The sequence below is a fragment of the Pelmatolapia mariae genome, linkage group LG9 (genome assembly GCF_036321145.2).
Source record: "Pelmatolapia mariae isolate MD_Pm_ZW linkage group LG9, Pm_UMD_F_2, whole genome shotgun sequence".
Lineage (NCBI taxonomy): Eukaryota > Metazoa > Chordata > Actinopteri > Cichliformes > Cichlidae > Pelmatolapia > Pelmatolapia mariae.
This window is the reverse complement of record NC_086235.1, coordinates 20,452,488-20,669,964: the sequence shown is the minus strand read 5'-3', so window position 1 is coordinate 20,669,964 and position 217,477 is coordinate 20,452,488. Positions and strand designations below refer to the sequence as shown.

The 217,477-nt window shown below is 40.6% G+C and overlaps 2 protein-coding genes and 1 non-coding gene across 4 annotated transcripts; 1 reads left to right on the top strand and 2 right to left on the bottom strand.

The window, feature by feature from the left end:
- Positions 1-29,230: 29,230 nt before the first annotated feature.
- lg9h8orf34 (linkage group 9 C8orf34 homolog) lies at positions 29,231-102,903 on the bottom strand. Of its 2 annotated transcripts, none has more exons than XM_063483690.1 (15): positions 102,573-102,903; positions 87,046-87,190; positions 86,613-86,744; positions 84,577-84,696; positions 84,309-84,337; positions 83,280-83,443; positions 79,112-79,278; positions 61,871-62,006; positions 56,567-56,652; positions 56,395-56,468; positions 47,499-47,625; positions 38,164-38,654; positions 35,592-35,688; positions 30,397-30,435; positions 29,231-29,591 (listed from the first exon to the last, which is right to left on the bottom strand). In XM_063483690.1, the coding sequence occupies exons 1-15, from the start codon at positions 102,639-102,641 to the stop codon at positions 29,584-29,586; spliced, it is 1,884 nt and encodes a 627-aa protein (XP_063339760.1). In that variant the 5' UTR covers positions 102,642-102,903; the 3' UTR covers positions 29,231-29,583. The 2 variants fall into 2 exon arrangements, with proteins under 2 accessions (XP_063339760.1, XP_063339762.1); XM_063483692.1 differs by lacking the exon at positions 102,573-102,903 and adding an exon at positions 100,811-100,874.
- A 246-nt stretch (positions 102,904-103,149) lies between these two features.
- On the bottom strand, positions 103,150-197,004 carry prex2 (phosphatidylinositol-3,4,5-trisphosphate-dependent Rac exchange factor 2). Its single transcript, XM_063483722.1, has 41 exons — positions 196,579-197,004; positions 178,999-179,070; positions 177,996-178,118; positions 176,427-176,531; positions 173,969-174,070; positions 172,998-173,159; positions 170,250-170,383; positions 169,580-169,683; positions 167,916-168,065; positions 167,369-167,510; positions 163,011-163,111; positions 161,909-162,012; positions 161,763-161,812; positions 156,802-156,877; positions 155,838-155,910; positions 154,450-154,592; positions 154,016-154,108; positions 153,069-153,217; positions 152,887-152,972; positions 149,811-149,947; positions 148,323-148,440; positions 147,474-147,658; positions 145,451-145,612; positions 142,866-143,088; positions 141,828-142,035; positions 138,762-138,941; positions 138,408-138,502; positions 137,978-138,060; positions 136,093-136,183; positions 133,828-133,956; positions 132,840-132,881; positions 130,934-131,031; positions 130,695-130,841; positions 126,884-126,986; positions 126,631-126,774; positions 126,413-126,527; positions 115,897-115,963; positions 114,425-114,615; positions 111,310-111,412; positions 106,325-106,392; positions 103,150-104,335 (listed from the first exon to the last, which is right to left on the bottom strand). Exons 1-41 carry the CDS (start codon positions 196,714-196,716, stop codon positions 104,290-104,292), a joined length of 4,842 nt encoding a protein of 1,613 aa, XP_063339792.1. The 5' UTR covers positions 196,717-197,004; the 3' UTR covers positions 103,150-104,289.
- A 19,340-nt stretch (positions 197,005-216,344) lies between these two features.
- On the top strand, positions 216,345-216,417 carry trnaa-agc (transfer RNA alanine (anticodon AGC)). Its single transcript has one exon. It is a non-coding gene; the product is annotated as a tRNA-Ala (tRNA).
- The last annotated feature ends 1,060 nt before the right edge of the window (positions 216,418-217,477 follow it).

The window sequence follows — 217,477 nt, the reverse complement described above, 5'->3', positions numbered from 1 at the left end:
ATCAGCATAAAATCATAAAATACGTTTCAAACACCCAAAGCTGCCCACTGTGCCCCGCCCCCTTTAGAAGCAGCTGAAATGAGCTTTGTTTGATCCTATAAAGACGGAAACATCTTTCTTGCCCTTAAGACAACCCCTGAGGAAGTTGAATTAAAGCAAAAGTATACCATTGTCCAAAAGAGGATTTGTTTCTTAGCAATTCATTTCCTATTTGGAGAGGTACTCTACATACACCAAAAGGACCTACACCAAGGTAGATTTTTCAGTGAAGTAATTCATTTTTGATATTTCCCACCAGTATAATAAATCCTCTACCTCATTTATTCAAATTATATTTCAGAGGTCACCGCAAGTAGGAAAATCTTCATCTTTGTAAAGAATCCTGGTTTTGCATTTAAGAGCATTTGCTGCAGTTCATAACAGTATGGCTAGATGTGAAATACAGTAGGCATGATGTTACATTTTCTGGCCCTTTGATCCTTAAAGACAGAGTACATCTGCTGATCATTTTGTTAATATATTATCCTTATACAGTTATGGAAAATGAGAACCAAATGCTGTCTAACTGTATTTATGTAATGCAGGAGGTTTAGGGAGAGGCCAATTCATCTTTAAGGGACCAGGTCACATGTTATTAACTGCTGCCCCTTAACCTTCAATTGACTACACAATCTCAGGATCGGGTTAGGTGATGATGATCATGCTCTTCAGAAGTTCAGAAGCTCCTTTCTAAATGTTCCATGTGATTCTCAAAAGGCTCATTTAGGTCTTTGTGGTGGCAACACTAATCAGTGTGTTACACACAGGAACCTGCCAGAGCTCTAGAGAAAGGCCTGGTTTCCATCTGAGAAAACAATAATGGCTCCTAATGCCATCAGGACTCTTTCGCTGTCAGAAAACACACAGTGATAGGTCCATTTATGGCAATTATGCTCATTTTTAAATGAGCCTTTTAGGTCTCAGTTAAAAGGCCCATTCTCCACAACAAATGCCAAAGCAAGTAATCACTTGATTAAAGATCATATGTACAAAAATGACTTCTTTTTTTTTAGATGCCTTGATTTTCCTGCTTTCAGTCAACAGACTGACTTAAATTTCTTTTAGGTGATTAGGGTAATCATCTAAGCCCCCTGAATAGGCCTAGACTAGTTAAGATTATGAGTGAAAGAACAGATGCTGCACTTTGAACATTATAATTTATGAATAGTAAAATTCATAAATTATAATGTTCAATCCAATCCAACCTTACTTCGCCTTAGTTTTTAAATTGCCTGTCCCACAACTTAAAGACATTTAGATTATAATTTTACAGTTTTAGGCAGAGGTAACAAATGAAATGACCACTGTTAATAATTAAAATGGGGTTTTGGTACTCCTTAATTTTGACTTGAATTAAATTTTTTGGTGCGAGGACTTTAAGCTACTTAAAATATTTTTCTTTTCATTCTAAAGAGGGAATCATGACGCTGGACAATTTGCCATCAACACCACAGGCCACTGCACTCTTAAAATATCATTCACACCATTACCATAGAATGGTGTGAATGATACAATACAATACAATACGATTAAGACTCCTAAAACCAGGTGACATTTTTCAGAGTGTATGCAAATTGTAGCCTCAGTTTCCTGTTCTTGGTGTGGTCTTCTGCTGCTGCATCCCATCTGATTCAAGGCTTGACATGTTGTGCATTCAGAGATGCTCTTCTGCATACCTCGGTTGTAATGAATGGTTATTTGAATTACTATCAACTCAAAGCAGTCTGGTTATTCTCTTCTGACATCAACAAGGCATCTTCAACCAGAAAACTGATGCTTGGCGATTTTTTCTCTTTTCCAGGTGATTCTCTGTAAAACCTAGAGATTTCTGTGTGGGAAAATTCCCAGTAGATCAGCAGTTTCTGAACTTTTTAAAGAACAGGCCATCTACAACAACCACGTCACCTTTGAAGTCACTAAGTCACCCCCCATTCTGATGCTCAGTTTGAACTTTAGCAGGCCATCTTGCCTTAATGCAATAAGATGCTGCCATGTGATGTGCAGTTAGCTATTAGCTAATCAATTATATCCAATGAACTGGATGCTGGGTGTATACTGAAACTATACTATATTTGACCTGTAAGTCTTGCTTAATCTTTTAGAATAATTTAAGAATTAACAGTAGTTCTATGACATTTTGAGGACATTACGTCATGCGCATAACCTCATAACCTAAAGCATAACCACACCAAATACCAGTCAAAAAGTTCTTTTGAAAAATCACCAACATACTTACCAGCTCTACACCACTGTACTCTCTCACAATGAGGCTCACATCAAGAATCTGCCCACCCATTAGCTGTGCCTACAAGGCACACAACCCACCAGAAAAACAACTATGGACTCCATCTTCCCTGTAAAGCCCCAGTTCTGCTGACAGCTGTGATAAGCACAGGCCTCACAGCTGCTGCACTTAACAAGTTCACCCAAAACACGAAATCAGGATACCATCTGCTACTCATGTCTTTTCAACATCATTAATCAAACTCCCTATTGCCTCATTGATGGTGTAGAAGATATTGTTTCCATCACATCACTGGGAGCACAGAAGCACACACTGTTTTATATATGAAGCAGTTGATCTTTAATGTGTCTAATGGGGTGAGGATTTTGCATTCTCATAAATGAAAGCATAAATCAGTAAGTCAAGAACTTTAAAAGTAATGGCATTTACACTCATTTGGCAGTACACACTTAAATTCATAAGGCACTGAATGAAGCGCAAACACTTCTAACATCAATCGTTAAACAAAACCTCAACTGACTATTTCGTCAATATAAAGACAGAGCGAGTTCTTAATATATGATAGTCTTTATTTTTCAGCAAGGCAAAAAAAAAAAAGATTTACTCCCCTACTTCCTGCTCTGTGGAGTTTGATTGTACCCGCTAAAATCTATGGCAGATACACAATCACCACAGGGCCATTACAGAACACCACTAATGGATACCAAAATCGCAAGTAATGACTGTCAGTCGTTGACACACGCTGTGCCATCCCATAAACCTCAGACGCCCAACAGGGGGTTCTTTGCAGAATTTAATAACAAAGGAATGTTTTCTGTTGAAAGATAATTTACCCTCACTTTTGACACGTTGTGACATCATAGCTAGTTTGGAGCATTTCAAACCTTACACCTGTCCAAATACACCATTTGTGACAATTTATGATATGGCCATATCGAAAACATAATAAGCAAAGACAGAAATTTGAAGAAAACTACCACCAGATTGTTCTAGTGAAAGAATTTGCATTATTCCAACTTTTACCGGAGGGTTGAATATGGACCACCAACATATAAGCGTGGGACATATTTTTCTCCCTTCTACAGAAGGCTGGATGTCAAAAACAATAAATCAAACAACAAAACCCAAAAAACAAACACACACATGCAAAATCTTGGCCTCGGCTGACTTCTTTGACAATATCCTCAAAAGCAAATGACGTGTGACCACCCAGCAATTCTTCTACGCTAGGCCAGAAAGTGAATGCAATAGCAAAATCTTCTTCAGAGATTTTGTTTTGATGGGGTTTTTTTGGGCACATCACAGTTCAATGTTTGAATTCACAGAGCTAGAAAAACTCAATACTCTTTACGGTCCATTTCCAGGTCCAGACTTGCTGTCAGGGTCACCGCTAATATAGCAAACAAAAGTATCTAACAGTGAACTTAAATTAAATGTAACAGTTACCAACAGTTACCTTTGTTCTCTAGACATTTCTACATTAATGACAATATATCTGAAACCTATGCACCAAAATTCTCTCACTTTCCAGTTATGTCCATGTTATGGCCTAATGGTGTGTTCATGAGAATTTTCACAGTCAGGAACTACAAATTTCCAAGACAACCTTGTTCTACAAGTTGCTGACCCCGTAAGTTAGGAAGTGTCTATGTAATATTATTCAAGGACATGAAGAAAGGCAGTATTGTTAACAAAAACAGGGTCCTTATTTGCACATAACTGGAAGCTGGCAAAGGTCTACCATCTCCTCTGATTAATATCAGTGTTGTCCAGCCACTGAATTGATGGTCTAGTTTACCAGTTAACTCACAAGCTCACAGTGGATTTAGCTGAGAGGGATACCAGCTGGGATCCACATGACACATGGATTTCTTACTCATGTGTCATGTAATATGATATAGGGCTCTGAAAATGAATTTGCCAACTTCCTGATTTCTTGTTTTTAATCACATATTTGAACAAACAAATTTTAATATTACAAAAAGATAACCAGAGTAAATAACAAAATATAGTCTTTAAATATGATTTTGTCCAGGACCATCACACTACCACCATCATGTTTGACTGTTTGATGTTCTTTTCCTGTGTTAGTTTTATGGCAGATGAAATGAGACTTAAACCTTTGAAAAAGTTCAACTGTTGGGTTTTTTTTGGTCAGAAATGGTTTTCTCCTTGGAACTCCCATGGTTTAGCCATTTTTACTCAGTCTCTTTCTTATTGTTGAATCAAGAACTCCGACCTTAACTGAAGCCAGTGAAGCCTGCAGTTCTTCAGATGTTGTTCTGGATTCTTTTGAGACCTCCTGGATGAGTCGTCGATGAGCTCTTGGAGGATTCTGGTAGGCTACCCACTCCTGCGAAGGTTCACCAGTGTCCCATTTGCGTATAATGGCTTTCACTGTAGTTCACTTGTGTCTCATAGTCTTAGTCTTATGACTTTGTAACCATTTCCAGACTGACAGATGTCACTTACTTTGTTTCTGTTCTTGAGTTTCATAAAATTATGGCATATGGATATGTTGCTTTTTGAGATCTTGTAGCCTATTTCACTTCGTCAGACAGGCTCTATATAAGTGATTTCATTGGTTCAAAGGGTCTGGCAGTAATCAGTCATGGGTGTGGACAGTGAAATTGAAGTCAGCTCTCCAAAGAATGTGGTTACTCACAGTTAATTCATGATTTAACAAGAGGAGTCATTTTTCCCCCCTTTTACACATGGCCAGGTAGGTTTGGATAAGTGTTTTTTCCTATAATAGATTAAATCATAATTTAAAAACTTAATACTAAATTTGGATCCAAAACATTTAAGTGTAACAAATATGCAAAATAAATAAATAAATCAGGAAGGGTTAAATATTTTTTCACAGCATTGTATCTTTCTGCAGGTGATACAACTTTGTTTCTGAACTTCAAAAAATATTTATTTTTATGTGATCTTTTCTGGTAGCCCTTGAATAAAAGTTAAAAATACATCTGACCTGTGAGATTTTTAATTTTGCCTTTCTTGGAACCTTCTCAAAGCTTTTAGCTGCATCTAGCTGACACAGCCACTGAAGCAGACAGTTTACAGTCACAAAAGGACTTTATTAGAAGACAATATAGTTGACTTGCAGCAACTTGAGGCCCTAAATATCGTTTCACAAGAGCTGCTGGACCACATCACAGCTACAGAGGGAGTGAACACAGGACTTAAATTTATCAGGTGGTCAGAAACATAACTCCTGTGGGATGTTTATGGCATTCGATGCTGGTGAAGGCACTTGTGTTATATGTTACCCAACTTTGCACTGTAAATTGAGTTGTCGCTGCTGTCCATATGAATCTGTTTTAGGGCCTTACTGTTCACTTGGGAGACAAAAAGGACTTCGCTGCAGATTTAACTTGAGAATAGAATTGTCAAGTTGAACTTTTTTACCATTTCACATTCAGAATTAATTACAGTACAAACAACAACAAAGCAAAAAAGAGCATGCATGTGTAATATATATGGACTTTGACTTGACCGGGGGCTCAGAGGATGGCATGTACCATTAAATGAAACATCTGTGATGGGAGGTTCCTATTAGATAAACTCAATGACCTACTCTTCTATGTCCTCCCCATCCTCAGAAATAAGCAGCTATATGAACCTGCATTAGCACCTACACAGCATATACATCTGTCATCATCTGTGCATTAGTCCTTATCTATTACCAGAAGACTTTGTTTTGAATTCCCAACTGAGAAACCAATCCAGCTAAACTCACTCAGAAGAACTTTGAGTAGACTTTTGACACTGCCAAAGTAATGCCCTTGAGAGCCTTTGTGGCTGTCCTGCCTCAAGCTGATTTATGAGAGTGCCAACTTTTAACACCAGTTTTGCTGTGCTATTGCAACTGAGCCTTTAAAAATCTGAGCCAGGCTTGACAATAAATGCAGGAATGAAATTTCAACACAGACACAAACATTACTATAAGGTGCAGGGAGTTCATTTCTGTGCATTATTCTATTTACAGTGTGAGATGCATGCAAGCTGATGCATAAATGTTATAATTAGACCAATAATTGCCAAACATTTCAGCACTAGCACATTCTTTTAAAGGTTTCAATATGCAGGCTTTTCCTACAAAAACATTAGTAGACTCATACAAAAGTCATCATTTTTGACCCACTAAAATTTGGGGATGGTCCATTAATCTGCAAAGACCCTACCCTCAGTTATTTATATTATTTTCATCCTTTTTTGCTGTGATGTTTTAAAACTGCAACATTTTGGCTGTGGGCATATACCCAAAAGGATGTTATAATTAGTAATACAGGACCCTGTTGCAGGGTTGTGCTAATGTGGGGGTGGCATGTTTATTTGCTCTTTAATAATTTCAGCATTATCAGAAAAAAAGATGTCTAATGTCACTGCTTTTCTCTTGCTAGGGCGGGTCCTTTCCTTGTCATTCACTCACTGAGCTGAGGCCCAGGTTTGAATCTATACCTTTAAAAACAGACATGAATCTACTGAGTATCCAGATAGGAAAAGAACCAGCTCATTGGGACAAGGTAAGATCAGACAAACACCAATCCCTGGGAAGTAGGAGGATAGTAGCAGACAGATGGCAAACTAAAAGACTGTGTTAAGAACAACATCAATGAAAAACACCTGTCATTGCATGTTTAAAACGAGACCGCAACTGAAGAACAAAGTCCTGTGATGGGAGTACTTCTCAGATCTGTGGTGTAAACTGAAAACTACTCCACTACCATTAGCCATCTGAAAAGATCATTTTCCCTTGTTCCCACTCTGAGAATTTACTGCTTCTATGACAACGTGCTCTCTGTTTACTAACCTTCTCAGAAACATCTGGTTGCACCGCCCATCAACTAAGGGCAGTGGATTTGCTCCATTATGTATTCCTGCAACCTATCCATGATGGCAGATTCTTTTCTGTAATACAGACAGTTATCAAAAGTGAAGTTAAACCCCCATCCCTGGGGGTTTCTAAAACACACTGTCTATAAAACATTATATACTAAATTAGTCCACTAATTGAAGATCATGTAGGCACATGATACAAAGATACAAAAGTTAAATGGGTATAATGCTGGAAAAATAATTTTGCCTCCAACAAAACTACCGAGCTTAATGGATCACCTTCTTTAAAGTTTAATAAGGACTGGACATTAATGCTTGTCCACTTGTCATGGACAATGGAATTTTTGTAGGACATGTAAACGAGAAATGGACTTTATGAAAAACAAATACACACCTTAACATCGGTCAAATCATTCCACAGAACAGGAAATGTTCACAGTTTAAGCATTTTACCTGATCAGATCAGGCAATCGGGCATTTATCAATCGCTCAAATCAGAACATTATATTATCTGGATCATTACAGTCAGTTCCTGTATTCATGTTGACCAAAAATACACCAAGAACCATGACAATCTGACAAACAGAAATGGAAATTAAACACACCTGTTGATATGTATACACATTAATATGGCAATTATCCCATGTATAATTCCTGACTAAGAGAGAACAGACGCTGGGCCTCATGCTTGGAAATGTTTATTTTTGTAGCCTTAGGGTACAAAAAGGTTAAAAGGCTGCCTGTCTTAAGACGTGCAGATTTAAGAGTGCGATGAAGTGAGATAAAAGAAAGCAATGAGAGAGATGGACAGGCTGAAGAAGTAGGTGGGACTGTGGCACAATAGGAAACAGAAGAAGCCTCAATTTTGTTATGTAAAAGTAATTAAACAGCATTTGTATTTAGCTCAAGGATGGCAGTCTATCATTAATATCTGTTACACTGTAATGGATCACTGCTGCTGTGGGCCAATTACCCTTGAATAGAAGAAATAAAGACATCCAACTATGAACACTCAGAAGACGATATAAGATGATATGAATGAAAGGACTTAATAACACCTGCTGACGAAGACTGTTTACAAGCCCTTTTTAAAACACAGGGGCTCTAATAACAAAGCAAGCTGTCATAGTGATACTAAGTTTTGGTCAGGTAGGTGGAAGATAACATATCTAATTGGCAGAAATTTATAAAATTACTAATGATTAATACTGTAAGAAGATTTTGGGCATATAATGACCTTTTATCTAGCTAACAGAGGGGTGTAAAGCACTAAAACTTGTGTTGACAGTCTGTCAGTTGAGTGATCTTGACTTGATCAAGAGAGAACTATCTGTTAACGTTGAGACACTTAGCAAGCACATTATCCAACACTAACATTTAGCTATTGGATGGATTGCCATGAAGGTGTTTCATGTAGCCACCCAGGATGAGTCCTAAAACATTCCCTGTCCCTGTGACTTCCTTTTGTCCTAGCACCACTACTTCTGGATACTCACTCTCAACCATTTTTTAACTGACCAAAGCTTTCCCACTTCCTTCTGTTAGCTTTCCGCTAATCCTTTCTGCCCTTTGCCATCATTCCGGATGTTCACTGCTGTCACTGGTGCTTCGTAAATCCCACGTCTTGTCAAAAATGACTCAGTGTCCTTTGATGCATCTCTTTCGCTAACCCCTCCATCCTCCCAGTCACCAAATCTGACTTCAACTGTCCCACCCATAGGTATCCCTGTATGAGGACTTGCTGAGGCAGCGTGTTTTCCTTAGGAAATGACTCATAAATTATGAGAGCTCCCAGGCTGGCTGTGAAAGAGCCAGACAAGCATACACAAAGGTCCCTGATTAGTAAAGCTGGGAGAAAGGCCAGACAAGTCAAAGCTGGAGGACCCATTTAGGAGCGTCGCTGACTTGAAAGAAGAAAGGAAAACATATTGATCACATTGCACCGGCTGGGTCATATTAATAGCTATTTTAGAGGGATACCTGAGATACAAGAACAAGTCAAGCATCTCATAAGGACTGCTTAATATTTTCCTTTGTTGAAAGGAGATTTTAAAAAGATTTTTAGAAGGTCAGTTTACATACAAAAGTTTATTTACATTATGTCACATAAGAGTCCCAGTAGCCTTAGGCTTCCAAAAGCTAAGAGTTTCAGATTTCCTATGGTTGCACTTCATAAAACGGATAATGTTGCAAGTAGTGGTGAAATGCATACTAGAATAATAAATTATTAGATTAAGAGAAAATAAGTGAAAAACGGTTTCAGATGAAAACAAAAGATTTGATATTAACAGCTTTCTAAATGAGAGCACTCACTTACTCTGCCATTTAAATATATGTGTACTGAAAAATGTCTTTTGGCTGTTAGATGATAAAAATATTAATCTTTAAAACAAAAGTCCTCCAGGAACTTTATATTAATTGGTCAGCATTTTATAGAGCAAATAGCTAATGGAAAGCTAAGATGCAAAACTTTTGGCATGGTGGTACTTTAAACTGAAATGGGAACATATCTGCAAATAAATGGACTCTTACTTGTATAGTGCCTTTTCTAATCAATTTGAGCAATCAAGCCACTTTCTTACTACATATTCAAACAAGCACATTTTTATATAAAGAGGATTTAAACCTAACATTTACACACTAGCATTAGGTGCAATTCAGCCATCAGTATTTTCCCCAAGGATAGTGGAACATGCATGCTAGAGGAGGAACCAGTGATCAAACTACTGACCTTCTGATTAGTAGACAATCTACTTCATCTCTTGAGCCACAGATCAATCTATTCTAGTTAGTTATTGCAGGGTATTACCATCTTGTCTCTGAGGCACAATACAGAGAGATTAAGCCTTCCATTGGAAAAGAGTTTCTACTGTCTAACCTTCATAAAAGCCTTCAAATAAATCATTTCTAAACGGTTATTTTTATTTTTCATTTTACCCACAAGCAAATATCCCAGTTTTCAACTTGGAAAGCACCTTATTCTAAAGTGCTGGATTTTTTTGATTCATTTGACATTAAAGTGAAATTGCACAGCGGTATACTCACCAATATACAGTGTACAACCTGTATATTCAGAAGATGAATACCAGAAACCCTATATATAACGTTGTAAAAACAAAGTCTGCAGATGAATTATAACAGCACTTGGGCTCTGGATTTTTTTCACTGTTATAAAATAGGCTTTCCATTGAGGAAAACCAGGATCATGTGCTGGTGCTTATCTACAGTAAGAGTTCATCCTCAGCCAAGTTTATTAACTTATGAAAGCATAAAATTCTGGGGAACAGCAAATTTATATGAAAGACTAACTGGATATTTTTGTTTGTAGATTCTGTAAACAGGGGCAGATTTCAGAAAAGGAATGCTTTGTTCAGTCCTGAGCTATCCTTTTTACAGAATGACAGGATAAATCAAGTCACATGAATGCACACAAGTATACCTCTTTTGAACTTGGTGTACTTTGAGCACACACCCAATATTTAATGAATTTCAGGTCGAGAACATTCCCCTCCTTCACATCTTTTCTGTCTGTATCTAAACTTTCTGTTTCACAGGACTCTATGCAGAACTTTGCACTCTTACTGGTTCCATATGAATTACGAGGTAAGCAGCAACCAGCTGCTGCTAATCAAATGCACTTGATTAACCGATCATCAACAAGCATGACCACCTCTGTAAAAGCAGTTTTGGTACTTCTCTCTACAAAGAACAGGGCAGCATGGCTAAGGTTTGCAAAGTTGCATCTGTACAAACCACAAGAACAATATCCTCTGGACCAAAGGGAATATGTCTGGCTGTAATGTACGGCACCACATTTGGTGGAAACCAAGAACAGAATATCAACACAAACACTTCATACCAACTGTCAAATACGGTGGTGGGGGGGGTGATGATTTGGGCTTGTTTGGCAGCCATAGGACTTAGTCACCTTGCAGTCACTGAGCTGAACATGAACTCCTCGGTGTAAATGTGAGGCCGCCGCTAAAGCGTGGCTAAAACTGGGTCATGCAACAGAAAAATGATGTCCGGACCTCAACTCAACTGGCATGATGTGAGAGACTGATAAAGTCATGCAAACCTTAACTTATTGCTGCTTAAGGTGGCTCTACAAGCCACTGAATCATGGGGGTGTACTTAGTTTTTCACACGACTTCATAGAGTCTCTCTTTTTCGCATGTCTATAAAGGTGAGATAATCGAGGTGCTGCCTATGTTGCTGTTGTAAAAAAAGGAAACAGACCACAAATAGGTACTCCAATAATACGTCTTATCAGCAGGTCACTATGACTAATCACACAATGAAGGATGTTAGCACTATAGATTTACAGCTGGCTATTCGGTTCCTTATAAGATTGCAGTTTGTTACACACAATGCCTTTTTTAAAAACTTGTCTACATTAGCACAAATAGCAGTTTTGTGAAACTGTGGCTGCTGAGAATACTCAGGTATTTTCCACATTCTCACCTACAGCTTTTTACCACTTGGGCTAATTAAAACATTTTATAGGTCTACAGACAAAGTATGTAGTTGTGAATGGATAAACATGATGAACACATAAAACACAGAAAGAACCTTTGCAATGCCTCAAACATATGAACAACAGCCATCTATAATCTCTAACTTAGCAGACAGTCTAGGTCAATAACATAGTATAAAAGACTCAACACCTAACAAAAACAACCCTTGAATGCTTACCAAATGCCCTGCAATTTTCCACTCACATTTCCACTACAAGAGACAAGGGATTTCAGTTGTGAGAGGAGTTTGGGTTTATGGGCACTCCCTAAGGATGCATAGGAGCATAACAGTTTACTTTAGCACATTCTCTGGGGGTTAACTTCAAAAATACTGTTCAGACAGACATAAATCCAATGAGTGCATTGTAAAGTACCAAAAAACAAATAACGCATTTAACACAAGGTATGCAAGTGCCACACATGAGTGGGTCAATCAACCCAACAGGATGCCATCCATCTTTATGCCCAAACTTTACAGAGAATAAAGGCATGCTCACTTAAACATTCCTGGCTGTTCAACGAGGTATTCAGGACTTCAAGTCAAGCATGTTTCTCACACTATTAAATTTTCCAAGAATGTCCTTCAGAGCAGACGGCAATAAAGAGAGATGCGGAAAAGTGTGGCCCTTAAGACAGAGCTATATTCAGTCTGATTTTCAGAGAAGCCAGGTGACGTCTAGCTCTTTGAGACTAATTCCCTTAAAGCTGGAAACAGCAGAGGATCTGTTAGCACTGTGACAGGGATATGATTCTGTATAAAACATGGAGGAGAACGGGAAATTCCCGGAGAGAGTCTTGAGACGACCATTGTCTCACAGTCATTGAACTGGAGAGCATCTGTGCCTCACCTACCCCTAACCTCTCCAAGCCAGGTCAAACTCAAAGACAACAGGCTGCCAAATTAGCATTTTATAGTTGTGGGTTGTAAAGGAGGTGCAGCAGAGAACAAGGTAGGAGGTGGAGAAGAGGGTGGGAAAGAGGAAGCGAGGGCTTTGAAAAAATACAGTAATGACAGGAACTGTCATTCACACTGTTGTAAAAGTGCACAGCTCACTGTAAATTAAATAAATGGATAATAAGGAAAAACTGTTCACAGAGGAAGTAGAGCCTGATTAGTTAAGGGTCAAGGTCAGTAATTTTTAACAAGATATGAAAGCCTCATCCTTAAGAAATAGGATGGGTTAGTTGTCAATATGTATGGAGGTCAGGAAAGAGTATGACCATGATCCCAAACCCACTGCCAGTGCATCGCTATCAGCCATAGATTGGTCTCCCCAGAGCCCAGACCTCAACATCATTGATGTTGTGTGGGATCATCTTGACAGAAAACAGAACAAAAGGCAGCTAACGCCCAAAGAAGAGCTTTGAATATCCTTCAAGAAGCCTGGCGAACTCTTCCTGAAGACTACTTAAAGAAATTATACAATCTTGCCTAAAATAGTTTAGGCTGGTTTGAAGAATAAAGGTGGTCATGATAAATATTGACTTTCAAGCTTGTTAGAATTGTCTAAATTGTCCAAAATGTATGTTTGGAGATTATTTCAAGAAATAAAACAGTAAAAATAAGTCACTGACAAGAGATGCAATAGACCTGAAAGTTATTTCCAAACAGCTTAGACCAGGAATCATCAAACGCTAACACACTGAAAGTAAAGCACACCAACCTGGTATCTTACTGGAACTGATCAGACAGGACTGCATTACAAGAAGGCATTGCAGGCTCCAGTAACAGACAAATCAAAGCAAACCTCCTCACCCATACTACAGCATATACAGTGCACTCCTGCTGAGATAGTCTGACTGCCAAATATCTCGAGAGCTGTGGGAAAGAAAACTCAGTTGAGTTGAGAGAAAAAAGGTTTTCCACATCAAGATGTCTCTGAAATGTCCAACAAAGATGAGCAGAGCATGGTGATAAATTATGTTGCGAGACAGTGGCTCACACTGAAGACCCCCACCTGCACTCCATCCCCCCCAAAAACCCTTCCTTCTCCTATTAACTGAAGACAATACAAAAGGGAGCATCACGTTTTTCCCTATTGAAACCAGTTGTATGAGCAGTAGTAATATCTCTAATCCTAAAATCTCAAATGAGTCCATATAAACCCGATCACAAATCTGCAAGGGGGCATATAACAACAGCGGCCATTTATAGTTCTATGGCACAAGACGTTTACAAAAAGAAAACACACCCGATCGTGCCATGTGTTAGAGGTCTTTCAATCAGTGACAGCAGGTTTATTTTAACAGTGTAGATGAAACATGTGCATGATCTTTGTCAACACCAGTGAGAAAAGTGTTTTTTCAGCTGTTTGAAACTTGTCATTTTATTTTTTTAAAAAGTGGTCAAATAAAGGAGAATTTATTATAAGACTTAAAATAGAAATAGGCTGGCTCTCAAAAACCCAGTTCCAGGTCTGTTCACAGTGAACAGAAAATACTTGGGTTTTTTTTAGTATACTATATAAAATATCTACAAATGAATTACAGTTTTTGAGAAATACACATGATTAAAAAGATACAATATATCTACTGAAACCAAGACCACCAGAAAAAGCAGTTAAACTGGGAGTTCACTTCATTTCCCTTTGCAACCACCTGTGCATACATCTTAAAAGTTTTGCACTCATTAACACATACAGAGCTTAAAAATATCATTTTCAGTAGCACAACAGGGCGAAGTCAGTTGATCTGAGGTGGCGGTGTTTGTATAAATTTAGAAGGACAAGTCCCTGTTGATCCCACCACACCCACTGGTTTCCTCTGTGAAAGGTAAATAACAGCAGGACAGAGATCATTCTGACTGCAGCGCTCCTTGACCGCTAATGCAAACACACGCACAACCGTCAGCTCGGCAAGTTGTGCAGCTACCCACTCTCCCTCTCATCTGAGGACGTACTCATCACCTTCCCCCGCACAATCTGACTTCCTCCATTTTGCAAGCCCGATAAACAAACACACCAAATGCTAACATTGCATAACCCAAGCAGCGACCCTAGCCAAATGTCACCTCTATACACACACATACACTTGGCACATCCCCCACAATGAGGGGGAAGAGATGTAACTGCTGCACAAGCTCTGATTTGAGCGTTCATAAATTTGCTCATCATTCAATATATGTGTCACTGCTTTTTTTCTCCCCCTCCCCGCCTTGCCCTCATTTCCATCTTTCCCCTTCACTTTTTTGGCCAACAGGTCCTTCCATCTGTTAGCCAGCTGGTGGAAGACGAGGATGGTGGGAGAGTGTGGGGTGGAGGGGGTTGCTCCACCCGTATTTTTGCTACTCTCCACGGTTTTAACTTTCTCACACTAACTAATGACTCTCCTGTTGGTCCCACTAGGGTTTGACCCAGCGCCGGGTATACCTCCCTGCAGGATGTTACATCCGGGGCACAGACAAACCTGCGCTGAATAGAGAGGGAAGTAACAAATCACTAACATAATACTTCCAGTTCAGAGGGTTCGCATAATAAATGCAGAGACCGAATATGTGGAAATTATAATCTTAGAGCACTGGGACTCCGCTTGTAGCACGGCGCATACACCTATATGCCTCAGATTAACACACTTTAAGTGGTTAATGCAAAAATACAGTGTGTAACATACTGTGAAGTTAAATCATCACTATAAAAATATTCCTAACTCACTGAAGAAGCCATTTTCTTTTACTTGTGTTTGCGAAGAGAAAAGGAAATTACAATAACATGATAAATAAAGTGATTAAAAATATCTGAAATGGTTTGGTTTATTGTTCTTTTTCTTAATCTACTAATTTGTTAGCTCTTTTTAATTGTTCAAAAGACCAATAAAAGACACTGGCAGAGTAAAGATAAGAGTACGTATGCTTACTTATTCTCTTAGTCTTGTTTGTGATTTGAAACACTTCCAATACAACCATCAGGTCTGATTAGCCTCTCCTACTGTAAAGCCTAAAGCAGGAAACAGTCTGGCTGAATAGAAGCTATTGAGCAAAGCCTGCGTGTCAAAATGTTTCACTCGTCAATTTTCTTCCTCCTCGTCTTCACTCTCCTCTCACCCTCGGCCTCTCTGACAGACAGGTTCAGGGCAGGTCTGGGGTTGACAACATGTAACCTGACCCCGCATAGTGCTCTCACCCCCTCTCTAATGATCTTGGCCCCTTCCCATTCCTAATGTTGGTTTAACCTGATGTTAATATGCCCGCTCTGTGCTACTGAAACAAAGTTCTGTTCCACTATGCCTAACGAACGTCTAGCCTCGGTCACCTCCGTTGTCAAATAGAGTTTTAACTAGCACCGTCTTAAACAAGAAAGACTACTTTCGTACATCTGTAGCCGCATGTGTTATTGCAACCATGGGGGAGATATTGAGTGACCTACAGTGATTATATCTCTGACAACTGGCTGATTTCTGGCTTATTTTTATAATCAGGAGAGGGAGAATTTTCGCTCAGGATTTGATTAGATCCTTGTTGTCTTTCTAGATCAATTCAAACTTTTATTCTTGAATCTTAATCTAAACACTAAAGAAAGGACGCTCTGAAAAAAGCCTGTCTGGTCTTAGCTTTACTTGTTCAGCTGATCTATTTGTCACTTGATGGGCGTATGTGTAGAAATCCAAAGAATTCAAATACTGAATTTAAATTCGTATTGATGTGTAACCCTAATTTTAGCTCAACGTTGGTTTCTTGTAACACTATCACAACAATGAGAGACACAGCTTGTGATCAGGCAGGCAACTGTGTGGAGTCAGACAAACTTTACTCCCTAGCACCCTCTCGAAATGTGGCAACTGCTGTGAATGCAACAGCCTCTTATTAAATGTCTAATGGACACCTTTCAGTACCTGTGGAGTCCTTCAAAAGCTCTCAATAGATCCACGAGGAGTATAATAACCTCTGTCTAGCAATAAAACTCAAGATTGGCTGTAAGCTGCAATCAGTCTATTCTGAACAGGTTTGATTTGAATAGGAAACGCTGGTGCAATTCAAGAAAAAAAGAAAAGAAAAGACAGAGGCACTATGTTTTTGGTCTTTTTACAGTTCACTGCGAGCCAAATCCTTCAATCATGCCCCTCACCTACAGGGCTGCATATTAACCTACAATTTAGCTAACTGGTTTAATTGATAGGTGTATTCTCAGAAGGTGAAAAAGTAGCAACAGGTTTTTAATGTTATAATTTGTATCTCCAAAAGCCTTTGTTATCCAATGACAATGTATTTCTTTACCACACTCAACAGTGTCAATTATAGTAAAGTCAGGGTTTGCCTAAGGCAGGACCAAAGCACCTGTTAAAGGATTCAGTGGTCTTACATCTTAATCATTTCAATGGGGCAATGTCATGTTGTGTCAAACTGGTTTCTGGGTCACTTGTTTTGCTTTGCTTGCAAAGTTTGAATATTGAACTGAATGCAAGCGCTTTTCAAGCTAACTGTATCATGCAAAAAATGTTAAGAGGGCGGAGGATAAAAATGAAGGAAGAGGTGGTCATTAAGGTTTTAAGTCTCAGGCATTTGTGAACTTTGATGATACTTGGCTTGCTTTGTGAATCTGCACAATGTGTTTTGTGGGTAGTCTAGCTATTATTACCCCCCACCAGTTACCTCAAACTCCAGGCAAACCCATGATTAAGTGTTAACACAATACATAGGTCAGTCCTGTCTAAACATCAGGAAGCAGCTGCTGTTATTTGGACTGAGAATTACTTAATATTGTTTCATTTTTTCATTTTAGCTCCACTGTTTGTGATAAATCAGTGGAAACTAGATTGCCAAACACAAATATTAACTTAAATATCAATCAAATAGTGATCCTTGCATGTATTCAAAGGCATTTAATTACAATTTTAACCATAAATGGAGAAATAAAACATAAACATGACAAAATCAGAACACAAACAACAACACAAAGAGACTCCTGATCATACTACAAGACCAACAACCCGACTTGTGTCAGTTGCTCGTTCTGTCCAAGTAGCGCATTACCAGAAGCAATTCCAGGCTGGGACTGCCTTTAAAACTTCACTGACCTTTCACCCCTGGTTGTGCTACACCTGTTAGCAAGTATCAGTTCCATGTGCGATCCATACCACCCACCCCCACGCCAATTTTACCCTCATTATAGGATAAGATCCTGACTTTTGTGAACTCAATTACTTAGAAGAAAAGTTCATGGTGCACAGGAAATATTTGCAGACTGCTCCTTTAAATGCTAAATTCGTTTTAACCAAGGGCAAATGAGGCAATGACTTGAACTGAAGCTAGTTCCTCTTTCCATGAGGTTGCTTAGGTGTGTTTCTTGAATGCAATTCCTGAGATGCATGTCATTTCCATTAAAAAAAAAAAAGTGCTGCTGTTCTGTGACTATCTCCACAGTATCACAGCTCCAGAAGTGCATGTAGAGCATGTAGAGAAACAATTCCAGATGATTTCTTAAGTCCAGGCTTTGAAGTTTTATGATACTGCCTCAGAGGGCAAATCCCAGACTCGCCCAAGTTGCATCAGACAACTATGGTGCAGACCACCATTTGCTATCACTCTACCACATGTTCTAGACACATAGTTTACCAAAAATGTGTTTTCTGACCCAAAGTCATTAGTGGAAGAACAACATGATGACAGCATGAACCATTCGCTTTATACTGACCTCATCCTAACAACCTCCCCCCGCTTTCACTGCCCGTCTCTTACGTCCTATTCAAACTATCTTTGGTGAAAGCCCTAAGTCTTCCCCTCATTCAATAAAATGCCTGTCCATTTCAGCTGGGGTTTCCATGTCTCTCCAAACACAGAGGGGCTAGGTCAGAAGAAAAGTCCACCAAAGAAAAATCCATTCTGTGTCCTCAGCCATTCGGCAGGTCAGGACATGAGCAAACAGCATGCTTTCACCACCCTGGCAACTCTTTTCACTTCACACTGGCAAACTCTTGCGAGTCCACACACACACACGAATCAAAGTTCTTGACAGCAAACCCAACACCCTCTCATGAACTGAGAGATAAACGCTTTCGTAGTCACAACCAGAAAAAGACTTCCGGGCTCTTTGTGACACTGGTAGCAAAGCCGTCTGGGAAACCTGAAGGCTCTGACAGTTTCTAAACATTGCAGAGATCTATGGACCGCAGCATTTTGAGAAACAGATTGTTGAAAGAGCAAGCTTTAAACTATGGTGCATATTTGACATTTGCATATGGTAATCATTGACCAAACATAAGGATCTAGCTTATTTTTCAAAGGCTTTAAGATACTTTCATGAAGTGCATTCAATTCAATTAAATGTGTAAGCTCTGCAAATAAGTATGATCCACGCAAAGTTGCGTTGTTAAGAAGGAAAAGCACCTTTAGAAACACACAGAAACTTGTGCTGATTAAAAATATTTAAATAAATGTGCCAGAAATTTCACAGAACAGGTGTAAAGTTTGTAAGTGGTCATTACACTTCACAACTGTTTTTTTCCTTTTCTTTTTTTTCCAATTCAAAGGCTGCCTCCTGCTCAGTTCAAAGCATTATTCCTCTTTCAATTACATGTCACACAGACACAGAGCAAAGCGATGGGAAAATTCAGTTCTCAATTGGGGAGTTTGCTTGGACAGATTGGACAAATATTTCTTTTATGTGGTCGTATCCACGCCTCAGTTCTGCCCTGACAGCCACAGAAGAGGGAGTGAACAATTCAAACTGCACTACATTATGGGCTGGGTGGCTGCTCCATCCAAGACACATGGTTGTCTCAGCAGCTGCCTGTCTGTTTACACTTCACTGCTAGCCTTAGGTATCAATTAGGTTTATGGGGACAAGGAGGCTAATAGTACAACATGGACTGAATTCAGATTACTGACAACACTGAACGGAGAAATGAAGGCACGGTGATGACAAAAGAATTTAACAATGTACTCTAATGAAAAACATGATGGGTAAGAATATGGTTTGATGTTATAAATTCAAGCCCAAATTTCATCTAGAAAGATTATTGTATTTGACATCAGTTAGGCCAGTTTTAAATGTCAAGTCAGTTTAGAAAAGAAAAAAAAATCACTTCCCTGGAACAAATAACTCATCCCACTTTTCACTCCAAACCAAACTCCAGCCACAGGAAGACAACTTCGAATGTCTTTCTTCACCATATGGGGCCATCTAAAGAGTCTAAGGCTTTGTAATAGCACACCAACTGCAAGGACAAACAGCAGCCCAGACCACATGCTCCTGTAAATCAAGCCCAGCCTGCGGTCTTCGGTGTCAACATCTGACATCCAGCACTAAAGGATAGGTGATATCATCATAATCACTGCATAGTAATGCATCATAGGCTGTTCAGCAAAGCACAAAGCCTTGTCCTGAGGAAGGGAAAAAAAACAAAAAAACATTGTAGATGTGTCAAACTTTTGAGAGCTCGCCAAGAAATGTCTTTGCAAATTCACACCACTGAATCGCAAGTACCAACGGTCCTTTAAAATTTCCCTTGTTAAAATTCACATTTGTTTGGCACAAGTGATCCTTTTTGATAACCGATTAAATGATCTATTGTGTATAATAATTGTTTTTGATGTATTAGTCCCTTGAAATTTGTTTAAAAGTTTGCAATTTCCTAAAGCTCAATTTAAACGGAAAAAAGAACAACAGCCAACCACCCACAACATCTGTAAATATAAAAACAGATTATGAATTGAGCCAGACTGAAGGTTAAGATGAAGTTTCTGACCCACTAGACTTATCAGCAGAAACACTTTTGGGGGAGGCTATCCAGCAACATCATCTGTGCCCTCTTGTGGATGGATGGCACAGTTCACATACCTTGACTCCAAGCATCTATTAGTTAATCTGAGTCAAAAAGACCACAGCTCCTGGCAAGACACATTCATCAACAGCGATTCCAACCCCTCTTATTTCTCCGCACGTCTTTTTTTTCCTCCCTTAAAACTGTTGGCAAGACCCAGACCCCTCTCAGCATGAAATACATCAGAGTAACTGGTATCAGCCCCAAACCCCTCATTGTTTGGCCTTGACTTGAAAGACTATTAAACTTCAGTGCGCTATATCCATAAACTTAAGTCCAGCTATGAGCTAAACTTGTCACTGACATCATGGAGGAACAGTAAAATTGCTTGGTTATCAATGATTTCCCTTTATTCGTTCACCGGTCTCTCTTTAAAATGAGCCAAAGCCAAATATCAAAAGCAATCTAAAGGGGAATTATACAGGCAGCTTCTGCCCCACTGACATGAAGCAGGAGACAAAGGAGGACTCAGAGTGCTGATCCCGTAATAGGAACCATTAGAAAGGAGAACAGAGAACAGAATAGTCGGTACACAGGAGTCATCAACTGTGATTAAAAATCGTTTATGGCTCATGTTCAGTCTCAGGACTGAATAATTTGATAAATCTCTCTTTTAAGTTGTTAATGCACACTTGACAGGGTCTAAAGAAGTGGATCATCATCAAGCAGTGGTTAAGTGATTTTTAAAGGTTGTAAATGATAAAGTGGGCAGACCTCTTGGTACTTAGGACTGGTGGTTGTGCTTATTATACAGTCCTGTTTTTTTACAGTACAATGGTGCAGAGTTGCTTTGGATAACAAAAAGGCAGATTTGCTCTTTCTCTTACCCAATAAATCCTTTTTATTCTCTTGTTCGTTCTTGTGCCGACACCAATGAGATCATTTACTATTACATCTGCTCTCAAGCCTACAATATAGTACATATTGTATAGATCACACTTGTGGGTTACAGAATTTTACAACATTGTACTTTTTTTTCCACCTACAGTTTTAAATCTTTATGGTCTCTACTTAATAGGAGGCTAAACACTGTGTGGCTGCAAAACGAATCCAAAGTCAGTGTTTGAGGTAGCCTACCTGCTGCGTAATCTTTTAAGGCAAAATTTTCTTTCAAGTCACTTCTATCCCTGGGGTTTCAAATCACTTACTGAGGTTTCAGACCTGTTTAGTTTGAATAAATATTACATTTATAACCTCCGAGATTAAAAAAAGCCCCAAATCAAAACAAGATTTAAGCCTGCCTTTTGATGAAAAAATACATTGGGACAGCTGGTATGAACATCAAATCGTTCTTTGTTCAAAATCATGAAACTGAAACCCAGAAACTGGAAAGCGCTTTGTGCCGCCAGAGCAAAAACACTTATGAGTCAGACAGAATTTCACCCCGTGCTGGGGATTCATCTTCTTTGTATCTTGATACTAACAACATCCTAAGCAAATCATGACAAACTTCATCACAACAAATGTGACTGGTTCCTGTTCCAATATGTCCATCGTGTTCCAATTCAGCAAAAGCTAGCTAACGTATCATGACCCCTGAATAATTTCATTTTGCACTGCATTGCTGGGAAGTTGACATCAGACTCTTGGCCGGATAAGCCTTTGATGAGGGGAAACGGCGTCATCTTGATGATCGGGAATGCAAAGAACCAAACACTTCCAATGTTACTCACTTAGTGACAATTAATCTTTGCCATTTGTCCTGCTGTTACCTACAAGCCAGTGACCCTGAATTGCAGATGAATTAATGTGAATGCACTGCATGCACAAGAAGGAAATAATTAAAAATGAGAAGAAAAAAAAAGTAAATCATTCACTACTCGCTTGAAAGTAGAGGAAAGAAGAAAGGGGAGCGAAGGCAGCAGGTGTAGTGCAGCTTTTTGGCATTATAACAGACATTTTCTGTCCTCCTGTGGTCAGGCTTTCACAAATTTACGAACAGAGCTAATCACGCAGCTAACCCTCATCTGACCGGACGGTTACAGCAGCATCATTTATTCCTGCTCCACCCTTTTCCTGCATGGGAAATCATTCCACGGAGAGCTGATAAAATAACAGGAACACTACAAAAGAGCCCTTATTACCAATTCAAATGATTACCAGCTGTGACAGCACGGCCAATATTGTTTTTTATCTTCTGAGTCAGTCAGCATGTCTATCCATGTCATCACAGCAAAAATCTGATCCCTGAGACCACAAAGGCAGTTTTAAGTATTTTAGAAAGTGTCTGGACAGACAAAGTCTTTGTAGACAGTTGTATCAACATTGCACTGTAACAATGCAACAGAACTTGACAGATGTGCAGCTGAAGATGAAGGTGCAATGAGACTGGGTGTATGAGCACTTAGTAGAGGCTGTCAGTGTTAAGGGACAAGGTCTGCGCCTCCTTCCCATTTTATGATTCTGTCAAGCTGTCTTTTGCATTTGCAGTGTATTTCAATCAATGTGGGAACACAGCAGCAGCAGAGGAAAATAGCAAATGTGTCAGGATGTGTCAGGGCTTCTCCATGCTTGGCCAACATTTACAGTTTGAATGCAGATATCGATGTATGCAAATGAATAGATGTGCGACTCCTCACATGAGGGATCCTAATCTAATGTACAAACATAATACCTGGAATTTTTTCTTGGCTCACAACAGGCTTTTCAGAACAGTATGCAAGTAAAAGCAATTAATCTGTTTTGACAGAATATTACCATGCATATTACTAATATTTATGAATATCCGATAAATAAAAAGTTCAGTATCATTTCAACCGATAACTTACACCCTACAGTACATGGATCTTAAGTGTTAAAAAAATCATCAGAGAAGGAGCCAAGACAAAAAATATTCTGTGAGTAATACTTCCAACGCTGTAATTTTCAGAAATCAAAATAAATACTCCTGCACGGGAAATGGACCGTCAAATATTGTTTAAGAATACAACTTTCATACGGCAGTTTACAGTCGTTTTTTTTGAGTGTAGACATAAATCAGGCCGCAGATGTGTCCAAAGTGATTAAAAAAAGGTCTCGAGTTTACAAAAACAGTCACTTCTTATTATACAAAAGGCCACATTATTTATGGACCTGACAGTGCATTACCAGTTCATCCCCAAATCTCTCCTGCTGACATACTAAATATTTATCTCCTCACATCAGCAAAGGAACACAGAAACATGACAATGGCTTGACTTCAAGACAAATACAATTAGCATCTCGGTCAAGACGGTGGTTTTGATCATATTTGATTGGCAGTGGAGTATCATATGGACATGGAAACATGAGTGCAAAGCATGTGGATTAACCCCCAAACTCCCTTCTGTTTTTATTCCTTCAAGAGTCATTGTATCTGAAAAGAATTATAATTGCACAATATTGTATGCCGTGACATTTTCTGAGATGGTTATTGCTCTGTGGAAATCTTTTATTGTTGCAAGTGGCGATGCACCAATCTGTCAGCCATCTGCCTGTCTGCAAACAGGATGACATTTACCAAAGGCAGTGGTAATATGCTAAAAAATACTGTGACAGAGACCTAAAAGACTTGAATAATGAAGAAAAAGGGAAATGCATACCAAAAAGTAAACAAACAACCAGAAAAATAAAATACTGACACTGGCCAAATAGTTATTTTAAACACCGACCCAAGCAGAAGGCTTGGATTAATGGGAGAAAACGCAAAAAAGCAAAAGTACCCTGCAGACAATTAGAACAAAGCACTATGAGAACGTGTAATAAATCACAGCTTGAGTAAAAAACACCATGTGCAAGCTCAATAAATTCACTGCAACTTTATATGTAAATGAAAACACAAAAGAGAAAGGAGCAGAAGAGATTGTTTGTGAACATGATAGTGAAATGAAACCCAAATATGATTTAACCGAGGCACTGAAGGTGATTTTCCTTAGCCTAAGGGAGCTTTGGTGGCTACCTACTGTCAACTACCACGACAGAAGGTATATATAATGATTAACCCTTTGTTTGTGTCTACGATATTCTATTTCAGTCCACCCCAAACATTTCCAGCACACTGTGCACCATCACACCACGATTTTAACCCTGTATTTGAAAGACTAATAACACTAATGCTAGCACAAAGATTTCCTTGACCCAGAGACAGACGCTGAGTTTGGATGATTCATCCGATCCAGGTCTAAGCCTCACCCACCGCAAGGCCTGGCAGTGTGTAACACACACACACACACACACAGCTTTTGAAAAGATCCCCAAACATCTGGATACTGACCACATCACGGTCAGGGAGAAGAATCATAAATTTGTCTGCGAGAAAGAAAAGGAGAGATATAGACATGACAGCTCAGACTACTGTTCTCACACAGTGAGGTTTCACAATTCAGCCATAGCAGTCTACAGGGGTAATCTCAGGGCTCCAGAGCACTCCTGAGTCTGTGATTCTTATGGAGATTTGACGGAAAAAGCCTCACGCTCAGCCAGAGATCACAACAGGATTTCTGTTTATCCATCCACTTTGTAATCCCTCACTAGTCCATCTGGATTTTCTTTTAAACAGCATTAAATACATGTTGTTCCAGTGGACCGTGCAAGCATTTACAAATCCTGATAGGGATCTTTTTTTTCTCAAACACACCAAAGGAGATGAGTCACTTCCATGTCGTTAATCATTAAAATTAAGATCGCAATACCGGAAGAAAAAGCAAAGGCTCGTTAAACTAATGTCTCTTTTGCTATCATTTGTAGCTGTTGAGCGTGGGTGCCAATAATCTGCCACGGCAGAGCAGCTGTAAACGTTAGGAAAACTGCTGAGCTAGAAACAACATCGCACTTGTTTAATACAGGCTGTATGTCCTTCAACGCACCAGGAGCCCGGCCAAACCTAACAGCCTCAACTATCCACACAACAATGATAGATATCTTCTGGTTTACAGTGTTGGGCTAAGGATGGTCAACGGTTTCATTCTGCTGCCTGGGGTAATAGCTGAAAATTAAATACTGGGGTGATTTAAGATGTTCCGCACACGTGGACATGCTGACAATCAAAGGACATGTGATTCCCCCGCAATAACAGGCTAACCCACCGCCAAGCTGGAGGTATAATTTTTTTTTTTAAATAGCATTTATAAAAGCAAACGAATTAACCGACCAAACCACACAATTCAGCTGGACTTACCTTCAAACTTCCTTCATTTTGAACGTCGCTTTGTCTCATTTCTGATGCTAATCACGTTTCAAACTTTTTTTCCGTTAATAACGTTTGAGGAACTGAGCTAAGGTAACTCAAATACACAATATTTATTCAAATGAAATGATAAAGAATGATATTTTGAAGTAACATTTTTGTTTTGAGCGTATTTCGAGACAGTTTGGAAAAACAAAGACGTGGTTTAGTGTCTGTCAACCATTTAATTAGATGCCATTGACCGTTCCTTTGATTGGAAGCATGCGAAGAAAAATGCAGATGAGTATGAGGTGGTTTTTTGTGTTGCTTATTGCTTGTTGTTCCTTGGAACCTGTACACATTCTAAACAGCTTTTAAATCAAAAATGATATAAACATTTAGATAATGTTACTCATACCTTTTAATTGTTCTATTTTATTCAGAGATAAATGTGCCACATAATATTCAAGACAATGTACATTAAATTAAAAAGATAAATAAAGCTTTGTTTATTGACTAATTTTAACCTAAATCTGTGTTATATTTAACAGTCATTGGGTACACCTGTTCATCCCCATGTTTAAGCAAATATCAAAGCAGCCATCATCTCTAGGGTTCTAGGGTGACCATGTTTTGATTTCCAAAAAGAGGACACTTGGCCCAGTCATGAAGAATTTTAATAATACTGTCTGCTTAAAGAAAACTTTTGCATATTTAAACGATGCCTTCTCTGTGCGGTTAATGAATGGTGAAATAAAAAATGTCATACAGGGTTTTACAAGTCAACAAGTGCAAAAAAAAAAAAGAGGACGTTTGGTCACCCTAGTTTACAAAGAGAATGGTCTGAAAAAGAGAAAATACCCAGAAAGCAGCAGTTCTATGTGGGAAAATGCCTTTGTTGATGCCCAAAATCAGAGGAGAACGGCCCGACTACTTCGAGATGTTATGCAGAAGAGCATCTCTGAATGCACAGCATGTCGAACCTTGATGCAGCAGAAGACCACACCGTGTTTCACTCTTGTCAGCAAAGATCAGCATTGTTTGTATTGTAGTAAAAGTGCACCAATGTGCAAAACACTTCTGGCTGTGCGTGCAGAAACCAGAAGTCCTGTCAACAACATGTGAACTCATGTTCTGCTCTACAAACATTGATGGGTGCAGTCTTTTATTGCTTATTGTTCCTTTTACTGCAGCTAGGAAAGTTTATTGCTTTAGATTTTTTAGAAAACAAAGTGAATTGGGCCTGCTTTAACGGACCAAAACTCCTACCTCGGCTTCAAATGACAGCACTTCCGTGCTGATGACAGACTCAAAGTAGTAAACAGTTAAAGAACAGCGGAGGCTGATTTTTATTAGTTCTGTGAGAACAGGCAGTTTACTTCAATGAACACAGAAAACAAAATCCAGATTGATGATTATGTTTTAAATTACAGTTACCATAAAAAGGACCCACATAAACCTCCCCGGGTGATTCTGCTGAGGAGTCCTCACAAAAAGGGTTTAATATGGAGCTTCTCCATAATTATAGCCTACCACGTGTAGCGGCAGTGTAGAATGAAGTACTAGCTACTTATGCAGATTTCATCCTCTTCATGTGAAAGTTCAAAAAGTATATAATACGTTTATCTGTGGAAAACTCAAAAGCATTTAACGTAATTAGAACATTTGATATTGGGACATTTCAAACAACAAATGACTCTATATGCCTTCAAAGCATACCTCCCACCAACCATAGATTTATTTGTGCTGCATGTCAAGATAATTCCCAGTCTGTTCAGTTGTAAATTAAGACATGGGTCAGCCTGCTGACCATTGATGGTGGTCTGGATCTCACGGTAAGTACAGCGGTGGCTGTTGCTATGCCTGGGTGGCCCTTACAGTTGCTTTGGGCCTGACGTATAAAGCCTGCACAATATGCACACTTTAAGAAGATGCTGAGGGTTTCATATTCTGCAGAGAAGTATTAACGATAAGCAATTTGATCTCTCTCTGATTGTGCGGCATAAAACTGACAATCACAATCATCTTTGTGGTAAGCATAATATCATATAGCTACAATCTGAAATATGATACTACGCAGAGCGAGGGTGTGGGTAATTTTATGTACAGAGACATTGGCAGGCATAAAAAGCAGAGGAGAAAGGATCAGAGTGCTTATTTTGTGCGACATCTGTGGCAGTAATTGAAGTCCTCATCTCTCAGAGTGTCTTGCCTTTTTCCAGAACTCCTCATGCCTTGAAATTTGGCTGACACAACAAATGAAAGCCTGGAGGAGACACATGAACTCAAGAGAAAATATTGATAGTATAAACGGAGCTAACATGCCTGCGATCAGTGGAACAAGAACAGACGGCAGTCACATTCCCCAATGTTTTTCCAACATAGGGAAAATGGAATATGAAATATGAAAATTGAAATACGCAAAGCGATACATTTCCCTTCTCTGTTAGGAAAATATTGTTTATGGTGTTATAAAGATTATATCAAGGCACCACTGTGAGTTAATTATGCCATGCCCTGAAATTTTTCCACAGATCTGCGAGAAACCACATCCTCTTTCCAAAGAGCACACAATGTGCTAGAATGCGCGGGGCATTAATTCACATGCCATGTTTTACAGGATGGGGGTTTTGAAGTGATTAGTCTTCTTACACATCCTTTTTACAGGAATCAGCCGTTGTGAAATGAGGCTGGAGATCTGAGTAGTTTGCAACCACATCCCGAGGGACAGGCTCGAGAGCTGACATTGCTTGGTGTACCTTACCGCAAAACTCAGTGGGGTTCGAGTGAAGGGATCAGACTGTCAGACTGAAGGCTGTGTCCGTGGTGCGCCTGTCTCTGGAGCTGACGTTGTCTGTGTTACACTCAGACAGCCACAGTTTAACTAACAAGTGCCCAGGCAAACACAGAGGCAGCGCGGCAAAAGGTCACGTCTCTGTGCAGAACCTCCATGCATGTAAGAGACGCAAAGTTAAACGCTGGGGAAAAGATGGGGGGGAAAGACTGGATTAAACCAGGACTTCATTACTACACATGAGATTTAGAGTTAAGCTCTATGCACCCCTGGAGGTCCTTGCACAGAGAACAGGCTGCATCTGGCCCAACTTTTCAAAGGTTGCCGTGCATGACACAAAAAGTACGCAAAGTACGGCTATGAATATAATGGATGTTATCCTTCATTTCTGTGGACTCATATTTGGTGGAATTTTTAGGACCGTTTAAGTACCATAAGAGTTTAATGACTCACTACGAGGATGTGTTTACTCTCCTTTTTTCTTTTTTGTTTAAGGATTGATTTGGAAGGAGTAAAACTAAAATTCTTTCCTGGAGTTTATAAGAACTCGTTCAACCTGATGACGGGGACAATGAGGCGTATTGTATTACAAAATTCTCCCAAGCGCCTCATCCATTGAGGCCAAGTTGTTTTTGTTTCTTTTCATTTTGGCTTATTTCTGGGGAAATTTTTGAACAAAACTGCCTCGAGCTTTAGGGGGTAAAAACTCCTCTTTCAGTGCTTTTTTTCCCCCCCCTCCCAGGTTGAAATTCAGAAAGCGCTAAATAAAAATAGCAGAACAAGGTGTGTTACACTGGGGTAGAAAATAGAACAAGTGCACCAAATCAATATAACAGCATTCCATGGATACCCTTCAGAACTTGCGTATATTTAAAAAAAAAAAACCCACACAAAATCTTTCACCAGTGCATTTAATAAACACTTTCCTAACATAGGTGTGCTGCCCTGACAGTGTGAATATGCCACAGGCCTAGAAAAAGTCTACCGACAACAAAATGCATCTGTTTGCTGGACTCCATGTAGAATTTCAGTAGCATGCTATAGAGCAAACAAAAATAAATGGCATATTCCATACTCTCAAGTCATATTCTCACATTTTTATCGTACAGTTACAGTACAATGTGTATGAAATATCTGTGAAAAAGTATACAATCTTTTTCTTTCCTATCTATGAATTATAAAAATAATTGTCTGTGTATTCACATATTCAAAATGTCCAGCGGTTTGCATAATAGTTTGATTGGATCAATGTCTCTGGTCTCCGTCACTATAGGCCTGTGAAAAATGAAAGACAAAAACATCAGTCTCCTAGAAACCAAAATCAGACACATTTAACCGCTAATAAGAATAATAACTGGGGCAATTACTTTGAAACAGCCGTTTAATATTTGAGCATGTCATGGACAAACATGAGGTGGAAAATTAGACTTAGTGTTGCCCAGTGGAGGTTCCAGTGACCATATTTCACAATATGGAAGAGTTGTGGGAGAGCAGTGAGCTTTGAGTTTGGTTGCTGTGGCAATGCTCTGGCCTCTCTGATAGCCAAGCAGCAGCAGCAGCCTGTTCTCAGATCTGCCTCCAGACTGGCACACTGACACTGGGAGCTGTGGGCACCTCCGGAGCCACAAGAAGGAGAACCGCAGACAACCTCAAACCAGACAGACTTTCTCCTTCTCCCAAATGTTGACGCTGTGACTTGACGCTGTCTGCTGCGTGTAAACTCACAACCCAAGTGACTTAATGGAATTGGGCAACAGAGTCCCCGCGTCTCCACACACAGGCAGCCTCCGCCAATCGCGTTTGAGAGCCGCTGTGCCCTCCATTTAGCCTGTGACTGTAACTGAATGGACCGTAAATGAAGGTGGAGGCTACCAATTCGCCCATTGGTAGTTATTTGGGAAACATAATGTGGCTCTAAACATGAGCTCATTGACAGACGCTGAGGCTCTCTCAGTTTGAAGCAGTTACTTACAGCAGCAGAACTCTTGACATAGTTTGCAAGCGGTGGCAAAATTATGCAACACATTATAAAGGGAGACTGTCTCTTAAGGTTAAAACATCTACCTGTTCAGATTCTCACCTGAAAACACGGATCTCTTATTGGCGTCTCGTGAACCACCTGTGAAAGAAACGAATACGAAAATGTGTCACGCAGGACGACGGCTCTTATTTAAGTTACAGTAATACAATACAATAAAAGTTTATAGGCATTTGTGGCTTTGACAAAAAAAAGTATTAGCATGATTCCTTTGAAATATCTTTTTATACAATGACTGGATAAAAAAAGGCAGACCTTCAGCCCATAGTAGGTGTCACATTAAGCACTAGGCTGGCAGTGAGGTTGGCATATTAGTGCTGAGCTCATTTAGCACCACTGTATTACCCATTTACTGCACTACACTACACACACATGTAGACTCTGTTTCACATGGGTTAAGTAAGTCTAGCCTTGGACTAAAAACCTTTTTCAGCAGAGATCCTCTCTGATTTTTATTCTTTTAGTCTAGGACTAAGCTGAATCCAAGCTTGAACCACTCGGATAGAGTTTCTAAAGTAATCTCTTATATATATTCAAAATAATACACATGCAAGAAAATCAGAATTTTACTGGAATTGCACAAATTTACATATTGTCAAAGTGCAAGCTGCAACTAAGTTCATGGCCTGACACTACCCTATAACAAAACGTAAGAAAAATATCCATGCTTTTCTTCCCTGAAAATTTCTAGCTTTATTTCTTTTCCCAATACTTCTCCTGGCTTCTCTGCAAATTTTATGACTTTTCCAGGTTTTTTTATGATCATGCAAACTCTCGTAGTCTAAAATTTTAACTATAGCTTTACACTAAACCTATAAAACTATAGCCTACAGCTAGTTTTGCTTAGTACAAAGAATGAAAATAAGGGGGAAAACACTTGCTTACTAATATTTTTCATGTGTCAGATTTTGCACACAAACAGCCAAAATGACAGGACCCAATTTAGCTTTAGCCGTGTTAGCAGACAGAGACTTTAACCTGAAGCCTTTCTGTGTGGAGTTTGCTTCAGTCTGTTAGCTCTGTTCTAAACTGGTGACTTGTCCAGGGTGCACCCTGCATGTTACGCTATAACAGCTGGGATTAGGTTCTAGCCACCTCGTGATGCTGAACCTGATAGGGAGAAGAAAATGGATGGATTTTAACCCAAAGTAGCCAGCTGCAGTTTCAGATTTAAGAGCAGCAAGATAGAAAACATAATGAGCTATACTAAGGAGATGCATGTTGTTTTGTTACATACAGTGGCTTGCAAAAGTATTCGGTCCCCTTGAACTTTTCCACATTTTGTCACATTACAGCCACAAACATGAATCAATTTTATTGGAATTCCACATGAAAGACCAATACAAAGTGGTGTACACGTGAGGAGTGGAACGAAAATCATACATGATTCCAAACTTTTTTTACAAATAAATAACTGAAAAGTGGGGTGTGCGTAATTATTCAGCTCCCTGAGTCAATACGTTGTAGAACCACCTTTTGCTGCAATTACAGCTGCCAGTCTTTCAGGGTATATCTCTACCAGCTTTGCACATCTAGCGACTGAAATTCTTGCCCATTCTTCTTTGCAAAACAGCTCCAGCTCAGTCAGATTAGATGGACAGCGTTTGTGAACAGCAGTTGTCAGATCTTGCCACAGATTCTCGATTGGATTTAGACACCAGACAGGTCAGGGATAAAGTTATTTAGAAATTTAAAGCAGGCTTAGGCTACAAAAAGATTTCCCAAGCCTTGAAAATCCCACGGAGCACTGTTCAAGCGATCATTCAGAAATGGAAGGAGTATGGCACAACTGTAAACCTACCAAGACAAGGCCGTCCACCTAAACTCACAGGTTGAACAAGGAGAGCGCTGATCAGAAATGCAGCCAAGAGGTCCATGGTGACTCTGGACGAGCTGCAGAGATCTACAGCGCAGGTGGGGGAATCTGTCCATAGGACAACTATTAGTCGTGCACTGCACAAAGTTGGCCTTAATTGAAGAGTGGCAAGAAGAAAGCCATTGTTAACAGAAAACCATAAGAAGTCCCGTTTGCAGTTTGCCACAAGCCATGTGGGGGACACAGCAAACATGTGGAAGAAGGTGCTCTGGTCAGATGAGACCAAAATGGAACTTTTTGGCCAAAATGCAAAACGCTATGTGTGGCGGAAAACTAACACTGCACATCACTCTGAACACACCATCCCCACTGTCAAATATGGTGGTGGCAGCATCATTCTCTGGGGGTGCTTCTCTTCAGCAGGGACAGGGAAGCTGGTCAGAGTTGACGGGAAGATGGATGGAGCCAAATACAGGGCAATCTTGGAAGAAAACCTCTTGGAGTCTGCAAAAGACTTGAGACTGGGGCGGAGGTTCACCTTCCAGCAGGACAACGACCCTAAACATAAAGCCAGGGCAACAATGGAATGGTTTAAAACAAAACATATCCATGTGTTAGAATGGCCCAGTCAAAGTCCAGATCTAAATCCAATCCAGAATCTGTGGCAAGATCTGAAAACTGCTGTTCACAAACGCTGTCCATCTAATCTGACTGAGCTGGAGCTGTTTTGCAAAGAAGAATGGGCAAGGATTTCAGTCTCTAGATGTGCAAAGCTGGTAGAGACATACCCTAAAAGACTGGCAGCTGTAATTGCAGCAAAAGGTGGTTCTACAACGTATTGACTCAGGGGGCTGAATAATTACGCACACCCCACTTCTCAGTTATTTATTTGTAAAAAAAGTTTGGAATCATGTATGATTTTCGTTCCACTTCTCACGTGTACACCACTTTGTATTGATCTTTCATGTGGAATTCCAATAAAATTGATTCATGTTTGTGGCTGTGATGTGACAAAATGTGGAAAAGTTCAAGGGGGCCGAATACTTTTGCAAGCCACTGTATATGTAAATGAAGGTCACTGACTATGTCTCCATGTATGTAAACTATTTAGATCCAGTGACATGTACCCCATATTGAAAAACACATACAATGAGAGCACTTCAATTTGTTTTTATTTGAAAATGATTTGAAGCAATTCCCAAATAAGCAAACATTAGAAGATTGCTTTGCCTCTTGCCTTGTTTATAGGCTGTGATTTAAAAAAAAATCATTTTTTCCCCAATCGCGTATTTAGCTGTCAGTGCAGCTGCTGTTTAACAGTATTATTTCATAGGTCAAAAAATTCCCAGGAAAAAAAAATTGGATAAAGAGAGCAAAAGTGCTCTCTGAAAACAATTTTAATGCCTTACACTGACTAATACAATCGCTCACATGCACATACGCAAAGGCACACAAACCAGATTTCAGTGAACAGTCCCAGTGGGTCCTCTCTCACGCCAGAAAGTGCTTTGTCACGTCTTGTGGCTCTTTTTCTCTGTCAGTCTCTCTCTCCCCTGCCTGAGCCACGTCTAATTCAATATGCGGTTCATATTCTTTCTCAGCATTGCCATTACTACTGCCAAGACTTAGAGCAGACCCCCAGGGGCTATTAGGAAAATCCATCCATTTATTGTGCAAGATACACATTTGGCAAAACAACGGCCCTCTAGAGGAACTTGTCAGAAGAGTTATATTTCCATGTGACAACCATTCGCCTGCTTGATCTTTTGTTTGACTGGAATTCTTGTTTCATAGCATCAATGAAAGCGGTCTTTTTAAGTCCCACATGCACTTAATTTTCACTTTGTGTAGCTGATGATTCTTTGTTTGCTGAGAAAACAGGGCTTAGTTAATTTCAGAGCGTTGTCTTTTATCATTTAACTCATTCATAAACTGGAAGCGTCTTATTTTTGGCTAAGCAGTCACAGGACCTCAGTGTGCCAGTGCTGGTCTGCAGCGCTCTGTACATCCAGCACATTGGTCCACTTCAAGAAGCTTTGACAAATACAACAAAGGATAGCGTGGGATTTGGTTTGAACACTTGATCAGGTTGTAATTGTGGAAACATGCTGATCCATTGGATGTCCCAAAAGGAAAAGATTTCATCGAATTTTGTCTGATTTTTAATGATCCAAGGAGAATTTATCATAATGCTTTAAATATACTGGGCATATTCATGTTTCCCCAGAGGATGAATCTCTCAGTTTGCATGGGATATTTCATCATTTACTCGTTTATTTGTTCGCTTTATGCGCTGTCAGGAAATCTTCAGAGAGCATATTCATGCTCTCAGTGACATAAACCCTACTGGTTTTATCTTGACCCTGTCGCCTTATGTCAGTGCCTGTATTGGAATAAGTATCAGAATGTCTTACTGAGTGGCTCTATAGTATAGCCCAACTTAAAGGTCCCAAATCCATTTGCGGTTACTTCAGGAAGGGCATCAAATCAAAAATGCAGGGCTACCCGCTGTGGTGACCCCTTGGGAATAATTGCGCAGCCAAAAATAAAGTCTTCTACTGATAAGGTTGTTATAACATTTGAAGCGTTTCAGTCCAGTCCATTTATATTTCTGATACAGCAGACCTGCAGGAATATGTAATGTTTACATGACTGATTTGTCGTTTAATGCAGCTACAATAACTTAAAAGTCTCTCAGGACCTAAGACATTTATCCATATGTTAATCAGTCATAAGGCAGTATAAACTTGACAGTTTCTTAGTGGATCACAGTGAATTGAAAAGTACTTAGTTTCACTCTGGCGAGCATGTGATTATCAGACCATACCACCACATGCACTCATTTGATTTATGGACCAGAACTTTCAAGGAGGTCTGATTTAATTCTGCCATGTTCAAAGCCAGAGTAACACACTGCACCGCATCCAAGCCAGGCCATTACTTTGACTCGATTTATGACTTTTTAAGCAAAAAAAACAAAAAACCCCTCCACATCTATGTGTTGGATTTTGATAAAGATATATCTCCTACAGGTGCCAGGAAAGGAAATTGTACATGACAACATCCCACCCTTTCAGAACCTCTCCAGGATTTCACCCAGTGATGAAATATGGAAATTATCATGAGTCAGCCGTTTTGCTCCGTTGCAGAATTTTACAAGGAATATGTTTCTATTGCCAGTTTAATCCAACAGTTAATCATTGTGGTAAAGTGACTGTGCAGTGATGAAATGAATGTCACGTCTCACAAAGAAAAAAGAAATCAGTGGAAAGGTAAAAACATTAGAGGGCCAGATGTGTAAACGGTGCAAATGAGAGCTTCTGAAAAACTCCCAGTAACTGAGATGCACTGTGGATGTTTGGTCTCGCCTGCATGAGGGGAAAAATGAAAGAAGAAAGGTAGAGCAAGAAAAGCAACTCACTTTTATCCTGTTCTGGAGGGTCCAGGATGTCACTGTCTGTGTCACTAGGAATATGCCAAGGCTGTCTGATGGCCTGTAACTGCTGGTAAAACTCATCCTAAAATGGAAAAACAGAACATAATAGAAGAGAAATGATAGAGGATGGTAAAATTTATACTCTGCAGATAGATGGACAGAACAAAACAGAAATGGAAAACAGGATTAGGAAAGACAATCTAGGCCAGCCTGTCCGTTTAGCAAATTTGAACTCTTAAACAAACTGAAAACGGAAACAAATCTTCAACCTGTTAATGGTTGTCAGTGTATTAATGATTATGTATTAATAATTGTATTAATTATTGAACATTTGGAACCCTATACCATCAAAAAGTGCAAACATCAAGAGATAACAATGTACAAAACTAGTTGAATACCAAGAACTGTGTCTAATGAGCACATATATACAGTAAAATATATACTTTATATGCAAGAAGACACTGCTTATGTCTTCATATGTTGCTTCTATGGAGCCAGACTTTCTCTCCAGTTTTAAAGAGCAATAGTTGTCGAGCATTCCTGAAGGTCTTTCAAAGTTTTCTTTGGAAATTGGCTGCTTTTTCACTTTCTTCAGTCCAGTCCTTGTACCAAACCATTTTCAGAGGAATGTTTACTCTTGGTTGTTAAGTCACTGACCTATATTAATAGGTCATTGAAGCCCCCTCAAGGGATGAATCAGTGTTGTACCCTTTAGAAGTAACAGAAACAGGAAAAAAACAGAAAAGACCTGACACAGGACCTAAAAGCTGCTTCTGGCCCATCAGTTGATCCATTTACTGTTCACTGAAGTCTCCTCAGAAATGGTCTCAGTGGAAGAGTGGCTGTTAAGAACCATTCTTAAAGAGGGGAAACAATGGCTGGGGTACTCAAGTTACACAAGATCTGGACTGAAAATCAGTAGCAACAGGTCTTGTGAGTTAATGAATAAAATTTGGCATTTTTGGTTCAAATCATCATCTATATGTACGGAGGACTTTAGGAGAGAGGTACAACAGTGAACGTTTACATCCTATCTGTGAAACACATGGTTGGTGACTGCGAGGGACCTTGGCAAAGTTGATCCAATTATGAAAGCAGATAATTTTAAACACACCAGCAATGCAGTAAAGGCATACCTAGATGAAAAAAAAAACCCACAGTGAAACCCTAGCAGTCCTGGATTGGCCTCCCCAGAGCCCAGAATTTAACATTATTAAAGCATTGTTGCATCATTTTCACAAAAAAATAAAATAGAAAGATAGCTAACATCCAAAAATGAGCTTTGAATGTCCTTCAAGAAGCCTAGAGAACTATTCCTGAATACCAATTAAAGAAAACACAAGAAAGCTGCCTAAGAAAGTTCAGACTCTGTTGAAGAATAAACATGATCATACCAAATATTGGCTTTCAACGTCGTTACAATTATACATACTCTGTTTGCCTCATAGACTTCAATTCCATGTATGTTTATATGTGTTTCAATAAATCCCTCTGCCTATTTCCCATATTCTTTGCAAAATATAAAGTAATGAGGAATGGCTCGAGGGTTTTGCACAATACTGTGAACAAAACTACAAAAATATGTCTTTGTATTCATCTTGGAATTTGCAATAATCTGTATATTGTTGTAGTTTTTGCGTAAAAAAACTTCCTGCTCAGTTTCTGTCAAGCAAATGCTTCAGACAATACCTTTTGATTAGCCATGTCTCATGCTTTCTTGCTTTGTGGTAATCTTTATTCTGTATTCACTGAGATATTTGAATGCTAATCAATAAAAAACAAATCAAAACCAAATCAAAAATGTAATGCTTTGGGTGCTTGTTCCCATGTTTGAGTTTCCAGTTGAAGTGGCTACACAAATAAAGGAACACAAGAAAGCTAGCATTTATATCCGTTGTTTTCTCTTTTAAGAGGTTAAAGATTCTCTCACTCTGGAACCTGGCCTCACTTTAAGGCTTCAGTTCTTCTACCTGGGACCAGGTGGCCTTAATAAAAGCCGACTGGGTGCAGTAGTGTTTTGGATAATGTGACTAGGTGTCAACTGGCATAACTGTCAGATTACACAAAGGCATTGTAAAATTCCTGCCCCACCATTAATAAAACCTTCAAAAAAGGCTCATATTTAACAGTCCTGCTGTTAAGTAGATCATGAAAGGAATATAAGAAAGAAATCCCAATGAAAGTTCCCGTTTTATGCCAGACTCATTTTTCCACAGTGAAGTGACATCCTACTGTACAGACCTCCACGACTTTCTGCTAAACCCCACACGAAGTGCGTGTGTGCCCGCAAGGATTTGCACATGTGTAATATTTTGTGCTCTGGTGATCTCGCTCATATTTCTTTCTGAGGAAAGGTTCTCAGCTTCAGTGCCCGGCTTTACTTTTTTGGCTTTCAGCACACAAGTTCACTCTCAAGATACTAAAACCTTTTCAGACCATGACCCAATTTTTATGACATTTTTATCCTTGCAATGTGAAATATAACATGTAGACCTACATGTCTCATTAAGTGCTTGCATGACTTGTAAAAAACAAAAGTTTCAGTGTGGAGTCTTACCTCAGACAGATAGGCCCGTAGGCTGGCACCAAGGGTGTCTGTGCTGCTTAGTCCTGGAGGGGTGAGCAGCGGTCGAGTAAGTATTGGCTGACTTGTGGGTGTAACGGGGCGGCTCCGCGACCTCCTGAAGGTCACCTCTTTATAAGAGCCGGAGTTAAAGGTGGAGCGTGTCAGCAAACTATTTGGGGTTATGGGCCTGCTGGGTGTTCTGGGGGTTTGAGTCCTGCTCCCAGGGTTGCTAGGAGACTGAGTCCTACCCATGGTGAGGGTCGTGGTCTTGGGGCTAAGCAAGGGGAGGCCCACACCACAAGACTTGCCCGTAAGGCTACCAGCTGGAGACTGGGGCCTGGACACGAGGCTGGGGAGGGGGAGTGTGTCAGGTAGAGTTCTGTGGCGCACTGGGGTGTGGTATAGGTTGCTATGTGGATTATTGGAGCTTCGGGTGGTCATCTTTCCTACTTCTGCCAGCTTTGCCAGGTCCTTCTCAACCTCTGGAGAAAGAAAGGCAATAATCCAAGTCAGTATCCAAACGCTTAAGGAGTAAATTTCCTATTTAAATCCTATAGTATACACACACATTGAAATAAAAATTGACTTTGTTTAAAGCCATGAAAATGTCCATAATACTTTTTAAGATAACTCTCCCAAATAACTCTGGAAAAGGAACTTTTAACATACCATCAGGCTTACTTTGAGTTTTATTCATCGACTGATTTGACTAATGATTCACAAACTTTACTGAGCATTAATGTGGGCGAGACTGCTTGGGTTAATCCCTTTTCTCGGCAATGATGACAATATTTATAGACCTTATAAACTGTGGTTAATCCAGCTTCCTCTGTCAGAAAATGTCCCAAGTTGATACAGTAAGTACAGCATGGCTATATTTTTTCCCTTCTTCCTGACAAAAACACATTAGCCTGCTGCTCTGGTAGTCTCGAAAACATTTTTGTTTATAAAAAAATGCGACGCTGCCAACTTCTGTGATCAACATATGGGTCATTTTTTCCATGTTTTCTGCTTTTGTTCCAGATCTTGGCAATCGGGATTCGACAAACTGGGAGTTATCATTTAAGAGGCATGATTTAGAGGAATGACTCACTCGAGGTAGAGGGTACTTCTGGAAAACTGTGTATGTGTGACGTTAGATAAATAACAAGAGCAAGCAACACAATTATTTCATAAACTCAGACTTCCATGTTTTTGAGCAAATTTCAGCTTTCCTGGGTTTTACAAACAACATTTGCAGAAAACATGAAACATGTGCTTCTATTCACTGACAAATATCCATTTAGTATGCAAACAGAAAATGCCTGTAATGCTATCCTAAATTTAGCTTTTGGACATTACTCCGGAAGATTCTGTTTGTTTAAAATCAGACAGTGCTGCACAAAATCCTTTGGGGATCAAATGCATATAATTATTTGACATGCCTGAGTGGATTGCTGTTTATGTGCTTAAGCAGCTCAGCGTGCATAGAAGTAAACCTTCATTTGAGACACAATGCTGAACATATGCTGCTTGTTGTTGGTTTTATGTGTTCACTAACTTGTGTCCTGCGTGATGTTATGTGTGTGTCTGTGAACCGTTAAACTTTACAGACGTAATAATTTCTAAATTATAAGAGCAGCGGGTTCTCAAAGTTTTACTGACTGAATGCCAACACACACTCGGAGGACGCTTCATTAGGTACACGTGTTCAGTTTCTTATACTGCATCAGCCAATTGCATAGTAACAATTCAATGCATTGAGGCATGTAGAGATGGTAAAGACAAGCTGTTGGCATTCACACTGAGCATCAGGATTGGAAAGAAAGCTGATTTAACTGGCTTTGAACCTGGTATGGTGCCACATGTGCTGGTCTAAGTATTTCAGAAACTGAAACTCTCTCAAGTTTACAGAGAGTGCCCTGAAAAAAAGAATATATTCAGTGAGCAGCAGTCTCAGCCTCGTGTCAGAGGTCAAGGGAGAATGGCCAGACTATTAAAGCTCTTAGGAAGGCAACAGTAACTCAAATAACCCCACATTACAACCAACATATGAAATTTCTCTGAATACACATCAAATTTAGCCTTGAAGTAGATGGGCTACAGCAGCAGAAGACCACCCCTGTCAGCTAAGAGCACGAAACTGAGGCTATATTTCGCATGGATTAGAAATCTGACAAAAGAAGATTCAAAAAAGTTTGCCTGGTCAGATGAATCTCAATTTCTGCCCATTAGTTGTTACTAATAGGCAGAAATTGGCCCATTAGTAAAAAATGAACATTGTTTAAACGCCACCGCCTGCCCAAGTACTGATGCTGACTATGTCCATCCTTTTATGAACACAGTGTACCCATCTTCTGATGGCTGCTACCAGCAAGATCAAACTGATCAAACTCCTATCATCTTAAACTGGTTTCTTGAACATGACAGTGAGTTCACTCTACTTAAACGACCTCCATAGTCATGAATAGTTCACCCTTGGAATGTGCTGGAATAGGATGGATGTGTTGCCAATAAAATCTGCATCAAGTCTGTAATGCTAACATGTCACAGACCTGACAAATTGTCCGGTATGTTTGTAATGTGTCATTTCACGGTCATTTTTGGATTGGCTTAAATTTATAGTCACTCTTAGCAAAGTTTAGTTGACTATGAAAACTAAAACGGGAAAGCTGAAATGGATGAAGGAGGAAGTGAGACGGGGAGAGGAGAAGGTGGCGGCCTCAGAGGCTAATATTGAAAGATAATGACAATGACTGCCCAAAAGTACTTAGAAGATAGTCCAGGCTGAAGCAATAGCAGCACTTCTGAACCAACCAACAATCTTGAATCCTCAGTTCATCTCAAATTTATATAAGATGTAATTTTTCAAGACACTGTCCAACATTTCTTCTATCGCTACACTAACACAGAAAAAAATCAATAAAACAACAAAAAAAGAAAAGAAACAAACAAACACAATGACAAAAAAAAAGCAACATCTGTGGAGTTGAGAGTAGCTTGGTCACTGCTGAGGACGAAGCAATCAAATTACGGTAAACACTCAACCGTGCGTGCTGTTCAAGGCAGGTCTTGACATCAGCTTTTGGCAGTGGCAACACTGCTGTATGTACTGTAACTGTGTGCTAACCTCCACAGCTGGATCTTGACCATAACACTAAAGAATAAATAAGTGAATACCTTTAGACTGCAGTGAAATAAATAATACAAACGTGCAAAGTAAAGTACAGCATATAATGATTTCCCGCTTTAAGTCCTTAATCACCCACACTATGTCCACCCACACTGATGGCTGATATTATTTTAAAAAGCTGTAAACAGGATGTATTCCTTAGTTCCGGTGTTTCCATAAAGCTTATATTTTCATCTTGAGGTATTTACCAGTATAATGATAAACACCACATGCTTTTGCTCTAAATACACCCCCCCCCCCACCACCACCACCACCACCACCACACACACCGACACACACAGAAATGGACGTTCCACTCCAGCTACCTAACAGTAAAGAGTAGCCTATGAAAGCAGTTTTATTTTTAAACTGACTTTGTTAAACACAGGAATACTTTAACATATCTCAGTGACACTGATATAAAGAGGCATGCCATCAAAATTCATATACTATGAACCTTGAGTTTGAACCCAAACCCAAGTAACAACAACAGGGAAAAGAGGGTAGAAAATGAGACAGAGGAGGACAGAAAGGAAACAAGAAGAAATAGAAACAGATCTATTAAAGTCTTTGATCCAAAAGCAGTTGCATGTGGTGAGCGAGTACAAGGCCCTAGCACGCTATACGACCATTCAGAACTCATGAAATCTTTATTGGATCCTTCCACTGAAAATAAACAAGTGCGCTAAAGACATGTCATTTGTCAGCAGGCTTACAAGTATACAATATACTGTTTGCTTGACGAAATTAAAACGCTACCCTTTTGTCCTTGGATTGATAACGTACAAATAACGTGAAAGAAATGCACATTCCTCACATGGTGTGAATGGAAGTAAAATTAAAAGTTGGCAACGCGGTCTTGGAAAAATTCTTGGGATTATTTACTCTTACTCTGACGAGATATCCCTGGCTCTAAATGGGGGATTTTTTCTTTTACAAAAGCCTTTGTCACTGATGAATTGAGCAGTTTGCGATGTTTTGTACAACGGATGAGGAGGTTATAGGTATTATATAAACACAGCTTTCAGACTCGGGCCCCTCCCTGGCCTCAAACAAGCAAGAGTGAGGGAGCAAATGTGGTCAAGCAAGCTAAAGAGTGAAAGGCAAAGCAGTGAATCAGGAAGATGAAGGATTGTTTCCTGATTGTTTCAGGGTGGTTTTGTTCAAATAAAAACAGTCACACCTCTGCACCAGCTCAAGAGAAAGGGCCAAACGCCGATGGAGTGCATGTTTTATGACTGGAGGGCAATGAAACCACCGCCGCCAAAAAATGCCCCAAACACAGCAAGTTCAGAAGAAAATACAGACAGAGGAAAGGGTGCCTGCATATAAATACACAGCCGCACACTTCAAGGTAATAACTGAGCGGGATTATCTTTGCATGAATCTACAAAATTATGTATATTTATACACTTGAAGTGTGCTAATACATTAACTACTTAGGTATTACAGACATTTTTATACATAGACCCTCATTTTCAGAGGCCCAAAACTAAATTTAGGCAAACAAATGATCTGAACTTGATTTCGTGTTGAGCTTGCATTTTTGAACTAGTTATTCGCACAAACTCTCAATATGGGGTCCAAAGAGATGTTGATGCAAGTAAAGGAGGTCAGTATTAGGCTGATAAACCTTAAATATTAAAAACTTTAGAAGTGGACATATCAGCAATCAGGCTCAGCAATACTAAAATGCCAGGTAGACCACAGAAGATGACTAAAACGGCTAAAGACATATAGCCAAGTCAAAAACACTCTTGAGGAAGTAGGTGTATTATTTAAATTTCAAGTCTATAAGCAAGAGATGCTTTCATGAATGTAAATACAGAGGGTTTACAGTAAGGTGCAGACCACTGGTCACACTCAAGAACAGAAAAACATCGAAAAGAGCCTGGACAGTTTTAGGGGGAAAAAATTGTCTCCAAACTGAGATTAACTTGCACTACAATGATGGGAAGAGAAAAGTGTGGCGAAGGAGAGAAACAGCTCATGACCTGAAGCATACCACATCATCCGTCAAACATGGTGGAGCCAGTATTGTAGCATGGTCATGTATGGCTGCCAGCAGAACCGAGCCACTCGTGTTTATTGATGATGTGACTGCTGATAGAAGTAGCAGGATGAATTGTTAAGTGTATGGGGCTACGCTCTCTGCTGCGATTCAGCCAAATGCTGCAAAAGTCATTGGAGAGCGATTCACAGTGCAAATGGATAATGGCCTGAATCGTACTACAAAACCAGCCCAAGAGTTTCTTAAGACAAGGAAAGTGGATATTCTTCAACAGCCAAGTCACTGACCTGATCTCAACCCAACAGAGCATAGCTTTTCAGCTATTAAATACAAAACTGAGGGCAGAGGGACCCACAAGCAAGCAGCAACCATAACGCAACTGTAAACCGTAAAAATGATGTTAGTTTGTCCAATTACCTTTGAACTTCTTAAAATGGGTGACTGTGTAATTTCTAAATGATTAATCCAATGCTTTTGTTAAATCTGTTGAATTAGAGTAAAACGGAAAGTCTGCAATTCAATCATATATTGATTGTTTGAATTAAAATACCCGTGGTGGTGTACAGACGCAACATTACAAACAAAAACTGTCCAAAACTGTCCAAAAACCTCTGTCTCTGCTATATTTCCAAAATGTACTCTTGCGCAACTGTGTGGAAAAAAAAAATCCAGAAACAATCTCAGTGAGCTAAGGAGCCTGGAAAGAAAAGCGTCTTCATTAACTTCATTAAGTTTCTTGAAGACGTTTCACCTCCCATCGGAGAAGCTTCTTCAGTTCTAAGAGCAACTGGTGGAGTGTCCCAGATTTTAAGCCCTATGGGAATGTCCCCAAGAGGGTCATGGACCCCCAATCAATCCTCTACCTAATCACACGAGCCAAGGTGTGACAACGGGTGTGGGTCACAATCAGTCACTGTGAAACCTAGCCCCACCCTATCATGTGATTTACTGAGGTCAAATGGCCCAGGATGTGAGTGGGCGTTAAGGCTTCTGGGAAGGGATCTCAAAACTGGATTATAGATGGCAGACAGTTGGTGTTGTAAGCCGCCGTCCTCTGTTCAAAGATGGTTGTTCACAATCGACATAGATGGCTTCTTTCACTCCTCTTTCAAACCATCTGTCTTTTCTGTGCAATATGTGAACATTGGCATCCTCGAAATAGGGGGTCTATGACCCTCTTGGGGGACACCCCCATAGGGCTTAAAATCTTGGACTCTCCAAAAGTTGCTCTTAGAACTGAAGAAGCTTCTCCAATGAGAGGTGAAACATCTTCAAGAAACTTAAAGAAGTCCAGACGCTTTTCTTTTCAAGCTCCTTAGACTACGATGACCTGGCTGACTGAGAACCTTCACAGAGAATCCCAGTGAGCACTAACTGAATACATACACTACTCAAAAAAATTAAAGGAACACTTTTTAATCAGAGTATAGCATCAAGTCACTTAAACCTGTGGGATATTGATCTGGTCAGTTAAGTAGCAGAGGGGGTTAATAATCAGTTATGGCTGCTTTGGCCTCCCAGGAACATTTTTAGGCATGCATACAAGCATGTAGAGGCCATACAGACTACTGACTACCGTTTTGAGTTGCTGAAATGAAATATTAGCAAAATAGATTTGCCTGCCACATCATATTTTCATTTTGTGTTTCTTTTGGTGTTTTTGAATCACTGAATTCAGCCCCTCTGTATGTTGATACTTTTCATTTCCATAAAATGATGTGGGATCCTTTCGTTCCTAACACATTACCCAGTGTACCCATATCAGTGTAGACAACCAGCATGATTTTTTTCCCCATTGAGATTTGATGTGCTTTCAATGTGTTCCTTTAACTTTTTGAGCAGTGTGCATAAGAAAATGTCACAAAATACAAACACAAACTGGGGAAACAATAGAAGCTCAACAGTGAGGCTCTGGCTCATAACGTGGAAGAGATTTAACAGCTAATAAAGGCTTTAAAGACTTGAATTAGCTTGTTTAACAGCTTCTACGAAAGGCCTGCTGGGAATCATCAGGCTGACTAGTCAGTATAAAACTAGAAATCAATAACATCTGAAAATTTGGTACATTTTTAACACAAACTTTTTTTTCTTTTTTGGTGTGTATTTACTGTCATTTACAGATGAGCTTAGAAGGTCATTCCAGCTGTGACCACTGCTGTTTGACAGAAACGAATTCACTCAGTGTGACCAGCATGTGTTTAATATATCTGGTATGCAAAGGCATGTATGAAATCTTTACACACTGTGACGCTGTTAAACAGAGTGGGAGGACGTGCATATACAAACAAGTGTGTGACACATGACGGTAAATGGCAAGTCTCTCCCTGGCTTCTATTCCTCACTTTCATCTGATTCATACTTGATCTTCATGACAACAAAAGCAGTCTCTGAGTCACCCAGACATCACATATATCAAAGCTCAGCCTTGGACTACATTAAGAATAATCATTTCCAAATTGCCACACAAATTCCATTTCGTCAGACAAATAACACTCCAACAGAGTCAGCCTTCGATCGGCTCGTATTGACTCAGCAGCGGGAGTGAGAGTTATTAACTGAACCTGTCAAAACTGAAGCTCAATAGGATTCCTGGCATGTGGAAAATATTTTTAATTAGTTTTTCTATTTACTCTCCATAAAGCCCAGGAGGAGCAGAGAGAGATAAGAATATACATATCTTACTATACTAAGCACACAAAATGCTATATAATTCATTCCCGTGTTATAGATTCATTTGTTCCTGTGATTTAAATAATTCAAAGCCAAAAGATACATCCTGTCCTCGCGTTTTGGTTGTGTGCGTGAGTTATATAAGTGTGCCAAAAGAGCAGAACACCCTGTGCAAATAGATTATAATTTCCCTGATCAATAGCTTATAAGAAAAATGTTTAAACCAAAACAGAGAATAAGATAAACAATCGAATTTTGCCAGAACAATCTCTCCCCTGAGCTGGATGAATACCATCAGTCTTTTTTTGCTGAAGGTGAGTTGAGTGCATACAGAGAGTCTACACTGAGATGAAAAAATATTCAGTAACTTCAGTCCACATCCACATGTCTGGATGGTTTTACTACAGGGCTTTTAAGTAGGGGAAAAGGCTTTTGCATAATTTGGGGTTTTTAATTTTACTGGAAGTAATTTTTCTCATTAGGACGAATGCTCATATTCTCCACTCTTACGCTATCATTGTGGACATGGATGCGGATATAGACAGCTGCAAATATCATGGGTAGATTCTCTTAACTAACTGTTAAGCAGTTAACTGTTCACTGTTCACATATGCATTATATACATTTGAAAGAGATTGATCCAAAGTCAAGGTAATTTCTTTCCAAGAGTTATTGTGCATTTCTTTAAAGACAAAGTAAACAGATGCAGTGGTAACGGACGTCTTCACATGCTATTCTCAGATGCAGATTTCTCTTTGGATTTGTGGTTCATACACAGTCGATTCCCTTGGTCCACAGTCACAGTGTGGATTTCATTAAAAAACTAACAAACTGCAATGAGCTTCATGTTCAGAACAAATTTAAGTAAGTGGACCACCCTTGTGGAAAGTGCTCTTATATAAAGTAGTGTATAATCAGCCAATTATTATTGTTTCTTGGTGACACTACCTCATGTAAGAGTGACCATCCCTGTGCACTCATTTCATCACTGGCCACTGAGAGAAGGTGAATTGTTTCATGAAATCGCATTTGGAAAAGGGTCGCTGCTTGAATTTTAACACTTTGCATAAAAGTTATTGATCTTTGATGTTTGTATTTTATTATTAAAGCGAGAGAATGAATTAATCAAAACGTGCTAAAACCTTTATACAATGTAATAAAATAGCTCATTTTTTCTTTTTCTGGCTAATCCAGGGCTCCATAAGTCTTAGTTTTTAATTAACCAGGAAATTCCTTCCACCAAAAGCTGTGTATTCTTTTACTGGATAGCCCCCCACCCCTCCCACTCCTCAAGTGCTATCTAAATCCCCTTCAGTTATATAAGACTCTATAGTTTTGCATGCCTGCATGTGTGCATGCTGGCACAGTGTTTTTGCTTTCAAAGAAAGAAGGCTTTTTGATCTGCCTGAGTCTCACAATTCATCATTATAGCTAATATCACATGCAGACGCATACACACATAAAGCACGCAAACATACACATACAACTGCCTACCAGCAAGCTGTTTGCCCATGTTCTCCAGCTCTTTAGAAAAGAGGGAGTCGCCCAGTAGCAGGCCCGTCTGCCCGACAGAGCTCCCACCTCTCACAGCCTTCAGATCAGCCTCCCAGACAGCCTGACGCTAGTTAGCAAGGAAAACAGAAAGAGAGAGAAAGTCACATTAGAAGAAAGACCCTTCAATTAACTCTTTATATAATTTTCAGCTTTTGCTGGAAATATCTGAGCCATATCTGCTGGGGGAAAAAAAAAAGAGCCAATTATTATTTTACGAGCTCAAGAAAAACACAAGAAACCACAGCAAGTGTAGATGAAAGCATACATCATGGAGTGCACTGTGTTAACTGAGTGCAGGGTGCTAGACAGTCAGTAGTGGTTCAGAGCATTTTTGTGTAACTATCAGTAAATCTATAGGAGCGTGTATGCACACCAGTCTGTTGGCAACGAGCCTGGCAGCAGCAAATCTCGCGCTGCCAGTTACGGAGCAATAAATCAGCCACTTTGAATAGTTTCCAGAGTTCGCGTGACACTTTTTTTTTTTTAAATAGAGATGATCATATTCTAAAGCATATGAAATGAAAGAAATAAAAAGGCAGATTGGATCACTTATGTGTAGTTGCTGTGTTTGGCCTATTTTGCTCATACCAATCATGGCCAAGTGTATGATTTGGAAAGGGACCTGTTAGATAGTCTAAACTTTGCCAAGTTCTTTAATGGCAGCATGCCTAATCCTCCTATTTTTTTTCCTTTGATAGGACGCAAGCGGCCAGATGATCTGTTAAGTCAGTGGACCAAGCGTACATGAGCTCCAAGCACAGGTGAACAATAAAACCTGTCAGCCGTAATTCCACCTCCTGTAAGTTTGGTTTACACTAGATAAGTTATGATACCTCTGATGCCAGCACTTACATCATTTGATGTGCTAAGCACTTAATGGGAGACAGAGCTGACTAGACAAAGTGCTGACACAGAGTGAGGTTTGGAGACATCTGGTGATATACATAGAGCGAGGCTTCCAGCGGTCTTTAAAGACAATCCTGGGATAATCCCTTCATAGCAAAACCCGAGCACACGGCTGCGCAATATCACTAAAACAGTGAAATAGTTCAAAATGAAAACATCTTGCAATAATTTTTCTGATTTTTATTTTGAAGTGCGAGGTACTTGATCCTATGCACGACAGACTATGAACATAAAACACAAGCCACAAAGTCCAACTTTAATAGAACAAATGTCAGAACACCTGTGACCACTGGAACCAAACCGATTCCACATGAAATCCTAGTTGAGGATAATTGCTTGAACAAGGTTATAAAAGAACACCTGTGAACACACAATTTCCTCCTGGGTTATATCTAATACAACATAGCTGAGTGTGGCAAAAAATAAACAGTGTGAATGGGAGTGTAGGAAGAGCCGTGTTACCAGTAACGGAAGATGGAGTTGGTGACCTCACACAAACCTCCTATTTGGAAAAAAGACAAGCAAATGCTTTTGATTCGGCGAGAAGAATATCTGGTGGTGTCGGGCGCTGCGACGGACACTGGATAAAGTCAACCTCAAAAAAGCCATTACTCATAAAACTGCAAGATTTAACTTGGCCGAAGGACGAGAAAAGAAGCCTGATGAAGTGCAGAACACGCTTTGGTCAGTTACAACCAAAATAAATTTGTGTGGATCTGATGGTTTCCAGCATGTCTGGTGTGAACCTGGCCAATAACACCACAGAGGAGTGCATGAAACAAGGATGTGTGAGTGTAATGTTATGGGACAGCATTAATGTCAAAGGTGCATGGACGGTCGGGGCAACTGAATACTAAATGGTGTTTTCATTCAGTAACTGGGCAGCCACAAGAAGCTCGAGAGGAAAGGAATTTTACAACACGACTGTGTCCAAAAACGCACAGGGGACAAGGATCTTTACGGCGAAAACTATGAGCTGGATAAGCGTGTCCTCTCACTAAAATCCAACAGATCCTTTGGAGATCTTCAGTGATAAAACCTCTGCAGCAAAGAGCGACTGAGAAGAACTGTGTGAATAATAAAGGAGTGAAAAACTGGCAACCATCAAACATAAAGGTGGACAGACAAAATAGCCTATTTAAAAAAAAGAAGAAGAAGAAAATAAAAAAAATTTCATTGATCAGATTTTTGCATTGGGATTGTCCTTTTGGGTTAAGAGGTGTAGTTCTTAACACATTCGTCTTGCAAAAGAAAAATCCCCTGTCTGGGACACAAACTCAGGGGGTCATCATACTCCTAATACAGGTCCCGTGCCCGGATAAATGGGAGGGCTGCATCATGAAGGTTATGTGTTGTAAAATCTGTGCAAAATCAGAAATATAAAAATATGCAGATCCATGGGCTATGGCGACCTGCTAGGTAACAAGCAGCCAAAAATCCCAGTATATGCACAGGAAGGAATACACTCTATTATAAGAAGAATCTCTTAACATTTTAGTATTCTTGCACAGAGAGGAGGTTAACTCAGTTTTGTTGTACAGTAACATGTTAAGCTCCCCTCAAAGAGGACTGCAATGCTTAAAGAGTAGGTGTAGTGAAAAACAAGGGAAGCTGCTATCCTCTGATAAATGACAGAAGATCATTCCCAGGATCTATGGCATTGATCTTCATGCCTGTCAGATACATAAGGCGTTCTGTGGTCACAGAACCACAACACCCAAGCCAATCTTTAATTACAGTCCTCATAAAGCAGCAAGGCGGGTTGAGTGCTACAAATGAATCCCCTCCCCAGCTTTATTTCTTTCTCTTTGGTGGTATCTCCCTAAATCCAGCAGCATGACATCACACTGTCCTCCTCTTGCCTTTTTTACTCAGCTCTGGCAAACAAGGCCACCAACAGATTCCCAATTTTAAGTGGACTTTACGTCGTTACATTTTAAAGCCCCGGTGCTTCGGAAATCCAGAGTCCAAGTTGATTATATCAAAGATCAAATTTATCGTAGTGCCTTATTAAAGAGCCCGGTTTTATAAGAGCTTTTGATATACAATAGATCAACTATTATTAGCAACATCTACAGCACAACATCTGCATTGAGTTCTAAAGCTCTGCTGTAATCAGGACCATATATCCTGGAGACAGCAGACTGGAGGCCGAGGCTGATGGGACTCCACAGTCCCAAAGACCAGGAAAACCAAGCAAGCCTGTAAGAAATTCACCTCATCAGACAAGATCAATAAACAAACAGACAGTGCAATGAAAATATGACAGTTATTTCATTGAGTTTAGTGAAGTCATACTAACAAAGTCACCTGGAAGATGTAATCATGTATCAATATGGCATATTTGAAAATCATGTACAAAACAAAAATGCTACACAGGAGATGTTGGGGCACAAAATGGACTTGATTACACGGTGAGACGATACAACAGAATGATGGAGAGTGGTTTCATTTAGCCATGGTTTAGAGCATCTATTGTTCTTATAACAAACAGTGCATGACGTGCGATATTTTAATCCACGCGGCCGAAAAGACAGGAAGGAATGGCTTTTCATTTGCAAAATAAAAAGTGATTTTGCAATGACTTATAGTGTATTAATGTCAGTGGTGCAAAACTGGTATGATCTCCCTCCCACTATGATAAAACTAAAGAAAGCTTAAAGAGAAAAGGGGAAACCCTTCTGGTAAAACTTCTGGCTAACTAACAAACATGGGTCTTGTTTCTTACAAAATTGATTCCATGTTGAGAGCAAACAAGACAGAAAGAGAGAGGATAGACGTCTAGAGTCAAATATTTTATAGCCTGCATGTGTGGAGCTATACGTGTGTGGTCAGCAGTAATAATCACCGCAATCTGGGGTTTGGTCCAACATGGCCCCTCCACACAACAAGGACTGAGGGGGTGTGTGCATGCAGTCACAGGGGTTTGAGCGTACTGCTGGCTTTGCGAGCACAATTGATGGACTCTTGTTGTGGTCAGGCCTGGGTTGCATAGGGACTAATATACACAAAACACACACAGGACCTTGCACCAAGACACACTCTATTTGATCATCTCTCATTTCAGCTCATTATTTGAGGCTTTTAACTGCTTCACTTGACGTATTGGGGCTCCTTTGGGTTATAAATGCTCTGGCTGATAGGATTTGCTACTACGAGTGTTTGGGGTGTTTAGTGTACGTCACTACCACAGTACCTTTAGTGGACTGCACTAAAGGTACTGCAGTTCTCCTTAAACAAGTGGATCACTCCATATAAAATCTACTAAATTTGAAGTCAAATGTTCCCACCAAACCACCTTAGAATCAGCTTTTCTTTTTTTCTTTTTTTTTTTTGGGGGGGGGCACTAACTTTACTATGTTTAAAGAAGTAAAACAAAAGTTTACCTTCATGATATAGCTTTGAGCTTTAATCATCAGGAGATATATCATAGTTCTTTCTGTGTCATAATAATCTGAAGCTGACTGATTTATTTGCAGGCTGATTTTGTCGGCTGCTATCAGCTACTTGATGACATATGAATGAATGAATATGAATGGCTCTGTGTTTATTTAATTTTTCTGAAGTGTTAGCAGGGCACGGTGGTTAGCACTGTTGCTGCACAGCAAGAAGTTCCTGAGTTCAATTCCACCATCAGGCCGGGGTCTTTCTGTGTGGAGTTTGCACGTTCTCCCCGTGTTTGCGTGGGTTCTTTCCACAGTCCAAAGACATGCAGTTAGTAGGGATAGGTTAATTGATCAATCTAAATTGCCCATAGGTGTGAATGGTTGTCTCTTTCTTTGTGTTAGCCCTGTGACAGACTGGCGACCTGTCTAGGGTGTACCCTGCCTCTCGCTCTATGACAGCTGGGAAAGGCTCCAGCGCCTCCCACGACCCTGAAAAGGATAAGCGGAAGCAAATGGATGGATGGATGAAGTATTAGCGTTTATGAAAGCTGGTTAATGAGACATGTAAAAATTAAAGAAGAGACAGGAGAAACAACCATGTTATGGGTGTTGGCATTACACAGTTTGGCCACCAGAGGGCACTTTGTTACCTGTTCGCAAGACACGCATGTGGAACGCCACAAAGACAACCGACTGATCCGAGCAGAGTTGGGCAGAGGGTAAAGAAGTACATAAACAACTACACATGAGATTTTTAGTAAAATGTATTTGTCTTGTATGTCTGAGAGAAAAAAAATATCAGCAGTCATAGCGGAATGCCAGATTTTTTTAAATCGCCAAATATCTGTATTTATCTAAAAAAATCTATATCAGTCAAGCTGTAATAACAATTTTGTTACATAGTCATGTTTTAGCACTTGCAAAATGGCATGTCTGTGAAATAAAGAAACATCTTTAAAATTCCTGCCACGCACTGGCCGGGATCACCGAGGGTGTCAGGTTTAGTCTAGTGATTAAAGGCCAAAAAGCTGTTACAAGCTCATAACGCAATAAAGCAGCAACCTACAAAACAGCCCTTTTCTTTGCTAACATGAAGTTTTGGATCAGTCACATCCTTTGCTACTTCAGCAGCAGCAGGAGATAACCACCGACTTTAGCCTTGTCTGTACCTCGTTTCCTTCATACTCGTTTTTAATTTTGAAAAAGCTTCCTCGGTTATAACTATCAACGACCGAGCTCCTGCCAGAAGCCAACAATGAGGAGCTTGGCCTGAGCTCTCTCTGCAGTGCGCTCGCACAAAATACTGTGTGCCAGGTGGTGTAAAGTAGACCTGCTGCATGAAAGACACTCTGCGGACCCCTATTTGGTGTGAGATTAATCTGGGCATAGTGAGAGCTGACATACAGACTTAAAACCATCACATGCCAAAAGAAACTCAGCATAAAGTGAAGCATGACATTTTTCTCTCTGTGAATTTTCATCTCGAGCCTCATGAACCTTTTATGTCATCGGGCCTCAGGGTTGAAGCTCTGGTAAGCCAGCGCATTAAATACTGACGAGTACCCAGCCAGTCCTGTGTTTTTTGTAGAATCAGGTGTAGTGATGCGTCAGTGCTGTACAGCTGAAAAGTCTTTTCCTCTATTCTGGGGAATGGGTTTAAAACAATATTATTTGTAGTGAAAAGAAACAAAAATAGGGTCATATATTCTGTTATATCCTTACATGGATTAATCGGCTAAGCTTTACACTAAGAAACAGAATTTATTACAGGTTTTCTAAATAACTCACTTTGCTTTTGCAGCCCCATCTAAGTTGCATGGCTGTGGGAGAATAACACTCACACTTTTAATGAATTCCTGTTGTTTTGGCTTACAGCAGAATCACCTAATGGATTTTATGGACTTGCATACAGAGCTCAGAGGCTCACTCATCCAACCACAGCCAAAAGCAGACAGGATATTGACAATAACACAGTTAGGCTTTCACTCAAGTGCTCCAAAGACCGACTTTATGACACACTGGCTGTTCTTAAATCAGAGAAAAACAACGAAAAGTGTCAATAGAAGTGCAAATGAGATGATTCTTTACAAGAAATAGATAAACATTGGCTCTAAAGCTCAAAGAGTCTGCGGGAAAAATTATATTTTTACTGCACTGTACTTCAAAATTTAGCTGAAGCCTTAGAATCAGTCTGCCATAACACAAAAGATTAGTTTTTGTATGTGTGACATCTTGGAGTTCATTTCCCAAAACTTAAAAAAAAAATGTTAAAGATGTGAAAGTGCTTCAACGTGTTAGCCTGCAACAGACTCTCCAGGATGTACACTGCTTCTTATCCTATGATGCTGGGCGAGGTTTCAGCATCTCCCATGACTCTAAACTGGAAAAATGGAGGAAAAATAGATAGATGGATCTATTACAAGAAATTCCCTAACAGAAATCTCTCCATCATTGTAAGCGAAAATCATTTTAGCGCACAGGCAAATAAAGGAAAACAGAAAATCCTGTGAATCCAAAACAAAGCTTTTGGCAGATTACACCAGCACTTGCGTTGTGTGGCTACGCTGTGCGATTTGCTCAGATGACAACCATACATCCGTGTCTGTGGAGGTGTGGGGAGCAGACTGTTGCCAAATATAAAAAGCCATAGAGCCAAGATTCCTTCGGAAACAGAAATAAACCCTCATAACAGTTCTGCTTCGCATCTCTCTCACACACACAGCACTGCATCACACTAATTATCTTATTTCCAGCATACAAGTGAGCAGTTTCCCTTGGCATATTTTACGATGGTAACACCCATACCACTCAGAGCAAATCTGATTAACACATATCACTTAACAGTTACAAAGGAAAGTGGGAGAATTTGGGGGGGAATTTACGCCTGGCTATTGCTTTAGGAAAGAATTTGTCTTTATGGGGCAATTATCACCTAAAGGGAGCTGGCAGAGGTAGGAGACTAATAATGATAACCATTAAGAGTGTTTACTTTCCAACATCTCCAGGGCATTTACTGCCCAAACCAGGCCTTTATTTATGGACAGTTGTAAATGCTAATAATAAAATATGACTTCAAACTTTTTAAAGTCGCAAAAAAAAAGTAAAAAAATGCAATGACCACTGCGACAAGAGAGGAAGCACCAAGACACTTTTCTGCCAGTGTAATGAAATCTTATGTCTTTACTCTGTACAATATAATAATAACTTTATTCGAGTTATATGTCATACTGTACTCCCACCTCCCACCAAATAAACCATAAAAGAAAAAAAAACTTCCACACTGCTTAGTCATTTTACTCCACAAGCCCCTGGACGACTAGCTGAACTTACAAGCTATTACAAATTGCATTTGCCTTTCGAAGAGGGCCAAATATCAGCAATTAAGCACGAAACAAGCACGGTTACTTGCAGCACTATAGGTTACAGGAGATATTTGCACTTGCAGAGTCCATATGGGACCTATTAGCGCACTGTTCTCTAAGTTGCCAGACAGGCTTAACCTGTGAAGATTGCAGTGTAGCGGCAGGATGGAGTGTCTAATCCCTTGTTGCACACAGCTACAAACTAGTGGTTAAGTGTGGATGTGAAGGTCATTGGAAAGGAGAAATAAAAGGCACAGGCTAAATTGATCGACTTAACTCTTTCAGAACTATTAAAACTCTGTTACTCTGTGTTGGTTGCGGTCAAGCCTCAGCTTTTCGGTTCTAAATCCTTCTGTGCGTTGTGTCAAAGAAAACGCTTGTAAAATGCTGGGAATTAGTGTGACTGGCATGTTAAGGTCCAAATGTCTACAGTTTCAGGATGGAGGCTATTGTATTTGGCTAAATCCGTCAGAGCTCCGACTACTGCTTTAGTCCTTCAGTTACTAAAGGTCTGCTCCCAGTTAGTCTGGAGCCTCTCTGCATCTGCTCCACACACGGAGCACTGCACTGGCTCCTTTCTTTCTTAAAAAAAGCAGTAAAAAGCCTTGTCTAACACTTAGATTGGGCAATTATATTTTTAAAAAAAAGTATTGGCTTTTCGGAGAGGTAATTATACAAAGGTACCGGCGTCTTAGCTGAACGCTTTATTAACAGCATGTGCCTTTGTGTGAGTCTGGTGTGCGCCACGTAAGGCCACTATAGATTTCTTCCCTGAAGCGTCTGAGGTTTATCACGCCACTTTGCTATTCAACAAACCTTTGTGTACCTACTGTAACCCAGAAATATTTAGATCCATTATCAAACCCATCTAAATCTGCTGCGGCTGTTACGTCGCTCGATATTCTTTTTGTGTATTCCTTTCAAACTGCACACAAGAGCTGTGAAAGGCAAGCAAAGTGATACAGGGAGAGTTTTAATTGGGGCTGTTTAGCGCTATCAGCTGTTGTGTAAGCTGAAATCCCCACATGAAGATGGATCACTTTTACTTGGGCCTTGTTCTGTTAACGAGGGGCTCGAGGTGGTTTCGAGACAATAGCAGTCGAGGAGGAGAGAGCGACTAGGTAATTGATGGTTGTAAAGCGATCTTAATTGTTTGGTGATGGATGTAGGGAGGACACTTACAGAGCCTGACATCTGAGATAAGGTGTCGCATTCCTGGAGTCGTCCCGCCACTGTGTCCAACCCGGGCAAAGGAGCTGCTCCAGACGATACGCACAAACGAGGGAAAAAGGAAGCATAAAGCAGAGTGCAACGGCATAAAGATTTTATATATTAAGTATGAACTGCAACTTACATGATATATCAGGTACAGCTTGTTCAGATATGTGTGGCCTATGCTCCTCTTCTGATCTGCTGTCTGATAGTGTGTCTCCCTGCAACCTGGAAAACAACACACAACATAAACTTGCACTGCAGCGCATGTTTGGAAATTGAATGTCAGATAAAAAAACAAGCCAGCCTCAATCAGTCTGAGGTGATGAGACAATGAGGAAATGTTTAGCGAAACGTTCGGCGAAATCTGGATCGGCACGGAGATCGGTTTCAGGTCACAAACTTTTTTGTTTTTGCTGAAATTAAATCTGAATAATAATGAATAAAAGACAGTAATGCACAAAGAGATGATGTGTACACAGGCAGTAGCACCTCCACTATCCCTATGCTTATAAAAACATAAAACTGAAGATGAATAAGAAAAACTAAAAACTGGCACGCAGCTACTATTTTCCCTGACATCATTCAGTTACTGTTTTTTATCAGAATGTGTTCCAAGCCCATATTGCTTTTTTTTTTAAAGATAACACCGTGGACTGAAATGGAAGTGGGTCTGACAGATTTGGCTGTCTTAAGGTAGCAAAAGATTTGGGCTGCCCAGAGATAGTGAAGTAAACTGCAGATGAAAGACAAACAGCCTTTTCTCGTTTCACCTTTCAGCGAGAAGAGAAAAATGCTATTTAAATGCATTTATGCTCTTCTAAAATGCTAATTCGTACCCTCTATACACTCACTATAGCTGTAACTGTAAATCACATCATATGTCAAATTTGTGCACGCACCACGTTGGCATCAAATTCTTTATACCTCATGCTGTTTCCATGTCATGAGAGCAACCATTAGCTGAAGACAAAGGAAAGCAATCCCTATGCCTTTATGGCACAGCTGCATTCCCAGCTGCAGGGCCTCCTTGTTTCTACCTCTACATCGAGACTAAAGGCAGAGCGCAACTTCTTAAAGTGGATTCTATTTCTTTCCTTCTTTAGACATCCCTCTCCTTGTCTCCCCCCCTCTTTAATGGTCTTTATAAGACCATTAAAAGTACCCAAGATGACTATCAAAAGGCCTTCCCATTCTCTGAACAAAAGCTACTCATAGCCGCAAGTCTTGACTACAATTCCCCTAGTGCATTCCTGATATGAAAGCAATTAATTTAATGAGAACGACAAGTCCAAAAGAGGTTTGTGGAAATCTATCCATTTCCTTAAAACCGCACTGCCAGCTACTTCAGAGCAGGCCTAAGATCTGGGATGCGTTTGCACACAGGAGATTTTGTGGCGGGAGTACATGCTCTTTAAATGAACTGATCAGGCCAATAAGGGAGGTGGATGAAATGTTGGTGTGACCACAGTTATAGCCCAAAAGGCAGAAACGTGGCCACAACACACAGGCCACACAGCATTTTGCACTTCAACCAACCAGCAGAGAGCCACTGGAAGCTGCATGTTTTCAGACCTGCCACTGCTGGTTAAGAGGCACACTGGCTGACTGGAGCATTTGGTGGTGTGGCCAGTGTCTGGACAGAAGGGACGGAAAAGGACGTTGGCAAGAGAAGGTGTCTTAGAAGGCAGGGATCAGTTTCAATACGGGGTCAGTGAGTTCAAAGAGAAAAGCGATCCTGCAGTGCAAAGTTGACATTTTGTTCTTATTATGGTGCCCAAATGGGAACTGAGTTATCGCCTTCACACTGTGGGTGTGAAATTAGGTGTCACTTTTTCCTGGTTTGGGGTAGTGGTTCAGTCTCATTTGCCCAGACTGATAGACCTCACTGACCTGTAAAAAAACACAAGGGAAGCTGGATTCGAATGTGTCTGACCGAGGGATGACGGGTATGTGAGGAATGCTTATCCAGCTTGGGCCAGTGTTCACAGTTCCCTGCTGAGCCAAGCAAGCCTCTGGTATCTTTATGTGAGTTATAAAATATTGCAAAGATTCCCCTCAGTCATGTCAATATTAAAATGAACTAACATGAGCAGTACTGCAAGGTCACATCTCTCAATAAGTCTCACTGATGCTGACTCGAAGGACAGATGCACTGGCACACATGTTAGTTTTCTGAAGAACAATTTTAAAGCTTCTGCGAATCCCATCAAGGTAAAATTAGACAGTTTGAAACCTGTGTCCAGGCTGCCTCTCTCCAACCTGCTCTCTGACCTTTACCCCTGCAATCTTCTGCTCATGTCAGTGTATGCATACAAGAACATGCATGCACATGTTTTATGTGTGCATCCATGAATACCTGAGTCTGTGCACGTATGAACTTCCTCACAACCCTAATTTGAGAAATCTGTCTTCTCAGAACAGCACAAAGGGCAAGCCATGCGTGCAGCACTTTTCCAGCTTACTGATCTGTTTATGGCCTTAGACTACCCAAAAATGACTTTGAAAGACCACAGCTCCTTTGCCAATAAAACTTGGGAAAGATTCGGTGGTCAGGTTAAAGAGGACGAAACAAGAATTTGGCTTCAGCCGAAAGGATAAAGGAAGACAGAGAAAGGGAACAGATGTCTGACATTTCAGTAACAAAAAAAAAACCCTTCACAAGAGCCAAAAATGACTCCAGATACAGATGCCGCTTTGCTTTGCCACTAATTCCACCATGGGACAAAAGGTATAAACAATTCGCTTAAAAACATCAAGTCGATAAACTGCCAACAAAAATCCAGCGATAGCATTCATCCTCCTGCACAAACCTTTGACAACAACCCGCAGCCTGCGTGTGGAACGAAACTGATAAGCTGCATGAATGAAAGAAGAGTAGGAAACAAACAAATTCCAGACCCCAACCAGTGGAGGCTGTGCAGGCAGATTCGTGCCTGGCGTCTCATCAAGAAGATACCGTTTATCTTTGACTGGCATCAAGGAAGAGTTTTGCCCACACCTGCCTACGGTATCACACCCAAAACTCAGAAATCTGAGCACCAGACTGACGATGTGAATCTGAGGGAAACAGGAAATGTGTCTGAGGAGAAAAACTATGATAACAAGAGAAAGGGTGATAATGGAGACAATTATCCTCGCTAGAGCTGATTTTTGAAAACAAGCAACACTGGAATGGACTTCAGATATGATATTATTCTCTGCTACCTCTGATACAAATGCAGAGAGAGGAAATGGAGGGTAAGAAAAGGATAAGAAAGAAGTGTTGGATGTTTGAAAGAAAAAAATGGATGCAGCAGATGCTACGGTATAGTAATGACAAATGAACTGTAGAGGAAAATTTACAGAAATTGTTTAGCATTTCAGTCAGGAGATGAATTTGTTTCAGTTCTTGCTGAGACTTTGATGAGGAGATTATCTAGTAAAAAAAACAGTAAGTGTGGCTTTGCATGGGGTTAAGAGCTGAGCAATTTCCTGGCTTTGGGCAATAATTTAACATAATCCTGGAAAAACAGCTATTTGTCACCTATACACTGCCTCCAGTCTTTAAGCTAAGATAACAAGTTATCCATTGCAACAGCATTAATCTATTTACCTGACTACTAGAAAGAACAAGTCTTCTCAACTGGTTATACTTTCTTAAGGAAAGCTGTTTTATATTATTACAAAACTCAAAAAATGTTGTAAATAACACTAGAGACAGACAAGGAGTGGAGAGAGAGTGGATCCAAAGGCAGACTCTGGAGACGGACAGGAACTAAAAGCCTTTATTTACGGCTCTATGAAAGGCAAACAAAAAGCAAAAGGGAGACAAAGACTAAACCAACAAAAACCTAAACTGGGAAAATAACTAAACACTAAGTACATGGCACGTGAAGACCTGAAACCTGAGACATGAAACCTGGAACATGAAAAACCTGAGACTTGTAAACATGGGGGAAGATGAGCAGGGTGGCTGAACAAACAATTCGACAACAGGCAGAGGAAGACAGAGGACTAAATACACAGTGGATAACGAGACGGTGGGAAACAGGAAGGAAACACAGCTGGAACTAATCAGACGCAAAGACACGCAAAACTGAACACGCTGAACCCTGGACAAGGGACTATCAAAATAAAACAGGAAACATGAAACATACACTAAGACACGGACTAGACAGTGGAACCAGGGAAGACAGACATGGGAACATAACCGACTGGGGAGACAGAAAGAGAGCACAGAAAACAGACACAAGGGAGACACACAAACATAAAGACAAGGATGTTTAGGCATGAGACACAGTATCAAAACCCTAAAGACTAGAATGTATAAATATAACCAAAGCAGAAAATAACTAAGAGAACTAGAAATATAAATGGAAAAGCAAGGAAACTGAACCATGAATAACACTAAATGAAAGAATATTAATTAACCAGCAACGCAAACATTGGGTCACAGGCCCAGGACCATGTCGTACCAATACCAATGCCGCACCCTAAGTACGGGAGAGCAGTGTGTCATGAAGTTTTTTTTCATAGTTCATGTTTGAGGCATATTTCTTTCATCCAAGGCAATTATTTAACACATTCAGAGGGCTATGTACTGAACTTAGAGGATAGAAACAAAATATCGATCCTATCATTAGTTATAAATAATCTATCATTGTTAAATTCATCAGCCTATTCTTTTTCTAAGAAAAGGTTAATCCATGAAGAAAATTTCCAAAAACACATGACTTCATGCAGAGGTGTATACTACTCCTTTCACCAATCCCCACAGTCTGGCTTTTTAGTTCTATTAAATGAAGTTGCAAGCTGAAAAAAATGCAACGTCTGTTTTTCAAACTAACTATTCTGATGTATTATAATGATTGTGTTGTTCTTTTGCTCAGTTGTGCCCTTGAGCCTCGCTTTTTCTTTCTGTTCTAAGGAGAACCAGTTTGAATTGCTCTTGTAATAGAGTAGTACACATCGTAGCTTAAAATCTTTACTTGTCTGACAACTCCCACAGGGAACACCGTTCATCCCTACTACCAGAAAAAAACAAACTGATGGGTTTCAGAAAAAAAAACTTTTATGGAGGGGCATTTTGAGACTGTAATGGAATCTACAAACGATCCAGACACTTGACCAGCTCCATGCTGACATGCGAAACAAATGCAAACGGAGAACGATGAAGACGATTAAATGCTATTTGTATAAACATATTCATGTTAATAACCACTGCATGTGTGAAGATGTTTGTGAAAGGTTTGTTGAGAAGACAGAGTACATACAGACATATATACACACATATGCTAAGATTAGTACTATAGTTTGATATTGTGATGAATGATTCCATGAAACATTGGCCTGATCAGTGTAATGTTTTATAGAGGTAAAAACAAGGACATTTCAAACTTTTGAACAGAACTGTGCGTATATTCTCCGTCCACTGTGCCAGAAAAGAGAAGGTAGAAACATTTACCTGGCACACCTAGAGCAGATGTTGAGTGTAACTTTGGCCTGTGGTTCAGGCTGATAGGAGCTGCGTCCTTGGCTGAACTTACTGCCGGATAGAACCAGCCCTGTCACACCCTCCATCCGCAGGTCATCCAGGTCCTCTGGGAGCAGAGAGGGAGTAACACAGAGACAGCAACAGGGAAAGGAAAGCAAAGAAAATGGAGTGAAAACAAGAGACAGAAAGGACAGTTATTAATCATACTTTGGTATCTCCCTCCACTAACGATCCCCTGTGATGACAGTCTGCTAAGAGCCAAACGAGAAAGCAAGCACATCACAGTAAAGAGACACTCGGCTTAGCCCTGTTGCTGTGCTGCTTCACACACACTCCATAGGCATGGATCCACAAAAAAGTGCAGAATCATAAAGTTCACATGGATAACACTTTGTTATGAGGAATGATTTTAACAAGGTGATGACAGGACCGCATTATTCCTGCACAGAAACAGGATGGTTAACAAGTTGAACTGGACAAAGAACAATATGGAGAAAAAACGAGTGGTAAGATGGAAGGAAAGGGTGATGGAGAGGTGGAAAACTGGGTTTTGTCTGATCTCTTACTGTCCTGAAGAGCAAACAGTTGCAGAGCACACAAACATAGACTCTCTCCCCTCTGATTCTAAAGAAGTCCATATGACATTCCTTATGAGTGTAAATACTGTCCACATGCTACAATTCAAACAATTCAAAGTCTGAGAAATGGATGTGATGCAAACCTGACCTGGTTTTATCAGGTATCCGCATCAAGACACAGAGCACACTACAAATGTCTTTAATAGACAGAGGACAAACACCACAGAGGAATAAATCACACCAGTAACATGATTTATGAAAAAAACAGTGGTGATGTTGAACAGTTACAGACTTGTAACTGTTCATTAATACAATTCCAGTATCAAAGGGGAGCGTCTGAATCAGCCAGGCCATTTTGGTTTTGAGTGCATCCCCAAGAGATAAAACATACTGCAGTATTTTCCGTGTCACGGTCCTTTCCGTGAGAACGAATAGCGTGCGGGTGTTTTGGCATCTTCCTCTGTGAAATGTGCTGTTCAAGTTTTTTAAATGTTTAAATCAACATTTTGAATGGTCACCATAACAATATTTCTCCCATTTTTCTCAGACCAGATGAATATCTGAGCTTTGCCAATTGGGGTGAGGGGGCGGAGGTCACCTTCAGGCCAGACAGTATACTCGAGCTTCTCGCTGCCATTGTTTCTGCTTGTATACACGTAGCGCAGTACGTGCCTGACTGTCTGCGTATCTGTGTGTCTAGTTACTTGAAACCAACAGTGATACTTTTCATTTTGCGATTACATTACCTGGCCCCTGGTTTAGGGGGGGAGAAATAATGGGCCTCACACCTTGAAAGAGGAGAATGCATGACTAATCACCTGGATTAGATTGGATGACACTTGCTCATGAGAACTCTCTCGCTCCATCCATCAGCGTGGCACAAAGCCAGAAAATCTCATCTGTCTCTTCTCCCCTTTATGTGAAATCATTGCAACAAGACGGCTAAAAGTCTTCCTTCGGTCGTATTTGTTATCCACCTATCCTGACCTGCTACATAAAAGAAAGTCAGGACAGATGGCAGTTAATAGATTTTTAGTGTTATGTCACAAACAACTACCGCTAGCTAGATTTTAAAAAGGAATGAAAAGTATTCAGAGCATCACCTTTCACAAAACAATTCCTAGAAACATTCCCACTGTCAACTGCATGCCTGATCTGCAATTCTGCAGCTTTTTATTTCAACTTTAATTGTAGTTATGCACTGGGGTTGCTGTCTGTGACATCCTGTAGTCAGAAAGCCTTGGTATGAAGGATGCCCCTCAAGAAATATTACATGCACGGTTTGTTGGCTTTTCAAGTGATGGAGCAGTAGTACTAAGGGGCCCATTAAAGAGGAGGACGATCTGATATCCTCGTGTTGGCGTCAGATCGTGCTTAAAGAGGAACAGTCATACTCCTGAGAGAAAAGATCAAACTTCACCTGGCCGTCATTCACTGTATCATTTTACTTAGTTACAGTTAGTCCAAATGCTGTAAAATGTATTCCAGAGCAGAGTCATTTGCACATATTTTGCAGATCTTTTTAAACTGTTGAATTTTGAAACCATTTCAAATTAAATATTGAAATGCTGGCTAAATAACACTAAAATAAAGAGGGATTGAATTCTGGCATGTTAAGCCATTTGTATTCCTGCATTTGTCTGCGAGTGACTAAAAGGGAAAAGGTGATACTGTGAATATTAATTTCAATTTTTAAACCTGTTTTGTTGTTTTGAATTGCACTCTGATATTAGCCAACAATGCATGTATTAGCATGCCACAGCACTACATTGTTACAGCCTTAGTGGCCATAGTTCGTCCTGTTAAGAGCTGGTTAAAACACAGCATTTCTTTAACACACAAAAATACATATTTATATCCACAGAAACGCTACTGAAATCACACAGATCAACTGCCTCCACCTCACCCTATCCCTCGCATCCTCTTCTGTCCCACCAACCCTCTGCATGTCCTCCTTCATTACATCCATGAGTTTCCTTTGAGATTTCCCTCTTCTCCTGTCTGGCAGCTCCACATTTAACATCCTTTGTCCACTTCGTCCACTATCCCTCCTCTGCACATGTCAGCTTTGACTCTCTAACTGTATAACCAGTAGCCTTTATGAGCTTTCTTCTCTTATATTGGTTTGTTTATTCCCACTTGTTTGCTGTCATAAAAAGTAAGTGTTTTCATGGTTTCAGAAATATGTAAAATACAAAACCACATTCTCTTAAGAAGCAGAAGTTATTTGTTAGTCGTGGCACAGAATGTGTTGAAAATATGTCCCAGCATCAAAGAAACAAAGCCATTTTACAGTCACCTTGTCAGTAAAACCCTCATCTAAAATTATGTTAAAATCTTTTGCAAAGTTTTTTGGTTTTCTTCTACATTTGACAATATGTTACTCAATTCCACACAGCCAGAGAAAAAGGGCTGTTTTAGTGTTTAGTGAAGGACAGATAGGATACACTCCAGTGATGCCCTTAAGCAGCGCAATATTAAATGCCCCATTCATCATGGAATGCATTGGAGGGGTGGGGACAAAGAGAGCCACCAGCGATTTGAGCAATTTTCTGGTCGTGGGAACTGCTCCGTTTTGGGTCTTCACTCTTTCCTATTTTCTCTTCATCCATTCACACTTCTATCCATTCTTTCGGCAACTGACTAACATGGCATGCCGGATTTTCTTTGGGTCATAGCCTGTGGTACAAATCATTAGCTGACACTTGGAAATATTCACTTTCGAGACAGCAGCTTTCATGAAACACCAAAAGAATAACAGGGACCAGTTCTGACCCTGAAAAATGAACATGACCTCGGTATGCACAGCTGCTTGTCACTTCAACTCCCATTTTGTCTTTTCAACTTGTTTCCTTCTGGTCAAGATAACATGACACAGTAAGGAAGAGAAAGACCTCCGCCTGAAGAAAGAGGACTCTATTCTCAGACACTTAGCGGTCACTGAGATAAACAAAAAATTTTGTCTGGAGTGCATCTTACATACAAAAAGAACTGATTAGACTGCGGCTAAATGAAATACAAGAGAAGCTCAAACATTCTGAAATGAGTCACCAAACCTGAACTTGACCTGACCTGCCAAAAGCACAGGAAACTAGCATATGCAGACAATATCAAGAACTGCAAATGGAAAGTAAAGAGTTTTTTTAATTGCGTTTATGAGCATGTGCGTGCATGAAAGTGAAGCAGCAAAAATTGCTGACCTACTACGACCTACTACGAAACTGAATCAGCGTGAAGACCTGATGCTAGCTGCCCCGACTGTAGCTGTTCTATGGGTGTGCATTTTTGTGTCCTTATTAGCTCTCAGAAATAAACTGCATAAATGACAAAGATTGCTTTTAGAAAACAAACAGTTCTTTTGTGAGTTAAAGTTTTGTCTTGCCAGGAAGAGGCTTTGAAGGAGGGTTTAGCCCTTCATCTGTGTAACAGCAGTCTGAACTGCATCCATGTTGGCCCTCACGCTGAATCCAACTTTCCACTGGAGAGAAGTGACAGATTTCTGTGTTGACACCATCCTATCTCTGAGGAAGGCCTGTGGATGGAGTGCTAAAATGATGAATTCGTATCTCGTGGGATAATGTTTGGGTGTTAACATTATATATGAGTCCTTTTACAAGCTGGGCTTGAGGTCTGAATATGACAGCAGAAACTGTTTATTAGTCAGGAAAATTTGATTTTTGTCATCCCGCACGCAAAGTCATAGAGTATGACAGCAATTAATAAGGATTTATTGGTTTGCAAAAGGACTTTTGGTGTTGGGAAAGAAAAAATAGCACATATCTGGAAACCATATATATGGAAACATTTAAAGTTGTATTTAACGGTAACAGCTGTTCTACACACAAATAAAAAAAAGTGTTACATATGCCACCTATACTGTTAACACAGAAATTCAAGTGACACTGAATGAATTATCATCAAGCCAACAAAAGTGCCAAAAACTGCAGTTCCTCTAATGGCCACATGAGGCTGTAACATTTTTACAGCCAGAATAGAAAATTTACTTTAGCGTCTATAAATTATTTAATTGTTTACAACACTCATACAATGGGTGACTTTTTTAAAAAAGCATCCATCCATCCATCTATCTTCTAAAGCAATTATGCAAAGAAGCTGGATCCTTTCCCAGCTGTCTTACGGTGCGTTCACACCGAACGCGATAGAGGCGGCCAGAGCGTCAGGTTTACATGTAAAGTCAATGGAAAGAGCGCGATGACACGCGATTGCGCGTCGGGCAAAAATTCGGAAGCAGATTTGCGTCGCCAAAACGCCAAAACGCCTGAAACGCGCGTCAGTGTAGCGCGTCTGGCGCGTTTGACTCGCGAAGAAAACCACGCGTGTCAGATCTTGTGTTGCATTTTGTGCACACGCGCGTATCGCGCCAACCACTCGAGTTGGAAAATCTGAACTCCGGCATCAAATCGCGCCGCGACAACCAATCAGGAGCCTGGTGACATGGCTGTAACTAGGTCAAAGGGGCAGATCCAGCCAAAGCCCTTCATTCATCATTCAGTATGGAGGAAAAGCTCATCAGTGCCGTGGCTAATCATCCAGAGCTATATGATGCCAGCTGCTACTTCTACCGAGACAGGAATAAAAAGGCCCTAGCTTGGAGGCACATAAGTGAGGGGATTGGGCAACCTGGTAAGTTCATTCATTCTTCTTTTAAATTTTCAGACTGACCCGATGAAGCCGCGCAAAAGCTAGCAAGCCCGCCTACTGTCCTGTTATTTTCCCACTGATGTACAAATACCTTTCCGCTAACAAGATAATGTCTTTATTCAGAGGACATCTGCAGCACAACACATCTGGCACAACTTCCTCCCACATTCCTCCCACATTTCCGGTTCACGCGCGTCAAAATATGCAATTTTGCGGCGCGATGGATTTGTGTTGGACACGCGTCGAGGTGCGAATGTGCACGCGTCAAATTAGGGGTGGGGTACACTCTGGACAGGCTGCCAGTCTATTGTATTCGGTCTCACACTCACATCTACTGCACGACCAGTATAGAATTACCATTTAAACTAACACCCTACATGTCTTAGGACTGTGGGAGGAAGCTGGAGTATGTGGTAGAAGCCCTCACAGGCACACAACGAACACGCAAACTCCAAGCAGAAAGGCGCCAATAACCCTTTGCTAGGCTTCACCTCCGCTAATTAGAGTCACTGAACAGAGGACTCGCAGCTGTATTTGTTTTGTTGGCACCTTCTGGAGCATTTTTAATGCAATTATCTGAAAAATAATATGCTTGCTGTGCAGTACAGCATGCCCAACATGTTGAAATTATAGTACTTCATTAGACTGTTAATTAGCGCTAATTATCCTGTTTCCATGTCTGTGCATCACACCCCTACAGTCTATGGATGCAGCTTGCTAACCTAGCTTGCTAGCGTTAGCTGATAACTTAGCATTTTAAACCAAAATAAGGTCAACAAGTTTTGTTTTAAATGACAACATAACGATTGATTTTTTAAAATAACACATTAATGTAATGTGTTACTGTACTAAATTCAGAAAGTACATTACAATTATTTTGTTACTTGTTACTTTTTTTTTCCTGTAGACTTTCATTACTGATTTCAGTTTTTGTGCTGGGAGGAGGAAAATGGTGGAGTGATCTATAGCTTTTAAGGAATGGAGACATTCCACCACAGACAGATAATACTTGTATTTTTATTTATTTTTTACTTTTATTTTTATTGCACAGAAGGACAAGATCATTATGCTGAAACAACTGCATTATACTGCTAACAAAACTTTGGCTCTTTGCAAGTGTCTGCACAGACAGCAGTCTAACAAGAAGCTAGCCAAGGATTTGCTTTGTGTTGTCAGTTTTGTGTTCATACATAAAAACTAAAACATCCCATCTGTGTCTTCATTACAATTAGGGATTTCTATTAGTGTGTGGACCTGTAAGTTTATATTGCTAACTGGAAATTATGCGGTGCAATGAATGCAATGTGTGTATAAATATTTTCTTGTGTAGAGTAAAAGACATGGGTACTCCCCACATTCACAGCAGAGCCCAGCATGTATCCCGCACAATACGACTATGATAAGTTTACAATGTGCCTCCTGTGAGACTAGTTTACCCAAAGACCAGGACAGCCTCATGGGCCTCAGTCTAGACACAACAAACGTCTGTCCACACTCGCCTGTTTGTCAGCCCTGTCACATTTTCACTCCCCAGGCACCAGGGCAGCCATGCGTGCTCCCCCCCTCGTTTAACGATGACACGGCAGATAAATAAAATGGATCTACACTGGGGGTGAGTATGGTGGGAGAGGAACGGAAACTATTCAAGCGACGCAATCCCAACAAAAGGCCCAAGCGCTCAGGAATTCCGTGCCGCAATCACTCACTTGCACTACAGTAGGGAAGGAAAGGAGACGAGCAAAGCACGCAGATAAAGAGCTTGTCTATCTCTATGTTTCCATGTAATTTCATGTTGTTTGGATAGCGACGGACTGGCTGTCTCTTTCCTACTCTTCCTAGGCTAAAAAAAGAGCTGAAGTCATAATTAGCACACTAGCTTCACAAATAACATAATATACACCTTCTCAGATGATGCGCTGACAGATGTAATGGGTGGAATCAGCTCAACCTCACACATGGAGGGAAGGGACACACACGCACACACGTACACACTCCATCTCCCACATAGAATCATGGCGTTTCATCAAGTGCTGTGAATTATTGGGTCTCATCGATGTGAAATAATTGAATTTTCCATTCTTTCATGAGCAGTGGTGACAGGTAACCACAAAACACTGGGGTCTATCTAATTAATAGTCTCTATGTGACACATGCCTCGCTCCTTATGGTGCGCAGTCGAAAAGCTGCGCTTACTCACAGACGGGGACCCACATGTGTGAGCAACATACTCAGACTTATAGATAAAAAGGCGCACGGCAACACATACAGTGACACTTGCAGACCCCACACTTTTGCTGGCCTCACACACACACAGCCAGCATTTGTGTTTCATTAAACCTCAAGCACCATGCCTCCACTCGGTGGTTAGTCGTCACACAGACATCTTTGATGTGATTCGCGACAAAGACACATTTGTTTGGCTTTGTAATAAAAACAATATTCCATCTTACATTTTATAATTATGTCTCAGCTTTCAATAGCACCCTCTCCCCCACGACCCCCTCCTCTCCTGGCCTAAAAATACGCCTGTTAGGCTCCAAGCCCTCGCAGCTCAGAGCGCAGCAGTAAAAACTCTGATCAGAATCAGATGGGGGACACACATGAGTGGGGTAACATCACAGCTCAGTGAGGCCTGTGGAAAGTCTTATCACAGACCTGGTGCAAACCTCCTTTTAACTCGCTTTCTAACCGCAAATATCGCCGAGATTAGGACGTCAGCGTAGACACGGCCAAGCTTGATGTATTGATGGATTACGATCCCAGTCATTATACTGGGATAAAGACTCTTTATTGGTGTTTTATTACACATATTTCAAAATTAACAGGACTTGATCGTCAAGAAAGCATTTCACATGTACTACATAATAAAAATACATGGAAACATCTGTCTGCCAGGAGCAAGGTTGCCATCTACAGCTCAAAACAACGACGTTAATCACTCAGAGAGAAGTGTGCCTAGGCAAGAAGCAAATGGGAGAAATTACTGAGAAACAGCTATTAAAATATCAAAGATGAGTGATGGAATAATGTGGTAAGTAGCACCATACAAGCAATACATTCATTTGAGCTGAAAGCTCCTTTTGGAGATCACTGCTTGTTTTTGATAACTGCATAGATACAGCACAGACACAGTTGTATTCGGTCATTAAAATATTAACACTCTAATAATTACTGTACAGTGTCATCAAGTCTATAACTCTATCAGGTAAATTTCTTCTCAGCATTAATCTCGAAGCATGCGCGAGCCAGAAAATGCTGGCGTCTTTAAAGGGTTGCCTATACTAACACAATGGATCTATTCACACAACTGCTTTATCTGCCAGTCTAGATAACAGCGCTTTCTACAGATTACATACTTGTGCACCTATCTATCATCTTTTGGCCCCGTCTAGCAACAGTAGTCACAATACAGCTTCACTGTATCAATTCAGCTCGTTTCCATTCGAATAATCTGCTCAGTTCATCTAAGGTACGTACGCTGGCTGTTATTAGGCCACGCTCTGCGTAATGACTACCTCTAGATTTATGGTATAATCGCAACAGTCTACTTGCCTATTGGTAATTGCTTCCAGTAATACCACCATAATACCGCAGCAATTTGCCCCTCGATTAACGTATCCATCTGCACTGTGGAGACTTTTACAGGCATCAAATTGGGCGCAGTTACGCTTTTAATGGGGACATTCTTTTCGCCATCAGGCCAGCAAAACCTTCAGAGGTGAGCCCAGTCCTTTCAAGCGTCCAAGCGAAAGATTTACTGTTTAAGCAGCTTATGCTACTGACATATATGATCTCATTTACCTCCTCCTCTCAAAGCACTGCGATGATACAGCTTTGTTTTTGTTGGTTTACACCGTGTCCAGGGCAACTGTTGTGTCTTTAGTTGTTTGGGCAAAGATGAGGAAAGCAATGGTATCATGAACTGGCTGTACCTCCTCCTCTTTCTCTGTGTTTCCTCTTTGTTCTCTCACTTTTTATGTCTCCTGTTTATTTACAGTCTCTCTTGTTGTCCTTCAGTTTGTGAGTTTTATGCACGACACCTTCGTCCCGGACTATTTGCCAGTGATTGTGTATGACTGTTTTTATAAGTTCATCCCCATCCTGTATATCTGTTCTAGTTCACGAGTCGTTTTCTACAAGAGCATTCAGCCTGTTAGGCTCGCTCTCCGTCTGCCATCAGTCCTCTGTCTGCCTACCTGACAACTCAGTTTCCCCCCAGGGCTGCACGCTCCATCTTCAAAGATCCATCCACTCCAATTACCTGACTATTCACAACAAGCTACTTTTAATCATTGCCAACTTCAGTGTGTGCGTCTTGCCTCTTGGGGTCCTGAAATTTTCAATCAACATAACAAATGGCGGTGATTAAAGTGTGTCTGCATGTGGTGTGCATTGCAGGAGGTCTTTCCTGATGGTATCAGGAAACTGGAAATCTTAACTGACCTCAGAGCCGCAGTCAACACAGCAGTCCTTCTAGTACAGCAACTTGTATTAACATAGGTAGGATGATATTAACGGTGATCTTTAAAAATCATAGAAAGTAACTAAAAGTAGTGTACTTATACAAAGAAAATACTTTTAAAAAAATTCACACCAATGTTAATTTTTGCATACATACAATGAGCTTATAAAACAAATTTACAATACCAGCATAAACTGCAGCTATTCATTCACTGGCCATTTTATTATGTACCCCTGTTCACCTTCTTTTTTACACAAAAATGTAATCAATATATACTCAACACATTCAGGCATGTAGACAAGGTCAAGGCAACCTGCTGAAGTTTAAACTGAAGATCAGATGAGGGCTAAAGGTGATTTAAGTAACTCTGAATGCTGCTTCAAGCCGACAGGAAGGCAGCATTTATTAAACCAATGTACGCAGAAGAGCATCTCTTGAAGCAGATGGGCTACAGAGGCCCACACCAGGTGCAACGAAATACGATTCACAAGGCTCACCAACATTGGAGAACAGAAGAGTGGAAAAATGTCATCTAGCTTGATGAGAGTTCTGCTGCAACATTCAGAATTTGGTGTAAACAACATGAAAGCATGGATCCATCCCACTGGTCCATGGTTCAAGCTAGTGGTGGTGGTGTAATGATGCTGGGGATATTTTAGCACACATTTGACTCATTAGTGACTGTGCATCATTTAAACACCACAGACTAACTGCTTATTTCAGCAGGATAAGACGCCATGTCACAAAGTTCAAATCATGTCAAAGTGCTTTAAAGAAACAGGACAACGAGTTCACTGTACTCAAATTGCCTCAATGGTCATCAGATCCTGTCAGATCCAGTCACCTCTGGGATGTAGTGGAATGGGAAAGTCACATCCTGTATGTGTAGCCAACAAATCAGCAACAACTGTGATGCTATCATGTCAATATGAACCAAAATATTTCCAGCACCTTGTTGAATCTGTGCATGTTTTAACTAACTGGTACCAGCCCTTAAATTTCAGGAAGAAAGTCGAGATAGTGAAAAACATCGCTCACTTTTCCACACCTATTTTATTTTCTACAAAACACTGAGCTATTGTACTGCAGGCAGCACTTCATGAAAGGAAGCTGTAACACCAACAAAAGAGCCACACACATCTATTGTATCTCATCCACCAGTCTGCGCTTAAGTCTATGTGTATCAAAGATCAGACAGAGCTTTATCATGCGCTCATCTTGTCAGCGTCAAATCTTCAGTGTCGCTGTAACTCGGCGAGCGCAGGTAAAGCTACTCTTCTCCTCTCCCATTTCAGGATTCACGCCAGAGTGGGTTCACATACTGAAAGGGTCTGCTGGCTCGTGAAGGGGGGGGGGGGTCTGATGATATGTCATATATTAGTATTTTTTTACACTGGAGGCTCAGTTACCCTCTGCAACAATGGAAGTGTGTATGTGTGTGAAATGCATTCTGGCCCAAACAGCCTTACAGTCTTTTAAGTATAAAGTATTTTAGACTTTATGTTGCTGCAGAGTTAAATACACAATACGTCCTATTGAAAATGTTTTTTTTCCTTTTTTTCTAAAGGAAAGTTTGTTTTTCATCGCCTGAGTTCATGTAAATCAAACATATTCTCTGCACATATTAATAAAAACTGAATTTGAGAATTCAATCAGCATGCCCCCTGAAATGGAATACTTCCACCATGGATGACAATAACAGTAACCTTACAGCAGGGAACTGGCTAACGCGTCTCATTAACTTACCATAAAATAACACTGCAAGGCCAAAAAAACAGGGTGTTTCTCTCCACACACTGAACTCAGCTTGTTTCTTGCTTGGGTTCAGTATATTGCTGCGGTTCCACCGCCTAGCAAAAGCTAGAATTTTGACATTTTCCATGGTTGCACAAGAACATGTGAGTCATATTCATTTTAAATATGGTTTGGACTGTGGTGAATATTAAGCGCACAACTAATGAAAACAACTGGGAAAACACAGTGCCATCCCTGAGAACTACCAGAGAATCAATAAGACTGCAACCTCTAAGCTGATTTTATTTTCTCCTTTTGGAACAATGTGAACAAAACAAATCAAACTTGAGTCACGCGTATTCGGTTTTTTATAATTGTATTACATCGGGAAAACCTTGGCTAGCAGTACTGTAAGCCATTACAAGGCGATCCTATTATTTTCTCATAAGCTCCTTATCCAGGTACTAGGGAAAAAAAAGAAAAAAGAAAAGAACAACATCCAGTTTGCAAAAACCTCTTTCCTACTATAAAAATGCAGAGAAGTTGCTAACTGTTGTATCCTCTAAGTCCATTTTTATCACACTCTTGCAGAAGTTGTCCTTGTTCCACAGTAGGACAAAGCAGTGCTCCTTTCCTGCCTCCCAGTGGAAAATTTGCAGTATGTTTTACATTTACGTTATTCCCCGAACCTCCCTCTCTTCATTCCCCAGAAATTTTGGCACATACTAAACACGATCGCTCTCAGCAACATCACAAGTGTTTATTTCTCATCTATACATTTGCTTTCATTTGTATGCAGAAATGGCAAGTTACCAGGCGAGATAACAATGGCCGATCTGCCTGACAACATGGTGAGGCTTCGATGTGCATGTGGACCTAACATAGGATGTATTAGCATCACATGGTAAATAAAGGTAATGTGCAAAAAAGGTTAAAAAAAAGTTATTAAAGTCTATAGAAAATTTTCTGTCAGATTACCTAAATTCAAATCATTGCACTCATCTGGGACAATGCTCTTAATAAACTTTAGACACAGCAACTGTAATTCAAGCATTTAGCCACTAGAGGTCAGACTGACCTAATGCTTAAACACATAGCACCCAACAATTTCTATTCCTGAAGCAGTTGCATTGCCGCATGTGAGAGGCCTTTAACACTGTGCACCATGTTTAGCATATTACCAGTCAACAGCTTATTGTTTGGTGAAGCAGAATCAAGAGAAATGAGAAGATAATGTTGCATGTTTATAAAAATGAACAAAAACAAAGGTATTTTATGTAATAACCCATTACTGTACAAGGTTAAGTTACAGCAGCTTTTGCTGTGTCATCAAATTTGAGAGAGCACTTAATTACAGCGATTCAACTTATCTGACAGCAAGCACCTCTCAGCTGTGAAGTCCTTGAACATGTTTCCAAATCCCTATCAGCATGTGGAGCAACTCTGAACAGATGACCACATGTTTTAGCCTTGTGGACAGCAGCAGGGAAAAAAGATGAATATCTCCTTTAGGGATCAATATACTATCACAAGCTCACCAGCCCTGCCAAGGATCATCAGTCATCTTGGCATGCATTTGGTCATAGCTACAGAGTTTTTGCCAAGACCTTCTTTCTAGTTGAGGCCCAAAAAATCCTCACAAGGGTCCACCAAGGCACCACATGATACGTGTTAGCATCACCTTTAATCAACTTTACAGTAGTGAGGCAGTCAACTCAGAGGCGGCGGTCTCTGGAGAGCTACGTGACCAGGCCTCGACAGAGGATCAGAAATGCATTCGTTTCTTTGAATTACTGCCATAGACCAAAGTGTAAAAGCCACAGGGGGAATACGCCTGGGTTTCAGAGCTATGATCAAGGAGGGTCATCACAGACCACCAGCATCCTGCTTTCTGGTTATATTTATTACTACTCTCCTGGGTCATGTCTGTTGAACCCTGCCTTCTAAAAATGGTGTTCCCAAACCAAACTGCATTCATAATTACTTTGCAAGAAGACCCATTTTCTCTAGCACAAGACTGTCATACACCAGATGAAGGATCAGCTACCATGTCAGGGCATTTTTCTTTCAGATTTTCTTTTCACTTTCCACTGTGCTCCAGATGTAGCTCACGAGGAAGAATGGGTTGTCTGTAACTCGGGAGGTCGGTGGTCTGATTCCAAACTCCTGTAGAGTATGATTAAGCAAGATACTGAACCCTGAGTTGCCCCTAATGTATCTATTAGACCAGGGGTGGCCAACTCCAGGCCTCGAGAGCCGGTGTCCTGTAAGTTTTAGATGTGTTCTTGATCCATCAGAGCTGATTTAAATGGCTAAATTACCTCCTCAACATTTTTTGAAGTTCTCCAGAGGCTGGTAATGAACTAATCATTTGATTCAGGTCTGTTGACCCAGGGTGTTATCTAAAACCTGCAGAACACCGGCTCTGGAGGCCTGGAGTTCGACACCCCTGTACTAGACTGTAAATTTGTGGATGTTAGGTTAAAAACACTTACGCATAGAATAAAGAAAACATATGTATGTGAATGGGTAAATGACCACTGTAGCAGAAATTACCTTGAATACTTAAATAGGGCAAAAAAGTGTTATATCAAAACCAGTCCGTCACATTTGGGCACAAAATTAAGGTGCTTAATTCAAAATTAAGCACCTTAGAATTAAGCACCTTAATTTTGTGCTTTTGTTACGCACCTTTGAAGCTTCTACCTGAGCATGCAGAGTCCTGCCTCATTTAATATAGGAGCTATTGCCTGAAAACACTCAGAAAGACACAAAAGGAACAAGTATGCCTAAAACATATACAGTTTCCATCTAATTTTGTTACATAATTATACTGTAATATCTATGAGAAATTTACTTGGTTGGTATCGTTCAGTTTATATCAAGCATATTTTTCTTGATTAATTATTGGACCAGACAAACCATTGATTTTTTTATATTTCTGTTGCATTTTAGTAAAAAAATATTAAGTCATGTCATGTTATGAGGGCAAAGAAAGTGTTTTTGAGTGAAGGAAAGATACCATAAATGACAAGTATTTTGATTCTAAATATCTAATAAACATTAAAAGCAAAGGGAATTAAAACTATACTGACAACGCTGTTCAGCTGATTGGAAATTTTTTGCAACACAAAAGAAAAGAAAAACTTTGTGTTTAAATAATATTTTCTAAAGATTTCTTTTATATATTAGCGGACTCACAAAAGCCAATTCAAGCCCAGGACCCTCATGCTGTGAGGAGACAGCGTCACGGTTGCCGTGACGAAACATTACATTAAAAGAGCAATTAATTTGATAAAATGTTGCAGCTTTGAAACCGAACACCTAAAATGTCGCAGCTTCAGTCTGTGTAACCGCGCGGGAATCGCTGACACGCAGTGAAAAAGAAATGCGACCCTCTGAATGACCCTGGTGAACAGATCCTGCTAACAAGCAGAAGTGTCTCACTGCTGTGACAGGAGAGTGGAGAGCACAGACTTGCGTAGATGTGTGTGTCACCACAGAGCAACAGCTCTAAGGAGACCGAAGAGAGACTGAAGCACTATTACTAGAAACCATGTTAGTCACAAGGAAATAAAAAGACTGCACTACAGGTTGCCGTTCCTCAAAGAAGTACTGCTTGACAATCATTTGTTAGCTATGAAAATTTTTTTGTAGTATTAGCTGTAACACAGAACTGTCGCGATTCAGATTTGAATGACATAAACGGTGTACGTGACGCTTTAAATCTACAAGTGTGACCATAAGGTACTTTACTCAAGAGAATCACCACGCAGATAAACATTACTACAACGCAGAGACAAACTGCGAGGAACAAGTGACAGATAGTAGCAGAGGGAATGCTTCACCACAAAAAATATTCAGACAGCACATTCAGTTTAGAAAGAAGCATTACATCCTGCATCTGCACGTACAGAATGACAAGCTCTCAGAGCCTCCACTGAATTAAACTTTACATCAGGTGTCATTTCCACTGACACTCATCCATCTCAAGTCATGGTGGCAGAACTGGCGTGAAGGAACGTAAACACACACATGCACTCCTGACACAGGCGAAGTAAATCAAATGAGCCACTTTGCGATTCTACGCTTGTCAGAGTGAGCAACATGACTCGCTAGCTGAAAACATCTGGCATTCCAGTGCAAACAGGAAGAGCAAATTCCTTTAACAGCTACTAAAGTGCTCTTTAATGCAAATCAAACCAAATTCCACTGCATACACAACGCAGGCCTCTGCAGGTGTGCGTATATACAATGCTTTCCATCAGTTCAAGTCAACCCTGTTACATGTTGAAGAAAATGTACATTTTTACATCTTTAGTTAACTTTAGGGCAACAGAATCTCTGCAACCATAAGAGAAAAGAGAAATTATCCAGTGAACAGCAGTTCTCTGGGTCTTGTTGATGCACGATGTAAGAGGGGAATAGCCAGACTGCTTTGAGCTGACTGGAAGGCAAGAGTAACTCAAATAACCATAACTTGGTTTACAACCAATGCATGTGGAAGAGCATCTCTGAACGCACAACACATGAAACCATGAACCAGACGGGCTACAACAAAACCGAGACCACACTAGGTGCCACTTCGGTCAAATTGAGGTTACAGTCCACACAAACTTGCTAAACTGGAAATAGAAGATTAGAAAACCATTGCCTGGTTGATGAGAGTCAATTTCTGCTGCAACATTTAGATGGTAGGGTCAGAATCTGCTGTAAAGGAAGATGAAAGCATGGATCCATCCTGCCTTAGATTAACTTCAGGCTGGTGCTTGTGGTTTAATGATATGAAGGATATTTTCTTGGCACAATTTGGGCCCCTTAGTACCAGCTGAGCATTGTTTAAATGCCAAAGATCACCTGAGTATTGTTACAGACCATGTCCAACTCTTTTTTTTTTAATGGCTCAACTTAGATTCTCATTGAATTCAGTGTACTCAAAAGGCCTCCACAGTCACCAGATCTCAGTCCAATGAAGCGCTTTTGGGATGTGGTGGAACAGGTCATTCACATTGTGGATGTTCAGGCATTTATTATTTTTAATTCACCAAATACAAATTCCAAGTAACACACTCTGTAACTGTAACCAAACTGTGTGTGCTTAGGAAGGGCAGATGTAGTGCATGCTCTTTGCATGAGTAGGTAGGTGGCCTGTGGGAAATTTGTGTACAGGGCTCATGGCCATGATAATCCATCCATGTTTGCCATTAAGCACTTTCCCACTTTTAGCAACATTTTTTCCCCACAACTCATAGAAAATGTGTCAGAACACAGTGAATTTGACTGTATGCAGGTGGCCAAAGAAAGCAGCTGCAGTAATAGTAGTGCTGTAAAAGAACCAATTTCCCTTTTTTCCCACCTAAAAAAAGCAGGAGGCACAACATCAACTGAACATGCCATAAGCCTTCAAAGTAAAGTATTTTTTTAAGTTGTGCTATGAGGTGTTTCTTCCAGTTGTACAAAAATACACAATATGCATGTTTTTTATTCCACATAGCCTAAAAAATATATAGTGAAAAATGTGTAGTTTCAGCTGCAGACTTCATTTTAGTGTTATCTGAAATCGCAGTTCAGAGGTTTGCCAAATGCATCACATAAAAACACTCATACATGCAGACTCATAATCAGCACTAGGATCAATGGTAGTTTTACACTGGAAAAACTAATGGACCGCATCTGCCTTGGAAAACCATTCACTCTGCTCTATTAAACAACAAATTTTACACAGATTTGTAACTTGCGACTTTGTATGTAAGTCATATCGGGCTGCGAGATTACCCAGAAGCTCCATGGCATCGTCCTCGTCCTCGATCTCCTCTTCCACAACAGAGGGGGTGGGGCTGTGGACTGAATCAAAGGAGTCCTGGGACAACATGGCAGCCAGAAGCTTCTTATGATGCTGCTGCTGCTGCTTTAGCCCTTTGCTCTTTGCTTCCATCTTCAGGCTAAAGGTGAAATAAAAAAGTCTTAGCAAGAAAAATAGCATAAAGTAATACTTTTCAATCCTCATACAAACTGAATCACGATTTAATACTTATTAGCAAGTAATTACATTGTCGCTCACTTCTGTAAAGCATTTTAAAGTTGAATAGGTCATGAATCTGGAGCTATTATCTTCTGCAATAATATGCTTTGAGTTTCTGGGAAACACGTGGAGAAAAATAATATGTTTTATAATAACAGTGTTCCGACAGTAATTATATACTCTCATCCTAATCTGTTAGAGTTGTATCTAAGCAGACTCGAGCTTCCTAGCAAGAACCAAATAATGCATCTGCCCCAGTGCTATGCACATGCGTGACTATTTTTAAAAAGGTGTTTCACCAATCATTGCACTTGGTAGTCATTCCATGGCTGGCACAGACAAAACAGAGTACAGTTATATGAAGTGTCATGAAGGTGCAGTGCACCTTGCTATACCTGGGTAGCAGGACGAAGATAAGACAAGATAATTGCTCTGAGGTGAGCAACAGAGCAAAAGTTCCAACACTACCCACAAACCATTAGGCGTTTAGAGGATGTCAGGTTGAAAAGGGAATCTAAGCTCAGGATTTATAAGCATGTAGGTGTTGAAAGCACCCCCTGCAGTTTTCACCCAACGGGGGAGCCAATGATCAAATCCAAACGAGTTACTTACTGCTTGAATCTTTTAAATATTCAAGAATGGGAAAGATATACAGACTTACATACTCTATTTAATATCTTTTTTTTAAAGGATCGTTAAATATTTATAAAATCTGAATACTATATTTCTAAAATTATTTCTTCTTATATCATAGCCAATAGTATTACTGCTTTGTTCCAGCACGTCTGGCTTCTGTTTACATTTCAACATTGTCTTCAGCCTCCGCTATTTGTTTTATTATAAAGGCTTGCGCTAACATTTCCCACATGGTAATTTATAAACATTACGTGCTGATTGCCACGGGTGTATCCATGGAAATCACGATAAAGCCATCCATACGTCAACATTTGTGGAACGAGGATCACAGTTCTGAGACTGTATTCAATTAAAATAATAACTGGATGAAAAAAAAGAATTCTTTTCTTCATATTTCTGTTCCCACACGCAACAGCGTCTTCATTTTCCTTTACAGTTAAGAGATACACATACCACATTGAAAGCTGGCTTCCTCTTACCTCTATATTGGCGAAATTAATTTTCATATCCCAGTGGCCGAGGGCGTGGATTATAGGGGTGGAAGATTTAATTTGATGCTAATCTCGGTTTAATGACTTCTATTTACAGCTAATGTGAAAGGGTCAAAAGATGACTGATATTTCTTCATACCCTCCATGTGGTATTTATGCTAATAGTATCTCCTAATACAAGTAATGTGGTTGGTATGGGGTATTTTTTTATAGCTTTTGTCTTTGGGTAAAGAAAAAAGAACAAAAAAAGTTGGAACATTTTGCTGTGATTGCAAACAGTCAGGTTTAACCTAAGGCTAAACTTTCCAACATTGCGGCAAGAATCTAAGATGAGAACAGCAAACAAAGCAGGAAAGTAATAATTGTGAAAAATAGAAGTAAACAAAAAAAGAGAGAGGCTGCTCGGCTAGCTTGTGTGGAGACAGTGTTATTACTTTTATGTGTTGTATAATGGGCCCACATCTAATATGAAAATCTCAGGCCCACTGTGCCTCCCTGTAGCTATACCAGAGTCAGCAATTCTTTTTCACCACAGGAGCCAAAACATTAAACACAATAAATATGACAAAAAATGCAGCTTTACGGCACTCTCTCTTCCTGTCTGAGTGACCAATAAGTAATCAGAACCCATAGAAGCTAATGTCTTTATATTTTTGTTAACAGAAAAAAACTTGTGTTCCTGCTATACGCTAAATGTGGAAGCCTCGCTCCACCGGAGAGTGAAAAAAAACAACTCCTTGAATAAACTTTGGCCACAGTTCATTCTTGATTTCCCAAGTGCACTTTGCACTTATCCCTCTGGAAACTGCAGCCCATCATACAGAGAATGGACACAACCTGTCACTTTCTCTTATGGTCATAAATGACAGGTGGGCTGGAATGAGGGACAGAAGCAATAAGTTTGTAAGTGAAAGCAAGTAAACTTGCAAAAGTCAGAGCTAGAAGATGGACTGCCTAGACGAAAAAAAAGGTCAAATACATGAGGAAGAAATAAAAACATATGTGCTTTCAGATTGCAGATAGAAGTTTTAATTTTTTTTTTTGGCAGAGCTGAGTTGAAAATGTTAAAATTTTCATTGGGATTGTCTCGGATGGACAGGAGTAGAAATGAGTATATCACAGGGGCAGCTCTTGGGGAGGTTAAGCAGACAACGTTGGAGAGGTTAGAGAGCAGTGAGCATGGCGGTTCATGGATGTAGTGATGGGGTATATGCAGAGGGTTGGTGTGACAGAAGAGCATGCTGGGTGAGATGAAGTCATATGAACCGCTGACTCGGGCCCCTAAAGGAAGCAGCCAAAAGAAGAAGAAACTGAACGCCTATGAGCACCATGAAGGGACGCCCCATTAAAGCTCACATGGGATTTTAAGCGAGGGCACTGCTGGTCTTTGCCAGTTTTCCATTAGATCAGTGGTCATTTTTAGCTTCTCTAATTATAAACGTGACCAGTGGATTTAAAAATCTCTAGCCATGACATTTTATGTCATTTAGTATTACGACTTTTAATAGAAACATGACACTAGGCTGGGTCAGAAAACAGCTTGGAGTAATTGAAAGTGATGTGGATCCCCAAACAGAATGTGATAAGGGAGCAAGTTCCCAGTAAATGCAATTAAGAGTTGATATAAATGATCTATGTGATGAGCCAGGTACTCCTGTAGTTAATGAGAGAAGAGGCTGTGATTATATTGGGACACGACACCATCCCAAACAAACAGCGGCTCGCGTTTCTCACAGTCTTAATAGGTAAATACAAAACATCTCACTTACACGCACACACACAGAGCAGAGCTCATCAGTGAGCCCACACACACATCCCTATCTCCCAGCTCAGGGTTTAAACTAAGTGATTTCTCCCTATAATCCACCCATACAGTAACCTAATGAGATTAACACTGTGTGTATGTCAGCTCAGGCCTGAACATGATTTATGGTTTTATATCCATTCCTCCTTTAATTTGTCATATCAGAAGCACATGCATGCACTTGTGTGTGCACTCTAACACACATGCGCCGCCCTTGTCTTATCCATGTGGGGGGTAACTCGTTGGCATAATGCATTCCCAGAAGCAGAATATTTGTCCCCACAGTGACACATCACTCCGTGGCTTTCACACAGCACCACAAGTTTGTCACACTCCTCATAGGTAAACACAAAACATCTCATTTACACAAACACATATATCTGGTTCTGTTGGGACCATAATTTGTGTCCCCTTAGTGACAAAAGTCCTTATGGATGAGTGAGCTGTTAGGTAAAAGTCCCCGCCAGATAGAAAAACATACGCATGAGTGCACACACACACACACACACACACACACACACACACACACACACACACACACAGGGCAATAGCCTCATCTAACAACCAAGTCCACTTGACTTGGAACTTAAAGAGTTTTTTTAAAGATGACAAATGATTTGACAATGCAATGCACGACGCAGTTACACTGTCAAAAAGGGGCCATTTTTAAAATAACAAGCAGAAAATTTCTTGGCCTTGAGGACACAGAAATGAGGTTAGCTTTAATTTGAAATTGGGTTGAAGCAGTATCATGGCAAGCATGTTTGATCGCGCCTTTGAAATGGGATTATCAAACCCATTCAGATGGGCATTCCTCAGGCAGCCAGAGTTAGAAGTCTACCTCCTCCTATTTAAAGAGCCAACAAGAGCTTTGTGAAGTTTCTGAAGTTTTAAACTTTTTGCATTAAGTGATTCAGACGCACACACTTGCACGCACACATACACTCATGTAGATGACGTCACAAATATACTATATTCCCAATCACTAACCTCCCAGCAGGGCTGCTGTCTCCACTCCAACATACTTCAGTTTTAGACCGAGGGACGGGAGGGTGCAGCATTTCCGCAGCCAGTGGGTCTGCGTCATCTTCGTCCCGACCAACCCACTCCCCCACCACCCGAGGGCGCAGAACTGCGTTATATCCCACCAAGTTCTAAAACAGAAATGCATATTTAAAACAGCAGGAAAGAGCAGACAGAAAGGGAAAGATAAAATGAAAAGAAGCAGAGGTGGAGGTGAGAGGAGTCAGAGAACTGCTATGAATCTCTATCTTAACACTGTGTACTTTTAATTCAAAAAGAAACCCTTCATTATTAAATAATAATGGAGTTTTTTAAAATAATAAAGTTGAGAAAAAGAGCAGAGTGTTGTCTGATATCTGCCTCCCAAGCTGCCTCTGTACACATTTGCACGATTCAGTGTGCAAATGCAAAAATACTTATCCTCATCTTTCACAAAATCCAGAAGGAATTCTATTGTCTCTGCACGATCTCAGCAGGTATTTAGTATTCATTCCCCGTTCTGTTCCACAGAAAAGAGGGAAAATCTCTGGACTATAAGCCAAGGATGTTGGACATGGTGCGCTGAGCAAAAAGTAAAGTCCCTGTCAAAACATATGCTGTATTTCTCATCCAGAGCCAACATTTCCAAAATCGATCTGTGCATCTCCAACCTGAGCAGCCGCTGCACTATTGTGCTGGGAGGGAATTTGGGCCAGGCGAGGACAAAGGCAGAGCACAGACAAAGCTTTGCGAGTAAGATCCACAACGAAGGGGCAAGGGAGAGGGAGATGGAGGACATGCTTTACTGAAGTATCACTCTCGAATATCAATCCCATGAGATAGCAGTTCATCATCAGAAAAAGATGATGTCCGTGCTGCTCTGTTGAGCAAGTGAAAGTTAAGAAATCTGGCTCTTTTATTTGATGTAGCATGAGTAATTCAGCAGGGGTGATGAGAGGAAGCTCTAACTAGTGTCAATATAGGAGTGTTTTATTTTTCCGGCTAGTTATTATCTACCTGGTCAAGCTCATCAGAGATGGCGATGCCTGAGGAAAGAAGAAAATGGTTTAAAGCACAGAAGCATCTAATACGGTTTAAAATCCCAGCTTAGGCTGCTTCTAAGCTTAGTGGTGAGCCTGTAAGATAAGCTGCTCTATCCGGTTCCTTCTCGGGATTAACAGTGACATTTACAGAAAGGTCTAGACTTTAGTTCTATACGTTAAGATGTATTAAACGCTGCTGAGTATGATGTAAGCATGCATTCTGCTGAGTTGCAGCCACTCACTGCGCGACAGGCTCTCCAGGGCCTTGCCGAGCTTCTTGCTCTCCTGCAAAATGTGGTTGAGCTCATCAAAGTCCCTGCTCTCCCTCCAGTCCCAGGGCGGGTACTCGATTGACCGAGGTACTGGACATCACAGAAGCAAACATGCAATTTACGTCAGCGCATCCGAAAGCATCGCAGATCCACTTTGTGTGAGTATTATGAAATGGATGAGAACTGACCCTATGAAATGTCCAAATAACCATACTACAATCTGGAAACACCCCTGCTTGACTTTCTATTTGCCCAAACACGACTTTGTGAATCACTGCAGGATGAAGTGAAATGGAAACTTTGGCAGAAAAGTCACAGTGTGGCTTCCAGAGGCAGAGAGCTGACTGGACTGAGGCCAGGGGACAGTGTCTGTCAGTCTCTTTGATTAACAAAATAACTCAAACAGGAGCAGGAAATGACCCACATATGTTACTGATGTCCTGCTCGCGTCCCCTAGCAGCGCTCCAAAGCTTTTGGCGGTCTCACTCAGACATGCAAGGAGCAATATTGTTTTATAGAGGACGGATTACTCGTTCATCCATATCAAACGTTCTTATGCTCAAACACAGCTGGACGGAAAATCAACATCAAGTAACAGCGAAGACATGCCAAAAATGTGCCGGTTATCTACCAGCCACTCTTCAGTCTCTGAAAACACACTGAAAACTATAGAGAGGAATTTGGATTAAACTTGATGCATGTTTGAATGAAACTAATATGTCCTGACAGGTGCAGAAAGTGAGTGGTCTGTTTCCCCACAAATAAACTCGAGGGCGAATATTTGTCAGCGCTGCAGCTACAATCTGCCTTCCCCTACACTTGTTCGCTCTGACTAAGCTGCTTGGCATTCTAACAACTGTAAACACACAGCAAATTCGTCTGCCAAATACAGACATGAGGGGGGGAAAAAAATCATTACTTCCGGCAACGAGTGTCATTCTCTCCTATGCGTGGCTCTGTGTGATGTGCTGCCCCAGCAAAGGGCTACGCTGTATCTTAATAGCTTAGATTAGGGGTTAAGAATTCAATTCTCTTTGGATCTGCCCATTAAACTATCAGTCAAGCAGAAGTGAGGCCAAACCCTTTGCCAAACCGTGCACAGAAAAGGAAGAGGGATTCATTTTGATCAGCGTGTGAGTGGACCTTTAGTATGTTTTTGACAGCTGTTGTGCCGGCTTCCTGCATACAAACTGTGCAATAATGATGTGAGACAGTTCTTTTGATTTCAATTTTTCATAAGCTGTGCATGCCAAAACACCTATGCATGTATTTTTAATGTGATTTGACGTTAAATCTAGCTTTGAAAGCTTCTTCCTCTGAAGGGGGCAACAGGAATGCTGCTAACACACCAAACCTTGATGCTGATGCACAGTTCTCCCGTTCACTCGTCCTCTTTTATTGACTTCACGAGGTTCTCGTGACACCTTCATCCTCTTGACTGTGAGCAATGCTCCTAACATAGTCTAAAATAGACTCGGTCTGGCAATGACAGAGCACAGTGTTACATTATTGAAGAAGTCTGTGGTGCCGCTTGATACCCATTTGACCTATTCTTATCGCCTCAATTGCCATACTTCATTCTAACACCACAGCTAAAATTAGCCCCAAAATTACCCCAGGAAAATCATTTTCATATATTCTGCATGAACCCAAGAAGTCTGTGAAGAATCCGTCTTTAGAGTGCGTAGAAGTGCACGGCTGTAAGTAAGTGTAGGCTATAATAGGTGGTCCTTAATAATGAACTCGTCTGCAGGGCTCTGAAAGGCTGGAAGGAGGACACTGGACTATACAGTGTGACTAACTTTAATTAGACATAATTATATCAAATTTAAAATGGAGATTAAAGTCAATGGAGCGTGTAATTGGGAAACAACCGATATCAACAGGTATCAAAACAGTGCTGCTTCACATTTAAAAATGGATTATGTGTGTCCGGGTGTGCCTGTGTAAGTAACACAACCAGGAAAAAATTTAAGAAGTAAAGATTAAATAAAAAATAAACTTACGGGATTTGGATTCTGGTGAAGGCGGAGAGATACTTGAAACAGCAAGGTCGCTCTTTGATTTTTTTGGTTTCTTTGGGTGAATTTGCCACGGCTTTTCATAGTTGGTGTACTCCCTCCGAGTGTTTTTGTTTTCTGTCAGGAAAGAGTCTGAATTTATGTTCAGAAAACAGCATATCATAGGACTATTTATCATGAAATGGGGGTATTATGTGCAAAGGAAAATACTTTATTCTTCTTGTGTGTGTCTACCGCAATCATAAATGACAGCAAAGCACAGTAGACATTTATGCTAAAATGAATCAAGGGCAAATATATTAAACTCTTTTTTTTTTTTTTGCGGGGTAGACAGGGAGTTTTGTTCGTCCAGGTCCGAGAGAAAGGCAGAGGACACGCAGCATACTTATAATGTGTTTGCAAGTGTGTGTGCACCAACCTGGGGAGCTCTGTGCCCAAAGTGCAGCAGAGCCTGAGAAAGCTCTGTGTAGCTTGCCAGGGCTGTCTTGCTTGGTCTGCAGGTGATCAATGAGAAAAGGGATTGGATGGTCTGGAGTCTCAGTTATCAATTTGGTCATCAACTCCTAGAGAAGAGGGCAAAGCAGAGAGCCATTAGAGCAAAGTGGCACTGCAACAAGAGTGAGAGAGCAGATCCAAGCCAGCGGAGTAGTGGCCATGCTGATGCTGAGAAACACAATCAATCCCTAGAAGCATCCCAGGAGTTTTTTGAAGTTGAAATCACTCAAAGCAAGTGTGCGCGTCGAGCAAGTGGTGATTTATACCATGCCCATATCACAGTCTTTAAATAATAAAAGATGGTACTAGTTTTTCCTTACAGACATGGAGCAATTCCCTTCCGTGTCTATTAGTAAAACATGTCTGCAAGCTTGTTAAAAATCAGATGAGGCAAATAAGTATACAAGTAAATAAACACTGCAGGAATCAAGGGTGTTCTTCAGCAGCCTTTTCGCTGAGTAACATTTGAAATATGAAGGGCAACTTTTTAAAAATGCTCTAGAATACCAGAGAATGCAAAAAGAAGGTGTAATTTTTTCTTCAAGTTTTTCTCCAGCATCACATCTGGTGATTTTCCAAAGTTTGCAGCCTGAAAGTGTTATTCTGACCACGTGCACTTGCACAGTTGAGAAAGTGTTGAGCAATCGTTGTGTTAGTATTGTGCAGCCAATAAAATCCTGCCTTTATAACACACTTTCAGCAGGCCCACAGTGACATACGGGACTTTCCAAGGTATTTTGAGGGTTAGATTTCATTTTACTGATTTAGTAGTCTGCCGCTAACTCAGTATATATTTGTAATCTCTGAATAGTATGAGAAGGTGGCCCCTTCCTTTCTTTTTGAGCTGCATTTGACAATGGTACACAGACTAATAGAAATCTTTAAAGTATGACTAGCGAATATAGCGCCACGGAGACCTGACTCAGTGCTGCACAAAGCTCCACGGATATGATGATGGCAGTCAGTTATAAAATTCAATATATCACCCATGCCTAGATAGTTTTGACACTTTTAGATGTTAGAGAGGAACTTGGCATTGGCAGTCTGACAAATATAAGGTGCACAACCCTGTGAATGCCACAAAAAGTGCACATCTCCTAGTTGTGCTCCTGACTTGGTGCACTGCAGGCTCTTCCAATCAGTTTGACACAGAAACAATTATTTACTCACAGCTTAAGTTAAAAATGGCAACCGCACGGACACAAGTGGTGTGCACAATACTTCCACGGATGGTTGTAAACGTAGAAAGAGCACCCAGAGATTACATGTAAGCATACCATCACTGGGATAAACTCACATTTTGAGAGAAAGTTAGCCGAAAAAGAAGAAGTGTACCTCAGAAAAAAAAGAGAGAAAAACACACTGGTGGGAGTCACAGTAACAGGTGCTGAGGGTGGAGGCCATATCTCACTCTGCATGCTAATTTCAAATCCTTCAAATGCATGATGGGAACTGCTTCAAACGAATGATCATGTTCAAACTAATCACGTCCCACCCATTTACAACACATTCCCTCCTTGTGCACACACACTGACAAAAAACACAACAACAAAAAAATATTAACACTGCCCAAAACACTTCTTAATACACTAGCTATGATACAAATGCAAGCGCAGAAGTGGGTTTTATTTTTCTTCACCTACAGAGACAGAAAACCACAGAGCGAAACTCTTATATCACAGCTATAGGGAATAGCAGTCCCTTTGAAGATGATGGGTGCAGTGAAATGAGCATATGTCTGCTCCTGTCAGTGTATTTGTGTGTGCCGCTGCGATACGGTATGAGAATGAACTCTGTTTGACCAGTTTAAGCCAGTCAGAGCAGAGCTCAGGCTGACTTCAGGGTGACTACTGCAGTGAAGCAGAGAAGCCATTAGTGGACTGCAGTGAATTGGCAGTAATGTATGGATAAAATGAGTGCGTCTGTGTGTATGTGTGTGCTTAAGTATTTGTGATAGGATATACTGTAGAGTTGCTTACCTAGCAGAATTGTATTTTCCTACGCTTTGATGGCTGGTATGCATTTGCCAGTGTGAGTTTATTTGTATATGTGCGTGTTGTTGGTTTTTGAAGAGGTAGAGAGAGGATAAAGAGAGCCTGCCTGTGTGTGTATTACAGCTGGCTAGTCTTGGCTGCACTATGTGTGCTCAGAAAGCTAATCAGGTAATTGGTCAGGGGGACATTCCTGCTCTGCCCCAGTGTCTACAGCAGCTCTGACAGGAAACAGCATGTGAATGGATAAACAGGGCGCATGCTGAAATGTCTCTCTGTAAAGGCCTAACAACACAGGCAACTCACGCCACTGTTTGCAGGAGTAGCACCACATGGGAGAATAGCGCACCGAGAGTTTAGCAAAGCAGCGCTGCTCACCATAGTCTAACAGTTTAAAACCTCTAAAAATGGCACTAGGCAAAAGTTGTAATTACTGCTTAGTAGTTCCTGTGGGTAATTTAACTAACTTACCAACAGGAGGTCTATTACTGAAGGTTGTAATTTGGAAGCAAATGATGAGAACTCTGTTAAGTGCCCCAAGTGTTAATTTCTTTTTGCAGGGAAGGGGTAAAGGGAAGACGGTTCTTAGTGGGATGTGCGTTCACAGGGATGCACAGGCATGAGAAGGAAGCGATGATGCAAAGAAAGAAAAGATCCCACAGCATGCAGCTACATGTGCATTCTGCACACGTCTGTACTGTACAGCACTCTTGTGTCAACGTATATTGATTGCATGTACTACAGAGTGTTCTGCTTCCAGCATGACACATGGCTGTTTAATGAGCTAAAGCACCTCTTCGTCCTTTACCATCTACAATGACAATTGTAATAAGGCAAAACCTCACACTGTAGATCCCACTAAATCTGCACGGTGGATATGCATGCATTTGCATTGCTCACGTATGCAGCAGAGCAAAGTAACCGTGTCTGACACTTTCACGTTCTATGGTAATGAGCTGCTTTAAATAACACCAGTCTTGTTTTGATAAGCACATTGCTGTTAGACGGGTAATCACATTTCCTTCGACAGGAACCACAATAAGATGTAGACTCAAATTTGGGTCAACATTTTTCTGTGCAAGCTGACTTTAATACTATTTGGTTTGGACTTACTTGCACCAGCAGAACATCATCCTTAACGTACGGTTTTATATGTGTGAGAGAGATTTAAAGAGTGCCCGAGAGTTTCGGTCTGTGAAGCGGTGATCTATAAGCAGCCCAACAGGTGGCGGAAGCAACTGAGACAGTGGAGTCTCAGTTCGTATCTGTGCAGATGTGTCGTTTGGCGGGATATCTGCGTGCCCCAGGCAGTTCCGTTCGGTCACAGTAATTGACAAACTGTCAGCCAGCCAAGAGACACCCATGTCCTTGGAAGCTCTCGAGGACTCCCTCCGGGAACAATAGCAGTCATGATACGCTCACTGATGCCTGATACCCCACAACTTAAACAAACTCCCTGAATTAAAAGTGGAAAGAAGTCGAAAATAAGAGAGGAGGGCAAAGAGAAAGTTCTGGAGGTCGTGCACGAGTAGCAGACTGAGGCAGTTTTGACGGTGGCATTGAAAGAGGAAAGGAAGAGAGAACTCTACCAGGGTGGTGGGTAAGGACAAATCTTCAATCTCTGGTGACACAGTATCCACCCTGCTCAAGTGTCGGTTGCAGTATAATAAATTTTGCCAGTCCCAAGGGGTTCTTTTCCATTTGTTCCCTTGGACACTTGGACAATGATTTCTCTTGTGCAAATCAAAGACGGAATCGCAAAGAACACGGACAAGAATAAAAAGGCTGAAGTAAAAAAAAAAAACAAAAAAAAAACCACCAGATACCGACAGAGCCAACGCTGCTTCACAAGCTCTGTGATTTAAGCGACTTTGCCTAAGCTTTAGTTCTTTTTTGTCAACCTGTGAGCTGATGAATTTCCTCCTCAGCCATTGTAGACTCCTGGTGGACTATTTGAGCTATGGATTTATGGATGCGAGGAGACACTGAGCCTGCAGCACACAACACTTACTCTGCATGAGTCGGCTTTCTGTGATGTCTGTGTTCCAAAGAGGAAGTATATCTATTCACATATCTACTGAGACAAGCGCAGTGTGTCTGTATTGCAAGTATGAGGGTAGACATAAGAGGATTTCAGCAGTATAGAGCACATTTACACATTTTATTTCAGGCTTGTTTGAATAAAATCAGTGTCACCTTCAGCATATTCTGGACTTGCAGAAACAGCTCCTCCAATACTCCCTGGAGGGCTTCCTGTCCCTGTCACCTATAGAAGAGGCCAGTGGCTGCCAATGATTTACTTATTTTTTCTGTTAATAAAACATGTCAATGCAAAGTCATATCACAGGTTACTTAAGGTGACATGTGAGTGTCTTTATAGTTCAGAGCCAACGTAGGTGAAGACAAGCAGAGGGAAAGCAAGAGACATGCCGGTGGAAGACATCCAAACCCTGAATAAGCAGGGAGCAGCAAGAGCAGAGGAGATCATGTGGAAGAGGAGACTACAGGAGAGGCAATGTCACCTGGCCAGACTGGCACCAGCAGATAAAACTCGTCACAAGAGCTGCTCTCGTCTGCCTCGCTGATATGCACCCTTCACTTGCTTTGTCCTTGCGGAGTATTTGCTGATTATGTTTGACAGGTTTCACTGTAGGGCGCTGTTGGATTGACAAAATTTGCCACAGCAATTTTCAATCAAACATCTTCCAGTATCACATCTTTCCCTTTTCTATTTACATTTGTTTCTCCTACAGTTTAATTTGTGCCATTTACTGTTCTCTGTCACTTCTGCAACTAGGGAGAGCAATTATTATCAGCCTCTATTTATTTATGTATTGCTTCCGATACTGTTGGATTCTTTGAAGGCACTGAGAAATAATCGTGTAAATGCTAATTTGCTTATCATCTTTTTGGTAATTATCTGTGGTGCTTGATGGGTTCCACAGGAACAGATTTATTCACAACATTCATACGTGACTTAACCTTTTCAAAATATGACGAACTTTCTGCTGCACAGCAATCAAGTAATTAAAATAGAAAACGAAATGCACAGAGGCATTGCTATGACTATTACTGCTTTCAATGACTGTATTTTGTGTTCTATATGAGAAAAACTTTTTCTTCACAAAGCTCTTCTTTGCAAACTTCTTGGGTATCTTGTATATCTTTTTAACTACACATCAACTTCACACAGTCACAAGACTACCTAGCATTTGAAAATCAGAAAAAAATTAATTTTAGTTACTGCTCTCAGTGAACACTTTGCCCCATATTGCCCACACTATTACACCACCACCACCTGCCTAAACTCTTAAGAAAAGCCAGGATGGACTCACGCTTTGATTTTGGTTAGACCAGCTTCTACCAGCTGAATGTTGCAGCAGAATCTTCTATTGTTCAAAATTTTGGTGAGCTCATGTGTCAGTTTTTCGACACAGTGTGGACTTCTGCTGCTGTAGCCCATCTGTTTCATTCAGAGATGGTCTTCTCTGTTGCTTTCCTATCACCTCGAAGCAGTCTGGCCATTTTTGGCTGATCTCTGGCATTAACACGCCATTTTCACTCAAAGAACTGCTGTTCTTTAAGTATCGTCCCAATTTTGCCACTTCTTTATCGCCATCACTCAAGGATATCATCCAGGAGCCAGCTCTACGTCAACAGTGTGTAGATTATCCTCTTCGCAATAATTGTATAGCACAATACAATTTGGGACAACTAATACTAGTTAGACCTAAAGTTGGGAAGACACAGAATGAGGACTGTGGATTGTTTCCAACATCATTTACATTAAAGTTGAGCTGGAAATGTAATGGACAAACAGCCAAATGTACTTTGTCTTTGCAACCTTTAAAAACACACACGTACATTATAGAAATACATACAGTATGAGCACTGATAGTGTCTGGACACTGTACACACATGGTCATTAGTCAACAGCTGAACAAACAGGGCAACTGTCAAGGCTCTTTGTATCACATGATCAGCTCTCCTACACCACCAGCATGACTATCAGCTTCACACATCAGCAAGCCCCCAGGATCAGCGGGCTGTAAATGGACATGATATCTTTATTAGTATGCACCAGAGCCACTGTACTCTCTCTCTCCTGATTGTTTCCTGTCTTCTTACAAATACAAGCATACTCCTTCCCCCTGCCTAACACTGCACACTTTAAGTCTTCCTCATTTTGGACTTCACTCATCGTGTCCCTGCTTGATCTTCCAGATATCACAGAAATGCTTTACCTTCCCTCTTTGTCCCCATCCTGCACTCCCTCAGGACCAACCTGGCCTTGGGCCATGTGTTGAGCCGCCTGTCTCGTAGTAATTACTCTAACTGTGCCTGAGGGGAAGCCGTGTTAACCCGTGCATGACCACACATCTGTCATGCCAAGTTACCAAACTCGAGACCATCACAGAGTTTGAAGAAAAAAATAACGCCTAATTGATAAGGATGCTGCAGCACTTTCTCTGGCACATTATGATGTAATTTAACCAATCCTAACCTTCTCTCCCCTGAATTTTGATGCTGTTCATTTGTAAATGAATCACTTACCCTACCAGCCAGACATCAAAAGGGAAAAAAGGCTTTGTTTCAATTTTCTCACGGTGTCGTAATAAATTACCAAAGGAAATCATTTTATTCTTAATTGACAGGTATTTACCAAGCCTACACATTTGCTTAAAAGGATTCAAAGTGAGCAGATCTGTGTCTGCATGCTGTAATAACCCACCAACAGGTGTGCATACAAATGGCTGAAACTACAACCAAAAGAGCAAGCGTAGAAAACCCGAAGCTATACTTAGTCTTGAAGATGTAAGGTAACGAGCATACCCGGATTTATGATCAAAGCGACTCACTTCTCATACTGGACCGTATACAATATGATATACAGAGTGTTTTTGATAATTAATGCTAAATATTTAGTCATGCTCACTGTTGCATCACCAGTCTTTAGGATGATCATTCATTAATTTTTGCTTCAGGTCAGTTTGGCTAAGTGACAGACGGAGAGGTTTCAATTAAGTTACAGAAATCCAAAATAAAGAGAAAAAAAAAGGAGTTAAATTGGATCACTTTCCAGCAGGAAACACAAGGAAATAAGATATATTTCATCTTTTAAGCTATGTGTTTTCTTTAAAGTTACAGTCTTTGTAATTAATGATACATTTTTGTCGTTGTTCTTGTTTATTCGACCTAGATGAAACAACACTGTAATGGATGAAGTAACATTTGTGTTTTGTAGTCCGTCTTCTGTATATTGTAGTTTCAATATGTCACACTGGCCTATTTTACAAGTGCTCTTTAAATGACCGTAACGCTGTTATCATTTGTGCTAGAGATGAAATTCAAACAGCTTTGGAAAGAATAGAAGAAATTTGCTGTAGAAAAGTCCGCTCCACCTGGATTTTACCATGTGCCCGTCACATGATCTTACTCCTTGACAATTTTAATCTAAAGAGAAAATTAAAATAGTCCCTGAAAGATGAGAATTATTTTGTAATTTTACAGCCAAAATTACAAAACACATCCACCTGTATGATACTTGGATGATAAAGGATTAAGGAGTCTAGTCAGATTCTCTGAGCACCGAAAGTCCTTTTGAATTTTTCTTCACAAATTTGCTTAACCCCATGACGTTCTTGCTCAAAGTGATTAGAAAAGAAGGTAGGAGGTCATTTTTTGGATTATTTGACTGTACCCTCTCCCTCCTGTCTGCACATCCTGATTAGTCCCCCCGCCCCCCAAACACCTGTTCCCTATCAGCCAATTACTCACCCATCTCCCATCAGTGAGCTGCTCACTGCAGGATGTGTGCTGTTCCTGTATGTTCCCTGTCAGATCGTCTTACTTTCACCATGTCAAGATTTCCAGGCATTTCTTAGTTTTTCTTGTTTTCTAGTGTTCTTGTTATTTCTCATGTTTAGTCATTGATTTTCTTGTGTATGACCTTTTTGGGCTGTTTTATGGATTTGCCTTTTGCCTGCTCCCTACTTGGACTGTTTACCTTGCTGCCTTCCTTGTTCCTATGATCACTGCTTATTTTTGACTAAAAATATAGACTTTGGACATTTACTAAGCCTCCCCTGTGTTCTCTGTTCAAGTCCTTTCCTCTCTCGTTGTTACACTGCAGAAAAGGCTGACCTTATTTCCTGTTGAAGGGGAAAAATTACGTTGAAAGAAAAGAAATCAGACAGCAATCCATGGCTAAACTGGATGTTCAAAGACTATCGATTATATTAATTCTTGATCTGACTGACCTATGATACACATTCCTAAAAAATAAGACTAACGTTCTTCTATGTTCTAATTTATAGTTAATTTAATGATTTTACAAAATATACTGTTAATGGCATTTTCTAATCATTTGAATGACAGCTTGCAGTCTTACAAGAAATGGACGCAGGCAAAAACATGGAAATCGGCATGGCGAGTGAAGGTGAGACAGAGGTTCTACCTCTGTAGGACGGATGCTGTTTGGTTATGAAAAGTATGACATAGACCAGAAAACTGTACTGTAGACCACACGCATTAAACTGTGATGCACTGTGTTTTCTGACACCTTTCTATCAGAACAACCGATTTGAGCTAAAGTAGTTCATCTATTGCATTGAACTACCCAGCCTCAGCCTTTGGTCCCCACATGCATCAACGAGTCTTGGCCATCCATCACTGCTCCGTCCTTGGACCAGTTTTAGATACCGACCACCGGAGACCAGGAACACCCCACAAGAGCTGAAGTTTTGAAGATAACCTGATCCATTCATCTAGTCATTGCAATTTGGCCCTTGTCAAACAAATCTTTATGCTTGCCTATTTTTTTTTTTTTTTTGCTTTTAACACATCGACTTTGAGGACAAAATGTTTATGTGCTTCCCAAGTATCCTAACACGACACTAACAGGTGCCATTATGAAGACAGAACCAGTGTTACTCACTTCACCTGTCAGTGGTCATAATGTTAAGGCTGATCTGTGTATATATGAGATGACCTTATATGGGTATATGAGATTTGGGTTATATCTCACAGTCCTAGTTCCAGTGTAAAGTCAAATGCTCAAAGTAACTAAGATCAAGCAATGTAAATTAATATTGTAATTTATCAAATTTTATGTGACTTTTTTACTTTTTGACTGATGACTCTCAATTAACATGAATCAATTCAATATTTTAGGTCTTTAACTATTAAGCATTTTATTAAGTCTTCTTTCAGAGTATTTGTTTGTATTGTGTGAATATGCACCGTTTCATTGTTTCTGTGTCTAAAGTGGGCACGGCAGGACCCCAGGTTTGTAGTGGCTCAATTTTGGACAATAGCATAAATAATATGCTCTAAAGTGCCCAGCACTTTAATTTACCTGCAATTAAGCAGAACATTTAACATGTTATAACAGTAATTATCTACCTGAGTTCTGCCGTTTGGTTTTCCTATACAGTGTAGATGATCTTCAAATGGGAAGAAATCACAGTAAATGCAGGTCTGATACAGTGAACACATATTTATTAAGTTTAGGTGTATGTTTATGGCCAACAAGAAATATTAAAGTTTCACTGAGACAGAAAGATGAGGGATGTTGGTAATAATGTTGGTGAAAATAAGCTGCAAAACACTCAATCACACCGAGTCCAGTAAATTATCTCCAAAGGAAGTGGATCAATAGGTCAGGTGGTGTGTGTGTCTGTGCATATACGTGTGTTTCCCAGCCCTACCTGACCTCTTAACAGCACTGCAGGGCTGGACTTCTTAAACCCTGGACGCAGCACATTAGAAGAACTACACAGCTGAGCAAGTTGGAGTGGAGCTTTTCTACGTGAACGGATAAACAGTTCACTCAGAGAAATCTTCAGGGAGAAGCAAAGTCATTTAACTTCACTCGAAGCAGAAACACCAATAAGTAGAAACTGAGCAGCCTACTCGTTTAAATTCCTACACCTCGACCCAAAGAATTGGCTCAAACAAAGTGCAAATTCAATACGGGTGTTCTTTTTTCCCCAGTTATCGATTTCAAATCTGTCATTCTCACTGTGTAGAACTAATTGAGCCTGATCTTTTTTTCTTTTTTTAACCTCCTAGGACCTGGCGTCCACATATGTGGACATCACATTTTGGGTAATTTAGACCAAAATACTCAATTTTGCTCTACAAGCGCTTGATATCCACTTATGAGGACTTTATACTGCTACTGTTCTATCAACATTTTAAACGAATATCCTCATATTTGGCTCTTATTTTTCTTAAAAACAAAAATAAGGTAAAAAAAAAAATCTGGTAATTCTTTGTTTTTTACATTCATCGGGCTCCAATGTGACCAAATATCAAAACAAAATTAAAAATGCATGCCGTGGAAGAGTTCGGGTCTTAGGAGGTTAAGGCATATGAATGATGAAAGCAATGCATACACAAACTTCAAAGAAATTACATGCACTCGTGTTGCACCGATATTTTAGAAGCAACAGTATTTTTCATTTGCAAGTTTCTAAACACTGTTGTGAACAACCCAGACCTGTTCTATTTAATTAAATATGTATGTAAATCACTTTAAATACAGTCTACATCGTTACTCATCGACTTCATTAATATCGGCGAGCAATCACAACAGCCTCTAAACTATAACAAATACTCAATTCATATCAAACCTATATTCAAGCTATTAAAGTCACACAGGAGAAAAAGTCAGACCCCAATTGCTTCACAGAGCAGGGCTGTATTTCAACATCTGACTGTTACACCAGTTTCCAGTTCAATGCTGTGACATTTTTTTGATCCAGGCAACATTTACATGATCCATCAGTTCACAGTTCCAACAGAACCATTATATCGGCTAAGACATGATTGACAGATCACAGCGGGGAGGAATATGAGAGCGGGTTTTTTACACCGTCTGCTGATAAAGGCAAAGAATGCACCATTTTACACCAACTGTGTTACACGAGTTTAAATGTCAGAAGCTTGCAGGTAGATCCTGCAGATCCTCCTCCGATAAAGCAAAGATTAAAGAATTAGACCCATTATTTCATTCAATTAATGAGCCCTGTGTGTTGACAAGTGTCAGGAAAGGGGGGCTTTTATAGTTTTAAAAAGTGGCATTTACAATGGAGTATCATACAGAGTATAACAACGAAACCTGAGCATGTGACCTTCAGCTTGCTTTAATGCCTAACACTGACTGGGATTTGTCACACTGCAGTGAAACTGCTAAGGCATTGGAAAAGGGCAGGTGTTTGAAAAGAATATCAATTTACCAAAACACTTTATAATACGTTAGAGAGCAATTACTTCAGTTATTACGAGAGGCTGCTTCACTGTTTTGGAAGAATATTATGTCTGTGTTGACTCAGCTTGCTATCTCTGTAAAGCAACCATTTCATTAGTGGGGTGGGGTGGGGGATCGATTCTCTGGCAAATCATAAGCTGTGTCTCATCAGAGCGAGTAAATGAACCCTCACTCGCTTCTACTCACACTGTTTAAGACTGCAGCTGGGTATGAGGAAGGAGTGATGGCGCTTTGCCTTAGGAGGAAAAAAATTAAGCTGAAGTTAGATTTTTATGCAACATGAAAGCCAAGGGTAGATTGGTACAGATCGGAGAGTTCAAGGAGGGAGGGAGGACTTAAACATACATAGCCAATATTGTAAGAGGACTCTTAATGGAGACAAAGGACATCTTTTATTTCCATTACAAACTTGTACACTTGCATTCGAAAAGGCTCTTCAATAAATATATTTTGGCAGATCCTTCAGCAAACAAAGGGCGGCCTTTACTATGAAGAGTTATGCAAAAGCTGGAGGAGACAATCCATTTATATTTTCTGTACGAATTAGATCGTTCGCTAAAGAAAGTCTCTACAGAGTACTACCGCTACACAGAATTTCTGCACTAATGAGCTAAAAGACTCCTGGGAATACAAGTGTTTAAGTTCAATCATCATTAATTTAGTGGTGTTGTGACGGTTATGCTGCGTTTGGACTTTTTTTGTGTGGATGTGTGATCCACTTTCCACTGTTTGTGTATCTGAGAACAGTGTTGAAGTTTAGCTAGCGATGAGCCACCACAACAGAGATTAATTACCTGTGGCTAGTATTCAAGTATTCATCAGTGTTCTTGTGACAGTGCAGTGAAATGAATATCATGTTTTTAAGCTTGCTATCTCGTCATAGTCAAGGGCCCGAGTGCAGAAGACTGCAGTTCATTTAGTGGCCCTTTGAGGCTGGTTCCACAAGCAGGCTTTCCACGTTAAACCTCACCGTGGAAAGAAACCACTTTAAAGCCTGCTACAATTTTTTGCTACTTCTCATCAACTCAAAGAACTAGATCTCTCAGTCGTGTTTGTGGTGTCGGTGCCTTTTCAAAGTACATTATCTCTCCAAACTGTCCCATTCTGCTTGCTTGTTCACTAAGCCTGCTAGTATTTTATGTCATTAGGAGATGTCTGTTTATGTGCACTGCACCCATTGAATTCCTCTTGCTTTGCTAATGTAGCCTGACAGCTCGTACTGATAACTGTCCCCTTCACCTTCAAAACAGGGTCCCACAAACCAATGGGTGATATCACAGTGGTTACATCCAAATGAGCATAGTTCAAAAACAATAAAAACTAACCTCATAGCCAGCAACATGTAGCTTGAGAACCTGGTTAGTGGTTTTACACTCAATGCCCACTTTGCTAGTCACACCTGTTAAACTTCTTATTAACGCTTTAATTGGCCAATCACATGGCACCAACTAAGTGCATTTAATCATGTAGACATGGCTGAGACGACCTGCCGAAGTTCAAACTGAGCATCAGAATGGGGAAGAAAAGTGATTTAAGTGATTTGAATGTGACATGTTTATTGGTGCCAGACATAGTGGTCTACTTCAGAAACTCTTGGTCTATTGCACAACATATTGAACCTTGTGGTTCAATATGTTGGGCTACAGCAGCAGAAGACCACACCGCGCAACACTCCTGTCAGCTGAAAATAGCAAACTGAGGTTGCAATTTTCAGAACAGGAGACTGGAAAAACACCGCCTGCTCTGATGACACTGCAACATTTGGACAGCAGAGTCAGAATTTGACATAAGCAACATGAAAGGATGAAGCCGTCCTGCCTTGTTTCAAAGGCATAGGCCGGTGCTGGTGGTGTAATGGTGTAGGGGATATTTTGTTGACACTCTTTGTACCAATTGAGCATCATTTAAACACCACAGCCTACACGAGGATGGTTAGTGAGCATGTCCATCCCTTCATAACTACAGTGTACCCATCTTAAATAATAATAAGTGCCCAATGAATGTAGCTCTATGACACTTTAATATATTTTTGTACAAAACTATTTATGGATATTAAAAAAGAAAGAGTAAAATGGCAACCTTACAGCTGGCAGTATTAGAGAATAAAACCTCTATTATATAGTGTGGTAGTGTAATATCTTTCACAGTAAGAATGTGCTGCAGATTATAGAATGCATATTATAAAAGCAGCACTTTGATGTAGGCAATTCTAGCTGGCAGCACATTATTGTAATTTAACAGGGCAAGTTTTAAAGTGTTTGTGATCACGATGGCTTCTTGTTTATAATGACTATCTGTAATACAAGACCATTATATTGTAATAGTATCACTACATTTTGTTTTTGTAGTTCACTTTGCCATAACTGTCCACACTGTACTCTTGTAGTTCTTTAATTACAAGTACATTTATAAATTCATTTTACCTGTAGGTGTTGTATTGTTTGGATATCAAGCTTCCAGCGAGCCCCTTATTTGGTCTGAGCAGCACAGAACAGCTGTATCATTCCTTCACCTCTATCAATTTTCTACATCTGATCCAAAAAAAGAAAAAAAAAAGAAAAGAAATTAAAGCGAGAATTCAAACCTCTCTTCAGGACTTGTCCAATAAAAAAAAGAACTTGTTTCTTCACAACTGAAAGCACACGGATGGATTTTCTTTAGGACAACAATGAAATGGTCAAGGGTTTTCAAGCGCAGCAGCAGGGTAGCAGCTACATCATTTTTCTCATGAGGAGAGCGACAGACCCAGGAGAGTTTTCAATATCCCCCTCTTACTACACCTCTTTCTCTCTGCTGGCAGTTTCCCCAGCAAATCTACACGACACAATGCAGCCTCACAACACGCCATTCGCAGCCTATTTGCTGTGAACACCTCGCCAACGATCCCCGTCTCTGTAACTCAGAATAACAAGTCTGTTTGATAACTTTGGGAGACAACTCTGGATGTGAATGGTTCACTATAAAGTCTCATCACAGATGTTTGCAACAAATGCACTTTTGATCAGCGCGCCGAGCACTTCCTTGGCTTTAATCGCCTTCAATCGTCACATGAAGGAAACACAATTTAATTGAGCACGGAGCAAGGAATGAAAAAGAAATCACAGACAGGCGGCAGGGAAGGGTGGGGAGGGGGGACAGGTGGAAGAGGAAGATGGAGGGAGCAAAGACAAACAATCAGAGATTACAGAGGCCTTTCAACTGAGCGGTTTTGAGCCTGGTAGGAAGATTTTCTCTCTTCTACGCTGGTGAAATGCATGTTAGGCTTGATTCACTGTCCACGGTGCTGAAACAAGCCACAGTAGCTCCTGTAATCCATGCACTTCAAGCTCTGTGCTTTTGCCGCTTCCACACATGCAGTTGGAGAACAGAAGTGAAACGTCAGCACATTTGTGAAGCACACGAAGTGCACGTATAGAGTCAGTTCACGTATACAGCCATCCCTCTGTATCCTTGCTTTCTCCTCATGGTGATAAGTGATTCTTGAAATCAGACTTCTGCACCTCAGAGAAAAGCTACTTCTAATAAATCTGATTATGTCTCACACCCGTGCAGTCCTGCTTTCAGCAATTAATCCAGGAGCAAACAAGGGATGAAGTCATGCTTTTCCTAACCCCCAGGGTTTCTTACTGTAGCTCTCACCCAGAATAACCCCCGATGAAGAACACACAGGCGGTTTCAGTGACAAACACACAGCGAGGTTGGCTGTGTCCTCTGTAGCACAACGCATAGTAAAAGCCAAGCCTACTGTGTGCAGTCTGAATTACAACTGGTTTCCCCAACTTCACCAAACTGTAAAAGGCACAGAGAGGATGCTACAGCCCAGTCTTCTTAAATGCAAATCACCAACAGAAGGATCTAAGCTTGGAGATGTGAGGGCAGACAGAGCAGCCGATATTGCTTCATAGGGTTTGCAGTATCGTTTAAAGGGAAGCGCAGGGGGAAGACATTAGCTGTAGAAGTGCAAGAAAATAAATGTTTTTCTTTGAAACTAGTCCTTCTGATTTAACCTCTACGACGCATGAGTAATAATGCAGTAATAAGCCAGTGACAATTCACGCAAACGCGCGCTCTCCATTTGGCACAAACTATAAATTAAAGCGAATAACGCAGTCCGGTGCACAGCAGTGGTGGTCTTTAAACCGGTTGCCAATAACTTCGGAGTTGGATGCACATTCGTACACTCACCTCAAACAAGGGTCCGATTTTATTCTTCTCCAGATACGACTGAATTCTTGACTGTTGAAGAGACGCCATGGAGAAACTGCTGTGCCTCGCGGAGAGCTTTTAGCGGGATGAAATCATGAGGTGAGCCGCTGTCATTCGTCCTTCAGGAGACGTCTCGGCGACTTGAAATGTAGAAAATGTGCACCGGGGTCGGCGGCGACCGAGCCACGTTAAGTTCAGGCAGGTTTGCGTCAAGTGCGGAGCGGGCGACTCTGAGTCCGGCTCATCCTGGAGTCAGCCCGGGACCTTCCCCAGTTTGTCGCCTTACTGACTCTGTGGCTGTAGCTTCCCCGCATGAGCCAATGCCACAGCGGCTCTGTGACAGGGATTACAAATCTTCCGCTTACTGGCTGCCAGTTTTAACCGCGCCACGGCCACTCCCACTTATACACCGGGCACTGCCTAGCACTATCTTTAACGAGACTGTGGTGTGTGTGTGTGCGCGCTTCAGCATGTAAATTGGGCAACAATTCCGTGCACTGACCACAGTTACTGCGTATTCTGCTAATTACCACAAGGAAACAAGTGCACTTCTCTCCTCGTATCTTTAATTAGACCACATTACCTGCACATTGATAAGTAAAACTGCATGCACACCTAAATAAAGTGTTGTTGAAAGGCGGGTACCTTCTACACCAACCACAACCAACAAGGCCGGTGGAAAAGTGGTCATTTTCAGGAGTAAATCAACTACAGAAATGTCCCCTGTAATCGGCTTTAATATACATTTTACAAACTGTATACATGGCAGGATTATTATTATTATTATTATTATTATCATCATGTAGGATTTTAAAGGGAATATGCAGAAAACCCCCAGTCATCTTCATTTTTACATTGATCATACAGAGGCATACGGTCTATGTAGGAAACATCACCCTTTGCATAGTAGCAAGCTAGTCATCCACTCTACAATGATAGCAAGTTTTAATCCTGAGTACTGTCAACATATATATATATAGGAACACAGAATATAGCTCCTAGCTCTATGCTTTTTTATGTTAATACTGATAAAATCACTGACAAATCTTCATGTCCATGCCTAACAATCTGAACCCAGTGAAACAGTACGACTCTATCAACACCTTTTCCCCTTGTTTTTCCTTTCTTTTTGCTAAATGCTGTGCATATTAACAAGTGAATAAACATCTTTTCAAGAAACACACACACAGTCATACGATTAAACAGCACGGAACTGACAAAGCACTGAAGTCAGAGCTGAACAGAAGCTGACAAATTACTGGCTAATTTGAACAAATACTGTGCCAAATTACATCCAGTATCCTTCTAATCATTTTTTTATTTCATATGCAAATAAAGCTAATACCATGAAATGCAAATGTCCCTCATAAAAACAAGAAGAATAATATGCAGACACTTAACTGATGGGATTAATTTTGTTCATTCATTAAGCTAATTTCGCTCCCTTTGCTCTGACACATCGTCTTGTCAGATGCATCACAGAATAAAAAGAAAATCAACAATATGTATCAAATACAACAGTGAAAAATGTAAAGTATTAAAACACAATCTGGGGTTTACAAATTCTATTTACACTTTAGGCTACTCTGGACATGTAAAATGAACCCAATAACTCTTTAATTAGATTAAGCTATTGGTGGAGGGAAAGCGTTGCTGACTCAAAAGATCCTCAAAACCTCTTCCTGGATGCGATGCATTATGGATCACCATCTGGGGGTGGAGGCTGGCACAGCTTGTACAACCTGATCAGAGAAACACATATGCAACATGACGCTTAATTACATTCGACCCAAGCGATGATTCTTCAGGCTTCAGGTCTTTGTTTGGATTTACCGGATATGTGTCTGCGTACTGGAAGCATGCAGTAATATCTCTGTATTACCAAGTAAAACAATATTAAATATGTAAAGAGAGTAAAAAACAAGCAAAGAACTTGTACATACTAAATAAACTATGCACAGTATCTTTGTTACACTTGCTAAGACTGCCCTCTATACATCATAATGTAAAATATAAAGTGCTCATGTATAAGTCCATGAGCTGTTAAATCCATATTCATTTGTTAAATTATTAAATGTAAAAACTGTCCTAATAGTTTCCATACTTCTCCCAGTCAAAGCATGGTTTCTTCTGCCACCTTGGTGAACAGAAACATTACTGAAGCAACACTTTGATTTGCTCTTGTCCGTGATTGGTCACTTGTAATCCAAGATCAAACTCGAGCAGCATAAGATGTGATAAATTTGTTGGAGTGGACCCCTCTATTTTTCAGGTCTCAACATTTTAAAAAGGCCTGAAGGAGGTCAGGGACAGCAGAGCACGGGAACCTGGCCGTCTTGTTTGCACTTCTTTGTTTTGCCTCTAACAAAAGTCTTGAAGACAGCCTCGCTGCCTGTTGATAGTGTAGGTGTGCACTGTGTTCCCAATCTAAATGATGGTATGAAGAAAACTCTCTTTGCCAAGTGAGAATATGAGAAGCATTTGCGCTCATCTCTTCTCCGGGTTTTTTTTTTTAAATTTATTTATTTTTTTAATAACAAATGCATCAATATTTTACACTTCACATCTGCATCTCCTGAAAGATCATTTCTGCACAGTGGAAAAACGCGGTCTCATTATATTTTCCACAACATCACGTGAATTTCTCGCAACTTGAGCGTTAACAACACATAACTACAGGGCAAAATGTAAGAGACCCTTCCATCTACAGATCAGCAGGAATGAGAGTCCATCTTGTAAAGACCCTCAGAGGATACATACATATCCCACAGTTGTGGCAGCTACTTATGCTGCAACACTTATGACATAAGCCTGCAGGGAGTGCAGTAATTTTGCTGCATGACCACAATGTCTCAGTGTCTCAATACTAATCATCCGGCCACTTAATTTTATTTGTCAATTTCACTAAAAGGTTCAAAAGGGCTGCCTCTCATACAAAACCTATATGCTATAGCCAAATGGCTAGAGCAGTCTTTGCCCTCCTGTTAAAGCTACTAAGCAACAGGAATCTTTCTGCTAATATCCCTAAAATGACCATTTGGTTCCAGACCTGTTGAAAAAGCACACACAGAGATCTATAGCACTACAGTACATGTCCTTCTGCTTAATTCTTCTCAGCTACTCAGATGGACATTATGGAGGCACTTTTTCATGCTGAACAACATCTTGCTGGGTCTTGCGGTTTAATTCTCTCTTCCAAAACCACTCCAAAAAGCATTTTTTTTGGCCAATGTTATGTGCATAAATAAATACTTTATTTACTTACATAGCTTCCGAGTCAGTTTCCTCATTAAATTATTGGATTTAATCATAGACTGTATATAAAAGACATACATAATTTTTTGGTGTAAAATGTGAAGCCAATGAGGAAGTGGCTTGACGCTTGATTTGCATTTTTTTCCTCCATTTTTTACAAAAAAGATAACATATGAATAACAGAGGCCCCTTTGCTATGCAATCTAGTTAGTTAGCAGTAGCTAATCAGCTCTACTCTGTGCTCCAAATATAGTCATGTCTGGTTAATAAATACAGGAAACCCAGAGCTTCAAACTAATGGTCGACATCCCGTGGTTAAATTCATCTTTTATGCCGTCCATGGAAAGAAGTGCAAAGAAAGATCCATAACATGAAGTTTGGAAAAATCCTAAAAAGAGTGGCCTCGAAAACAAGAAAAGCTAGTAACCTTTAACTAATGTTGCCAAATGTAAAACGAGTGGTGCCTGTAGCTTTACCTTGGGACGGACGACGGCGTACGATCCCTCACTCCCAGGTTCTTGGCAGAATTTTGAACTCTTGCCCCCTAAAAGACAAAAAAATAATAATAATAATAATAATTGAGGACAAGGACATAAATCCAAAAGCAACAGCCTCAAACAGAAGCTGAATGAAACACCACAGAGAGAAGAGCTTAAACAAAGCTTAGACAATAAGCCGAAGAACATTTCTGCCCTCTGGGTGTTGAAGTTCTTTTTCCTAAAGCTACAAAATATATGGTTTGTCAGCTCTTAGTAATAATAAATTGCTGAGCAATATCATTCAGACCGTCTACAATCTGACATCATATGTGCTGTTCTTCCAATAATAGCTTATTGATGTTTATTTAATCAGGAGCGCTGTGAAGTTTTGAGTCAGTGTTGACTTTAGTGGAACAGCTCTTCATGGATCTCTGGTTTCCCCTTCTCATCTTTGAATGGATTTATTTATGGTCATAAATTCAAAAACACAAGAAGCTCATATTTCATATCTCCAGTGATAGTTTTTAATTAACAACATGAGGATCTCCAGCCTTGAATGACTTTCAGCCTTCTGCAGGGGAGAAATTACAGGTTCTTTTCTAAACATTATATGTTATGAAGCATATGAGGTGCATGTATAGAGTCTAAATTTAAGCTGCTGCTGCCAGTGTGTAGCTCTTCTTTGTTTCTGTGTAGGCAAAAGAACAATGCGGATTATTCTTTGTAAGGAATTGTAAACCAGTAGTAAGGAATCTGGAAGATGAATAGGGTGTCTGCCTGTGTGTGTTACAGAGTTTGATTATGCCCAGTCAGGAGTATGTCTGCTCTTTGCTAATGTTCCTTTAGTCTGCTGGCTGTGCGCAGAGTCGGCAGATAAATGACTGTAGGGGGGCAGGAAGCAACTTAGGCTTTCAATTTAGAGGCACGAACACCTGCGCTCACAAACACACCGTCTCTATATCTGCGCTGCATGCAAGTAAGCAAAAAAAAGAAAGAAAAAAAAAACAAAAACACATAATCAAATCTTTTCTTTTGATTATCAGCGGATCTGCATCTGCTCTTTGAGCAGAGAGAGAGCAAGCGGCCAAAAGTGCATTAGCCGACCTCTCAGTTACAACTCTGCCGTGCCCCATCTTACCGTCTGTTTCGAGTTACAGCCAGATAACAGGATAGCATCAGCAATTACTCTATGCCTATCACGGCCATCCATTCTGATGCCTCCAGACAGAGATGAACCCTAATGTCCCTGAAGGACACAGCATACAGAGAGACGACACCAAAACTATTTTAAAAGCAAATTAAATAAGTGGAATTTTGTTTACACGACTGAAATTATCCGAGGACTTTTACAGACCAACATAATGAATGTATACTCTCAAACGATGGTTCTGGAGACGATAAAAACAAAGCGAAGAGAACTTTAAACCACAAATCTGTGAAACTTTCAGAATCTTATTAGGTTACAACAGGATATTACACTTCTTGTTTTTACCTACTTCACAAGTAAGTAAAAAGAACAGGCATCTACATCCACAGCATCTACTCTCACCATCCACTTTATTAGGTACACCTATTCAACTGTTCGTTAAACACACAATCTAAATTCCAATCATGGCAATAGGCTATTAAAACCAATATGTTGGTAACAATAGGTTTATTGTGTCCTATCTATTGCTAAAGCCCCCACAAACACTTAGTAAATGTTAAAGTTTAGGCTTTCTGGAATGTCTTCTTCACAAGCCGTATAACACATCATTTATTATCACATTTTCTAATAAATAATCTTCAATTTCACGCCAATCTATACTAGAGTTATTAAGATATTGTAGTCTGGGCTACAGTGGTGGAAAAGCAGGCAGATTCTGCCATCAACAAAGCAGCCAGTATGTAATTATCAAAGACTCAAATACATATAATGCTAAAGAATATATGTGATAAAAAAAAAAAAAAGATTAATATGGTTGTCCAGGAAACAGCAGAGTTCAAATAGTGCATGCACAGTCCTTCGGTGGTTTATAATGAGCATCAGTTCACTCATGCATGCAAAGTGCTGCCTGTAATCAGTAGAAATGTTTTCATTTTTCACATGTTGACTCTGCAAATGCTTAATAACGCACATCTGTTGGCTGTTTCTTTATGTACTGTGTCAGCTTCTAAAAATGGGAGACGTAATATTTGCCCCCAGCTTTAATTGAAAGTAAAATTAATTATGATGAGTTTTTGTCAGCATTTTCAATCTGGTTTAAAAAGCAATGCTTACTTCTCCGCAAAATTAATTTCTTATAGATATTTTAAAAAGTTGAAAGGGACTTGATTTTTCTTTTTTCCTGAGTTCATAAGGCCAATGCTATAAGTTATTCTTTAGCTTTAGTATAAAGTTGTACACTGTTTGTATACAGAGCAAATATTGGACGTATTTGATGCAATTTGGGCAAAGCAGGTCTAATCTCAGCGTGATTTGTAAACCTCCACGCCGCATTCTCATTCTGAATTACGTTGTCTGGGCTCGATGGATGAATCCTGCTGGGACTGGATTCTGTGCTGATAACCTTTTTTTGTGAGCAACTGTGACTCTACAGCGAGAAAGAAGATGTGTCATTCAAATCCTGTGTGATATTCATATTCACCAGATTCATCAGCTGATGTCTGAGAGCAAGGGTAGGCACGCACACGCGCACACACAAACACACACAAAGCAGCTCAGATTCCCCAAAGCGCTCTATCTGGGCTGAACCACGTCTCCTCAGTGTCTGTCCAGGTCAACAATGATACAAGGCAAGAGAAAATGTCTCACTACAGAATAAGGCTTACTTGTATTAATCTAAATAATAAATCCCCCTGTCTGCACTTTTCAGAATGGATGTAAAATATCCTCAAATCACAGCCCTCGCAACGAGGTTCCAAATGTTTGCCAGCTGCACACTATACAACTCAAGGTCACACGATGCACTAAGTTGCATCCTGCTGGCTGCCATCCCATTTCTCTGAGAGGAGAAATTAAATGCCTCTTGTCCTGCAGGATCTGAGCCTACTGGGCAACCTCTCCTCTCCTCTCAGTGAAAATAGCAATGAAACCACAACTGACACAACTTTCAAAGAGAGTTTGAGCTGTGGTCATGGTTAGAGCCTCTTTTTTTTTTTTTTTTAAATGAGGTGATAATGTGTATGCACTAAAAGACTAATAGGAATTTCTTCCTTTGACTCCTAATGCATATGCAGATAAACAAACAAGCCCCAGACTTTCAACGAGTCTGCTGAGTTTCTCATTACTCTCTCATTTGGTCCGATTCATATTCTGGTAGCAGCGAATGCATATCTGATCAGTTTGAAATCAGGTTGGGGGGTGGAAGAGAGAAAGAGGCAAAACAAATTATAATGTAGACAGGAGCTAATGATTTTTTTTTTCTTTCATGTGGACAGCAGCTAATATTTCTTTCATTACCCAAAAGCATACTTACTGCCGGTTCCCTTTAAAAATGTCATTATTACTGAAGTAATAGACTCTGTGAGAAATATTGACCAAGGAAGCTAAAATGGCACAACTCTTTCTATTCCACTCGACGAAGCATGCGGTCTATGTGATGACTTCAGATGCAGAAACTGTTCTGTGAGTTGAGACACAAATTTTCTCAGAGAGTGAAAATGTCACTGCGGTAGACGCGGCAGCAGCATCAGGATGCTGAGATGAAATTTAACAAAAGAGGCCAAGGTACGTTCCAGGTGTGTAAATCAGTAAGTCGTTAAAAGATACCTTCATGATGCTGTTCTTTGGTACACGACTTATCCCAGAATAGTCATCTGAGACAATATCTGTCTATGTCGGGAAGAAAAACTACCCATCAGAAGGTAAGATGGAAGAATTATGCATTTCTCCTCTGCAATGTATTGTGTGTGTGTGAGTATTACGACTATTAATGTGTCAGTTCAGTTAATTAGCTCTCTAGTTTCCTTTCCACCTCTATGAGTTTCTTTTTTATTATTATTATTATTTTTTTTTTTACCTCAAATAAGTAAACTTCCATTCACTTTACCCTTATTCATTTATAAACGCCAACGCAGTAGTTATTCTTTTTAAGTCATTGTGGCAGGAAAATGCATTGAGAAGATTTAAATGCTTTAATTGAAAGGCACTTATTTTTCTTGTATAACAATACTATATACAGTTGGCAGTGTTTGTAGTCCTCTGTGCATCACAACAGAGGACTTTAAAATCCAACAATCAAGAGTTGATTGAAATGCGGACTTTCAGCTTTAATTCAAGAGGTTTAATAGAAGCATTGCATTTACTGTTTTAGTACAACCATTTTTTAAAACAGTCCTCCATTTTCAGAGGCTCAAAATTGACAAGATGTTTAAAGGAAATGTGAGTCCTGTTCCCTCATTACTTACTGATAAATTAAGCAGACAAAAGATTTGGAATTGATCCAGTTTTTGGAGTCCAATTCTGTGGAAATTCTTCTCCCTTTTTAATCTATTGACCATTCTTCTCTTTTAAAAACAACCCTTTCTCCGCTCTCCACTTTCCACACCGTCTCCATGAGGTTTCACTCACAGGTAAAAGTTTCAGTCTTTAACTTTCAAGCTTCCTTGCTTAACTTTGAACGGGGTTACGTAATGTGCTCACAAACTGAACTGAAGGTCTGTAGTTTTGCTTCGTTTGCACAGCTTCCGGAGAAGCGATGAGGAAAAGACGCCACAAAAATATCCCGAGAGAATGAGGTGGCTGCCAGAGCAGCTTGTCATTCCCTATCAAAACAGAGGAGAAGCTGATCACTGTGGTGATTAATCACCTTGTATCATATAATCAGGGTTTAAGTCAAAGGCAGCCAGGTAAGCTCTTTTTAACAGCCATTCAAAGCACGATGATTTTACCTTCAAAAACACTCCCTCTGAAATGTCAGAGATGTGTGTAAATGTATAGCACTGGGAAAACTACAAAGTGGACAGCGGCTCATTATAGCAGACATCTGCGAAACACATACCTGCTTCCTCATGACATCAGTGGCCTGCATGATGCAGCGAGGTGGAAGGCCGTGGTTTCGAGCCAGCAGGATGGCCTGCTCCAGTGTCACACTCAGGGTGCAGCTGTTAGTCAGAGAGAAAATATGTGGTCAGGCTTATTCTCATCAAACGGTGCAATGATGCTTAATCATCTTCTTTACCATCAATCAAAATATAGTATCCACTGAGGAAATCTGGGACTAGGACTTTGTGACGCCTAAAACAAAAGGTTTTTAATGTCTTTTCCCCCCAATTCCATGACTCTGCAATATTAAAATGCAGTCCGTGTTTGACACATGACGGCAGTCGAGCAGCCTTTGCAGCAGATGGAGACTGAAAGTGAGATCTGATACTGAAACAAACATCAACTGAGAATAAAATCCAGTTCAGCTAAATCACATCACCATGAGAGCGTTTTGCTCCTCTTGACACCTTGCCATTACATCGCATTCTTCCCACCTCACCTTCGCTTGTCTCCGCTCTAATGAATCACTGCACTTGCTTCTGAAAAGTCAATCACAGCGAGCAAAGGCAGCGCATCAAGAGGATAACAAGTTCGCTGATCTTTGCCTTAGAACAAGCACAAGAGAGGGAAATTTGTAGTAGGCCTCTGGGACTTGAGGAGCCTTCCAGGTTTTCTTGTCCTCAGCCCAGAGAAAGAGGTCCAAGGACAAGTCAGTGCTTCTCCTTTGGCAGAGGCGCTATACTCTCACCACCATAAGGATGCTATATGCGTAAAATGAGTGCTGACACGAGTCTGTGATTCATTAGTTGCAGCAAACTTTGTTCCCAAGCACATACACAGCCAGCCTCTTCCTCTTCTGCCTTACACAGACACACGCACACACAGATGGCAGTGTGGGGATAGATCCTTAGAGAGCCAGTGACGGGCATCAAGGCTGCTGGATGACCTTTATATGATAACAAGCTGTACTGGTAGATCGATCCAGAGCCTTTTCACTGCAAATTGAACTGTCCAAAGTTCCAACACTGCCATGACGCTGCTAAGAAATCTGAGCTGTTTGTTTAATATCTCCTTCTCTCATGGTAGCGTTTCACATTGACCGAGGAGAACAGAAGAGAAAAGAAAAAAGAAAAAAAAAAAAAAAGAGCAGATGTGAGACGGGGGACTTATCACTGCCAGAAGCCGTTACTTTGAGTCAATCAAATCAAGATTTAAAAGTCCCCTTGAGTTTCAGTTGCATAACTTTATTACAGGGAAACAAGATACGATAAAAGTAATGAACCCAACAATCATTTCCAGTATGTGCCGAAAGATATCCCAGGAGAGAATTGCAGAGGATGTCCTTTCACAGGCCACCCCAGAATATTTTAAGCACCCGCTTTGAGCTTCCCACACCGATAAAGAAGTGGGGAGAAAAAAAAAGCTAAAAAGGAGGATCTTTAAATATCTCTTCTGCTGGAGCACGATGAAGGAACTGCACGAAATCTGTGTGTGTGCGCGTTAGCCTGCACATTTTCCCTTTTGATTAGGGCTGGTGAGATAGTATGAGATGATTTATACCCATCTGTTTTATGTTGTTCCATCACATATCCCATTTACACTTTGTGTTTCTGCAGAGTGAGCCCATACTGATAAATGAACAAGAGAAAGAAAGACACAAAGGAATGAAAGATAGAATTAAGAGGAGAACTAAAAAAAAAAAAAAAAAGGGGGGGGAAGCATAAACAGGCCAAATATAGAATTAGTAGTAACTTCTTTTTTTTTTTTTGCTCTCAGTCAGTGAATCCTCAGAGTAATTGGAAAAAAAGGACAACAGAGAAACGCTAGTGTTTTGCTGATATCACCCAAAATATCACGCTTTCACTGTTATTAAAACTCATCCATCAAGCCAACTAATCCAATCAATAGTGCCTGAGAAGACTGTCACACTGATAATGCAATTTCCACATAGCTAATCTACTGGCTTGGTTTCACTGGCTTTTCAATTGTTCCAGATTTAGCCGGCGTGCTCACCATTTACATTTTAACAATTCGTAGTCTACAGAGAAAGAAGCAAAAATTGCTTCATTTATATACAATCTGTGCACTGTTAATAGTAGAAAGGGGTTATATATAAAAACCTGATCTGCCAAAGTTAATGACATTGATTTTTAGAAAACTTGCACCAGCCAAGGATTTGCGATTCACTCTCCCGTCATACAAAGTCCAATACGCCCATCATTCTCCAAGTTTGAAGGGTAAAACGGTGTTTAAAGAGAAAGCCTGTTGACAAATAAACCTCTGATATGGCAGGTGCTGTCACCTGATGTGTCACTACACTTAGCCTGCGTATCTGAGTGAGTTGTAGCCAGTAAATGTAATTGCAAACACACAAATATAGGCTGTAGGTTCATAAACAGAACTCATTGCACAGACAGGAACTTTCTATTGGAGCTCTGTCAACCAGACCGCTCCATCCGCAGCCCTTTATCAAGCCATCAGTCACATACGGTGAATGCATGAATGAGCGTGTGCGAGCCTGTGCATATAACCGAGACAAAAAGATATGGAAACTGTCACACGGTAAAGGAAGAGGGTATCAGAGAGACGGGTGGGTGGGTGGGTGTAGGGGAAGAGCAGAGTACGAGATGAAGATGAAAGCTTGTACTTGGGATCAGCGGTGACAAACGATCTGGATATTTTTGTCCTCGTGCACTGATGAATGCTGCCCTCAGCAGCAGGTGAATTAGGAAGCTGTATATAGAGTTCAGTGAGAATGGAAGTAATTGGTCCATCTCCTATGTATGCCTTCCTCTGGTCTGAGAAGCAATCAGGCCTATTAACTAAAATATCCTGCTGTTAATTAATGCAGAGAAAAGTGTATTAATAGAAAACCCCAAGGGCGAACAGTGTGGGGCTCATGAAATTGAGAGGTAGCTAGAGAATAAACTGAGATGCACGGGAGCAGGGAGAAACTGCGGTGGAAATGGGAAAGGTGAGAAGAGTGTCAACGCAAAACAGATGAAAGAGAAAGGAAAATTGCAAGTGCGCTGCCAAAAGAAAGAACATGATGAGCACAAACGTATAATTTAACTGGAGGCGGCCCATAGTGAGGTAGAAGACGTGCACAATACATGTGCCCACACACTTACCGATGAACGCCGCTGTTGCACATGACAATGTGTGTGGCTCCCAGACGTGAGCAGAGCTCAGAGGCCACAGAGAGCAGCCCCACGCCAGAAGCCCCGCAGGCGGTGTACTGACAGGCAGCGGTGCGGCGACAACTAATAAAACTTTCCATCAGACGGTAGAGCTCCTCCAGAGCGTTGAGGGGACGCATTAACTGGACAGAAACAATGCAGAGAGGTTAGTGTGGGATTAAATCACAAAGAAAATAAGATAAACTGAGTAGATTATAAGGTTAACATTGGAGTTAGACCATTTCTGTCTTAGGCTGTCATATATACACTGTTACAATGCTGGGCATTCAAGGGTGAAGCTTCCAACCAGCTTTTTAACAATTTGATCTAGTTGTTGGCTGATGGGATATCCATAATATAGTCAGGCACACAGCCCACTGACCTTCTGATTATAAGGAAAGCTAATAAGTAGACATTTGGGTTAAAGGGAGGAGTCTACTAGAGCAGCTTTGCTTGATTCAAAGAATAAAATATGGAGCCATAAATGAAGATCAAAGTTTCCTTTAAAAGCCACTGCATCGACTGACTTGTTAAGGCTGCTTCATTTGTTTTTCATAGTGTGGTGCCAGCCTCTCTCAGACATCTGCACCTAGCAGATGTCTCAGATCCTTGGATACTGGCTTCCTACTGGTCCCACAGAACTCAGCAACAACACATGGAGAAATCAGCCTTTAGCCACTGTGCCCCCAGGCTGTGAAACAGTCTGAGCTTCAGAAATCTGAGGGAAGGAGCTTCAAGACAAGGGGTGGCTGTAGCTCAGGAGGTAGAGCGTTTAATCTTCAGAGGGGAAGGTTGGTGGTTTGATCCCATGCCAAAGTATCCCTCAGCAAGATACTGAACCCTGAGTTGCTCTCCCACAAGTTTATCAGACTTTGAATGTTAGATAGAAAGCACTTAGGCGTACAAAAAAGTTGTGTGAATGAGGCAAAAGCACCAATTTACACTGCATAGACAAAACTATTGGTCACACCTGTTAACCCATTATCACAGGTATGTAAAAGTCAAGCACCTAGCCATGCAGAGCTTGAGAAGAGATTCATGGTTTTAAATGGCTGAACAGCTGGATGTAACTTGATTTTTCTTAAGGCGACTCTTCCTTTATACTTAGTAATTTCTTTCTTTCTTTCTAATTACATCTTAATTAAATTAAACACAGTTTTGCTTTTCTTACCTTTTGAAGACCATAAATTTATTAAGAGAAAATGCACTTTTCTGCTAGTGACTACATGTAATACTAAGTAAATATGGAAGTATTTTCAAGGTAAGTGACTGGACTTGACTTTAAAGTGTGATTTCCTGCTGTTGCCCCATTGTCTGTTGCAACACATGCAAATAGGTCCATATTGCAGCATCTACTCCTGCTCTTCGGCTTCCCCCCCATAGTGTCACAACTGTACTATGAGGCTGTGTAAGGTCGTTCTTACCTTATCTATGAGGGCTGCTTTTGGTGCAGAGCAAGGCGGCATGTTGGACTGATCGAGGTAGAAAGCCCTGTGGGAGAAACAAATGGTAAGTTAATACATGTAGTGAGAGAGAAAACGCCACATACTAAAACCTATCACATGACAGAAGACTTTCATTTAATAATCAATCAAAAGTTGTTTTTCTATTTAGCGGTTCCACTGCATGAAATCCAAACTGTTTCCCTACACCATTAGGTCATCAGGAGAACTGGCTGGCTTTCTGGGAAAACTAGGCCACTTGCTCATTATGGACCGCCACCATTTGACTATCAATCATGAGAGTAACTTGGGCACAGCTAAGCAGAAACACAGACTAAGCATCTCTTGTCCTGGGCATCACTCCAAATGCCATTCCCTCATTCATTCATGGAGCACAATCAATGTTCCTCTTCCTCCACTGGAGGCAGCACTGCACTGGCGTCCTTGCAGATGGGCGCTGTATGCCGCAATGAGTCCTTCTGAGGTGGAGTGCTACTGGTGCAAACTCAGCAGTCTGTGACTCCATCAAATCTCAGTAATCCAGCAGCGTGCTAAAAATAGATACACTACACCACATTAAACACCCTGTAATAAAATCACATACTCCATTACCTCTTGCTAGAAGCAATTATAATGTTTAACGTACAGTCACCGATTTATAACACATTTCTGAAATCTCTAATATAATAATGAAGCAAAAAAAAAAAAACTTTTAAGAAACTCAGCAACTGCAGACTGAAGGAGGGAGACTGTTTACAAGAATCAGTGAAGCACATCTCATTCATCTGCATTCACTCTGCTATTAAGTGATTAAAATCAAGCCAAGCAGGCATTCATTATGTCTGTGGTGTTTCTGCTTGACATAATATTAATGAAATTAATTAATCAGGGCATAGTTAACACATCCCTGACTCAAGATTTTATAGCGATTATAAACTATTCTGGCTGAAATGAAAATTCAATGAGAAAACAAGCATTAAATATACACTATAGTCATACTGGAGGAAACCTGCACCCACCCGGGGAACCAACGCATATGTGTAAAAAAACAGATGAATTTTCCTAATCACTTAAGCCTATTTAAATATTACACAGCATGCATCTATTCTGTGATACAGATGAGTCCTGAGTCTATACTTTCACATGTAAATGTTTCCTGGTAACTAATGCCTATCGGCCAAATGATGCGTTAACTCTGAGGTGTGCTCTTCAAAAGGACTATGAGCAGACTTTACTAAGGGTTCAGATGCAGCTAACAGCCCATGTAATTGATTCAAGATGGCCTTATCATTCAAATGATGCTCAAGACAGACTAGGATAGTCTGAGCATTTAAAGTGGCCAAAAGCCCACAAATTGCCAAATAACACATGTCAGGGGTAAACGGTCATTTAGTATTTGGCTTAAACTCCATTTGTAAGTGAGTGCATACTTATCGGAATACGAGTGTGGCGTTCAAGGACAAATCTGAAAAGTAAGCGAAGGTTACATTCAACAGTTTCCAAAGCAAACACTATTCATTTACCAAATCAGCAGCACGCATTGAAAGACTGTGAACGCCACACAAAATGACATTTATTGGAATTCCTCACCCTGAAATAGTTCCTGTTCCGTTATCTGTTTACTCCAACTGTGAGCCCATTCACCCTTGTCCTTATCGGTCAACTGCTCAGACTTTTATCTTAAACGTATATAATAGAATCTGTCCGATAGCAGTCGACTTTTGTGTAACTGTCCAACTCTACTTCGTCTGCACACAGTTGTTTATCTTTTTCAGACAAAACAGACGAACCTCGTCTCGCCCTTGCGCGCCTCTTTTTTGCAGAACCAAGGTCATAATACCCACTGATTATCTCATCCTCCTGTGGTAAGAGTTGTACTAAAAATACCACCAACCACAGCTCAAGGAACGGGCCAGACTCTCGTGGAGGTCTCTCTAATGACAAAATAATAGGAGTCCAACTTACAAGTGATGTGTGATTTTAAATGGACCTGCGTTACATCTCCTGAGCCGATGATGTTTTGTCAGAGCTTTGGAAACTGAGCACCTTAGAAACCTTTATTATGGGTGAAATATGACATTTTAAGGCCACACACAGTGCGCAAACATACCACCGTGCGGTAAAGAACACACACAAACACACAGGGTTGAAAAATCCACTGGGTGTTATTTCTTCACACTGTAACACACTATAACGGCTCCAGTTTCGACTCCCCTTACAGGCATCAATTTTCTAACCCACCTGCACGCTCTAATGTTAAAATTGAAAAATCTCAACTTCTCTTATTTAATTCTCAAGTGGTTTTTTTGTATTGTTTTTGTTGTTTGTTTTTGGGGAAAGCTATGCCAATCAAAACTTGAGCCTACCATCTGAAAGTAAGTGTGTACCAAAAATAAAGGTTGCATTAAGTATGTGCAATCAAGCTTGTCGTGCTTACAAGAATTTGCCTTCCTCGTGTTTTTGCTTTTAGTAGAGACTGAGACAACCATAGGTAAAGCTTGCTTGTGGCTCTCTCTGAAATAACAACAAAACAGAAAACCCCAAACCACATTCATTCACACACACGCTCACAGACACGCACACACACACGGCCAATAGCGTTTCACATGAGGCTCTAATGGAGAATTTGGCTACAGGCCAAAGATGACCTGCTCTGCATGTAGCCGGTTTTCTTTCATTGAGCCAATGAGAATACTTAATTCTCTTTGTTTCTCTACCTTCATGACAATAAGGCTCTCGAGGCCCTTTACAGCACAGGAGCATTAGCAGTCAGCTGCAACGTCAACAAAGAGGAATCTGAGGCACAGATGTTTTCAGACAAGTAGCGTGGGAATGCTTGTATTAGCGCCACATCCTGCACATTAAACCGTCCAAAAGAAACATAAATTGCCCCCTTGAATTAAACGTGTTAATGTTTTCCGTGGGTTTAGTTTCATACTCATTCACACAAGTAAATTGTCTTGAATTTATGCCATTACGTATGACCTTCTGTACGGTCCGTACTGGTCCATGTAAATCACTCAGAAAGCCATGATTAATGACACCCTCCATTATTAAATTCTCCACCAACCTCTGAAGTGTGTGGCAGAGCTGCCTGGGGGCTAATGAGGGCTTCCAAGGGCCCTCACATACCGCACGGCGATGTTAGCGCAATGACACCAGTGAAATGGTGTGTGTGAAAGTGTGAGGAAAGTCATTTTCTTATCCCACACATTTGTCCTATTTTTACAAAGATGTAAAAGCACATGTTGGTGGATGTAATATGTACATGTTATGACCTGATCCTTGCTGGTTTAAAACGTGAATATTTTAATGACAAAATGATATCTGTGAATACACTGGCATGTATGTCATGCCATATAATAAAGAGAGAAATTCCAGTCATTTTCAGCTAAAGCAACATTGTGCTGGATGTATCTTAATGCCACGAGTAGTTACTGTGTGACTAAAACGCTGTCACTGGGACACTGAGGACATGCAAATTTACTAAAATACAAGGTGAGCGACTTGCTTAAAATGGGGACCAAATTTATGATCCTAATGGGGCACATAAATAAATGCAAAGTATTCCTGGATCTTTAAAACAAGTGCCGAACGTGGTACAGAGATGAGTCAAGGTCCACAGCATTAAGCATCACTATGTGCAGAGCTGTCATCATTACAGCCAATCAATGATTGAATCAAAGAGAAGTGATAAATGGGAAAAAGCTCAGCCCTCTGGGCTTTATAAACAGAGGTTCAGTGCACACTAGCTGGAGTAGAACGAAGCCTCTCCACCTTCCTCAGAGCTCTAGTGAATTGGGACTCCCTCTGCCAGAGCAAAAACTGCAGCATTTTCCAAAGTGGAGAAAAACAGAAAGAAAGCAATGATGCTGCTTGGGACTAGCATAGAAGACCAAAATATCTTCCTGCTGAAGTTAGGTTAATATCCATAAGCAATCGCTATAATAACACTGAATATCTAGAATTATCCATAAATACATAATATCCATAATAGCTCAATTAAGCCAAATTCTTCACTAAACTAAAAATACTCAAATGAGCTACACCGCTGCATGACTTTTGCTCCGCCCGGAAGCGTAATCGTTTTAGAGTCCTGCAGTGCTAATGCATGCCGAATGGAAGAATTTGCCACAGTAGCTACTGCTATAACTAACAATACTGCCGTGAGCCAAGAGGAAGGAAAAACACCATCGGTTAGAGGTAGAAACTGTGTTACTGGAACACAGCTACATACTGGTGATGTTGAGCACTGTGCTGCATCAATCTAAAGTCATGTCAAACTACCCATCATCTCATTTTCTGGGCATATACTGAGGATGTGTCCTGAGAGATCTACGCCAAGGAAGCTGCCCAGGAGGCTTTTATTGCTGGTATAAATTTACATGCCTTTTTTTGTAGTCGTTTTTGAGGATGCCAGCTGGAGTGGATACATGCAGCTATCTAAGTATAGGATAAACCTACCTCGAGCCATTAACTAATCAAGTGAATCACATTGATGGACATTTGGCACTTTAACACATCTATGCTCTGTTCCAGCAGCAAGCAAGTGAAATCTAAAAAGGAATGAGGGAATACTGCAACGGTGTTAGACTTGAATATATAGCCTGTGACAGGCATTAAACACTTTTGCTTAAACAACGTAAAGTGCAGCGATATGATTATGGGGTCCATATGGCTGGTAGAGTATCTATATGCACAAATGTCTTAGAAGAAGCTGTGGTGTGATGACAAATGACTGTTTAATTAACAAAACATTAAACAGTCTAATAATATAAACCAACAATGGGATAGAGCTATACATCTAAATTTATTGCTCATCAACCAGCATGCACAGAATCATTATACTGCATTTGTCAGACTGTGTAGAATTTTTATATCCACATAAATCAAGCTTTTTTTCTTCTTTTTAAAATCAGAGGGGCATCAACTGCCAAACATTTTCCCCCGTTACTGCCAAATGTGTTTTAATTAGGGAGAAATGCTCAGTGGCTGCAGCACAACATTGCAGTTTCTCCACTGAGGCTTCCTGCTTACACTCTCAGTTACTGTTACACCTGCAACAAGAATATGCTGCACATACAATTCACCAGCAGACTACATTCAGCGACTGATGCACCTTTATATTCTTGCACTGGAAGGGTGTATCTACATGGAAAACCCAGGTCCCTCCTGAAAGGTCTTGTCAATAAGAGCCAAATGTGATAAAAATCATGAACCTGCAATAATCTCTCCCCCTCTCTCTCTGAATAATGCATTTGCGTGCTCTCTGCTCTGATTCTCCTTTCTTCAATCTACTTTCCCTGACCAACTCTCTCTTGCACACACTGCCCTCAACCCATCATTCTCATCCCCTCTCTGAAATCCCCACCTTGCCATTTCACCATTTCAATCTTCCCTCTTCTATTATTACTGATCCTAAAGGGAGGGAGGTGGATGGGGTGGGAAGATTCTCTTCTTTCCATGTACTTCTACCCATTTTGAGAGAGTTTTCTTATTCCCTCAAATAAACTCAATATCTTTGATTTTTGCATGACAGGGAACTTGCATGCGATTTAAGCGAACTGCAAACCTGTGACTAAGGAATCTGTCACTTTTGAACACATCAGTGTTTCCGGGTCCTTTTAGATAAATGCACATGTCAGCTAAGATGGTTTATGCAAGCTTGAAAACGTGGGTGCAGTTTCTGGCTCTATATACCGCTGACTAACCCATTCTGGCCCATGAGTTCATGTTTTGTGGTTAAACTTGTGAGTGACTTCATCCGACATGATGGGTTTGCACAGATCATGCTGTGTCTTTTTGTGGGTACGAACAGTGGAAGCCATAGACACAGATTGTGGTATTATTTACCACTCTGAAATTGTCCACGACACATGCTGGCAAAGATCAGGGTAAGCACAAAAATATTAGTTGATGTAGACATAAAATATTACCTTGTGCTTCAGCATTTCACAATGAAATGCACCGCATGTACAAAATGATGCACGCAAACCCCAAATCGTTCCTGCAGAAAAACTTGTCTTTTAAACGGGATCCCACAAGAGGAAAATATAATGAGAAGCTCTCTTTACCATTAATTCAAAATGACTCCACTGCCAGCATTTGATAAAGAAATGTTAGTTTAAAAAAAAAAAATCTAATTTCTAAATAACTACACCTTCAGGGTCCCAAATGCACATGGGTTCTTGGGAATAATGGGAATCTGTCTAGGGAGTCGACAGCAAGACAGTGTTCAACCCTCGGCCCTGCAGTTCATTCAGTTCAGTAATGTGTGTTCAGTGCTCTGTCTGTCTGTCAGTCAGCCTCTGGCTCCGGCCCACAGCGTGGGTTTAACCCAACACTGCTGTGGCTGAACTCCAAGGATAACGAGGTGCTCGAGGTTGGAACTCTGCAGCGGAGAGAGGAGTGACATCACAGCCTGGTCTGTGGTCAGCCGGATGACACATGGCACCCGGCAAAAGAAAACTGCTGGTAATATTACACGGAGTGAGACCACAGCACTGACTACTGAAAACCACCTGGGACTGTTTACTTTGTGACGTCTAAAACAAGGAAACACTCTGGGTGGGAGCAGAAATGGGCAGTTGTTTACATCTGGCTCTACTTCACTTTCATATAAATGAATGACAATGAATGATTCCCTAGCAAATTTAAAGCTGCAGTATTGATTTGTGTGCTTTTTCATCATTCTGGATACACACATCATTTCAGTGACTATCGTTTCAGTGAGGTGATTAAATCACCGCACTGCTCACCTCAGAGACCTAAAGTTCAAGTCCTCCACATCACTGGTTTTCACATGGCTTCACTATTATTTTTTAAATATGCTATTAAATAAAAATAATTCACTTGGTTACATTTATACAGCATTACAGATTAAAAACTACTGGGTTTGCTTTAGAAAAGGATGATGATTTCCCACTTCTTCTGAAAGCTTTGTTGTCTTGGTTGCCATGGTGACACCTCCCCACTTTCTCTAATAAATGAAAAAATGAAAAAAGATCGGTTGTTTTTCACTATTTCAAATTCTCTTATGAAACCGGGGTGCAATAAAAACACAGCCTTGAGATACGGACAACCCTAAAGCTCAAACAAATTCAAAGACGACAAAAAGTTCATAGAGGATCATCACGTGTATTAATCATCGTTAATTCACTGGACTTCACATTTCATTTTACAGTATTTTCCCACAAAATGTGATTTGTGAAAAAAGGATGGCAGCAAGAGTGAAAGGGGAGGTTTACAAGGGGGCGTCCGAAAGAAGGAGAAAAATAAGATTTTCTCACGACATGATTAATCCTGAAAATGATAGAAACATTATACATTCTAAGTAATGCACAACAGAAATAATTCCACCTCAGAGGCGGAAGCAGTTACTGACAAACAGTTGCAGTTAAGTTAATGTGCTCAGCTCGTGTTCTTTGCATTGTGATTTCTCGCTGGTGTTGCTGCAGGGAATCACATCAGCAGAAAATAAAGAAGTCAAACGGCTGCCCAGACTTTTTCTGCTCTAAAAAAAAAAAAAAGAAAAAAAAAAAGAAAAAAAAAGGTGACTTTTTGTAGAGTCGTTGCTTGGGAGCAGATATATATGTCAACTCTACACCCCCTGATTCACCCCACTAGACTGCAGTATATATACAGCATGAGGCCTGAAAACTGTCTTGAGAGCTTAGAGAGCTTATTGGATTTCAACTGAAATAATCAGCCGTTTTATGCTGCAACAGGTTTTGCTGAAAAGCAGTATTTGAGAAGAGCACAGTCTCCAATAGTTTCACTCTGCTTGTATCCCTGAAGCACACTGCCTCTCCAAATCCCTACCCAGCACCCCTAATGCTCCCAAAATCACCAGCCACACTTGCTTGCCTGTAAGACACATCTGCTCTGAGTTAATGCTGGAGCCTGTACTGTCAATTCAATTTAAGTTTTTTTCAAGTAAAGGTATAAGTGTACAGACATTTACAGTACATGTGCACACATGTCAAACCAAAGGCTGTCCTAAATAACATGGCTAAATTCCAGAAAGTTCCTACTCTGCGTGTATGGTTTGCACCATTTAGAAACAAATGAGTTTGCTTGGATAATTCATGTGAAAAGGTTACAATAGAAAAAGAAGATGAAAAGGTTAGACTAATGACATTTTAGATACTGATAACCTTTATCTTCAATGCAGTCTGCAGAAATGGAGCTGATGAGATGAAAGAGATGCAACAAAATAGCAATATTTGACTATTAAAAAGGTTGTAGAGTCCCAGGAGATCTGACGCACAAAGAGTTAGGAGGGCAAGCAGAAAAGCCCCATGCACAGCAAAATCTGCTCTCCTAAACTCTGCTTTGGGCAATCTGATACTCACAAAACACTCAAACTAAACACTGCAAACAATTTAAAAACTCTCCCCAGAAAGCAGTCCCAGTAAATGAACACTTTGCTTGAGTGGTTTGGTACTGATGTGGCACACGACTGCTCAGACCTTAAATTATTCAAACCCCCACAGCAGCCCGTCCCTGAATGCTAAGAAAAAGTTCTGATACAAGATCTGCTTTGTATTTAATTATCCGCCCGACCTGCAGCAGATGTTTAGTCGACGCTGACATGTCAAATCGTCGAACTTTCCAGGTATTCAGCGAGGGAAACATATTTTAACTGGGCTTCAAACATCTCTGCATGAGAAGGATTGTTCATTTTTATGAACCAGGATAGTTTATAAAAATCATCATCATTATTTAGTGTTGATGTAACAGGACTCTTAGTTACACTGGCAGAAGGATGTAAAGAAGGCTTTCTTCCATGATGAATTTGTGTCCAATCATCATAACTGAAAGAAAATCAGCCTATATATTTATTAAGCTCTCATCTTGCAACAGGACATTTGTAACACTTCAAAAGCCACATGTAACTTCTAAATTAGATAGTCTAAGAATTTCCAGTTTATACACAGCTGGTTTTAATGTGATTTCAGCTCTGTGAAATCACAAGCTAGCCTCTTCATTAAAACTGCAGCGATCCTCTGACAACATCGTGCAAACTGCAGGTCAGAAGTTCACATCCACTCATCAGGGGCATGAAAGTCATGGTAATTTGGGGTTTTTAATGATTTCTTTGAACTGTTCTTTTTCCAGATTGGAATGATTGTACAGATTACATCTTTAATGACTTTGAAAAACAAGAATTGGATGCACAAGTTTGAATTTATTTTGGATTTTTCTCTCATTCGCATGGGCTTAAAATTATACATATAGGCTTAAATGTCTACATACACTCACCTAAAGGTTTTTAAAAGTGTTGAAAGTTCTACAGTATCTTTTAGCTTGACAAGACCAAGTCCTGTTAACTACTCATAGGTGATCGTGATTGATTACAACTCTTTGAAGCACAAAAAGGATTTGTTTGGGAGCACTCACCAATAGTCAGAACAACGAGAAAGTCCAAGAAACTCATTGAAAATCTAAGAAGAAGAATTGCACATTTACACATGTTTTAAAGGTTTCTTGGAGGCATTTCTAAGTTCAAACAATATATGCAAATACAAGTTATTCGGATGGGGCATCACTTTGCCGAGGTCTGAAAGAAGACCCAAACTGTCACCCTCAGATAAGAGGAAATTGGTTAGGATGTTAGGAACAACCCAGGAGCCTGTCTGGATTAGATAAATTAAAAAATAAATTTGTTTTTTAATGTCATTAAAGACATGTGCTGTATAATCATTCCACCCTGGAAAAAGAACAGTTCAAAGAAATCACTAAAAGACCACAAATTACCATGATATTCACGTCCATGCTGAGAATATATAAACTTCTGACCACAACTGTACACTCGCTCATTGCCATTTTCAGGAAGTTAAATAAAGTTAAGTTCTCATTTATTACTCCCAAAGGCGTCTTCTCCTCGTTTCTTTTCATCATATTTAATTATCCTCGCTTGGCCAATCACAGAGGGTCTCACAGAGGTGTGCAGCAAACCAATGTGGTGCGAGAGAACCGAGTGCAGCAGCTGTAAATGCACTGCATCAGCAACGGTGACATGCTGGGCACCCTCATCCAATCACTGCTTCCCCCTGCTGAGTGCGTTCGCAACCAATCATAAAACATTCCCGCTGTGTTTCTCTCAGCCAATCACCTTGAGGCCCTGCTGGGTGTTGACACCCAAGTCTGACTGAATTGGAGGTCGTCTTGATTTATACCAGACTGTAAAAAAGCCAAATCACAAAGGGAACGCAATCTCAAAGTGTGAGTGTGTGACTCATACAGTTCATACGCATATTAGCGTAGCAGACATTCCAGTAGCCTTTTGTGTAACTCTTATTTATCCTTTTTTTTTTTTTTTACTTTTAATTTACTTTTAATCCAGCTAAGAGGGTAGAGGTTTTTTTATTTTCTGTTTCAAGGATTCTTTTTCTTATTTGATGATATTTTTTTGTATTATAATCATCATCATTATCATCATCACTACATTATTATTGGATCTATCTAATCCATCCGTGTGTGTCATTTACAATACCTCAGTCTTTTGTTGTACTGCTTGACCTTATCCAATGAGGCAGCATTGATTTGAGCCTGGTATTCCTCCACTGACACATTATCTCTGTAGTAGTATCCTTCCATACTCTCGAGTGCTAAAAAGGGATCAACAGATCAAGTGAAAGATAAAGGCATTGCATATACTGACCACGCATAATGTGAGGACTGAGCTTCTTACAGCAGCCAGGCTCACTCTACCTTGTGTGAAGAGCACTGGGTAGATTTTGACACCTCCTCCGTTTTTCAGCCTGTAAGGCAGCTGAGAGAAATAGAAACTCTCAAGGTAGAAGCAAACTTTCAAGGCCTGGAGATTGCCCTCCACCTGGTATGAAATGGGCATGTCTGCCAGAGGAGAGGAAAGGGAGAGTTTAGAATTTATTAATAGCAATCAGAACCCTGTGATGATAACCGTCAGAAGATGCTAATGTGAACTAAAACACAGAGTACATACTGGCAACAAGAGGCTCCCCTTCAAATTCCTGGAAGTAGAAGGTGACTTTCTCCAGGTCAATTAGGGCTACTTGAGTGTCTTCCAGCATGGCTTGCTCATCAGTCTGAAAAGAAAATTAGAGCACGAAAGTGTTTGTAAAAGGAGTGTAATGGCCGGTTATCCTCAGATCCTAAATAAAAGGGGAACTACTTCTGCTTGAGGGCACATTAGTATAATGTTTACCAGGTAAGATGCAGCCAGGTTGTGGGTAATGTTGACACCTGGTTTTCAGAAGGGAAAAAGCTATGGCCCATCCATCAAATAAGACATTTTAACCTTTAATCTGTAATGTGCAATGCATGCCTCCATCCATCCATTTTCTCCCGCTTATCCAATTCAGTGCCACAAAGGGGCTGAAACTCCTCTCGGCTGTCACAGGCAAGAAGTGGGGTAGACCTGGACAAGTCACCAGTGTGGTGCAGGGCTAACTCAACAGGACAGACAACCAGGAACGCTCACATTTATACCTACGGGATTAATTTAGAATCACCACTTAACACATCATCCAGCCAGAGTAGCTGGAGAGAACCCATACAGGCACCAGGAGAACATGCAAACTCCACATAGGCAGCGGTGCTGCAGAGGTCAGCACTGTCACTTCACAGCAGGAGAGGCTGGTGGGTTTGAATCCTCCAGCCAGCTGCAGCATTTCTGTGTTGAGTTTGCATGCATGTAGAATACACCCCTCTTACAGCAAATATGATCTTCCTCCAGAGGAGAATAATGAAGTTCTCACATTCAAGCGGTGGCTTAATAATTTATAATACCTCATGGTTTACAAGCCTGCAAATCTTGTTAGCTGATACACAGTTCAACAAGGGTAAATCATAATTTAGTCTCACCATTAATCTGTGATGATCACAGTAGAGAAGTCATACTATCCAACCAGTTTTACTTTTTTCCTTCAGTGTTGGCTTTGGCTAGTTTGACATTTTGCATGTATCACTGTTAACATGCTACACACTTAAAGAGATGAAAATTAACTTTATATATGCATCTTATGTTATATGCTTGTAGTTTCTTACAGCACCCCTGCCTACTTTAACTGATGAAGTACCTTAGATTTTCACAAACATCGAGTCTTTTAAGTAACATTTTTAAGCACATATAAAGACTACATGCATGTGAACTAACTGATGTAATCCACCTCCAACACTGCTCTCATTTTCATGCTGCATTTTCTTTTTTTTTTTTGCATTGTATCTGACCCATACAGTTATATCTATCTGATAAATATAAAAGTTGCCACTGACGCATGCTCTGCTCTTTACAGGGGATCCTGCTGTGCTCTCAACATCACTAACACTAACTTTTCATCTATGCAGATGGAAGCTATCCTCGTCCTTCCATACATGCATGTGGAGCTTTGTGTGTCTACTCAAGCCAAATACAAAATTACTGCAGATGGAAATGACAGTCTTGATTTGACTGCAGTACAGTGGTCCTCACTGAAAAAAAATATTTAAGTGCACCATCACTCAGATGCGTAATGGCACAGCACTTTAGCACTGATATGTTCATATTTGCTTCAGATTGATTGCTTATATATGTCTGACTGTGCGTGTGTACATGTTTCCATTTCAAACATCCACAGAGGCAACCCTAATGGCAAGCGCGTCTGCTTGTGGCCACAGTGATAGCACCTTGAATATTTTGATTCTGACACACTGCGCTCCTCAGTCACCCTTCTTCCCATTTCATTTCTTCCCCCGTCTCTTCTGCTTTCCATCCACCACATGCAGAGGGATAAACAGGAGCAGCGGTGGAAGAGGATTAGGGCCTTTTTCTAAAAACACATTTGAGATGGCCCGACATGTGACAGAAGGGTACCCACTGTCCTGCCAAGTGACACCTGCTGTGTGTGTGGGCAAGTTTATCTCAGAGGATGTGACATAAACACATTACCCCCGACACACACGGTATTCAGTGCACACAAAAACGCAAACACACACACATTCACAACGTCCCCAGCTCCACTCATACCGCCTTTCATGCGGTGCCCTGAAAAGGAACGTGGTGAGATTTCATTGGAATCACCTGCAGGTACCGAGGCCCTAGTTTGTTCCACAGAGACACTTGAAAGAGAAATTTCTTGAGACAGACAGAGAAGGGAAGGCGTGCAGAGAAAAAGGCAGTATGGCAGCAGGCAAAGAGAATCAACCATCATTTCCTAGGTCTTGACATAAGCCACCTACCCCTCTAACTTAAATAAACAGTCATCCACAAACGGCGGTAAAGAAGCAAATAACAGCTTTCAAAAATATATCACCAGTCCTTCAGCTACTTAAACTAAAATTTTGGCTTCTCGAGCTTGGTTGAAGACACATTTGCATTTATTGAAAACCTTGGTGGGAAATGTTAATATTGATCCCACTGAGGTTGCAGTCTGTGCTTGGCTCGGTATTAGCAGCGGCTGTTCATAATGAACTCCTGCCTAGACTTGTGTGCTAAAAAACAATCTGGCAAAAACAAAGCTAAAACAACTACGTGTTTTGGTTTTTAAGGCATTTGAGGTCTGCTGTCTGAGGACACCTTGAGTTAGCAGATCCAGCTTGAACAGTAACTATGCTGACCAGGAAGCTGTCTGATACCTGAGAAACAACAGATGGAGCACAGCTGTAGCAACTGGGATCTTGAAAATATTGCTTTAGTTGAGGTCCACCACACAACCTGGTAGTGGCGTATTGATCGATGATGATAAATGTTTAAAATCCACATAAATAGTATCTTAGTTGGTAGCTGCAGTTAATGACTGAGCTGTAGCTCAAAGCAAAATCTTGTTGCGTAGCTCATAACATACAGTCATGAGAAAAAGAAGGTTTGAGAGAGTAAACAGAAGAAAAACAGTAACCAGGCGCTGCTAATCGAATGTACTTGAATAAGTGATCATAAGCAAGTGTGAGCACTTTTATAAAAGCAAAAGTTTGGGGATTTTGCAGCTCTGGAGCATTCAGATGTGTTTTAACACAATGCCACAATGGACTCATCCCAAGCTCAAACCATGCAATGCTGGGAAAAACAGCAAAAAGCCCAAGAGCTGCATCTTAGGCTCAGTTAGCAAGTTAAATGTTAAAGTTCATGAGCGGGCCATACCACTTATTTATATAGCACTTTTAACAACAGCAACAGAGCTGACCAAAGTGCTGTACAATAACATAAAAAACAAACACAGGCCAAAGGTCCTGCGCAACTAGTAGTTACTGAGTCAACATGTGAGTCCCGTGAAAACATATTTCACATGGCTGTAGAAAACTTTGAAACTCAGTAACCAATACTGGTTGATATGACTGACTGTTTGGTATGCTGTTTGTTTATCAGAACAAGAAAGGCACTCTGGCAAGATAAGTAATATATCACATCATATTATATCTCTTACCACCACATTAATTATAGACTAAAAATTAAAGTCTCAGCAGCATTTTAGGTTCAAATTCAAGAGGGGTCATGTTGCTCCACAAACAGAGACCCGTTCATAGAAAGAGTAAATACAAACTATCAGAATCTCCAAGGATGTCAAGCATGCATGGCAGCAGTTCACTTACCCAGGGAGAATGTGCCAAACAAAATACAAATGTGAGCAAGGGGATTTCTAAACACATGATGTCCCCTGATAGCACTTAGCTGACGTGACTATGGTTATAACTGTCATTTAAAAATAGCATTTACTTTTATATAATGCAAAAATATGCATAGTAACAGACTTGATTATTTTACAACAAAATGAACAGCAAACTCCTGTTTTCACAGTGTCTATATCCAATCTGTCGCTCACCAGATTGGGCGAAAGGAGAGACTGGAAGTGGAACAGCAGCCCAGCACTGGCAATCTGCTCGAGCCATCGACGGCTAGCTTCCTGGGCCTCCTGAAGGTCCTGGGAGTCAGGGATTTCCTGGTCCACGTCTTTCCCTACATTGCAGAACTGAGAGAAAATACAGAAAAGCTAAGCAGAAAGCTGAGGAAAATAACTGTATCTTAATTCCCAGTTCTAAACAAGTCACATACATAATTTACCTGGTTGAGGACAGCCAGCAGATGCTCGGAGAAGGCACACACAGATGCCACTAGAGACTGACAAAATACCATATCGCGACGTAACTGGATCTCTGAGTCTGCAAGGAAACAAAGAGAGGTGTGAGACTGAAAGAAAATCATGGTCAAGCAGTGAAAGCAGCTGAGAAGTAGATTCAGGAAAAGATGACAGAGAAACAATAGAGTGAAGAGTCAAGATTAAAAACTGCAGTGTAAAGCAATGAGGGTCAAAGAAATAAGTGCCACAGGTCTGTTATGGTAATTAAAGAGACTTTCAGTAAGGTGAACAAAAGGCTGCCCTCCCCCACCCCTCCACATGTGTTGGGTATTAAATAATGTATCAGGAAAAAAACGAGAGCAAATGACAGGTGTGCCCAAGCGGAAAATAATTGGCTGCCATAATTTCCAGAGAAATAGGCCCCTTTAAAAAGTTCAGCAATCCAACTGAGTTAAAAATAGGTTCATGAACCCCTCAGAAATGAATAACGTGAATGTTGCAGGGAATGACCGCAAACTTTTTGACACTATTAACCCAGTTCCCGGGGGTCTGTAAATGAGCGTAATGTCTGAGTTTTATCAGCAGTTATTCTGTCCTGGCTTCTCCAGTATAATAGTGCCAACACAAGTAGTCATATAGATTTTGATTTATAGCTTTCATTGTAGCAACATGGAAGTTATTTTTAATGGAGTGGTTCCCAACCTTTTTACTATGGGATTTTGTTTTTCTTTAAATAATACACCTGTAACTATAATACATCACTGTCCACCTGCAATGCCTTCTGAGACTATCCATAATAGGAATTATGCTAAATTTCAGGTCTCCGCTGTCATTCTCAAAACAGTATTTCAAAGGATAAAGGTAGGGGTGGTTTTAGTGGTTTTTTAGCGTTTGATGGGTCATTTTAAAATGCTATTATCCAAAATCCATTAGAAGTACTTGACCCAGTTCCTTCAAAGTTTTCAGGGCAAATACCTGCTACTCTCTGACTACGGACTCTCAGGAGTGTAGCTCAAGTTAACAAAAGATGATGGATGCTCAAAATCCTTAAAATATTTGGATGTCCTCGTTATTGACAGCAGATTTGAAGGCCAGTAGAAACCTCAATTTTTAAGGGAGGGAACTGATATTTTATTTCACAGCTTCTTGTATACAAGGCACATGATATTAATCAGGTGAATGATTATTAATGTTTTTTTAAAGTGATGGCCAGATGGGAGGGATTTCAATTTTTGGGCTCCTGACACCTATTGTAAGAAACTGAGATCTAACCCTTAGATATGGCAATGTACTTCTGACTCTTATATTTTGCATTTAATCATTAATATCAATCTCTGGCTCGCTTCCACGTTGTGCCTTTTGTCCTCTCTCTCCCCCTCCTCACCCCCAACCCCTCGCGGCAGATGGCTCCCCGAGCCTGGTCTTGCTGGAGCTTTCTAAGATTGAGTTTTTCCTCCCTACTGTCACCAAGTGCTTTCTCTTTGGTGGTCATCTGATTGTTTGGGTTTTCTCTCTATAATTTTTGGGTCTTTATGATGTGAGGCAACTGTCGTTGTGTTTTGGTGCTATAGAAATGAACCTGAACTGAATTATAACTGTAACACAAAGTGAAAAATGTGCTCTATAATTACAGGTGCACACATGAAACTATTTTCTGTGTTGTAGGTATCTGACTTAATTCTTTCCCCTTTCTTTCATGTTTTGTGTCTGCATGTGTGTTGCTTTCATTATCTTATCTTATTGAGCTTTGAGTTTGGGTCACGAGCACACAGCAATGTCTATGGGAGTGTTGTTTTGGGTTTTACTCTTAAAAAAAGGCCTAAAATTTATTTGCTATTGCAATCTGTATTTAAACAGAGTAAATCTTCAGTGTAAAAGGAAGGGACAAACCTGTATACTGTAGTAGGACCAAGAGCAGTCGAGTCTTCACCTCTGAATAAAACAAAAAATTAACAATTAAATAAAAGAAATTCAGTGAGGCAGTGGACAACCTTTTATTAAATCAAATAGACCCATTTCTCCTTAACTGAACTGACCTATACTTTAAATTTAAAGTCTTAAAGTCATAAACAGGACAACTCTGTAACTTCACTCCATCTGAGCACATAAAAAAAACATAACATCATAAAAACAACCAGAGGCAAAGATAACAACATAAATCCTCATTTGTTTATAGTCATCTCAGAGCTCCGGGTATACTAGCAGGAGGCTGCACTGCTTGAAAAGCTATCATGGGAAGAGGAGGGGAAAAACGTAGCATACACAGGGCCTCTGCTTATTATTAATAAGTAGACTTTTCTCAAGCGTGACCGCCCGCTCACCTTTCCCAGGAGTGTTGTGTGGCTGGCCTTTGTTTGTATCTGGGAATTTAGTGCTAGTGTGTCCATGTACAGTATTACTGTATGTGTCTGTGTATTTAATCTGTCTGCCAACGAACACAAAAACCACACACTCCCGTTGGGAATAAATATGGACGAAATGTCTCTCTGGATAAAAATCAATAAATAAAGGAATCTCACAGAGTGCAGCTCTTTAATTCTCTGCATGTGTTCAGCTCCACCTCTGTTCCTCCAATTTATGAATCCCAGGATGGTTTCAGGTTTAAAGGTTAAGGAAAGTGCTGCAGTTAGTGGGACTGCCTGTACCCACACAACTGTAACAGAGGTTATTATTACATCTCATAAATGCGACGAGGTTTACTGGATACTCTGTCAATTTAAAGCACATTTCTTCTCCAGCCAGACATGTTCTATCCATGATAAATATTTGATGTGACCGTGTGAGCAAGCTACATGGCTTGAGCATTGAGAAAGCATAAAGTGTAAGGGGCTGGGTGCGCATGTTAACCATGTGAGGAGCTGCTCGGGTACACGCTGACCTTCAACATATTTAGTTATGGTTTGTGTGAGCGCCTGAACGCTGCTGGGAAGGTTCCAGGGATCCTGCTTGACGTGGAGACGCAACTTTTTGGTGCAGCTCACTCGGGGCTCCATCTCCTGCTGAAACTCTGACAGAAATACAAACATACACGGTAAATTAGCATGGGTCTACCACAGCTACATGACTGCATGTACTCTATATCAGTTGTGAGGCACACTTTGCACAAAGAGATCACCAGTCAATGAGAAAAACTGCATTAAAAAAAATTTCCGTTCTGCCTCTAAAGCAGTTCAAGACACATTAAGCACTTATGAAAAAAAATATCGTGCCTAGATCAGTCTGCTTAACCTCATCTTCTTCTCTTTTCTTGTCAAGCCGCACCATCTCGCTCAATCTTTCTAGAGAGAATTATAGGTCACTGATGTCCAGAGGCAACACTTCTTTTTTATTAATCAATTTTAAACTCCTGCCATCAAATCTTTTTATCACCTCGCCCAGACAGTGCTGAAAAATGAGTATAAAAGCATGTCAATCTGATGTAACACCTGTTAAAAGAAAAAAAAAAAACTACACAGAATGACTTGTAATAAAGTTTACTTTGAAAAACAACAGATCTCTGAGAGAAAGGTGGCTGTTATCAGGGGCTTTGTGTGTCTTAGAGCAACAGACAGGGTGTGAGACGCAGGAATGCTCTACTTGTCAGATAATCCTATTTGCTCTGCTATCAACCACACACATTACTGGAGTTGTGATGGATCTGCTCTGATCAAGGCGTCCTGAGGGAATTTATGCGTACAAACCCACACACAAACAGGCGTGCGCACACACACACACACACACACACACACACATGTCTGGTTTGCTATCCTCGTGGGGACATCCCATTGACATAATGCTTTCCCTAGCCCCTTACCCTAACCCTAACCATTAAAAATGAATGCCTAACCCTAACCCTTACCCTAAACCTAACCATAACCTAATTGTAACCCTGACAGTAAAACCGCATTTTGAGTGTGAAAATTGCTTTCAACCCCGAGGGGACCTGGATTTTGGTCCCCACGGTGCAGAAAGTCCCCACCAGGATAGTAAAAGTCAGATTTTGGTCCCCACCAGGATAGTACGAACCCGTACACACACACACACACACACACACACACACACAGAGAATTACAAACCCACAAAGAGAAGCGGACCTATTTTCAGTTCAAGCATATTTGCACTGACTTGAGGACAGCTGTAGATGAGAGGGGAGGCTGTGCGCCAAATAGGTCGGAGTGTTTGCAAGCTTTAGTAATCAACATGACAGAATCACTGGGTAATTTTCTATTTTTTTTCCCCTCTTACTGCACACCACACTTCATAAAAGTCACTTTCAAAAAACATAAAATAAACAAACTCTGTCATATGAGAGCTAAGCGCAATACAAACCACCGGGATATAAAACAGATAGCATTTTTGCAAAGACAGAAAGAAAACAATTGCTGATGTCAACCACTTTTCTTATCTTAAAATGGACTGAGTCATCCGAATAGCGCTCCACAGAGGATAAAAGGGCAATGTAAGCTAGTTTGAATTTGTGTGGGGAATGATAAAGGGTAAATTCTGTCCTTTTTCAGTAACATTTGCTACATTTTTGTTAGAGAGATAAAACAACAATAGAAAACGTGGTTAAAAACCAAGGCTAGGAGGAGGTCAGGTAGCAAATAAACAGAGTAAAATTAAACGATCATATAGCATACAAGCTTAAGAGCTTTTATAGGGTCACATTTTCAATTGACTGGTAAGTAGCACTACAATAACCGTAAAGTGAAGATGAGTACCCAACTAAGTGGTGCTATTTCAGCGCTATAAAGGGAAGGACAGCACAATGGCTGAAAGTGAAAAGAAGTGGAAAAGTGCAGAGGCAGAGGGGAAATGGCTGGGAATCTGTTTTTTGTTGTTTTTTTTTTTAAAACATTCTCAAATCCACCTACAACACTTTCCCCAAAGTCTGTGCACACACTCATTACACAACAGGAAGTTGCTGCCCCTATGTGCGGGCGGCTGCAACATTTTTCAGTGCCTGTTCTGTTTTATGTCCATATTGGTGCCGTCGGTGCTCAAGAGTCTCTAGCATCATCTTTTTCTTTGTCCTTTCTCCCAAAACGATGCAAATATAACACAGAAGAAAACACAGAAGTAATTAGCTTTAATGAAAAGGTTAAACTTTTTCTATTAACAAGGATGCAGGTGACGACATCACCGGCGCAAGGGGCTGTCTTACCTTGTAATCCTCTTCCAGGTGTGAAGCATTTGGTCTGCTCAAATGCCCGAGCCACTACTGCTCCTGTCAGCATGCTAGAGATTGAGTCCACCTGAAGACAGAACAAGGGTCAAGCTGATGCACTTGATACAGTTTCCCCACTAAGTACGGATCGAAAGTACTGCATGTGGATGTGGATGAAAGCAAAAAACTGCCCAGGCATACCCAACACCTGCTTTTCCTGCTCTTTCTGCAACACACATACACACGCTGACAGACCGCAGTGAACAAAGTTTGTGCTTTGTTTACACACTGCACAGCAGAGACAGCCAACCACGGCTTATTTTTTTGTGCTTGTCCTCTGCCGATTGAAATGTCCTCATAAAACACGTAATACGATTTGGTCGGTCTTTGCTCTAAAGGTTCCAGAAAGGTCAAGGATCATTAAGGTTCTTGCAATTTTTCCCTTCCTGAGCACAATTCAAAAATACACAATTCCTGCTTTTCATACCCAAAAGCCCCAATAAACATTTGACCTTTGGAAAAAACAATAAGTTACACATGAAACAAGAGCATCTCTTTGTGTTTGAAATTCATTCACTGTGCATTTTGGTCTCATATTTGTGTTAACGCACAAGGAAATAACCATAACACAATACCATTAGGCGACACAATAACATGTTTCTTTCATTTTAACCAGGCAACAAAAAGGGAACAAGTGTTTGGACAATGACACCGATGTGATTGAAGTGCAATTGCTGTAACTGTTTTGTAATTACAGCTATTTTTATACACAGTTCCTAACTAACAGGATTTTAAATATAAAGATTGTTTTTAATACTTGGATGAAAATCATTTGCAGTGACTGCCTGAAGCCTAGAATCACCAAATGCTGTATTTCCTCCCTTCAGAGGCTCTATTAGGTCTTTACTGCAGTCGCTTTGAGTTGCTGATTGTTTGTGGGGGCCTGCATTTGGTTTTGTTTTAGTCACTGAAAAGCAGGCTCTGTAGGGATGAGATCAAGAGACTGACTTGGTCACTGAAGAATATCTCCTCTCTCTGCTTTCAGAAACTTTTGGGTTGATTTGCAGTAAGCTTTGTGCTATTGTCTATTTGCACTGTCCAGTCAGTTTTGCAGCATTTGGCTGAATCTCAGCAGCAGCAGTTGAAAAACACTAGTAGCCTCATTCCATCGGCATCTATACGTGCCCATGCTGTAACATTGCCTCCACAAAAAATGTGGTGCTCAAGAGTGTAACCGCTGCTTTGCACTTTGTTGTGAACCTCATGAATATAAATTGATTTTAGACCTTCACAATGATATGTCTACCTCCTCAAGAGTGTTCTTCACCTGGATGGATCTTTAAAAAAAAAAAAAAAGAAAATTCGTAACCATCCACTTTAGTTGTCTTCTGTGGGCTTTCAGGGCTTTTGGTGTTGTAGGCTCAGATGGGTATTCTGTCTTTTTAGGAGTGTACCATATTGTTCATTTTGTCCACTCTTAAAGTCTTTGCTTTGTCCTGTTGTTTTTTAGCATAGTGATGGCTTCTTTCACTTGCAATGACACCTGAACAGGGAATCAATTTATCTTTTATCTTCTAAATTCACAGAATGGAATAAGAAGGTGGCAGACCTCACCTGGCCATAAGCCTAATGTGAACTACTCTTAGCCACTTAAACACTAGTATCCTGGTTCCACTGAAGTGGCAGACTATGTATTATAAAAATGTCTGTCTCCACTTCAATCACACCTTGACTGCTGGATTTAAACTGTGCGTGCACTGTGGTGTTTAGAGGCTAAATAACAGAAAATGTGTCATTGTCCAATAACCAACATTAAGTCTGAGGAATGCCCTGGGAAAATAAAATTGTGTAAAAAAAACTTATTAACTCATATTTCACCCACCTGGCTAAACAGGTGCTCTAGAAAGCTGTGAAGCTTCTTCTGCTTATCATGGGACAGCCACACACTCGAGGGCATCTCATCTCCTGCAGAGGGGGGATTACAACTGTACTGTAGTAAAACCAGTGCATAGGTTTACTGTATGTGGACAGAAAGTCCAGTGCATTCTAGTTAGTTCTAGTTCAAATATACAGCTTCACTTAATAACTGTTACCTGTTACAAGACAGCCTTTTACAATATTACTGTTGACAAAGGCTACGGTTTATGACACTGAGCTGAAACAGGGTTTTCCTCCCTACTGCTGCATGGTCACAGGTTACTTAATGTGATCAATCATGAGGATATTACTCAGAAAATACAACTCATGCATGATTTATACCGATGAGCTTTATGTGGAGGATAACAGTGTCTATATTGTTGCATTTTGCATACCTGAGTCCATGTCGTCACTGTGAACGTAGGAGCTGCAGTGACTGCTGCAGATGCTGGTGAACGAGGCAATGGAGTTTCGATTGCTGTTACAGTCACTGATAAGAAATTTGAGAAAAAAATTTAATATGATGTATACTTTAGAGGTGCACATAATAATTGATATGGATAGGTTTGATATCATACACTTTAGGTATGGAAAACTAAGCCGTGCATCTGCATTTAGTGTATGAAAAGCTATACATAAATATTGCTTTATATTACAACTTTGCTACTTGTTTTTCAAAAATCTTTTAAATGATAAAGACTCTCAGAAATTCGATCACCCTATGTGACCATGTTTGACTTTGGTTTTACCTGTACGAGTCTCTGTTGCTGATTGTGTCGTGCCCGGAGTCCTCCTGCTCATCCCCTGCCATATTAAAACAGACTTTCTTCCCATTCCTTTCACCCTTCTCTCCCTCACTCTCTCCCGTAATGTAGCTCTCAGGGGTTCTCACCTCTGAGGCTGGAGGATGGGTGATGGAGGATAGAAGGCTGATGGAGAGAGAAAGGAAGGAAAGGAGGGGAAAAAAAGGAAGAAAGGCAGGAAGGGTTATTTAAAACTATGACGTTCATCCAAATCTAGAAACAAAGCAGCATGATAACAGCAGCTCCTTTGATCATACACATGATCTTATACATGTCCCAGCACTGAAACGTTTTCATTGGTGCATACAGTCTGCACTTTAGCTCACGCAAATGTAGTAAGCTTCCACAGCTGAGTGAGCAGGCCAAACTCAAACCCCAGTCTGTTTGTGTTTGACTTCCGCACAACAGCTTCAGATGTCAGGGATCGGCATCGTATTAATAGGTTCAAACATGTAGCAAGGTGCAGCTGTGTCAACACGCTGCAGCACGGCTGCAGAGATCAGCTCCGCTCTTATTATTACCCTTGGCTTGTATTCTGTTAGACAGCTATCAGAGAAGCAGGAAGAGGCTACGTGGGATATTTTCACAGTTGCAGCAACACATGGTGGCATTTAAAGCCATATTCCAATAAATTCTAGGCTAGGGATTTTTTATTTTTTTTAATCTCTCCCCACACAAAATACTGGCACGCGATGTCTGTTTACATTTCAGACTTATTTTAATTTGTGTCTGCTTGCATTTTCCATCGTGTCACACCATTGGCCTCCAAGACGTTTCAGAGGCAGAGGGGAGGGGATTCATCAAAAATAAACAACCTGTCTCTCTGTTGGAAGCCAAATGCATCCCAGTTTGATGCCTATTTTTATGATTTTCAACACCTCTCCTCACCTCCTCCTCCTCCCCCTCCCTCGCCCGACCCCCTTTCTACCCATTCACAGGCTGACTAGGCCACAAAGATGCCCTCATTAAGGTCCACTCCAGGAGGCACCACAATGCCCCTTGTAAAACTGAGTGACATTCCATCGCCATGGAGAAGCCCTCCAGGCTCTGTGATTGGCTATTGGTTAATAAAGAAGTGAACGCAGTTTGGGGCCTTTGGGGCGAGGGAGCAAAGCAGAATAACAATGACTGGATCAGAGAAGTGGCTTCAAAAGAGAGAGACAGGAAAAAAAAAGAGAAAAAAAGAGAATGAGAACAGGCCAAAGTACATCACTGCTTATTGCACCAAATCAGAAAGATCTCTTAATCTCCAACAGGAAGCTCTTTAACCCACTTTGACACATTAAACTATTAGACTTCCATCACATTTATTGCATCTGTAAGTGCGTCTGCATTACAAAAGCTCCACATCAGGCCGTTCCACAGTAAGAAATTTGCATAATGCTTCACTCCATAGTGAGATAAATAAGTCAGTGGATCCTATAGCTCTCCACCCACTGCTAGTCATGGTACTTTTTTATAATGTGCAAAGAATAAGGAAAAGATATGAAAACGGGTGGTATGGATTCAGGAAGGGAGGAGGCCCTGATATAACACACGTCGCCAGGAATGTCCTCACACAGCTGCGAAGCCTTCTCGGTGGCCCCGGAGACAAAGGTTCACAGGTCACAGCCTCAAAAATGGATTCCTCGCTGGCCGGCCAAGAACTTATATAACGTGGAGTTGTTTGCTTTTCCCAAATTGCTTACGGATATTTCTAATCTGCCACAAATGTACCGTAGACTTCCTCTGATGTTGGGAACGGAAGAGGACTGTGTGTAACATAATGCACAAAATAGTCACCCGAGTTCATTATTACATCCTTCAAGTAGTGCTGTCAGAGCTGACCACACCCAGTACAGAAAAGGAAGAGTCACAGTGAGCAAAGAATGTCAGTCTGCAGTATCCATGCTGATGGGTGCAAATACATCAAGAGATAGGAAATGAGATAAAGAAAAAGACACAGACAAGCGTAGACAAGCTAAGAGAGGGAGGAAAAGGTGCCTGTAGTATTTGTAGCAGTTAAAGTAGTAGTAATAATGACCCTTGGCCAATTTGTGAACAGGTTAATGAAAACTAATCTGCTAAAGTTCTCAGAGCACCCACAAAAGGTCAAAGAGATTCAGTCACACTGCTGATGCTTGCAGTGCATCCTATTAGTATCACTCGTGCCCAACCTTACAGCTCAGCCTTAACAGGCTCCTTAAGTGCTCGTGTGTATCCGCATGTTTGAACAGATAGCTGATGCTAAAGGTCACTTTCGCTTTGGTGGGTACGTCTTGGACCATTTCAGTGTGCATGGATGCGACTACGTTAATTGCCATCGACAGGAGCATAATGAAATTTGTCCAGACTCACTCATTACGAGCCCTGCCGTGGACTCTGGCTCATTATTACCACAGTTAGGTGACAGCTCCGCTTGCAATGTTTGATGTCATTCTCCGAATGTTGCTGCCTTAGCTGAGAAGACTCCTAATGACTAAATCACCCAAATGGCTCTTCTTCATAACACACATTATAACCAGTTAGATTTCCACCAGTAAATATTAAAGACTGCTGCAGCTGCAGTCTGTAGACAAAAGTTTCTCTTTAAAGGCAGGTCACTGAGGAAAACGAAATCGAGCGTCACGCCCTCCTACCTGAGACAGTACTTCCGGGTTCACGGGTGGTGTGGCTAAGTTTGACAGGAGGAGTGTTTCCCATTTCCTCTCCATTGCCTCATGTGACTCCAAATAATGAGTCTTGTAACAGAGACAACCATGCCAAAATCCTGATTGGCCACACACTACTTTTCCAGCACAAATTGTGTTTTATAGAGAAAAAAAATCCAAATCAACACATTTCCGCCCAAATCTTTGTCACATGCATTGCGTTCATAGGTGCTGTATGTTTACTAATGCCCAGCTGTTGCACATTTATTATGCGTGTTACTTTGGCTACAGCATGCTATATGACACAATCTGATTTCAAAGGTCTGTGATCATTAATGAAACATATTTCATTGAGAGTAGGTATGCACCCAAAGCTACTCACTCATCAATGTGGGCGCCGTGTGTCTCCATCTCCCTGACAGCAGCAGTGAGTTTATAGAGAAGTTTCTGATATGCATCCAGGGTGAGCAGGTCTTCTTCTCTGAGCAGGAAACGAAGGCCATGGCCCTCAGTCCGCCCCAGGCTATGACCCGATGGTGCTGCCATAGTTGTAATGGTGTGCTGCACATTTACCATGGGGTTCAGCTTACCTGAACATAGAAGCATGAAGAAAAAAAAAAAACAATAGAATACAAATAAAAATTAAAAAAGCTGAACATTGTGTGTGGTATACCACAGGGTTGAGTGGTAGGGCCAAAATTATCAATGATATATCCAAAATGACTTTTTTAAAATGTGTTCTATTTTCCGATGAAACGAATACCTTGAGCTCTGGTGTGAACTTGCAGCAACTTTTGAACCGGATGGTTTGACATAAATATTATTGCTAAATTTGAAGAGGAAAAACAGGACTACTAACCTTATAATGTAAGGTTAGTAATAACAATTATGAATATTTTGGGGGGTGGGGCTTACAATTTAAGAGGTGCACTAAATCAAAAGAAGCAGTTTTCTGAAGGAAAGAAGACGTTTTTCTATATTCATATTTGGTGTAAAATTGTGGAATAGTTTAAATGCAGAATTACGACAATGTCCAAGCATAACTTTAAGAAGAATTATAATTTATAAATATATCTATAAAATTATATAATTATAGTTGGTGAAGTTTATATTGTGTTGTGTGTGTGTGTGTGTGTGTGTGTGTGTGTGTGTGTGTGTGTGTATTTAGCTATACATATGTATACTATTTGATTATATATTGACTGATTTGTAATGATTAAATTATGTTAAGTGGTGTAGGATCACATAAGTGTAAACTGCAATCTTCTCCTTTTTGAGCTATTATTGAGCAACTTAATGGCTTTATGTACAATGCATTTAGTTATGTATTGTATTTCTATTTACATGTAACTATAAATACAGACATATCAATCAATATGTAAAATTCCTCCACTGTCCAGGTGGGTTTTGTTATGCTCACCCTGCTCAGCACTGCTGCGGCCTCCTTTCTCCAGCGTATTCTTCCTGTTGTCCAGCTGCACACCAAACGCACTACCCAAAGAGGTTGTGGTCTTTGGATAGGACACCTCCATCACATTAATGTGACAGTTTGTGGGGCAGAAGTCACTACTATGGAGAGGAGACACCTTGGCCTTCGCCTGCTTAAAGGTGGGCCATGCCCTGTTCTTGAGTACCCGGGAAAACTGGAACAAGAGCAATAAATTATAATAGTTTCAACAATTTTCTTTTAAGATTTTACACAATCACAGCAGTGAAAGCCACCTTTTGATACACTGGTAGGTGGTGGGCTACAAAAGGAAGAATATTTGAATTATGCAGCTCATGTGAAACATAACGGTGTATTTATCTAGCTAAATGTGCTGTTTTGTTTTTACATTCTATGCGTGACATCTGGTCCTAGAAGAAAAGAATAAACACCAATTTCTGTATGTTCTCAACATTCAAACTCAAATATTTAAACCGAATGAAAGATCCAAGACAGACTCATAAGATTATCATTACTTACATATGTGAAGAATTCCAGACCTCAACATCACCATTTATCATTTAAATTGATATGAACGGAGTTAAAACGGTGCATAGCAGCTTGTATCATCATGTTGTAATTACGACTGGAAGTTCAGCTTTAACGACATCCAGAGCAGTGGTTTTATTTTCAGCGCAGTAATATCAAACACATTTTAAATAAAAATTGTGTTTTTAGTCTGGTTCAGACTAGACTACATTTCTATTTTTTCTGATGGTCACTGTGCCAGCCTAGGGATCACCGAGTCATAAAATCTTGCTTTTTTGTGACACGACAGCCCACGCATTCCTTCCCGACTAACCGTGCATGATATCATCTGTAAGAAGGTGTTAGCGGCAAAAGAATGTAAACAGAAAATGGCAAAACGAAAGCCTCGTGTCAGGATGGCTGCCTTGTGTTAATCCATTTCAGTTACACCTAGCTACATCGTTGACATCATTCCTCTTTTGCTTTGCCATGTTTACAGCTGTGCGCAGTAGAAAGCAAACTGAACAGCTGGTGGAGTGCTCGGCGTTCATAACGGTCAAGCTCACAGAGGTCGGAACTATTGTAAAAGCCCAAAAAAATTTATTCAAACATGCCGGTCTTTCTGTGGGGATGTTGCAATGGTGTCCCATATGCCGTGCTGGTACAAGACAAAAGTTAACACTGATTGCAACGCCAATATTCATTTTAATTCTACCCCAAACTGACCCTGTTGTGCAGGGAAACCTCTTTTTAAGAGTTGCACGTTATTTGTAAAAACACAACACGCAGTGACGTTGTCACCAATACAGCTGATACAGAAAATCATGAAGGTATTTTCTTTCTTTGCACTTTGCATGAACCCACCCCCACCGGGCCTGAATCCTGTCTTGGATATACAACAGATGCTTTAAGCCATCAGATCAGGTTTTAGCATCTTAGGCAGATAACACAAGCCTAACATAGCGTACACCTGAAAAAAATAACTTTAAGCAAACATTTCTCATCTTTTATTTCTTAAAGCTGGAGTGTGAAGCTGTTGTTTCAACTGAACAGATGATTCACATGGACAACGAAGTGACCTTCAGTGACCGAAGAGTCATTTAACACATCCACGCGATCTCTGAATAAGTCAGGAAAATTTATTCCAAGCTCATGTCTCCTTCTAATCATTTTCTGTTCCGTCTTCCTGTCCCACACAGATTTCATTTTTCTCTCTACATACATTTCTTGCTCTTTTTCTCTAGGGGTCTGAGAAGGAATGCTCTGCTGCATGAGGGAATCTTACACAACAAAAAAATACTGGCTGTGGCTATGCAGAGATATTTATAAGTGACTGGTAATGAATCCAAGGCACAATCGCATGTCGAGTCAGATCCTCTCTCTCTCACGCACACTTGCATGCGTTGTTTTGCCTATAGACACATGCTTGCAGATGTGAATGAAAAGTGCTGAAAATGCTTTGGCTCTGTCATTTACCAGCTGTAATTGAAACCAAAGCGCTATATTGTGGACACAATCACAAAGTCAGCAATAAGTGTGGAAGTCAGCAAGACACTTTGGCTTAATTAGTCTTGAAGGTCAACGACCATTCATTACATGTGCCGCTAAGAAGCATTCTGATAGTTGAGCTCTTGGTTGAACTTGTTTGTACTACAGTCCAGTCCAGTTACTGACTGATGCACCTTGATACTTTAATGGAAACAAAGTCAGCACAGTGAGAAAAAGATGCATGTGTACCTTGTCTGTACCTTTTCAGTGTGCTTAAAGTCCTTAACACTAAAGTTTCTTTTCATTTCCAGTCAGTATGTAGTGAAAATCCCTCTACAAGTCCTGTTACACTATATCTATGTTTTACAGCTTTCAGAAAGGATTCCCAGTCTTTCTTTCAGGAGCAAAACCATGTTGTGGATCTTTGCAAGAGTGTATCTCCACACCAGCTGCATCCTGTTTCTATTGTTGTAGGTCTTTAGAGAACTGTCCATACTCACACTTCCAAGCTGTACAGTTTAGCATGGCAACAAGAGACTGCTCAAGGCCCTCCAAACAGTTACCTTTCTGTAGTTAGTGATGCGTCGATTAATGTGCTCTGCCCTCTCACTATGCATGGCACTGAGGCGCACCCGCAGCTCCTCTGGGATCAGATCACAGCTGGAAATCAACCTTCCACACATCTGCACCAGCGCATCATCATTACGCGCCAGTACCTCCAGGATCTGATTTCAGAAAGAGTAAACAAAGTCAGGGTTGATTAAATGATATGCAAATGTTTCTTTTTTTTAAAAAATCCCTTTTGGAGGAACTAATGGGATGTAAATGAATGACCAAGCTCCTTATTCAGTCGAAACCAAGTTCAAAATTGGACAGAGGGCAGATTTTTCTGCAGCATTTCATCAGGAGTTTAATTCCAATATCAAAAAATTTGCACGTGCACGGAGATAAACTCAGATTGTGATGCATATACTGTTCATATGAAGACTGCAAATCAGAGATTAGATATGAAGACAATAAGACACACAAAACTCTGAGCCTTCTTAATGAGATGCCCAGTGGAGGAGGGAGGAAAGCGAGGGAGGAAATGTAACAGCAGGAAGAGACTGAAGCACAAGACAACCCATGCACCCCGACAGCGTAACCAACATTAAAATTCAACATCACACAGATCTCAGAGGACGGCGTGGAATGCGAGAGCAGATGTTTATAATAACACTAAAATTTTACGTGGGAGAAAAGAGATATTGCATATAGTGAGAGAAGTTATGGCAAGTGTTGTTTTGTGCATGTCATCGGCCGTGTTTAGAAGAGAGCTTTCACAGACTTTAGAGGACAAGAACAGTAAATCTAGATCAACTTAAAAACATGTACCCAAATTTGATCTTGTCTAATTTACCATAAACAAGACAGATGTTGTTCATCATGAAATTTGGCAGAAATACGCTTCAAACTGTGTTTCATTTCCCACATCAGCAAGTGTGCATCTGTGTCTGAGTGAATCTTCCATCCTCTGTGTATCTTAAATCAATAATGATCATTCTGTGAACATCACTGCTGGGATGTAAAAAGCATGCACTTAGCCCAGCTGAGAACTAACACGACTAAAATAAAGCTGTCTCTTTTCACTAGCTTCAAGCTCCACTCCAATCTGCACAGCAGGAAAGCTGTTGGATTTAGTGACAACAAAAACATTACACTGGAATTTATGGTGGAATTTGTGTATCTTGTCAAATTTGAGGAGAAAAGTGTCGTGTGTTAGTAGTCTCCTGCTCAAGAGCCGGCTAAAACACAGACAAGATGTAAAGTCTGTTCACATCTTGTCTGCTGCTATCCCTTACCAAGCAAGGAGCTGCTCTTTGGTAATAAGCACCACTATCCATCATCTAAAAGGTAATAAAATGTCTCCCTCTCTTTCACTGTCGTCCCTCTTTTTGTCCACAACCATCCAGGATGAAAGTCACAGCTTAACGCAATATCTTTGCTTGATAAATTATGCTCAGGGGGATTTTTACTAGCTGAATAGGACATTCTGCTAGATGTGGATTTGCTAACACAGAGAACTTCAACTACTGGGTTCCTGTCAGGTGGAGAATACACACCTCATGGGGGCTTTTCTGCATTTTTGCAGAGCCCTAAACACCAAACTTTGCCTCCTGCCTTAGTAATAGTGAATCACATGAGGCCTGTAATTAATGAATCCATAGTGTAGTGGTTAACACATTCACCTAACAAGCAAAAGATCTTCAGTTCAGTCTCCAGAGGGGAGAAAAATCTCTCTGGGGTTGCATCAGGAAATGGATTTAAGTAAGGCTAAATCAGACATGCAGGGCTATGTGCTATGACAACTCCTTGTAAATAAGGAAGCACCTGAAAGTAGCTTTATGAGTCATATTCAGTTAAACAAATACAATACATGAGAGAAAATGCTAATAATGTAAGGCTGGAAAATTTGATATTGGACAAATATCTAGTATAAAAGCTACCAACTAGCCTACTAATTATTTTTGCATTAAGATAAATAAGTAAATCACACACCCTGAATGAGAAAGGAAATGTAATGTATTCATGTAATTGCATTTTTACCTTAGCAGTGAGGCTGAAGAATCCCTTGGGTTCAACCATCTTCTCCAGTACATGGCACTTGGTGCCAGCTGTGCTGTCATACTCGTACACCACTCCGTACTCCAGGTGGACATTGTCTACTGTCAGACTTACATGGTCTGTTTTTCCATCAATGATAGCTATAGTGTTGATTTTATCCATTACCTCTGAGGTTGGAGAAATACACAAAAACATAAGACATAAAAAAAACATATAGTATAAAATATTTATGTTAACTGGCGAAGCAACAAGGCAGTATTTATGCCCGAAACTATTATAATGACACGCGATAATGTTCTGCAATGCACTGATGCAGTTTTTTCCAGTGTTTTCATCAACACACTTAGAACTGTGGGAGGCCTCTGTTCACCAAATCTGCAGATAGTTTCAGAGAAAGACCTTCTGCTCGTGGCTTTCTTCCATTTCCCTTCAAAAAAAAAAAAAAAAATCCCAGAGCAATTCCAAGAGCACCAAGTTAACCAGCCCTACAGTAAAGCAGTGACCTAATGTAGTTATAAATCCTGACAGAGCTGTTTGCTATGAAGGGAATAGCTTTCCTGTTTTACTCTCTCATTGGGATGCATAAATTGCAGGGGGAAATTAACACTTGATGAGCCAGAGGGGGCAGCTGTTCTCACACTAACACATTCCAGATGAGCATGTTTGGAGCTATGTTTTACTTGTTAACTGAAGGAGGTAATGGGATTGTGTTCCTGTGAACAACCCTGCATTACATCCACAGACACTTTGAGAAAAGGAAAAAAGAAAAGAAGCACTTTGCCAAAATGAGATATTCCCATGTAGCTTGTGAATGAGCATGTGTGTCGTCACCTTCGACTTTACACTCAAAGCCATCTCCATTCTTCTCAGGGATGGGTTTCTGGTTAGTTTTCTGGTTGTCCTCCTGGGCGTTCTCACTGCTGTTGTAGACCCACTTGATAGTATCTTGCTAAATACATTTAAGAAAAAAAAAAAATTAAAGATGGATTTCATTTGAACTTTTAATAACATTATTTTTGTATCATATTAGTGAAGAAGATGCTAAAATGAAAATTTCCCCCCAATTTACACTTTAAATTGACTAACTGTAGTCTGTGTCTTTTAATTTACAATTAATTTAACTGGAGAAATTATAGGCCCATATGTACACAACTGTCCACATGAATCAATCTACTGCAGCATCACTCTTATCCCTCCAACCCTGGTGTTTAACAGGTGGCATTTCTATTACTCTGTTGATTGTGTTCATGTGTACACAAGCTGAGGCTGGAGGTTTGTTGCAGCCCGTTTAGCTGATTCTGCCTAGATATGGTGTGCAGTGTCACAGTTGGGTTGGCAGAGCATACAGTGAAAAGTCTTCACAAACATATGGAAACATGGCTCTCGGTGAGACCGCAAAAGCAAACCCATGCCAAACTCATCAACCCACTCTAGCATGCCCTGTGTGTATTTGAGTGTGTGTGTCCTTTCTCTACACCCAAGCCCACAGAGGGTTTTCTGCCAAGGCTACATGCTGCTCCGTCCCATTGGTCTGTGGTTTTCTAGTGTACAACCGCACACGCAGGCACGCATATACAAACACACACAAAGACGCAAAGAGCGAGAAGGAGAGGGTGGTTCCTCCGGGTCCACACTTGATGGAAACCAGATCTCCAGGAGTTTTGGAACACTCTAGTGCATCATTAAGCCTGAGGTCCACACGAGGCTCAATTATAATGACACACTACACTAACTCACACCATACACACACCCTGGGGTTTCTATTTTTCACCGTTTCCCACCTTCAACAGGTGGACCGAGCTCTCCTCCTACACTTGTCTGCTGTCTAGCCTACCCCGGCACTATCCCCCTCTTTCCTTCCATCTTCAATCAGTCTTACTCCAAGGTTCTCACCCACTCTGACCCCCAGCCAGCCTCGGGATCCTTTCCCACCTCTATCTGCAGCCTGCCAGTCTCCCACAACAAGCCCACCGCTGTGAGCCAGGGGTCAGCGCTAAAGAAGCCAAGACTACTATTATTTTTGCGTAATGACCCAAATGAAGGAAAGGCAGAGAGAACCAGGGTAAATAGTTTCCCTTATTTTCTGCTCTTTTGCATTTCTACTAACATATTTGCAGAAATGAATTCCATTTTTCCAGCAAGACAATCATTTATTCATTTTTTTCTCTGCTTCACAGTGACACATAATAAAAATTAAATACTTTTTCATTACCGCTGGATGATATCCCACTCCCACCCCCCTTGACAAATCCTTGTGTCTGGTTAGATTTACTCTGCAGTTTATCCCTTTTTGCTTTTTCTTTCTTCCTCCCGTCTCACCTGCGTGGGTCGCCGATACTTCCTGCACGCTGTGACATGAGCGATGACGCTGGCATGGCTCTCCTTGCTCACATTGATACCGTTCACCTTTATAATGCACTGGCCTGGGTGGAGACCGGCAGTTGCTGCCACTGTGCCTGGCGTGAGACAGACAGATGCAAGGGGAAGGAGGGGTGACAAGAGTAAGAGCTACCGCACGTTATCTTGCAGGTGCATGCTGAAACCGGATGAAAAAAAACATGAGCACATCCTAAAAAAAAAAAAATAATTGTCACTTTTTCCACATCCTGTATGCAAAATTAGATTGAACAACATTCTTTTTTTTCTTTTCTTTTTTTTTTTGCTTTGTATTTACAAGACTGTTTCCTGTTTTTGGCAGATCAGGAGGAGTGTGAGAGGGAGAGTGTGGTGCAGGGAGGAGGGAAGTTGTTTATCTGGGGTAGACGAAGGCCTCTGAGGGATGTGATTCAGACCATAGGAGAACTTCAAGGTTTACAGCTATCAGAAGGAAGTGTATGGCAGACTAAATATTCCTCCCATTTGTTTTCTCAGCTCCTTAAAAATACATCATGAAAACCTCACGCTGCAATGTAAGGAATCTGTAATCACTTGGCCGAAGATTGCAAGGATGGACATATCCAGTGTACTTTCCTTTCCACTTCAACTGAACTTATAATATATCAACAATAGACAAGGATATTCTAGTTATTAATAGAGTAGAAGAGAAGAGTCAACATATTACATTAAAAACACACTTAGCAAAGTCCAGTATGAATGCGTATTGTTCAAAACATTTTTATATTTTCTTCATGCTTTCTACAAGGGCTTCAACATCTTCTAAGTGGCCTTTTTGCCCAATCCCCCCACAGGCCTTGGGATTCTCTAAAAGGATAAGCATGTATTGCTAATGAACAATAAAATATAATGATCAATAACTCTCTAAGCACCCAGTCTCAGGTGAGTTGCTCCTTTAGAAAGGTCACCCCAACAATATTAACATACTAGTGTTTAGCAGGTTTATTGCTTGCTATGTTAATTGCGTTTACAACAGCATACTTTAGTACTATTACACTATTTAGAGTGCATAAGTGTGTTTACACTGATAAGCACAACTAAATGAAGGGCAGCTCAAGTACCCAGATGGTGTACTCATAATGGTCAAAAGTTGAAACTTCAGTTGAATCCTCAGTAGTCAGCATTTTGGCTATACCACCAAATAATTTTTAGACAACTCAAGGAGGATTCAGCTAGTTAACTAGCTGAAAGATGGCTTTCTGGCCACGTGGAGTTGTGGTATGGCACTCTATAAGGCTAGTGCCTTCTACTTACACTACATTCAAGACCTTTCTACGTGTTTAAGACATTTTAGGGTGAACAATGTCTATATAATAAGGAAAAAACAACCAACACAATAACACACATCCATCTAGACTTCTGATTTTCTGCAACTGTGGTCAAAAATTACGTGACGTCGTCACGGACATGAATATAATGATAATTCTGTCGTTTTATTGATTTCTTTAAACTGTTCTTTCTCCACTGTGGAATAATTGTACAGCATACATCTTTACTGACTTTAAAAATACAAGACGTTTGAATTTATTTTGGATTTTCTCTAATCCCCACGGGGTCAAAATTATACATACGGGCTCAAATATTCACATGAACCCTCACCAACTATGATGAGAAGGGACAATCAACAAGCTTCTTGTCATCTGTTCTCATCGTGACATAACTCTGGCCTGATATTTGACCACTCTTCTTAACAGAATCGGTAGACTTAATTTAAATTAGTTGCCCTCCTGACATGGAGCGAGCTTCCCGCATACTTTACAGTTTGGGACTTTGGGAAGATCATTCCTGAAGCATAATGTTAGCATGCTTTATCTGTTCTAAAACCAGTTTTGATATGTGTTTGGGATCATCGTCCTGGAACACTCACCTCTGTCCAGGTTTCAACCGTCTAGCTATCTGATTTGAGGTGAAGCTGAAGAATTTAGATGCAATCCTCCTACCATCCACTTTTTGCAACCTAGCAGTACCACTGAGAGTAAAACAGCTCCACAGCATGGCGCTACCACCACCATACTTGACAGCTGACATTATGTTCTTAGGTTTGAAAGCCTAACCTTTAACCCTTTAAACAAATTAGATTAGAGAAAATCCAAAATAAATTCAAACTTGTAAAACAAAAATTGATTGCACATCACAGCAGTGATGTATACTGCAGACATAAAAGTTTAAAGAAATCATCAAACCCCCAAACAAACCATGGCATTCGTGCATGTAAACTTCTGACCACAGCTGTAAAAATATAGATGCCTGGTTCGCATAAACACTTATTTTACAAAAATGTGCAACACCTGTGTCAAGCAACAGTGCCAATACGCTGAACTGCTGTGTGAAATTAATTTCACAACAGAGATTTTTGTGCAACTGCTCTTTTTCTGTGCCTCGGTTTCTTCATCTCTAATTGGTATTACCAGCTCCTGTTGACCTCAGACACCACGGAACAGAAGCTATTATGACAATCCAAAGGATTAGACACCTCCTATATATATATTGAGCTTTGTCCCCGGGGATCGCAGCATCCACTTAAACACACACCAGGTTCCCAAGCAACCACATCATCAAGTCAACACATGCAGGCGCACACATGCACGCTGACACGAAAGCACATACTCTGCAATCTGACTTAGATTGCTTAAGGTGGGGAAAAATAAAAGATTCAATTCCCTTGAGATGGAGACGAATTGTTTTTTGATTGGACCCTACCTCATGCCAGCCCTGATAGCAGTGCGACTAAATATGCTGCATTAGGTAAGAGGCCTGATGAATTTAGTGCAAAAAATGCAGAGTGCTTTCCTATCAAACAGATTAATCGAACTGCTAAGAAAAATGCGAGTAGGTGCATGGAAATCATTGCGATCACGTCACACCGCAGCCAAGTCACGCACACCCCCAAAGGCTGGTGTAGCAGCTGCTCGCCAGCTGTGCCACAATAACAAAGAGGTGATGGAAAGACTTTTGCTGATGAGGCCAGACAGCTCAAGTGGTGGAAACTGCAATCTCTTACCTCTCCCAACAGCATGGACCACAGAAGGACCAAATCCACGGATCTGGAATCCCAAGCCATCGGCCGAGTCTGGAATCTTTATTGTCCTGGAAATGAAAGGAAAGAGTAAATTACCGAGCTGGGACATGCACACAATAAGATGAAATTGACATTGCGTGTGCATGCAAAGATCTGAGACTTACTCTCTAGGCTTGGTGCTGACCAGCACTCGGAGGGGTCCTTTGCTGTTAAAACATTGCTTGAGGAGAGCTTCAACTTCAGAGAAAGGCCTGAGGAACACCAGGTCTCCATTTATAGCAAACAACTTCTTCCCCACTTCCAGGCCAGCCATCTTGAAAGAGAATATGAAGAACAAGAGAAATAAATAATAAATTATAGAAAAGGATTAAGTCACACATTCTGTCTTAATGTGACGCAGAATCACAATGGACTGTTTAAATCACAATGAAAAGCACGCACACTCCCAGCATTAGTAGACAACACTGGGTAACTTTTGTCTGTCAGCACACAGCTGGATCCTGTTGAGGATTTAATTTTTTTAAGACATCACACAAAAAGCTATTCTCAATGCAAGCCAGACGTTCAAGGCTCCTTCAGTGCTACTTTAGGACTGGAGGGAATTATAGATCATGCGCTCAAACTGATCACATTTGCCTTCGAACCCTCTTCTCTCATTTTCAAATAGCAGATCAAAGCTAAAAAAAACTGCCCCATATTTGTATGAAAGTACTAAAGGTAGCATTAGTGCCACATCACAATAAAGCAGGTTTAGAGGAAGGGCAAAGAGTCACGAGGTTATATTTTTTCGTGACTAATGACTGAATCACATTTTAATAACAAAAGACTTCTACTGGCTGGCACATCTGCAACACAGCTCTGCCTTTACTTTCATCTTTGAAAATAAAATCAAAGCAATCACATTAGCAGTGCTCCTTCCTATTCTCTATAACCTATGATCTGCTAAATGAGGAGCAACTCGAGGAGAGCTTTATGCCTGGCATGCATTTTTTTTTTTTTTTTGAATAAACATTACTAACACGTTCTAGAGCATGCAAAAAGGCTTCAAAGAAGTACAGAAGAAACTTCACGATTGCGCTTTTGTGCATCTCTGTGTGTGAGACTGTGTCACCTCAGCTGGGGAGCCCTTCTCAACAAATTTGATTATGGGGACGCGGTTCCTCTCTTCCAGGGTAAAGCCATAGCCTCCATCACTGGGCCTTATCTGGAAAACAACATGTCTCGCATCAGCAAAATCCCAAGTGAGCAGACCGAGCACAAACACAGACACACCAGAAGAAGATACTGTTAAAGACAGATAGCACACACATTTCTGTCTGCTCACTCGCTGCAAAAAAAAAAAGAAAAAAAAAAAAGCTCTCCTTGCTTACCAAGGTAAAAAATGGACTTTTGCAGCGTTATTACTTTTACTTCTCACAGCTGTGTGCTGCATAATGATTTACAGCGTTTCCACTTTGCTCCAAGTTGTGAATAAATCCCAGCGAGCCACAGCATATCAGTCAGAGTGAGCGATAATCGATCAATAATCCACCAAGGAGCACTCACCAGGAGAGACTTGGAGATGACATTTTCAAGTATTTTCAGGTCATGCTTCATAGGTTTGTACTTTGTGTTGGAACCCTCCATCTCCTCATCAGCGAAGAAGCGGAACAGTAGGGGCTCGTCCTTGAATTCACTCTTCTCCAGCACTGAGGGAGGTGACAACAAAGTCACATATGAAAAGTGTGACTGGAAAGTTCAACAGTCCCCACATTTAGCTACAAATGCCAAGTACAGTTTAAAAGTTACACTTTGATAGCTAAATGTGAAAACTGAGAATTTTAGAATTGATTTTAAAGCTTGTTATCGGAGTGTCGGACAAAATTGTTACTTGAAAGGTGGATTTAAAATGTTGAACCCAAGACAACTTCTGAGGGAGTAACCTCACTGTGTGGTGCTGTGCAGAAGCAGGACATGTTAAATTTAGCAAAAAACTCTTTTTGCATTACGCTAAGAAGTTTAAACCCATTTAAGTGTGACCGCAGTAGTATTTGCACGCCAAATGCATAAATAGACACTTTGGGAAACAATGAGACCCCACTTTTATGGCAAAAGGAAAAAAAAATCTTTTGAACAAACCCGGTCTCAGGAGCAACATAACATATCCACTATGACTTTCAATTTTAAACCAAAAAATAGCCCTGAGGGGAAAGAACAGAGCTTCCATCTAACATTTCCTCACTTCATTCCTCTCAAGATCAGATATAGCTACATCGTGAGGGCAAATAACTTACAGGCACGAAATGAAATTATGAAATTACCCTGTAGGCAGTGGAAGTGACAGGAAGTTTGATGGCTGGGGTTGTTATGTTCTGGAGATGTGCTGGTAATTTGTAGTGTGAGGCTTGAACTGTGGGTAGTTTGAAGCAGTTGCATCATGGCGGTACGAGGTGACATGCTGTGATTCATACTGTAGTGTGCATGATGTGGACTTTGGCACAGGGGAGGTGCGCAGTTAAAAACAAATCCGACTCTCATAAGCAAACTGTAACCATGGCCACTGTCTGTTTTGCACTTACAGATAAACAGTTTTCATGTATTTACCCATAGCACTTAGTTACTTAAGACCTATACAGTGCATACTGTATATGGGAACATGCATACATGGAATTAATGATGGTATGCAAGCATCACACACGCACTTATATTCACTGGTTTGGAAAATAGTTCTGTTCCTGTAGCATGTCAGAGGGATATTAAGTAGAAATGGAAAAAGAACAAGTGTGGTTGTGTTCTAAAACAGGACGCTAAATGCCAGGCGCCCTCTGCGTGGTTTCAGCAAAGCATTCATCTCTCATTTACTCAGTGATGGATAGGATTCCAAAGTTCTGCAGGATTTTTTTCCCCCTTTTCTTTTGCTCTGCTGAAATCCTCAGGAGTGGAAAGTGACGTACCGTGATGCATGAAGCCATTGTTGCAGAGCTCCACCCCCAAGATCACTGCTTCCTCCCTCGTTCTGCAGTCCCCCTGCACCAGAAGAGTGGACACACGGGAGAAATAAGACAGATGTAAGCGTGAAGAGTGGGTATAGTGAATAAGTCAGAAGACAAAAAAAGAAGTAAAGGAGGATGAGAGAAAACAGAACAAAGGACATTGTGTGTTTAGAGTGCAGTCAAAATGTCACATTCACACCCCTCCTTTGTTCTTGCGTCCAAAAGCCCTCAAGGCCAGCAGAGCCACTGCACACTCGATCTTAAACAGAGCCAAAATCATGTCTAGACAGTATAGTGTGACAGCTATTGAAGTCCCACTCAAGAAGTGAGAGCCACTCCACTGCACCGACTCAAACACATGCATATGGACTACCGCAATCACACACATGCACGTCTACGCAGACACAAGCATGTAATGTCTGCCAGCAGTTCTGTGGTTCCTGGTTGCCATATATGTTTCATCCCTTTGTTGTCGTCCCGAACAGGACTATCAATCTGTCAACCTCAGAACTTCCTGTCATAGTCAATAAAGCTTTGCTATCCAATCAATTCTGCTTTTCTTTTTTCGTTTCCTCTCGGCTCCTTTGAGAGCTTCAAGTCTGATGGTTTCTTTTTTTCTGCTGCACATCTGAAGTGACTGACGTGTAATAACAGCAGACACTCCCAGAATTTTTTTTTTTTAAACTTCTATGCTTTAAAGAGGAAGAGGTGGGGCATCTGTTTTCAACATGGCCAGAAACTAATGGAAAGGTGACTTCTTAAAAACACACAAGAAACTATATGAAAGTATCTGAATTTAAAGAAAAAAAAATGGTGTTCAGAATAATAATCTAACTTCATCAAATTCTTTGCACAAGCAAAATAGAAAACTTCAGCAACTTGTATTCTTATTAAATAACATTTGTGAAGCAGCGAAAAAGCTTACCTGTGCTATAAGCCAATCTATGAGCTTGTTAGCCATGACCACTGATTTGTAGGTCCGTAAATGATAGTCCTTATCCCTGGACGGGCACAAAAGCAGAAGATATCAATAGAGGGATCTGGAAAATAAAATTCTTGGTATTTTTAATTTTACTATTTCCTTTAACTGTGAAAAAAAAAAACGTAGGCAAAGAATATGTAGAGAAATAATTGCTTGGTCTATTTAAACACAATGCCCAAAAGGAGGGATAATAATTCCCCAGTGTCAGCGAGACGTGGCCTCTTTTCAAGCACTGGCTGGTGTTTGGCCTTGGGGTGCTCCATGTCAGTATGGGGTTGCTTTTCTCAGTGTTACCCACACAGCCGCACTTTGCCAGACCCCGAGAACGCTGTTTGAAATGGAGCCGTGACTTTCCCATGAACACAGGGCCCTCCCCGGGGACACGCGGGGGCTGAGCTGCAGGGCCGGGAAAGTCCAGAACCACCGTGACTTACACCACTCCACCGCTTCCAGCACATGCAAACACTTACACATGCGCACACAAAACTAAACATACACACGCCTTTTTAGCACACACAGTTCAGACAAGTCAAACAAGACTTGTGGGCCAAGTTAAAGTCCAATTTCAGACTCCTGGTACTCTTCAGAAAGTGAATTGTTAGAGGCCAAGCCCGGCCATGTTTCATCCATTCTGAAACTTTCTGTTACATAACTGTGTCTGACAGCCTGCGCTAGTCTCGGATGAGGACGGTACAGCTGGAAGCCGTGTCGCACCATGCATAAACCACTCTGACAGAGGAACCAAGAGCCACCCTGCATTTCCCCAAGAATGGGATACTAGAGCCAGTGAGAGTTGGGCTTCAGCGGCTGGTGCAAAGTGAGGCTGTCAGAGTGAAAAATGGGGGGTAAACAACGGCCCATTGGGCAGCCATATGTCGAGGATAAGGAAACAGCAGTTTGAGGAGTAACAGAGGGAAAGGTCAGAGAGGTAGTTTTTAACTTGCTGTCCAATGACAAAGTTTGTCTTGACATTTTGTGAGCAAACGGATGCAACTGTCGTACTTTCTAAGTACTCCTTAGAATAAATTACACAGAGGATGCTGAAAGTTCAAGCTTTAATCCACTGCTCAGGAGTGATAAATTAATCAAGCAGTTTTCCATACTGTTTGTTATTCTGAAAATCCTACCCATGCATCAGTAAATATTGAGCTTCTGGAGGACTCATCAGCATAATGAGGAAAACTTGTCAACATTTCAAATGCTGAGGTAAAAATGACAGGTTTTTTTCCCCCATTGTATGTAAAGAATATTTATGAGTGGCCTTGGCTCTAGTGTCCCTGTGTACATGATGAAAAATTGTTCTTATTATCTATTTCAACATATAACTGTGTACAACAGCTTAAGTGGGCATTTGCTCCTTTGCAGCGAGATCCCCTGGAGTGGCTGGATTCACTGATTTCTTGTAATGAAAGCAGAGGCTTAAGGGGGGCAAAGAAGCTGCAGAGGGTTATGGGGTCTGCATAGTATATACCCCCCTCTTTGCCTCATCGCTCTTACTCTGCCAGGAAATTCCACCTAATTAGGCAGGGGCTGGTTGCTCCAATTAAACTCTGGCATTCCCAGGCCCTGTGATGCATTGTACTGGCTTCCCAGGGAGAATGCGCTGCGCAGATATGTGAGCTAACGACGCACACAACTCAAGTTCACCAACAGGAGTTTTTACGTCAAGAGTTTTGGCCTCAGCACAAAAACACCAGTGGACTGAATGCTGACAATCCAAACATACACACACAAATTCACCCTTTGGGGTTTTTAGTAGTTAGAGCAAACAAAAAAGCCTCTATGCTGGGACAGATGAAGGATCAGCGTGCCCCCGCTAGCCATGGCACAGTTTTATAGTTGTGAAATTCAAGCTTTTATTCGGGTTATTTGAAATCAGTATAAACAGCCAACTCTGATGTTGTGTTTCGCCATACGACACATTAGCAGGTGGCAATAGAATTAAAGTCAGATTATAAGAAGTAAAAACCAAAGCAGGCCAGCAAATTCAGCTCATTTGAATCCAATTTTATTTATACTGCGCCAATCACAACAACAGTCGCCACTCTAAGGTAGAGAGTCTACATTATTAGACAAAATTCCAACAATCTTCTATGAGTATGGATTACGTGACAGCAGGAAGGAAAAACTCCCTTTTAACAGGAAGAAACCTCCAGCAGAAGTGGGCTCAGGGAGGGGCAGCCATCTGCTGCAACTAGCTAGGGGGGGTGAGGGAAAAGGAGAGAAAAAAGGAGAGCACAGGAGAGCAGGACAAAATTCAAACTACGGAAGAGAGGAAGCAAGGAAGGAAATGGATGGAAAGAAGTCCTCATTATATCATGGGAAGTCCCTTGGCAGCCTAAGCCAATAGTAGCATAACTAAGTGATGGCTCAGGGTCACCTGATCCAGCCCTAACTACAAGCTTTATCAAAAAAGACAGTTTTAAATCTAATATTAAAAACAGAGTGGGTGTCTGTCCTGAATCCAAACATGGAGCTGGTTCCAAAAAAGAAATCCTGAGAGTAACTGAAGTCTTTGCCTCGCTCTCTGCTTTTGGAAAAACCAAGGAATCTGCAGTCTGAGAGCAGAGTGCACTGTGAGGTCTCTAAGACATAACGAGGCCTGATTTTTCAAGAACTTGTATACTCCAATAAACATTTAGGCACTCTAGGCAAAGCTTTAAAAAAAAAAACCAAAAAAAAAACCCACTTGCCTAAGTGACAATTTCTACATAGCCTACGCTGGATGTCCTCTTTGGGGAGTTTCCAGTATTTTCCCTATTGTAAGATACTGAGAGAAGTCACATTAGTTTCATTACTCATTCTATCCAGCCAGCATGCTTATTTTCCAAGTTTAATTACTGTTTTGCATCATGCTGTATGTCATTTTAAATCAGGAATGGCTCTGTGTGCCTTTCAAAAAACAAGATCAATATGAAGTCATTCACTCTAAATGAAATGTGTTAAGAGCTGAGACAAAAAAATGAGGCACTATTGAGCTGTGACTGGGCCATGTGCTGCTGCAAGGTGTAGAGACACATCAGGAGAAAGTACAAAACTCAAGTAAAACACAAACAAAAATGCAAGCACTTTGGTGACAGTGGGAAGGAAAAACTCCCTTTTAACAGGAAGAAACCTCCGGCAGAACCAGGCTCAGGGAGGGGCGGCCATCTGCCGCGACCGGTTGGGGGTGAAAGCTGAAGGCTCTCCCTCCCATTCTACTTTTAAAAACTCGAGGAACCACAAGTAACCCTGCAGTCCGAGAGCGAAGCACTCTAATGGGGTAATACAGTACTATGAGGTCATCAAGTTAAGATGGGGCCTGATTATTCAAGACCTTGTATGTGAGGAGCAGGATTTTAAATTTGATTCTGGATTAACAGGGAGCCAATGAAGGGAAGTCAGTATAGAAAAAAAATAAGCTCTCTCTTTCTAGTCCCTGTCAGTACTCTTGCTGCAGCATTTTGGATCAACTGGAGGCTTTTCAGGAAGTTTTTAGGACATCCTGGAATGAATAAGGAAATACAGTAGTCCAGCCTAGAAGTAATAAATGAACTAGATTTCCAGCATCACTCTGAGACAGGATGTTTTTAATTTTGGAGATACTGGATGGAAATGGAAGAGAGCAGTACTACATATTTGTTTAATATGCGCATTGAAGGATATATCTAGGTAAAATGACTCCAAGATTCCTCACAGTGTTACTGGAGGCCAGAGTAATGTAGCCAGAGTGAGCATCTGGCTAGATACTGTGTTTCTTGGATTTCTAGGACTGAATACAATAACCTCAGTTTTATCTGAATTAGAAAGTTTGAGGTCATCCAGGTCTTCATGTGTTTATGGCATTCCTGCAGTTTAACTAATTGGTGTGTGTTATATGGCTTCATGGGTAGAAAAAGTTGGCTATCATCTGCACAGCAGTGACCAATGCATGCTATGCCTTCTAATTACATTGTCTAAGGGAAGCATGTATAATGTAAATAGAACTGGTCCTAGCACGGAACCCTGGAGAACTCACTAACTAACCTTTGTGTTTGAAAAGAACTCACCGAACTGGAGTCCATTAGAAAGGTATGATCCAAACCACTGCACAGTACCTTCAATACCCACAACATGCTCTAATCGCTGTAACAGTATCGAACGCCACACTGATGTCTAGTGGGACAAGCACGGAAACCTGGTCATATATTTTTGACAAAACAATCTGCATGAATAACTTTAATTTTTGGCTTTATTTATTGAAAAACAGGTTTTATACTGATGAAAATGTGGAATGAAATTAAGATCTCTACACAAAAGCAAGTAAAAACACCACAAATATGGGAATGTTTGTCAAACTTGTATTACTACAACTACCAGATATTTAGAATTACCTTTTAAGCTGCTTACCATGTTGATCAAGACCATGTGTTAGGTTATAAAACACACACACACACACACACACACACACACACACACACACACACACAAACAAAGGGGAAACTGTAGGAGGACCTTATTTGTAATCAAATGATCACCCACTTAAACTGACATTCTTCACCATGACAACATTTTCCAACAAACTTTCCTCTCGGAAGCATCAAAAGTGATGTGAGATTCATCACAATATCACCAATTTTTGTTTTAAGCATAAATGTACGCATCGAAGGGAAATTGAGGGAATAGATTCAGTTTCTTTCAGCACATCTGTGTTTTGAGAACAGCCAGATAAAACCTGTCATGCTCAATCACCCACAGGAGCCTGTGCCAACTCCTCACAAGTCCTCGAAAACAATGAGCTCATAGTTCACAACCTAATCCCTCTTAGTCACTTTTTCGTATGTGGCAGGCAGGGGTTATTTTTAGGCACAAAAGCCAGACGCTAAACTACACATGCCCCCACCTGGCTTGACTGCAATGGAGTGGAAAAGAAAATGACCGCCCACCTGATGACGGGAGTGAAGAGGCTGTGAAGACGGCAGAACAGCCGAACACCCTGTGAGAAAAAGGAGAGAGAGTTTGGGTTATTTCAGCGATATGCGCTTAAAGCGCAATTTTAAATTGACTTGCGTTTCCACCGGAGCACTGTTACCTTGGATATAACATCGTGCATGTCACTTCTCGGGTGATAGGTGCCATCGTCGTAGCGGAAACGGTAGAGCACGGGCTCAGGTTTGAACTGATGTTTGTCTGTGACTAAAGAAATGCCACACATTCAGGCCCCAGAGTGAAGGGGGGCATTATTTAGTTTGCTTTAAATGTGAAAATGTAAGAACTAAAAAACAAAAAAACAAAACGCATTCAAACCAAGCAGGGCTGCAAAGAGAAACAAGCTCTCCAGACAAGAAAAGGACTCCAACCCCACACAGAGCAGTCACAGATAGCACAGCTGTTCAGAGCTTCCTGCTTTTCTCGCTTCAGGGGACTGTGTGTAGACCCTCCAGCAGTCATAAAAGCTGGCTTCGTACTCTTGGCTGCAGCTGAGCAGGTTCCATTAAAGTTTTTTTGTTTTTTGTTTTTTTTTTTAAATAAAAAGATATTCTATCGTTTGTCGCATGGGGACTGCTAACTGCACCGTGAGAGAGAGCTCGGAGGGGCTCTGAGTTATTCCTCTCTGTCAGGAACAGCTCTGAAGCCCAATCTCATTTCTCACTGAGGAAGCAATAAAGTGCCCCTGAGTGATTTAAGATGCAACTTGACTTGGGGCCCTACACTTTTGAGGAAGAAAAAGAAAGAAAAAAGAAAGAAAAACCATGCAGGGCTGCATGCGCCATTTAGTGTAAATGCAGAGCGTTAGCCAGCTTAAAGTCTCATGCACTAAACACACTTGTTACCCAAAGCCACAGAACAGCAGCTGAGAAAATATAACACAAACATTAAGGCAAGAAAAGATTAATATTTATAATCCCTTACCTAAACATTGTGTCAAAGCTGTGTTTAAATGGGACACCTGCTAAGAAATAAATAAGAGAGCCACATCTACTTTGTAGACTCCAGCCAGAGAGTGAAAGCACAGCATTCTTCAGACATGTCTAGAGGTTAGGTTAGGGAATGGCAGGCATTTGCATGCTCTACACTGTGCAGCACAAAGTAAATTAGACTGTGGCAGATTTGATTTAATATGTGGGACAGCAAAGGATGATAAAGCAGGTCTGAGTGGGAGAGAAGACGGGAGATAAAAATGAAAAACTAACCGTGGTGGATGATACCATTCTCCAGCAGAGCTTGACCCAGGTGAACCCCTTCTTCTGGGTTGTCCGTTTCACCGATTTCCATCAGCCAGGACACAAACTCACTGGTCGGGTGGGGGAATAAATTTCAAAAAACAGAAGCACAAAATAAAGAACTGGCACGGCAACATACGTGGCTCAGTCGCAACAACAACACAACACAAATGCACAGAAAACCCATGGGAAATTTCCTCACTTCATAAAAGGGCAATGTTTGTGATTATTGGAGAGAGAAGAGAAGAAACAGCCTTCATAACTTTCTACAAACTGCATTTACTCTAAATCAACGTGACTATGGCAACAAACACCCGGGCTGGCAAAGGGGGAATGATTTATTTACAGTCAAGGCCCAGGTTTGTTTGTTAAAACAACCAGCAGGCCTTAGTTCTCGCTTTTTGTCCAGTTTGACTTTATTTAATTTAGACACACAATATAATAACATCAATAACAGAGGATTTGATTCAAGCTTGGGAATTTCTTGATAGAAAAACACGTTTTTTAGGGGTGGGTTTTTTCCCCCCTCTGCACCATTTACAACTGGAAAGAAAAAAACAAACCAACCACTAAAAGGACCAAACACAGCATCCGATGTTTTGGCCCAAATGAACTTAATGGGATAATTCTTTATAATTTAGTGACTCAATAAAAGAGACAGAGAGAGTAAAGACAGAGAGGACTGAGCATGAACAGGCAATGCAGCGGCAGTCTGATTACATCCTTGATGTCCCGTCTGTCCGCAAAAGCCAAACAAACACATCCAGCAGCGCGACTGGAATTCTGTGGAACACGCTTCCAGGCCACGATGGGGGCAACTGGTGTCAAAGTTGAGCCAAAAGCAGCATTTTTTAAACGATTTTAGAGAAACAACTCACTGAACACGCCACCGCCAGCTTGTCACACTCTTGAACCACTGATTGTTGACGTCTTTTCACTCCAAAATAAACCTCAGGGGGAAAACCACAAACCTATAACAACCTCTGTATGGAGAAATGATCTGAAAAGGTCAATGATGGGGTTGAATATGGCTTTTATACCTTCTTGAAATAACCCCCAAAAGGATTTGTGCATCTTTCTGGGATCAAACTGGGGCTCTTTCGCTCGTTAGATGAACACTGCTACACTATGGAGCCACTAGTTACGCGTTTCTTGAGTAAAAATGGAAGAAAACTGGAAAGTTGACATCCTGCGCAGCCTTGGCCCAAGTGTAGAGCACACTGCCCACTAATCACAAGGTTTGCTGCAACTCCATGCGCCAAAGGGCTCTTGGACAAGATACTAAACCAAGTTGCACATGATGCCAGGTAAACACCTCACATCTGTGTGTGTGTGTGTGTGTGTGTGCGTGCGTGCGTGCGTGCGTGCGTGTTAAACTAGGTGAATTCAGTTTTTTGTAACATTTCCTAACCAAACTTGAATTTTTGTGGTTACTTATATGTTGTCATGGATTTTTTTAAATCTCCCACTGAATCAAATATTTTACACGGTTAAAACAGATTCGAAGCTAAAAGGTCAACTTTTAATCCTTTTATTTCCAGCAGAAGTTATATAAAAAATATTATTGGGGGGGGGGGGGGAGGCGCACTATGTAGAACTTCTGGAGCTCTTTATGTTTGTTTAATATGAGTTTTACTTGGTTTGCCAGTCAGAAGAAGCGGTTGCCTGTAACTGAAGTTTTATATAGACATGCTTAGGCATAGACTAAACAAACAAGATAGAAAGTGTTAATTAGTGTGCTTTAAAGGTGCTTCATTTAAATACATTTTAGTGCCTTCGGGCAGAGACGGCCAAGCTGTTTCCCCCCCATGTGGTCTTTATGGTGAGCTGAACAAACTACCCGCTGGCATAACTTCATATTTACAGAACAGGAAGAGCATTGCAAGAGATAAAAAGGCTTCTTGCAGAACTCTCAGCAAGAAAGCAATAATGCATGTTTCTCCAATTTTCCTATATCATTTCCCATGTCCATGATCATGGTGCATAAGGGGTTGCTCCCGATGCGTTCATCCAAGTGTAAGCATTTATGACTGTATGAATATGTGGGTGAATGAGGCTTGTAGTATAAAGCGGTTTGAGTGCTCAAGCAGAGTAGCAAAGCGCTATACAAGAACCAGTCCATTTACCATAACTGTCATAAATACTCACCAGCATCTGTCACGACAATATACTGCTGGAGTCCATCATATGTAGAAAATGTGCACATGGTTTTTCTGTTTGTTTCAGGTTTAAAATTGGATGATAATATCAGACTAGGTGGCTCTCATACACATTTTCTTTGATGAATTACCCTCTTGCAGAAAACTAACCTCAAATAAGATCGTAGCATTTGAAAGGGAGGAGTCTGAGACACAGAAATAGCCCTCTGTTTTAAAAAGAAAAAGTCAGAAAGAAAAAGGGGGAGGCGTGGAAAGGGGATAATGGCAAAGCATTTCACAATGGAGGGAGTGGGCTGACTTGAAGCCATAGGCAATGTGGTTTTCATCAGAGACATACAATGCTGGTTTCCATAAGCCAATTACGCCTTCATGTAATCATCTCCGAAATCAGCGCAGACAGGGGAAGTACCGAGGGGCCATAGACGTCCTTTTACTCACAAGTGGTCATCCAGGTGAAAGGGGATAGGTTTTCAAAGAAAGCTTCCCTGAGCTTACTTTCTCACCATATGATCGCTTCAGACTCAACAAGATGACCGCATCGGACTAGTGTTTGATCCTGCTAATCTTTTCAGCTGACAGATCCATTCCTTCTCCGGACCGCAAGGGATCTGGTGTTGTCTGTGTGGACCAAAGGAGAAAGTAACCCTTCATTTCAAACCACCATGCCATGTAACTTGGCCACAACTATGTCCAATTGGACTTTTTGGTTGGTTTTTGCTCCCCTCCTCTCTCTTTATGCTTTTAAAAATAACAGGGATTTTGACATGACTGTATAAGCTCGGGAGATTTTCAACGTGACTGTAACAACTCAAGAAAAACAAACTGAAAGTACAATTTTATAACAAATGGAAAACATGGCTCATTCTGAATTGTACTGGAGTGTTTACAAGGCAAATTTGTTAGAGAGGATCAGAACTTGAACAGAATCCAACCCAGGCCGTCTTTTGGAAGCATTCAATGATTTAGCTGAGCCTTTAAAATTACAGGCATCGCTCTGTAAACATATTTTTGGCTTCCACATATCATCAGAAGCTTGTTGTTTTTATTATCTTTATCCACGTTCGCCACCTTCTCAGTCACACTTTGTCCTCTTCCCACATTGGGGTACAATATGGGATAGATGCTATATAACAAGAGAGGATGCTGAACATGTCGAATGGACCAAGAGAAAGTTTTGCAGTTCCCAGATTCCCGATAAAAGTGTCTTTCCCCACATATTTGATCTAATTTGAAGTAGAACTACAAAAAAAAAAAAAAGTTTGTCCTTGTCAGGTATTCAAGTCTTTTATCTCATTAAAGCACACAAGTGCGCAGAAACCTACAACACTGACGTGAAACCAATTCGTCTGCATTTCACATTATGAAAGCAAAATACCCAAACGGTGGCATCAACTTCTGCTTACCTAAAATAAACCAAGGATGAGATTTTCAGCAAAGCACCACTCACAGTAAATATTTTTCACCTGTCAGCGAGTGCAGGAGAGATAGTCATATTCAGACTCAAAAGTAAATATGGAAAGCGCGCCCAAATTAACTGTGAAAATTCAAGGACAACGATGAGCGTGACACACTCGGATGGTAACACAAACACACGCACACACAGACAGAGCTGCCCTCTGGCATAATGAACCTTCTACAACAATTACCTCATGGATTTCTCTGCAGACAGCTTACTATAATCTAACATGGGCGAGGGAGCAAAAGGGGCAGTCAGCTGAGCCGCGCAGGGATATCTAGCCTGTGATTTATGACTGGCATTCAATGGCCGATCCATCCCCAGACACCACACCAATAATCCTTAAATAAGATTCATGGGCTAAATCTCGCTGGATTTCATTTTCCCGTGACTGAGATGGCGGATCCACAACACAGAGTCTCCTGAGCAGAAAGTACCATTGCTTTCTTCTTTCCAGCAGCTGTCTTTACAAATCCTGGCCAATTGATCTTTATTATTACGTTACATTACTAATACCACTTCTTTTAACATCAAGTACAAGGTCCTATAAATCTTTAGAGACACACAGAATACAGATTTAATTTTTGAAAGGCTCCTGGCACAGTCATGCAGTCTGACCTACTCACAGGTAAAATGCTTACATGACACAGAGAAAACCCATAGGGCTGAACACTCGATGGAATAAACATCAAGACCAGCAGAAGGATCCTTACCTTCCCAGGAAACACTTGGGAAAGGTGGTGAGCTTGCGTTTCCGGTCCTTTATGAGGTTACCCTTGGTCATGAGGTGATAGAGCTTCTCTCCCTTCTCTGACACCATCACCCACGTATCCTGCTCCATGCCGAGCCTCAGACCTACACAGGAGAGGGTGCAAACAGACCGTCAGTATCACCGCATTAATAATCTTTGCACCTAGCTCCTACACTAAAAGCATCAATCACTAGACGGAGAAGGTTAATGTCTCCTAATTTGACAAGATAATCAGCAGTTGCTATAGCCTTCATTATGTGATCTGCTTGAGGGAAATAACACAGTTACTCAAGAAACCCCTTCAGTCCTAGATGCAGATCCCACATGCTGTTCGCAGCTGGGATCTATTTGCGTTTTTAATCATTCAAGTTATATTGCTTTGTATCGATTTTCCCAAAACACAGCCTATATTTTCAGTTATTTAAATCAAGACAGATGCTAAGGAGAAAACATTGACCGGCTTTCCCTGAGTGTAATAAAAGCCCTGACACTGACAAACAGTTGCTTACTTTTCCTGCGTTCCCTCTCTTTCATGATGGCCTCCAGCCACTCCTGCTTCTCCTCCGGGGTCTTGGCCATGCAGACGAACCACTTGTTCTTGGCCGTGTTGTGGATCTTCCAGCCGTTGTTCACTATGTTCCCGCTGCTGTGGTAGTCAGCTGAGAAGGAGAAAACACAGGCAGAAACAATCTCAGCTCCTTCTAGTTTAAAAAAAAAAGAAAAAAAGTCAGCTCTTTGCAAGGGGAGGACTTATTTAATCCCAGAACTTTTTCATATTTGAAAGGGGAAGGCCATGAGTCTGTGGGTACACTGATCATGACATAGTAAACAGAGTTATTGGGAAGTCGGGTTCACAGTAAATAAGGGTTACCGCATGAAACACAGCAATAACATGGGGCACAAAGTGAGTCGTTGCAGAGAAAAGCAAAGCCGAATGACATAGTGACATCAGCGCTACTATAAAGGAGTGAAGAAAAAAAAAATCTATAAATTTAAAAAAAAAAAAAAAAAACATGCCTCTTGATGAGTTATTGCTTTCCTATATAGCAGCGTGTGGTCTATTTTTAATAAAAAATAAATAAATAAAACACAACAACAACATCCAGAGAATATCATACTCTGTCTTACTGCAAATGCTGGACTCGGACTCATTTTTCCCTGCTCCACTATCAGACTTTCTATCGAGTGGTTCATTGATTATCACTCTTCTCCTTTAATGAGATAAACGAGAGGGAACAAATGCAGAAGGAGGACTATCCATCAGCATTATTTACTACTGAGTCCTCAGAATACTCCTTCAGAGCTGGTGCGTACTTGTGATTAACTATGCCCGTAGTATATACATGTTAAGAAGCCTCCAGATAAAGGAAGTGAACTCTTGACCTTTGCCCATCATCATTTTCATCTTTTAGGAACCCCTTCCAGTCTCTTCCCAACATTCCTTTGATTTTTCTTTCTAAGCTTATAACAAAAAGTGACCCATTACAATCATCAATTACAATCACGTCTAAAAACACAGACGGTGTGGTGGTGGTGTCCTTTATATGGAATGCCCCGAGGGCGTGTTTCAACCTCAGGCAGCAAGTGTGCGCCTGGGAAAAAGTCGTGGCACTTTGTTAACATAGGAATCCAAGCTAAAATAATCCAGTCACCCTGGCTTTAAGATTGAGATCTCCCGCCTGTGGTGAAGAACACCCACAAGTTACTGCTCTGCCGCCTGCCTCGCCTGTTTATCCAGACCCAAGCCCATCCATCCCTCACCAAAAACACCCAATATTACTGCCCATCTAGGACCGTTGGAAAGGAAATGATGGCTTCTACAAATATAAATGCTAATCAGTGGCTATGTGAGGCCAAAAGACACAAGCGCTCAAGTTCACCGAGGACCAGCAGCAGCACAGCCCCAAGGATATGTAACTATAGACGTCTAAAAAATGTTTATAGGTAAGTCTCATTTTTCCATTGGCGATCCAAGTGTAAAAATCACACAGTTGTGCACCAGCTATGTTGTCTACTTCTCCGTGTGGCTTATTATGGCATGTATTTAAATTTCTGCTGCCAGAACTGCTGTAAGTGGTCCTGGCAAGTTAGCACAGGCAATGACAAAAAATAATAAACTCAAACAGCAGCTGTCCAAAATAAACAGGGTATCTTCTTTTAGAGCACTGCTCACCTGTGCCATCATCCACATTTTCCACCTCCATCACCTCAGTGCTGATTCTTCCCCTGAACAGGTAGCGAGGGCCCTCAGTGGACGTCTTACTGTTTTTTAAACGCCTTTGATGGAGAGAAACAAGACTATGATTAATCCTTTAACATTTAAATCATATTTAATAGTCAGTCACACTTACCAGCCTATTTTGACATCAAAAGGTAATCAGTAGCAAAATACTTTACATTTAATACTTGATACTATATACTCAGCTTATTCATCCAGTTTTCTGCTGCCAAACACACATTAATTAGAGGAGTTTCACGATTCAGCTTTGCCTGATCAGAATAAATGTCGTATTATTTGCATCCAAAGATTATCTAAAAGATCAATCTAAAAGGAAAATACTACCCAAACGTGGTGGTTCATATCCCTACCTTGATTAATCACCCAAAATTTCGTCTAAATCCTTTTCTAATATGCGTCTTCCATCTCTGCCTCCTTAAACGTTTTTCCAACTCCCTCACAAAACAGAACCTAAAATACTTCCCACAGTAAGAGGAAAGGAACGGTGCAGTGAATTATTTATAAAGTCTGTACTTTAAATGTTCTGTAGGAGGACAGACACACAGGAATTAGCACAAACAATATTTTCATTTTCTCTGGGGAAGAGTAATGAATAAAAAGTCACCTATTTTTCTTCTTGCAGTAGACCAGAAGCTTGTCGAACAAGAAAAAAATCCTCTCTTGTATGTTCCCAGCTGAAATCTTCAGCAGGACACCTTGCATTAGCATCTCCGTGCATGTGTCTGTGATATTTGAACCCTGGAAATGGACAATGGTGCAGGAAAAATAACAAAACACAGGTGAGTTGTCATTAACATGCATGAGAGATGTGGGAATTTGTGCACAAAGTTCAAGTTTTAATTTTAAACTATAGTAAAGTATATAAACTGTGGCATTTAGCATTCATTTATATTGTCTGAACAGGAGGAGGGACTACAGAGCCCAACCTTTTCCTCTTCCCACTCTCAGGGGTCTGTAAAAACAGCCCCGCTTCCTCACAGCAGATTGCTGTGGGATTTTAAAAACGCGCAGCCGTTAATAGCCTCTACAGAACAACATCCCGTCCAGTCCAACCATGTGCTGCACTGTCGCGTCTGGTCACCAGATTGGTTGGGGTTCCTGCTGCAAGTGATAAAGTGTGCTGTCTTTTCCCCTTACCTTGCCTGCTCTGGGAATTTATGTACCACGTTTGATCAGCCCTCCAGAGCTAAAAATAACCCCCATGCACACAGAGGCGGAAAATGTGCTCCCAATGGAGACACGGGCGGGCCAAAACCTATCCCACTTTTTTTTTTTTTCCCCCCCTTCTTCTCCTCCCTTCCCTTCTGCTGATCATTTTTCACTTTTCTTCCCCTGCTCTGTTCTTCGCTATCTTTTATTCCTTCCTCCACACTTTTCTTTTTAACTCTCCCACTCTTTCAAGGGCCCATGACCAGATGTTAAACTAATTTGCAGCTTTTCAATGTGTGCGCACCAGACACAGAAAGAGGTCTCGGTCACTTGAAGGGGCCAATGGCAACATCACACCGGTCCAGATTGTAAAGCAGCGTGTCCTTAATGGAAGAACTGACACTTCCTCTTTGTGTTAGACATGCTTTTAGCAGAGCCTCTGTCCCATTCACTTAAATTTGCACTTCTTTTGCAGCATTTTTCACTTGTTCTTTATATTAACCGTGCTCCATAGAAAAAGCTTCACACTTCAAACCCTCAATCATCCGTTTCATCCAGAATTCAAGCATCTACTTTCATAGTAAGACAATGACTCATAACAATTGCAAAGCAGGATATGCCATTAATTAAGAGGGAAAAAAAATAAAGCATTGAGCTCTGAAGTGGTATTTGCCAATTACCTCGAGAGATGAGAGAATTTTTTAAGCTAAGGAAGCCAAATCAAGCAAACTCTACAACTCAAGTACATTTTAAGCATGCTAATTAAACTAGAGAACAGAATGTGAAATGAAACTTGAAACTACAACCCTCTAGTCTAAAATTAACATATTTTTATAGCGCACAGTGACAAAACACAGACACATGCAACACTAACCAACTGGCAATCACTACCCTGACGAATGCTGGCAGCACACAATCATAGCGACCACTTTGGGCCACAGCCCTGCTTCTCACACGGGAGGTGAACCTGCCAGGATGCCCCGAGGGTAGCCAGCAGTGAAGCGGGTCAGCGCTAACAAGCAATCATCCCAGGAGGAGGAGCAGAAATGGAAAAAAAAACAGCGGCTCTCACAATCACTCCTCATCCCACTGAAATACCTCAAAAACACCCACACAGAAAAACAAGATACAACCATCACTCAGTTCTTTCCCCCCCCTCTCTTCTCTCCCTCTTAGTTCCATCTCATTTAGAGCCGGAGAGCCTGGCGTGCAGCAGTCGCAGGGTCCGGCTCCAGAATGAGCTAATGTTTACAATTAATAAAAAGTACTGAGGGGAAACTGCAAAGTAGCTACAGCCAGGATTATGTTGAACACAAGATGTCACCCCACCCAAAAACTAAGCCTGACTCTAATTACGCTATTCTTAGATTTGTGTGTGTTTGTGTGTCGCTCTGTAAACCTAAAACCTGTATAACGGCCTTACATTGAGGTTCTGGGTTGGATTTAAACTGTATTAATGGAGCCACTATTGAAGTTCCTGCCATATATTTTACTGTAAAGCAAAACACTCGCACTAAAAGGCATTCTGCTAATACTAAAGCAACTCTTTACAGTTGTGGGTGACCATAGAAAAACTAGAGCAACTCAGTCAAATGCAAGAAACTCTAAACATTTTAGTCAAAAAGCCTGTTTTCTATTTAGAAACAAATATCTGTTACTGCCTGAAAAGGCTCTATCAACACTGCAGCATCTCTCTGTGTGCATGTGTGCTGGAAGCCTTAAGGCCCTTTCACATGAAGCCAGGTCAATTACATAAGTATTCTGCCCTCTTTCTGTACAATTACCATCACTTTTTACACTTTTTCCAACTACTACAACCCCTTATTAAGAATACCTACGGGGGGGAAAAAATAACCCTACATACAAAGAAGTGCAATCTACCCAATGATGATCTGACTGCTCACCCCAAAGCATGACGGCTTTAACTCAACCATGCAGAAGTATGGCTATTGTGAATACAAGTCATTGTTCCCAGCGAGTATGCGAAAGCTTAAAAGGCTACACAAGTCAGGCCATGTGGAATTCTTGCTGGCACAGGGCTGAGTAACTTTAAATAAGTCATGACTTTCAGCTTAAGTAGTGAAAGCTCAGCTTAGGACAAAAACAAAACAAAAAAAAAAAATCCCCAAAACTCTGAAATACAGCAAGACATTAAGTTAAAGTTAATGAAATAAATCATTAAACATGCTTTACTGAGGCTCACCTCCCAGCCCTCGATATGCGACTGCCATTCCTCCAAAATCTCCAATTTTTCCATCTGTCTCTTGGCCTCATTGATGCTGGAGCACACCTCTTTCATCACCTGCAGAGACTCCTGTACCAGAGCGTAGTCGTTGTGCTTCTTCGGGGTCCTCTTAAGCAGCTCCTACGCATGTACAGACCACACAAAATGTCACATAATTTCACAGAAAAGTATAATTAAAGTAACGCAGTTGGAAGAATAGCTGGCAAATATTGCTCCATCGTAAAAAGCACTTCACTTTTCACTCCCTCGTGGTTTTTGAGTTTAGTGGTTTAAACCCTTCTACTGAAATGCCAATCTCATAATCTGTAGTCTAAACACTGTGTTTTAGCATGTCAGCTACTATGAGTGCACAATTTACACTCTTCTGGATGTATTGGTGTTACTTTATGGCCCTGGCAGCTGAAAGACTTCAAAAACGCAGCGCATCGGATTACCCCCTTATTATCATAACATCTCTGCGCATATGTTGGTGGCTGTTTAGAAAGCGCCTGGGAGAATTAATAGATCATAACAAGATAAATGAATAGGGACAGCTCAGATCACCAACTCAAACAAGCCTTTGAAAATGTATTTCATTTCACTCACGTTTCACATTCAAAAATGGAAACTTCAAAACTAACAACCTAGAGTGCCAGTGTGAATGAGCCCAGTCAAAGTGTCTGAAAGCGCAGCTGGGCCGCGGAGGTGATGATAGGCCTCGTGTTATTCCTGCAATGTGACTGTGCCAGGGAACTAAAGCAGAGACGTGTCAGAATATGAGGCCAGTGTTTCATTAGCAAGGCAGAGGTTGATGTGAATAGGATGGGACAGCCCTAACTAATGACTAGGTGTGGTTGGACGAAAAGAGGGGAAGAAGTTGCTCTACAGAGGTGGCGCATGGGTGTGGTATCTCTTTAACACATGTTTAGCGTGCACAAGACTATACTCACTCTGAGCAGCAACGGGTACTTGCAAATCCTCTGAATAGGAGCTACCAGATATCCCTCCAGTGGGACCTCTGTGTTTTTTCTGCCTCCCAGCAACATGTAGTTCTGGTGGGATTGAGAGGAGAGGATAACAGAGGAGAGGAGAGTTAAATTAAATTAAATATGAAACATTGTCAGAGAATTCGTACTAATAAAGCACTTCATATTACGAAGTGCTTTAAAGCTAGTAAAAGGTAAGTATCAATGTTCCAGCATACAGATTCATATATATAGTGTTACATTCATTGCAACATACACACCTGAGATGTAAAGTATTTGAGAAAGATTATGAAGAAGCTAACCTATAAAATGAGTTTTCAGCAAAGTTTGGATGCTACAACCTCAAAAGTCTCCAGTTTTAAAATAAGAGCGCTGAACAGTTAGCAGACCTTGACCTTGGTCTGAGTAGCTCTGCCGTATAAGCAGGATCCTGACTGTGAAGAGCGTTTTATGTTAATATCAGAATTTTAAAGTGGATTCTGAGTTTCACTTGAAGCAAAGCGAGACTATGGGTGACGGCACCGTGAGACAATGTTTGATGTTTGTTAAGAAACAGATGTAGTATATCTATATTTTTATAAGTACGTTTGGTGAATATTAGCTGGGTATTGATGATGTCATTCCTATGCATTTAATGCAATGCTTTTAACCAGTCTTAATTACCCAATTAAAAGCAAAAGACATAAGTGTGGCAGCTACAGGTCAAACAGGTGTCAAAATACATCAAATGCATACACAAAACTTTATGTGTTAGCGTAAATTAGCAAAAAGCTGTGAAAATATTTTCGTCTTCAATAAATTAAAAAAATGATACAGAACTATTTAACAGCTAATTATTTCATTTAAGTGATGTAACCGTTACAAATGTATTTGTGCCATTAGCTAACCATTTCAATGTTTAGCCATGATTTTATCTTGCTATTTCAACTGTTAATCCTCAGAGTTAGCTAACATTTAACTTACAGCTATACTTTTAGCAAAATTATTGACAACTTTTTTATTCCAAATTTAAGCTAGCTGGCTATACTTCAGCTGTGTTTATTTGTCTATGACTAGCCTTTAGCTAAAACATTTCAACAGTTTGCCATGAATTTAGAAAGCTATTTGAAACACATAGCTAACTTTTCTACTCCAATTTGTTCTAGTCCTGTCAATTCTTTCATTTTCATAGGTGAAGTAATCTTTCTACCTACACTTTGGTAAGAAGTATTTTCTGGGTTATTTGTAGCCATGTTTTAGAATCACGACACTGACCAACACTGCTATCCACAAACTATGAGTTTAACTTTTCTCCCTCAGCATGACAATTCATGTGGTAGGTTGCAAATTATGAGGAAATATTCAATCACACCTTTCTCTCACCTGAAATTTAGAAGCGGTACTGCTGAATATAAACACTAAACCAGATTTTATTGCTGTCAGCAGGCCAAAGGTTATAGTGGAGGTTATATGGAGCGGATATCCCTATCTTGGTCACTGTAGGGTCTGGGAGATGACCTGAAGTATATAAGCTCATGGCTGACTGGAGCTTGGAGGGTAACACGAGACCCAAACGGCCCTGATGGCAGGCTAGGTTACCAAAGGGTCAAGACTATAAAGACCACAGCAGATCAGTGTCGGTTAATATCTTTAATCTAAGGAGGCAGTTTAGCCAAAGACACCAGTTTTCCATATAGTTGTATATAGTACATGCATGTGCGTATTTGTCTCTCACTCTATCATTTACAGTGTGAGCAAAGGTCATACACTTCCCCACAGATGTCTCCAATCAATACAAGCAGACCTGCCGTCATACTGTAGTTTTTCTAGGTGTTTAACTCTTTACTGGAAGAAGGCATCTTTTCATCGTCTCCAAACACAGGGTGTGATGAGATGCTTATAACTGTCACACACAAAAAAGGAGCCAAAATTATTAACAGAGGATAAAACTATGAGTGGGGACCTGTGGATAAACAGAGAAGAAAAATGTGCAAATTTTTTGACCTCCCTAAACACAATCCAGCAGTGGGAACGTAGTCAACTTTTGTTCTCGCAACACGATGCTCCCCTGTGGAAGTGAAAGTTTCTAAGAGCGTCGGAACAGGAAGTGGGAGTCAGCCCACACACAGGGGCAGAGCCACATCAGCTGTCAAACAAACTGGGACACAGAGTAGAGGGTTTTACACTGTCCAGCTGCTATGTGTGGGTGACTGCGTGTTTGTGTGCCCAGGAGAGTGTGTAGTGGCCCTTAGAAATCACCTCAGACGCTTTAATTGTTCCAGAAATCATGTTTCTGTTTTACCAAGAACTAAAACAGATTTCTCAGATTTAGGCTTGAACTTACAATTTAATTGTTACTGAACCTAAACACATACATTTTTAAGACTGCTTAAGACTGCTTACACTTTCTTCAAATACACAAAGGTTCAGAGTCTCTTCTCACCAGTAAACATGTCCTGACATTTCTGATCTTATTGAGCTCCAGCAGCAGCCTCTGGGCCTTCTCGTGGTTCCCGCAGTATTCGTCATAAATCTGAAAACGGCTCCTCTGCAAGAGCCAGAAAAAGTCAAGGTGAAAAAGAAAAAAAAAGAGGGACGTGTAAGGAGCAGAAATTATAGTCAGAAAGCAACAGAAAGAGGGCAACAAAGTCAAACAGAAAAATGGGAAAGGAGAGGAGGGCATCAGAAAACAAATGAACCCAGACAGGGCAGTAAAGAAGACAGGAAAGACACAGTAAGACTGACTGCAAAATAAAGAAAGATGAGAGAGAGAACGAGGCAAACTAACTGGAGAGCACATATATATAATTGAGAAGATATAAATTATTCGTCCCACTCATCACCAAATACATAATAGTGATCATATCCTGTCATCTGCCTCGCAGCCATGACCGACAACCTTCCACCAAAGCCATTCATATGACATCCATACTCATTGTCTTTCGCAGCGGGCCCAGACCACACAGCCTCTAAATCACTCACTACAAAGCAGCAAAAATAGTACGCAGTCTTCAGCCGTGCTGCTGTGCCGCAGAAGACAAAGCGGGTGATCTGAAGAGACATAACTGTCAAAACAAGCGGGAGCGCGTACAAAAACAGAACTTTATGATTAACTTTACAGATCGCCCGACTCGAATCGTGTTTTCTAGGAAGACTATTTACGAACACCCAAATTGTTTATGTTCTGGCCTTGGGATGGATTGACTGATTCCAATGCAGTCCCAAAAGGAAAGTCTTCAGCCAGCATAAACTAATGTTCAGGCCTGAGTCACAGAGGGAGTCGCACTGCCCAGCTGGCTGGCTTTTTTGTGTTTCTGGAGTAGATTGTGTAATTCTTTCGTGAAACTTTTATAGCACCAACAAATCACTACAGAGTAGGAAACTCTGAAAAATGCTGCATAATACGTTAGGCGTGTCTAATTTGTTTCATCTCTATGGACACATGTCCATAGACATGCTCATGACTGAATTATGGTCATGAGTTTTCAGTATATCCCATCTTGCTAATGAGGTCATCACGTCATAAACCTAAATGTACCACTTATACTGCCAGGTCATCTCTCTTGCACCTGTATGAGCAGCAGCTAGATGCGACCGACAAACTCGCGTTAGACCCAACAGAAGGACGCTCAGATTTATTAGACTTTGAAGACCGTTATACGCCAGCGTGCCTCAAGGCTTCGCATCAAAGAACTGTGATATACAGTGGGAAAGAGCAGTATATCAGAGCTCTATCAGGCATATCGCACATGTGGGCACTCTCACCGTGAGTAATCCAAGGGAGTTAAATTGACAACACGTGGAGCACGTCGGCATAACCGTGCACTGAAGCCCCGACAGAGGGGTTTTTTCCCCCCTTTTTCAGATCACACGCTCCAGTGAACTGAGGAGTATTACGAAGGGAGATAGCATCAGTGCCACGGAGCTTTAAGAGCTCGGACAAGACATCGTAATTAAAATGCGTTGAGTTGACATTCAATTTGCAGAAGCACGAGTTGCACGAGTTACGTACAAAGTGCAAGAAGCAGCGACCGATTTCATGGTGAGCGTGAGGGTCGGGCTGCAGGAGCTCCTCCACCATGGACAGGAAGTCTTTGTGAACAGCCAGAATCTCCTCAATGTTAGAGAATAAGACCTAAAAGAGAGAGAGAGGCAGAAAGAGAGAGAGAGAATCAATACTTTGGCATATGCTTCCTCTTGTGGTCGGTGGTGCTTTGATGGCCACGGAATAAAAACCGAGGTTTCTTTGTAATGAGTATCTTAGCTTAAGATCTCTTTGATATTTGAATTTCAAACATAATTAGAGATATTTTAACAGAAAGAAAAAAATAAGGAACACAATGTTAAGATCTGTTGTGTGGAAACTTAGCCTTCATGTGGTGTTGACTTCTGCCCTTATTTATGTCATTTTTGTGGCGATATTAAAGAAAAGAAAACTGTGCTGGATAAGTGAAGCGAGTGAAATGAAACCAAAGCATGAAAACCAGAAGTCTTTCATGGGCGTTCTAAAGCCAGAATAAACTTAGTAGCTAGTGATACCAAGGAAAAAAGGAAAATCCGATCATTGGGTTTCCATTTTGGAGCACTCTCAGCCGCTCGGTGGCATTGCAGCTGTCGGCCTTTGCAGTGATGACCCTTTTCGTTATCTAAAACCCCCGTCAGCGTGTTCCCAAACAAATCAGAACATGAGGGGACACGTTCCAAAACACGGGACATCCAGTAAATATCCAGTGAATGCATGTTTACCTTCAAAAGTAAGCAAGCTCAGAGAAGAAACGCCCCCACTGTGAGAGAGCATCCTTTATTATCCTCCAGCTGGGATAATTTAAAAATAGAATATATTTACAGCTGCTTCCTGGATCGCCCACTGCTTCTTCTACAGTCCAGAACTTTATGCTAGTTCAGGTTGAAAGAACCCCCACCCCCTAGAAAAGCTTAATTTTTATATAAAACTTCCCAACTCTTCACGGGTAATGCCGCTGAGTGCAGTGTCAGAGCAAAAGACTGCTTCTCACCTTCACCGTTTCCTCTGTGACGTTCTTTTCGATTTTGGTGGCTGCGTACTGATTGAGACGATGCAGGAACACCTGAAGCAGAGCAGAAAAGGAAAACAACAGTTAACACTGTGGAACCGGTCCCACGGTAAATTGCTTTTTGGCATTTGATCTCTTGAACCTTAAACAGGCTGAATAGAAGACAAGATTTGAGGCTTTCTGTGTGCAGCTGCAACTCTTCACAGCCACAGTAAATTGGTAACCTTCACAATGGACACCTGATATTGGCGAAATACAATCTTTACACTAGATGGGGGGAGAGAAAAAAAAAAAAAAATTGCAGCTCATGGTATTTCAAAGGCAGCGTTAAGTGGCTTTGGATGTGAATTGTAAAGGCCAACAGTGTGTGAACTGAGATGGATGGAAAGTGCTCTTAACTTTCTTCGGTCTCTGAGGACGCTGGTTCCCAGGCTGGTTTGCTGCATAAGCGCCCGACAACCCATTTAATGCTTCAGGGAACTTTCTGAGAATGGCAAATTAAGAAGGTGTGCTTCAAATGTAGTGCTAAAATGGGACTAAGGAGAAATTAGTCATTTTCTGAACTCTGCCTAAGGGAGAGCTTTTAAAGACGAAGACATCCATCAGTGGGTACCGGGTGAGAATCTTTACATTTACTGCATGTGTGCAGTGCTTGGGATAGGGTTTGGCAGAAAGCGATCCACCTTCAATTTGCTGCATCGTTTTCATTTTGATGGATGCTCGTATACGCCTTTACTCCAGGGAAGCTGTGATGAAATCAGAAGCAAGGCTGAAAAATCTAAACTTTTATAAAATATTAAGAAGATGTGAAATTACTGTCAATAGCTAAAAATGTTGCAATTTTTTCCAAAACAAAACTTTTTCTTGCTGAAAACTTTAAATAAGAGTTAATTAAGCAGCACTCAAGAAATGTCATTGTTACAAAAATCATGAAACTGTATTCAAGATTCAAAGAGTTTACTGTCATGTGTGCAAAGAAAAAAAGCATTTCTCTGTACAATGAACTTCTTTCTCTGCTGTCCACACACAGATGCCGGTTAATATGTACAAACAGATAAAATACAAATAGCATGAATAAATAAATGGAGGCAAAAAAACTGAAGTATTAAATAGATTTATGTGCAAAAGAGCTGAGCTAAATATGCTGGTTTGATATGTGAGATGACCTGATGTGCTAAAATTATTATTACTGTTAAAATAGGTCAGCTGTTCAAGAGTCTGATAGCAGTGGGAAAGGAGTTGCTGATACAGTTATATCAACTGAATATAAAAAAAAAACTTAATGCATCTTCTAAATAGTATTTAAGGCAGAAAGAAAAGCACAAAATGAAAATGTTTGGACTCTATTATGTAGAGGTGAACTGATTTATGGACTGAAAGTACCTGATGTCTGTATTTGTATAGAAATCTGCTTTTGTTTGCTAAAGCAAAAATGTGTCAGGTAAAGCTGCGTGTAGAGCAACTCGTTAATAGTTTGTTATTTTTACCGTTTTTCAGTAGAAGAGCAGCTAATTTTCATTTGTTTAAGGGTGATTTGTGTTTCCACCTGGGATCAAACCAGGTAATTTTCACTTGTTAGGCGGATTTGTAAAACACTACAAAGGGGGAAAAAAAGGATCTATATCTGATTTTTTAAATCCTCAAATGTCACTATCAGTATTAAAATCCTATATCAGTCAGGCTCTACTATTACGCCTATTAAACTGTGGTAAGATTCATCAACATGAAGGCAAACTTACAAAGATGAAAGAAAGCTGACACGAAAACAATTTGTTGAACCAGATCTATTCAAACCACATCCACCGTGGCAATATGATGAATTATAACTCAATCAATGGCCTGTCACAGCAGTCCGAGCCAATGCGACATGACAGACAAGAGAGACTGAAGTACAAAACAACAGACTGACGCTGACATTTCAGCAGCCCATTCATTGGACAGAAAGCAGCAACAGCAGTTCTGTAAACATCAACGTGATCAAGCTCCACACTGACGCGCAGTCACTTCAAGCAACAAAAACTTACATCTGTCTTTGCAGTTAACCCTAACCATGGGCATCCGCTTACTGCCCCACCGAGGGCCATAATGCCATCTGTCGCCCACTGCAGCCACACAGCAGGCTGCCTGACCTGAGCAAGCTAACATAATACAACCACAAAGCATGTTAACAGGTTACTTTAATGAGCACACAAGCCAAGAGTTATTCCTTGCCACTGAGATCTAAGTGAGCGCCTGTGACTATAGTAAGCTTATTGAACAGTTTCACTTGATTAATTGTGAACAGATGGAAAGCGGGTGGCGCTAGATTGGTGGTAAAATCTACATTTCAAGCTAATTACTAAGCCAATGTTCTGTTAACCGTTGTAAGAAAACAAGCCGACGTGAAAAAATTACTGAAATCTTTTTAATCACATAGTACTGACGTCAAGCAGCACTTCAAAAGGAAATGCACAAGCAAATGTACGAATCTAGGTTTGTGGTTGGAACGGAAAAAAATGAAACGAGTGGGGCTTAAATAATCAGCCTCTTTGTTGTAGGCCAACTTCATGCTGATTACCATTCTGTAGCTGCCTTGCCTCGCAACTCTGCCACTCACTAGCATTAGCATCTGATTAGCAATTCTAATATGTACAAACACTAAGCAGAATCCGTCAGGCCTTCGCAAAGGCCCGCCGGGGCTTATAGTGTATGACCTCAGCTGAGCAATTTTCACCAAAACAGTGCTTCCTATCACCGAAGACAGCCTTTATGGAGTATCACTTCTAATAATGAAAGGTCTACTCGACAGGAAATAATCTCTATATCTGCAACTCGCTAATTATCCTGCATATCTGCAGTTAAGGAGAGCTCTGCTGCAGAACGTCAGGAGACACCTCGAGATGCTTATCAGATTAAAAAAAAGCATGAGACAAAACATGTGGCACAATGGACGGCGAGGACTCTAAATCGGATTGGACGGAGATAATAAACTGCATTACTTGTAAAATGAAGAAATGTTTTGTCACCATGAAAGGCTTGTGTTAAAAAAAAAAAGAAAAGAAAAGAAAAAAAACATCAGTCTGAACAATTAATCTGAGACATTATGGGCGTTATTCCTAGAATTGCGGATGGCTCGGGCTTGATTTGTGGAAACGAACACATCTCTTCCTAACCGACTGCCAAAAGTTCCTTGTTGATGTTGTTAAAGAGACTAGTTCTGGAACAGCTCCACGGACAGTGAATGGGAATTCGACTGGCTGAATATATGGACACAGTAACAGTACCCAGGGTGACCACTGCAACACCTAACAGCATGTATCTAAATCGAGCACTTATGTCATCCAAATCCAGTCTCATTTGGTTAGTGGAGTGTCTCTTCACTGCATCATAGAACAGAGCATCTGTTTTGTGGCTTAAAGTTTTGGTTGTAATATTATTAACAGTTCTTGCCAATATGATAATAATTAGTAGCTTGAAACAAACTGCATTGAAAATTGATTTTATAATAATTTTTGAAGGTCATTTTCTTTAAACCTCGGGTATAATTTGATGAGAGTTTGTTCAAACAAAAACAATAACAACAAAAAAACACCTTCTTACTAATCTCCTTTTTATTTGCTATTCTGTCCTTGTGACAAGTGAAATGCATTTTTTTTTTTTTTTTGCAGTATGTGTTTTCTTGCAGCGGTCCACTGTGTCTGGGCGCTGACCACTGCTGAATCCCAAGCAGACTTCAATGGCTGCAGAGCTCAATGGGAGCTGTTCATGGTCAATGTCATGGCTTCTGAGACCAAAGATGTAAAGAAACAAGCATAAAATACTGAACAACAAGTTGTGTTTCATTTATGGAAGGCTTTGTGGTTTAAATACTCTCTTCAATCACTACCGGATTTCTAAAAGATACTTTTTCAGAATTTTAGTGAGTAATTTCAATTTTTAATCATTTAGCAACTTTTTTTTCCTTCTTTCATGAAAATGAAGGAAAAGAATGGCCTTCAATACTCTCAAGTATGTTAGAGTATTTACTACTGCTGTCAATGTAACATTTATAGACTAATTTTGAACTCCAACTAAACAAGTTAAGAACTCAAACATAACCACACCCTCAATTGCATTGTAGAGCGTCCGGTTATATTAATGAAAGTTATGCATCTGCTAGATTCTCAGTCTCAACCTGCCAGTACTAAATCCCATTGCCACTTAGCGTTATTTGGCCATCTGTGTCATTTAATTTCAATATTTAGTATGAAGTAATGTCAGATTTCAAAAGCACAAAATGTCATCAATTAAAAAAAAGAAAAAAAAACAGTCTGCTTTTGTTACAAAGCGTGTCACCCCTCTTTTAGCCATATGTGCAAATCTCCATATAGGGGAAAAAAAAAAAACTGTTACATTTGCTGAGATCAGCAGGAGACTGTCAGAGTTTGAGAATTAATATGTGAAAATGATTTGGTTTTATAATGTGCTTTATGCCATCATGCATCACGGGTTCTAACTGTGAATGACATAGTGAATGATGGTCAGGTTAGTGTTGCTTTTTTCAGGAGTGGGACTGTTCCTCCCTATCAGCACATTAAAGCCGCTGCAACATCAGTTGCAAAACCATCAAACTGTGGGAGAGAAATATCTTCAGAGGTGCCCTTCATAGCAACACTTTCTAAATACTGGAGCTACTGGGGCAGACAGAACCTGCACAAGTTTACCTTTGCAGGGAGTTCTGATGTCAACGATCAGGCAAGTGAATGACAAAAAGTATTTCTAGGATTTATTTGAGTCTCCTGATGCTTTGAATCCAGTTAAATTCTGCTATATTTAGTTAACAATAGTTCTCATACTGAAAAAGTGGTGCTTGGTGTCTTAATGACAACTTAAAAAGGAATAGATCCATCACCCCCCTTCCTACTCATTTTCACCTCTAGCGTTACAGAATCCCAAGGGCTGAGAGTGAAACTCTGTTTCTGACATGATTGTTGATGCAGTGCTAAATCAGAGGAGGTTAAAAAAATAAATAACATGCTAGCAGATACAGTGAAAGACAGACCTGAGGGTGGGTGTGGTGGTCTTGGTTGGGGTGTGGGGGTTAAAAAACTCTACTCCTGTCTCAAATCTCAGACTTCGGTACTTTTACTTGTGCAACAGTCTGTTCAAATCGAATACATGCAATGCACTACAGAGTACATGGATGTATACTATGTATACTTTGCAAAGGGTAGGTTGGTTATTGTTCTGGAGGGCTTTGAGACTGAGGTTTTAGCAATCAGTTTTCCCCAGCGATCGCCATCAACCCCCAGCAACCACTCCCAACTGGATGTGGAAAACTCATTTTTCCTTCATACCTGATGGTTGCAAGATGGCCATGAACTGGTCTCTAAGCCAATGTGACTGGGGCCTTATTCACATGATCCTAGATAATCACCATGATTGGCAAATGCCCAAAAATAGCTGAGAAGTTAATGTCACATGATTAGTTGTCACATGTCTGTAAAACCTCAATAGAAGTCTAAGGGAAAACCACTTTTTGTCTTGACCACTGATAAACACTTTCTTGCTTAGTTTATGGGCTCAGTCACTCATTGTGGGTGATACTGAATTAAAAAAAAAAAATAGTGTGCTGTATTAATCTTGGTCCTATGTTTTAAAATCAAGAATTATCAGTGGTATGAAGTCAGACCCACCCCTCCTCATCACATCCAGATTTTTGCAGCCAATGACGACAATGAAAATACTCATATTGAGACTTTAAACAGGACTCAGGTGATGTCATGTTAGCTAGGTCCATCTTTTATACCATCGCTAATACTGGCACAGTTTTTTTTCTACTCATTGATGTAACAGATGTAGCATTGTTTGGTATTTATTTGTGTTAAGCTGTCACCTCAAGTGTATAATTATTCAGCATTAAATGTGTGGTTGGAAAGACTACGCAGTTCAAGAAAGTGCATAGTGCACTACATGGAAATGCACCAATAGAAATATATTCAAGCAAAGGTTGCTATTAGGACATACAGTACAATCTTTCCGATCCATGAATTTCCATCAGCAGCATCCAACAAGAAAACTCTTAGAAATTGTGTTCCCTCGGGCCCAGGTATAATCACCTGGATTGTCACTTTGATGGCTGAGGGTGGGGACAGCACATTAAAACCCCATTAAAGTTTTCATTATTCTGCAGAGCAGATGGGTGTGATGAATAGTTCGGTGCAATCGCTGCATGTGGCCCTACATGCTATTAATCAGCAAAGCCCTACATGCTGTGGGCCGCAAAGGCACGGTAATGTAAATCGTTGCTTTGCTCTTGCATACAGTGTTGCTCTTATTTGAGAAGTTAAATAATCTGACACTAGGATTAGGAATAAGAAGCTGACATCAGGTTAAGCAAATAAAAGAACTACCGACTAGACACTTAGACATGAGTGACAGCTCGCTCAATATCTGCAGGAGTCGTGCAGCTCAGATTACACCCTACGTCCTCTGGACTTCAGTGTCATATACAAAAGTAAAACAGCAGACAGGCTAGCCAGAGGACCAAAGTAGTTCAGGACATTTTGTGAATGGATATTATGCAATGCTGTCCCCGCGGCACCTCTCCACCAGACTGGAAAGATACAATCGGCGGAACTAGCCCCTCCCCTTGTTTATGTTTATCTCTTCGTCAATGAAACACATGTATCAAGAAAAGGAGTTTGTCAAAAACGGAGGTCACTTGCTTCCTCAAATAAGTAAGCTAGCAATGACATGACAGGAGGACAATGACAGACATTCTTGCGCTCCAAAATAAAGGATGTGCACATGAATGCTGTATGTGCCGAGCCAGAGCACATGCTCGTGTCAGAGGCTGCAAAGAATGTGAAGTGCATGGTTGTTCGGCATGCCCAGCAGAATGCGGTGGCAGGGTAGGAACCACAGAGAGAGGAAAAAAAAAAAAAGAGTGCTTAAAAATAACCAAAAAAAGACCGAGACAATGCAAACAAGCTGCTCTGATTAGAAAAGCTGAAAAAGCTACGTAGCTGCTTCGATGGTGCAAAAATGACTTTGAATTGAGTACAAAGCTAGCCTCAAACATCTGTTAATCCATTCAAGTTTGAGCCATTTAAAGAGTGGGCAGGAACACAGGGTGTGTTTGATGTATCAAATGGAAAACAACCATTTTAAGTCCTTGAGGATCAATTGGCGCAACTGTAGAACACCAAGCTCTTCCTAAAATTAAAGTGGTGACGCAGCTTTATTAAACAGAGTAAAAATATTATGTGAAGTAACACATCTGTCAGCAAAACTTGTGCTCTTAACAGTATTACGCTGCTTTTGCTGTAATGTGGGATCTGTTGCTCACTACTGAAAAAGGTCCAATGGAAGTTCATTGGCAGCGGTTCTTCTGCAGCGCTCCAGAAGAACAAATAGGCCTTTCTATGAGCCTATTAGAGAAACTGGCCCTTTTGTCCATGGACAATTGGCTGATCTGCTTTGTTGTGGTGACTGATAAATAAACGTACACATAAACATCCTGTGTGCACCCCCCCAAAAAAAAATAAATTATAGGCACATCTCTATGCACTTGTTATCATTCCATCACAATCTGTGATCTAGGGTGTCTCATCAGCAAATAACAAAGATGAGACAAAAGCCATTCAAAGCTGGAGACAGACACATGAAAAAGTCCACTGGAGTGAATCACTAGACTGTGACGCTTTGCTCATTAACATAACTGTGTTTTAGAGTACAGTGTGTGCGCCTGTGTATCTATATTGGATATATATTTCTGTCTACCACCACAGTAGTCTAAAAAGTAAAGCAGAGTAATAAAGGAGAGCCGGTAACAATGGTGTGAGCTGTTCAGCACCCCTAGGTAAGCTTTGAAAGCACCTGAGTGTGTGAAGGTGCTGCAGTGGTGAGAAGTGAAGGGCAAAGATGGAAGGAAAGGCAGGAAGAGGCATTGAAAAAAAGAAAAAGGAGAAAGACTCTTTGACCTTCTTTTTAACATAACATCTCTGTAGGGAGGATATGAGTATACTGTACGTTGCCTTTGCCATTTTTCCTGTGCAGAAGAACTGCCTTTGAATTAAAACAGTATTAAGGGCTAAATTCAGAGTAAATCACCTACACACATGTCTATGACACACACAAACACACGTATCCACACACCCCAAATTCCTGGCAAGCAAAAACTGAATTTCCTTCAAATACTGACTAGAGACAAATAGTCTCTGGTGCAGAGATCACACTGGGAGACATCCGAATAGAGAGAAAAGGCTCTTTGTAGCAATTCCCGCAATAAGCCAGGTCCCTTCCTGGCTTCAACAGGTTCTGATGACACCTCCTAGAGGCATCCTGTGCTTCCCATCTCATTAGTCCTCTTTCCCAAGCTGACTTTTTCTCCTCCACTGGGAATGTATACAGGAAACACACGCTATAAATACAACAGGGAATGTTAATAATTCCAACTTGGAAGCAGCTATTAAAGCTCATCTATACAACTCAATAAAAGCCTCTGGTTTTAATTTACAGCGGAGTACACAGTGAGAATTCATTTTACATGATCTTCTGGTAAACAAAAGTCCTTTTATCTGTATAATATGCGTTATTTGGGGAAGCTGTGTGTATAAGAACTGAGAAACAATTAAAATACTGTAAAAGCAGGGATTTGACATTCTCACAACAGCATATAAAAATACAGTGGTGTGAAATATTTGCCCCCTTTCTGATTTCTTATTTTTTTTTTGCATATTTGTCACATATAAATGTTTCACATCATCAAGCAAGTTTTAATATTAGCCAAAGACAGACCGAATAAATACAAAAATGCAGTTTTTAAATGATTATTTCATTTTTTGTGGGCAAAAAAGTTGTCTAAACCCACCTGGCCCTATAGGAAAAAGTAATTAGCCCTATAAAAAAGTAAAAAAAACACCACGATCTAACACAAAGAAATACCTGAGAAACAACATCGTTGACATCTATCAGTCTGGTAAGGGTTACAAAGCAATTTCTAAGGCTTTGGCACTACCAGTGAACCAAGGTGAGAGGCATTATCCACAAATGCAGAAGACTCTGAACAGTGATGAATCTTCCCAGAAGTGGCCAGCCTACCAAAATGACTCCAAAAGTACAGTTGGTAACCTTTTATGGCCTCCTCATTCAGGAAGCCATAAAAGAACCCAGAACATGATCTGAAGAAATGCAGGCCTCACTTGTCTCAGATAAGGCCAGTGTTCATGATTCAACAATAAGAAAGAGACTGGGGAAAAATTGCGTCCATGGGAGAGGCCCTAGAAGAAAAAGAACTCCAAGGCTCATCTCACATTTGCCAAAAAAAAAAAACCAAAACAAAACAAAACAAAAAAAACCATCTTGATGATTCCCAAGACCTTTTGAAGAGTATTCTGTGGAGTGACGAGACAAAAGTTAAACTTTTTGGAACATTGGTTTTCTGATAATTTGGCATAAAACACAGCTTGACATAAAAAGAACATCATATCATCAGTCCAACATGGTGGAGGTAGTGTGATGGTCTGGGGCGGCTTTGCTGTGTTAGAACCTGGACAACTCGCCATAACTGATGGAATCATGAAGTCTGCTCTCTACCAAAAAAAAAATCCTAAAGGAGAATGTCTGGCCATCAATTCATGCCCTGAAGCTCAAGCACAGTTTGGTTATGCAGCAGGACAGTGATACAAAACACACCAAAAGTCCTCCTTTGCATGGCTCAAAAAAGTAAAACGCAGGTTTTGGAGTGTCTTACTCAAAGTTCGGACTTAAATCTGATTGAGCTGGCATGACCTTAAAATAGGCCATTCATGCTCAAAAACATCCAATGTAGCTGAATTACAACAATCATGCAAAAAGGAGTGGGGCAAAATTTCTCAAAAGCAATGTGAAAGACTCTTCACCAGTTGTTGCAAATGCCTGATTGCAGTTCATACTGCCAAGGGTGGCATAACCAGTTATTAGGGTTAGGGGGCAATGATTTTTTCACAGCACTGTATGACCCTTTCATGAAAAAGCCCGGAACACAGTTCTGGCTTGTGAAAGAAAGTTTAGACCAATAAGCAATGTGCTTTGAGGCATCTCTAAGAACTCCCAATTGTCTGTAAAAGTTAGAAAAATTCTCCACTTTGATGTTATTGCTGTACTTTCACTGACCCTGGCACCAAGTACATTCATAAACAGCTGGAATGAAGCAATTTATCTAATGAATATGTCTGTGTCCAATGTCTCTGCCTGACTCGGCGAGCTGCTTTCACAATCGACACTGAAGCGAAATGAGCACATGAGCATAAAATGATCCTTGCGGTCATGTCCGCAGAGCTTAATACCTGACAAGTTGTGGGTCTGTTTAATTTCACCCATCGTTGTACTCCAAGTGGTTAGCAAGTTTAACATGTTAGGAAGATCATTTCATTTGTGAAATTGGATATTAGGTGGGGAGACTTGCCTCCAGTAGATGAGAGTACGTTTCCAGAGAGCAGGGCTACAATCTCTATGTGCAGTCAAGCAAACCATCACCCACTGATTGCTGGCGATTCCCAGCAGAGCCACACACACAGCACACTGTATTGATCTCCGAGATGACTAAACAGAATTGTCAGCCTCCTAATCTGTGGCGCGCTCCCAAGCATGACTGTCTCACAGCCCGATTGTTCATTTGATTACCATTCAAACCTTCCAAACCATCTGCAGGAGGCCCCCCTGCCACCCATTTCAGCAGCACTGGCAGGAAAAATGAAACCTGCAGCGTCAGCCTCTCTCACACATGACAGAACTGGACATTTTGTCAAAGGAGAACTGAACAACTACCCTGCCAGTTTCTCCCCAACTCTCATTCTGCCCAACCACAACTACTGAGCGTATTCCCACCCCCCCAAAAAATCTCCTTCCTGACAGGGTTCAGCTCATCATTGCTGCTTTTTGGATTGTTAATGACCAGTTCAGAAAGCACCACACTGAAGGAACTCCATTATTTATCATTATTGTTCATAATGTGGTGAAAGTTTTCTTGCCAACAGACAGTACAGATACCAAGACTCTAGCCTTGAATACAAAAGGACAGTTTAACATTAACATGTGTAATATTGGGGCTAATTCATCCTTCATACAAAGTCCAGCAATTTTATATCTTCAAGAAAAAGAAAGCAACAGAAAGGATGTCTGCAGACAGAACTTGTTTAGAAACAGAGAGACACTTGTCTTACAGCAAATCTTATTCAACTGCTTAATTAAATAATTGACGCTAAACTGGAAATTCCCGTCACGTCTGGCTAACTCTGGTTGTGTACAGAGTCAGAGCCCTGAAGTGCAGGATGGACAGAGACATGAATGACATGGAAAGTGTGAGTTTGAGCCACAGAGGAAATATGGAAGCCTGTCTAGACATATTCAGCAAACACTCCATCAAAAAAGAAAAAGACAAAATCAGATTTGAGAGTGTAGCAGCAAAGAGCCATAGCGTTTGTGAGATAATTGAAGACATGAAAACACATGGCTGGCAATTACTTTTTTTTTTTTTTTTTTTTTTAATGGCAATCGTTTAATCCGGCTAATGAGCAACATATGAATATTTTGTTTAGTTTAGAAACATGCTTTCATTTTTTCCAGGGGTGTTATCCAAAAGGATGGTAATGCTACGGGCAAGTTCACAGCACTGTGTCTACCTTTGTCTCGCCGTTTTTTACTAGTCGCATGCAGGCACCATGTGACAACGCAGCTGGCACAGGTCAAATCACATCCTTCCTTCTCCTCTGGGCTGAGGGATAGCACCCCTCCTCTGCCTTCTGAGCTAAGCCTACTCTATGGATTCAGCACAAAGGTTAATGCAGCCCTGACGCCTATGCAGTTAAGCCTCCTGGTTGCTAAGAGGCTGCTTGTACAGTAGCACAACACTGCTTTCCATGGCCAGTGAAGGCATCGGTGGGGGGATTGTATGTGTGCGCATGTGTGTTTAAGCAGGAAACATGCAGCACAATGTAAAGATGGGAAGGTCCAAGAAGGAAGGAAATCCTGCTTGAAAAATGGCCTGAGACAAAAAGCAAAAAATGCTTTCTGCTGTGTTAAAATCTGCTAGTGGGATTTTACACCAGGTCCTTCTGGAGAACCACAGAAACGTTTTCCTTTTTGGATCTGCACTAAAAAAAAAAAAAATTATAATATTTAGGGTCTTTTTGCAGCAGAAGAGAAACTCTGAGTGCCCTTTGCAAACTGTGGTAAGTATATATTGATTGGTCAAACACACACACAAAAAAAAAAAATCCAATAAAACAACTGTAAAGGATTAGCCTTTAAAAATGGACCAAGATACACAAGAATGAGCTGACACTGGAACCCAGGCTTTATGAAGTGCATATTTCCCCTCAGCTTGCAACTACACATTACAAAGCAAAGTAGAAAAGAACAGGAAGAGACTGAAACAGGATTACAAGACAATATAAGTCCGCAGCAAGCAGTGACATTGCATTCAATTGGGCAGCCATTGCGTCACTTTTGCATTTCCTATTAGCAGTGCAAATTTAACACAGAAAAAAAGGCTTGGGCATATGCGATTCCCCAGTGGGTACGTATCCCCATGTAACTCTCAAAACTGTTTGGTGGACTAATGACAGAGAGAAGGGAAGATCACAACTGCAAAGAGACTTATCGAACGATTTGCTAAATCTAGAATGGCAAGGTGAATGCATGAAATGCTGAAATGCTTGCCAAAGACACTGATGCTACTCAACACAGCACTGCTCAGTAAAGAGAAGGACGAACCTACTCAGTGTTTTAATTGATCTAGGACTCGAGGCTCTTGTCTCTCCAAACTAATCTTGGCTGGCTAAAAGGCAGATTTAGATTGAAGATATGCCGCTTAACATAATATATTATAAGAGATATATTGTTCATACCATATATTGTAAAAACAAAATTACGAAAGACACAAAAAGTGCCAGCTTGGAGTAGTTTACTGCCAATCAGAAAGAGAATCACTTAAATTCAGGAAGAGAACCTATGAAACTGTTCAGTAATGTGAGAGGTACATCCTTGCAAACACAGCATAAAATGTAGGCCGCTTGTGTAGTGCCAGCAGTGTTGCAATTAAAATGCAAGTGAGCCGCTCCGTCAGTTTGGGGGCCTCACAAGGGGGACACAAGAGAGAAGCTGCCTGTATTCTTGGAGAGGACAGCCTGACCAAATCCAATTAAAAAGAGTCAAGGAGAACCACGTCTCACCTCTCCCTCGCTTCACTTCTGTCTTCTAGTTAGTCTCTCACAAGCATACGCGTGTGTGTCTGCGAACCTGGATCATAGCTAAATGAAGAAAGTCTGAAGTTTAAAATTCTGCTCGGTGACGAGGAAACGTGGCTCTAGCCAAACAGCGATCCATAAGTGGAAAAAAAATACACTTCTTTAAAGGCTATCCACGGGTGGAACATGTGCAGCCACCACCTGCTCTGGGAGCAACGCTGGAAAAAAGGAATAACAGGGATTTGTGACATATGAAAGGGCAGAGTGTATAAGAGGCAGGTGTGGAAGCCATAACATTATGAGGCTATCATCCGCTCTGGAGAAAAAAAAAAAAAAAAAAAAAAAGGAAGTAATTAAGGAATAAAGAGGGGAGCAGTCGGGGGAGATACAGCAGACTGCCTCTCTGTGGAATCGCTTATCACACACCGCAGCCTATTATAGAGACAAACTGATGTAAGCAACAGTAAATGGCTATTGGCAGGCTCTCTGCATGAAACACTCAGCCCCAGTCTCATAACTATACAATCCCAGTCTACCAGCATCATGCTGAATATGCCCCGTCTTGTGTTATGTTTCATACACAACTTTTGCTTTTGCACTCTTTGATCCAGCGTCTCCAGCAAGACAACAGCTTTTAACATTTCTGGCTTCTGATCCCTACCACATGCACTAATTAGCTTTTTAATGTCAATAAAACGTTCATCCCTAGTATGTATTCAATAAATAATACGTCTGACTTCATCTATTATTTAACAATAAATAAATAAATAAATAAATAAAAGGAACTGCTTAATTTACCTGCAGACTTCCATTACAGCAAAATATACATGGCATTTTAATTCTTAAACATGGCAGCACTGAACTCTCAAATGCACACGTATACACACAAGATTGCGTTTTCTCTGTTTACAAGTTTGCTTTCTCATCTGATCAGGATGCACTGATCGGATCAACAGAATCTTCTCTTCCTGTTTCCATCATGCACAAGAGAGCTGAATTCTCAAATGACATCCACAGATTATCAGACAGGAAAGGGATGGGAACAGGAGGCTGTGACCTTCGGGGGTCATCTGCTGACTGTCGAGAGGCGACGAACTGCCTCCTCATTCGGCTGGTTATATGTTGCAGGCAAAAAGAAAGGGAAAAAAAATTCCTGGCCCAGCGGCACATGCCAGAGCAACTATCCCAACCATGTAAATAAATCCAAACCCAGAGGGACCGCAGTGGAGCCTTCAAATACAAATACACAGACAGAGTTTACTTGAATACCTGGGTTTTCTAGGAGCTAACAGCATTTTCCATTAGGCTTCATTTTCTAACTTCCTGCAGGCGTATTCACATGGAAGACACAAGTGATTTTAAAGTGCGGACCAACAACTGCTGCACGTCAAGTCCAGAGAGCACAAGAATAACCTCTATGTTGCCTGTGCACGCGCATGCAATATGAGGTTTTTCTTGAATTTCTTCCCTTGCTGATAAACAGTATCTAAGATAAAGGCAAAGGTACGAATTCTACAGCATTGCACGGTCTAAAAACCACATCTATTCAATTTCAAGTTATTCAAAGGATTAAAAATGTTTTATACATTACACTCGTATTACTCGGGCTTTTGTTGGGTAAGGAAGGCAGCAGCTAAGGGACCACTTAATGCACTGCAAAGCTCTTTGGAATATATTAAGTTAACTTGTGATCTCCCTCCAGAATTGGGACATGAAAGGTTTCCCCCATTGTAGCTTCTTGCATGCTTCTTCTCTTAAGTGCTTATCATGCAAGCAAATGGCTTTCAGTGTCTCTCCATCAATGGCAAACATTGGCAGACTAAGTATTTTGTTTGACAGTGTGGCTAAAAAACTGCAGACAAGCAAAGACCTCATTAGAGTCGCTGTTTACATTATGCCTTGATTTGTTCCTCCCATTGAGGCTTTTCTAAGAATGACTATCATTTTATTGGCTCGTAGCTGTCCAAGATAAACACCACTGTCCACCACCACCCACTATCTCTTGCTATAATTGTTCATTATATAAGATAGGAAAGACATATTACGGACAGCTTCCCTGAAGCCTTCCTCTCACTGTCGGAATACTGGGGACGTTTAGTACATTAGGTGGAAAAGGTGGTGTTTTAATCCAGGACAATGCCCAATTTAAACTTTCCCAGTAGCTTTAAGATATAATCTACATATTTTCCCACAAGACGTCGGGTAGATCCACACAATAGGCGCATACTATCCTGGGACAAACTGCTCTAATCATCCTTGTTCTCCATGCTGTTTTCCACTACCTTAAAAGTGAAGTATGTGTGAGGTGCATTGTGTTTAGGTCCCACAGATCGGCAGCAACAATCTTTGCTCTTCAGTTCAACTTTGCCTACGGACCGGAGCCTCATTGTTCTCCAGCATTTCCTAACCTCAGAGGAATTCCTCCTCCAGGAAATATGCTTTACAAGAGAAGGCACCAAGCCCAGTTACTCACAGAGACCACCCCCCCTCTACCCTTCACCCTCCTGGCAACATCTGCCCTGTGATCCGCTGTACCCTTTTCCCTCTCAACCCTTTAGCGATATCGTGCGTACACATCTTCAAGGCCTCCGATGCCGCACAAACAGGGCATCTCCACCCTGACCTCGAGACACTTAGACTCTTGGCAGTGGAGTAAGAAAAAGACAAGTATGTGTTTGTGTGATCAGATGAAAGTCTTCAATGTGACCCTTTCTCCACAGGAGGGCTGTCTTTGATCATCCTGAGCGTTTCTGACGATGCCCTCCAGGATCTCCCAGAAGATAAAACCGCTGATAAGAGCGAATCTTTGTCTTCTTCTTATTCTCCTATCTTTTTAATCATTATCACTCCACTAAACCAACTTAACTCACTTTTAAGACTCCAGTCTGATGCTTCCAGCATGGCATTCCCAGCCAGAACAGAAAGCCCTTGTAGGGATCAGTCACCTCTGAAATCAATCCCAGTTCCAGCACTACAGGGGAGATAAAGAAGGGGAAGGGGGAGGCTACATTCCCCAACCCCCCATCTCCAGGACTGAGGACACATTCCCCTCATGTAATCACCTCCTCAATTTCTCCACTGATGTGCCACTTCTAAGAAAGGCTCCATCCCCTCTCTGGCTCCTCTGTCCTCCATTGGAAACATCTGGGCGGTGGCGGCGGCGGCGGTGATGGAGGGGTCGGGATGTACACATTCATACATGTGGTCTGGGAAACTGCAGACCACAAAGTGCCCCCTCAACCTTTGTTCACAGCAAATTTCTCACCACGCTGGGAATGCAAAAATATGGTGAAAGGCAAAAGGGCACAGGGCATCGCATTAAAGTGTTCACCGCCAGGATTAACGTCCTACACGGCCACTTGGGCAAATTAAAACACTCGATAAGCAGCAGTGCACAATGACGACTTTTCACAGCTTTTTGGTTTCAGCAAAATCGCCACATCCTCCTGTCTTTGAAGTCAGGCGTCACTTCATGTAATGCCATTAAGTTGACAGCCATGACTCTGCTGTGCAGAAACCAAAAGTGTTATGCTTTAGTGCAAAGCTGGAGTTGTGCTGCCAGCTGAGTGCTAACTCCAGCGGTTTGCATTTGAGTCCACCTGTGCTGTCTTTGGCAGAACTCACTAATGAGAAGCTGGCAAAGCCGGTGACTAAAATGCCCTCCTCTGTACTTCTTATGAAGTGTGTGGCAAATTGGGTAATTACTGGACTGAACAGATGCTGTAGAGGGCACAAAATAAAATAAAAAAAAAATAATAAAGAAAATACACACTGAGTTGAGATACAGATGCCATTTAAAGTTTCCTCCATGAAACTTTAAGGTCTTTACCTTAAAGTTTATTTGCCATCTTCAGAGTCACTGAAGTGTAGACAACATAGAATGACGTACCTAAATGAGCGGGGAAAAGTCCTGGAAACATTTACTTTTTTGTCTTGGTTGACCTGCCATTTATCCTAATGGTATATATGAGGGCCAGACTAACCACTGTGAGCTTAGAGGAGCCCATGAGCAGACTGCGAAAAGGATTAAACATCACAGTGGCTGTGCAGGAACTAAAGCTGTGCCATGCCTCTTTGTGACTGCTCTTCCAATTTCACACTTGCATTTTCAAAGGTAAATGTCTCCATCAGTAGGATAGCGTCACACAGTATTACAGACAACTTTATGGCTCATGTTATGCTCACAGCGCAGCAGCAGCAGCATGCAGGCTTTGTACAGGAGAACGCGCAACACTTCTTGCCCTGCAGGCTGATGCACCGTGCATACTAAACAGGCTGGCTGGTTTGTGTTTATTGAGAGGCTTGTTTTGTTTTTCCCCATTAAAGTATGCAATCTGAGGGTTCTCTGTTTAAAACCATTCTCATCACTCACCGAGAGAAACTCGAGCGTCCCGACATAGTCCCGCTCAGTCTTTAAAAGTTCATTTAGGACGCACACTCGCAACCGCAGCTGTTTCTCCAGGTCCTTCCCGCTTTCAGCTCTGTGCTCACTTCTGCCTTCCTCAGTCATTGTGAGTATATATATGAAGTTATTTCCTTCAGGAGTTCACAGCTTCACATCACACAGCGAGTTTTAATGGCAGAAGTGTAAAGTTTGCAGCATGGTCAAAAAAAAAAAAGTCAAGGAGCAACCGGTGCCTGTGCTCTTAAATCCACAAAATGTAGGGAAAAAGAGCGAAACGCAGTGTAAGAAAAAAAAGTTAAAATAAAATTTTTTAAAAAGTTTCTGAAAAGCAGCTTCCAACAAATTGTGTGACTGACCGTTGTACAACAACTGGACACCACTTAGTGCACCGAGTCCATGTGACTCCTTAAATCTTCATCCTAATCCAGCCTCCCAGCAGCTTTTTACACGGAGGACCAGTGTAAAGGCACCAGCAACACTGGTCCTCTTGGTGCTGATTTCAAAATAAAACCACGGGCGTTGAGAGGCAGCTAAACGGCAGATCAGATAAAAATGACCTCACGGTCATGAAGATGCTCTAAAGTTGATCTAACTGCCAGCCAGAACTGCGGAAAGGATACTTACTGTACACCCCGGTGCTTAGTGTGACCCTTTTCGTGCTTTTAATTTGAAGGAACGGTTAGTATTTTGAAGCCATCTCCAGGTAACTTGACAATCCTTGAAGCATATAATCAAATACACTTAAGATATATTAGATCATGAATCTAAGCTACTAACTGCAATTTACAAGAAATCTGCATAATAGTGTCTTTTTATAAAAGGTGAAGGAACACACTTTTATTCCAGTGAAATTTACTGAGTGCAAAATAGTTTGAAAACCCTCTGCAACTTCATGCACCCCCTCTGATACTGCTGCAAACCAGTGGTCACTTCAGAATGTAACCATGCAATATATAATCATATATTATTATTTAAATTACTTTCATTTTTCTACTTGTGATACAGCTCAGTAGTTGTTTAATGGCATAATGAATTTCAGTCATAACCCTTTGACTTGTATCATTAAGTTTCAAATGAGCTCATCACTACTATCTGTGAGCTAATAGAAAACGTATTGCACAGCCTGCGTACACCATCGGTTCTTTAAATCAGTGGTAGTTTTTGGTGACAAGAAGGACAGAGCTGTAAAGAGCAGCTACGTGGGACATGATAGCCCTGCACGCGCCATGTGTTTTAATGCATTTACACATTTATTATTCTTTAAACTTTCTGCTTGAGCACATTCAGTTTAAGATAAATGGTTTACACCCAGTCTGAAATGTCCCTCAACTCTTAACCTCTTTACACAGACTTGTCTAATTCTTGCCAGCTGACATGTAGGGCAACCAGCAGGCTCTGATATGTGCCTGTGTCCGGTCAGTTTCTCAGTGATGCTCCAGCTGTGACTGAGAATCTTGAGCTTTGTTTCATATTCTTTTTAACATTATTGCGTGCACAAATATGGCTCTGATATGGATTAATAGATAAAAGGTGTCTTTTAGTTTGAGGGATTTATGAGTGAGCTGTACAGGTGAAGAAGATATTTAGAATTTATCTGCCAAAATATAAAAAACAGCAGTAAATTTCACTTATTAGAGGAGTAGCTCATCACTTAAAACACACCATATAAACTATCTATCAAACATGTTTATGGCTATTTTAGGGGATGGGCATGTATGGCTGACCAGAGGGCTGGAACTTTGGCTGACAGAAGCACCAAGATGAATCCAGAGACAGGCAGGAGCATTTACTGGGCTCAGATTTAGCCAAATATATCAAAACGTATTGAATAACAACTCATGATTTAGCAGGACAACAGACTACCGGACGATCCAATCAAAAACCAGAGACCTTTTCATGGTTACTGGCCAAAGTCAGTCACCTAATCTCAGGGCGACTGAGCAGCATTACTGAAGAGCAGACTAAAAGAGGCTACAGTGAAGGCCTCGGAGTCTCTGTGGATGTTTGTGACAGAGAATGAAATATGATGCATAGATTCACTCCTGAAATTTGGGCGCACTAAGATACAATACTGCAGGCAATGGTAAAATATTAAAAAGGTGAAAAAACAAACAAAATAACAACACCAATAATAACAACAATAAAAAAAGATGTGAGTCTACAGAGAAAGACACGCTTCCCCTTTGCTTTCATTCTCACGGGGCTTTCTTGAGCACAAATTGAAAAAAACACTTAGTTTCAGTGAAAGTGAGGCACAGGTGGCAAGAGAGGCTGACAGGAAATGTATTATCATCCGTCTCTGGAATTCTCAAGGAGGCAGTCCACAAACACTTAAATTACAGGCGTCCAAAACACCACACGAAGCTCTTCTCTCCAAAACATCGTTTGTGTGAGAGGATTTCATCTGGAGCACAATCAACAATTGCGGTTGGTTATGCCTTGCGAACCATTCAACTCCCTAAATACATGTGCATGTGCATGTACACACAATACATGTTTTATACAGGCAAAAGCAAACTAGAATGTTATCCAGGAAACAACAGCATCAACGTGCCTTGCTCAAGTGCTCCTGTCAGATGTTTGTTAATATTTGAGTGAAGAATTTCCTCTTAATTGAAGCTCATCCTGTTACATTACACTCAAGTTAAAAACATGGCCCTAGAAAGATGCATAATCATATTTAATTAATCAGACTCTTTATAATTAGGTCAGAACTTCCTCCTACAGGCAGGTAAGATGCGTCCCCCCCCCCCCCCCCTCCCTGCTAACACTAAATTCACTGAAAAAAGGCCTCTTGAGAAGCTGGTTAAGTGTCTTTATATTAAATTAGACACAGTCAGAGTCATTTGTGCCTGGGTAAATACGAACGCGATCAACACTAAACCCGGCTTCGCTTCACCAGCTTCAAGGTCTTTTGAGAGGATTTTAGAGGAGCCATTTGCAACCTACAATAATGATTTAGGGATTAACATCTCAACAAGTAAGGATTCACTTAGCTCCCTTCTGTGGTCTATTTATAACCTTTCTTCCATATCATTTTTTTCATGCATCTGCAAACCTAACCTGAAGAGTAGTCTGTGAAGTTTAGTGGCACACATTCACTGCAAGAGAAAAGGAATTTAACTGATGAAAATTGCCCTAATTTGTCAGGGCCAGAGGGAGTCTTCCTTTATCGAGCTGTTTTACGTCTCAATTACAGGTTAGCGTCAGTTTTGTTAGGTGAGTCGAGGACATGAAGCTTAAATCTTGGTATTTACTCTCCTCTGGTGCTCAAATGCGGTACTGCATGCATTCAGTGTGTTTCCAGATAAAGAAAGGATATCCTGCACTGTTTTCTTGTTGTCACCAGAGAGCAGTGTTGTGTTGTGTTTTGTTTTGTTTTTTTAAATGAATAATGATCCTGATAATAATCAAAAGACTTTTACCATTACACAGATTTAGATCATGGCTCGTAATAAAGGGTCTATTTATAAGCAAAGTCCTTGAAATTCAGAGCGGGCATTGGTGCCAGACTGACACTGAATGTACTCGGTTCAATTCCCAGTCTGAAAAAAGCCAAAAACCACTAGTAACAGACCAACTTAATTATGGTTTTATATGGGCCCTTTCAGCATAGGTACATTTCCAGACCATCTGATTTTATTACCCATGGCTTTAGTCTGTGGAATTACCTTCTATTATTTGTTATCCAGAGCTGCCGGTGCCTTGCTGAGTGCTGCCAGGAAGTGTTCTGTTCTTTCTATTGGAAAAGGAGGTACGAGGGCTGCTTTTACTCTGATTATTTTCACCTAACACTGAGCACGAGTGTTGATAATACTGTTAATTGACTGATATTAACCTTTATTTCCACCCATTTCCTTCTAGTTCCCTTTTGTGGCAGCCAAAACCAACATTCACATGTCCTCTGCAGTGGTGTCACTTTCCCTTTCTGCTCATATCATGGAAAACACAAAGAGACAGAGAAGATAATTAAAGCCAAGGCTGGGTGAATTTTGAAATCAGATTTTAAAACACTGGTTTGAGACCGGGCTGTAGGTGTGTGCGCGTCTAGATGCAGCATTTTCTAATCAAATAAAATCTTTTTTCTGGGAGAATTTTAATGCACTTATGCAGCCATGTGAAAAAGGACGCTTTTACAGGACTCTCTGCAGTCCTGTTTGAAAGGCTTTGCAGCTACATGGTCCAGATAAAAAGAAAGCACGCCCTATTTCATTTTAGAAAATCATCTGGTCCGTACCAAAAACAACCTCAGATGAATCTCAGTGCATTCATATTATTTCTGTATCAAAAACTTAGGCCAAAAGCAGAAGCAGTGCGCTTCATGATTCAATAGCTTGTAGTACCACTTCTTGCAGCGATAGCTTGAAGTATCTGTTTTCTGGATGACTTTCAGGCTCTCACATCGTTATGGAGGAATTTGTCTTTTCAACACTGCTTCAGTTCATTGAGGTTTACATGCATTTGTTTATGCGCAGGTCTGTTACTGTCCTTCCACAGGATATAAGATAAGATAAGATAAGATAAGATAAGATAAGATAAGATAAGATGACCTTTATTAGTCCCACACGTGGGAAATTTGTTTTGTCACAGCAGGAAGTGGACAGTGCAAAAGTTATGAAGGACAATTAGAATAAAATAAAATAAGAATAAATACAGTACACAACTGTACAGAATAGAATAAAAATAGAATACTATATACAGTGGAATAAAATAGAATAAAATATACAATAGGATAAAAATAGAATTCAAATGCTATATACAACAGAGTGAAAAATACAACGGTGCCAGAAAGATTATTGCACATTTGTGTTATTATCAGTCGGGTTAAGGTCTGGACTTTGACTGCGTCATTCCAACAACTTGATTCTTCTGTTGTCGATTTGCTGCTGTGCTTTGGATCATCGTTCTGCCGTATGACCCAATTTCAGGCATAATTTAGCTGTCAGACAGATGGCTTGACATTTGAATCATGAAAGTGGCACACAGAGGAGTTTGTGTGCGACTCAGTGGCTCCAAAGTGCCCAGGTCCCGTGGCTGTAAAACAAACCCAAATCATCACCCCTCCACCACCCTGCTTGATAGCTGGTACGAGGTGTTTTTGCTGATGTGGTGTGTTTGGTTTTTGCCAAATGTGGTGCTGTGCATTAACCATTTTCACTTTGGTCTCGTCTGTTGAGAGGACATTCTTCTTGTGGTCTCATCAGATCCCACTTTGCAAACCTAAGCTGTGCTGTCATGTTCTTTTTAGAGAAAGGAGACTTTCTCCTGGAAAACCTTCCAAACAAGCCACGCTTGTTCTCTCTGTTTGTACTGTGGTGAACTTTAACATTTAACATGCTAACTATGGCCCGTAGAATCCAACATGTAGCTCTTCAGGGTTTTTTGTTTCTTTGTTTGTTTGTTTTTAACAATTTTTCAAGCATTACACAGTCTGACCTTGGGGTGAATTTGCTGTGACATCCACTCCTGATAAGACATCTGAATGTTGCTGAATCCAAACTGCCGAAACCTCTGCATTAACTGGTGACCAGTTAATCTAGTGCATTATATTAGCAGCACCTGGATTCTACTCGGCCTCTTAATTTTCCCGAAAGCAGCAAAGCTTAGTGGAAAAAGTCCTGTGAAAACTTTCTGTTTGACATAACTGTAAGATTAACAGTTTAGAAAAGGAAAACTAAACATTTACAAAGAAAAATAAAAGAATGTGTGAGCTACATGTTTGAGAATATAAATTCATGTCACAAAATACTCAAATTCCGGTTGTAGTGAGTCACAATCACTGCATTGCGGTTGATTTGCACAAATTCTTAATGCAACAAAAGGTCAAGATAAGTTGTTTAATAAAGTCTTGGTGTGTTGCTAACACAAGCCTACTTGTCTGTTAAAGTTCTTCAGTTCATGTTTCACCCAGCAAGGTGGCTGAACTGAAAAAAGCGAGTCATATTTTCTGAGCGTTATCACCAAAGTCCCCGCAGCTATTAATAAAAATCCAGTAATATGTAGTAATATGATGCCGGGATAAAAAATGGTCAGTTTCCACCAGACTTATAGAGCAGTATGTTTCATAGAATAACAAAGGGAGTAGCAGTATCTAAGATTTAGATTACAATCAAACGCCATGAAGGAATACCTTCTCACTCTATAAATTCTGTTGTCCCTTATATAAATCCATTTTAAAAAAGCTAAATCACCGAGAATAGTTTCTGAGCTGAAGTGGAACAAATTCATAAATTGGATTAATTCTGTATTTGTCTAGAATCTGGTGTGAAACAGTTTAAGGTTTGTCACTGACTCTGAATTACACCTTTAATATTAAGCAAGTTCAATCCCCAAGTGTTTGTAATAAATGTAAGTCATGCACTGTCTGGTGTGTGTGTGTGTGTGTGTGTGTGTGTGTGTGTGTGTACGGGTTCGTACTATCCTGGTGGGGACCAAAATCTGACTTTTACTATCCTGGTGGGGACTTTCTGCACCGTGGGGACCAAAATCCAGGTCCCCTCGGGGTTGAAAGCAATTTTCACACTCAAAATGCGGTTTTACTGTCAGGGTTACAATTAGGTTATGGTTAGGTTTAGGGTAAGGGTTAGGGTTAGGCATTCATTTTTAATGGTTAGGGTTAGGGTAAGGGGCTAGGGAAAGCATTATGTCAATGGGATGTCCCCACGAAGATAGCAAACCAGACATGTGTGTGCGTGTGTGTGTGTGTGTGTGTGTGTGTGTGTGTTTGTGTGTTTTAATCACATTTCCCAAGACACCATCAATCTGCCTTTCCCCCGCATTATTTATAAAAAAGGCAGACCTACATAAATCTGAACACAAACTTTTGAGGAAACTCGTGTTGCTTGCCAGCACGAAACAGTGCAGGAAAGCCGAAAAACAAAACAAAACAAAATGGAGAAATAAGATACACTGAGCCAAAAACACAGAAAGGTAATTCGTAACGCTCTTGACAGCCTTTCCATTTCCATGCTGTGTAATGTAAGCAGACTTGACGGCTGTACCAACAAGCAGCACTCTGCAGAAATCCTCTTCCACTTTATTGACTCATCTCATATTCTCTAACCACTACACTCTTCTGCCAAGGTCTCCTGTAACGCACACTGATTTCTATTACTGTGAGCGAGTCTTTGTGCTTTGTAATCAAACAGATGGAGATCTGTGAGCTGCAGATGTCTGAGCAAAGATTAGTGCATGCTTCATCAATGCATTTCTCTCATCATGATGGATGATGTTCTTGCTTTTTGATCTGTAGAACGGGATCATTAATTAAAAGCAAGTCGTCGTCACTGAGATGATGTTTTTGTGGTAAATTCTTCATTCATTATGTAAGTGACAAATTTTTCTGGCTGTTAAATGCCCCGCTTTGTGCTGCCTCTCAGTGTCTGCATCATCTTCAACCTCTGCTAACCTCTCTCTTTCATTTCTCCCTTTGGGGTCAAATGGTCAGAGATGTGCACTCACAGTTCTGCTCGGGGTCAGCTACCACCTTTCAGATCCTGCAGAGGCCCCGTGGTTTCACCAGACCCCCACTCAGCGGCACCAACCTGGCAGACTGCACGCCTATCAAAGGGTTCTTTCACGCCCCTCAGCACAGTTTCGGGACTCAGGGATGAAAATGGAGATTTACTGGCCCTGGATACCATGCTAAGATTGTACAGCTTTAGACTTATGGCTCTGAAAAAGGAGCTTGAGCCTCCACCTTCAGTCAGACCACAGCGTAAAGGACTGCTACACACCCAGGTCTGTGTTCCTGAGTATTAAAAATAACACCAAATTGAGTCTTGGCGGTGCCCTCTGTACCAAACATGTCACGCTTAAATGACCGGCCAGTGTAACTGCCTTTACACACCAGTGTTTTCACTCTGTCTACAAATCCCTGAACATGATATACGTAAAAGGCAAAGCAAGCATTTTATGAATAATCCTCCTGTGTGCAGCTGTCATGGTGCTCAGGCACTTTCATGGATTTTGTGTTATTTCTTTAAGAAAATAAAATTTAAAAAGTAGCCCTGTCAGACAAACATCTTGCAAGGAAATTTTCCAGTGAAGAGCAGGATTTTTTACATGGCATGGATATTCTGACCAAGTGCTCCTCACATGGAGTAAAGGCAAAAACCTCAGCTGTTAAAAAGAAGGTCGAGCTCCATCTTGATTGAAAATATGTTGTAGCTGCAGAGCGAGGTGTCATTTTCTGTTTTTTACATCTGAAACATGTTGTTAGTACAAAATCATAGAATAGAATAGAATAGAATAGAATAGAATAGAATAGAATAGAATAGAATAGGCAAAAGTCAACAAAGTCCTACATGCTAGAGGTTTCAGAAGGGATGTGCATGAGTCTGTGGACAAAAACAGGCACTATCTCAATAATAGCTAAAGTCAACACCTTTACAATGAGTATCCTAGGACTGATTTTTGAGTGATCATGGCAGGATACAAAATTAACAGCTTTGTGCAGTTGTCTTGAGGCACCCCTATTTTATCTCTCCAAGCATCCAGGCTCTTTTTGTAATGTTTTAAAGTGGCCTTGAGCAACAGTTCGTTGGGGTTTCTGAAAAACTCATTTTTGAGTCCAGTCCTTGTACCTGATCATTTTCAGAGGAAAGCTTTTTCTTCACTTTAGAGCTGACCTCTGAATCATTCAAGCATAAAAAGGCTCCTAACTCAAGGGATAAACCAGTGTTGTGTCTAGACATAACACACAACTTAGCAAAGAACCTATTTTAAATGACATCATTCGGCACTCTGTTACTAGCAGCCTGTCTCCAAAAACACATAATTTGTTCCCATTTTTTCAGTTGAATCACTGAAAAGTTTAACACAGTCTGACAGACATAAAATACTATTTTTATGCCAACAAGGTGACTGTCAAAGTGCTATTAGCTTAAAAAAAATCAGCATATCCCAGCATGGTGTGCAGTGTCTCCTTAAAAAATTTGAGGAAACTGGACAAAAGTAAAATTGGCAGAACTAAAATCCATCTATTCACGGTGGCTCAGGACTTCTGCACAGTAATGTATATATTGATGTTATTATGTAAATGTAGGCACAACAAAGAGCCTTTAAAACAGTAATTATCAACCTAGACTTTGTAACAAGCCAAATCTGAGCTCTTGTCTCCTGAAAATACCTTTATCTGAATGGTACAACTAAAACTATCCCATTTTAAGGTCGTAGTTTTCATGTTATTCATTTATATCTTCTCTGCCTAAAGTGAGTGCACACTTTATTCCTCTCTCTCTCTCTCTCTCTCTCTCTCTCTCTCTCTCTCTCTCTCTCTGTGTGTGTGTGTGTGTGTGCGTGTGTGTGTGTGTGTGTGTGTGTGTGTGTGTGTGTGTGTGTGTGTGTGTGTGTGTCCGGGGGGGTGAAAAAGAGAAGGGTGTGTTATGGAGACTGTTGTAGAGTAATTGGTGTAGAACAGGTGGCGCGCTGTTGACACTGGAAAAAAAGTATGTGAAAAATGTGCTGCTGCCATGCAATCACAAAAGGAAAAGGCTGGCGGTTGACTTAGACATTTAATCACCGTGCTGGGTGATAAGTAGTGGATCAAAGGGAGGCACGAAAAAAGCCTAGAACAAGGAGAGTCATCTACGTCTCATCAGAGGAATTCCTCCATGGTGGAGTCAGGCCAAGGCACTGACAGAAAAGCTAGCTGGTTATTATGACACTGGCTTCGGAGTACAGAGATGTAAGTAAACAGGAAAGCAGAAGGTTTAGGATCTCAGAAGGCTCCTCGGGTCTGAATGAGAGTTCCCTCATGTTGTTTTCCGGATTCAGCATTTTCTTGTTCTTCTCCTGGCTCAGACTCCTCTTTTTCATACCAAGTTCCACCTAAAGGTGCACACTGTGACACTGTAACATGATTCTCACTATAGGGGATACAATTAATAGTATAAAAAAAGATCAGAGCGCTGATGAAAATTACTTGTGAGAAGAGCATGTGTATTGTTTGTATGCGGATGAAGACGGCGGTAGGATGTTTAATCGGCACCAAAAAAGCGCCTGAGCTGAACACACTTGAAGAAAGTTTCTCTTAAAGTTTAGAGGTGAATTCAACCAGAACTTTATGCATCGCTTAAAAATTAAAAACATATATAAATCTCCTTAAAAAATAACCTGAGGCGGACGCAGGTTAACGGCTGGCATTAAAACTCATTATCCTCTCAGAGCACATTACGCACCGGAGAGGGATCCAGTTACCGGCTTCGCCCACACCGGAGCCACGCGATTCAGGTCCTCCTCATTTTAAAAAGAGCTGCTACCCTGCAATTCCCTCCAGAGCTTCAAAGAGTTGGTAAAGTATCTCTCGTGTCAGTGGACTGACTTTTTGCACCTTTTCCGTCAGTGGAAGAACTGAACGAGAGTGCACGCCAATACGCGACTTTGCCAATCTGCTGCTGCTGCTGCTGTTGCTGATGGTGGTGGGCTGAATTAAGTTTCCATTTTTCTTTTAGTTTATTTGCATCCTTCAGAGTGTCTCCGTCTTCGATCAGAAATGTCACCGGACCACAGGGGAGCATTTCGCGCATCGGTTTTACTGACTTGTGTGATAATCTGCAACAACGTGCTGTGTCCCGTCCTCGGCTATCTCTACAACAACCGCTACGCAGGGTGAGTGAAAGCCCCCCCCATTCATTTCTGAGGCTACTGGGATTCCCATTCACGTAAACACTGAGAGGGAGACAGAAGTGTTTAGAGTGAAGGAAGGGCGCACTTTGACAAGTCGTCTGCAGACACTACCATTTATCTTATGAGAGACTGAACAAAGACAGCCTTTGTGCTAGCCATCTCCACAATCCATGTGGGACATGTTTCCCGTTTGAGACATAATACCATGTTTAAGTTTGCTCTAAATTTTTCCCAGAGTGTTCTTGTTGACTGATGGCATTTGTATAAGACTGTGTCTGTTGTGTCCAGATTACTCAAAATACAGCACAGATGACAGTGGGGATTCTTGAAGCTGCACTGGCTTCCAGCGCAATTTTCTTCTAGTACTAATGCTATGAGGTGTTTTTTTTTTTTTTAATCAAAGGTCTTGGTTTATCAGTCTGTCTGCAGGTTCATGTGACTGAATGCAGGCAAAGCACCCCATCGGGTAAATTACAAAAATCACTGTTTGACCCCAGATTAAAAATTTGGGGGGCACTTGGACAACGAGATATTTCCTCTAGGGCTTATGTTTTGGTATTATATAGAAAAGGGAGGTTATCCCAGCTGGAAGCCTCCTCTTCCAAACTTTTCAGTTAATATCATGTAATTCATCAACAGAGCATTATCAGACACTGAAATTTGGATTCTCCAAATGGAGGAAGGCTCAGGGTAGTTTGTTTAAATATAAAATACTACTGAGAGCTTTTCGGTTTAAGGGCCTGAGCGTCTTAAAAACAAATTGCTTCCATCCCAGAAAGGGTTCTGCTGTGAGAATCAACAGACTGACAACTTAAGGACAGCTTTAGCCCCGTAGCTGGTAGAAACAAAGCAAAATGTCTTTGCCAGTCCAGCTTTGTAACAAAAACAGGCTGTCAGCTTTGAGAATCATTAAAACATGAAGGAATGATTTGGCCTAAAAAGCATTGGGATGCTAAAGGCTGTCTTTGGTACAGTAATATAAGCATGGCGTAAACAAAGTCCTGTGAACCTTCTTCTAAACGCATGTTACTCTGATGTTTCAGGAACTGTGTTTCAGTATGTCTTCTGTCATTGCTCTTTTCGTGGAAACAGGCTGGGTTTTTTTTTTTTTTTTTTTAGCAGCGTGAAATGGGGCAGTCACTCATGTGGGACACCCAGACGCCTTTGTTGCTCAGACCTTTAGAATGGCCTACTGCCACCTTTGTTTAGGAGGGGCCCAACTTCCTGTGTGACAAACCATTAAAAGACTTTTGAAAGAAGTGAAAGACGAAGATGCTCAAAGAGAAGGTGGAAAAGTGTGAAAACCAGGTTTCTCTGCAGATAAAATAAAGCCTATCGTAAAGAGAATGTAATGAAAATACTGCCGGCATGTTAACTTTAAGGTAAAGTGAAGACGCTGTGATCTGCAGATTTAATAGCAACATGATGTAAGATTCACATTGAGGAAAAAGAGAGCCTTTGTTTTGCTGCCAGGCATAAAAATGTGGTTTGCAGACTGGGTTAGGAGCACTCACAGGGTTCGCGGGGTTACAGTTTTTTATTCCATTATCTGTGAACATGTCAAGAATTGTATGGGGGTGTAATGATTGCTGTCTTGGTGGTGTAATTTTTAACTTTTTTGCAGTCAAATGTATTCTTGTTTCTTAAGTTCACTCGGGTTTTGTTTTAAATCTCATTGAGTCCATTAATTCTAGTAAGATAAATCTCATTGTTAAATATCTATCTGTAGTTTTATCTGTGTGGATTTATCTAAAATTACACAACTGGAAAAAGGGGTTAACTATATTTTTAAAAGTAGGCAAATGCATTAAACTAATTGCTACTTCTAATTTAGAAACAAAAGATCATTATACTATACTTGAATGGTAAATACATGACATCAGTCCATATTTACAAGATGTACTGATTTGCAGTATGAAAATGTGAAGCAGCTACCGCTGCTACTGTATGAAGGCTGCCAGGGACTCGTTCCAGGTGCAACCTGCAGAGCTGGAAACGATGAAATATAATCCTTTAATGACACCTCAGACAGATTGTTTGGCTGGGGTCTGATCCTTGTCATCTATACTGAAAAAGGACCCACCCATTTCCCCCCATCTAAAATCTATGCTGCTTTTAGAAGTGTCCTCTTCTATTGGCACAAAAGCCAGTTTCATTACCTGACACAATGGCCCAGATGTTTTTTAAATGATGTGTTTTTTCCAAAACAAAAAAAATGGATCAAAGACCTGTTACAGAGCCATAAAAAAAACAAAACACTTTAGGATACTTTAAAAAAAATCCAGTGCTTACAAAAGCTTTTCTCTTCACAGTGATCAGGTCTTCAAGATCACCCCGAGTAATGATGAGGAGGTCCGAACCCTAAAGGAAATTCTCGGACACATGAAGGTTGGCACTTTATGTTTTTCATGTAAACCTTTTATATCCATTCCTAGGTGCTATATATTTATGTGATGCCTTTTTTAACATGTTAAAAGTTTAATATCTGTTATTATTCAGCCCACATGAATGTCTGACAGCTGAACATCAGCCACAGACAAGCAGTTAGCCCCGATGCCGGTGGGATGGTGGGGTAACAAGGCGATGTGACAGTTTCAGTGAGGCAGAAAGCAATCGAGTGTGTTCATCTGTCACAGTCAGGACACATTTGCAATCTGAGAGACTGAGATACTGTCAGCGAGACACTCAGCAATCATTTTTAATATGAAACACCAAAAGAAAATTGGATAAAATACAAAGGAGTTTGTCATATTGGGTCAAACGCCTGGATGTCTCACAGCTTAAGAACTAAATGAACATGTGTTTCAAAGATACTGAAATTAGAGGGGGGAACCCCCGCAGGACACAACAGCCCTTGCTTCTTTTCCCATATTCATTTGGAAGTAATTACCCATCAGCCTCAGAAACAGCATGGCCTTCATTGTACATTGTTTTAGTTTGCTAATGCAAAGCTAAATTGTTTGCAAATTTTAATTCATATCAGGACTCTCTATTTTGTAAGATTAAGACTTACAAAGAAACATCCAGTGATCCAGTCATCCTCTGTGAGCAGGAACTTAAAGCGGATCTATTATCCTTTTGCTTATTTTCTGGAATATATGGCATATGGCTTGTTAGAATGGTGGATCTTCATATTAAATATGGTTTCAAATAATGAGGTCAAAGTATTTGTAAGTAATATGTGAGCCAAATGTTCAGTTTCATCAGTTTTCTCTTCTGTCTCTCGCTGGTGTCAGTGAGAGTGGGTGTCGTTAATACGGCCATCCTCGGGCACAGTTGGTGAGAGATTAGAAGAAAGTTAGTTTACAGCGAGAAGGCAGGGAACTTGTTTCAGACAGTGGATCAACTGCATCAAGGTCCAGGATCTCTAACAGAGTCAAAGGTGGCAAATGTGGAGTTGGAAAGGAATAATAACATTTTGTCCCTTCTAACAGCTGTCAAAAGGTCAAAAAATACACTTAAATTTAAGACTTAAAACAGGAGACTGGGTGGACCTTTTTCCCATGGATATTCATGTTCATATATTCACAGATGAACAATCTGAGGATTATTTTGTTTGACAGGTTTGTTATTACAGAATAATTACCTTGAAAGTCTGCTTGTAGAAATAATAACTGTAGAGTTCATTAAAAAAATCGAGCCTTGGCGGTTCTAAAATCCTAGTTTTCAGACAGTGTGGTCAGTTTTAGCTTTCTTTGGTATACCATTCACCGCAAGTGGTCTAGGAACGCCAGGCCAGTATGGCCCAAAACAGAAAAAGGATTGAAGAGAGACAAAAAGACAGAGAAGTACTTAGTAAATGCTTTTTGATTTGTAGGGAGCGACACTAAGAGAGAGCCAGGCTCCTGGTCGGGACTTGGCCTCAGTTTTATGTATGAATGGGCAGTGGACAGGGTGCTTCAAGGCCACCCAACCAAAGCAGCAGCAGCCACTGTTTGGACAGCTGTGGACATGTGTTTTCAGTAGCTTGTTCACACTGCCATGCCTCCAGTGTCAAGTCAAACTTTTCATTTTCAGGGTAGGCATGAGGTCGAATACACTTCAGGGTGCAGGTGAGTCAAAAATCGGACGCATCACAGACAGAATAGCATCATTTTTTAGAGATCTCCTTTTACCTGGGCTCCTCATTTTGGAAAAAGCTTGGCAGTGTCTTCAACTAAGGATTTTTTTCGTCCCTAAAATGTAAAAAAAAAACATATATAGAAAAAAAAGTCAAGAGCAAGCTCTTAAAGTTAATACTCTCATGTTGCTTTTGTCCTCTGACCAACTATTTAAAGCTCGAGAACATTTAGTTTATTTTTACATAAGAACAAGCAGGAAACCCTTTAGAACTGAGGAGATGGAAATGGGTATTACACTTATGATAGCTTTGCATGAAAACACGGGCTTTACGTGGTTACTGATAGTTTTCCTTTCAAACAACGGATAGAGTAAACCGCTAACAGTTCCAGCTGTAACAGCCGAGACTAAACCGAGATAAACAGAAACATTCAGGGCCTTGATGGGAGCTACAAAAAAGAATTAGCTTTGGTTTCTTTCAGGGCTCATGTTAGATTTGTTTGAGACATCCACAGGCTAATATGAAACCGATATTCTTGTCATATTGAAATAATTTTTTATGTTTGTAGAGAACTTTCAGCGTTTTCCTATAGAAGACATCATCATAAGTGGAAAATCTCTTTTCCACAGCAGGAGAGACAGTCTTTGTTAATCGGCTGTTGCTGATTTTGAGGATAAAACTGTCACAATCCATGTGGACCTTACAGGTTTTCAGAATAAATGTTGATTTGCTCCAGGTATGACTGACCTCCAAACAGATTTAAGGCATTTAAGATGCTATAGCTCGTCTATTTCAGCTTAGACAGCCCCGTTAGCACTGTTGACATTCTTATATTAAATCTACCTTGGCCAACTTGATTTCATTTACTTGATTTCACCTCATCTGGCCTAAGGAGAGCCAGCTCCTTTTTTATTGAACCGTAACTTTTTCTTTCTTGTTCTGCCCGTGTCTGTGCTACATCAACCAAAACAAAACAAATCCAATTTATGGCTACGCTGCAAATAAACAATCAAGAGGTAAAAGATTTATAAGCAGATGAAGAATGCCTCTTTGAAGCACATAAATACAGCTATAAAATGTTAACTTAAGGAATTGTATTATCTGATCAGGGACATTTGAGGGCCTTCTGGCATATGTGTTTTGGATTTGTTTTGCTAAAAGACGAGCGGTGCTGAAACATTTGGGGTGCTTAACCATTTGGAAACACCATAAAAGTGCAGGAATAGAGAGGGGTTCGCACTCAGGGGCACCATGCATTCCAGCTGAGGGTATTTGACCCTTCTGGCTCTAAACGTAGTTAAATTAATCTGGTATGCATTCTGTAAAGCATTAAACCAATTGACACATTAACAAGCGTATGCATGTTTTGCCCCCATGCAGAAAATGAAAGCCAGCTGAGGGCGTACACATCTGCAAACATAGAAACAGCAATCTCTTTACAGTGACTACAGTGCTTTTATTGGTAGATCAGTTCCTTCCTGTTTGTTTTAAATCCTTTTAAATTCTCGTCTTCTCCGCTTTTTTCCACTGTTTTACTACTATAGTTACTATGTGGTTTATTATTTGTTTATTTGGTTGGCAAGGATATCTGGCTATTAGGACTCTGGCTATCACATCGTGATAAGTACTGAAAGACCTTGTTATCAAGGATATTTGAGGTCATACAGTAGAGGAGAAAGCCAAGTGAGGTTTATTTACTCTGGATTGTGCATCGGTTTTTGTTCCATTGAATCATTCCCCAAATTTGCTTGATCACGGAAGTAGGAATGGTTCCCTGTTTGGGTCTTAATAAAACTGTGTGTGTGCGTGCTTGCATTTGATAGAAAGTGTTTAAAGGTGTAGAATAAAGTATGAATGAGTGAATATGGTTTGCAGTAAAGTGCTTTGAATGATTAGTTAGGTTAGAAGAGCACAATATAACAAAGCCTGAATACGGTCCAATTTATTGATCGGCCAATAAATGACAAGATGCGGCATAGTTTGTCCAGCACGTGTTTGGAACACCACAAACACAACAACCAGCTGATCGTCCTGAGCATAAATGAGTAATCCACGAGTTGTTGGGAAAATAGAACAAGATTATTTTAAAACTGCATTGTCATAGTATCTCAGTAAGGACTCATAAATATTTACACACAACAAATGTCAGGAAAATCTGTTTATGTTATGAGTACAATCCCTGACATATCCGACCTTTTAATCACCAAATATCGGCGTTGGTATCGGTCTTAAAAATCCTAAAGCTCTGCTGTGTAAGTGCAAGTCCAGTTTCTAGTGAGTTTCTTTGGGTAGACGGCATTACACACACACAAACTAAAAAATATTTGTTTTTATCAAAGAAATTAAAATAATCCCATTAAAGTTGGGTGATAATAACTGTGATAGCTGGCATACAGTATGCTCAACTATAGCAACCGGTCAGCTAACAGTTTGTTTACTCTTTAGCACTCCTGGCACCTTTCATGGGAAAGTTTCTATCGATAAGCAGGGCTAGTGCATGGAAAATTTCATGAATTAAATTTGACACTTTTTAAGATAAAACTGTCACTTCAGTCAGGCTGTTTTTGCCCAAGAACACTTTCACAGTGTAAGAACATTTGCATTACTGCTGGGTGTTTCTGTCACTGTCACTGCAACCCTAATATGTTCACTGTGTTCCATTAGGTGGATTTCTGGCAGCCCAACAGTGCTTCTCTAATCTGTCACAATGCCACAGTGGATGTCCACGTGAAACGTAACGACACGCAAGGTTTACACACACGCTTAAAGCGGGAAAATATTGATTATCAGTAAGTATAAAAGCATGGACACTCATATTTACTTTCATGCATGCACCCTTTGACACATCTGTTATCCAAAGGTTGTTGTATTTACTCAGCTTTCTCATAACAGAATATATGATTTGCACATGCAGAATAGGCCATAGTTTGCATGCAAAGGCCCTCATATTTCCACAAAGCTGGGACACACACACACGTACATCAGAGACACTCTATCAATCTGCTCCAAAAAGCAACGCTTTCATCTCTCGACACCATCCCTCATCAAAATTAGCGCTGAAATGATGGAGTTTTATCAAAGCAGCCACAGCTAGAAAAAATTCCATTGTCATCTCAGTCCTCGGGGAGGAATTGAAGCGCAGAGGAGGATTTTTTTTCCACTGTCTGTTGACTGATTGAGGATTTTTCACAAAATGGTTTACGCGGCGGGGGGGACAGGCTTTGGTGGGTGGTTAGGGGTTTCATTTTTGTTCATATCAGTATAGTCACAGGATAATGATCCAATTTTTAGCATCACTAAAGGAGTTGTGGATAGAAACTGTTATAGAAGGATGTTATGAGGAAATGTATTTTAGTACGTACCTGCCAAAAAAAAAGCTTTAAAAAAGATCACATGATGTGCTTTAGACTCGGGTGGGAGGTGAAGAAGGATCGTATGTGTACAGGTAATGATGCTTATAATTGTGGTTTAACCTCAATTACACCATATTTCGTAATTCATAAAAAGTAGTAGCATAACTGCTATGATTCTTCCTACCAGCAGGGAGATTGATGAGGTGGAAAACTGGTTTAGATGTTGCAAGAAATGAGAGAGGGTGACCTTAGTTACATGCATGGTCTCATCAATGAGTCAACAATAAATCCAGGAGTCCTGATTTACTGCCTCATCCCAGCACCCCCAAATACCTGTGTGCTTCATTCACAGTGGTAGTGCAGTCAACAGGGACACAATTTATCAGGTATTTGTATATAAAAAGATATTATCTCTACAGGCAACAACACATGAGAGAAGCAAAATTAAAAGACAAACTCATACAGACCCGCTTATCATTATTTGCATTATTTCCAGATGTGAAATGTGTTTTCCTGCATCCTGGTAATTTGATCAAAAATTACTTTTGTCACTAATCATCTGTGTTATTTGTTCCATGTACAGTCCAACCCCCTGACAAGCCAACAACAGACATGGTGCAAGATTCATACATATTTAGTCCTTTCAGAGGCTTACGGATATGTAACGTTCGTTTAGTCTAAAAGAAATAACTGAAATTATACGATGCATTTCAAAATGTACAACCCCAATTTAAAAAAAAAAACATGTAGACATGTCAAATGTAAATAAAAACAGAATGTAACATGTCAAATATTTAAACTCAAATGCACTATTTTAAAAAACAGTAAGGTCATTTTGAGTTTAATGACAGCAACACATTTCAAAAAGTTGGGACAGGGCCATGTTTGCCACTTTGAAGCATCCCCTTTTCTTTTAATAGCAGTCTGTAAATGTGGGGACTGTGGGAACTGATGAGACCAGCTGCTGGACTTTGGGGAGACAAATGTTGTCCCATTGCTGTCTCATATGAGATCATTGGATTCTAGCTGCTCAACAGTCTTCTGTCTTCTTTGTTGTATTTTACATTTCATGATCATTTCATGTGTCGGATGTTTTCAGTCAGTAAATGGTCTGGACTGCAGGTAAGCCTAGTCAAAACCTGGACCCCTCTCCTATGAAGCCATTCTGTTGTAATAGATGCAGTGTGCAATTTGTAGATCTATCATCTCTATAGGATAAGATAAGATAAGATAAGATAAGATAAGATAAGATAAGATAAGACTTTTTTGATCCCACTACTGGGAAATTTTTGCGTTACCTCAGCTCAGGTACAGATATCAGAAGGAAAAATATCAGAAGAAAAAATACAAATAAAATACAAATAAAGTACAAATAAAAAATAAGTAAGATAATACACTATATACAACGGTAGCATACACATTATGTGATTATGAATATCTATCTATCTATCTATCTTAAATGAGCCCAGAATAGATGGCAGTGTTTCTGGATCACATTACATATGGCTTCTTCCCTGTGTGATAGCGCTTTAACCCCCATTTGTGGATGTCACGGAAAACCGTGTGTACAGTGATATCTGGAAGTGTTCCTGATCTCATGCAGTGATTTCCATGACATATTAATCATACCTCTTTTTAATGCAGTGCTGCCTGAGAACCTGATATGACAGCGGAGTTAGCTGAGACTTAGCGGGGAATTAGCTCAAATGGTAGAGCGCTCGCTTAGCATGCGAGAGGTAGCGGGATCGATGCCCGCATTCTCCAGCAACATTTTTGGGGTGGCTGTAGCTGAGGAGCATACACAGTATGTGATTATGGCTATCTATAACTCTGGGACTCTCCACCATTTGACCTTAGAACTGAAGAATCTTCTAGGATGAGAGGTGAGACGTCTTCAAGCAACTTAAAGAAGTCCAGACGCTTTTCTTTCCAAGCTCCTTAGACGTAGCTCAGGAGGTCGAGCAGGTCATCTATTGATCGGACCCCAAATATCCTTGGGCAAGATATTTACCCAGAGTTGCTCTCCGATTCAGCCATCGCAGTGTGAATGGTAGTTAGTAAGCACTTAAAAGCAGAGAAGACAGTACTTGGGTGAATGTGGCATGTTGTATAGAGCGCTTTGAGTACTCCAGGAGAGTAGAAATGCGCTATATAAGTATCAGTCCATTTACCATGTCATTTTGGCTTTGTCCTTTACGCACAGAGATTTCTCCAAAATATATGATAATAATTTATCATCAACTGTAGACGGTGAGATATTCACAGAGATATTCACTTGTGAGAAACTGCCTCTCTAAGATGGTCTTTTTTGACCCAGTCATATTAACGATGCATTGATAATTAACCTAATTAGTTTCAAAATGTCCCTTCACTTGTTTCTTTTTAGCACCGCTGGTTTTGCCAGCCTTTTGTTTCCCCCACCAGTCCAACTGTTTTGAGACCAGTTGCTGCAATAAAATTAAAATGATCTTATTTTTTTCTTAAAATTGCATTTTATCACTAGAATATTTTGTATTTTTTCTGTGTTCTATTGTGAATAAATGTGGGTTTATAAGATTTACAAAGCATTGCATTCTGTTTACATGGCATTCCAACATTTTTGGAATTGGGGCTTTTAAACTTTTGAGCTGAGCTCACGAGTTCTTTCCTGAACTTCTCCCATTTTACAGAATTGCAATCTCTAAATCCCAGCCTCCTTTTTGGATTGATTTTGGATGGAAATTTAAAGTGTAGTGACTCATCACTTACAGTAAAATGCTCCCCAGTGCTTCATGATATGAATCTCCACACATTAGCTGCACAATGAGACGTAAGGCAGCTCTGT

Excerpts from the sequence above, each read along its gene's own strand:
- prex2 (XM_063483722.1), bottom strand. The coding sequence starts at position 196,716 with ATGACTGAGGAAGGCAGAAGTGAGCACAGAGCTGAAAGCGGGAAGGAC. Across the intron at positions 145,613-147,473 it reads TCTTCAGCCTCACTGCTAAG|ATCCTGGAGGTACTGGCGCG; the intron begins GTAAAAATGCAA and ends TTCTGAAATCAG. Across the intron at positions 133,957-136,092 it reads ACCTGGAAGAGGATTACAAG|AGTTTCAGCAGGAGATGGAG; the intron begins GTAAGACAGCCC and ends TATTTCTGTCAG.
- lg9h8orf34 (XM_063483690.1), bottom strand. The coding sequence starts at position 102,641 with ATGGCGTCTCTTCAACAGTCAAGAATTCAGTCGTATCTGGAGAAGAAT. Across the intron at positions 86,745-87,045 it reads TTGGGCACAGAGCTCCCCAG|AAAACAAAAACACTCGGAGG; the intron begins GTTGGTGCACAC and ends CTTTCCTGACAG. Across the intron at positions 62,007-79,111 it reads CGATGCCATGGAGCTTCTGG|AGGACCTGGATGACCTGCGG; the intron begins GTAATCTCGCAG and ends CTCTGCTCCCAG.